Source organism: Brachyistius frenatus, unplaced genomic scaffold, assembly GCF_029030835.1.
Source record: "Brachyistius frenatus isolate BFR_SWC_R1_liver_20210118 unplaced genomic scaffold, ASM2903083v1 Contig_14, whole genome shotgun sequence".
Classification (NCBI taxonomy): domain Eukaryota; kingdom Metazoa; phylum Chordata; class Actinopteri; family Embiotocidae; genus Brachyistius; species Brachyistius frenatus.
The window spans coordinates 4635001-4842500 of NW_027210613.1; the positions used below are offsets into that span (position 1 = coordinate 4635001).

A 207500-nucleotide genomic window follows, 5' to 3' on the forward strand; every position below is an offset into this window, starting at 1 on the left:
AGTTCCAAAATAAGAGACATACATATGCACATACAGTAAAGAACCAAAAGACCCTAGAAACAGAAAAAACACACAAGCCCATTTCCCATCCTTAACGGCCATTAATCTTCTGATGCAACTACAGAGCAATACCAGCACAGAGCAGGAGCTGGATGCCTCAGTGGTATTACAGGTTTGGGGCATCGTTGTTGTTGTTGTTGGGTTTTTTTTGTTTTTTGTTTTTTTTTTGTCCTTTTGGTGCTCTGACTGCCTTGGTTAATTTATTCATTTATTTTAATTATTTTTAGTGAAACACGGGTAGAGTTGAGAGGATCATCAGCATCATATCTGATGTCATGCATCTAGGCAGGCTGATAGCAGAATTTTTAAACTGTACTATTCTTTTTTACTTTTATAATTTAAAGATTATCCTCTTTATAATGATGACATTCATATTTGTCATGATAATCTTTTCTGAAGGTAAGAAGCAGGGGCTCATATCTTTTTTCAAATAGCTTAACAAGAGAGAAAAGTATCATTAGATGTATGAATGTGGGCATCATCTAAGCAGACAAACTGTCTATATTGGCTTTGTTAAGTGGCTGAAATTCTCAGCAATGGTCCGTGTTGTTTGTGCATAATCTGCCGTCTCTTCTCCAGAGACAGATATGGCTGTGTGTGAGTGTCTCTGTGTGAGTGTGTAACTAAGAAGTAGAGAGGGTACGCCAAGTTAGGCACAGCAGGAGCCCATGATAGCACTCGCGTCAACAGTTTGACAACATCTTAGAGAGCTCTATACGCACTTGGGATTTCTCCGCTGTCTTTAACAGCTCCGAGTACATTACTGCTGGAGAGAGAGAGTCAGCCTGACAGAAGCAGAGAGACAGAAACCGGAAGGATGGAGGGCTGAGAGGGAGGGGAGAAAAATCAAGAGTAAGAAGTTAAGATGGAGGTGGAGCGAGAGTGGAGATGCAAAAAAAAAAAAAAAAAAACCTCAAAAGACACGCAAGACAGAAGAAACTGGAAAAAGGAGGTGGAAGAATATGATTAAAAAAAAAAAAAAAAAAAAATAAGGAACTCAGAGAAAAAGACAGAAAGAGAACAAAATAATGAGGATGCGCAAAGGAGAGACCTGGCATTAGAAGATTAAGTGGGGGTATCTCAGTGAAAAATAGCAGGCGAGCTCTGCAGAAAGTGGAGCAGGAATGATGAATGCTGCAAGACAAGCCAGCCACTAATTTGGATGGCAGAAGTTTGCTTCTACAGGGCAAGAGCCTGGAGTCAATCTGTCTCTCTTACGTCTGATCACGGAGCCTCAGAGGGTGCACCTGGGTCCAGACAAGGGCCCCCGTCTCAGACTAAAACTAGTGGAAACAACAACTGATCTGGCAATACAAAGAAGTAATCACATAACATTAAGGCACATTTTCCTTTTGAACCACTTTTTATAGTCGACTAGAAGTGGTCGATATATTGTTAAAACTGGAACGAAGGCAGTGGCAGCTCTGTAATTAAAGTGGAGGTGTGGGGGGGAGGGGGGGCATGCAAACTGGAGAAATAAATACACATTTTGAGCCATTAAGTTTCAAAGCAATTACTGCTCAAGAAGACAAGAGGGCTTGTAGGGCACATATGGGTTGTGTATGGAAAAAAATATACCACAGAGGAGAGTAATGATAAACATCTGGCAGTCAATTTTGTGTGATTTTAAATGTGCATTAAGTGTGATTTATTGAGCCGCATACAGGCCGGGGATGGAAACCAGGCCTAAATAGATTTTCGCCATTACGTGTCTCACCTTGCATAGATAGGATGATTTGAAGCCTCGGGTTCATGCAGTAATTGGGGCCAATCACGAGTCTGCAGCTCAGACAGAAAACCATTATGATCATCAGGGCAGACATGAAAAGATATTTCGCACAGCGAGAGATGGATTATTAGAGTCAAGGGCACAAAAGTCACTGTGTCTGGGAGAAAGAACGGCCTGGAAGGTTACTGACTGGCAGATTAATATACCAGTGATTTCACTTTTAGCACACACCTCAGAGTGAAACATGACAGACATGTTCACTTTTTAGATGGAGGCCAGTGTAACTACAAGGGCCAGATTATAAAGAAAATCTATACTCCAATTAATTGCTATATTTATTTGATAAATCCAATATCGATTCTACAAATCCTGACTGCTCTTTGTATGTGGGCATTTTCTCACAAAACATTTTTTACAAATCCGGTTAATGCAACAAGCACAACAAATTATTTCAAAACATAAAGTCAGTAAAATGATAGCTGGCTTTATTAGCCATCAAGCAATGTAGGCAGTCCAAACTGTAACTGATGTAAAAAGTTACTGTCTATGGAGCCACCACAGTTTTCAGAACTGTCATAGCTGACTATCTCGTAATAAATCTAGAGATCCTACCGGAGAGTTAGACTAAAAAAAAAAAAAACATTCTGTACTCTCATCTGAAATCTGTTTGTGTTCGTTGACAAGATATCGAGATATGAAGCCGTGGAAGTGGAGTGAACAGCGTGTGAATTCTACTTCATTCAGTCTGTCCTGCTGGGAGGGAGCACCAGCTGTCTGCAGATGTCAGGCCGGTCCTGTCAACATAAACACTGCAGATGAATTAGTGAGCAGAGTTTTAGTTTCTGTCCAGCCTCTTCTCAAAGTGATCATTAAACTGGATGGATGTACTTTGTTGAAGAATCTGTTATTGAGAGTCCATGCATCTGTATGGGATAGCCTTTTTTTTTTTTTTTTTGAAATATGCATAATGATGAATGATGTTGCCCTTTCAAGTGGTGCATGTCTTCTATTAGTTTTGCACGTGTTCTGAAAATCAAGATGCATTATGATTTAGGCTTTTTGCGGTTACATAAACAGGAAATGTGTTTACAATTTATCCTACGATGTGTAATGTGTCTTCCACGTTTGTTTACTGTACAATGTATTGTACAATTCAAGCGTCCTGGATTTGTTTTTGTCTGATGTGACTGAAGCATAAGGGATTGAATCAAATGTGGAGATCAGTGCCAATATCAAGCTCACAATTGGCATGATTTGACATACTGTATGAATTAAGCAGTGACACTGGTTGCGACCAGGAGTACCGCGAGATGAACTCGTCTGCTTTAAAAGAGCATTATCCTGATCCAGTGTGCGTGACAAGCAGAAGAAACTGACTGGAACAACATAAGTAGAGCTGAGGCTCTTTGGAGAAGTTACTCAATGGTGAGAGGTGCACGTTTTGATAACGCCAATGACAACATCTTTGTCAGCGATATGCCTTGTCGTACTTATAGCATGTTTCTGTTGCTACAACATACAACTGTATCTAAACTGTTTATTAACACCTTGATTTGAAGTATTACGCAATATCGCCATAAAGAGATTCACCATCATGCCAACCACAGTAGTTACATTGGTTAGATCCATGTACTCTTCAAAGCATACACACCACATACATAGTCACTGCTGAAATACATTGGGTGGGTACAACACCACAAACACCTGAGCAACACATGAATGAGGCGATCCAGTAATACATCCTATCTTTGTAAAAGGTATGGTTTTGCTGTACCTAGAAAGTGTTGATTTACCTCTCGAGCTTCTACTTTCAGGATTGCACTTTAATCTTCTATAAGATAACAACAAAATATGACACGACCCAACACAAAGTCAAAAACGACGAGTTGACGCAAAACCTCTCTGACACCACCCCAGTAAACCTCACAAAGTTAGAGGCAGTTGTGTCGTGTACAAACTGCATGTATAAACAAGCTGTGATACTAAAATAACTTGCCAGTCTCAAACTTGCTATGATGAAAGGCCTAGCTAACATACTCCCCTCTGCCACCAGCAGAAAACCCAGTGTTGTCAAAACATGTGTATTTGCATTTTAACCCTTTTTGGCCCATTTTACTGATTCCCCGTCACTTCTAAGACTCTCAGCTCTTGTTTACGTCACACAACGATGTAACCATGTGCAATTTCAACTATAATAGGGGCTCACCAAAACTCATTTTTCTTCACTGAAACAAAATAAACATCAAAATGATTACTGTCATTTTTCAAACATCTTTCTGACACTGCAAGAGTGTGTGTGTGTGTGTGTGTGTGTGTGTGTGTGTGTGTGTGTGTGTGTGTGTGTGTGTGTGTGTGTGTGTGTGTGTGTGTGTGTGTGTGTGTGTGTGTGTGTGTGTGTGTGTGTGAGAGAGAGACAGAGAGAAAGACTTTCTTCACCTCAAAGCCAACTGCCAAAATCATGCACACCATGGTAACCGCAGTCAGTTCCCCATTTCAACACAATAACAGACTTGGCAAATATTGACACACCATTTTTCTGTGACATTACAAATGTGATTATATTTGCTGTTTGCCCTAGGAGATGGCAGTTAATATTCAATGGGGTGTGTGCCCGTCTCTGTGTGACTGGGTGTGTGTGTATGTTTGTATGTTGAATTTTAAATATAAAAGTAGGCCATGGGAAGAAGAAGAACACATCAATTTGCTCTGTACACAAAAGAATGTGTTGGAAGACTGAGAGAGATTCAGGAACGTGCGTGCGTGCGTGCTTTCCCATTCTTTTTCTCTCGCTTGTCACCTGCAAGAGAGACAAAGACTGAGAGAGAGAAAGGTAAAGAAAAAAGAAAAAGTAACAGCCACCTGTATGTAAAAGCTCACCTGTCCTCTGAATAAAATAGCACAGGTGAACGTGAACTGTGGCAGATGGAGCCTGAGCCTTAATAAAAGTAGACGCGGTAGCTAAGAGGACCTGTGGTCATCGAAGAGACAATAACTAAGCAGAACTGTTAGCTTATGTTGGGGTTTTATTTGTGAACTAGCCTGGACAACGATGATCACCTTTCGCAGATACACAAAAAATATACAGTAGCCAATCCTGCCGTGTCCACACAGTTCAGGTATAAATTCATATATCCACTCTAAAGGAAAGAATACAAACACTTTTGGATGAAGTGGAAAGTTGGTCTCACTCATTCAATCAAATAATCCTTAGTTAAAGGAAGACTGATTATGCATTATGTAAGATTCATTTTTAAGTCTGAACTTAAAATGGTCCCACACCAACGGTCCCTGATAAAACTGACAATTTTATTTCAGAAAGTTACAGTGCAAATCAAGCTGCCAAACTCGTACCACTATTTTAGCTGAGCATGACTTTCCCTGGCTTATGTAAAGTCCTCATCTCTGTGCAAGACCTGTTCCTTATCCGTTCAAAGGAAATTAAAAGAGAAAAATAGACCAAGGTTTGTGATATTTGCTTCACAAATGTCTGAGGGGGAGTTAAGAATATAACTCAGATGTACTGCAGGTTTCCTTTGCATATTGCAGGCCAAATATATTTAAACAAACTAAACTGAATGTACTGATGAAATCAGGTCATTCAATACAGGGTTTTCTCTGCCATTGTAAGACTAAAGTGCTACTTCAAAGTAGAAAGAAATGATACCAATATAACTGAGGGCCATGATGGTGACTTGACCATTATATGTCCACATATTCTTTTTGAACAGAGGGATTTACAAGGTTATGTCCGGTCTTCTGGAGAGAGTGGTGCACTGAGCTGTTTGTAGCCCTCATGTTTCTGGGCTTGAGAGCCTTATCAAGTTAGTTTCCTGCGAGTTTTTCAGTATTAATCCCTTGAAGTGCTTGGTGAGTCTAGTTTAATAAGCAGGAGTTTCTGAGGGATCCTTTAAGGTGTTTTGTTGCCACAGAGGAAATAAAATCATGAAAACAAGTTTGAAGCATCTCCTGGTGCCTTTACCGCATAAAATGAAATGGGGAGAAAATCTGCTGAACAGCCACAAATTGGGGCTGTCACAGATAATGAGCTCAAAAAGACCGGCTGGATAGTACAGAGGAAATGGTGACTCAAAGTAGAAGAAGAACTGACCTGCAACCTTAACAGCTAGTCGCCTGCTGAAGAAGCAACCTGACGAACATCTGACGAAGCAGAAATTTCACTCAGTAGCCAAACACTGGAGACGATTCCTCGAGAAACTCGAGCAACTCGATTGCTAAACGTCATTGTTTTGTTTAATCCATACAACTATATACAGTTACAGATTATTAATGATGTATAGCACACTTGCACTGTGGTCGTGTGAGGAGAAAAAGAAGTGATCTGGTGCAGCGCATTCCAAAATGCAGAATAGTAAATAGTAACACGAGTGTAGAAGCTATAGGCAGAAGAAAATGGCAGAAAGAGTCCAACATTCGGGATCATTTCAAGCTATATAAACACTGTACAGTTTGTGTACTGTAAAACTGGACTAATCTACACGTGCTCCAGCCTTTCTACAGAAAGCTTCCAGCCTGCAGGTACTGCTAGCACTTTACATAAAATCAATACATGGCTCCAGAGTCGGACATGTGACTTAAGATCTGTCAAGTGCACCTAAACATGTAACCAGTCCCACCGGTACACCTGAAATTTAGTGGGACTCGGTGTGCAGACATTTTTCAGTCCCTCCAGGATTTCTTCGGGAAGTCTGAGATCATAAATACTTGATTTTATGGCAAATTTTCTCTAAAATTTTGATTTGTGCTGTTGGTGAAATGTTCTGTTTTTGCAGTAAAATTGCATGAATTGGCATGAGTCACAAGTTAAGAAAAATATATATATATAGAAAACTGAGGCTCCATCTTCAGTAAAGAGAGTGCTTTGAATGATCTTTAAATAATTCTAAAGTAACACATTCTGTATGCAAAAAACATCAGTAGACTGACAGCATAATTATCATGATGAGAGCAAATTTCCTATAAATCTTGTCACTGCAGGTTGCCTCAGTTTGCTATTGCAGCAACTAACACTTTGCATATTGATATTCCACATGTAAGATGTCCTAATTTGATTAATAGTAATAATTAGACTTCCCTCAGCTTTTATATTTCTGGGTGAAATTGAAACAATTTAGGTCATCTGGCCTCTTATTCCCAGATCCAAGCTACGGGACATGCAAAGCAGATGCAAATTCCACCAGTAAAGTGAAAAGGAGTTATGGGCCCTGACAATAAATATTGGATTTAGCCTCTTGGCATTCCAAAAAAAAAAATTCAGTTGGGGTTCATGTGCAAATGCTATGCAAATAACGCAGATGCAGAGAGCTCGTTTTTTGGGGATGAAGAGAACATTTGGGGTATCCTGGTGGCTTTGAAGGAGGAGGCACATAACATGCCCTTCTGATGTTGTGAGTTTGAAGCCAACTCATGATGTCATTCTCTGACACTTTGACTTTTATATTCCCTCTCCACCGATCATAAATAGAAGACAGGGTAGAAATGATTGAAAGGGGGCAGGAAGACATGGGAAAGAAATAGAGGACATAAGAGGAGGGAAGTGAGAGTGTAAGATGAGGAGACAAGAAGAATGGGAGGGATGGCATATCATTTCAAAACTGAACCCCAAACAGTGTTGTTGGCTGATTAGAGGATCAGTGTGGAGACAAAAGCAGAGGGGAAAAAGACACAGTATAAGATTTAGGTATACAATTTAGAGGTGGGAAGGTGGCCAGAGAGAAAGGTTGGACTCGAGTCCAAAAAAAGAAAGACACAAAAACAATAGACAAGGAAGGAGCAGACAACTTTTAAGACTAATACGAGCAGGAAAATTGGAAAGACATCAGAAAAATTCACAATGAGAGACTGAGAGTCACATTATAGAGATGGCCAGGGGGGAGACACAAGAGACAGAGAGAAACTGAAGAGAGACTGCATGAAAGGGTTGAGAGAAAAATATACAGATGTGTAATACATACTGTAAACTTGGATGGTGAAGAAACCACATAGTTTGCTGATCTGGCTTGTTCATTAAGGAGGGGCTGTGTGTAGTAAATTAATCTGTAGGAAGCACCTTGTGCACGCACAACACATGATAAGCTCAGTGGACCACATTGTTCAATTGGCAATGTCTCCTCAAATTACATGCATCACCGGCACGCACGCACGCACACACACACACACACACACACACAGAGACGCACACGCACGCAGAGACACAAAGACACGCGCGCACACACACGCACACCGTCCAACAGTATATCTCCTCCAGCTGTTCCACTATAATCACTATAATGCTCTTAATTGAAACCCAGTGTTGCCCTGAACACATCACCTGATCTCTCTACCTGTAATGCTACCACATTTAAAGTGAAAACTGCAAAGCTCTTAATCACAGCTCCTACTCCCCAACACACACACGCGCACACACGCGCGCGCACACACACACACACACACACAGACAGACAGACAGACAGACAGACACACACACACACACACACACACACACACACACACACACACACACACACACACACACACACACACACACACACACATTACTGATGTCCTTAGTACTGAGCAGTCAAAGGAATGTGGATGTTGGCAGGTAAACTGGTGATTAAAGAGGCAGTTCTGCTTCATGTACACATAAACATTTTACACACAAATTGCTACTCTATCTTACAGGCTCTCAGTGCATTTACATCCACACCAACCCAGTTCGGTGGTCTGTTTTTGAGCTTTTGCATTTTTAATAACTTGTATTTTGTTTATCTTAACACATATAAACTGCTGTGATCGTATGGAAGACCAAATGCAATACATGTTCAGAGAGTATGTATTTAAAGACAGAGCTGCAGAGATACAAGGATACAGCATACAGGGATACCGAATGCCAAAGACATATAAAGGGGTCTTCTGCCTGATCGAGTTAGCGCCACCAACTGTTTATCACGAAATGCTTTACTTTAATATTTGACCTGCCACATTTCAATGGGCATCTGTTGACATTAACATCAGATTAACATTAGATTCAGTCGCAAAGACAAAACGTCAGCCAATAAATGGCTCTTCTTCATAAGGTGTTTGTGTATTATTAAACTATGATTCAGTTTATACAACAGTAGCGATATAAAATGAATGGAAAAAGACAAGTAAATACTTCATGGCCATTATTTAGATGACAACTATAATTTTATGATCGTCACAGCCCTGATTAAAAAGAGCTGCAAAGACATACAAGAATATCTGAGAAAATAAAAGGCTAAAACATCTGAAAAGACTAAAAAAGGAATTGAATTATTATCAGTTGGTTAAATTTCTGGATTTATTAGCTATATCAAAATAATATTGTCCACACCCTCTAACTTTTCTTTCATGCCATTTTTCCTACGAGCGTAGTATTTCTACATTTCTAAACTGCTAAGCCTCATTTAAAATGTATATATTCTCAATCCTGCTGTTTCCAGACCCGTTTTTTGTTTGAACAGGAAAATTGCTGTATTTAAGAACATCTGATTCATGAGAAATTACAATGGACATCTCAATGGATAATCCTGTGGAACTGTTGGAAGCCCATGACATCCATGCATGTGCGTCTGCTTGCGTACACATACGTCCTTGCTTGCATGTGTGTCTCCATGCATCCGTGAATGAATACATTAGATAGGTGGGGCGGACATAAAGCCAAATCCCAGAGAAGATGCCTTCTAATTAATAAATCATTTCAAAATGGAACAATTTAAAAATGTTTTCCAGTGTAAATAATTGATGTCTTTGTCCATAGTCTGTGTTAATGTGTATGACTCCTCCCCGAGACAAAAATAAACAAGAAATAATAGGACAAAAGGCAGAAAAAGCTGCAGTAAAAATACAAATAACAAGTAAAAAACAATAACGAGGACAATGATAGTGAGCAGGGTTGTGGGGGCGACACAGACACACACACACACACACACACACACACACCCCTCTCCATCTAACAGATTCCATTGAAAACAGATGGCATCAAAATGATCTGATGTCCTGTCACTGTCTTTTTATATGCTAATCCAGCTCCTGCACACATCTGAGTCTCTTTAATCAGATATCAGGTCAGAGAAACTAAATCAAGCTGAGACAATCATGCTGCCAGCATATTACAATGCACTGAGACAGGTAGTCACACGACAACGTATCAACGCACTTAATGTCACTAGACTCAGGCAAAGTGTGGAGTTAACATAAAGGGGCGACGTTGCTTTCAGCACTTTAGGTGACTGATAAATTGGAAAGGAGCATCACAGCTGAATGTTCAGCAACATGACAAACGTTCCTTGTATAATATTCACTTATTTATCATCATTTGCCAGCAGTCATGATGTCACTCAAACAGCATTGTCACAGCAGGAGCCCTGTTGTTTTCTATCTCCGCTCAGTTCCTCTGCTGCATTGAACTAAGAATTCAACACTTCTCCTGCTTCAAAGTAAGTCTAAGATAGTGACGGGTGTGGTGGCTTTTACTGTATGGCTACCTCCAAGACAGCGACAGTACCACAAAACTAATGTTACCAAAAACGGAAATCTTGAAGTTGACCTGCATTAATCAGTTTCCCCTGTTGCAACCCACAGATCTGATGGAGGCTGCAGTCAGCGGGGACCGGGCAAGTTAAAAACACTGAGCCTCGTTTCCAACCAGACCACCCTCTGTCCACCCCACCACCGTAACCTCAGTGGCTGATTCCCAGCAGCCTGCTCTGAGGGGAAACAGACATTCACGCCACGGTGTCCTCAGAGGCCAGTGCGAGGTCCCCGTCCAGGGACACCTGGCCCAACTTACAATCTTAACCTCAGCGCAGTGTGGCGGCTTCGCTCTGCTCAGCCTAAGCCTTGGAAATATATATATATCATATATCATATAGAGAGCTAAATTTAAAGACTAGGGGTCTCCGACCGATGATTCAACTTATCAACCCAAGTGAGCTCATAAGATGAAGAAGATACAGAGGTTTGATTAACAGTTCTGGAAAACGTCACGGTTCAAACATGTGGAATTGCAACCAGTGAGGACAAATGGATGGTTCCTTCTGCCAAAGTCCTATGGACATGCAGAAACGCTGAGTAAATAAACAGGAATGTAAATACTTATCCTCTGTTAAAACTGAGGGCAGATATGTGTGGGCTGATAATTCACTAATTTAACCCCCCAACGTAACACCTTGAACTTGCGATCAAATTCGGCCTATTTCTTCAAGGCCACCCAGTCTTACTCACTTCCTTTTACTTTCCAATGTATAAAGTCCAAGAAAAGATGAAACAAGCATTCACATTATGTCATTTATAAACTCAGAGTATCTCAGGCTGAAAATGAAATTCAGAAATACAGGCTTGTCATAATAGTCCTGGTCAACCATTGATCAACTGCCAAAGATAATGAGAGGAGTTCAGACACATTCCAACCACAAATGTAAAATAAGTTACACACACACACACACACACACACACACACACACACACACACACACACACACACACACACACACACACACACACACACACAGCAGGAGCCTTCTGAGGACAGTTTTATCAAGTTCAGCCATGGAAACCACACACGGACATACACACTCACGCACAGAGCAATCATCAGATCAGATCAGATCTCAAAAGGCAGTGTCTGTCTGAAAGATTAGAAGAGCCATCTGTCTGCCATGTGGAAATCGTCGGATTATCAATAAGCTTCACACACCTCTGTATATGTATGCATCTGTGTGCGTGTATGTTTGATCCAGCAACTGAGAGTGAAAAGCAAAGGAGTGAGAAAGAAACAGAGACTAAGAGTAACCGTAAAAATAAACAGATTTCCCTCTGGTTGGTTGACCTTTAGGTTTATCTCAAAGCCTTTCAGCTGATGTATTCTGCCGTTATGCTCTCTATACTGGAACTACAAAATCAGAATATTAGAAGTTATTACCGTCCTAATATTTCAGCATTGTCTTATTTATTTAGTGCTGCCCAAATACCGAAAAAAAAAAAAAAAAACATTTTAAAGACCGAACACAATCTCAGGACGGGTGATGATTTATGAATAAAAAAATATATATATAAAATTGTATTTCCCTTGGGATTATCGGCACCTGCTGGAAATGGGTTACTACTGCCAGAACGTGGCTGTAACGCACCTAAAAGCTGTTTGCCAACAGCCATTTAACAACAAAAGGAGAAGAACATGTCGGTGAAACATCGCTCCGAGATGTACAAACAGGAGAAACATGCAAAACACTACTGCCATCAAAAGTTCTGTGGGGAATTTCTTTAAAAGAATAAAAATATACAAAGATGACGTGCAGTGCCAGGTAAAGCTCGCATATCATAAGCCTACCACAGCTTTTTACAGTCATTTGAGAGCCGACGGTCCGTCCACAGAAAAACAATCCGTGTCTAGCTTTATCAGCAGAAGACGGGACGTTTGACGTTAAGACATGCAGAACAAACAACGTCCTTCATCTTCAAACTTTGATGGCATTTGTGGAGCCAGTTCTCCCTCTGTAAATGTGGGAGTGTGTGTGTTTAGTGGTGGTGGTGATGATGGTGTATCCAAATAACAGTTGAATAGTTTCCAGCAAATATTGAATAGTATTTTTGCTTGAAAAGCCCATTCCTAACACAACCGTTCCCCTTCCAACCCAGACAGCCGTACACAGATGACCAGGAAATTACTTGTGGCCACACTTGATGCTTAATCAATACATACCTATCGATCTCTTCCCTGGCTAAACATTACTTGTATTTAGTCTGCTTACTTTGCCCCATATAGATCTATACTGCTAATGTAACCACAGGAAGAGAGGAGAGAAGGTTGAAGAGGAGTCTCAAAGAGAGGAAAGCACTAAGAAGTTGAGTGAAACATTAGAGATTGAAACAGTTCAAGCTCAATTATTACTTGTCTACTCCCTGCCTTGCACAATGGACAGCAGACAAGCTATTAAGCTTATATCCCGTGGATGACCACACACAGTTACTCGTATTCATTCACAATTTCTCTCAAGCAAGGTCCTGCCACGGCACCCAGTTAAGTCATCTTTTCTGCTTGGCGATCAAGGTTACTTTGTCCGATGATGATTCAAATTAAACCCACTGCTCAAATCATCCGCGGCTTTTAAATCCACTTTATCTAATATCTGTGCTCTCACATGGAAATCTAGCACAGAGCTGATTCATTTATATGTATGAAGAAGAGATCAAACAGAGACACATGTAGAATTAATTTATTACAGCGGACAGAAGTGCACACACAAGCACACTCACACTCCATGTCTTGGAGCATTATAATACTTGTGAGGGCCTTCAGAACTATTCTCTTATTCATTTGTTCACGTTGCTGCCTGGTCGTCACAACACTCAAATTCATGCACTACACAAACACTCATGCAGACACTTTTTGCTCTCCGCTCATAGGTAGACAGTGCTTTCATTGCAGCAGGTGGCCTCGTATGAACATCCACACACAACGATACAGGTCAACCCCGCTTTCCATTTCAGCAGGTGGTCAGTGAGTAATGGCACTGATGGCTGAACATTGGACGCTCAGACAGAAAGAAGGGGTTATCTTCCAAAACAACACAAAAGGGCCGAAGTGCAGCGGGGGTGGGGGGGGACCTCAAAGGGGGGGCCTTGCAAAGTCATTTACTTCATGTCCTTGAATGCCCAACTCTTGATTTCTTTGCTTTTTATCCATATGTCAGCCACACTCTTCATCCACCCACACCAACAGCCTGGCATGCCACATTAATTACAAATGTCTTTCAAGCTTTCATTTCCTCTTCATGGGGGAAATTACATTTGTTTTCCTTGGCGAGTCAAGATGACAGGCAAAACAAAGAGGAGAAGGACAAATTAGAAGTGAGAAAGACTTTTAAAAAAAAATTCTCGTTCAGCATGTAAAATATGAGACAAGCTAATTATTCAAAAACAGAGAAAGCAACAATGAGTTGTCAAATGTCAATGAATATAGATCATCTCGCTTTGGTCCTTTTAGCTTTGCTGCCAAGGAGTTTGACACAAACTTGAACTGTTTGTCCTCCAAGAAAAGAAAGCTAAGTGAGTCCCTGACATCGCGCCGCTGAACAAACGAAGACATGTAATTGTATGAAAATAACGCCATTTTTAAATTAGGACAGTTTGTGCTGTCAAGTTACGTGAATAAAACTCAATTTGTCCTTTGGTGAAACGAATGAACACATTGTTAGCTCCGTCTTATCACAGTAACTCTCAATGCAACTTTAGAGCTCTGGGTTAAAAGGGAATTGATTAAAACAACAACAACTAAAAGATGTTGCTTAACAGTAAACTGAGACATCAGTTGAGAAATTCTCCACCATAATGTCATATGCCGTCATATGTGTATTAATCGGTCCTGGACACTTTGGTTGGTAGACTGCACACAGTACCAGACCCAATGCCAATCTGTTCCAACAGAAGTATATCTCCACAAGCTTTTCTAGTCAGGTGGAGGCTGGATGGAGCCATGTTTGGTTTGTAAACGCCCACACTGTCCTGACAGGTGGTCTAATCCAGCAAAATGAAACCAGTGTTGATGGACTACAGGTGTTTAAGGGCTTTTAAAGCATGTCACCAATACATATTTTGATATCAAAAACAGTCTAAGTAATCGTAAATCAACTGGTCACTGTTGCTTGAAGAACAATTGCAGAAAAGCAATAACTTGTTTGGTTTGAAAGAACAGCTTACTGTTCGTCATAGTAACAACACGTTTTCCTGCTTGGAAGGTTTTCAGGAGCTGAGAAGTTGGACAAGGAGTGTCGAATCAGAGAAATCAATGGAGAGCTCTGACTCGGCAAGCAGATCTCAAAGAAATGCAGATACATCTCAGCCCTCAACACAGTCTGAGCTAAACAAAACTGATAAGGCTGTTCATTCAAGGTTTATTAGACAGGTTCTGCCTGCTTTCATTTCATGTGTTCCACTTTGCTGGGACTGAGATTCAACTGAGAAGAAGAGGTGTGTATTTGGAAGCACAGTGCATATGTAGGGCTCAGAGTTATACCTTTAAAGACAATGAGCAAAAAAGAAAGTTGTCAATGTTTACCAAAATGGCAAATGATTATTATAAAGCATTCATATACAGTAATTACCAATAACTATTTTGCTTAACATTAAACTAGTACAAAAAACAGAATGAGGTATTTAACATTAGATCAATTACATATTAGCTATTATATATTAGGTGTTGTGTCATATGGATCCTGTTTCATTCACAAAACGTTCAGGCATGAAAGTTTCCCAACGAACAGACATATTTTTGTTCATATTGATGTATCTGTAAAGACAGGGGCGATAGAGAGTGGGTTACATACACCTAACTGGGAGCTTCCCAACATATCCACAGGCACACGGCGTTACCCACTGAGCAGCTCCAGTTGAGACGTTTGGGGGTTAAATGCCTTGTTAACTGGCATCTGATGCAACTTGTTGAAGGGGAGGTGTGGGGGTGGGTGGGGGGGGGGGTGACTCCTTCAATTGTCCTATGCTGTGTGGGGGTGGTGGTCTGAGATTTTAGCTGCCAGTCATTCACCTTTATTTTTTAGAATTAGGCCACCTTTGATGGCAGAAAGCATCATCTCCCTGCTTTGATTTCAGGCTCAACACTTTGGATGTGAGCAAAACTGTGATTCATCAAAACTGTGCTTCACCCCTCATCCCCTTTCCAGACAACCTCCTTTGCTCTTCGTCTCTTGGTCCCTCCCTGCCTCTCTCCCCAATGCCTTCCCTTTGGTTCCTGCCTCATGCCATTACTCATTTTCCCTCCATGATATTCCCATTATATCCCTTCAGGGTATTTGCAATCCCAGTGGAATGCAGGCAGTGTTCCTGGGATAACAGGGGGTTCACTGGCTGGCTGGGTACTGAAGGGAATAGGGAATACACTTCCTCTATAGGGAAGTAGCAAATGAACTTCTCCAATCATTTATCTTTTGCTCTCTTTATCAGAGAAATGCAACAGCAAGTGAACAAATGACTGAACGGAGGGAAGAGTGGAGCAGCAATTCTTGCTTCCATTCTTCTTCCTCTCCTACCTTTGAGGTTTGCGCCAATGAGGATGAGATATCACTGGCCTTCGGGGAATGAATTTGTACTGTTTTTTTGTTATTTCTCAAAATAAGGAGTTAGAAGTGGTCTCTCTTTCAATTGCCTGTAATTCTCTTTCCTTGCTCCTAAATCTCACATATGGGAAGGGATGCCTGTAACAATGGAGGGTTGTATCCTTACAGAAATGAGGGAAGAATCATTTTCCCTCTTAAAAGGCACAGACACAGGTTGTGTTGTTTTAATAGCATCTGTTTACTTACTTGTTTATTAGTCAATTAGTAACTAATGTTTTTTTATTTTTTTAAATAAGCCAAAAAAAAACATTAAGGGGGACACTAGTAAATCCCTTTGGAGTGACCTTGTGCTTTTCAACTCCCATGATAAGTTCACGCAGCAAAGGTTGTTCTCATCAGGTCGGTTTGTGATGCTATCAGAATTCCTCCTCAGAGTAATCAATGGATGAGACTGAGCGGTGATCCCCTCTTCCCTCAGCCTATGCTGCTTTTCCTTCTCCTCCTCTATCCACAGCTCCCCCGAGGGACCGTTAAGGCAGAAATGGCCGGGGTCCTTAATCCCATGGCTTCAAAGTGGTTACTGGGTGCTGCCTACACATGGGTCACCTTGTAGGATCACCAAAACGCACACGTGCATGCACACACACAAACACACAGGGCTCGGGATCACTCTAATCTCCAGGTCTCTAAATGGTTACACCTCGCTGCCTGGTCTCATGGGGTGCTTTTTGTAGGATTTTAGACAAATTCAAAGCCGTGGAAACAGCGTGTCTGTTCGTGTCTGTGCAAGAGATGGAAAACAGATATTCCATTATCGTTTTAACAGTTAATGCCACACGTACATGACACAAAAATGACATAATTACAGCCACACAACCAATCAGACAGTGAAGCATTCATGAAGCGATGAAAATGTCTTTAATTCTGGAAAATGAATTCTTCGGTTGAGTTTTGTTTGTATATTTAGTTTATTTTCTGGCATCTAATTTTCTCACAACTATGTCATGGTTTATTTATATCCAAATCTGTTGCTGCCAACTGCTATTACATATTCACTTAACGTCCTTTTGCGACAGACTCATTTCCTCCTTCCTCACATCTCTCCTGTCCTCCCTAATTGCTCAACCTTCTCCTCTCCAACTATCCATCTCCCTACTCCCCGTTTCTACAGATGTGCCAGATTCTAGTTCCTTTTTCCTCGCAGTGCATCACCCTCAAAGGTTCGCCTTCCTACTTCCAACCGTCACTTTGGCTAATTTTGCATCCGTTTCTTTGGGCTGTAACCTTCATCCCAGCCCCCTCCGCCCTTCCCCACTGACTCTTCCTCCTCTCTTTCCTTACACTGCTTTCGCCTTCATTCTTTCACACTCTCCGTCTCTAAATCAGCAGAGCAAGACAGCCTGATACACACAGTTACACCGCGCTGGACCGACAGTGAGCGTGCAGAGTCTTTCTCAGGCGTACAGACACCACGAGAGACGTCTAATCTTGCAGAATGATGACTGTAGAAAACGGAAGCGTCTCTCACACACTGTCCCTGTACAATACCAATTCCCACCACGTCTGCAACTGTGTGTGCGAGAGGAGCAAATGTGTGTGAGCCGGCTGCGTGCGCCAATGTGTGTGTACATGCAAGAGGTGGAGTCAGACACAACATTGTAAGTTTTCATTGGCCATAATGTTGCGGCGTGTAATGTTGCGTAGCGCGCATCCAGCCAATCGGAAGATCCCCACACACTCCGAGCGTGCGTACCTCGCATACGTGCCATCTCATTCATAAAACGGAGTGAGAATACTCTACAGTGATGTAATACAATCACAGAGCAGAAGCAGCGCTGGAAACACGAATGCGGTACGAGCTCAATCAGAACAGTTTTTAGACATTTCAGCCGAAACACATTAACACTGCCTTTTAGAGGGACTGAGCTCCTGATTAATTTCAAAAATGATGCAAAAGTAAATGTTAATTATGCTGCAAGTCAGTAAAATATCCATATCAAATTTACAAATATGGTTTTCTTCAGCTGCAGTTGAACAAGCACACAGCATTAAGTGCTTCAGCTCAAAGAGAAACAAAATGCATTTATAAATAAAAGTATAATATATTCCATACAACAGGATACATCCAGATGTTTTTTTTTTCCAAAGTAAATGATGCCTTTCATATCATAGTAATTATCTAAAAAGGCATAGTGAAATGACATTGTATGCAACATCCCTTAAAACACCTGTAATACCTGCTGATCAATTAAGTCCTCGTATCATCTTATCAAAACAGCTCACACCCTTACTCTGAAACCCAAATCCTCCAACCGTCTGTGTCCAAACCAGGAACTGAGAACGCCTCATTTGGCTGACACTGTCTACCAGGGAGTAATTTTGCCTAACCGGTATGTAAAATCATAACTGAAGTGCTGTGTGTGCGGCTGGCTGGCAGGGAAGAGATTGGGAGGGGAGGAGACCAGCCAAAAACAATCAAAATATCCTGGTGTGACTTTCCATGAAGGGTGTGTGTGTGTGCATGTGTGTGTGCTCATGTGCACGCGTACATGCCTTTCTATGAAGTCACTATTTGGCACATTGCTCTGCTGCTAAAATACGTTCATTTGTGACAGTGTACGATCACAGGTAAACAGTGCCCTCTTTGGTTGTGTAGTGGTACTGCAACTGAGGACAAGTCAGGGTGAACAAGTTCATGCAGTAAAACAAGTGTCAAGACAATGAAAGCAGAGGGAAATAACACAATGTAAAACACAACAAGAGAAAGTTCCAATATAAATGAAACAAGTTAAACAAAAGAATCACAATAAGTTAAACATTTTATGTGAAACAATATTCATATTAGATATTACATAAAAAGTATTGTATGTTGGAGCCAAGATGCTCTCCAGCTAAAAGATGAGGAGTGGCACCTCTTATCTAAACAAAGTCGCCAATTTTCTGAACCTGAAGACACTCAGCGACACACATTCAGCGTTGACCTACTAGACTCTTGTTATGTAAACATCATCTCTCAAAGCACTACGTTACATAGGTTCAGGTTAACTATGGTATAAATTGAGAGTTGGCTTAATTTTTCATCTTTCACAAGATCATGTGTAGCCTGTAAGAATTTAAAGTAACACATTTTAAAACTATGAATGGGAACACAGTATGTTTTTTCAGAAGGATGACCTCATCCTGATATTGCGGGGATGTTTTCTGTACACAAAAAGCTCCTCCATGGGCCAAGGCTGCCACCTATAGGCCGACACAAGAAGTGCTACTACGCCTCACACCAGGTGATGTCATAGTTTAAGAAAGAAAGAGTTAGTAATGGGGATGAAAGAGCGACAGGGGAGGGCAGGGGGTGTGAAAGAGAGAAAACAGGCAGGAAGGATGAGAAGGAGGTGATGTCATGTTTTCCGAGCAGTGGAAGCTGTCTTTGTCCAGGCTTCTTTCATTAAACTTCGCCGAACGACACCGCGGATTTGAACACTACCGAGATAGCAGCCTGCTATTCATGCGATATGATTTCGTACCGTTTTTTTGGAAATGGAAAGAATATTCTGACTCATAAATGATGATGTTCGTCGTCTTCAATCCAGACAACTAGTACACACTGCACCATCGAGGAGTGCATTTCGGTGCTGCTCATTCCAGACTATTCCACTCTGTCTCATACACTCCCTACAATTTCATGCCACAGTCAAAACAATCCCCACCTGTACCAAGTGTAATCTCCCCTGATTTTGGCCATGACAGTCAATTTCTCCTTCCAACAATCTCAGTGAAATACAATGACTGAGTGACGGTATTAGCTCAGACAGAGGGGGAGATGATGATGGAGGAGGAAAAAGTCAGAAAAAGATAGAGAGCCAAACGAGGTGGGTGGAAGACAGATAAAAAGCAGAGGTGTGGAGGACAGAAACCAAACTAATCCCTCAGCTTTAGCAGAGAGACACTGACCTTTACAGTACTTTGTTGACAGAGGAGCGAGATAGAAAAAAAAGACAACAAGACTAAAGGAGAAAGTAAGACAGAGTCAGCATTCAGAGGCTCTATCAGTAAAAGGTAAAGGCATCTTTAGGCTACATCATGGGGTAAAAAAAACATATTTACTAAAGTGGTAAACGACAGAGGGTTGTTCTTTTACCAAGTTGTTACATGTAGGACATGCTACGACCAAAACATGAATACATGTGAAGACACTTCACTTAATCAGAGCCCGACTGGTACATCAGTCAGCCGAATTTATCAGTCAATTTTGGATATATTGTAATTGGCATATGTGTTGTGTGATATGTGCTGGTATGATTTCACAGATCATAATGCAGAAAAAGGTGCTTGGGTTAAATTGGAAATTGTTCTATTTTTGTTTTTTTATAGTTACTTATAACTATTAAATTCCCAAATATATATATATATATATATATATATATATATATAGTACAAAATATCTGATGCAATATCAGTATCGACATCAGCCCCAAAAACCCAGAATCCTTCAGTCTATACAATCTATAATCTTAATACTTGCCAGCAGCGGTCATTAAGCTCCAATAATACCTCATCTGTCAAGAGACAGAATCATTATCTGAGTTGCATAAGATCGTTGTCCTCTTTTATAACCACCAATCAAACATGAGTACACCCTCTTGCAAATGTATCTAGTCATGCAAAATATATGAAAATGGCAGCAGAAAGAGAGACTAAAACAACCTTCGTTTGACCTTTAGGAGTCTCCACATTACCTCTTGCTCTGTTTTAGTGTTTTTCTTTCTCACAAACAAAGTGATCTGTTTGATGTTGAAGAATAATGTTATCTATAGCCAAACAGAATACAATAATTTGTTATTCCTTTCACACAGGATTGTATAACTGTCTCAAATGTTAAGTCAAAAGGTGTCGTGAATTTTTTTTTTATAAGCACAGGTGCTTCTATTGAGCTATGAGCTAATAAAATTAAAATGCTGTAACAGCTGCTGAACACTTTCTGGAACTACTATCATTATGTGCTGAGTGCAAGGTCCTACCTTTAATGAGAGGAGGGGACAGAAACAAACCGTATCCAGAGATCAGAAGAATCTAATATCCAGAACAGCAAGTTTTAACCTTATTACCTGAGAGTGTATTACATTACAACATCGTGCATCCATATCTGCTGATGACCGAAAGACAACCAGAGAAGCAATGTGTGCTGTAATCCCATTCTGAGACAGACAGATATTTATTGTACAAAAGTCAAAGTGGGAACAGAAAACAATTCTCACAGCACTTTTTTTTTCACAGCACTCACTTTCGATTGCAGCTATCAAGTCAAAATAGATCTATGGTGAGACAATTAACACACCAACTATCAGGCCTCAGCAGATGCTTGAACACAGGATCTGCTCCCCAGTCAAGGGGCAAGTGAGAGACGACAAAGTGAAGAGAGTGTGAGGGATATACATGTTATGACAGAGAGGAGCTCATTGGACAGAGAAAACCGTAAAACAAAGAAAGGTGAGAGATCAAGAGGTCTAAACTACCAGATGAGGGGAAGAAAAACTGTTGGCCCATGTTCAGAAGCAAACTGTGCCTTCTGTGCGTGTTTGTTAGTGAGTGGGTACATCTGCATTTTTGAAGTGTGTGATTAATGTCCTTCTATGGCTGCGGAGACCGCATGGAGAGAGAAACGCCTAAGGGGTTCACTCCCTCTTCCTCATCTGTCTCGGTCGGTCTGTACCCCCCCCCCCCACACACACACACACACCCCGCCCCCCACACCCCCCCCACCCCCGCATGCACACAAACACACACAATGAATCCCTCAGAGAAGACTTCTGGTAATCTAGAACACAATATGTCTAGCCTCCATGCAAAAGACATGCAAAACTCAGAATGAAAGGTATCACTCAATATAGTTTGTTTAACAATCTGTAATCTGACACCTGTGAGGTCCTGTGTATCTTCTTTTGAACTATTGATGTAATAAAGACAATGACCATTTAAAAACAACGGACGCACGAGGGTTGACCCCAAACATGGTCAAAATCCTCAATACATTTGCTTAGATGACATTCATTAGGGTAGGACACCATCTGGGAAGTTCAATTCAGGGAATAAACAAAGTCCCCAACTGAAATAATATAGGTAAAGCTTAATTACACAGCAAGACCGCCCCCTTGTGTTCAATAATAATATTGAAATCAGTTGTGTACACATAAATAGTGACATATTTTTTTACCATTTCACCTGTTTGTTCATGTTCTTATCTTACATCCATCAGTCTAAAATCCATTCATCCTTCTATCCAAGTATTAGTGTGATTAGTGATTAGTGTTGTCATTTAGGCTATTTTGCTGACAGACCTTCTGTCAACAGACTCAATACAAAGCACCACAATCAAACAGTCTCTTACCAGTCATCCTGTAGCCGCTGGCAGCAAGTTGTCCGGCCATGTATTCTCCATCTGAGTTGTTATGACTGCAGCCCCACGTTTTCATCCAGATCCTTTGGGTTCCCGGAATCAAACTAAAATTGAGGACAATTAAATGTGTTTGTTACAAAACATATTGAAAAGCTAAGATCAATACCTAAACCTAATGTTACAACATGAATCCCTTATAAAACTGATGAACTGATAACGACTTGTCAACTTTAGCCTCATCTATTGCCCAAGTTTAGCAGGACAGCTTTTACACGTAAGCTGTTTGATTTACGCTGATGGCAAAGCTTTCAACCAAACAAGCAGGTCGAGAATGTTGGGTTTGAGGCCACTTCCAAACAGGCACTCGTGGTGTTTTTGTGGTGTATAGGCCAAGCGGACAAATCACAGTTTTTGTGACATGCACTATGCTATAGGGAATTATTTTTTTTTGCTGTTGAACTGTCATCATGCCTAAATTTGATGAGCTCTAAATGGCCTTCAGAAACAAGGTTGTAGATACAAATGAGTCTGTTAAGGGATTTAAAAAGAATCTCAAAATTATTTTAATTGAGTCATTCCACTTTAACAAAAATCCAATACCAGTGGTGTCGATTTCAAACAACTACAATTTTGTTAGACTGTTCGCTGTAGCAAATTCAGCCTAAGAGCACACTGAGCAAAAAAAAAAAAAGATGTCTTAAGAACCCCAAATTTCATCACAGGGCCGGCAGGTAACTGTTGCAACTGTCGGAGTGAAAAGGCATCTTTGATCAGAAAGAGATTGCACAAATTTGACCCGCATGGGGGGCGTGCCAGTAAAATGCCATTATTGTCCAAAAAGAACATTGAAGCAAAACTACAGTTTGCCAATGAACATAGTGGAAGGGCCAGGCCTTTTGGCATAATTTGCTCTGGATAGAAAAATCAAAGAGAGTAAATGGTCTGTACTTGTATAGTGCTTTATCACCTTTCGGTCTCAAAGCGCTTTAACATGGTTTTCCCATTCACACACTAATGAGACAGATCACCATGCAGGGTGCTGCCATCAGGAGAACATTCACACACTGATGGTACACCATCGGGAGCAACTTGGGGTTCGGTGTCTTGCTCGGGGACGCTTGGGCATGTGGATGGGAGGAGCTGGGGACTGAACCACCAACCTTCTGATTGGTGTTCAACCCACTCTACCGTCTGAGCCACAGCCTCCCTGAGTAGTTGGCCACAGTACGAGTACAAGACAGCTTTTCAGGAGGAAAAACCTCAAAGCAGTTGTGAACCATTGTTGTGGAAATGTTATGGCTTGAGGTTGCTTTGCTGCCTCTGTGACAGGGCCGCTTGCAGTCATTGATTCATCTATAAATTGTGCATCATATCAAACGACGCTGAATGTGAGCCCATCTGTTCAAAAGTTGAACCAGAAGTAAACTTTTCAACAGAATAATGATCCTATAAACGAGATCAAATCGACCAACGAATGGCTCAAAAAGAAGAGGTGGTTATAAAATGGCCAAGTCCAGACAAAAAAACAGATTTGAACCTAACTGAAATGTTGAGGGAGAATTTGAAAATGAAAACCCTCAAACGTTTTACAAGTGAATGAATTTTGCCTGGAGACTAGTTGACTAACCTACAAGAAATAATTTCTGCTAAAGGGAGCAATACAAGCTTCTGGGGCAAATGGTGTAGTTGCTTCTTCCAAAGAAGAACATTACACCTATTGATGTTTGTTGAACAAATTATTGAAAAAGGTCATTTATCTTGTGGCATTCAAGTGCATCATCTTTATCTGTAAACCAACAATTTCCATATTGTATGATCACATGACTGCACTACTATATGGAACACTTGACATACCTGTCAGCTTGGAGCTCCTCATTGTTCAGAAGCTCTTTCTTCCTCCTGGACCGCGGAATGATACTCTTTCTGACGGACTGTCTTTCATAAGGAGTCGGGTCACTAGAAGACACCATGTCCTCAATGTCTTCAATCAGAGAGTCACAGGCGGACGGCATCATGGTCTGAAAGACAGGAACTCGATCAGTGCAGCATTACTTTGGAGATGCTCTGATTTATACCTGTAAAGTAGTGCAGACCCTGATTATCAAATACACAGACTGGAAATGACTTTTTGACACCTACATATTTTTCACTGTTATTACGGAAAGCACAGTGATGTTTAAAAAAAAAAAAAAAAAGCACTTCAAAATTACAAAAGCAAAAACAATTGCATTCAAAAATCGCCTCGTGTACCCTGTCACATCCTTCCTGTCCAAACTCAGGGTAAATAGATAGTAGCGTATGCATAATATGATATGTTCACTGAATATCTGAAGGCGAGCACGAACGTGAAGCGCATAAGGTCAAATGACACAATACTGACATCATTTTAAAAGTGCAACACATATTACACTGTGGATGAAACTGTTACTACTTCAACCTCAGCTTTTTATTTTTTTAATTTTTTTTTTTTTAGTATGGCTGTCTCTTATTCAGTTTAACTGGGACAACAAAGCTGTTTCTGTTGATGATTTGATTCAACCTGCAAAAGTTTGTGACCCTGCAAATCCCTTAAGTCGGTGCTTTCTTTAACAGCACACAAATACCTCTGAATTCCTTCACTATTTGCTAAAAGAGCGTTTGGACATATATATTTATATTTATTTATTTATTTTAAACACGCTTTATGGTGGTGATGTCAACTCCGTTTTGTTTTGAATATCCTGACATGTTGAGAGGACTCAAAATCAGTAAATATGATGTCGTCGTGCTGATGAGTTTAAGTAAAGTATCAGTCTACCTGAAAGTTACCCGTAACGTGGCTCCATACATGAACTTGCATGTAAAGCTGCACAATTATAAATAGCAGCTGTGATTACATAAATTAAATGTTTATTCCAATCATGATAATGACGTTGAAGTTATTTTACCCCTTCCGAGCCAAGGTTGTCTTTTTTTTCTTTTCTTTTTTTACCTATAACCTAATAACATGCAGCCGTTCGGGAATTAACGTCGACTGATAAAAAAAAAATAAAAAAACGAGAAACACTTGTGGAAAATGTTTGAGATATCAAGCAACCTGGAATAACATGAGCGAGATAACGAGCTAGCCGTTAGCTTAGCTAGCCACATTAGCGATCCTCTACCCACGTGCCTCTTATTCTGGACAGACGAAACCGTCAAGATACAACACAAGTCTCCCACCTGAGTCAAAATGTGGTTATAGTTCAGATAAACTCGAATCCCGAGGAAATGATGTTTTACAAGTCGAAATAAATGACTATTTACACCGTCAAAACAATCGTGACAACTCTCAGGCCGCCATACTTGTCCGTCGTTACGAAAAGCAAAGAGGGACAAACTTTACAAATCGCATTTTGATCACAGGCGGGTGGATATACGTCACTTCCCTTCCAGCAGGACAGGCAGAGCTAAAAAAAAATAGTTGTTCCAGTTCTTACTCTCCACAGCAGTGCGAATTAATCCAAGTGGGAAAAGAAATAGTCAGCAAGGGAAATACTTTGTTTGACGTGAAAGTACTGCATGAAAAATCCTTCTTTAGTAAAAGTACAGCAGTAATAGCTACAACATTTAAATAAGTATTAAAGTAAAAAAAAAAAAAAAATAGCGATGTGGTCACACTTATTTATATATTATTATAAATGATATAATTAGTAATTGTTAAACTGAAGCAACAGTGTGTAAGCATCATGCTACTGTTGTTGCTGCTGGAGATGGAGCTGGTTTGAACTACTTTATAAATATAGTTTCGTAAACAGCAACAGCAGATAAATCTGAGAGGTTCTGAGATGTTTACGTGGAAAGGAATCAAGGAAAACACAATTCTGATACACAAATGCATTTTTAGCTTTTTAACTTCTTCTCAAGTCTTAGTTTAGATTAGCTGACATATCATGTGAGCATTCATTGAAATAAAACCATGTGAGTTTTGAGGGGAAATTCCTACTTGTTGGAGCTGTTAGCAACTCATACTAGTGTTGTATTTTAGAAGCTTGTTATATTATCCATTGTGTCAAATCATCTTACAAGAAACTAAAGCTGTCAAATATATGCAGTTGAGTAGAAAGTGCTGGTGTGAATAAATAAAGTAGCTGAAAATGGAAACGGAAACGCTCTATTAAGTACAAGTACCTCAATATTGTACTCCAACACAGAAACACTTTAAGTAGATGTTTTCGATCACTTTCCACCACTTTAAATTTTTACAGACACTTTTAAGTATTAAAAAACATAAAAATTGCTTATTTATATTGCCTTTATTCATTTAAATTTTCAATTACAAATGCCCCAAGTACAAAAACAAGTCCATTTATCCCTCCCCCCACACACACACAAATACAACTCAAATTCCTCATTGAACAGATGCACAGAAAAATTTATATAACTGAATAACACACATCAAAAACATCAAATTAGTCTACCTTAAACATTCAACAGCACTTTCATCCATGCGTTCAAATTGCAAATTGCTCTTTTTCTCTGTAGTTAGTGGAGACAGGCAGCAATATCATTATTTTACAGTCAATTCTTTCCTACCAAATAGTCAACTTTTCACATAACTTTTACAGAATATTTACGGATCCATATATCGTATTTGGTAACAGCTTAAGAATATCCATAAGAAAATAGCAGAAGTAACATTGTTGTTTTTAACACCATATTTAGCCTCATGATAACTTTCTGTAAGATCTCATCACACATCAGAATCACACAGTAGAAATGCTGCAATTTGAAGTCACCCATTATGCAAGACACTAGCTTTAGCAGTGCATTAAAAATCTGTTAACATTCCATAAGAAACCTATGGAAAGGTACAATCTTTCCAAAAAACATGTTTCCATCATGTAAAGGGATAAAATATCTCAACCAGATTCTGGTTGTCTGAAATAGATGGAGAAAAATATGATTATCTATGTAATTTGGAGAGAGTGCCACTGTGGTCAACCAGATAGGGGAAAATGAGCTTAACTCAATTAGTGATGCTGACAAGGAGACTGGATTTTCACTTTAATTGAATGGATGAGGTTATTTTTTACAAAGTCAAAATATTGTTCAGACCTCAGTACTCTCCAGGAAGGATATGTCAAAATAGTTCTAAAAAAAAGTGACACGGACTCCCTGACATCATTCCAAAACCACAGCGTCACAAAAGCAAAACTCCTTACACACTTCTGCAGAAATAAACCAGACCACTGGTTCAGTGGTGTATAGAGACAAAGAGATGTCACTTATTGACCAGTAAAGGGCAGATAGGCTAACTATGAATGGAGGACTGCATGCATGCAATATTGAATGTGTTCTACTTTTGGGGACTAGGAGATGTTTTCCATTTTACCAAAAACGAGAAAGCAAAAAAAACACTGACAAAAGAACAAAATAACTTATTGAAAATATCCCCCAAAAAAACAAAGCAAAAAAATATTGCAATACTTTTTGTATTGTCCACTTTTCCACCCTTTAAATGTGCACCCCGATATTCCAATTTTAGATGTGACAGCATGACAATGGTTTGAGCAACGGCATTCTCATTTCTATAATCAGGGTATGAGTGGCATCACACACGTCAAAAAGACAAAAGTGCGACATAATATCCATCATCATGGCTAAATAACACAAGTTCTATGACAAAAGGGAATTCAAAGACTCATACACACTATGGCATTTACCTCTACGCCCTATTACTATCATCCAACATTAAGTGAGAGGTAGCCTACACAGTACCTTGTGCACTGAAAAATTAGAAAACTGTACATCAATTTACACACGGCAGGCTTTCTCTTCAGCACGCTTGATCTGACGCAACTCATACACACGACACACACGCAACACACGCAACTACTCAAGCGCACATCAACCAGGTCGGGGGAAAGTCAACGCTACCAGCAGCAATATTACCTGTGATCTCTAAAAGCCAGGGTTTCAGACGAGATGTGTGCATTTAATCAGGGATGTAATAAAATATAAGTTATTAGAGGTGAAATGTGATGATGTTTCAAATACCAAGAAAGGGGGGGGGGAAATTGTAAATTGACATCCTGCTGCTTTTGTTTCAGCAAGTAATCAAGCTTTTCTTCATGGACCGCTGTTTACATATTTACTGGCTCTAAACAACACGTGACACTAAGGCTTATTCGCTCTGGATTCACTTTAAGTATTCCATTTGTATTCGTTTAGCCCTTCATTACATGGTGAAGTCTCAATTATTGGCGATCTGGTCCTTTATTCTTCAGATGACCATCATGTCATTTCTACAGTATTAAAATCCATTAAACTTTAACAGTTATTGATTTTAAAAAGACTAAAGCTCACCGACACCGCTTTCAGTTCACACTGAAGAGGCAGTGGGCATTGAAACTTTTCTGATTTGCTCAAACCACAGTATAACGAACTGACTGACTGACTGACTGACTGACTGACTGAGGAGGCGTTAGAGGAAGTTTGGTTATGGCGGCTTCTGCTGATGAAGATGGAAAGGACATGTAAAAAGCAGCAAGAACGAGGGAGTTTGAGTTCTGAATTGACAAAGTCTTCATAAAAATACAAGTTGGTAATTTTTTTTTAAAGTTTACACATCATGTATCAAAACTGGCCAGCTTTATACATTAAGTGCTTCTTCTGAACCACATATCACTCAGAAGTGATGGCTTTTCTGGGCTCTGTTATCAACTAAACACACATTTTGGGGTTATATGAGGACAGACTTTTTTTTTTTTTTCATGGTGAGCGTTTTTGTATTCATTGCACTCCAAAAATTTGCCCACTTGATCTGTAGATGACCGAGTGATGTACACTTGTCTTGTTTAAGAGCGAGGCAATTTCCTTTGCCTTTTACAGACAAATGGAATTTGAATACTAACTAATGGGTACGTGCCATCTTGCATGCAAATTTTAAATTAAGAGTGCCAGATACTTTTAGTAACTTTGTAAACTGGCCAAATGTGTATCAGGCGACCTGACAAGTGTCTGAAGAGGCACAGAAACAAGGCAAGTAACCAAAGCCTCAACCTACCAAACCCCAAACATGAGCTGACAACTGTGGTCGTGTACGCTGTGCGCAAACATTTTCTTTTTTATATATTTTTTTTAATTCCTAAAATCTTCTACATTTGAACACAAAAGATGCTTATTGAACAATCAGCAGTGTAAGCCTTCAATCACAGATAATTGGTGTAATAGAAACAAGTCAATGAGAAGTCTTCAGTCTCTCATCTCCCACAACACTTGGCATTAACACATCTAAAGGGTTACCTGGATGTGTCTGTACACCTGACAAGACACTCAATCACAGGAAATCCGCAGATCATTCTCATGATTTACTCACCAAAAGAGATTTGCGGACAGGAACCATCAACATTTAGTAACACTGTTTTCCTCTTCCCCGCTCTCGAGCATTCCCAGCTTTGGCTGATCATATCGTTATACTAAACCCACCCGATCTCCCAGGATGTGTGGTAATGCCAGGTGATGTGGAGGTGTTTTCCTTCGAGCTGTCTTTGTTTCTCTCTGTACGGAGGCATAAACATTGCATCATACAGAGGTGGATACTCTTCCACACCCCATTTATTCTCAACCAACCACCTGTGTAAATCACCATCCACTCAAAAAAGATGGCAAAGGCTTCACACTGACCAGGCCGTGTATGACTCATACCATGAAAGAACATGGTATTTAGTCCCTGTGGGACAGAAAGAGCCCTCAGTGTTTCATCTCCATCTATTTCATTTAGCTAATGCTAGCTGCACAGGAGGTCATCCAGGCCGAGTGAGGGCATTTTATCAAAGTCACAGGCGTCAAACAAGTCGCTAATTCCCTGGTCATCTCCCAAACCTAACAGGTAGTCGTCTTGGTCCAGAAGAGAAGGCCCGAGGTGCAGGAAAGGCCCCAAGGTTGAAGGGATCTGGTCCTCCGTTTGCTGGAGAAGACTGGTGTAAGGGGACGAGATGGGGGAAAGAGTCGTGACGGAGACAGCTGTGGAGGAAGAGGAAGTCGGAGCCAGAAAGGGGCTGGGAGAAGTGCTTGGGCAGCTGGCATCTGCAAAAGTAAATATTGAATATTAGTTATTATCGCTATTTAGTCAACAGGCCCCAGACAGAGTGGCCATGTTCACCATTATGTGTGGAGCTTGTTACACTGGAGACCACATTTAAAATCTGATCAAATAACATTTCTAGGGTTTCATTAAAGATGCTCTGCTTCCATTGATCTGTACATGAGCCTGACCGATATACAAGTTGGATGATTTTATCAGCTGATGTTGGCCCATGAGACGTATTCAGATATCAGCATATGTTATCTGAAGTGAAAATCATTTTAATTTTCCAGAACAAAATGCAGAAAAAGATGTTTGGGGTAATTTGAAAATCGTTCTATTTGTGTCCCGTTTTATTTTATTTATAGCCATCTATAATTATTACATTCCAACTGAAGTTAACTGATATCCTTTTTCGACCAAAAAGTTTAATGGTAAACTGTAAAACATCCTGTCTCGATTAGATTATCTTTGTCACAAGACTTTAATAACCACACTTTTTTCAATATATACATATTGGAATTATTTTTACTTCATAGTATCTGCCCCAAAAACCCAGTATTAGTCAGCTCTTATCTGTACCAATGAATCAGGGATTGGTGTCACAAGTAACAGACACAAACAACTTGTTCACTGACATATAACTTGGGTTTTGTTTTCTACTCTACTCTCAGACATCTTTTTTTAAAACCAGTTTCAGGTCTTTCAGCTGATATTGGCGCATCACAGATATTTCTGTATCCGCGTACAAGTTGGCCACCATGAAGCCTTTTTCTGACAGAACATAACGCAGAAAAAGATGCTCTACCATCAGTAGCAAAAGTTCAAGGAGTGATAAGTTTCAACATGTACTTGCTGTGAGAACCTACACTTGATTGTATTTTTCATTTCCTTGTAGTGTCACAAAAGAAGTCCCGCAGCTAGCCCCTGTTTGGTTGTTCAGCATAGAAATTATGTTTTATGTTCAAGTAGCTGTAGATTGTAAAACTGAATATAGTTCATAACAATATGGGATACCAGCAGAGAAAGCTATAGAAAATAAAAGACAATCTTAAGCTGCAGACAGACACGCCAGTGTACACTTACGGAAACAATGACTTTGGCCTGAACCTGAAGCATCGAACTCCTTTTCATCTACACAGGTAAAACTTACTTAGTGTACTTATTGTAAAGAACGGTCCTTTCGTCCACAGGAGGAAGGACATTTTGTTTTCTTCTGTGTTGATATACATAATGTGTTGAACACAATAAAGGTCCTTGGCCAATAAGACTGATGAGCTCGGCGCGCTGGTAAAGACCCAGCAGGAATACCGGGAGTGCAGCATCATGTGTTTCACCGAGACATGGCTGCACTCACATTTCCCAGACCACAGCGCGGCCGTACCCGGCTTCAGGACTATTCGGGCGGACAGAGACGTTGTTCGGAGCAGCAAGAAGAAAGGTGGCGGGATTGCAGTCTATGTGAACGAGAGGTGGTGCAATCCCGACCATGTGTGTGTAGGAACGTTTCTGTAGCCCGGACATTGAACTTCTAGCCATGGGGATGCGCCAGTATTATTTGCCGAGGGAGTTCTCGTCCGCCATTGTTATCGCTGTGTATGTTCCTCCATCAGCTGACACAGAGGCAGCAGTGGACACCATCCACTCCACTGTGTCCAAACTTCAGACTAAACATCCCGGTGCATTTCTGGCAGTTACTGGAGACTTTAACCAGTCTGGATAAAGTACTGCCAACTTTGCACCAGTATGTTAACTGCCCCACCCGGAACAATAAAACTCTGGATCTCCTGAATGCTAATGCCATGGATGCATACAGTGCTACTGCCCTTCCCCCCCTTGGTAGGTCTGATCACAACCTGGTCCTGCTGACACCAAAGTATGTTCCTCTGGTGCAGAGGCAGCCTGTAACCACCAGGACTGTGAGGAGGTGGACACAGGAGGCTAAAGACGCCCTGCAGGACTGCTTTGAGTCCACGGACTGGGATGTGCTGTGTGGACCACATGGGGAGGACATCAACAGCATGACGGACTGTATCACAGAATACAGTGAACCCTCGTTTTTCGCGGGGGTTACGTTCCAAATAGAAACCGTGATAGGCAAAATCCGTGAAGTAGCAACCTTTATTTTACAATTGAAATAGATAGAACTGGACATTAAATATATCTACGTTACATATAGTTGTAATGTGATTTCAATACACAATGCAAATCCGTGAAGCAGCGAGACCGTGAAAGGTGAACCGCGTTATAGCGAGGGTTCACTGTACATCAAATTCTGTGAACACACCACCGTACCATCCCGGACTGTACACTGCTTCCCCAACAACAAGCCGTGGATCACCAGTGACCTGAAGGTGCTTCTTAATAAGAAGAAAGCAGCCTTCAGCCACTGACTTCCAGTACAACTCAGAGTCCTGCCATCTGTAGAAGTTCTCTGATGACTCTGCAGTGGTTGGGTGTATAAGGGATGGACGGGAGGATGAGTACAGGGCAGTAGTGGAGGACTTTGTGGAGTGGGCGGGAAGAAATCACCTGCTCCTGAACGTGGCCAAGACCAGAGAGATGGTGGTCGACTTCAGAAGGAAGCGCTGAGAGTTCTGGGAGAGGAAGTGGACATGGTTGAGGAGTACAAGTACCTGGGTGTCTCCATCGACAACAGACTGAACTGGAAGACCAACATCAATGCTGTCTACAAGAAGGGGATGAATCGACTCTTTTCCTTGAGGAAACTTTGATCCTTCAATGTGTGCAGCAAGATGTTGGAGATGTCCTACCAGTCTGTTGTGGCCAGTGCATTGTACTTCGCCGTGGTCTGCTGGGGGAGCAGCATTGGAGCCGGAGACACCAACAGACTTAACAAACTGGTTAAGAAGGCCGGCTCCATCATCGGCTGCAATCTGGACAGCCTGGAAAAGGTGGTGGAGAGGAGGACGCTGAGGAAACTATTATCCATATTGGATAATCCTGACCACCCTCTCCACCACCTGCTGCAGGGACAGCGGAGCACTTTCTCCAAAAGACTCCTCCAGCTCCATTGTCACGAGGACAGATACAGGAGATCATTCCTGCCCACTGCAGTAAGACTGTAAAATAACTCACCGCTGGCCAAATCCATCACACAACAATAACACCGTTGTCTGTTTTTCTTGTTTGTTTAAATATAAAAAAAATAAAATAAAAAAAACTTTGCACGATTGTTTAGTTAGTTTTAATTTAATTTAATTATTCTATTTTATTTTATTCTTTTGATTTTATTATTTATTGCATATACTGTGTATTTTTATATTTAATATTTTTTACTGTTATTTTATTGCTTTCCTGTATCTATAAATGCTGCTATAGCGAAAAAATTTCCCTTTGGGGATTAATAAAGTAACTATCTATCTATCTAAAGCTCATCAAAAACACAAACAGGTCAGGTGTGTGCTAACTGTATGAAAATTCCACTGAACCACTGAAATGCATGAAAAAAAATAATTATTTCCATTATTTAGGAGCTTGTTTGAATAAAAACATGTTTTTTAGGTTATATTTGTTGTATTTTAACGTGTGTTCCAGGGAGTGGTTAAAAGAATAGAATGGAACACTGACAGTTCTCAATGGCATTATGATGTCATAACAGGTGGTAGTCTGTTCAGTGGATGCTTCTTGGATCGTGGTCATTCCACCATCACCACTGAGAGAAAGAAACACACATTTGAGAGAGAAAAGAGCACTGATTTGAAGACGAATCGTGAATTTTGAAAGATTGAATTTTGAAAGTGCATTGCTAACCTTGTAAACAATAAACTGTGAAAATCTGACTGAAAAAAATGTCAGAGTGGTCAACCTGCGCTCTGGCCGTTGGTGCATCAGGTAAGACAACAAACAAAATGAAGACCATGCTCATCGTATCTGCTATGAAAACACACTAGAGACACCATTAAAACCGTAAATCTGGTCTTTAAATGTAGCAAAGCACGTTCTGCAGTTTTTGTTGGTGCCAGAGTTGGTTTCGACAGTTATTTTGGCTCACATCATTTCTCAAATCTGTTTTTCTACTAACTGTAAATAGTTAAATGATTCTAAAATTAGCAGCTTTTGGCTACATTTAGTGAATCAGTACGGCGACATGATTCATGGTTCAGTCGCGTGTTTGTTCATGTTGTGTTGACTGAATGGCCCTCACACTCTGACTACACGGACTTCAAATATTTTCTCTTCATGTTCACTGTCTCTGTCCACAGTCACACCGACAGCACCTGAGGTCCAGATAGGGCAAACTCTGCTCAGCAGCTCTTCTGGTTACTTTGTTCTGGGGTTTATTGGTGAAGGCTGCTTTGGCAAAGTGGCCAAGTGTCAAAACGTGAAGACCAAAGAGATTGTGGCTGTCAAGATCCTGAAAGACTCAGATATTACCCAGGACACTGAGAAAGAGGTAGCCCAGTAATAAATATACTGCAATATATTTGAGGGGAGTTCCATAACAACAATAGGCCAGGCCAAATAAATCAGCAATCTTAACCTGCTCAAATCTGCTGTCTGTGTAGCTGCTAAAAAAATCTTTCATAATTTTCTTTTTATGACTTCCTAAACAAGGAAAATTCTGTCCATGTGAAATGATGATTTAACTACAATAGCTCATGGGAGCCTCATCAAATATTTTCCTTGTTAGACGACTACCTACTGCCGTATTTTGGTGTGCTACTATTGTTCAATATGAATTCATGGCAACGAATCTACATGAACAATAATGTCACTACTGCAAATATCCTGCAGTGAGACTGTGTAACTAATAATTCTGTAAGAAAACACTTGACATGACAGAAAAATATTTTTGACAATGCAGCCTTGATGGAGCTCAATATATTCGACCTCGACCTGAGGACAAATGTTGTGTAACAATAATTTTAACTGTGGCTCATAACATGTGACTGTGTGTGACAGTCAAAAGTAGCTACACACGGTAATTTTGTCAGACCCTGACTGATCTTGTCACGGTGTCTGGGTTAATTTATAATTTAAAAGTAATGAATGAAATTACCATTGTTGTGCCACTTGTGTGAATGTGCACAACTCTCACTTTGTGTGAGAAAGACACTGAAACAAGTGTCTCGGTAAATGTGTGAGGGTTGGAGACCCTGCCGGTCTATATTTACAAAGCAAAATTACTGAAGTAAAAGTTTTGTGACAAAACTATTTTGTTACGTATCTTTGCACGTGTTTAAGTGTTAAATCATGGAGCTTCCTCAGTGGGTGTATGGCATATACCTGCACATCACGTAGTAGATTACACTACTGGTTTAAGCTATAGGTTCTTGTGAACCACTATGTGAAGCCTTGGTCCCACAGTTTGGGAATCACTGGTCTAGATCATGTCCTCCTCTTTTCTTCCCAGGTGTCCATTTTAAAGGCCATCAGTGTCCTGAAACCAGACCTCACCAATGTGGTAAAGTTCTTCGAGCGGTTCAAACACATGGGACAGACCTGTCTAGCATTTGAGATGCTGGACATTACTCTCTATGACTTTTTCGAAAATATTCACTGGATGCCAATGTCTCTAAACTCGATCCGCGCCATCACAAAGCAGGTTGGTATCATTTTATTATAAAACCAATTATCTATTGTTCTGCATATCTACTCCTCATCAGTGAAGAAAACTTTAACCCCACACTGAAGCATGTGAAAAAACAACTAAATACAATACTTGTCTTTTTTTGTTTTGTCCCTGCAGCTTTTGGTTGCTTTGGACGCCCTGAAGCGTCTCAGGATACTGCACACCGACATCAAGCCGGACAACATTATGTTTGTCAATGTGCAGAACCAACCCCTCAGGGTCAAATTAATAGACTTTGGTCTGGCCATTGCAGCCTCTGAAGTTTTTACTGGGATGGAAATTCAGCCAGGCGGGTTCAGGTGGGTTCAGTCTTCATGGCTCAGCGATTAATCGAAGAGCGCTGTATTAAATCTAAATCTCCACATTGTTCTGTTGGTCCTCAAAGATTGGTAACATCTGTCATATTTGGGTCTCGTCTTCCCCCCTCAGGGCGCCAGAAGTTACCCTTGGCCTCCCCTTCACGGAGGCTATAGATGTGTGGGGACTTGGCTGCATCATGGCCTTCCTCTACCTTGCAGAAAACCTCTTCCCCGTCAACTGTGATTATCAAATGGTAGGTCAGCTAGCTCAGTCCAATCCAGAGGCAAGTGGGAGCTTCATGCAGAACTTCACCTGATGTGAATATGTATTTTCTGTCTGCAGATGAAGGGCATGGTTGAGATTCTGGGTCAGCCAGATGACCACCTGCTCCGTGCTGGTTTTTATACCGATTATTTTTTCACTGAAGAGGTGACTGCTGATGGTTCCAGTTGGAGGCTGATGGTAGAGTAGAATGTTTTTCTTGGTTGGTGTTGATTAAATCAGTTTGGATGAACTCTTCTAAAACAGTTTCATATATATATTCTTCCTTCAGACACCAGATGAATATACAGCTTCTAACAATTTAAAACCAAAAGAGTGGAACAGCTTCATTGACCTGCAAAGCTCTCTGGATGGCCTGCTCAATGTAAGTACTTTCTGCTGTGTTGTATGAGTAAAGATTGAATCAGCAGAAGGTTCTGATCTGTGTCTACGAGGTGGGAGTTGATCACCTGACCTGACCTGTTTCCGAAATCCAGGTCTATCCAAAATGGGAGGCTGCTGAATATGCTGACAGAAGGACTTTTGTGGACCTCCTGAAACGTATGCTTCACCTTCATGGGGATGAAAGAATTTCTCCCCGTGAAGCTCTGCAGCACCCGTTCATCACAATGTCCCACCTGACAAAGCACCCCTTCAGCAGAAACTAGTAAGTGACCTTGTGTCCGTTCACACTGGTAGTTGACAGAAGGATGGACTGTTGGCTTTAATGGCTGAGCCGCAACAGTGGCCTCTAGCGTTTCGTTAACAGTCCACTCATTGGTTTTAAATGAGTCTTGTTTATATGCTAATCTAGTAATTGATTGTCATACTTCATCTAGTCTGACCATCTCCCAAGCCATAATGAGGGTCTGCCCTGTGGAGTACAGAGCGAAAACCTCTGCAGCCTACCTGTCTCATCAACAGTCAGCCACTGGGCGTTATGACACTCCAGCCACCGGGTCACTCAAGGGAACCAAAACCATTGATGATGGTTCCACCTATAACTCTGACAAAGGTATTTTGCCTTTAAAGGAATCCTTTAAAGACTTCTGTGAAGATGCACCAGTTCCTGGGACATCTGATGAAAGACTACTTTCTACTTCACATGATGTACATCCAGCTGCTTTGTTTCCTAATGGACTACATGTTCGCTTCAATGAAGAAGGTCCAGCCACCTGGTCTTTTGATGGACCACAACCCTGCTTTAATGATGAAACTGTGCGGCCATTTGATGCAAAGGGCTTGACTGCCTCAGCCCCCCGTAGTCGCTCTAAAAGATTTCTGAAGAGGATTCAAAGATTCTTCAGTGGAATCAGAGATACCTTTTGTTGCTGTTGGCGTCCTTGATTATTATTTCTTTGTAACATTTTGTAAATATATTGTTTAATGCCACACCAAAACAATGCCTCAAACTACCTTCAATACTACAAGTCAACAGTCTGTAATGAAAAACATTCAACTGCCGCATCTTCTGACAGTCCACAACCTGAAATATGTTCAACTGCCTCATCCGCCAACGGTCCGCATCTTAGCTCCAATGAAAAATGTCCAACTGCCTCGTCTTCTAACAGTCCACATTCTGGATCAAATGATGAAGATCCAGCTGCCTGTCCTTCTGATGGACCACAACCCTGCATTAACGAAACTGTGCGGTCTTTTGATGGAGCTAAAGCAAAAGACTTGACTGCCTCAGCCCCCTGTTATCACTCTGAAATATTGCTGAAGAGGATCCATAGATCATTCAGTGGAATCAAAGCTACCTTTTGTTGTTGTTATAGTGTCCTTGATTATTTTTTTCTTTGTAACATTTTGTAAATAAATTGTGTAATGCCATAGCTATACAATGCCTCACACTACCTTCAATACTTGCTACTAGTAAACAGCAAAGTACAGAGGTGTTATTCAGAGAATAGTTTGAATCCATAACAATAAAGTGCACTATTCCAAACATCACCAAACTTTTTATAAATAACCATCAGGGTTGTCTTCATCTTTATCTGGGACACAAAATTCTTGATAAAAAGTAGGACTTTTAAACTTTGAAGAAAGATACTATAAATCAATTTTAGCAAAGTCCAAAGGGGAGCTTTTTAAAAACTGTCCATCATATATCAGACAACTGAATAAACCAATGATGTGTCAGGGCTGCATTTCGTTAAACGTAACACCTTCATTCACATCTAAAATCCACTCCATAAACTATATTGTGCACCCTATTTAGCAGAACATTCAGGAAATCACAATCTTGGGGTATCAACAAATAAAAAGTTCAGCCAATCTCCTGGGGGAAATCGCAGATGCACCCATACCAGTGGTCCCAAAAATGTGTGGAATTCAGGTGCCAATGTTGATCAAATGACAAAAGTTGAGGGTTTAATTCACTTCAGAGACAAAAACAGAGAACTGCTACATGTCGCAAATATTTGTTTAGAGCTGGAAAAAACTGAAACGTCTTTTCAGACACTGTAATGACCTCACTCAGTGTGTGATTACATTTAGTACAGAGGATGGACCCTTATGACTTTGTCAATAACCAGGCTTTTCATCTGGCACCACAGGAGGGTAAAATTGTCCACACGTTCACAAAGTTGTGTGATCCATGGCTAGATACCGTACATCATAAACTATTCGCCAAATTCCCATAAGTCTTAGCTGTGCATCAAGCAAGTAAAAATACATGCCTTAAAAACGGCATGCTAAATAACATAAACACTCATCTTAACAGACAAGAAACACTGCAAGAAACTCTGTTCAGGAACTAAAATTGTTCAGGAAATGTCACCTTGACTACCTCTGAATTTCTTTATTTTGAAAGAAAATGAAGTGAATAAAACACTGCTGCACACTGATATCTGAAACAAACCTTGAAGGACTTTGAGGAAAGGTGAGTTCCCATTGATATCTGTGCTGCCATTTTTTATAGGACTTCTGGGGTCATTCTCCTCATCTGGGCACAGCAAGACGTCTATGGGACCCTTGGTGCTGGTCAGGTGGATGGATAAACTCTGTGGAGAGTAGAAATAAAATCAGAAAAGTGACAGGACTGATCTTGACAACAAAGATGGCCCACTCTATTGAAAGATGAAAAGTTTCCTTTCCACATGGCCACAGCTTAAATGTTCCAGTGTCTACCAATGTATATACACCAGGTACTGGAGTCTGTGCAGAGTACATGATAAACTCGTAACTCGGTGCAAACTGATGGAATACATTTTGCTATAGATCCAGAGGTTGCTTCATTCACTGAGCTGTCATTCTTTTGGTAAAACAACTTAGCAACACCAAGTCTGAAAGGGTCAGCTTTACTAGTTGAAACTTCCAAAGTGAGTGCATTGATTTTCTTAATGTGTGTGTTAAACAGGTAGCAGCACATGTTAGCTGCTGTTAGGGCAGAATCTGACTGCACTTTTTCAAAGGTTACATACTGGAAAACTTTTGTGAAGCTGTTGGGTATTCATTTAAAATCCAAAATGATGTCAACTTTTACAGTGTGAAGTCAATTTGTTTAATGTCTTGCTATGAGTCAAAAATAATGTGATAGCAATATGGGGCATCCAATACAGACTTATACATGGGACAGGTTTATCTGCTTGGTATAAAGACTGGAAGATACCTGACTTTGTGATAAACCCCATTAAGATTAGGACTATTCTTCTGGACTAACATGTCCCAGATGCACCTTAGCACCTTATTTAGAGTTAATATTAATTCCTATGCTCTTTGGGTAAGATCAGGAGAAAACTTAACCAAATTTCCACCAGTTGTTTGTTGGAAGTACAAGTCAAAGGTTGGATGACTAGTGTGCAAGAAGCAGAAGATTCACCAGGACAACGGTGACAAACACAGTGTATGCGTTTTTGTGCGAGTACACAAACCTCATCAGGGTCTGGTACTTCCAGTTTGGTGTCTGTTGGTGCTTTGATGACAATAACAGTCTGGTCTCTGAGGTTCCCCAGCTGTTTGATGTCTTGGTACGTTACATAAGCATACGTGGAGACAAACCGGGTTAAAGAAATGAAACCAAAATCCAATATCAATTCTACACATATCAGTAGTGGACATATGTAACATGTTCTGGGGTCAAACCTAGATGAGTTGCTTTTCATTTTACACACTATACTGTACACAATCTGCATTCGGTGACACATGTAACACATGCAGCGTTGTAAGATGAAGGTGTGCTTCGGATCTGATTTTTAAATCAGGGTTCAAGTCTAACCCTGTTGAGGTTTTGCCACCGCGACATTTAGAGTCAGGAATAACCTGCATCAATCCTGCATTTGAACCTTAATCGGTTTGAGCCATCAGTCGGACAACATTTACCTGATGGATTATGGATACGTGTTCACTGAGGCAAGGTAGCTAGAAGTTTGGGAATCGCTAGAAGTTTGGGAATCGCAAAATCAACAAAAGGATATTTCTGGTTGCCTGGCAAATCGCTCATGTGCCTCATATCCAGGCTGCATCTCTGGATGAGTTGTTCGAGCCTCTGCTCTTCTTCAGCCAGCACAGAAACTTCGGCTGTGAGTCTTTGTCTCTGGCTCAGTGCCCCCTCTACCTCCAGCAGACTACAGCCCCTGTGAGTGAGAGAGCACATGGAGAGTGAATTAGAGCAGATTTAGTACATATTGAGGCTTCTCTCTTACAGATTCTCTGGTAGCTCATGCTCTTTGTTTCAAATATTTGATACAATAGCTTCAAAAAGACTAAAAAAAAAAGGTCTGATCTCAGTTTTCTGTCCCTGACACAGATTTAAAGTTTTATACTACCCTTCAACAAGCAAACGTATCCCTAGTTTTGCCTCATCTTATCTGCTGTAAAGCACACGTGGACCACAAATCACAACGATGAAGAACATGCTTTCTCAGTCATTTGATACGAGATTCATTTGTGGACATTTCCAAGTCTAGTGATGGATAAAGACTGAAATTTACGTTAGCAACATCTAAATTTAGGACAACCACATCAACACCGAGCTTAAAAAAGAAAATAGATACAGTACAACATCATAAACAAAACTTTTAAAAAGTTAAGGCTTAATCAGAAAGCATATTATATGCTTTCAAGAACCAATAAGCACAGGTGCTTAAGGCCCATTCCTGAACTGCATGTCCTCTTCATGACAACTAAATAAATGGGGACACAAGTAGTAAGTTTAGCACGACTAAGGCCAAGTCATGGTTCCTGTGTCCACATGCGCTCCCCGATGCACTTTGAACAAGGACAATTCATACAATTTAAGGTAATTGTCGGTCTGCTACGTAGACCAAAGCTAGGTATGCATGATTCCGGATCAAATGTGAATTTCTATTTTCTTGCTTAGAATTGAGATCACTTTTATTGATGAATTATTAAAATAAAAATAAAAAAAGGCGAATAGTCTCGCACAGCCTCTCCTCAAAATAAACATTCGATTTTGTTTTCCTGATGCAGTCGACAGTCCAGACCCTTGGGAACTTGGGAGGATGACAATTTTTGTCACACAGATCAAGATAGCATGAATTGGAAGTTATTGCAAAGGAAGGAAATAAAATAGGAAAACACAAAAAAGGAGCAAACGTTGGAGGAGGAAGACATATAAGGGCACCCGGAGACATGCCAGATAATCCCATTATTTTGTTAAATTTCTTCATGTTGGGATAACTTGCATACAAAGTGGCAGTTTTAAGTTTCTTGCTGTTGCCACAGTGTCAATTTTAGTGGGTGCTACGGTCCACAAGTAGTATAAAATCAAACCAGAGCCTTTAGATGAAAGAGTGGGAGACAATGACCACTTACATCCACTGAATGTTGTTTTTTGATTTCTTCTTGATGAGATGAATGCCTTCTAGTACATTGGTGATATCATACAGCCGCCTTTTCTGTACCTGAAAGCAAGAATACAGGTAGATGTAGCCGTGTAAATTAGCAGTCACTAAATCAGCGATTTTATATGCTCGGAGTGCTTACAATTGTTTTACAATGTTTTAATCGACCAGGGCATTTTAAGTAATATTACATTACATTTCATTTAGCTGACGCTTTTATCCAAAGCGACTTACAATAAGTGCATTTCAACCATGAGGGTACAAAACCCAGTGTGGGTATAAATGTACCTGTAAAGTTTCAGCAGCAAGGTTTAGGTCCAAAACACCATCAGAGGACTGAGCGAGAAGGTCCACAAACTTCTTTGTTAAGAGGCCCAAGGAGGTGTCATACCGCGTCTTCTCTGGTGGAGACTTGGGCGCTGCGGTGGACAAAAAGTGAGACGATCAGAGAAATAAAGGAGAAGGGTAAAGTATTTCTGTTTTATACCTGATAGTTACTTTTTGCTGAGAAATTTAGTATTAAAAATTCCTTGTCACAATTTCCCTTAGGAGCAGAAAGCCAAGCGAAATATGGCTTCATCAATATGTGAAAGAGTCAACCAGATCTCAGGATTTCAGGGTACCATAGAAATCAAAAAGCAAGGTTTCCCACAGCAGCAGGTGTCATAAGAGATCGACATGTACAACAGTCCAGTTTTAACAAAGCTAACTCAACAACTGTGTAATAACTCGCACCTTAAGAAATATTATAAGATTCAGGTTTTGTTTTTTCAAATGTGGTTGTCCTTTATTTCATTCACTGGAACTCGTAAAATCAACTGGGACCATGCCTCATGGATATTTTGCACTTTGAATAAAAACAGATTGATTGATTGATTGATGTGACCGTGTTTCTGATGTGACTCTGTTTTTTTATACAGGACCCCATTTAGAGGTTTAATCACTGACACACTGCAACATTGGGGAAAACGGATGGAGAATTTTCAATGTGGGCAAATGACTCCAATAAGTTATAATCAGCTGGGCATGTGTGATTTACATGAAGATACACTGAGGGTTAAACAATGGGTCGAAGTTAACTTTAATAATCCCCAGCTGGAAACATTTCGCCCCAAGTGTTGAGTTAGAATTTATCAGCCGAGCTTGGATTTTAATAGAAATTGCTGTGTGTAGATAATATCTCTTCCTCTCCTCGGAGGAATACAGCTGTTCAAGAGCACGGGATTGCAGAATGTCACGTGTTACCCTACAACACATCTACTGGTATAAATCAACAATATCATGTATTACACTCCTGTGATGGCTACACATCACAAAAAAAAATGATGCTCCGATTTTGCCCCAGATATAATGTAAGAGGACTGCACAGGACACACATGCAAAGAGTTCACCAAAATCATGGGAAATCTGAAAGAATAACTTTCTTATTAAGCCCAGCTGTAGAATTTAAAGCAGTCAGGAAGCAATTAGAAATGTATTATGTTTTTGAAAATGTTTGCGTATGCTGGCAGATGAAAAAAAAAATCATTGGGTATTCCTTCAGAAATGAAGTGTTGATGTTACTATGGAGAGATCTACAGTGCTGCAGGGAACTGAGGATGAGAGTACTTTTTAGATAATTGATTTTCAAAAACATTCAAATCTCATTATTCTTATATTAAAAATGTAAAACACTTCCTGATCAAAATGTCAGTGAACCACTTTGAGAAAATTACACACAAAACCTTTGTGATTAAGTACAGCTCTGGAAAAAAAATTGCTCAATGTGATGACTGTACAAAGCCTGTTCATCAGTGTAAAACGTGGTGAGGGCGAGCATCTGCACAGGATGAACCTGAATGGAAAATTCTGCTTTGAATGTACCAACAGGATGTCGAGGGTTTCTTACTTCTGGGTGTCTTTAGCCGTGCCCCATTGGTCGCTGCAGCTCCACCTCTGCCTCTTGGAGTTCTGGTTGGTTCTGACTGGTACTGGTGGTCTGAATCATCGAGAGCCAAACGCCTTTTTGCCTAGGAGACCACAACAGAGGGTGTTAGCAGTACATAGGGTTGTCTCGGATGTAGGCATCACTCATCTCTGAAGCCACCTCACAAACAATGATACATATACTTCCCCCTCTTCAGAGTCTCTGAAGTGTAACATAGCAGAACAAAAAATTGACACCAAAAAGATAAATGTTAAAAGTTCAATGTAAACTTTGAGAGAGACACACTTGCTGAGTATAGTCCATTGCCGGGTGCTTTTTCATCACTGAATCTGAAAGGACATTGTTCTCTGCAGCCTTCAGCATTGATAAGCCCATTATTTTACTTCAGGACTTCTGAAGTGTTGCAGTGAGGACGCCGTCATAAAATCTTGAGACAAATGAAGATGTTCATCCAAATACTAATGTATTACAGTGAAATACTGGCAGTTTAATAAACTTCATACGTGATGATGTGGCACAAAACTAATGACTGTGATTCATTTTTTTTTTTTTTTATCCCCAAACAGACTGGCCACGACAAACCCAAATAGCATAAGAATGAGTCACACTTACGGGTTTGATCCGAGTGCTGTACAGTAGTGCCAAAGTAAACCAACACATGTATACAACTAGAGTATACGTAGCAAGACCACATAACTAAAGGGAATGTCGGGTAATTTCACGTTCAGTTCGAGGCACTTTAACAGTCGTCAAGTAAAGTTATTTCCTGCATCTATTAAACAAAGACACGTTTGTCTCTGAACAGCATGAGATTTTTTTTTTTTTTTGTACATTTGATATGCTGCAGCATTTTTAAACCACCAAAGAAAAATCTTAAATCTTTAGTTATAGATTGCTAGTGATGTCCCTGCTCCAGCCAATTTGTTGAAGAGCATTTAAACACGCTCCTACCAAGTTAGCGGTTTACTTCTAATTTCAGAAGGATCTCACACCAAGTTTTGGACTCAGCTGTACTATTTAACACCGTGTTGAAACCTGAATAGATAACGCGATCAACATCTCCGCACAATTTAGATGCAGATGTCAGATAAGGACCTAAATCAATGTGTCAGTTGCTTCAGTGAGAAGCTGAATATGTTGTCGATTCCACACATAAATCCTCGTGGCCCAGTGAGCAGTCTTCTCAGCCAGTTGGTTGGCAAGAAGCCACCCTGTTTTAGTGTCTTTGAGCAACACGCCAGCACCAGTGTGCTGATCTGCTGCATTTCCCTCTACATTTAAGGGCAGAAATCAACTCGCCCTCGGGAAATAAAAGTATTTCAACCATCATTAAAAAAAAAAAAACTAAAAAAAAACCATGTAATACTTAATGTAACTTGATCAAACACAAGTCTGAGAAGGAATAATATGCCCTCTGTTGACTGTCAAAGTGTCAGCCATTTTATATCAGCAAAAGCAGCTCCCCCCCCCCCTCCCTCCCCCCCTTCACCCCATGCCTGCTCATGGCCACAGCAGGCAGAGAAGAGGTACAGAGGCTGGTGTAGTTCATGCAAGATGAACATCCAGGAACAGACCTCCACCCTGAATGCTGCTCAAACTACTCTGTGTGGTTTGTGCACGTTGAGAACACAGGAAACGTGCAGTCAGCAGTAAAGCAGCAAACTCGGGTTTCACTTTACTTGGCGTGAAAGGCGCCGTAACGTTACTTTATTTACAAAAGAGAGGGACGTAAATAACACTGATGCGAAACAAATAAATAAATAAATATAAAGGTCAAGGCCGACAACGAGTTACACTGTCCACTGATAACCAATGGTGCGACTAGCCTCGAAAGCTAACACACATTTTTTTTGTGTGTGTGTCAAGCTTCACCCAAGTTGGCTCAACATCTACGGAGACGACTGAGAGGGACATCTACCGAGGACTTCCACCACTGATAGGACACTACATCCGTGTACAAAACAGCGCTGTTGCAAGTTTCGATCCTCGTGTCTTGCAAAGCTACAAAAAAAAAAAAAAAAAGGAGCTAACTAAAGACCCAAAGGCAGCCCCCCCCCCTCCACCTTCTTCCTCCACCTTTCCTCCTCCACCACCACCACCACCACCCCCCTAAATTAAGACACCCGACAGCAGCCACTAGGCCACCGCTAACGTTACTCATCTCTTACCAATATTTCCATCTAGGCTGCTAAAAAAAACCCAACAACAAAAACCAGGAGGTTGCAGCGGACTCTAAAGCGCCCTGAAAGTCAGCTAAGCACGCTACTACGTGACAGGTCCGCATTTCGGTTCGCGCTAAACTAACTTCAACTCGCCCTTTTCCGCGTCCCTGAAGCCAACGAACCCCCTTCAACCCTTTCGACCGGCCCGGCCCGGCCCGGCTCGGCTCGGCCCGGCGGTGGTTCAGTCAGCCGACCTCGCCGGGTTTGAGTCGTGGGAATACCCTGGCTAAAGAGGCTAACACGCTAGCTGCCCGAACAACAAGCTCGGCTAGCCTTAGCAAGCTAACATATTTTTCTTCTCCCCCCCCCTCTCTCTCCCTCTGTCTCTCTCTCTCTCTCTCTCTCTCTCGGTCGTAGTTTGGCAGCAAAAAAGCTAAAACATGTTTCAAACGAGCTGTGTAAAGGTTATTATTACCGGCGGTCTCCCCAGAGCGGGTCGTTGTCCGGCTCCGTTTGCTGCAGGTTGTTGCGGAGTTGTGTAAATGTTGTTAATCTGAGGCTCGGATAAACACACGTTTGATGTCTGTGTAACGTTGCAAGGCGGTGGTGTGGTTATTATTTGGATGTATGTAGCGTTGGCTTGACCGGGATTTAAACGATCCGAGAGAGCTGTTAAAATGATATTCTTGTCCAGAGGAGAGCCCCCGACCCCCGCTAAAATCACTTTGTCCGGAGCCGAGGAGATCCCTCTTCTCATCTTGCGTATTCGGGGTAACCCCTTTCTTGTCGCTGAACTTTCAAGCCCGTATTGCTGCTAATCCGCCGCGATAGTTACAAAAATAATCAGACCGAAGTGAAGACGAGTGTCTGAATTATCGACTTTAGAAAAGTATTTTTCCTCGGGAAAGTGCATTTAGGCAGATGCAACGGATTAAAAAGTAGCGCAACTCTCGTTTCCCCCGTCTAGAAATGGCTTCAGGAAACGGCCTGATGAATGAAGGGATACGGTTTACGCGCTCAAGAGCCCTCCCGCGAAACTCAGATTTCCCGGGAAATTTTCAAACGGAATTTACATACCGGACCCCATTGGGCCTCCGCGGGAGAGTCCCCGCCCACATTACTGCCGTACCGACCAATGGGTACGCAGAATTCAGTGCGCCACGTGTTCATTGGCAGTTGTAAACAGGCAACGTCGGCTGTCACGCCTTGCGTGCTCCCCGACGCGACGCTAAGTGGCGCAAGTGACCAATTTTACTGAAGCGAAAGGAAGCAGTGGTCAATAATGCAACACAACAGAGCCGACGATGGCTGTAGTTCATATGTTTGGAGCCCTTTACATAGTTCCTCCCTGTTTAGCATGCTTTTTGTGCGCTCTTTGATGTCAGAATGATAGGACCTTCTCCGGCCATATAACCTCCAGGATTATATGATAGGACCTTCTCCGGCCATTTAACCTCCAGGATTATATGATAGGACCTTCTCCGGCCATTTAACCTCCAGGATTATATGATAGGACCTTCTCCGGCCATATAACATCCAGGATTATCTGTTGAAGATGGCGCCGTGCTAGTGGCAGCCTCTTACAGCAGCTCCCCCGAGTGTGTTTTTGTTTAAAGTATTTTTACTGTTGTTTTATTGCTTTCCTGTATCTATAAATGCTGCTGTAGCGAAAAAAATGTCCCCTTGTGGGATTAATAAAGTAACTATATATATATATATCTTGCTGTTATTGGAGATCAGTGTTACAAGCAGCTCATTCAATTAATATACAAAATACAATCTCCACCATTTCCCTCCTAAAAGGAAGATCTGAAATGAATTTTAATTGTGTTTGAATTTTGATATTTGTATTTCATAATGTTTGTGTTGGTGCATCATGGTTGCGCAGCTTCTTTTTGGCCTTAATTGCCTGATTATTTTATGAGTAAAACGTTTGCAAATTCATCAATTATTGTTCTTTGTTTCTTCCATACAACAACACTGAGCACACCCCTATGTAATATTATTAAAATGTTAAATGATTCAAAATCTTACACAATATTATCTTTAAATTGTTGCGTTAAAGTTGAGCCGAGATGTAAGACAAGTAAACCTATTTTGAAAATTGGTGAATTAGTATGTTTTTGTGGCAGAGAGTGGTACGAAAGGTCAGTCGACACAAATGACTTTCACTGCTGAGACATGGGAGTAAATATAATTTTATGCAGTTATAGCTGTGAGTCATAATTAATGCCCAAATATCAAGTTTTCCTCAATACATGGCCATTTTTGTTAAGATCATTAGAAGTGTGACCTTTAAAAGGGCAACATTTATGAATTCAGCTTGAAATGCTTGATTTGTTTTTAAATAATTAATGTGACATTTAATGGATCCCAATAGGAGAATATTATTTCCGATTGTTCCCCTCAACGCTGAGGTCAGGGGTCACAATCAGCTGCAAACGTCACGTTTTATTTCAGCAATTTTAAATAGGTTTTGAGCAATCATGTACGATCAACTTTAAAAAATAAAAAAAAAAATAAGGAAGTGTGTATCCTTTCACTGGGAGACAAAATCTCTGGTTGACAATATGCATTCACAGTCTTAATCTGTGTCACGAGTAATTTTCTGTTACCAAGAATGTCTAACAAAACCCAACTTCTTATTGGAGTGAGGAAATAGCAGCTGGACGATGTACCTAATTACATTTACTCATATTATATCTACATACAAACTGGGGGCTACTTGTCTTCACAAGTTGAGAAAATTCTCCTCTCTAACCCAACTATTTAAAAAAACATCTAGTGGAAAATGCATTGACATCAAGCTGATAAGAGGAGCATTTGTCTGAGCTTGTTGACTTTTTGGAGATATGTGGTTCTTACAGGACACCAAAGCTACATAGAAATGATGATCTCATAGAATATGATACAATACCGTAGATTAAACAAAAATAGCCTATATGAAGCAGTTCAAATGAGGAGCTGTGCTATTAATCCAAAAACATTATTTATAATCGTAGAACTCTGACAGGGAACACTGGTAACACTTGCATACTATTACATAAGTACGATTTTAAATGCAGGACTTGTAGTTTCACAGTGTGGTATTAGTGCTTTAACTTAAGTAAATGCTCTGAATTATTCTTCCTCTAGGATATAACCACTGGTATGGTATTTAACTCATGTTGAGTCAAGTTTTAAATGTTATATGTAATAACTTGTAGAAGAAATTATAACATCCTACTTAAAATTACTAGATATTACACACTATTTGTCTCTTCAAATGTTTACAATTAACTTGTTTTATAATACAAGTACAATATATCTACACTTTTACTTTTGAAGAGAGGGACACGAAATCGAATTCGTGAGAGCAATACTAACAAAACCTCTTTAATGACAGGACATTTTGAGGATACAAGAAAATTATAGAACATATTTCTACTTACGTGCAATCGTAGTTTGCTTTCTATTTACAGTCTAAAACTTGATGGTGCATTCTCCGCGGACATGCTTTTATTTTTTTAAGCACTAACCGGAAGAGCTTTGTGTTCTCGGTCTGACTTGACTGGTACTGACGAGGAGGAAAAGAAGGAGGAGGACAGAGAACAGCCTGGGAGCGCTGTCCCTGGTCTGCAACCTGGTTTGACTTGTCACGGGGTCCGCTCGGGAAAACGATGAATTTCAGTCACAGCAAATATTAAGTAGTCAGTTCAAAATTTAGGGGAAAAAGACAACCGGGAGCACTGAGGCATCGCCACGGATAAAAGTACTCAGGATGGGAGAGCCGGTGGACGCTGCGTTTAAAACCACTGGATCCAGGTGGCTGCAGCCTGTCAGTGAATGCTTGGGCTTCCCTCTTGATCAGGTACGACTATCAGCCTGTGAGGCACAACCATATGGGGTTATTTGGGAAGAATTATAACGCATTTCTCCAAGTTGTGCTGCCTCATGAATAGCCCTCCACGTCATGAATGAATGGTCTGTTGTGCCACTTGTTAGAGAGACATGCAGTGATTCCTTTACGCCCACTTTGCAGTGTGATTATAATAGTATTAAAAGCTTTCCATGTGTTTTCCTTTCCAAAATAGTGACAAAATGAAGGTAACATGCACAGCAAAACTATGCGCATTGAATTTATATGATGGATCACTAAGTAAATTGGAAAAACTAATCAAATTCATAATAATCCTACCATGCAGTCGCAATATCTGCCTATAAAGTATTAGAAGTTATTTTTGCCATTCATCAAACAACACATTGTTGAATATTTTGAGCAGCTTTACAGCCCTATCCTCTTCTCTGTCTCCCCCCCATAGGTGAATTTTTTGGCATGCCAACTGTTTGCCCTGGCTGCTGCCTTCTGGTTTCGTCTCTACCTCAGTCCTGGCCACGCCAGCCCCCTGGTCAGGCATGCTGTCGCCACTCTCCTTGGCATTGCCTTTCTCATCTTCTGCTTCGGATGGTACTGTATGATACTGTCCCACACAGTGCTCCATTCATTTTCTTTTTTGTGACACGACGCCACTCGTATTTTCTGCTCTGAGCCGGTGACGTGACTTCATTACTTGCATGTGTTGGGAGAAAACATGTAGCAGTTATCTTTAACAGTTGACCTCTGTATAACTTTCTGACAAACAGACAGGAATGATACTCCTGTTCGTAGCAGAACAATGACAGTGCACAAAAAAAGAGATCCAATTTGATGTGTTATTAAGGGGCTTCAGGGGAAACATGTCTAGACACTATTAATACATGCACACTGTATCATTTTACAGACATACAGCATAAAAACCTGCGTCGATTTTAAATTAAGACCACTATATTATTCAAATAAGAGCAATGAGGCACATTTTCTGATGGTGTGAGTTTCTTTTCTGCAGGTACTCGGCTCATATCCTGACTGTGGTGTTTGCAAGCTACTTGCTCATCCTCAAAGCTGACATCAACAATGTACACAGGTAAGTCTGGGATATGTAATGGAGACCAAATTATTGGATTCGTGTAGTTCTTCAATCTGTAACCGTCCGGTAGCCCGGTATGTCTGGTTGTGGACGAGCCCACCTTTTCCTGTCGTGGAGTCGGCATGTGGCTTCGTTTAGGCAAAGGTAAACACAGTGATCATTTATGTGCTGCAGTCAGGTTTGGTTATTCATTGTAAATCTACGACTCAAACTGTCCCAGTAGTTCTCTCCCTCCTGCACATTCCTACACATACTTTAGAGCACCGGATGCCACCTCCCTCATCTCCCTGTCATAATGTGGCCTGAACACTCATTAAAAGCATGAAACTGACTCAAAGCACATCAGGTGAAAGACAGCCAGACACGCCAGCCGGACCAGTCTGCTCGATCAATAAAGACGGGTTCACTGTGCGTGTGGCTGTGTGCATGTTTAAAAGCCTATTTCTCTCTCTTCTGCCAGGTTTGTAGTGTTTTTGTAGAACTTTTCTTGATGTTTAGTCGTGTGTGTGTTAGCTGAGTCAACAAGTGTCAAGCTTGTGTTTTTTTTCTTTCTCTTTATGAATGGAGCAACATAAGTGAGGTAGGGAGGGCTGTGGTATTTACATGTACAAGGATTACCTGAAGGTTGAGCAGGTTAACTCTGGCATTGATCTGTGCTTTTTAACGCAAAACACAGTGTAAATTCAAATTGTGTCCCTGGACGAACCTACATTCTGTGTTTGACACCTCTGTATGACATATACAGGGTGAGAGGAGGTGACTGAATGAATCACGACAAACTCGGGACACTCAAGTGCACACCTACAGTAATTAGTAATCCGTCTGTTGTAATTATAATACCAATACTTGTGACTTTTAGGGATTTCCTGTGGTGATTTGAGGTATTTCTCCCACCCATTACACAATATGTGTGACCTTACTTTAATAATAGGCCCTTAAATCAGGCTTGTGTCATTGTTTGCCAAACAATTTGAGATGTGCAGTTCGAATATTAACATTCATTTTTGCTCATGCAGGAACAACACAAGTGTAAAAGTTCTTGCTTAGAAAATAGGCAGTGGCTTTTTCATGATATCCATGATGGTGTCTTAGTCTGAGCATGCAGAGAAAACAGTAACATTTCCCTGGAATCAAACTCTTCCTTCAGTCATTAATTCTGGATATACAAAGTTTCTGAGGTGATATAAACAAAAAACAGGAGTAACTGGGTAGAAAATAATCTGCCTGTTCTATTCAAAGAAATCTGTTCATCTAGCCTAACGTTAGCAATCGATGGGTGAACTAATGTTACACCAAGAGCTGGCAGACCTACTCGCAGTATTTGAGGGCAAGAACATCTGATTAAGTTGTTCATTCCTCCACACACAGGTATTCCATGGTGACAGCTATGGGCTATCTGACAGCGTGCCAAGTGAGCCGAGTCTTCATTTTTAACTATGGAATACTCTCCACTGACTTCTCCGGGTAAGGACAATCTCAGTCATTTGGTTTCTTCGTTTCTTCTCTAATCTTTTCACCACACCCTCGTGGTGACAGCATATTAGTTATTTCAGTTTTAAAGCAGCTCCTGTGTTATCAGTTTCCAAACTGCGTGGTTCCTGTTAACACGGTGGACAGTGCCACAGCCTTCTGTAAATATAACACCACTGATTAAAAACGGGGCAGCAAGGGTGGCTAACAGTCGATTTTGCCCAGCTAGGTAGAGTTAAGGTCCTCGCTGCTTACTTACAACAGTAGTTTTGTTGTGTTTAAAGTAAGTCTGCTTCAAAAGACCAGGCAGGTTAGTCCTTAGTATATATTTCTCTTTCGTTTCACTTTTCATTATGCTGTTACATTTTTTTCTTTAAAACTCTATAAACGTCATAAAAATACAGAAAGAAGAACTGGGGGAAAACAAACAAAGCGAAATGGGATCTCCTGTTGCAAAGATGGGAAGTTACTCCTCTGCCATGTTTCATAATTTTGAGATTGTAAAATTACAAATGTCTCTGTTTTGGAAATCAAAACTCTTCCCACATTGACGAACTGCATGTTTTACCTTGATTGCAGTATTCACAGATACAATTATTTGACTAAACATGGCACTGACAACGTGTGTGGTCAGGTTAATGTCTGACATGGTACCAGGCTTTCATAGGAAATGTCCATTCCAGATAAATTGTGCGGTTGTTCTTTAAAAGGTGACCGCTGACTTTGCTGACTTCTGACTGTATTCAGCAACTTTCTCTGCCTTGTTCCAGCGTGGATTAATTTGTTGGCAGCTTCACTCGTACTCCATGTGACGTTGGTGATGAACAGCCAGGCCTGTGAGTCAGCCTTTGGTAGAGTCGTATGCTGAATTAGAAAACCAGATTTTGTTTTTTAAAAGCTCTCATGTTGAACTATCTGCCAGTTGTAAATCACAGAGACTACATACACTATTCACCCTGGATTTAATTAATGAATCAGGTAGAGCGAAAGTTGTGCGACTTACTTTTCTCCTGACATAACAGCAATCATTTACGTCTGTGATTTTCTGGTTTTCTACTGTCAAAGTTAATCCAGAGTTTGTATCTAAAGTCTGTGTGTATTGTTTGTCTGCGAGCATTTCCATAAGCTGGTAACTTCTGACTTTGAGCAGCAACAGAAATGACACTGAACTCAGAAACATAGCTACAAAAAACAGTGTGCAGGCCACAGTGGTGGAGTGTTGCACATACTGGCTGGCACCCTGAAAATGTTTCTCTAAAGTCCACTGCCAACTCTCATCAAGCTGGCACTGCCAGCCGCACGGCCAGCCCCTCTCTGCCTGGGTTTCCATGCTGTGCACACAATGCAGCCCACTCACAGACAGGAACCAGCCTGTGTGTGTGTGTGTGTGTGTGTGTGTGTGTGTGTGTGTGTGTGTGTGTGTGTGTGTGTGTGTGTGTGTGTGTGTGTGTGTGTGTGTGTGTGTGTGTGTGTGTGTGTGTGTGTGTGTGTGTGTGTGTGTGTAAGTGAGAGAAAGGCAGTGAGATGTAGTTTATATGTGCCTTTGTGCACACACACTCTCATTCTTGAGACAGAGGCTTGTGTGTCTGTGAATGAAGGAGGGGGAAGGCGTGTGACACCTACTGTACAGGACTTTATTTTCCTCTACTGCTGCCTCATTTCAAGCACTTTTCTGTTTTGTATGCCGTACTGGATTCCAGTGTCTCAAGCACCATTTAGAAGTTTTAAGTTAAAAAAAATTTTTTTTTTAAAAATACAGAATTTGAAGAATGACTTCACCTCACCAGCTAGATTTTCAAAAGCTGGCTGTGCTGGTTTCAAAGAGAGATGCTCTTTAAACTGAATCTCTGGGGACTGGAATGAACTACATTGGATTAATAAGTGACCTGATTTGCCACGACTTCAAAAGAATGAAGCGATTCACCAGGGAGAATAAATTCTGCAGCCTCACACAGAGGCTCAGTTTGCTTCAACTTTGTCTTACATCAGTTGGTAAATAAAAAGATTAAAAAGGGCTCTCTGTCACTCAAACATCTGACTGACAGACAAACATGCTGCTTACTAGGCTGTCATGGTCTTTGCTTTTGACTTTGAAACCTATATCAGACTGGGTTGGTGAGGCTAAAACCTCTAACTGCTGAAAGATGATCACCATTTTCTTTACCATTTAATACATTTTCAAACTTGTAGAATCAAATTAAAAAGTAAAACAACTTATTTGTTTTCTCCTGCTCAGACCTTTGATGATAGTAACCCAGAAAATCACCACGTTGGCTTTCCAGCTCCATGACGGTAAGACAGACGAGTGGAGGCTCACAAACACACACATGCAAACTCAGCAGATGTTGCCAAGTCTTTTAGAGCCACATGCTCCCAGCAACATGTGGAAAAACCAGATTAAATACAGCCATGATTTCGTTACTTTTTTAGGTTTGTGTAAGAAAAATGAACAATTGACATCGGAGCAGAAGTTAATGGCCATAAGGTAAGTTTTTACTGTTTTTACTTGTTGCTGTGTAAAACTTTAAGGGGATTTGGAAACAGAATAGAGCCTATTAATAATAGATTGGAGGTCTCTGAGGTCTCATACTGAATTTAACGTTCTTTGCTTTTAAATGTGACCTTTGTGGTGTGCAGTATATACTCTACACTACAAGGTTAAATTGTATCAACACACAGAAGCAGAGATACTTTAAATGCTGTCAGAATGCATCTGAATTAACACCTTCTTGAAAGCATAAATAACTATTTCTTTTCCTTTAGCCACGAAGGACAATGACAAGGGGATGAAATCATGGTGAATAGCTTGTTCATGAAAAAAAGCATGCTGGGAACTTAGAAAAGAGGCATCATTTTGCATGGAAGATCTTACATGTTTGTGCATGTGAATCAATAAAATCACATCCATCAGTGTACCATGCATGCCGTTTTATAATACATTCAAAAATGTATTAAAAAGCAGTCATAAAATCTAGTGTCCCACTTGTGTGATAACCCGGTAAATCTGGTGATTTATATATATATATATATATATATATATATATATATATATATATTATTTTACTTTACTTTAAGATTCCTGTGCTACCTGTATGGTTGGCTACAACTTCATTTTATTTACTCTGATTGCAGTTTTATGTTTAATTTCTGGCTGTGCTGTAAGTATAGTATACATGCTTGAATACATTCATAACACATACAAACGGTTAGTTGGCAACTTTGCTTTCAAGAATCAATAAGCACATTGAAAATCAGATTTTTGTATGACTTCCTGATTCCTCAGATTGTAGAACTGGTTACATATAGTTTATAACTAGTTGTCTATACCTAACCCTGGTTCTCTTAAATGCTCTCGAACTGCCGTGGAGGGTCAGAGGGACAAGATATTAAGCTAATTCATAACATTTATAACACTGTGAATGTAAAAACATCTCTGTTTATTTACTCTTATGAGCCTTAAGCTTTTCCTCTGCCAAGCAATAATACAGGTTTACAGGAGCCATGTTGGATTGTTTAATTTTTATCTAAAGATAAATGGCATGAATTTCTCTTATTTCCACCCCATTTATTAGAAAATACATAATGACACTGTTGCATTTAACCTGAAGTGACTATACCTGTCATACTGAATATGAAAGGGTCCTCCTCTTCTCTCTGCAGTGTGAGGCCTTCTCTCATTGAGTACCTGAGTTATAATCTGAACTTCCTGAGCATCCTGGTGGGGCCGTGCAGTAACTATACGGACTACATAGACTTCATAGAGGGCAGACACGTCAGCAGGAGGCTCAGGCAACATCCTGGGACGTGTAACGGGCAGAACGGCTATGATAAGACACCGGACCCGTCACCCCTGGTAAGTTCACAAATACATCTTCTCTTAGTTTCATTTGTATATTCACAGGAATATTATCTAAAAACGTCAAAAGTACATCATTAAGTTCTTCATGCTGTCTGTCATCTGGAATAAAGTCATCATAAAGCAGTAATTGTCCTCGTTCCTCACTCCTTGATTTTTGGTGTAAAACTTAAAGGTTTAAGGAGGCTGTAATAAAAGTGAACACTTCACGGCTGGTGCAGACTTGCTAAAAATAAAGTCTCCTAAATGGATGGAGCTATTCAGTTGCAGACATGTGGCTCATTAGCACAGGTCTATCCAAGATTTAATAGCATTGGGGTATCCAGATTTGTATACAGATCCAATCTGCTCCAGCCAATAGACCAAGAAACAAATGATTGGTTTGTTGCTCTGAGATTTCCTTTAACCTGGAAGCTGTTACTCTGATTTAGGTCTTGGTCCTAAATGTGACTAATTTCTTCTGGTCTCATTTGGCTTTTGTAAAGTGAGTTTCCATCGATGCTGAGTAATTCTGTGTTTTTCAATGCAGAACGCTGTCTATAGAAAGCTACTGGTCTGCTGCGGCTGTATGCTGTCCTTCCTCATCGTCACTCGGTCCTTGCCGATAAAGTACAACATCAACTCCCACTTTGTCAGCCAGGCCCCCTTCCTCACCAGGCTCATGTACGCTTTCTTCTCCATACAAGCTGCAAGGCCCAAATTCTACTTCGCCTGGACTCTAGGTGAGTTTTGTCTGGCCAATTGTCTGTGCTAATATGATGGGGACAAATTTTATATTTTTATTGCCATGTGATTGCTTTCGTCTGTTTCATCAGCGGATGCAGTCAACAACGCTGCAGGTTATGGTTTCCTGGGGATGGATGAAAATGGAAAGCCGTCCTGGGACCTCATCTGCAACATCAGCATCATTGGGATCGAGGTACCCTCTATGTTTTACATGATGGGAAAGAAAAGAAAGAGCATGACCTATTAGCACTCATTGTGATAGTGAATTAAGCATTGGAGCACACTGTCAGTGTTGTGACTGATCTTTTTTCAGACAGCAACCAGCTTCAAGACCTTCATAGACAACTGGAATATTCGAACAGGAATTTGGCTCAAAACGTGAGTGTTAACTCAACTCATTATTTAAATAATCAGAACCCTCCATAGTGTTTTATTTTATTTAACAGGTTCTCTTTCCCTGAATTCCTCTCTTCTTCCTCTTTTCAGGGTGTGTTATGACCGAGCCCCGAAGCACCGGTTGGCGTTGACCTTCATCCTGTCTGCTCTGTGGCACGGTGTTTATCCAGGGTACTATTTCACCTTCCTCACAGCCATCCCCATCACCATGGCAGCACGAGCTGTGAGTGGCCTACCTCCTCTGGAAAATCAAGCAATTACTCCAACTTACAACTGGAAAAAAAATGAACTGTATACAAAAAATGGAAACGAGCAACATACTGCAATTTTGAAGACTTGGGAGACAACCCTGCAATTCTGATAGCTTTGTTAAGATTAAGGATATCTAAAGCCACACCAATTTTTTCAGTACGACTCCAAACAAAGACGTGTGTTTAGAGTATGAAAGTGTGTTTAATATCTGTTTAAACCAAAATTGTTCCTCTGACCAGCTGACTTTTTATTACAAAACAGCAGCTCTGCTCTTCCTCTATTTCTCATATAGTAGTTAAGGTTAGTTGTGAAGATTCAAAGGTAAACCAGTAAGTAAAAATGGCAAAATATAACATACTGTTGTAGCTTTAGTAGTCTAAATAATCAGACAACAGTAGAGCATATATAGACTAACCTTTTCCCCTGTGTGACAACAATAACTTACTCCTCTCTGTCTCTCCCTGCCAGATACGGAAGTCTGTTCGCCACCACTTCCTGGGCTCCAGATCCTTGAAGCTGGGCTACGACATCTTAACTTGGGCTGCCACGCAGCTGGCCATCTGCTACACTGTCATGCCTTTTCTACTTCTTGCAGTAGACGACACTATAGTTTATTACAGGTATGTCTCAACTGGCTTTAACTTATTCTCTGACAACCCAATTTATGTTCCCTCATCCGTGAGGCCGGGTGAGACTATATGACATCAACTTGCCACGTGTTCATATATGGGAAATAAAGCAAGAACACCTGTGCAGACATCCACACTCAGCCAAAAAGTATTGATAGTGCAAATTGTACACACTACAAGTCACTAACAACTGATGAGCCATCTTTTCATTAATAGTACTTGTCACACTCACCAATTTACTGTGTTCCCCTTCAGTTGGGGAATACAAGGATGAGGTATGACATGCAACAAGTGTCCCTCCAGTCCGGACTTTGCAGATTTGCAGTATGCACATTTAGCATTAGGACACCCAAACGCCCCGCCATTTTATTTTCTGCACGTGAAGAAAACATCTATGTGCACAGCCCGTCAGCTGTAGTATGCATTGAAGTGTGTGCATCCACTGTGCACGTACAAGTCCACAGCTCACTGCACCTGTGTTTAATGGGAAACAAACCTTTACCTTTGAGGACCAGTGCATCTATGTCTTGGTCATCTCTGAGCCAATTTAAATTACTATTTTAATTCATATTCTGTCTCTGTCCAAAAATGTTAAACACGTGAACTGGTGACCAAGAGATTGTGGGCCAGTAAGTCTGTCCCTGTGGACATTTTGGCAGAGTTTAAGTAATGTTTTGCCACAAATTTGTCTGCAGTATTCATTTTCTGGAAGTTATTTCTTAGAATCAACTCAACAGACTATGAAATTCTTTCTTAAATGTCCTTTTGCTGAAACATTCAAATACTAGAAATACTAGTATTCATGTATTTGGAGGCTTTTGATAACATATGGTATGTCAAGAACTACAGTGCCAGCAATGCCCTTTTTATTGGATCATGACATTTACTGAGGTTGAAAAGCAGAGTTAAGTCCCACTTCTCTCTCTTTTTATTTATTTATTTAAAAAAAAATATGTGTTACATTTTAGTTGTTAACATGATATTTTGTGGCCTGTTCTTCTTGGTCATGTAACATTTTCACACTGATTAAGTTAGAAAATGATGCACTCTGTTTTTTCTAGGTCTATGTACTTCCACGTGCACATCATCAGCATTCTGGCTGCGATTGCCCTGCATCGGAAACATAAACCCAGGGAACCGTTTGCCTCCACCAAAGCGTTTTCCTCCATCTCCTCCTCCTCCTCCCTCTCGGCTTTAGCCCAGTGCCAGCCTGTTCATTCCAACAACAACGACAAAGTAGACTGAAAATCCCCTTTCACCTCCTTTTACCAGTCTTCTCTCAAAGACAAGTGCGTATCCCCAGAGTGCATTCAACCAACTTAAAGTGGGAAAACATTGTGATTTATTTTTTGGGACGGTAAAGCGATAGGAAAAATAACTTTGATGTTATAATATGATGCAGGACTGGTACCTTTGGCACCGGATGGACCTGATGACAGACTTGTGACATTTTGGAAGATTAATACATCAAACATGAGCTCAGCAAGCAGACTGTAAAGAGAAACATGAGCTGAGAGAAAGTCTCTGGTACCACCGCCACCAGAACACTGGCCTCTCTCCACTTTCCCTTCCACCTGCCCCCAACAGTCCCTTCTAATTTCACCCCTCCATGCCCCTCTCAACACTGGCCTGCCTGCTCTAACAACAAAGCAGTAGCGTGAAGTGAGAAATGAGGCTCACTTTCTCTTCTGTCCTCAATCTGCGCTGTCCTACTGACTGGTTGGATCCGAGCCAGCGCAGTGGGAGAGCAGCTCATAAACAGGCCACAACATACCAGTATACATGCACAACTCCTGCATAAACAGACACTGGGAAACAAATATGCACATACTCTCTTCTCAGACGCGCTTGCACCCGGTCACACTCTGATGGCACACAAAGGCCACCCTTGTGAGGCCACAAAAGAGCATGACAAGAGGAGAGAGAGCTGCACCCACTGTGCCCAGAGGATTGTTAACGTATGTGTGTGTGTGTGTGTGTGTGTGTGTGTGTGTGTGTGTGTGTGTGTGTGTGTGTGTGTGTGTGTGTGTGTGTGTGTGTGTGTGTGTGTGTGTGTGTGTGTGTGTGTGTGGACCTTGTCATGAAAAACTATGAACTGTCAGTATTTCTTCTACTGTTTAATAGCTGGGATGAAAACCGTATGAAAGACTAATCAGATCATGCAGCTCTCAAACTGTCTACTTTTAAAAAGCAAAGTCTTTAAAGCGGGTGCTCTGTAGAACGAGAATATACTTTATTAAAGTTTCTATGGATATTTCTGGGCTTCAGCTATGTCCCTGTAAACATAAAGGTAAAAGTAGGGAGTTTAATAGTGACGCAGTTCTTATTGTTTCAGTATTTATCATGTGCACGGTGCTGGATACCTGTTACTATGATACAGAGGAACTAAACAAAAAGCTGTGGAAGAAATGCATTTGAACTTTCTCTTTTTGGACAGAAACCATTGCACACTTTGGAAAATATGACCATAAAAAAGAAAAATGAGTCAAATGTATTTCCTCTCAGTGGGAGCACGGCGCTGTGATCGTCCTCTGGTTCTCTTGCGGGACTTGAGAGGCGGATTTAACAGAGACATCTGGTGGTTGTTTGTACTGTCTGAATTGATCTGAATTAGGTAAAGAAGGTAAATCATCTGTGACTGACTGAAATCACCACGCTTCAGCATCTCAATGAACTTCAACCAGGAGCTGATTAGCTATGTTTCCACTCATATTACAGTTTCACATCAGAACTCACATATTCATTGGTTTTTACTTTTTCACAACAGAATCTGATGAATAAGAAGTTGATGTTTGTATTACACAGGAGCAAAGCACAGCAACAAACTATTATCACAGATGACAGATTAGGGATCACTGTGAGTTTGCAGCACAATGGTTTGGTTATTAATGGTGCTCTCTGCAGGCTAGAGTGATAGCTGTCAGCTACATTTAGGGTTGTTACAATACAGTTTGGTAGAAATGCTAACAATATATTTTTTAATTGAAGTGTAACAGTGCATGAAGACAAAATACATTACACTTGAAAATGTCTTAAATGCATCCCTGAGTATGGTTTGCCTAGTGAAAATGCATTTTGTCTCTGGGTACAGCGTGGTTAGTATCATGTTTGCCTATTTGATTATGTTGTAGAAACAATCATAGAGCATTTTGCTACCTGTTTTGGAATATAATCTCAGTTTCTACAAATGTCTGTTTTGGTTCAGTTTACATATTGACTCAACCCTCTGACACTTAATATTTAAAGCCTCAGAGTAGCATGAATGTTTTTTTTTTGTATTCTTTTTCAATCACAGCAGACTATGTATCATAACATTTATTAACTTTCCTGTGACAAAGACCCAGTTCAAAGACAAGTGTTGGTATGATGGAGGCAGGAGGGGAGGAGGGCATACAGGGACATTATTTAAGATTTTAAGGGGAACAATGAGGACAGAAATGAAAATTGACCCATTGTCGGTCTCTATTGGCAAATTGGAACAATTCCCTTCCTGACTACATTTTTATGTCTGGAGTTGTTTTGGAGTATGGAGGCCACCATTTAATTTTTGTTGTTGTTGATATGCCAGTGTCTAAATGCACAGTACCTCTCATGGAGTTAATGAAGTGTCAGTAATGACGACTCTGGGGACCTCTACGCTGTAGATTTTTTTTTCTTTTGCAAGGTGCCATTTGGCTGGCCAATCTAAACGGTTAGACCAATTAAAAAATTCCTTTGTAGAACACTTCGTCCCTGGATGGTCACTGTTGAAGGCTGACTGCACGTAAACTCTTGAAGAGGTGTATGTTCTGAAAAGTGAAAGTATGGCTTCGCTGTGACATTGAACAGACTTGTGTATTTAAGCCCTTATTAACTGGAACTGATCCTAACCTTTAAATTCAATATTATTAATAATAACGCGTTTGTGGCACCATACTGTTCGTCTACATGTTGGTAATGTGTTTTTTAGAACAGGGAAGTGAGCGATGAGTGGCACAGATCCATCGCATGACTACTCACTGTGTGAATGTGCCATCTGAATGAGCAGCTATTTGAATAACTAACTACTGAATATGAAGATATTTGTTTGTGTTTATTTTGCAGATGTTTGTTATCTAAAAATGTACTGACTGTAAGGGTGTTTGTGTACCTGAGTGAAATTTTGTTTTTACACCATTGCTCCATTTTAGTATTGTTTGTGTGGAGAAAAGAGTGAGTGGTATAAAAAAAAAATCTGAGCAACAAATAAAGTTTCATTTTGGACAGGTTTTCTATATAACTGGTTCATTATTGATAATAATGACTAGTTATAAAGTATTATGAGGTCAAAGATGTCAGGTTTAGTATTTTGGTCATGTAAATCTGTCTTTTAGGAACAAGTAAAACCTCTGTTTAATAACTCCAGGTGTCAGCGAGTCAGTTGTATTTGTATTTTGTCTGTTAGTGTTAACAAGTGACTCTCTCCCTCAGTTCCAGCATCAAGTTAAATCTTCTCCATGCGACGCCTCTCCCAAGCCGGTTAATCTCACCTGATATTCTCAAAGTAGCTCTGTCCCCTGTGTCACGTCTTTTCCCCTCCGACACAAATACAGTACGCCTGTGTGTGTGTGTGTGTGTGTGTGTGTGTGTGTGTGTGTGTGTGTGTGTGTGTGTGTGTGTGTGTGTGTGTGTGTGTGTGTGTGTGTGTGTGTGTGCTGTTTTTATGCTGCCTGAGTTCACTAATAACAATGAGACAATGAGATTAAATTGCCAACAAACATAACTATAATATACTTAAATTGCTATAAGGGGCTTGATTGCGCTTCTCTTTACAACTTCAAAGAGAACAAACTGTCAATGGTTTTAATCAGCATTTGACAGACTGTCCCACAAAGTGGAGAAAAACAGGTAGTGGACATGGATAGAGTTTCTGCAAACATAGACAGTCATTTGCATCTTTTAGTAAACAGACAGAAGGCATGTAGAGGGCCAAGATAAGGTAAAGGTGTGGTGTGTTTGTCAGTATATATTGCACTGCTTGGACAACCTTTTTTGTTTTTTCAAAGCACATGTCATTGTTTTTTTGTTTTGTTTTTTTAAAGTTTCTGTAGAAGTAAAATGTTTTAAATTTATATAGTGATATATTCTTTCACTCGAACTGAAACATACTTCTGTCTCTGTATGCACAGCTACAGGATGTCTACAGCCTTTCTGGAGCAGAAACAGGAAGATTATCTTGTTTGCTGTTGCTTTCTATAATTTGTTGGGTTTTCTTCTCTGTATCAGATAAACAACATCATGTTTCCCTGTTTGCTGTATTGGTCAATACAAAGGGGCTTTTGCTCCTTGCAGTCGAATATGCTGCCAATATTCAGTTTGCATTTACTACACATCATCTCTGCAAACGTTATTTCTATATTTTTATTAGCCTGTTAGACCTAAGAGCATAGAGTAAGATTACAATACTTGTAGCAACAAGCAACAGGTTTAATCTGACTTCAGTGAACTAATGTTAGCATCCCACAGAAATGTTTCTCTTCTGGTAAAAATCCTGTTTAACAAATTAAAACCTAATTCATGAAATCGGAAGATTTGAAAGACACCTTATAAACACCCACAGGGGTTTTCACATAATCTGCCTAATTACACCCCCTGTCAGGATTGTGTGTGTACAACGTTGTATGTGTGTACATTTATTAATGGACTCTGCTATTGTCTGTTAAATTAGCCTATTTTTTTTTTTTAATCTTAATTGTACATAGAGTTTGGGGACCTTACATAATTTACAGCGTCATCCAGCTGCAACCTCGAAAGACCTTGAATCAAGCAAAACTTTTTTACAGAAGTGGTTTACAAACCCAGGTCTCCATTGTAGCCAAGGGGAACTCTGCGGCGGATACAGAAAGGTTAGACCTTCTGCTATCATAAGAAAGGAATATCCAATGTATTTGATTTTGTCTGTAAAAAATATTTACTGGAAAACTAGGTGTCATATTACTAAGCAGTTTTAGATCCTACTTAGAAGACAGGGAGTACTTTACGCATCTGAGGGGACAAAAACAACATGCAAAGTTCCCCAAGGCTCCATTCTGGGGCCTCTTCTGTTCAACGCCTACTTTCTCCCACTAACTCAGATGATTTAAAACAACAAAATATGTTACCATAATTATGCAGACGGCACACACATTTACAAAACTGCATTACCAGTGGACTATATCGTATAAACTAAGTGCATGGAACAAATGAGTGATTGGATGTCCCAAAATTCTCCTCAATTAAACAGAGATAAAACTGAATAGTTACATTAAAACAATTAATGTCAGCCTACTATTGCCTGAAGAACATATCAAGGATTCAAGCAGGATTTGGAAAAACTTGTCCAAGTGTTTATCTTCAGTCAAGTTAAGGACTCTAATGCTGTGTTTAAAGGTCTCTAAAAAAAAAAAAAAAAAAAAAAATCGATCAAACAGCTGCAGCTGAAAGTAGATCCTATCACTACAGCTCTCATACTGTATCTTTACACCAATTTTCTGTCTTTCAAAGAATTGATTTCACAATACTTGTACTGCTGTTCCTTGATAAAGCACCGAATAGTTCAGGGCCAAAATAATTTCTTGATCTGCCACTACTTTAGAACCATCCAGACCCCCCAGGTTGTCTACAGGTCTGCTTTCTGTCCCCAGAGTCAAAACTAAACACGGGGAAGCAGCGTTCAGCTTTTATGGTCCACATAACTGATAACTGTATAAAACCTCCAGAGAGAGAACTGCTGGTCTGCTGCAACTCACATCTTTTAAACCAAGTCTGAAGACGTTTCTGTTTGCCTGTGCCTTTTTATCAAATCAAATCATCGCTCATTTCCTGCACTGTAACTTTTACTCATTTATTTCTAAGCTTTACTGTTGATTCCTATCTGGTGCTTTAAAATTACGTCTTAATGTCTATAGATTTTGAATTTATTTTGAAATTTGAATTTACACGTAAAAAAGATTGAAAAAAAAATGCGAGTTAAATCAATTTGACCTCAGACATAAACTAAAATTTAAGATCATAAAGGCTATTTTCTACTGGTTCCGTCTCCGACGCGGTGAATCGCCGACATAAAAGTCAACGCTTCGTTTCCCACCGCGGTCCTTCTCACCAGCGTCCCAGATCTATTTCTGACGGAAGCCGCTCGGAGACCGCGGCATACTCGAGTTGCTCTACTCGAACGGCCGGGCAGGAAGTTTGTCGAGAAAGCAAAATAAAACTCCGGGAAAATTTCCAACATAAAACACCCATGCACAAACTCTTGGTCGTAAAAAAAAAACAAAAAAAAAAAACTTGACTACATCGCCGTCTACCCACGCAGTGAAATCGTTTCACAATAAATAGGAGGATTCATGTTTTTAATGACTTAAACACTTTGTCTGTAAGGCTGCAGCACAAAGTAGGAAATTACAACAATAAACAAAGAAGGGGAAAAAAAAAAAAAAAAAAAAAAAAATGCCGTTCAATAACTTTACCCGCGATAGGAGCACAGAAATCAAGAAAACGTGACCAAATGAGGAAGGAAGATCAACAAGACAAAACGCTCCGCGTCCGACACGCGGCCGGTGGACCACGAAGCTGCGCAGAGGACGGAACAGAGCCGCGTCGCGCACACGACGTGACCGACACGTCTTCAGTGGAAAATGCGGGTAGCGTTGCAGAAAGAAGCTACCGGTAAAGTCCACACCAGGCCAGATGTTTACAGCTCGGTGGTAACTGTTTAATAAAAGAAGTTCAACATCACACACAAACGGGACTCCTTCACGCAACCGCCGTTTTTGTGTCTCCTGTAGGATTATAATCATGTTTGTATTATTTGAATTGTTCTCTTCTTTATACATATGTACTCAGCACTACTGTGGAACAGAAAAAGTACAAATGTATTTACTGAGCCTTGACAGATAGCAATAATGAACTATATCATAAACTGAAGCTATCTGTCACACATGATATTGCTGCTAAAACACAAGAGTACATGGGTTTTTAACCCATTATGGAGACTTTTCTTTTTCTCTGTGGATGTCTTGAAGAAAAAAAAAGTACAATTATTGTGATATTTTTGTGACTGTTTTGAGTTTGAAGGTATTCTGAGAACACAATTACCAGAAGATATCAAATAGGTCATTACGTATGCATGCATTTGCCTGCAGAAATGCTGTATTTAACACACTATGGTAGCAGCCCATGAACAATAATTGAATGTACTATTTCAGTCATCTTTGTACAACAATTCAAGATGCTCTATTAATGCAGAGCTTTTGTGAGCTTGTTTGCCTTCCTTCCAATAACACAAGTAGTGCAAAGTGCATCTGAAGATAACAGCTCCCGTATTGCAACGTTTTGACAATTAAGATTAGACAATTAAGACAATTTGAACTCGCGGACTCCACTCTGCAGTTGCGAGGTCACGTGCCAGTAGAGGGCGCTGTTTGCTTATCTGCAAAACATTTGCACAGCCACACAAAAACAGTCAATATTATTTTCATCTATTGATGTCCATCACGAGCTTTCTAAAAGGGAACACATGAGCTCACTTTGTGCTTTACTTAGACACCATGAAAATAAATAAAATCTTGTCTTTTGCATGTTAATCCAGCCTGAGTTATTTGTATTTAATCTTCAGTATGTCCTTTATTTATTTACCTCCAATGATTCACATCCGGCTGTAGTGCATAACCTTAGAACATACTCCATTTCTTTAATATTATTCTTACTTTTTATTAGCAGTGCATGCAAGGTGGAAATCAAGCAATCAGATCATAAATCCTAACTACATACATGTGTTCATTTCTTTGTACATTTTCTTCATTTTTATCACTCCTTACAAATCACCTGTTACCCACATGGTAAATAGCTAGAACAATTGTATACTGGGTAAGTCTCTTTTGTACGCGTGTCCAGAATAGGTTTAGTGCGTTTAATAATGGACCGTAACATAAAGCTGCAACATCCTTCCTGCTCTGAGAAAGCTGCTCAAAATATTCTCACAAAGTATGTGTTTTGTGCTGACGAGTAATTTCTATTCTTAACATTGTCCTTTGCGATAAAGAGAGTACACAGTGACAAGATACATGTAGTCTGAATATTATAACAAAAATAAATAAATTTTCTGGAAAAAAATTCTGCTTTGTTTCCTTTCATTTAAACTTTTATACAGATTTGACGCCATAAACAGTCTTCAGTGCGGCTGCTGAGATGAGAGGCCAACAAAACTAAAATCACCTTGCAGATTGCCTAGTTTGCATATCAAACAGAGAATAACTTAAATGAATAAAGAATGATTAAAGTTAGAAATTAAAGCTAGAGCGCTATCAGCCGCTAAAAGCTGAATACTCAACAGGTGACTATATTTGGGACTGTGGTAGCAGTTCTACTAGACTGAAAGAAAACAACAACCTCTTCTGCTTCTCTGCCAGTAGAGGGCAGTAGAAGAAGCATTATAACCGAGGTACAGGGGCAAATGTCGTTGTGAGTATGGGCAGTAACAGCTTTCTCACTGAAGTAAAGCAGGGCAACAATAATCTCATATCATGTCAAATAAAACTGAAAACTTCAGATCAGGAGCTATCTACCTGTGCAAGAGATGTGTTTGGCTCCAGGTACTTAATACAGAGCTGGAGGAGATTAATCGCAGAATATTAGAGGCAGAGGATCAGTGCAAATGGGACAAAGGTCTCAGGTGGGTCAGTGTTTATATTTCCAATGCATCTACCACAGCTATTCTCCATCACGTCATCCTCCGCCTCCGTGCAGATCCTCTCTTATTCAAACTCCTCTGGGAGATCTGTTGTGAATTTGACTGCTTTGGCAGTGCATATGAGCATATATGTTACTTATAATTGGAAAAAAAACAAAAAAAAAAAAACATGAAAAGAAGCAGCTATTGTATTACATTAGACCGCCTGCAAATGACTGGTTGTCATGGTATGCGGATGAGTAAGGACTTTCTTAGACATTAAACTCATCCAATATTAGACATGCTTGCAAAATTCCTCGATTCATCAAAAACTGATTAGCAAATACAGAAAAGTTCTTTAAAGCATGTCTTTTAACACTGAATCGAGCTATTAGCTTTGTTCTTTGTTCAGTCTTCCTCTTTTATCTAGATTTCTGATGGAAAATAAAATAAGATGTTTTTCTGAATGAGCTCCAATAGTGTTTTGTTGTCTGGCACAAGTTGCAAAATTTGTTGTGATAATTTAGAGAGCGCTCAGAGTGCCAGTTACCTTTCCTGTTATCTAACTCTTCAGCTTCAAAGTTTTCTATTTGTTCCGTTGAACGGACTCACAGCCGAGGGGACAAAGAGGCCACTGCAGTATGTGTTAGATAAATGAGTTTCAGCCAGTGTCGGTCAGTCAAGATGAGGTGAGGTTACGGTGCAATAGTTAGAAGCAGTCCAATCTTGTCTCTTCAAGAGATGACCGGTTTCCTGTGCTTCAGTTCAGAGTCTACCATCAAATATTATCTAAAATCCTCTTCAGAATACTTTTGATAGTTTGACTTGAGAGTCTTGCTAAGTGCCCGGTGATTAGTACGCATGAGCTTCACTGACATCTCCAAACACTCCAGTCCACGAGGCAAGACTCACATTAAGTCACGTATTCTAACGGATTCCAAATAGTATTTGTCTCCGGCACGTCGTGAGTTTCAGTTTTTGCTGCTCTCTGTTGGAGCGGGTGGTGACTGTGTTTTCTCCTTCACTTCCGTCTGGCCCGCTTTCTTCTTGTCGTCGTCCTTGAAGAAGAGAAGAGGAAACATACCGAGGATGCAGCCGATGCCCACGCCGATTGCTTTGCCCTGTGCACAGGAGGATGGAAGAAAGAGGGAAATCAGGACAAGAAAATCCACCACGTTACAAAGCAATCCACATGAAGACAAGCTTCAGCGTTACAGCTCTGTCGTTATTAATTAAATAAGAGTCCTTCTGTATATTTGACACATAAAAGACACAGATTTTCCTCTTTGGCCAGAGCTTTTAGATCAGTTTGGTGTAAATTCAGCAGTCAACAAGATGGCTTCATCATCATTTTATTGAATTAAATCTTTTAATGCCAGCACAAGCTGCAAACAATTTTGGAAACAAGCACTTTAAAAGTCTAAATACTGACACATGGATGTTTCATATTTTTGTTCACAAGGAGAGAAAAAAAAAAGTATTTCCTAACATGCTGGAACAGTTGGCGTGACCTTTAACGAATCCGCGAGGAGCCTATTCAGGAATGGACCAATCAATGAAGCTAATTACATTACACACCTCAGTAGTCATAGCATATTAAAGATCACTCAGGTCTAATTTTATTTCAGAGGGATTGAAAGGGCCACATCACAAACTTGTGTTTATGTTGTCCTGTCCTGGTTTGATGTTTAGGATTCCACAACGCAGTCAATATATCCCATGAAATCACTGTGCTGCAGGTTCATTAATTTCATCTGTGAAATTATGTTGTGCAAGACCCGCATTGGGGTCCAATTAGACTAGAGGAGAGGCAGAGAGAGGTCTAAAGCAAAGTCTGAGTCAACAGCTGTGGTCTTTTTCATACCCACCATGTGAGAGCTGACTCTGGTCTGCCACATATCAGCCTGTTTTGGGCTCAAATCAGGAATCTGCATTCCCAACCGAGACGCCAAGGCCTCCACATAACCTGCTAGCCTGAAGAGAGGGCGAGACAAATGGACGGGAAAAAGAAGTAGAGTAAACTGGACAACTTTACTTTGTAATGTTTAATTCAGACATTTCAAATATCCAACAGCCTGAAAGGTCAAAGGATATATTGTTCACAACTTGTGAAATAAAATGACTCACTCAGACAAATATGGTGCACACAAACTCACATCATATCAAAATTCTTTCTGTGAAGGCCTCAGGCTAATTCTGCAATTCATATCTCAATGTTTTCTTTGTTTGTTTTCCCATAATGGTCTCCTGTGAATGTTTTTCTCCATTACGTGTCATGATCCATTAATCCACGCATGGAACAACTCCTTCCTCACCCAGTGCAGAAAAGCAAACGACCAAAGTTATTGATCATAATGACAAAATTAATTGGCATTGATGTTCCAATCTGCATCATGTTGCTGCCATCTGCCATTAACTCAGCAGGATGTCAAATCTGAGCTCCAATAACAGAAAGAGAAACACAAGGAGCCTCCTCTGAGTGTAAATTAAATCATTTCCAGCACTCTTCATGGCTTTACACAGATGACAGAACAAAGACTGCAGCAGATAGAGGAAGTCTTCAAAGAGACACTTATCAATCATCCAAAACTTTCTTTTAATTTATATTTCAATTTTTAAGCTTGAAGTTTTGCCTGAAGTGGAGCTGTGAATGATACTTTATGTAGATGAAAAATTCTGTCACAGAAAAAATAACTTAAAACACAACTTTTTTTTCTGTGCCTCATAGAACATAGATAACAGCTGTTGCAGAAGCTGCAGAGTTGAAAGAGAAAAAAATATTAAAAGGAATTTGGCTTTAGGGAAGTCAACAGAAAATGGGTCATGTTTAAAAATATGTTAAACATGTCATAATGCCAAGATTTTACCCTCCAACAGCAGCTGATGATGAATGTAGACTGATTTTGAGTAAAATGCAATTTTCAACAGCATGCAAGTCTCATTTGTCTCTTGATTACAAATTTTTTAAACTCCTTCACTTTCTGCACACTTCATTGTGTTGTAGATTTAGTTTTACATCAATATATTCCCCCCTTAAATCTACCCTCAATAATCCATGACAAAATGACAAAGTGAAAACATGTCTTCTTAAAAATCGCCATTGTGGTCCCTTTGCCTCCTTATTGCTTTAATTATGAATTGAACAGAGTTTAGGAAGACTCGCAACTGTGTGTATGAAGGTCCCACAATTCACGCCACATGTCAGGACATAAACCGAGCCATAAAATCCCAGGTATCCTCTGTAAACCTAAATCTGGACAAGAGTATAAACCATTTCTAAAGCTCTAGTGTTCCCAGGAGCACACTGCCCTTAGTAATTTTAAAATTGAAGACATTTATTACCACCAGGACTCCTCATAGTGTCAGTAATCGTTACTGAACAAGAAGGTCTTTAGTCAGGGAGCTGATTAAGAACCAAATAACAGAGCTTCACAAGTGGAGAGAACCTGCCTGAAGGACGACCGTCTCAGCAGAACTCTATCAATCAGACCTTTATGGCAGAGCAGCTACACTGAGTAAAAGACACAGGACAGCCTAATGCCAACGCTAAATTGCATTTCAGAGACTCTGAGAGCGAAGGAAAGAAGGAGGAAACTGATTCCATAGTCATTCCATGTGACCAGTCCTAGGCTACCAGAGCACAGACACACAGTGCAGGGGAAACAGTTCGAATGTGAGAAAAAAGGTGAAGGTAATATGTTGACTCAGAGACTGGCTGTAATAAATCCTCACTTCACTGCACACACAAATAAGCTGCAGCTGGGGCTGTGGAGTTAGGTGAGCGATAAGTGGCACATAGCATATTTGAGAAAAAGATAGGCAAGCAGAGGAAGACTCTGTGTGTGTGTGTGTGTGTGTGTGTGTGTGTGTGTGTGTGTGTGTGTGTGTGTGTGTGTGTGTGTGTGTGTGTGTGTGTGTGTGTGTGTGTGTGTGTGTGTGTGTGTGGAAGCCCACAGCTTTTCATCACAGGAATAGGACAGGTTCTTTAATGTTCTTATCATGACAGATGATGAGCTACTGAGCCAATAAATCCAAAGTGATCATGAGGACAATAATTACTACTCTGGCAGATGAGTCTCTAGTTTCATGGTTAGATGAATTTATGTATGCATTCTGGCTCTATTCTGCTCACAAAATTAAGATAAAATTGAAGTAAGTGAGACATAAATGATGGAAGTCAGCGTACTACTTTGGTTAAATTGTTTTGTTTTCTCTCTGCTTTCATTAAATGCAAATTCATCACCAATCCAAATATTAACTCTGTTTATCCAAAGCTTTTAGAGTCATCTGGTACATGCCTCCATTGCAAAACAACACAGATGTTAAATTCAGTTGAAATATTTCACGTACTTGCAATGGCAGAAGGCAAAATAACTCCCGCATCAGAAAACAAAATACTGAAATGATGAAATCCACTGAAAGCAGAGGGAGCTAGCTGAGGCCTGGGACCAGCCATCAACATGAGACACTACGTTCATTGTGTGAGAGGCAGATATCAATCTAAAACACGAGCTGGCCACATCACAGGCGATAAAAACTCGGTTGAAATCTTTTATCAAATGGAAAATTCCATCTGAAGGAACTGAAGCCATTCACATTCATGAGGTTTCTCAGTTTGTGTTTTCTTTCTGGAAAAACTTAGGAATCTGTCAGCTTTCGAAAAGCATTTCCATAAAACGTAGCTACATGGAGAGTAGTGCTACGTTTAGCAGGAATAGCATCAAAATCAATGAGAAAGTTCCACTCAAAGGAACAAAGATGGAATTATGGTTAATGGCGCAGTTTAATACGGCGTGTTTCAAAGTGGGTGGGTGAGAATTAGAGAGTGATTATAGAGACAATCGTTCAGCCTGATAAACCCTGATTCAGCCAAACTTTAAACAAGCATCCACTGAGCTGAGGCTTCGCTGAGCAAAACACTTAGTCATTGCTGGTCTGTAACAAATACTGAGCTCTTAAAGTGAGAGTTCCCCTACGGAGATTAATGAAATGTTACGCTGTTGTTAATTCTGAAAAACCTTTGAGGTAAAAAACAGAGACATTTCAGTCAGTCATCCAATCATTCATTGCCTCTTTTTATAATACAAAGTCATGCAATAGGATTCAATTTATCCCAGCATGCAGTTGGTGTAATTAATACAGATACAATATCACAAAGCCCAATGACACAGCACACAGTGTGTAATGTAAATCACAGGAAGCTGAGGTAACCCACATGGTTCCATTTCCCTATAAATCGCTGTATCACGGCGAAGCGTGTAATAGACACGCCCATCCACAAAACCAGCTGCGCCTGGTGCTGTATCAGCGTGAGAATAACACACTTTGCGTTAGTGGACAGGTGTGTCTAACACACGCTTTGTTGTGATATGGGGTTGCACAGGGTGTCGTGTCAGAGTCAAGAATGCGGCTGGACATCCAAACTGGGTCTCCCTACTTTGTATCCCCTGCAGCTCAGTCACGGAAAGTTTTGTCCTGTTTTCCAGGCTGACTGTAATAATGTCTCAGTGGCGGCCTCGTCTGCCCCAGAAAACCGCTGATGCATTGTGTCTATAAGAAATGTGGACAGCAGACGAGGATAAACTGAGCAGCAGCATCAGTAATAACTGGCTTAATGGTCAGGATGACTCATGAGCTAAACGGTCTTCAGCGAGAAATGATGCATATTCGCCCGAGTATGAACTTACACATGATAAAATATGCACACACTAATGCATATGTGGATGTGGTTGCACAGACTGTTCAGCACAGATCAAACTCACACACAGCAGAGCTCAGTCACTGTCTCTTAAATGAGGAAAGCAGACGCTGAGTGGGAGGATTTACAAACAATCATTGCAACGTAGTGACTACATTACTGACGAAAGGGACTCTTGAGGAACATGCTGGGGTGACGGCCACATCTATTTGCGCTGTTCGATTAAATGACTGAGAAAATTAAGCTTTCACAGAAAAGCAGGATGACGATAACTAAGAGCTCCGGAGGATCAGCAGATGTACACAAACAGGGCCTCAGTCTGTATCCTACTGTACTAATTGTTCCTGTTCTCACCTGTGTTTCCTCCCTCTTCATCAACTCTCAGCACAGAAGCAGAAGTCAAATAAATGCTCTGCAGCAACTAGGAAATAGACACTGTTTGACTGCAATGAAATCTGGCTTCAATTTATTATTATACTTTTGATTTAATGTTTAAAATGATAATGACATGGTTACAGCTGTCTTCGACCTGTAGGTGTATACAATTATGAGTCCCAGCGTATCTGAAAACATCCAAAGGAATAGAAATTACAAGTGATGGAGGCAACCTGTTTGACAAGTGATTCTCCTGAAAAGGTTTCAGAGGGAAGGCCAACCACTGAAATCCAAGAATTGTGTAGAAAAGGTGGAAATCCACCAAATGGTTTACACTGACAAAAACTACAGTATATATTTACAAAATATATAGAGCATACTTATCTCCTCTGTGCTCCAACAAGTGGAATGTAAAATTACACCAACACATGCGCAAGACAGCTGTATGAAAACAAAATCGAGCCACTCTGACAGACAAACAGTGAATTTCTTGGAGCCTTTCCAGCAAATAGAAACTGAAGGAAGCTGAGGTTCACACTGAGCTCATTAGCGGGCTTTTAATCCATCTCTGGGGCTTTCCATTTGGCTCGTGTACGCAGGTGGAAACAACAGTAAAGAAACATCTTCGCATCCAAAAATTGGGTCTCTTTATCTTCATCCATGTGAACTGCAGTGTGATATGTTGAAAGTGGGAGTGTAATCTGAGCCAGTCAAAGGAAACAACCTTTAAAATACAGAAAAATGCAGGTACACCTAGAGGCTCATATTCAGGCACTTTGCCATTTGCTGTAAAGTAAATAACAGCAAAGAGTACTGAACATATCAAAGCTGCAACACAGTGCATTAATCAGGTAGTCAGTCAACAGAAAGTCTTTATTATGTATTTATTGTCAATGTATTTGTCTGTGTGTGTGTAAAAAAGCCAAAAAGTGGCATCATCTTACTGCATCAAATTTAAATAATATCTGGTTTATTAATTTATAGAATCATAAACGGAGGATTTCATCATCATCAATTAATGTTGGGCCTTAAGAAACCGTGACGGACATTTTTCTGTATTCTTATTTTACAATTTGATCAATTGAAAGATTAATCATGAAAGTAATCAGCAGATTATTCAACAGTGGATATATTAAAGGGGTTAAAGCCCTTTTGTCCACGTCAGTTAAATCTAAAGGCACAGGAATTCAACTTGTTTTAACTAAGCCATGCAGTTAGTATTTTATAAAAGCTTATGGAATAAATAGTGTCTAACCAGCTATTTACTATTAAAGTGGTTTACTTAAAACTAACTGGAAAACTGCAACAACTCAATAAACAAGGCTCTGTGATCTCCTCATCTGTCAGCCTCCGAATCAGAGCTCAACCACCACCTCAGAGAGAAGTCTTAAGGGCCTCAGCTCTCAACTGCCACTGAAGTGCCACCGACTCGCGGCGTAGTTTAGAGTCCAGGGTATATACGTGTGCACTTAAAGCCTTTTCTGTTTGAAACAAACATAAGCTATAATGCAAATGTTGCAGCGAAGGACACCTGCGGGAGCGCCACTGAGACTCCGACATCCTTCACCCTCAAAAGAGGAAATCTATCAAAATAATAAAAAGGAAAACCTTCTTGTCTGGTCCAATCGAGTCTCACCTTGACAAACTGGCGACAAGGGCTCGATTTTCCAACAATGATTGAGTGGCAATCATGAACGCACACACACAGAAGAAAAACTGTGTATGTCCACTGAGAGTGTTTACCTGGCCAGCAACAACTCGACTGATCCATCACACTGAAGCACTGCAAAGAAAACAGCATGTTCCACTTTCTCAGAGTGCCTTCCAAGTCTCCATCTCTATATGATTTCTATTTTAATGAAAGAGTAGTAATTTATTTAACCACCAAATTCAACCAACAGACTGTAGATGGTGATGAAGATTTAAAGCTTACGGTTGGTTAAGATAATGAAGCAGGTGAGGAAGCTAATTGAAGTCTGGTGCCAAAAGGAGGCTCTGAAGTGAATAACAGTCATCAATCAGCTGACTGAACCTTGTAACACATCACAATCACCTGAAAACATGCAGGACATCAGCTTCAAGTTGTCCTACAGCATTACTTGTTCACTGATCAAATTTGATCACCTGGTGTAAACAACTTTGACAGACAGTCTGTCCTGAGAGTCACTGTTTGCATTCACTTTTACTTCAATTCCATTCACCTTCTTTAGATTACATTTTGTAGGAAGGTTTAAACAAAACGCCTCTCAATGGTTTTGTTTTTCTTTGTTTCCATCAGTGGAAACAAGATAAAAAAAAAATATTACTGTTCACTGCTATAAAATGTTCAGTCTGTTTTACAACAGAGTTATTAGAACCTGAATAATATTATGTGAAATCACAATAACATCGTACTGTGTATCAAGTATGGTGAGAATATTGTATTGTGGAGCCTCTGATGATTCCCACCCCTAATAGTATTGCATGAATTGTAAATTATCCTAAAGACATGACAGGTTGCCAAAATGTGTTTGATCAGGCTGACCAGACTGAGACTGCTTACAGACCATAAATAAATAATGCTGGGCAAACTCTTTTTGACTTCCCCATTTATCCTGTTCAGACTGTTGAGATCTGATCAAAGCACACTGCCTAAATTAGTCTTTTCTGATTCATGGCAGCTTCCCTTTTCATGCTTCACACAGCCGCGGTCTTATTTCCTTTGGGACTCAGATCTCTGGTGGCTGTACTCCTCTTTCTCCCTCGCCGCTCACGCTTATCTTCCTCTGGGCTAAATTCCGTAATTAACATTCAATACTAAGCAAATTAATGACTTAGTCTTCCCTACATGACAGTGGAAATGGGATGCAAACCTTTACTTTCATAAGGTCATTTAAAAAGAGCCTCTGTTTATTAGAATGTGAGTGTATCTGAGTGGGAAAAAAACACAGCTGGAGTAATATCCTAAAATGGGATGTACACTTTTATATTCTTCTAGTTTTTTCTTAACATTTTGTCATATAAGTAAATAAAGAAAGGTATTAATACTAAAGTACACTAAACTGTTGAAACACCTGTCCTCATGATTTGCAGAAACTCTATGAATACCAATTAGCCCTGTGTGTGTGTGTGTGTGTGTGTGTGTGTGTGTGTGTGTGTGTGTGTGTGTGTGTGTGTGTGTACGTGTGAAATTCTTACCCCAGTCCTGCCAGATCAGATACCAGGTTGCCAAGGGCTGCAGCTGCAGAAAATGTGTGAATAAAAAGAGACATGATTACAAAAGGGATTTGGAAAAGAGAGGTTTGTGCTGAACACCACCAAAAGGCACAGGTGTTTTTTTGTCATGTGAAAGAAAAAAAAAGACGACACTTTTTTCCGCCTGCCACTATCTGAGTGGTCTGATATGAATCGGAGTCCTCTTCCAGCAGATAGTGTGGTATCCTTCATATTAACCGACTACTAAATCTAGTACAATGAATATTAATACACCTACGTTTCACAATTGTAATGGATGACAGAGAAGAACCCGACAAGTGGGATAATAGTCGTAATTATTTGTGTTAACCTTTTATGTGTAATTTGTCTCATGCATCGTGACAATTAAAAACAATATTTACTGAAAAACAACTGGTGAGAAATCTGAGAAACTGAATTTGGGTGAAGTGTAGCTACAGTTCACTGAAAACACTGACACCTCGTGCGTCCTCTTCTAACTGAAACAACTTTAAGAAAGAATGTATCTCTAACTGAGGGTGAGCTGGAGGTCAGGACCTGGAGATATACCAGCACTTCAATTATCCTCATTCACCTTCCTCTTCTTTACTTTGGTGCTTGAGGATATTACTTCATAGTACTGGGGTGGTCACTTGCAAGAGAGCAAGACACAGCAAGTTTGGACTAGTAACAATTGGAAATGAACCATAAATTGTAAAATCCATGTAGAAATATAAAAGACAACACAGAGCAAATATGTGAAGGTATTTTTGTGTCTTTATTATGCAAGCAAAAAACAAAAAAAAACCCAGTTCTAATAGCAAATTTCTTGCACTGCAATACAAAAAAATCAGTTTGTAAGTGTCAGGAGTTCAGTTTTGTCCTCCATTTTGCCCCCGATCACCTCTCCTCCTGTGTCCCCTGTCTTTGCCTGTGGCCATGCCACTCACCTCCCGTGGCCACGCCCCTCACCAGTCCCAGCAGATGCAGCCACTCACCCCTGATCACCACCTGCAGGTGTGCTGCATCTCCCTGATCACCTCCCCAGACTATATGTAACCTGCCCCTGCACAACTCTGGTTGTTGGTTCATTTTTTGTTAGCCACCCGTCCGTCTTCCATCTGCTCCCCGTCAGCTCTCTGTCAGTCCTGTTCCCGTTCCTCCGGCCTCTGTGTCTCCTGCGGAAATCCCCGTCAAAATCACCAGTCGGTTGAGTTGCCCTCCCGACTGGACGTAAAGTGGACACGCTCGGTGCCACTTTTTGGTTTGTAGTTTTTTTGTTTGTTTTTTGGGACAATAAAGACAGTATTTTTGGAACTTATACCTCGAGTCTGTGTGCTTGCATTTGGGTCCTGGAAAAATACTCCACCACATAACAGTAAGTAAAAATATATAAACTGAGAATTAAATTATTTGTGTTGCAAACAAATTTGCTCTTACAGTTTTGTTAGTTTAGGTCACAGAATTGAGAATTTTGCTTATGAAACTGGACTTTTTGGCTGCAAATTGAAAACTTTTGCAGTTGGATGTAGTGGAGATGGGAGTTTTTATTGGTGGATTCACTCAGACCCACATAGTATGGCTGCTGTAACACAAATCTGCCACATCCAACTCAACTCGTAGGTTTTTGACTTGAAAGCAAACGTTTTTGATTTGAGAGCAAAGATTTCAACTTGCAGCCAAAAAGTCTAGTTTCATAAGTAAAATTCTTAATTCTAAAAACTAACAAAATGTAAGAGCAAATTTGTTTTCAATACAAATAATTTAATTCTCAGTTTATATATCTTTATTTACAAACTAGATTTTTAACTGCAGCGCGAGAAATTTGCTCTTAAAACTGTTTTTTTTTTCTTGCATAACAAAGACACAGAAATACCTTCATACAAATATGGGTCAGTATTTTTTTTCCACAGGATATGATGGATGACCGCAGTGCATTCTGGACTCATTAAAGATGCAGATGCACCACAAAAGGGCACATCGCTGTTGACTTGCTTCCTGAGTCTAATAACATCACGGGAATAATTAGAGCAGCGGAGCGGCACTTCACAAAGAGGCCAAGGAGAATGTGGGAATGCTGAAATAACTAATGAAACGGGAGCAGGGAGACCCGAGTGTCATTATCCCTGAACATTTCCTGGTCTCGGCCACTAGGTGGAGCAGTGCTGGTGATTAGAGGACCATGAGGTGGAGAAGTTCATCTAATCTGCTTGTTGTGTTTCTTGAGTGTTACTGCAGCAGTGGCTCTGAGGAGTGGAAATAAAATCTGTGCTTGGCTTGTGTTCTCTCAGTTGTCCATGACCCTGAGTTCAGAGAATTGCTGCAGCAGCACAGAAGTCCTCAGGGGGGGGTAGACACAAACCAACCAGCAGTACCATCACCGCTAAGGCACAAACTTCATCTAACTCTGGCAGGAGGTCTAAAGGGCTTCCATCCGATCTCTAAAATGCTGGAGAAACAAGGTTGCAAAGAATACATAATGTGCCCACAGAAGCATCCAAAATGTCGTCACACATCTGAACAAGCCCCCCCCACATGACCCACATTTAGCAGCAGAGAGGAGTTCAGATAAGACTAACGAGCTGCAGCCTTATCATGGATGTCAGTGTGTGATGTACTCTGGTTCTCAGCCTCTGACCCTGACCGCACTGAAGAGACACTCACTTCCCTGCTGGAGCAAAGCATCATTATTACTAAGATGGTTTGTCTGTATTTGGTTCAAATCAAGCATCTTGGTCTGTTGCTCTGCGAGAAAGCTCTTCGAATGTCATCAAGATTTCAGAGTGGAAGGAACAAGACGGGCAACTGGAAGAAAAGTTTGCAAGTTTCTAATTCCTGACCAAGCAGTCAGTGCCAAAACACAAAGAGCAGATTTGGGTGTCTGGCAATTTTCAGCAGAAATGTGTGCACTGGACAGCATCCCAGTCTGACTGTAGGGCAGTGAATAAGATGTGCAAAATATGTTCTTCCTGAAGAGAAACAAGCCGTAAATGTTAATATGATTCAGGTGAGACTGAAGATGAAATAAAATGTCATGTTTCATTGTTAATTATATTTTGACAATTTAACTTTATTAAATTAAATTTAAATGTATGCACTCAAAATAGTGAGTGTTAGTGCACAAGTACACCATTTGGAACACAGCATGTGAGTCTGTGGGGGTGGACATTGGGATTGGGCCACTGAGTGGCTGCCGGGTGGGATAGATTAGGGATGTGAGAGCAGGTGAGGTGGGTGTGAAAGGAAGGAGACTAGTCATAGGGGGAAAGAGAGACACCGGAGACCTTTGGTGGGTGGAGGGAGTGACACTGGGAACAACTGAATAATTGAAAAGCAGACGACTAAGGCTTTGACAGAGTGACTATTCTGCATGTGATAGTTGGAGCTGTGCAAAGGCTTCAAGTACAGCAGGAGAAGTGTCAAATCTGGTAAAGCCTGGAAATATTTAATCTGTCTGATGTCTTAACGCAATAAGCTCCTAAAAGTTAGGAGACGAATTAAAAACAGGGTAAAGCAATAAAACACTGAGAATGGAATAAATCTGATGTTGTAACTCGTGTGGACCCGGGGCAGGCAGCCGTCTCTGCAGAACATGGAGATTTTGGAACTCAATCACCTTAGTAGTAATCTTTAATGGATATAATCCTATTTGAGAGTTTTCGCACCATTAACTTGGTTTAAATTACGTAATTAGGCCAAATCAGCAGTGAAACATTTACAGCCTCAATCTTCATTGAGCAAGCTGAGACACATGTGCCTCCTAGAAAATGACTGGTGGTCTTGACTACAGACTTGGCACTAGTGCTAAATCACTCCGGACTGGGTTAGATAGCTGCAGCCTCTTGATTTGCACTCTTCAGGATGTCCCCATTCTGGCAGGAAAGAGTAAATGGAGTCTGAGTGATAGAAAGTGGTTTGGAGCCCTGCTTGAGGAAAGAACAGAAGTTTTTCTGTCTGCTTCTCTTCTCTCGGTGGATGTGTGGGCTCCTGTGTAGCTGTACAGTTTTTTCCAAACCACTAATTTAAGGACGGTATCTGCAGCTTCGGCTCGCGGTGAAACCTGGATTCTAAAATATCGACGTACAAAGATAACAAGCTCTGCCTGTCAAAGTACAAGTAGCCTGTCTAAAAATGAATTTTACACTTTCTGCTGGACCTGATCAACCTTTTCTCTATAAATCCCACCATGCCTGAAATTGCTCTTTCGTTTTAATCAAAATCTCAATCATCCATTTTTCGTGAAGTTTTCAGAGAAAATGAGCAAATGCATATTTAGACTGAAAAACTGGTTGGAGGTATAAATCTATCGGAGATGGTTTGACAAAATATAAAAGTGAAAATTCAAATGCCTCTTCTCTAACCCTGATACATCAATGTCTCTTTGCTTTAATCTGAAACGGTCAAGTGTTTCTCATCCTGTCATATCTCGGGAATAGAGAACGCTTCAGGCCTCTGGCTCCTCTGCTCTCTTTCAACATCAGCTTTAACTCCTCTGAGTCTTTCAGACAGATCAGTTTCCTCAGTCTGTTTGATGTTTAAGGACTCAAGCTAAAAACGACAACCACAAAAAAAACCTGCTGTCACCATCGGCGGTAATCAGAAGAGGAAAGGTAAAAGTGTCAGGAAGAGTAGAAATGGGAATGTCCGTTGCCTTCAAACTCCTCTTTTTCCCTTTTGTTTCTGAACACCACTGACAACAACCAAGCAAAAGGAGCTCGCCTTAACGAAGTGGAAAAGAAAGTCATTCCGATTACTAGATGTACAGTATTAGCCTCGTTCATTCAAATACTGACTGAGTGATGGGGATGATTCTGGTTACAGGATTTGCCAAGATATTCCCATATTCTGCCATTTGTTCATGTTTCTCCTGCCGTCACTGTATATGAAGACAGATTTCATACTAGACCAGAGTCTAACATCAGTGAGCTCCTCCTCTCAAAGCCTCTGCGTGCATTGAGCCGGTGGAAATGTCAGCATAGTGTATCTTTGAGATACACTGAATAGAAGCGAGTGATAACATAAAAATGCAAATGTAACTCTTTGAGCTGAATGGATATTACTACGCCCATTCAGTCTTCGAGAGAAGAGTATTACCATATTTATGAAATTTTCATCATCTAGGCCAGTCTCTCTTCCTCTGCTCTTTCCTCACTTTATTGTTACCATGATTATCATATTTTTAATTAGTGTCACAGCAGTGGCCATATTGTGAGTTTATAATGAAACTCCATAACGAGTTAGTGTATTCTGTCAACACTGACACTGACGATGCCTTTTTTTTTTTTTTTCTATTTTGGGAATTGGGAGTCTGGCATCATTTAGCATGTCTTCACTCTAATTAGGATGAAGAAAGGAAGCAATACGTCCAGTCTGGGTCACTAAAATTAATTTCTGATATTAAACTTAGTCTGGGAGTAAATACTGTCAAATATACCTTCAACGTTTTCCCCAAAACCTCCTAATAAATAAAAGGATTCAGTTATTTTGACTTTTTAGGTGCATGCACATATACTGGAAACACATACAGTAGATTGTATGAGACAGATGCCAAGTCAAATTGAAAAAATAAAAGCCTGTACTTCATGTCAAAACAATCATGTAGCACATATTAAGAAGCAGAATTCACTAAATTTGCTTTGCAGCATTAACCATTAAACATGGATGTTTCTTTTGTTGTCAGTGTAGGTACAGTATCTCTACCAAAGTGCAATAATCCTCAATTCAAGTTTTATGTTATTCCTAAAACTACAGAGAATTGATATAATGAATACCATCTACAACTATAAAACAAAAATCAAGGATGTTTTCAAAAAAAAGTTCAAATTCAGATCACGAGCTTCTCTGACCTGCCATAGTTGAAATCCCGAGGACCACGCCGATGGATAACTCAATCTGTGTGCCCTGCAGAAAACACACACAGACACATCTTAGTTTAAAAAAGCAAAATAGCTTGCAGGGAAATAAATTAATTTAGTTTGCTGCAAGTTCTTCTATGGGTTATGACACATAACAGTATCTGTTCAAAGAGATATTCAAAGAGAAGTACAAAAATGACCTGTTTATTGGAGTTAATCTTCAAATCTTTTGTGCCTTGTTGTCGCGGTAACAGCTAAGCAGTGGCTGACAATGTATAACCCGCAATACCATTAAGTCCACAGTAATATTTTGTCTCATTAGAATGGCGGCAGCTCTCTCTCCTCTTTACTGCCCAACTCAAAGGTCATATCCATCCCAAAGCTATTCAACTTGTCAATTGTAGCCTCAGTCTATATATAACCTTTAAAAAAATTACATTTTAGGACAGAAGCTTTCAGTCTTTTGGTTTATGGTTTCCTGTCTTTAGTGTAGACTGAATGGACAGTGACCTGGGTCCTTCATGGTAAAGTAGTTACCTTCAGTCTCTAGACAGAAATAATATGTGGACAGCTCTGGAAAAACTCACAGACAGACCTTTGGGTTTACATTTCATTATTTTGCTCTGCAAGGATTTCTTTGAACCACTTCACAAAGACTTAATAACGAGTAGCATGGTTTTGGCAAAGAAAAAAGTGAAAAGACAGAGAAGAGGACACGGAGAAACAAAGATAAAAGAGACGGCAAAATGAGAGAAAATAACATAATAACAAATAATAATCGAGCAAACAATTTTACTTTCTCGTTCTCCCTCTTCGCTTCCATCAGCAGTGAGTATATACCATTTTCTTTGTGTACAATGCTCCGTGCTGAAATCAAACTCCTAACATCAGAGCGTTCATATCCCCACAGAACTGCAGGGGACCACAGCAGTGAGGCTAACACTTACAGCAAGAATCATGATGCAGTTGTCGAGGAATCCAAACCCAACGAAGGGGAGAGCATTGTGCAGCAGAACTGGAAAATAAACAGAAAAGAACAAATCACCAACAGACAAAATAAACAGTATACAGATCATTAATAAACTACAATTCATCACAGATAATTGAGCTTTGCAGAGCAGAACTTCAACAAAAGAAGCACAAACACGAGTATGAGCACATTACACTCGACACAAGCTCCTCTGGGACAAGAGAAATTAATTATATGACGCTGCTGTTGTTGGAGATGACATAAATATTGATTAATAATGAACACAACTCAAGTTATTCATTCATATATGTTTTTAGTGATGCAAGGGCCACAAGATGAAGAACACAATTTCCAATTTCCTTAACTTGTAAGCTCAGTATGATGTAAAACAGTAAAAGTTAGTAAACATGACATAAAATACGAAACTAAGAACTGATTTCATATTACAGTTTTACAGTGCCAAGTGAAATTCAGTTCAAGTAACGAATATTAGTAAATCATAGTACCATAAGTAAGGCGGTAAGTTATCTTGTTTTTGTACAAAGTCAAGGCCACTGGTGCAATTACCACCTCGCAGCCCGGAAGCAGCAAAATTTGATCTTCAAAATAAAAAAGTAAAGAGCATCATTAATATCAAGCAACCCCATTTGAAGTGATACATTAATGTGATTGTGCCTTGACACACAGATGCAGTGTGTGTGTGTGTGTGAGAGTGAGAGTGATTGTTTTAATAATACAGACAGTTTGATGAACTGGTGGTGCTGTGAAAGTGAACTTTAAAATGTCACCCACTGCCCCAGGAAAGTTTATTCTATTAGAAGTTCAGGCAAAGTTCATTTTAGTTTAAGTAACAGACCTGCAGAAAAAGTTCATGCTTGAGGCAGTCAGCGATCACCGCAACAGTAGAAGCCCTAATTCTGCTGCAGCTCTCCTTCAGCACATGGTGGACTTTCAATCCTGCTGTGTGAGCCTCAACACACAAAACACCTACTCACTCCACTCTTGAACACACCACACACCACACCAGAGGCAATGTCGATGGTCAAATGTGAGCTGAAATGGAACCACAAGAGCACTCCATCTCTCAGAGCACAGACTTACAGAATGAAATGCTGTTTTTTTTTGTTTTTTTCTCAACAGAGGTAAAAACCAAAACATGTCAATAAAAAGCTCAGCAATTGGTAAACACTTTGTGTCTGATCTCTCTAGTATGCTTTCATATACTGGAAAGCATCACTGACAAGTGCATGACTAGAACCGTAAACTCTGAAACTGTGCAACCAGCTATTACAACAGGGAACACCAGTATCCACACATGTTTACATTATAAGTACCCATTATCTCCACAGCCATTTCAGGGTACGTTAACATGTTTTAAAGCCGTTGAGGACAAAATGTCTTTCACTGTTTTAAACCAAATATGGCACAGGTCAGAGAGGGACGTTTAAAATCTAGTCCTCTGGCTATGTAAGTTCTAATTACTGCAGTTTCTCTGGTGGTAAATAAAATGAATTGGTTATTGTTTGGGGGAACATTTGGCAGTGCTGGTGGGGACATTTTTATAAAAAAAAAAAAAAAATTGAGGGAAATTAGGACTTTATTTTCCGCTACGATGATATGAACTGATTTCAGTCAATTTGAGCTTTCCCGAGTACCACCATCAGGCTTAACTTCTCAGTATTCCTGACTCCCGACCATGCCTCATCTCCCTCGCCTCAGTCCCTGCTCACTCACTACAGCTGGAGACCTCTTTCAACATGCCCACCTCTGCACCACTCTGCTCATTACCATATTTTCAATCTGGACTACATTTCGAGGCTCCTCTTATCCCTTTATCCAATCATTCTGCGATGTCTTGTATTTAACACCTTTAACTGCTTCCCTGCCTCCATAGTGCGTCTGAATTTGGGTTCAACAGCTGAGCCCTTAACAGGGTTTCACATGTCATCCCAGGAGTTTCACATAGGTAACTGTATGTGTTTCACATGGGAATATGCAAATTTCACGTACAATCCCATGGGTTTCGCATGAGATTTGAAGGACTTCACATAATAATCCCATGGGAATCTAAATGGGCTTCACACATTAAAATGTTACAAAACAATTTTTTTTTCCCCATGGGAAATATACGTTTCACATGGCACAGGTCAGAGAGGGACGTTTACAATCTAGTCCTCTGGCCATGTAAGTTCTAATTACTGCAGTTTCTCTTAAATATTTCACGTTTTCAACATGTTTTCAGATTTCAAGTTTAACATGTACAAAATCAAATGTGTATCTGGTCACGTGCAAAAAACACATGAAATTCACGTGTTTCTTTTGTCAGCGGGAGCACTAAAAAGTGGAGTCTAAAAATTGTTGCGGAGTTATTGCTCATATTTTAAGTGTCAAACTCAAGTGGTGTAAGTTTATGTGTTTATTTATCTTTTTGAGTAATCACATTAACTAATATCTATGAAATTTATTGTAGTAAAATAATAAACCAGAGATTAGACAATTTCTTTGGTATACTTCAGCATTTCCATCCGCTCAATTTTGCCTAGAAGAAGCTTAAGGATTTCATCATCATGCATTAGTCATCACATTAATTATTTCATGATATTCAGGTCATGGTGTTATGGTTCAAGTACTGAATAGATTCTATTCTTACTGTGATGAAAAAAACAAAGATAAAGATAAGGTTTTCCAAAGATAAACAACTCCTGTAACTCCAAATGGGGAAAAGTGAGGTAACAATGTGCACACAACACAAGGACTAGCTGTGCTGATGGAAATAATGATGACAATTGTGTGTGACACTGTTGCTTCAGGCAACGGAGTCAGTGTTTCCCTTTAAGTTTCACTCAACTGTGTTATCTTTACTGAGGAGTCAAAGCAAGAAAAGCTGCATGAACAACAACATGAAAACAGCAGAACTCTAGAGGAGAGGACACGTTTCTCACATGAAGTCTTCTGTTTTTGCTCATTGTCACAACGACCCCTCTCTTAAATATACACCGTGAGAAAGACGGACATATAGACCAGCAGAGGATGATATGAACCACATCAGGTTAACCAGCAGGCTTTCCAACCTCTCAGCAGAAAGAGAGGGCATGAGGAAGCTGAGGTCATATCGCTAACTGAGCGCCACAGAGTGAGGAACGCCTGCACGAACATTTAGGTGCGCATGCGCAGGTGGATTACATGACCTTCCGTGTGTGAGAAAAACAGCTCTGTACTGAACCTCATTAGGTTGGTACCTACGACAAACTCACATCAAAAGATCTCCAGACAGCAAGGAAACGAAATATCCAACCATGTTATCCATAATCTAGATTGTGAATTAGATTATATCTTCCTGCTTTATTATTAAAGCAGGAATTGTATTATATATGTTTATTTTAAACGAACATGTATTGACATTTTTCTCATCTTTGCTTTTCTCTGTATTTAGCTAAATATGAAGTGCTTTGTGTCACTAAGTAACATGACTATACATTTACAGTTTGTCATATTTGCACATCTTCCTCTATTATCAACACTCAGATTCAGATTTGAATGATTTTTATTACTCATATAATCCTCGGCTTGTTTGAGACATCGGGGATGTTAGACAGGTCGACATACAGTACAGATTTTCCTTTGGGGAGAGTCTGGAAACAACATATTAGCGAACCACAAGATCCTACTAATTAATGTTAATTATGACAGGTCGTCATTAATCGTCCTGCTTGATTGATGGTTAAATGAGGGATGTAATTCCAGTTTGCAAGATTGCTTAATAAGCATTAATAAGATTAATAAGCAACTCTCAAATACAAACTGTATTTCATCATGTACTCATGATGTGCATGAAGAAAAAGGATAAGATATACACGGAACACATCAAAGTGTTGAATCTGCGAAGAGTAAAACAAAATACTTCTTACCATATCTGTACTGGGCTGCAGTTGGTGGAGCAATTACCAGCTGCCCTGAAAGAGAACCGAAAAAATTATTATAAAAGCATCTGAATCCCCACTGGCCTGAAATGTTATGGAGGGGGAAAGTCAGAATAAATGTCAGACATTTAAATGGCAAAGCCTTTCAATCAGAACTTTTCAACAGAGAGAAAAACAAAAGAAGGAAAAGGGCGGAAACAAAGGGAGAATTTTTTTGCAACTTGACAGGAGAGATGAAAGGGAGTCAGAGTAGGGGGTGAGGAAGAGGAGGAAACAACATCTCTCTCAGTGCCACTGCCCCTGAGACAAGAAGGATGAGGACAAAAGTGACGTCAAATGATAATTCTGCTGTCAATCAGGCTTCAGAGGAGGCTTGCCAGCACACTGATTATACTGTATGTGGAGTGTGTGTGTGTGTGTGTGTGTGTGTGTGTGTGTGTGTGTGTGTGAGTAAGTGAGTGACAGAGAGAGACAGCGGGAGAGAGTGAGTGAGTGAGTGTGTGTGTGTGTGTGTGGGGGGGGGGGCAAACAGGTACACAGAGAAGACGATAGAAGGTGTGAGATACGTTTGCTGCCTTCATAGCAACAGATTTTAAGTGATAACATCTGACACGACCTGGATAGAAAAACAATTACTTTACTGAGACATAATTACATTTTAGATACGCTGTGACACTAATGTTAAATAGAAACTGAAGTTAAATATCTGTAACCTCCATCTGGGATGAGAGATTGCAGAATAAAATAAGTGTCAGGTTGGATTTGTCACATTCACATAACAGCAACTGAACTGTCAAGTAACACGACGACCTGCTGTAAAACCAGAGATAATTACATTGGTTTTAAAGCTGAACACACAAGACAAGATCATTTCCTTTGCCGTTTCTGTGAAATTGGATTGATGGCCAAAAGGTCAGTGGAAATGTCCGACCACATAATGAAGTCTGTACCATCACTTCCAGGTGTTACTGCACCACTGCACAGTTTAACCAGGCAGGAGCAGGGTTCACTTACTAGTGACGAAGGTGACTGATTTCCCAACAGTCTGTTTGAATGACTGATACACCTGAGATACAACAATGCACTCCCTCATACATCGTCTCTACTGGCCCCGTTTCAAATTGGGTGAGAGAGCAAACGACAAAATTCTAATTTGTTTTCGGGAATAAAAATCTACTACTCTTGAGAATCAAGTCCGGTAAACGCTCAGGTGTTTAAAATAATGCTTCTGTTTTTTATTTTTTTATTTTCTTACATCTTCAATACAGCATGGATTAAGCAATTTATGTTGGGAGCAGATCCAGCTTATCAATGTAAAATTCAAACATCGCAAAAACATCTGTTGCTTTCCTCTATCCCGTCTGTTTTTCATTACCGATTTCCACCTCTGTGCTTCTTCCTGTCCTCTCAGGACTCGGTGTTCGATTACGAGCCTCGTAAAACAGCCTTCAGTTCAGCCCCCGCCTCATGTTGCTCGCACAATGATGAACAATTGTTCACCTGAATGACGGTCGCTTCACAAACACAGTATGTTCATCATCAGTGCTCATACGCAGACACACACAGATCTGTCACTGCCTCCAGCTTCTGCAGCTGCTTGTGCATAATGAAATATTATTTAACTCCCCTTTGAGCATTGTTATAGCTACTATCTCATTTCACAGGAAACTCCTCTTACCTCCACGAGTATAAACTATCCGTCTACAAGACAGGAAGAAAACTGGCAGTGATGAAGATCCTATTCACAGAGGATGAATTGCCTCAAGCCAGAAACAATTTATTTTCATTTATCACTGATTCAAGGGTTGTTTAAAGATTTAATTAGAGACTTTTAATGATCCTCTTATGATCAGCAGTAAGGCATTATTGCCAGAATACCTGCTACATCATCTTTTCTCACTAAAACATTCATTGCAATATCTGATGCTGAATTATTCTCAGCTATCACTTACCTTGTTGTCAATATAGTTGTAATTACTGACAACTTAAAACTCACTTTTTGTCTTTAAATATTTTACAAAGCAGTGTTTATAAGGAAGTGGAAAAATTCATAAAACTCTCTCTTCATCTTGGTGAGCGACAGCCAGTGTCAGATGGGAGAATCCCACATAAATCAAACTTGTGAAGGTCAGCTGAATTAGTCATCTACTGAAGGGAGGGCAGCGGTGTCAAATCATGTGCTGTGACGGATCCCAGAGTGCATACGGTAGGCTCTGTCTCAGGATTCACTCCTGTGGGTTCTTCTGCCTTCTGTGCTGCTTTTTCTACAGCCTCTAACCGTATAATTATCTCGTAACCCTTTCACGTATAGAGGTCACTACAGTGGACAGCTATTCAAATGTTGTTTTCTTGTATGTGCATGGGTTTTGATGGCAAAGTTGCACATCAGCCTCGTATGGGATGATGCAATAGCGTTCACTGTAGTGGCTGATGTGCAACTATGCCATCAAAACCCATGCACATACAAGAAAACAACATTAGAATAGCTGTCCACTGTAGTGACCTCTATACAGGAAAGGGTTAAAATAAATAAACTCATCTTGCCAGTGTTTTGGATAAGCCCTCTTCCTATTGACACAATTGGGATCCTTTTCATATTCACCACATTTATTATTCTCACCGATTCAAACTGGATTATTTTGGTGCATTAACATAAAACATGAGCAAAAAGTGTAACTAATCACTAAAATATTCAGCTGTAGTAGTTTTTTTGTTGTAATAAAAACCTGCTTACTCTTAGCTATCACACAACTTGGCTACAATACACATGTGGCTGCCAATTTAAAGCTGTATAATAATATTCATCATGATTGAGAAATACTAAACTTCAGGTTTGAATATTAAAACCGGCTCACAGTGACGCAACTGTGGAAGAAAGCAGATGTTTTCCTTTTATAGGTGCGTCGAGCATAATTTTGCCCTCTTACAACATGTCATCTCATGATCCATTTGTTTTAATATTTTTTTTTTAGGAAGAATTAAAAAGGAACGAGCAAAACCTGTAGAGTTCTTGTATATAAAAGTTGCTCTGTTCATGTTTCTGGCTCACCTAGCAATGTGCCAGACAGCAGATTACACTGTTGAATGATTCTGTGAATATGAATCCAGCCAATGATCAGTCTAATAACTATCTCTACCACACCGATATAATAGAAAGGGTGCAATACATCATGTCAGCCCAAATCAGTCACCTGACTCTGCTGTATTTTCCCATCACTTAAAAAGAATGAGGCCAAATGAAAATGCAGCTGAGTCACCGTCTCATCGCTAGTCACATGAAAAAAAACCCCCAAAAAAACCAACATTAACCAGAAACAAAGTTCCCTGAAGAGTTTTCTCTCCCAATCCGATGGGCTTCATCCAGACATTTATTAAAGCTGTCAGCTGACATGGCTGCCTGCTGCTCCCAGAACTCTTCTGGTATAAACTATTGATTGCACGGAGTCTTAAACCCCCCCAGAGCTGTTGTCTTCAGGGACCTGAATTTCAGCAGGCAGGAGTGGTGAAAACATTTAATGGGGTGTGATAAGTCTCTAAGCATGAGCCTGATTAAATACCAAAGCAGCCGTGTTTCATTTTTCTCAATCCCTCTGTTGTCTTGTATCCTCCTCCTCCAGAATCACATGCATCTGATAAAGACTGTTACAGATAAACAGAAAACATGTCACACATCTAAACTGCTGATTGCTAGATAAGCCACAAAGACTCTGTGAAGCTAAAAGTATTCACGGCATACAGAATTCCTCCGACTACAACAACCCTATTAACTGGTGGTCAAATATCATTAAATGCAACAGGCATCTTGCCAGCACCTCCAAAGGGCAACGAGTGTGCGAGGGCCCATTCGACGCTGCTTCCAGCTTTAATAAAATATTATTCTGAAAAACTAATTGCATTTTTGAGGGCCTAAATATGCTCTAAAACTTATGAAACTTAGCAGAAGTCATGGTTGAAAATGGACAGACTTTATGGGTTTGTGGGTAAGAGTGTGGCAAAATGACTTGCTACTGCACCCTAAACTTTAGCACCTGTGGCTGCTTTCACCTACATGTACCACATTCGGTGGATGTGTATCATTACTAGACCTACCAAAGTCTATTGGCGCCATGAAATAAAGGCAACAGGAAGTCGTCCTGTGGTGGCGGGGTGTGGTTAGCTCAGCTGCAGTGGGTAGAGAGTGGGAGGAGTGGTTCAGGGAACGGTGCCGGGAAGGTGTGATGAGCGCAGCTGAGCCGAATGTGAACTGATGAGCACAGTTGAGCCGGATGTGGGCTGATGAGCTCTCCCCTATAAAGGGGAGCAGGGAGAAGGAGGCGAGAGAAACGGTTGCACGGAGACATTGTTGTGTGGGCCGGGCAAATAAAGGCACTTTACACCCGAACGTCCGACTGAGCGCCTCATCTGTCTCAAAGGAACCCCCACGGTAGCTCAGACGTGCTACACGCCCATTTTTAATTTGGTTCTTTATTGTTGGCAATTTCCCTTTGTCATCAATTTAATCATTACATAACAGAAAAACACACACTATCTAGATGAGGAAAAACAATGAAAAAGAAAATCTCTGTGCCAATATGACTTCTGATTATGTCTGATCATGCCATCCACTATTTCACATCTGCACCTGACCATTCAAGCTCTTATGTGGAATTTGCTTTAAATCAACTATGTCTATATGTATACGTGCAGTATCTATGTGCTTGTTGGCTGGGTATTACTCCTGGATTATTTTTTTCACATTGTTTTATTCATTCCTCTGCTGCCTGCTGCTCTGCTATTGTCTTTGTCACTCAACGCTTCTTTGTTATATTGTTGAAAACAGGAGAGCGAGACACAGAAGGTCACACTTCGTTGTCTTTGTTTTCGCTTCGACAAATGGCTCATTTTAGACTTTGTTTCTTGGTGCTGGTACAGTATGAAATTGAAGTGTGAACAGAGTTTTGGAAATGGGAGATAAGTCTGAAGAAAGCCAAGTTCTCCCCCGGCAAAATTCAAGTAAGATGAACAAATGTCTGTCAATCCTTTCTGAGTTTCATTCACCTGCATATAAATGTCAAAAAAAAAAAAGAGGAGTGAGATTTGTAAGGGTATTTTTCATCACAGGATGCATAGAGCAGTACAGTGCAGTGTGTGTGTGTGTGTGTGTGTGTGTGTGTGTGTGTGTGTAGTTAAAAGGACTCTTATTATCTGAAGGGCCGCTATGTGAAGGGGAATGCTATGAGAGTATATTATCTTGTGTTTATCTGTAGGAATTCATGTAATCTTATTTGAATTGAAAAGATGCAAATTGAATGCATGTGTGTGTGTGTGTGTGTGTGTGTGTGTGTGTGTGTGTGTGTGTGTGTGTGTGTGTGTGTGTGTGTGTGTGTGTGTGTGCGTGAGATCAAGAATTCAACAGAAGAGGAACAATAGAAGGCCAGAGCCGTTCACCAGCTACAGATGGCCTTGCTATTCCACCCGTGATGCATGAGACGACACAGAGGAGATTACACAGCACACAGAGTGTTGGCCTGACGGACACGGCAGTCATTAGCAAACACAAAATGGGAACAAGTTTATGGGGAACAACACTTTTTATAGAAGCAAGCAAGGTGGAAATGAATTAGTCTGAGGGTGGGTGGCGTGGTTCTGTTGTAATTTTCTTGAATCTTATAGTAGTCAAATGTAGTTCAGAAAAATGATGGTGATAAAGCTGTGTGGCAGACTGACTAGTTCTGCTTTTCCAGTTCTTGTTAGACCAATCGTGGCCTTTACCAACTGCTCACAGGACTTGTTGTGTCACATCACAACATTAAAATACTCTGCTGAGTCTGCTGAGGGAAAAATAATGAGCAGCTTCTCGATAAATGCAGCATCAATCAGTCGGGGTATTCCTTTGAGAAGAAAATACAAAGCACTGGAGCCTGACCTCACACAAACTGAAGCATCACATTGTAGTTAAATTTCACTATTTTACCTGCGATTCCATTCATCTCTATAGCAGGTACAAAAATAAACATTGTCTATTCCCTCAGTGCCAATTTAGGCAGCTGTGGAGAGCCTGAAACAAAATACAGAAACAGACAAAAACAAAGGACACACAACCACAAAGCATTGAAAATATCCCCCTGACAAACGGCGAACCACAAGAGATGGGAAAGAAAGAAGGAAGTAGCCTTGTTTCCCATCTGTCTTAGCGAGCACTCAGCAGGAACAAAGGACAAAGCAAAGAGGAAAGCGGGAAATGCTTTTAATTAAGCTCCCTGGAATAACTCAGAGAATCACATTAACGTCGGTTTACAACGACGTCTTCTGCGCTTCAGTGACACTACAGAGATTTCCTGGAAGATCATACCTGTTACAGTGATGGGTAAGAAAGATAATAACGCTTTTTGAAGTTTAGAAATGAATCTCCCATTAATCCCACAGTGATGGTGAGTCGGTCGGTTGTCAGCACTGAATTAAAAGTGAAGCACGGTGTCTATCCTCCAGGAAAGTTCATTGCATGCACCTTTGTGACCAGTGGTGTCCGCTGATCTGAAGACTTGAATTAAAGCCCCTCCCCACCAGTGGTACACACACGGGTATTTTTCATGTATTTTGGCAAATGAAATCCTCCGTGTTGGTGTGTACAGACCGTCTACTTTAAAGACCTGTTTTCCAGCAGACATTCTCGTATAAAGCACAGGTGTAATTGATAGCATTAGACGAGCTAGTTCCAGGGTTCTGGTATTGTGAGTACTGCTTCCCTGAGCAGTCATTAAACAAATCTGTTTCACCGGTGTTTCTCATGCCGCGACAAGTGTCCGCTCCCGTTTGGAACAACTTGTCACCTTTCCGATCGGTTTTGCCTTGTTTGGCTGCGCCGCCGTGTTTCTGTGCGAAACAGCAGCGGCAGGGATGATTGCTGCTTACATGGTGCGACCGTCGCGCAAATATATGTCCGCCTTCCAATAGGGTCCTGTTCACCGTGTTCATCAGAAGAGTCCATATGAACGTAGGATTTATGACCTCGAGTCTCTGAGTCTTCTGAAAGCTCAGAGATCACGATCAAGATTTTTTTTTTAACAATAAACTAAACTCAGTGACCAAAACAGAGAAAATGATCACCCAAACCTGTTCTTCTCCTGCAGCTCTAAAGAGACTTTAGCATCTTTTGGTTTATTGTTTTGGTTTTATAGCCCAACTATTTGAGTGTTTTATTCACTCTCACTGCTCTCGCCAGCAAGCTTTCAGACACAGGCAGCCTCCTTTTTTTTTTTTTTTTAATGAAAAAGCTCTAAAAAACTGACTATACACTCCATCAAACACCAGATAGACGAAATTAGAAGCTGTCTTGTGACCATAGTGGAGCATTTACAGAACGATATTTCAAGCAGGAGTTGGCAGGAAGCGAAACAGAGCTAAAAGGAGCGTTAATGACTGCTGATGTTCTGAAATTGTCTACTAACAAGCTACTAACATTTAGTAATACAAAGCAACTTGTGAATTCATGTTTCAATTTAGGCAATTTGGTATTTTCTAATGTTAAACCCAGCATGAATGCAAAGCGGTAAATACAGGCCTGGACTCATACAGTGGGTACGGAAAGTATTCAGACCCCTTTAAATTTTTCACTCTTTGTTTCATTGCAGCCATTTGCTAAAATCAAAAAAGTTCATTTTATTTCTCATTAATGTACACTCAGCACCCCATCTTGACAGAAAAAAACAGAAGTGTAGAAATTTGTGCAAATTTATTAAAAAAGAAAAACTGAAATATCACATGGTCATAAGTATTCAGGCCCTTTGCTCAGTATTGAGTAGAAGCACCCTTTTGAGCTCGTACAGCCATGAGTCTTCTTGGGAATGATGCAACAAGCTTTTCACACCTGGATTTGGGGATCCTCTGCCATTCTTCCTTGCAGATCCTCTCCAGTTCCGTCAGGTAGGATGGTGAACGTTGGTGGACAGCCATTTTCAGGTCTCTCCAGAGATGCTCAATTGGGTTTAGGTCAGGGCTCTGGCTGGGCCAGTCAAGAATGGTCACAGAGTTGTTCCGAAGCCACTCCTTTGTTATTTTAGCTGTGTGCTTAGGGTCATTGTCTTGTTGGAAGGTGAACCTTCGGCCCAGTCTGAGGTCCAGAGCACTCTGGAAGAGGTTTTCTTCCAGGATATCTCTGTACTTGGCCGCATTCATCTTTCCTTCAATTGTAACCAGTCGTCCTGTCCCTGCAGCTGAAAAAAAAAACATAGCATGATGCTGCCACCACCATGTTTCACTGTTGGGATTGTATTGGGCAGGTGATGAGCAGTGCCTGGTTTTCTCCACACATACCGCTTAGAATTAACGCCAAAAAGTTCAATCTTGGTCTCATCAGACCAGAGAATCTTATTTCTCATAGTCTGGGAGTCCTTCATGTGTTTTTTGGCAAACTCTATGCGGGCTTTCATATGTCTTGCACTGAGGAGAGGCTTCCGTCGGGCCACTCTGCCATAAAGCCCCGACTGGTGGAGGGCTGCAGTGATAGTTGACTTTGTGGAACTTTCTCCCATCTCCCTACTGCATCTCTGGAGCTCAGCCACAGTGATCTTTGGGTTCTTCTTTACCTCTCTCACCAAGGCTCTTCTCCCACGATTGCTCAGTTTGGCTGGACGGCCAGGTCTAGGAAGAGTTCTGGTCGTCCCAAACTTCTTCCATTTAAGGATTATGGAGGCCACTGTGCTCTTAGGAACCTTGAGTGCTGCAGAAATTATTTTGTAACCTTGGCCAGATCTGTGCCTTGCCACAATTCTGTCTCTGAGCTCCTTGGACAGTTCCTTCGACCTCATGATTCTCATTTGCTCTGACATGCACTGTGAGCTGTAAGGTCTTATATAGACAGGTGTGTGCCTTTCCAAATCAAGTCCAATCAGTTTAATTAAACACAGCTGGACTCCAATGAAGGAGTAGAACCATCTCAAGGAGGATCAGAAGAAATGGACAGCATGTGAGTTAAATATGAGTGTCACAGCAAAGGGTCTGAATACTTATGACCATGTGATATTTCAATTTTTCTTTTTTAATAAATTTGCACAAATTTCTACATTTCTGTCTTTTTCTGTCAAGATAGGGTGCTGAGTGTACATTAATGAGAAATAAAATGAACTTTTTTGATTTTAGCAAATGGCTGCAATGAAACAAAGAGTGAAAAATTTAAAGGGGTCTGAATACTTTCCGTACCCACTGTATCTACTAAAAGTGCTGAGTTTAGCCTCATGGGGCTGCAGTGAAATCAGCAGCCGTAGTGACTGCAAGGACAGGCACAGAAACCTCCGAGGGGCTAGGGACAAACCAAGGAGAAAACGGGGTATATAATCTGTAGTGTGTTGTGGTCCATGTCATATAAGTAAAAAAAAAGAACGGACAGACTGAGAAAGCAAAAGACAGAAAGAAATGACATAGCAAAAGATATTAAATAAATAAACTGTTTAGAGAAGACAAAACGTCAGCGTGTTGACTTCGGAGGTCAGAATGTCCTCAGGACGAAAAAAAAATGAAATAAAAAAATGATCCATCTTTGTCTTTTCTGCTGCATGAAGCTCATGACCTCATGATTGAACAGACAGGCTCAGAAAAACAAATATCACTCTGAATATCAAATACATCCTGCTGTGCATAATATCATTACCTTGGCTTTTCGGCTGTCTGAGTAATTTGATTCATGCCTCGATCCATCTGCCTCGGCTTCACAAGAAAGAGGAACCATATGCAGAGATTTTTGTCCTCACTTTCGTACCATATGAATTAAGACTAAATTTAATAGGTGCCAGACTGACAGCTAAAAGACAACGTCACACATAGGACCGAGTAACCCCATTAGACCTGGCCTTGATGTGCTCTTCTACAAAGACGCTGTACAAACAAAAGCACTTTGGCAGTCTGAGGACAAAACAGGATTAGAGAGTCACTTTTGTTCATAAAATATCAAAATGTAATATTATTCATCAATAGAGTCTTTGGTGATCTGCTCCCCCAAATAGTGAATATGTCAAGGCTTACAGGCAGGTACAGAAACAGTCCACGACAACGCTCAAACGGCATCATGGTCTGGCGGAGAGCAGGTGCAACCCGACAGGTTTGAACCCTGAGAACTAACAAGGAGACAGGTTGGACCGGGTGTGTGAGTGGGTGGGGAAGGTCAGGTAGCTGGGATCGGAGGGACAGTCTGGGGACATCTAGTGGCCGGATGGAGAAGAGCAGGTCGGAGAGGCATATAGATCTTTACATACAGGGACTCTAATATAAAGAGTTAAACTGCATTAAAAGAGTTCGTGGTGTCAAACCCAAGAACAGCACGAAGAGCAAAGATGGAACAATAACATAAGCTGCTGGGCTAACTAACTTATACAGCACGTTAGTGACCTAACGCAGCGTCACTTCTAAGGCCACGGAGCATTTCATTAACTAACCACATTATGTTGGTGTAACCCAGTAGTAAAACTGGGAGGGTTATGGTACAGCCTCGGGCAACAGTTCGGAGAATGACACAAGTATTGGTTTTCACAAAGTTTGCTGCTTCAGTGTTTTTAGATCTTTTTGTCCGATGGTATACTGAAGTATAATTACAAGCATTTCATAAGTGTCAAAGGATTTTTATTGACAATTACATTAAGTTTATGCAAAGAGTCAATATTTGCAGTGTTGAGCCTTCTTTTTCAAGACCTCAGCAATTCGCCCCGGCATGCTGTCAATGAACTTCTGGGCCACATCCTGACTGATGGCAGCCCATTCTTGCATAATCAATGCTTGGAGTTTGTCAGAATTTGTGGGTTTTTGTTTGAAGATTGACCACAAGTTCTCAATGGGATCAAGGTCTAGGAACCAATTTCGATGTTTTGTTCCACGAGCCACTCAGGTATCACTTTTGCCTTCTGGCAAGGTGCTCCATCATGCTGGAAAAGGCATCGTTCGTCACCAAACTGTTGTTGGATGGTTGGGAGAAGTTGCTCTCGGAGGATGTTTTGGCACCGTTCTTTATTCACGGCTGTGTTCTTTAGGCAAAACTGTGAGTGAGCCCACTCCCTCGGCTGAGAAGCAACCCCACACATGAATGGTCTCGGGATGCTTTACTGTTGGCGTGACAAAGGACTGATGGTAGCGCTCACCTTTTCTTCTCCGGACAAGCTTTTTTCCGGATGCCCCAAACAACCGGAAAAGGGATTGATCAGAGAAAAGGACTTCACCCCGGTCCTCAGCAGTCCGATCCCTGTACCTTTTTGTAGAATATCAGTCTGACCCTGATGTTTTTCCTGGAGAGAAGTGGCTTCTTTGCTGCCCTTCTTGACATCCGGCCATCCTCCAAAAGTCTTCGCCTCGCTGTGCGTGCAGATGCACTCACACCTGCCTGCTGCCATTCCTGAACAGGCTCTGCACTGGTGGTGCCCCGATCCCGCAGCTGAATCAACTTTAGGAGACGGTCCTGGCGCATGCTGGGCTTTCTTGGGCGCCCTGAAGCCTTCTTCACAACAATTGAACCTCTCTCTCCTTGAAGTTCTTGATGATCCGATAAATGGTTGATTTAGGTGCCGTCTTACTAGCAGCGATATCCTTGCCTGTGAAGCCCTTTTTATGCAAAGCAATGATGACTGCACGTGTTTCCTTGCAGGTGACCGTGGTTAACAGAGGAAGAACAAGGATTTCGAGCACCGCCCTCCCTTTAAAGCTTCCAGTCTGTTATTCTAACTCAATCAGCATGACAGAGTGATCTCCAGCCTCGTCCTCCTCAACACTCTCACCTGTGTTAACGAGAGACTCACTGACATGACGTCAGCTGGTCCTTTTGTGGCAGGGCTGAAATGCAGCGGAAATGTTTTTTGGGGGGGATTAAGTTCATTTTAATGGCAAAGAGGGACTTTGCAATTTATTGCAATTTATCTGATCACTCTTCATAACATTCTGGAGTATATGCAAATTGCCATCATAAAAACTGAAGCAGCAGACTTTGTGAAAATTAATATTTGTGTCATTCTCAAAACCTTTGGCCGGTGATGTATGTTTCCTTTGCTGTTGTCTAACACAGTGTCAATCATAGCCACTTCGTTCAGACGTAGTTCTCATTGGCTATATCAGGCAATGCAGGTTTCTGATTGGAGGAGAAGGTTAAGTCCCACCCCTCCGGGTAGCCGTCCGAGCGCAAAGACGTGAAGACGGCATGAACAGACGGGCGCGGCTCGGGACGGCGAAATTCTTCAGTTAAACGCAGGATGGTAAAAACTGGGTGAACAATAAGTCCACCTTTCGAGAGAGTTTCTGTGAAGAGACGGGAGTGAACTTGGCGTTGTATTTACGGTTGTGTTAGTCAGAGCATTAAGCTGTAGTTAATTGAGCACCATTCTGCATTGATAACCCGGTGGGAAAAGTATGATTCATAGCTCAATTGTGGTCAGGTTTTATAAGTTTCTTTAAATTCGTGTTGCATTATTTATATTGCAGCCATACTGTCCTGTTATGCACTCCTCGTGCTAATGATAAAAGGTAACGTCTGTTTAAAACTACTGAACGTGTGCATTTAAACTATGATCTTAAATGAAAGAATATGCTTATTCATGTTCAGCAGATGGTTTTAAAAAGTAAACACATTCATTTCAGAGTAAATGTTTAAAAAGAAAATCATAATCCATGATGAAAAGAGAAATGTTATTACCTAAGAAATGCTGTCCAGTGAAACCAATTCATTCTTTTAATTGCTTTTGTGTCACAGTAGTACAATGAGAATTTGAATGTGATTTTCAATAAGGCCTTAGAGAATTGAATTTTGCGATGCCAAGATCAGCAGTTTAGAGAAGTACCACTTTGTCTCACTGGTACGCTGAGACTACTTGGATATTAATGGCTGCAGTTCTGTTGTTGGCAGCAAATTGTACTCAATAAATGTGATTATAGTAGCTGTGTGATGAATGGTGCAGTTTCAGTACACAAATGATCAGTCTTATGTCATACCAACAACTGTCACAGGACAGCAATAACTGACCGTCTGGCGTATCGGTAACCAAAGTGAAGAATCTCTGCTGCTTTTCAGGAAGTCAAATATGATGTCAGCTTCGAAAACAGTAATGTGCAAACGTGCCTCTACTTTTTTCCAGATTGATTGGAGTCATTTCTGGGTCACGAGGTTACGGTGCATCCGGAAAGTATTCACAGCGCTTCACTTTTTTTCCACATTTTGTTATGTTACAGCCTTATTCCAAATTGGATTAAATTCATTTTTTTTCCCTCAATACATTCCGGATGCGCTGTAAATGTCGTCACAGATTTCCTTGCTGCAGCAGTGAATTAGCACGATGATAACACAGTATGAGCCGAGGCAGCACGAAGAGATGCAAAGGTGCCCTCCTTTGTCTTATTCAAGAGGGCTAAAATGTGAAAGGCGGTGAGAGCACATGGCTTCCCCCTTTTCACAATAAAATGTGAAATAAAATGCTCTGTTGACAAGCGACATAATGAGCACCGTATAAATCTCCTCCTTTCGAAATAGACAAACCTGAGTAAAGAGGATGAACGCTCCGATCCGAGATTCATTGTGAATCTGCATCCGTCTATGCAAGACGGAATTGTGGAGGAAGACGAAGAATTGTTAAACTTCAAAACAAATGGAGGACAGGTTGTTGAAAGGAAGAGGAAGAGTAGTTTGTTTGTTGATGCCTTGAAGATTTCACAGCATCCTCAGGGGCCACTGAGGTGATAAACAAAGCAAAGCCATAAAGAACATCCAGTCGTCTCTTTTCCTCTCGCTGCTGCTCTGTCCCTCTTCTGCATTTCCAATTAAGCCTCCCTGCACACTACTTCTCCATCCAGTGAGCCATAAAGGAAAATAGTCTCTCGTCTCCTCTCGTGTTTTCCTTTCACCGGCCGCTCTGGGAGAAAACCATGTGGGTGTCACTCTGTGTCTGAACAATGATGATGACAGAGGTCCAGAACGATCTGGGAAAAATAGGACGTTATTTTTCACGATTTCGATTTTGTTTTTAGCAAAACTCTCAGTAAAACCAGCAGGTTTTTCAGCACGTGCCACTAAAAGACACCCTGTGCGGTACCATGGTACCATCTTCTACATTTACCATGTCTTGCTTTTGAATATACCTACTTTCGTTGTACTACTACGACTAGCACCTTCTTTTCATTTCTCCTAAATGAATCACTGACAGTTTCTTAGTTTGATTTGAATCGCCCAGTCCCAGTAGCTCTTTCGGTTATTTATAATTTGCGCAAGCGCCGTTTCTCTGCTTTAACAGGACGGTGTAAGAATCACTAAACTGAGGCCTTCAACAGCAGCGTAATCAGTGCGAAGTCAAACAAACAATGAAAAGAAGCTTAAAGGCTTTGGTTCTCAGATCAATTCTTCAGAGTTGTTATATAAATAACCATCACAACATCTACCCAGTGGGTCATATTTCACAGTCACTGAAACAACGAGAAAAAGAAAACATTTCCTCAAATGATGAAACTGTTATCGATGTCCTTGTTGGACAAATCAGTGTCACCTTGCACCATCAGGTTATCACTCTTTTTTTTTAAACTCTCCATTATTTCTCCTGTCCTGTTTTCTCCTCTCCAACTATCTGCATCTCTACCTCATCAGTGTCTTCTTGTCTCTGTGCTTTCTTCAAACTTTACTTTCTCTACTCTTACTTCTCACAGAGTGGGGCACTTTTATCAGAAATATGAACCTCTGAAAACCCCTCCTATAAATGACATTCATTAACAGTACTTGAGAGTTTCCTGGCTGTTACCCTCCGTTCTCAAAGAAGCTCAGTGAACATTTATCTGGAGAACAACGTTTGTGATTCGCGGTGACTTAAAGACCCAAAAGGAAAGTGAATATTAGATTCATAAAGTCATCCGAAACACAATTTGAAATAAATGCCAATCTTGCAGAATGGGTCACTCATTTCTTTATATTGATACATACTGTATTCGCATGCACTACATCTATGTACTCGCTGTTTTTAAGCAGGAGATTTGTAATTTAATATGCAACTTAAATTTAATAGGAAAATCCAGAACAGGGGAGAATACGTTCAATAAAAATGGCCCCAACCACCACGAATCCACTGCAGTGCACTGCATTAACCCCCGAGGTCCTGCTCAGCACTGAGATATGTCAGTGAGGTTCCATCACAGGCAGACATCCAGCAGCCTCACCATGCAGCTGCCCTGTGTATGAGCGGCAGGTAAAAAAAAAAAAAAAAAAAAAAAAGGGTCTGGCTTCAGGTGTCCCGCAGCCTCGGGGTGGACTGATGATGGATGTTGATATGCCCGTCAAAAAAACTCAATTTCTCCGTCAGCAAAGCAGTCAGAGAAAGAGCGTCCACCAGTCCGGCAGTCAACGATTCAGCTTCTCTGCAGCCTGCCTGTATAATAGGTAAGAGAATCCCTCAGGGGATTTATTTTTACAGCATGAAGGTGAGGGTGTCAGCAAGCCCCAGCCTGCCAGGCCCCAGAGGTGACAGCAGAGGAAAGTAGCTGTCCTCTTTGTATTATCGCCTTAGTTCACCGAGAAATGTTATTCTCATATTTTCAGGGGAATTTTCCAAACATATTAAACTTTCATGAAGCTAGCATTGCCTGATATTCTGCAACTAAGACAACATGATAAAACATAAAGACCTTTCAGATTTAATTTAAAAAAAAAAAAATTTAAAAAAAAGGTCTTGAGTCAACGTTTTTTTTTAGCCGCACTGGATTAAGACAAGAATGGTACTTTGCTGAGTGTGTGGTATGGAAACCTCCACCGTGAAGCCCATGAGGGATTTTACGCCGTCTGCCCGACGCTGATCTTGCTTTGTATTTGCGGCCCACAGAGGACGACTCCAGGCATAGGGTCAGGAAGCATATCCGCCACATTCGACAGGTAAATAATGACGTACTATTACGATCAGTGAGCGTGGAAATGCCTTTTGATGATGGGCCAGCTGCGGCCTGCACAATTCTCACTCTATATTAATATACAGAGAGATACAATTATCATGGAATGTAAAAGTTAAGGAAACAACGCCAAGGGAGAGGAATCGGACAAACTGAGTTTCTGCATTTTTGGGACAAGTAAACTTCCTCAGTGTGCTGCGGGGAAATAATTTAGGTCCTGAAAGGACCCTGCAGTAATTGAAAAAGCTCTAATTTCACTGAGTAATTGGTGTGAATCGTAATCAATATGTGATGAAACAGGACAGTTTATCATTTCAGGGGTGGTATTATCAAACTTGGTCTCATCATTGTTTTCACTGCCATAATAGTTGTTAGCATTATGATCACAGCCAGAATGACCACTATCACCACTGAAATTGCAATCACTCAGCAGAAGCATAAACGGCCCATTATAGTGTACATGGTGAAGGAGAATACAGGGCATCCGGAAAGTATTCACTGCGCTTCACTTTTTCCACATTTTGTTATGTCAATCAAGTTGTAGAAACATCTCAAGGATGATCAGTGGAAACAGGATGCACCTGAGCTCAATTTTTCGTTTTTTATTTTTAATAGATTTGCAAAAATTTCAAAAAAAACTTTTTTCACGTTATCATTATAGGGTATTGTGTGTAGAATTTTGAGGGGGAAAAAAATGATTTAATCCATTTTGGAATAAGGCTGTAACATAACAAAATGTGGAAAAAGTGAAGCGCTGTGAATACTTTCCGGATGCACTGTAGGTTCTATGACCCGATCAGTAATGTGAGGGATCAATACAATCACATGCAGTGAACAGGAACATGCTCACAAGCACAGCTGTACTCGTAAATTTAATGCAGGATCTTATGGAAAGGGAAAAATGCCATTTGCAAACAAAAAAGTCTGGAAAGCCTCTTTTAGCAAGTTAGAAAGTAAAAAAAACCCAAAAATAATTCAATCTTGCGTTGTAAATCAAGCAACAAATAAACCCACTTGTATTAATAATGTCAGCCGAGGCTGTGATTTGTGTGTCGTTGCTGCTTGTTAGTTTGAGCCTTATCGACTGTGTGTACAGACTATTTATAGTAATGGCGCGTGTACGTTCAACATTCAGCAGTCTGTTGTTTATTGTGTTAGAGGGGCGTGCGGTGCGCTGTGAGCTAAGGAATTCATCAGTTCATTGGACAAACAGCAAGGTATGCTGGGTGGAACGAGAAACATTTAACACATGTATTCATTTTTAAACACTGTAAATTAACATTTTGGAATTATTTTGACTTGAAATCATTGGAGAGCGGAAACATGTGAAGTCACCCTGCAGGGTGTCTCACCAACATGGGAATCATTTGTACATCATGAGACACAAGAGCAAACAGAGCTCCACTGAAAACACTCACTCCCCTACAGCCCCACAGGAAATCCCTTGGGTTTAGTGCAGTGGATCAGATTTTTATATCAATATTATTAAAGTGTCATTTCATAACATATTAACCGAGAAAATGAAAGGAGAATTGATTATCATATTTTTTTTTAATTTTTTTTTTAATGTATACTTTTTTTTTTTCCCTTTTTTTTTTTGTTCAATCCAATCCAACAGTTTGAAACACAAAGCCATGAAATAAAATTACGAGCAAAGTACAGACTGTGCATTTTAGTCCTGGAGAGGAATATAAAAGGGTGACGGCAGCTCCCAGAGAGCCTCATATGCTGCAAAGGCTCCTCATCATCACGCACGTTTTTCCTCCTCTCCTTCCTCTATTCTCTTCTGTATTGATCGAGCCACTTCTTTCTCTCGCTCTTCATGTGGGTGAAACCCTGTTCTCCTCCGTCTCTTATACTCTCGTAATTTCATTCTCTGTATTTCATGAAACCGGAGCACTGCTTCAATAATGTGCTCATACCGGACACTGACATCATAAACAGTCCGTTCGCCTTTACGTGCTGTACGGTGGAGGCATCAGAAACTGTACAGTGTGAAATGTGCTGCAACTAAGAGTTTTGCTCCAAAATGAGAGAAGACTTATGAGGATAACAAATAACCTATATGCCTAAAACGATGCAAAAAAAAACCAAAAAAAAAAAACCCGAACTACAACATACATTCATTTGTTTCCGTTAATGACTCGTTTCTCGTTGGGCAGCTGGAAACTATCAAGTCACTATTACCCCCCACCCCCACCCCCCACCCCCGCGAGCAGTTTTTTTTTCCCTAGAAGTATTGTCTAATCCTGCAAAGATGACAAAATCACCACCGGTCCACCACAGGACTACAATGGCCAGTCAGCTACAGTCACACCCACAAGCACGCTGGACTTTCCAGTGCACCGGACGAACAAACCATTGGACTGTAAAGAAACGAGGGACAACAAATAAACGGACGGGAACCGAACCTGCATCTTCCTTAGAGACAGGGCAACCACTCATCTTGTAAAAACAGATGTACAAACTGCAGGCTTATGAACGAAAGACGAGTGCAGACAGAGACAGAGACAGAGAGAGAGAGAGAGTGCCCCTGAAGTCAAAGAAAGGTCTGACCAGCCTGTAGTGCATGTTCACTAATGGTCTGTCTGCAGGCTCCCATTCCCTTTCAATAGTCCTAATTAGTGGGTCCGACAGATATGGAACTAGGAGTTAGATGACTGGTAGCACACAGCATTTTATAGATCCTCGTCTATAGATTATCTTCTCTGCAAACAGGGAGGTCAGAGGTCAGATATCAGGGTCAGCTGCAGAGACGCGCTTGAGAATGAACATCTCTTTATGATGAAATTATGATGGGATTTAGAAAAAAAAAAAAAAAAAAAAAAAGACTTTACGCTTCAAAAGATTAAAATAAACGTGTAATGAACCAACATGACACTCCTGACACGAGCACTGCACGTTACCTCAACCTATTGCAGCCTTTTCCTCCATACTGTAGCCCGGAACTGTAGCTTAAGTCAATATTAATGAAGCTGAAGGGTGACTATTTTTAACCCCACGGTTCACAGCCTGTCATCACACATTGTATGCAATGATACAGTTGGTGAATAATACATCAAGCTATGACGGGCCCGCTTTAATCACCGCTATCAATTAAAAATAGCTTCAGTATTTATAATACAAAAGCATTCATATTTTGTGACGACCTGCTGTATTGTATATTATATAGCCCGCATTCTGTTTACATTAATTGCGACACAAAGATAAATGTCAAATACTGTACATATTTGGGGTAAAACTATCATAAAATAGGGTTGAACTGCATTTGCAGTCAATCTACAGACATTATTCTGATGTAACCCACTTACTGCACACGTATAATGAATACTGCACCGCACCGCACCACATCACCTACCTTGAGCAATGGCTATGGACTCGAACTTGTGCAGTTCTCGCAGCAGACATGTGCGCTCAGACGGATGGAGGCTGTAAATAAACTCCTTGGCTCCGTGGGGTGAGTTGAGGGCCTCCACGGGCTCCTTCAGGGGGTGCGTGCCCAGGTTACACCGCTGCACCAGCAGGAAGAGCGGCGGCTCCGAGACTGCGGCTGGGGATTGCTGGCTTCTGAGCCCGGCTCTGGCCAGCCCAGTTCCGGCTCTCAGGGAGAAGGCAGGCCGCAGGACTCTTCGCAGGCAGGGCAGCATCTCTTGAAAATGGGGGGTAGTAGAGCGATGCGACGCGGGGAAACTGACTGCGGGACTCACCTAAACCACACGACACGAGGCTTAATGTCATTATTATTATTATTATTTTTTTGGTCACAATTTGAGATGATCGCCGCAACGATCGCTTGGAAACACATCACGCGTCCTCATTCCGGAGGCAGCCCGGGCTATTTAAGATGCAACACGCAGGGCCTTACAACATCATCACACATTATTTACGAACATGATCTTACTCGTGCCTATCTTACGTGGCTTCCGAGAAACACAAAGCAGACAAGAGATACGACAGCTGTCCAGAAATCACAACTGCAACTTGTCGTATCGGACGCACCTCAGTCGATGCTGCGCTGTCCCGTCCAACAACCTCCACCAGAAACCTTGACGGTACAGACGCTGCTCCTCCGGCGCATACGCGAAGTCTTGTTCAGCTGCTGGGAGAGCTCGCAGATAGTCACTCGAAACCCTCACACATAATACCAAGGCTGTAGTGTTTGTACAAAAATTTGTTGTTTTTAAAAAATAAAAAAAATCACATTTTTGCGAGCCGTCTGGTGTTAACCTCTGGTTGGCAGGATGGTGCGCGTGAAGCGGACGGGAGGGCGCTTAAGCGGCCGGCGGCCCCGAAAATATTTTCCAATAGGAGCGCTGCTTTCCTCCGTGCGTAACTCTGACGGCACCTTCAGACGCACGCACAATCAGGATGGGCATGCTGTATTGATGTGGTGCCACGTCTGCTATTAAGACAAGTGTAACAAATTTGTCCCCACGTATTTAATATAGTGACCTTATAGAAGTTAACGCATGCATTCTCGCGAGGAAAAGAAGTGAGATATACGCAGGCTGCTGCGTATTTGCCGTCATATCTGTAAGGCATCACCGTAATCAAATCACTGACCGCACTCAGTCTGGAATATGGATGGATTTCAAACACCAAAAGAAAACAGACTACTCGTGTCATTTAGTGCAGCCAATAAGGAGAATCGTAAGTGATGTGAGCTTATATAAAATAATAGATTTCATGCAGTAACTGTATTCATTGTCACAGTGGACGTCTTTTAGGATTATTTGACTGCGTGAAAGGAGTGTATTTCTCTGCTGGGTGTGCACACGTCCGTCCCTCTGCTATTGTGCACGTGGGGCATTTGAATTATTCAACCAGACTAGACTCCACACCCAAAGGAAACATGACACCACGTGGAAGTTATGTGGTTTCCAGAAAGAAGCCTGTCCCTGAAGGGGAAAAAAAAGAAAAAAGTTCAATGTTTTGTTGGTGTCTTTTCTGAATAATACGAGGGTTTACGGCGTGGAAGTGGTTGATCGATTGGTTTGGCCGTTTCATTGACTAGAGGAGTGTTTTCAGCCCTCTAAGGATGTGATGCATTATCCAAGTGGAAGCGACGAATCAAGTGTGGGAGTTCAGGAAAGGTTAGAAAAGAGCGGCCCCTGGTGGCCAAACTCAAGCACTACATTTCTTTTTACGTCCTCATAAAAAGCTTCACTGATAACCCGTGCTGAGGTGATCCCTCTCTGCAGTTACAGTTGAACTTTACTTGTCTGTATTTCCTACAAACTCACCCACACGATAGAACGATAGATAGAACGATAGAACGATAAAACGATAGATAGATAGAACGATAGATATAACGAGAGCGATAGAGCGATAGAACAATAGATCGATAGATATAGAACAATAGATCGATAGATAGATATAGAATGATAGATCGATAGATCGATAGAACGATAGATCGATAGAACGATAGATAGATAGATAGATAGATAGATAGATAGATAGATAGATAGATAGATAGATAGATAGAACAATAGAACGATAGATAGAACTATATATAGATAGATAGATAGATAGAACTATAGATAGATAGAACGATAGAACGATAGATAGATATAACTATAGTTAGAATGATAGCTAGAACGATAGCTAGAACTATATAGAATGATAGATAGATAGATAGATAGATAGATAGATAGATAGATAGATAGATAGATAGATAGATAGATAGATAGATAGATAGATAGATAGATAGATAGATAGATAGAACTATATATAGATAGATAGATAGATAGATAGATAGAACGATAGATAGAATGATAGATAGAACGATAGATAGAACTATATATAGATAGAACGATAGATATAACTATAGTTAGAATGATAGCTAGAACGATAGATAGAACTATATAGAATGATAAATAGATAGAATGATAGATAGAACGATAGAACGATAAATAGATAGAACGATAAATAGATCGAACGATAGATAGAACGATAAATAGATAGAACGATAGATAGAACGATAGATAGATAGAACGATAGATAGAACGATAAATAGATAGAACGATAGATAGATAGAACGATAGATAGATAGAACGATAGATAGATAGATAGATAGATAGATAGATAGATAGATAGATAGATAGATAGATAGATAGATAGATAGATAGATAGAACGATAGATAGATAGATAGAACGATAGATAGATAGAACGATAGATAGATCACAAATGGGGAACTTTTTCAGTTTATTAGTCACCTTGAAATCTGAAGTTAAAGATGCTTTGGGCCTGAAAAGCAAAAATAGAATACAACGTTAACGTCCAACACTGGATGCTCTTCATAAACACATTCACACACATTCAAGAAGTCAGTGAGCCGAAGCAAAATTAATATATATTTTTTTTATTATGTTTCTAAAGCTGTCATAACACAAAAAATAACAACGTTTAACCTCCTGAAACAAACTGCATCATAGTCTGAACTATACAGGGACAGACAGAGAGGTCAACTCTCTTCGGGGGAGAAAAATAAACTACCAACTAAACTAGAAGACAGGTTTAATCGTACTTCCAAACCTTCACAAACTATAAACTTCTTATTCATAGGATATACTGACATTTGGCAATATATAATATATATTTATGATAGCAATTTAAATATGGGAATTACAGGTTGATAATGCAAGTTTCAGATGAGTGGACGGCAAAAAAAAAAAAAAAAAAATGAGAAGGAAACAAACTTGAGTCACCCTTAAGGAACAGTTCTTATTGACAAAAATGTTCTAGCAAGCTTGGAGGGAAGGTTGTTGTCGCTCCACATTCACCCCCAGAATAAGTGTACAACTAGAACGTTTCTTTACTTTAAACGATTTAGGCATTCAGAAGAAAATCGACTTTTTTTGTTGTTGTTGCCTGAACTAAAACTTAATCCCAAAACCTGGACTCATAATACTGACGCAAGTCAAAACCCAAACTTGTTCAGCGTTTTCATTTGGAACAACGCGCTTCTGTACCAGCCTGAATTTAAGTGAATAACCAAAATACGAGTGTGTGAAATATGGGACTTCAGTTAACCCGAGCGGGCGAGTCGTGAACCTTCCACTGAACACATCCTCAGATAGCACATGCATGGAGAGAAGAAACAACTCTATTCCTCTCATATTTGATGGGAAGTATAAAAAAAAAATAGAGAAGTTGAGAAAGAAGAAGAGATTTAAACGGTTAGAAAGAAAATAAATTAAACGTGTGAGTTCCTTGACTAACTTGTACTGCTAAGTAATATTTACAGTTTCATACATTTTGTAGTAGCCATAGTCTCACAGTGCTTGAAATGAAATGGAAATCAAATACAGACGATAACTCGGTGACACTAAGGAGCCTATTCAGCTGATAGTCTAAACGCTGCATCTGAGGACGAGCCTCACATCTTCAAACATCTTACAGTCAAGATAAAAAAAAAAAAAAATTAAAAAAAGGTTTTAAAATGTGCCTACGAGAACGTACTTCTTAAATTATACACTGGATTTTTGATGTTGTTTTCTGGTTTTTAAAGGTAACAAAATCTGTACGGACTGGACTCGACGTGAAAAAATATTCAAACCAAAATTGTGTCGACAGTTTAACAATCAAACTCATGAAAAGGACATGAGCGTACTCGCTGCATGCGTTTAAACGAAGAGTTCAACAACCACAACTACAGAACAAATATTACAGCTTTTAACCCCGCACATTTAAACATCAAAAATATTTTTGCCTCATTAGCTTCTATAAAATGTTTAATTATATATATATATATATATATATATATATATATATATATATATATATAAATTTGAATTACTCTTGTGTTTTGACATGGTGTATTCGAACTGACATTTATTAGTAACGCTATGAGCAATCTATGCGCAGCAGGTTGTAATGTGGCAATGAAATGATACAAAGAAGAAAAGTGCTCATATATTAAGACAAACCGCTGAGAATATCTACAAAGCTCAACATGTGGAGACTGCAGAATAAACGAGTCCTGCTGGGAAACGATGACTGACGAGAAAAAAAAGACCAATTCACATCTGAGGGCGATGGGGTGTGATGATCATCACATCCTGTTTGAAGGTGTGAGACTGAATGGGTTTTGGCACTGCGGAGGACCACGAGGGGGGGAAAAAACAAATATGGAAATACATCAAAGATACAGAGAAGGAGAAGCACCGAGAACACTCCCCCCACCAACAGAGACCGGCGAAACTATTTACAAAACCGCGCGCGTACCAAAACGAGGAAAGCAAAAAAATCGGACGCGACTCGTGGCGTCTCTGAACGTCGCGGCGTCAAAACGTGCGACACTCCAGTCGCGCCGTGGTCTCAGACGCCGGCCAAACTCGCAAAAGGCATCGACACGGGAGTCGGTTCCGAGCAAGTCTTGTGATCGTTCGTCTCGCGATCCTCGGTGGCTCTTGCCAGAGTCCGACGCGTACGTTACTCGGGTCGACGCGGCGTCGGGGCCGGTCTCCGAATACGTAGTCGGTGCGGTTCAGGGGTTGCCGAGTGGTGCGGTCAAAATGGCCGCCGCCGGAGCGGTTGGCTTCCTCTTGCGCAGCCGTAATCGCTCTCTCCGTGCCACGTGGCTCCTGCAGTGGTTATTGGCGAGTCAACAGGCAGTTATAATGCTTTTTTTTTGTTTTTTTTTTTGCTTTTCCCACGGCGGTCTTGTGCACTCCCGAAACATTTAAGTGTCAACACAAAATACAGCGTTTTTTTTTTTGTTTTGTTTTTTGCAGAGAGGACGACAGAGGTCGTCGTCGTCCTGTCGGGGAGAAAACTGGATACGCGTGTGAATTACATCTTTACTGTCCTCTTAAAGAAGAAATGAACATCGTGTGGCGTAATGCTGCTCTTTCATTCTTGCTATTTGTTAACACAAACGCGTCCTAATGTTTTACACCGTCGTTACACATCTGTGGAGCCGCCAAAGCGTTTCAGTGGTTTGGACAAATCCTCTGTACGAGGATCTATACGAAACATTAGTTCTTGTACAATTACCCAACTTATACAATGATTACCACAAGTGTGGCCTGTGATCCGCTTTCAGTCTAACCCTATATGTTAATGAACCCAGCTTTACATGGTTTCTGAGGCATCACGAGCCAAATTAGAAAATGTGCACTTGCACCGTAGCATATCTATATGCGGTATTTATTTTTTATTTATTAGTGTAAACGGCTTCTGTGGTGAGAGATTGAGGTGGCTATTTAGAAATGCTGCATGTAGAGTAGGTACAAGAAGCCTTTTCTTTTTGTACGTGTGGCATTTCTATGTGCAACAATGTTTTTTTTTTTTTCTAAAGCTTTTGACCTAATTTACAAAACAAAAAGAGGGAGCCCCACTTCTACACTAAGAGGTCACGTGCTTCTTGCGACCTTCGCCCGCGCATTGCGATGATGTCATCAGGCAATACGCGGTGCCGAGCGATCGTTGGTGAGGGTTCTCTTGAGCTTGACCCCTTTGCGGATGGCCACCAGCATGTTTCCTCCTTCCTGCTCTCCCAGCTCCTCTCCCCCTCCTTCCTGTGCGATCTCACCCTGAAGGAGCTGCTGGCTCGGCTGGCCGGGCAGCGGCACGGTGGGAGGGTTGGTTGTAGCCTGACCGCTCCAGGACATCACGGGCAGCGTGCCAGCATCCTCCCCACCTGCAAATGTTGGAGAATTTGGGCTCTCTCCTCCCCTTCCTCCTCCTCCTCCTCCTCTTCCTCCTCCCGTCTCCTCTACACTCCTGCTCCCGTTCACTGCTCCTGACATGCCGGGCACCGTGGGGATTTTCACCGGCACCACGGGGGTACGAATAGGAATAGGGCCTGTACCGACCACAGAGCCTGAGCGGCGGGCGGATGGTTTCGAGGAAGGGGTGCGGCGGATTGTGGCAACCCCAGGGGTGACAATAACTGGACCATGGCCTGTAGGATATGGAACAGAAGCGTTATGGGAGCCATTATAAAATCCCTGATCTGAACAGGAACACAACACGAATGATAGTTTCAGCTCATCACAACATACATTTTTACTGCTAATAAAGTTGGATTTTTTTTATTTTTTTTGTGTGTCTTATCCAGTAGTTGTTTTTACTCAGTGACAAGAAGAACAAGATAATGAAAGAAAAAAGAAAAAAAACAGGAAAAAAAAACAACCTAATGTGAACTATTTCTCTGATGAGGTGTCATCATTAAAAAATGAATTGAGTGGCATGAACAAACGTTTAGTTCCATCATTCCACATCAAGTAAAACAACATGGCTTTATGTGCACGTGTACGTCAGTGCTGTGTGTACCTGTCGGGTTAGGCGGATAGGCTCCTGTGTGGACAGGTGTGGGGGGGTAGGGCCCCACGTGGTAGGCCCCCTGCCCGGGGTAAGGAGCCTGTGTGCTGGGCAGGCCGGCTGTGGAGGCCGGCCGTTTGGTCTGGAACATGCGTCTGTACGACTGACTGATGTCACTGTTTCTGGGGATGGTGGAGGACTTGTCAAAGTCAGACTGCTGCTGCTCGGACTCTTGGTCTCCAGCCATTGAGAAATAGTCATAGTCTGATACTAGAATGGAACAAATAGAGAGGTCAACGATGTGTGCATACAACAATTTATTGTCTGTTATGATACAGGATAAAAAAAAAATTAAAAAAAAGAAGAAGAAAAAAAAGCGATGGAGCAGCGAACTTTAAAACTGGTGAGCGTCTGATTCTGTGAAGAGTTTCTTACCTTGTGAAGGTATAGTGTCTTCAGAGCAGCAGGGCGTGTTGGTCTGCGTGCTGTAGCCACTGGAGCACTGGATGGAGTCCCGACTAGACCTCTGGGTGTCCAGCTCCAGACCTCTGGATAAGGCCAGAGCCAGTTCATTACGGGCCTCAATATCAGCAGCCTGGAGGAAAACCGATGATATCAACCAAAGGGAAAAAAAAACCCACCTCTTAGTAATAAGAGTCTGAAAGTATCACTGTTTGGATAGAGCAAGGTACAATTCATTAAAGCCATTAAAGCCATTAGGTACAACCTATTAAAGTCATTAAATGGGAACATTAGTGACGGGAGCCTATTCATATCTTCTAAGTGCCGTGACGGCAAAAACGTCGGCCTGCTGAAAGTTGAATGTGAGGTTGTCTGAAACCGAAGCATCACAGATGGTTTTACATGTAAACTGATCAGTATGTTGATAAGCCTCATCGATTATGGGCAAGAAAATGTAACAGAAACACTGAACAATGTTTTTTGTGCAAATTACCACAGCTTTCATGCATAAACTTGATGGATGAGAAACATGCAAGTGGAGAAATGGTACAGTGCTCCCTGGCATCTCACGACATAAAGGAACAGAGAGCAGAGACCAAGACACTCAAAGTAAAACAACAAGTTATGGAGACATTAGAAATGCTAAACCGAAGAGGAAAATTCCCCAAGAGTCTAAAAGGAGGACAGATATAATAGAGATTGAACATGAGCTATTAGTTAGAAGGATGTGTTACCGAGTAAACAAAAAAAGAGTAAACAAGCAAACAGTGAAGTCACATCGAGCTGAAAACCCGATTGGCTAAATTTAGGTGTGCTTCGTAATAACTATACAACAAAAGTAATTAACCATATTATCGAATTGAAAATAATCTGCCTATTGCAAGAGCTGCAGTGGAACACAGATGAAGAATGAGACCTTAAGAGAAGCAGGCACCGTCCTGTTCTTCTCCTCCAACGATGCTGACTGGTTCGACGTCTGTAGCGCAGCTGGAGCCGAGGTGGAGACCGAGGCCGGGCCTGAGGAAGGGCTGCTTTCACTGTTCACACTCCCGTTACTGTCCACCACAGCCGGAGGCTCCTTGTCCTTCTTCCTCCTCAGTGTGTTGACCATAGGCTGGTCATACGGCCCCGGCTTCGCCCAGTCCTGTAAACAAAGACACGTCAGGGTTTATCGTTAACAACTACACATTTCTCTGATGAGCGTCTCGCTTCGTCTTTTTGTTCTCAGTTGTGAAGATTTCCACCAAAATAAAAAAAAATAAAAAAATTGATTAACTACAAATGTGCGCTGCATGTGTGAACGAAGTGAGGACGAGGCGAATGGAAACACGTTGACCATCATGTTTGAGGTGATGAACAAACCTTCCAGCTGGGTACTCGTGATGAAGGCACCATGGGGGAACCCATCGTGCTGTAGTGAGGGTAGTCTGGCAGCAAGGCCGAGGCGGGACGTGACCATGAACGGGTGGGGCAGGAGGAGGAGGTGGAAGATGAGGAGGAAGGGGAACAGAAGGGAAAGGCGGTGCCTGACACTGAGCCCAAACTTCCCCCGTTGCTATGCAGGTAGGGGGAACCGGCCGGGCTGTACTGCTCAAAACCATTGGACAACTGCTGGTGTGCGTGCCGGTGGGAGGACGGGTGACGACCGAAGGAGACAAAATAAATGCAATGGGATAAATTATTGATAAACAGTGGAAAATAAAAACAAAACGGAACACATGATGAGGACAAAATACTCAAAGGAATAAACAGAAGGAATCCATATTGATCACATCGAAACAGAACAAAGGAATTGGTGACAAAATGCTGAACTGAATGAAAACGGATGCACGTGTAGGGGAGTTCAGTGTTCCTGGGTTCCTTAAACAAACTTAAGTTGATGTCACGGACACCCAAGTTTAAAGTTTAGTATGCAGTGGTGTGTTTCATGCTGATAAGGTTTGATGGTGGGTGAGTGTTTTTCACCTTGTCAGTAGCGTGCTGAGGTGCAGTAGCAGCAGCGAGAGAGGAGGGGGAGCTGCAGTCACTGTGAAGCTGCCCAATCTCTGACACCTCAGAGGAGCTGGAAATGGGACAAGGCTGGAACAGCGAGGGCAGCAGCAAGCAGCCGAGACCAGAGGGGCAGGAGAGGAGGAGGAGGAGGAGGAGGAGAGAAAGAGAGACGGAGAGGAAGAATTGCAAAGACAGACATGTCAGCAGGTAGACGGAGAGAAGCGGTTTGTTAGACAGCAGAGGCAACTTTTCCACAGTTCTCAGCAGTTAGTGAGGAGTACAGCCAGGTGACCATAGAGGCTGTGGAGGAGGTGCACTGGGAGGCATACCAGCATTAATTACATTGACATCAGCAGTGTTATGTGTTGTTGTGTGTTGGAGCCTTGCTAACGGAAAGCACAGTCAGTTGTGATAAGGGATGCAGATATTATGCTCACAAACTCAACTAGTGTGTTGCATGGTATTTTAAGGGGAAGCTTAGATACCGAAAACCTGTTTATCTAATCAACATTGATCATTCTAAAATAATTTATCACTTTCTAAAGTTGATCCTGTGTAGTAGAGGGGGGGGGGGCTTAAAAACGGATGGAAATAAAAGAGATCCATAAGTTTAAAACCACGAGGCGGTTCTCTTTCAAACATCGGCTACTGAAACTATACCGAGACTGAGGCAATGAGAGGGTGGATTTCCAGGACTGTACTGTAAATGGGTCAGGGATCCGCTGCCAAACCACCTTCAGTGCATCATAAAAACTTGGAGCCTAACGATACCAGTGTGTTCTGGACGGGGGGGGGAACTCTGGGTGCTGGCGTTCTAGGAAAACCTCATTTGGAGCAGCCGCTCTCACGGTTGATCTCAAACCACAAACCCCACACAGACAGTCCCCTGGACTATCTCACTAATAATGATCTGAAACCCTCGGTCAGATGGTGAGATAAAACCGACAGAATGAGACTTGCTGATAGAGACGTGCCCTAAGTGGCTGTAAAACACACTGTTGACACCGTAGCATGACATTTTACTGTGATCCATTTAATGAAAATACATCACAGAGTACACTCCTGTCTCTGAGTTTAGCCAAACCGCAGTCTGTCACAGTGGTCGACTGTATAATAGCTGGATGGGCCTGACCTGTTTTGCCCTCGGCTAGAATGGAGGCAGACTAATTTCCTTCACATTTATGCTATAATAATAGCAGTGAAATGACTTCACCATGATCACACACACTTCCTGCTGCCAGATAACTGCCTCTCATCGTGGCTAGAGTGGGGGGAGGGGGGGTGGATCCAGAATTATGGTTTAAGTGTGGGTATCTGAGTTTTTTTTTTTTTCTTACCTTTGTTTCAGCTGGCATCGACGACGATGACTTGGACGACGTGTATTGGTCTTGTGAAGAAATGAAGCCCGAGTCGTGGGAGGAGATGCTAGAGAGCCGAGCTGGTGCCTGCTGGGGTAGCGTGGAGCTGCGGTATCGATGGCGGGGGTGATGGTGGTGGAAGAGGTGGTGTGAGGAAGAGGAGGAAGAAGAGGAGGAAGGAGAATGAGAGTGAGAGCCACTGGATCCCCGGGAGTCACTACTGTTAACGCTGTTCAGACTACTGTGAAAGGGGAAGAAGCGAGGGATGAGGGGAGGACCAGAAGAAGGAGAAGTTTGACGGGGAGAGAATCAAGAGCACCCACAGACATGGATTGAAGAAGGAAGGCCAGGGGAAAGAGGAGATGGAAGGGTAATAGGGAAGATATGAAGGCAGATGATTTTTTTTGGGGGGGGGGGGGGATGTGGAGGAGACAGGGTGGGAAACAATTAACACAGCACACCAAGATGCAGCAGGCAGTGACTGAGGCCAATCCCGTCAAAACATCAAAACAAATCAACAGAAGGGGCGTGAAATCATAATAACAATAATTACAGGCAGGAAATCACAGGATTTCATGCCTTCGATTAAGATTTTTGAACATATTCACACAAACATTAATGAAAAACAACAACAACAGCATAAACAGAGTCTAATTACTGTGGGAACTGAACATCTGAAGCAGATATTGCAACATCTTTACAAAGAAAAATACCTAAAGCATGTAGCAAATTATGTATAAACTTGACAGTGAAATGCACAAGAACGAGACAAACACCCGAGCCAGCTTAAGCTGTGAGTGCGTACAGCATCATGCACAGGCAGACACACACACGTGTGTGCATTTATCAAACAAAATCTGTAAAACTCAAATTGTGAAGCATCAAAATTTACATTAACGGTTTCACAGTAATTCATGGATTCCAGGATTTTATTTTTTTAAAGCAAAAGAAGCAAAAGCTTCAGATGAAAATCCCCCAGATTATATAAGAATCAAGAAAAAAAAGAAGCTGTTTTGTTCTGGACTGAAAGTCTTGTTGTTACTCTACGACCGGCAGGTAAAACGTGTAATTTCATGTATTGATTCAATCATCACCCACAACCACAAAATACTACAGATGTTAAAAGATTTTAAGCAGATGCAAAGAAATACCGAACCCAGGTATTACATATCTTAGTTTAAACCAGAGCAGTTCTGGACAAATCATTGAGATGCACAAAAAACAGGCAGGAGAGAGTGAAGACGACAAGTCTGAACTCCTACAAAAAAAAGTTCAAGAATTTGCCGATTTTTTTGAAAGTTGTCTTATCTCTGATGCTTTTAAATTTATCTGAAGGAAATATTTGATATCAAAACGTGCAAAGATGAAAAAAAAAAAGTGCAAATCATTCCAGCTCATATTGACCACTAGGTGGCAGACATAGTTTGGGTATAGCAAAAGTGACCAAGGATGGAAAATACCAAAGAAGTAGATTTAAAACCAGTGATAGGGTGAAGATAACATCTGCATTAGATTCTGCCTGTATACATGCCAAGCATTTATCGTACTGTATGATCTGTGACTTAAACACTGTCAGCAGGTTTATTTCACCTTCCCTCAGTTCTGGAAAACTGTTGACCAATGTACGTGCAGCACTTTGAGCATTTTGAAGCAAACTGTATCACAAAGCATTTTATGGGTGCGGTAGGTAAATCTGTGCTGGAAAGACAAAGCCTCTCTTTGACTTCTTTTAGTTTATGAGCTTTGTGATTGGCTGTATGAGCTTACCTGCACATGCTGGACTTCCTGGACATCGTGGTGCTGGGGGATGAGGGAGGCGTTTGATAAGACCAACCGTAGTCTGAGCCCTTCAGGTCCAAGATCACCTGAGAGGCAGGAAAATAGTCATTCTTATTTGTGTGAAGATGAAAGACACTAAACATTTTATCCAAGGAGTTTAACCCCTTAAATAAGCACAGAAATAGAACGACATGTCTTTTTTTCAAAGGATATATTGTTGTCATATTTGTCTTTGATGATTTTCCTCACCTGTTCACTGGCAGGTGGGAGCTTGTGCGGGTCAGAGGTCAGGGCCTTGAGGTCATCGGAGATGGCCTGCAGATGGGTAACCTCTCCCAACATAGAAATCTCCTCATCCTGCAACAATAAAGGACACAAAGAACAATGACATTTAGAGGTAATAGAAGATGAATACTGTTCAAGTGGTAAATGTTATCAATTCAAGAGTTTAGTCAATAGTGAACACATTATTACATGTAGAAAAGTGTTTAATGACTGAATGATCCCCCCTACCCCCCCTCTGTACTCACCACTACAGGCCGCAGCATGGCTACAAACCAGCAGAATCTCTGTCTCTCCTCTATGAGAGCCTTCCTCAGAGCCTGTTTCTCCGTCTCTTCCAGAAGAATGTATTTGTCACTGACGTCCTGCATGGCGCTGTCCAACTGCGGTTGGATATCACCACGGCCTTGGAAACAAAATAGTCACAAACACAGTGTGTATGTCATTACAGGTAGCATAAAATGACCAACGACAACCTCACAATGTAAAAAGTGATGATAGAAATTTGACTACTGGACTAGAACGTACTATAACATGCATGAATTATCACAAACATTATGATCAGGTAGCAATGAATGAACATTTGTTGGCATCCGTTTTTTTTCCCAGGTGTTATCTACTTCTCAACAGGTCATCTTTTTTTTCTTTATTGTGGGCATTGCTTTCGTAAAAGCTACCATTCGATGTCCCCACTACTTTTTGGCCATCACCTCAGCATGAAGGGCCTCTGAAGTGTTTCCTGTCTCTTGTTCAGAGCTGGCAAACAGGTTATCGACTTTAGGCTAAGCTGTCACTTGTCTTGGAAAACTTCAGATAGCCAAAAGTGAAAAACATTTAGACTCTTCCACTGCTCTTTGTCAAACACTTAAATGGTCACGAGAGACTGTGTGTGTCTCGTTTCATAATGACAAGAGTGCAAGGTATCGACAAGACCATCTGGTCCCTGTACTGTGTATGTGTGTTTAAATATGCATATGTAAATCCAGGAACAATTACAATCCCAAGGTTATCCTGTTATTCAGCAGTGTGTGACTTTGTGCTTTGTGTGTGTTTAAGTGTGTGTGTGTGTGTGTGTGTGTGTGTGTGTGTGTGTGTGTGTGTGTGTGTGTGTGTGTGTGTGTGTGTGTGTGTGTGACTTCAAGAGAAGATACCCTGAAGTCAAATCAAGCCCTCTTGAGTTTTCTAAGGAGGCAGGAAGGCTGGCGACTGCCCAAGATGACATACAGCGGGCCTCAGAGGCATTACCTAACCACTCAAACTACACACACACACACACACACACACACACACACACACACACACACACACACACACACACACACACACACACACTCAGAGTCTTAACTTTGCTACATCAAGGTTAGGCCCACAGTGAACCACTCTCTAGTCTCGCTGTCTGCTCTTGTGTCTGGGCAAAGATAACAATCGGGCGTCTTTCCCTGACGGTTGATGTGAGGCCCTGCAACATTCAAATCAGTCGTAAAAATACAGAGATGGAGTTGCACAGGCAAATCCTCCTGGACTCCAATGTAAAACATACGAACGTGCATCTTATCTGGACAACAAAGTATCAGCTCTTTTTCTCTGATATGTCACTACTGTCAATACATAATACAAGAATTAGCATGTAGGAGGCTAATTTTCTAACGCTTTATCTTTTCTATTACTCTACAAGACCAAAATTAAATTGATAATTATCAATGGCTTGCAGCACACATAAATAGTAGTGTTCAACGAGAGCAAAAATGTATATATCACGGGTCAATTTGAGTCCCGTGCAGAAAGTTCTTCGCATTTAATGGTTGTTGCCAAAGTAAGAGAAACTCAGCTGCGACGTGTAGAGAATCAATTCACTGAGCTTGGTGGGATGAGTTTAACGCTGGACTCGGTGGAATGCGAGTTATGTTTGCATTTATGGCCGCTCCTACTATATCACATTATGAAGACCATCCACTGAAGAAGCCAGACTAAAGAGTCCAAATTGCGGTGTATATTTTTCAGTCTCATGTAGATTCAAAGGCAGCTTTGGGAGCAGACCAGTGTACAATTACATTGAAAAAGGGTTTGTGGAGAGCTGGCTGTATGACTGAACATGAGAGAGCTTAGACAGGCCTCACTCATTCCACTGATTTCCACTGCAGGAGCAGACTCATTATTATTCGTGTCCCTGCAGGCAAAGTCTTTTTTCCATCTTGTTGCCCATGGAAGATATTTTTAAGTTGGATTTTTAAATCGTGTTTTAATCACTAGTTATAAACAGCTGGTCAATCAATAGCGAAAGGTAAAAAGACACATTTTGTAACGTGTGCATGTGTAAAATATAATTTTGAGCACTACAGAATTTGAAAATGGAATGTTTTGTTTTGAGAATAAATAAGTTTTCAACTCGAGGTCTTTGTTGCCCTCAATGCGGCAAAATAGCTTTTCACGCTCCAAAGCCAATGATGCTGCGGTGTCTCCTTGGCGTGCTTCAGAATGAGGGAGCGCACTGAAATCTGTTTTTTTTCCCACGAGTTCAAATACTGGCAGAATGTTTTCTCAACATGACCAAAGTGGTTTTGGAAAGACACCACTGTAAGTTGAGGTACTTTGTCTGAGACGGATGGAAAGCCAAATATTTTCTTTGTTGCCGTTTTTGTAGTGCTCGTGAGTAGCTTTAGTAGCGCTCAGTGGCGACTCTACTTCTACTTTTGTTGACGGTTGACTTATTAAGAAGCAACATATTTTTCACTCATTGAATGGCATGAAGATATTTTTAATCTTATTACAAATGCAAGAAAAAACTTTTGGCGCTCATGTGAAAAGTAATCATAAAAAGGTAAATATTATGAACTACTTTCAACTGAGCGGACACAGGCTGAAACATATTTCTGATATATTCATTTCTTAATCACGTCGAGACAGACATTAAAGCTGACGTCAAAGACGTAATTGCAGGGACGGAGAGGGTTACACAAAAATACAGGGACACACAAGTGTGTGAAAGCAATGCAGGCACATCCTGGTATGAAATTTCAAATTGTGGTGAGCAAAGAGGTTGTTAGTTCTGAACCACTGTTTCTGTTATGTTACAACTTTGTCCCTACTATGGGTTGTTTCTTGGTTTGTCCACATTCCCAGTCCCTGCACTGTAACTTCTGCATCTGTGCAAGTATGTGAATGACAAGGTCCTGATTGCTGCTTTTCCTTTCTCTTCAACCCCAAACAAACACTGAGGTTCATTGAAGACTTGTGGTCACTGTCTGCTCTGTAAACAAATCCATGCTACAACATATTTCACCACCATACTCAGTGTTCAGTTAGAGGCACCTAGTTTCTGTGACATATAGTATAAATAGATTTTTTTTTTTTAGATTGAGGCTAAGTATATTACAGCCTTACAGTTTTACACCAGGATGAAAAGTGCTAACATACTGTAAAAGTCCAGTTTGAGTATCATCCTGACAGACTAATCTCCAAAATATGGCAACACTAAAGCACCTAACATCCACCAGTGGACCTTTCCAGTTAATTCATCGTTAAGATTTCTTAGTAAATGTCACCAGTTAGCTAATTCAATAATCCACAGCACTTGGAGCATTAAGGAGGAGAAGTGCTTTGATGTGACTGTGACAAAGATTAATAATGTGATTGTACACACAATGCTGTACTGCAGATGTTAAGCAAATGAGATCAAATTTGTCATTTATTAGCAATATAATGAAGCAAAGGTTTGAGGTTTAAAAACACAAGACCTACCTGAAGACTTGAGAATTGTACTTTAGCTGTATTCAAGAGTTGTTTTGAGCGTTTTGACCAAGGGGGTTAAAATGGCCCAAAGTCTGCGCACACGCAGATGCATGTGCGCACACAAATGAGATTAACTGCTCCAGCTTTTACATGGCCAATGATTACATTAGGTTGCAGTCACAGGCTGTTTCTTAGCGCGGCCAGGGTTTCGGGTCAGAAAAACACCCTCACAAGACACGTATCAAAACCTCATATGGACTCGCCAACACAAGCAGACAGATGGTGGAGTGCTCCTCTTTCAAGTAGTGTGACTGAATCTAATAGTCTATGTCTAACTTTGATTTAAATATTTGTGTATTTGCTAAGAGCCAGGTGCAGTTGGAGAAAAAAAAGTTATCCTCGCTCACATTACTGGGGGAATCTAAAAAAAATACTTTAATGAAAGAAGGCTGCTAAACAACTTTTTGTAGTTTATGTGAGATAATGGCCGTTAGATCTTGTTCTTTCTTCCTTGTCAGAAACGGTACAACAGTACTCCAGTAAGAGGTATAATCCTGCAGTTTATCATGTTGCACAGGTTGCTGTATGTGCACTGTGGGAAAAAAAAAATGTTGACTGTTTGAAAAATGCATATAAAAGTAAGTAAATCCGAAGTTTGGATTCATTAATTATCTGCTTTTATCGTTTTTTTCATTAGCAATTCTACAGTGCAGACAGATTAAAAAAAAAAAAAAAAAAAAGAGAACATCTTTTAAAGCATCAAGATTTTCCAAAGTTACGTTTCTTTCTGGCAACACTTTCTTTTATTGGTTTTGTGAATAGGTGGCTTATTGAGGATGAGACACAGTGTTTGTGTGCAGAGCAACAGAGCGGAAAATTGCTGGCATGGACCACAGTCAAGGCCGTAGAGCTGATAAACAAAAAGAAACATTGTACAACTTGATCTAACACCACACACGGGACCCGTTCGGACCCAGGTGATCAAAAGTCAGCTGAGAACTTTACTTCACCTCCTTTGCTCCCATAAACATTATCTCCTCATTTTACTTTAAACCACAGCATGTTATTATTATGATCTGTAATTTTCTAATGGAACCCTTGAGTGCGTCGGAGCCCAGGGTCACCTGCCGAGCTGCAACTCTGTTTAGTTACAAAACCACTTCTTTACTTAATATTCTTACCAACATGGCGCCTCTAACCCAGAACTACAACCAGTGAATGTGAATGATCATAAAAAAAACCAAAGGCGAGACGGTAAAGGAGGCCACAGTAAAAAGGATGGACCCTGGGTTTCTGTACCGTGAAGTAAAAACATAGGGACCACAGGTTCACGGACTATATATCTTTATGAGCCAACATGCTATAGCAACCAGACAAGAGTTGCCATATCTGTGGAAGAAAATTAAGTATGAAATCTTTCACAATGCAACCAAGACGATTGGTTGAGCATTATAGTGTAAGCAACAATCTAGACAGTGTGTCTATTCCACAAACTGACTTACCGAGATTATCGGCTGCAGTGCAGCATAAGGTGAAGGATGATATCAGAACCACATGGGGACAAGGAGAGGAAAAAGATCCAAGTCAACTAAAGAAGTGCTAAACACGAATCCATCACAGAAATGTGCAGCTTTGTGTGTCTGGATGCCTGTGTAAGCAATATAGGAATCTCAGAAACACGTAAAGACAAAATAATCCACCAATATGTCATTATCAAAGTAATACCATTATCAAAGTGTTTTCCACTAGCAGCATCAGACAACACTTAGACAGATAGTGTACATATTTAGGTACACCTTGGTGCACAATTAAAGTTGATGTGATCTGATATCTCTTGTGTGCTCACATGTTGATGCAACAAACATTAAATATTTAAAAATGTAATGAATAGTCAACTAATTCCATTTTTTGTGTGGGGTAGTGGTCTCTAGGCAGATGAATGTGTATGTAAATCCTGAGCCAAGGGAGCTGCAGATGAAAAAAAGCCCCCGTCCTCTCAGAGTGTTTACCAAGTAAGGTAATGTTTAGCTTTACCAGAGTTGCACAACTTAATCAGCAAGGACAAACTTCTTCTGTACAAATCACAGCAGTCTAATGAAAAATCTATATATATATACAATTTGGACCTTTTCCCATTTATCTATTTGAAATAAAATTTAAAAAAAAATGTCTTCACAAGTTATTTCTTCAGCAGAACCTTCTAAAAGCATGTTGTTGGATATTAATAAGCAGATTTTTTTTTCCTTCAGTACTGAATTTGGCTTTTTATAGATAAATATCAAACAAAACTGAAATCAAAACCCATGTACAATGTTCAAGTAAAACCAACTGGAGTAATTTACCAGGAGATGGGTTGTTGCGTTTTCTTTCTGTCCTACTTGTACACTACTTGACACAGCAAGCAGACAAAATATTTCTAACTTAGGCATGTGGGCATCCAAAAAGTCAGATGACTGCAAGATTCACCTAGAAGTTAATGAAAACTCCAAATGTCTTCGGTCTGGCTGGTGACATATTTTATCTACGGGAAAAGCACTGACTGAATTTCAAGAAGCCGACCTTTACATGATCGGGATTCAAATAAATATTTATATAGCTAATCTTTTAGTGTGACTAGAATAAAAAATTAAAATTGAAAGCTTCCTTAGCTTGGTTATTCGTATTAATTTGTAAAAAAAAAAAAAATGTCTTCATCAATAACAGATTACTTTCATCTGGTATTGTTATATTAGTTAATTCACCCTAGTTTTACTTTAAAAAGAAATTATTTTGTCGCACCTTTCTTTGCTTTCTTCTGAAGTTTCAGTGTGTCCGAGGACTTCTTCTTAATTTCCTGACGAGCTCTTTTGTACTCTGAATCAAATGGACAAGGAAAACAGGTCAACTAACAGTGTAAAGGTACCGTTTTTAATATACTTAGTAATATGCTGTGGGAGAGGAACAAACTAAAATGGTATGACAACCTGATTATCACACTTTCTTTGAAGTCATAATTTCTTGTTAAATGTTTGGGTCGTATACGATATGAATACAGCTGATAAAATAAGAGCACGGAAACCTAACATATCTTGAAAGTTCTTCCATGTGATTATTTTTGCTCATCCCACCTTTAGCATGGTCCTTGTCCAAAGTGTTGACTCCTCTTTTCCACTCCTCCATCTGTTCTTGTAGAGGGTTGATCAGACCCTCCAGGAAGCCCCTGTGAAAACAGCAGGTTAGTCACTTCTGATCTGAGGTCAGCCTGATCAATTAAACAATTTACAGTAAGTTTTTGGACATTTTAGTTCTTCAGGCTCTGTGCTTCAGCAGATATAATATTAAAGGGCCAAGTCTTAGCTTTAATTAGAGTAGATAGAGTAGATCAATTAAAAAACAAAAAAACTGTTGGAAATACAGCAATTTTAACACAGTGCAACAGTTTATCTGTCACCCAATTAAAGTAGCAGACAGACTGTCAGACTTCAAAACAAGCAGGTCTGGTTTGTCTTTGTGTTTGTATGCTGTATAATCTCGTGTCAATCGTTAACAGGCAGACAGCGAGGGAGAAAAACACAGACTGTGAGAAAAGAGACAGCCCGTGTCTGAATGTGCGTCACAAGAGGAAGTAAGAAGATTGTGCAGTTATGTCTGTCAATCATTACCCAACTGTGCCCGTCTTCCAAGATGTATTTGGGAGTGTGTTTAAGAGGCTGAGTGCGAGAGCTGGACAGCTGCAGTCCTAGCGCACAAAACCAAAATTAGACTTCTCTCCCGCTTGCAGACATCTCTACAAAGTGTGTGTGTCAGTGGGTGGCTGGTGATCATAGCCCCCCTGTGTACAGCCCCTGCTATGGAGATCCAAGTGGAATCTCTACTGAAATGCCAACTGAAATTAGAGAGCCCCTTGTCTGTGTGGTGTCTGTGTGGTGTGGTGCGGTATGTGTGTGTGTGTGTGTGTGTGTGTGTGTGTGTGTGTGTGTGTGTGTGTGTGTGTGTGTGTGTGTGTGTGTGTGTGTGTGCGTGCGCGTGCGTGTCTTCACTGAGACACTATAAGATGCATGTGCTGCCAGACAAATCGTCTCTTTCCCAGCATTCCATGACTCGGGGCATTTTCACCAAACGTCAAAATATGGTGAGGTAATAATTCAAATGCAAACCGTTTTATTGGGGTTGCACTGCTTGGAGAACAGTTTGGGTCAAAGTTCATTAACTGTGAGTTACTACTATGGGAAACCCTGCAACATATGAAAATGTGTTTCTTTTTGAAAGTTTGACAAACTTGATCAGAACTAGAAAATTACATTATAATCAAATGCTGTACCACTTAAAAGTAGCAGGGTTTGAGTGTGGTTGGTAAATGTAAATAGAAATATAGTTGAGAAGATCTGAGGAAAAGAAAAACTCTAAGGGCCTGATTTACTAAGATCTCAAATAAAGTGTGTTAAACTGTGTGTTCCTTCCAAAAGTTTGTACATTTATTTTGCATCTGTTTTGCAGATGACTTACTAAGAGTATTTGCGTCACTCATATCAGGTGCAAATCGCTGTATTTAAATGAGGAGTTTGCGTGCGTTAAAGTGATTCCAGCAATGGAAAACAGCGACCGCAACAGGAAAAGGAAGTCGGATCCCATTGAAATGAAGAAATAGAAATAGAAATAGAAGAATAAAACGCTTTATAGGAGATTATCGGCAAGGAAGTCAATACTGTGGGAAAACCCCCCAAAAAGTCAGCAGATAAAACAGGATGAGATCCTCTGACAAACACCGATCAGCAGGTCCAGATCTTTCTGTGATGAGCAGGTGACTTTTCATTCAGTGTCTCGCGAATGCTCTTGAACCTTATGAACCTGTGAAAGCTGAAGGACACAATCAGGACCTGTGACGGCACACCTGAATAACAGGACTGGTGGGACGTCCAAGCAGCGATAGCTGGAACGACCCAGAGGCAGGAAAATGCTGAGTCGTGACAAGTTTTTTTTAATTGCTGGTATTTTGTGGCTCCTCCTTGTTGTTGGCTGTCAAACCTCATTCAGTTCATTCAATAACTCCGAAATGTCATCGCTGGACAAACAATATGTCTGAATAAGTTTTCTCTCCGACATGTCAAACATGTTTCCAAGGGTGTGAAACCACGTTCTCTACGTATTCTTTGCTTTCCTGCGTCTCCTTCTCACCACAATAAGAGCAGTCGTCTCTCCAGATTTGCGTAACTGATTAATACGTTCCCTTCAGTCGTACTAAAACACACAACAATCACTTCTCCAGTTTCTACTTTCAGGTTTAGTAAGTATCGTTGCGGGTGCTAAACGTATGTATTTGCATGTTCCCTCCCAGTGTTTTGTACCTTCAGGCAGAAACGCCCAACATTACATATACGCATGCGGGCAAACACGCAAAATGGACAACGTGTGTTAAATTGCACATTTGAAAGACGCAATCCTCACTGCACGTCGTTGGTACATCTGCCTAGACATCTGTTTGCAGGTGGTGAGGAACGCAAATGTTTAGTAAAACAGGCCGTGTGTGTAATATTACTTACATGGAGAACTGCTTGAGCTTAGCCTCTATGCTGCGATGTCTCATGCACATCCTTGTCAATGCTGATCCAATATCTCTGGTGCCACCTGGAAGACACACAAAAAAAAAAAGACAAAATATTTAACGTGATCATTGCTACAATCATTCATATTAAATTATATAACCCGATAGGATATAATAACCAGTACTCATCAGAGAAGGACATGACATGCAGAAAATATTCAGTGGTCGAAATACTGAAAATATTTCCGAGCGCTATGAGAGTACTAAAACAGCAGGATAGGGCTGGAAGCAAGACATTCACAAGGGAAGACGGGAGGCAGAGATTCCACATTGTTATTCAGAGTCTAATTTTTTTAATGTAGGCTTTGTAACAACGATGTCTGTAAAAGTGAAAATCAACAGAGAAGTCCACTTATTCTCGTAAACCACTATGTCTATTTTTTGGTATTAACTCTCAAATAAACAGGAATCAAAGAGTTTCATATTTTGTGACATAGTTTGCTTGCCGTCACATTACTATTATTTCAGGACTGGCAGCTGCATCATTTAGCAGGATCTCTAATCATACAGGTAACTTGGGCAAATCCTCTAGCACACAACTAAAATATAGACATGAGCCTTTGAAACATTTAAATCTAAAGTTCCAACTCATTCATTTTCTGTGTGAAAAGATGCAACTGAACTCCATTGACTGAAATTCATCGTCCCTCCTGTCGGTTGCAAAACTAAATGGAAAGCAATTTGCCAGTTATATTGAAGCACGGTAGACAGCTGATGCTATTACGAATTTAACTTCACACTGGACTGGAGGTGACTTCACCACTGCCAAAAAAACCCACAAAAAAAACCCGCCTGCAGAACTTTCTGAAAGAAACATCATTAACATGCCCTCACTGAACTAAACCTCTCTGCACGGCCTCAGAAAACTGTCAGAAACAGTGGGGAAACAATGAGCTACGAATTGCACATATTCAGGTCAAGAGAAGTGATGGGAGGTTGGAGCTGGAGCCAAGTGACTGTGCTCGGGGCCAATGTCCGTTTCCTTCACGCGGGCTAACTGGCTGTCCACTGGAGGGCCTCGGGCTGGACGGCTAAGCAGGGACGTGACGCTGATTGACAGAACCATTGTGTGGCTGCTCAGTATGACTCGCCGGCCTCTCTGTGGGACGACTGTGTGCATGTCTACGTCTGCGTGTGTTGCTGTGTGCGTGATGGAGAGAAGGTGGGGGCGGGCGGAGAGATCTTGTAGGAAACTGTGTGGAGTTATTGTGACATTCTGTTCTGCGTGTCAGAAACAGAGCGAAGCTCTCCCGTTTGCGTGTGCACGGTTCGGTGTGCGTGTCCGCGTGATAATCTGATGTGAAGTGTGAATCCTCTCCAACAGAGCGAGCCATTCTGCTGTCAGCGCAGTCCTCGCTGCATGCCGAGAGAGACACACACACACGCACGCACGCACACGCACGCACACACACACACACAGAGCTGTCACTCACTCACAGCTTTAAGGACATTTCTGCTGGATTTTTGAATGTTTGAAAGTGTGCGAATCCTTAAATTAAAGCAGGTTAAGTTCCGAATGGTGTCCGAGTCGTAAAATAAGCAAAACAATACAATTTATATATATTTTTCCACTGTGCAATTGTTTTCCTAACTGAAACAACAGGCACAGAGTATCTCTGACACACAAACTAAAACCGAAGCAGTAGCAGCAATAGAAGTAGTAATCGCAGTTGCTGCAGGATTTGAAGCCAACATTTAGTCAACAAACCGGTTTTTCAGACAATCTGCATCTGTCCTGCCCTTCGAAGAGATCTGTTATCTCTGTGTTTTGCCCGACTGTAACACAGACATACCGGGTGACTGTATTAAACAATTACCGATGGCAAATTCCAACTTTGTCAAACCTTTCAACTAAGTATAATTTACTGTCAGTCCCACCGAGCTCATTATTAACCCATTTTTTCCCCCCGATTCATCCATTTGCATTTTCCATGTGCTTCTTATTGCAGAGGGTGTGGCCATTACATGCCATAAAGGACCTTTCTGTTATACAATACCATAACACTCATTCATTCCTGTGTTGACTTGTTTAGTCATCATATCCATCTGCCCACCTCTGCTTCACTGTGACTGCTTGTTATTCTAGAGGGCGTGGCTGATAGATGTCACACTGCCACAGAGAGGCCATACAGAGTTTATTTTTCATGACGAAGTTACTGTAGAGTTCTGGCCCGTGCTGCCAAGGGAAGAGTTTGGTTTCAGCTGATTATTCGTTTGCCAGAACCCCACCCACGTTCTTGGATTTGATACGAGGCATACAAGAGAACCAAAATCTGCTCTTGGATGCATGCACAAGTGCACAAAAACATTACACTCTACCTACCATACACTCAAGTCAGTTTTTGTGGGATTATGGCAATAACTCCATCTTTATTTGTAGATTTTCACTGAATAACACTTGTCCTTTCAAGGGGTCAGGTGTTGAAACATACTACTGCTAACACACAAGAGAGGTGCATTAAAGATGCCACCAGGTGTTAACACTGCTCACGATGTGCGTATGGCAAAATAAATCCTCCCATGTCATGAGAATAAGTTGATGAAGATAACTGAGCCTTGCTACTAAAAGCGTTTAGACCATTGTGACATGATAAATGCATCTTGTTACGTTAAAATACCGAGGGAGAAAGCAGCATCTCATCTTTCTACCACTGTTTCTCCCTCTCACAGCAGGTAGCTAGTCAGTGTGGCCTCTGCCTTGTCTGCAGAGTTACCATGGAAACTCTGTACAATCTGTGTGTGCATTCTCTGTACCTGCTACAAGCTGACTTGGGCTCCAGTATTTTTTACTGGGTTAGGACCTTTGTTTTCTGCAATGTGTAAAGTGACTGACACTTTTTTGGGACACGTGACACGTTGTAGAAATGCGTGATTGCTTTATACTTTATTTTGGCTACTTTTGCTAAATTGTTGCATTGCATTGTTAAAAATATTCACATTAAATCATGATACTAATTTAAACTAGTTGCCTATTATGAGCTCACACATTCCCTGCATTTAAGCAAAGCGTTGAGGGTTGAGATGCTGGTTAAAAGTAGCTCTCATGCGGACTTTTCCTATATGTGGATGATTGTTTTGTTGCTCTCAGGATGAAGTGGCTGCTAACACATAACACATCGTCTACTCTGTCTAGCGCCGAATGATCCCTGGATAGAAATATCTGCATTGGCAGCTCCAGTTGTCTGCGACACACACAGACACAGACAGACACACACACAGAGACACACACACACACACACACACACACACACACACACACACACACACACACACACACACACACACACACACACACACACACACACACACACACACAGACAGACAGACAGACAGACAGACAGACAGACAGACAGACAGACAGACAGACAGACAGACAGACAGACAGACACACGCACAAGCACACACACAGCAAGCTTCAACTGCCTCCCTACCAGGCCAGACCACTTGTGTGTGTGTGTGTGTGTGTGTGTGTGTGTGTGTGTGTGTGTGTGTGTGTGTGTGTGTGTGTGTGTGTGTGTGTGTGTGTGTGTGTGTGTGTGTGTGTGTGTGTGTGTGTTTGTGTGTGTGTGTAGTGGCATAGCTGGCTGTCAATAGAAATAGCTGCTGTGTAACATGGTTGTTTTGGAGGCTTGTAATTATCCCTGCAACACCAACTTAACCAATCGAAAACACACAAATGAGTGCGTCTTTGGTGCATCTGTGTGGCGGCAATACTGAACTGACACCTTTTTTATGAATGGAGTGCGCAAGTGGGCAGTTTTAGCAACTTCAAAAGAAACAAAAAAGTAAATTTAGCAACAGAATGTTTCAATGTTTAACGTTAATTATGCTAGTGCGTAATTTCGTTGGCTTTTCAAAAGAGGTTGCCAGTCAAAAATGTCTGCGGAAAGGAAACAGTGGAAAGTCAATGGATTGTCTTGCAACTCCATGTATCTAATACAGCTGGTGGGAGCATACTCATTCAAACAATTTTATTCACGTCATTAAAAGGAGTTCTAAACACAAAAAAAAATTACATTTTCTTTGTGATGGTCAATTTGTAAAAAAATAAGTAACTTCTACTTATCAACTATTCCTTACAAAGATTTGTCTATTGGTCTCTGATATTTCAGCTTTCTGTGTGAGATAGTCTCACGAGCCCATGGGGACATTTGTGACAGGGGTGATAGTTTTCTGTGTGTGTGTGTGTGTGTGTGTGTGTGTGTGTGTGTGTGTGTGTGTGTGTGTGTGTGTGTGTGTGTGTGTGTGTGTGTGTTGGAGTTTGTATGGCAATTTGATGTCGAGTTGCCAAGACCATCTCTGTCCTCAACCCCCTTCCAGACTGTTCCTTGGAATGTCACACTGTGCTGACACAGAGTGTGTCTGCCTGTGCGTTTTTTTGCACTTTGTCAGATTGCATTGTAAAGAGAGGTCTTTAAAAGGTTAGTGAATTAAAAGCTTTATGTGTAAATGTATTATAAATATATTGTAAAAAGACACCCTTCAATTTAAAGTGTTTTACGACGAGCTTCTTATAATGTTGAGCCTTTATACACCAATAACAAAACATCTCCTGAGTACGATCACCGTCTATTTTTGATAGACTAATCTTTCCTAAAACTTATTTTCCAGATATACTTACGAGACAATTGTCCCAGAGGCCACCGGCTATGTAACTCATCCTCTCCATGGGATTAAATAAAGGTGGAAGGACAAAGTTATCTCCTTTGTATTTATACAACAGGATTAACTTTTAGGTTGTTGGTGGAATGTGACACAATTTGATGTAATCTGAAAGCATCAATATTATCTTCATCAATACAGCAGGAAGCCATATGATATGGTATGAATCTCTGCTATCAGCCAGCAGCTTATACCTGCTGTTAAAATCTAAATCTAAAATACAAGTGCTTCATTTGCCCAATGATAATTCATAGGTAGACCTATTTTTAAAGACAAAAAACACTTACAATATAAGCCAAATCAGTAATAAATTAATAAAATCATGTGTAAACGGTAAACTATAAAAAGCAAATGTAAATGAACAGAACAATACATAACAGTAACAACAACTAAGATACATTAAAAAATGTAAGCTGGCCATTGGAGGAAGAAGGGAAAGCAGATATGAAGGGACAATTATTGTATACAAGTATAAGTAAGGAGGGAAGTGAGGGAATGACCAATGACGTGAATGTTAAGAAAGCCTCTTTCTCCATTTGTATGAAAAAAACAGGAGATAGAAGGAAGCATATTAGAAAAAACAAATATAAAGAAAGAGAGTGTGTGGCGGGGTAGTTTTGAAATGTAAATCAGACCACTAAAAACAACTTTGTGCATGGGCACCAGATGGCTGCTGTTAACCACAGGCCAGTGGTTACACTGATAAGAGACTGGGGACTATCCAGCTGTATACACACACACACACGCGCGCACACACACACGCGCGCGCACACACACACACACACACACACACACACACACACACACACACACACACGCACACGCACGGGCACGCGCACGCACGCACACATACTCTCCCAGCTGGACAGAGGTAAGGTGATCTTTTCACTAGCTAATTAGAGGGCTGGAGAAAACACCAACCACATGAAGCCATCTAAATCTGAAAACATCTTTTCCTCTTCATGTTGGTCTTTCTGTCAAACAAAGCTGGTGCTTTTCACACCTAAAGATGAGTGATTAAAAAAAAAAAAAAAAAAAAAAAGAAAGAAGGATTATGTAAGTCTGCATAGCTCCCTGCTATGTAGCAATGATGTTAAGAAGACGTTTTGCTGCCTCAGGTTTTAGACAGTGGACTAAACAATACTGCTGAAAGTCACGCGTATTTATGATCATCTTGGTGCAGGAAATTCAGTAGGCATAGCTGGCATTTTGAAAAATCACTATTGTATACTCATTGATGACAACAGAAAAAGACTGAAAGATTTAAAAGAGAACAACTGGTTTCACTCTTCTTAACTTTATAATTATGTTTATTCTGTAATAGGCACAACATTTACAATGTTTTACAGTGTAAGAAAGACATGAATCCTGACGCACGCACGCACGCACGCACGCACGCACGCACGCACGCACGCACGCACGCACACACACACACACACACACACACACACACACACACACACTCCCCCACCCCCACACAGACACATACAGTCCAAGCTGAGCAGTTGGCATGCCCAGATGGAGACACCCACATAGTACAGATAGAGGGTAGCATTTCATTCACTGATTTATTTGTCTACTCTGTCAGTCAGGAAGCCTTCTGTTAGAGTCCAATGACATTTTTCTCGAAAATTAAATCTAAGTGGCTGGTTGTGAGAGGTGTAATGAATCTGGGAATCAAGGGAGCTACACGAAAAACAATGCACGAATGAATTAATCGATCAATTAATGAGTTGTTTGATAAATACACTATATTATTCCTACTAGGTACAGGGGTAAAGTAAGGTGAGATGCATGGATGTCAGTTAGCATCTTCAAGGTCAAGGGCTTTTAATAGTCCGTTCTATTAGTTGGCCCGGCTTCCTTGGGAACCACGCTCACCTCTTAATTCATCAATAGCTGCTGACAGAAAGTCAGCTTGTCTGTCTTGTGCTACGCACACGCACGCACGCACGCACGCACGCACGCACGCACGCACGCACGCACACACACACACACACACACACACACACACCTGCTGTAGTGTGATGAGTACTGACACAGACAAACTTTGGACTGTCTGACTACAGTTCCCAACAGCTGTCATGCAAAGACAGGAGATGGGGAGGACAGAGAGGAAGAGGAGGAAGAGGAGGAGGAGGACGAGGGGATGAGGGGAAATAAAGAGGACTATTTTCAGATACTGTAAAAATGATTTAAGTGCATTATGAACCTGTTCAGTAACAGAACTAAAGATGAAAAAGAGGGTTTGTGTACTGGGACATACTGGAGTTGATGTATAAGCTTTGCCCTTGAAATACAGATATTGATATAAGATGTTACTGGTCCTCTTCAAATTGATTTAGCTTTTTAGTAGTTATGAAGGTCCCAAAATTTAAGTGGAAATCTCAGTTGACTTTGTTTTTCAAAATATGTGTTGTTGTAGCAATCAGTTAAACGTCTGCTTTTTGGTATTATTTAGGTAGTGTGGAGTTAAGTGAAAACTAAAACATTCAGAATAAAATGTGCTGATAAAGATTGGCCATAAAAAAAAAACTACCGAGTTGTCGTCATCATCAGCACAATTACCAGGACAACAATTTTTTCCACGCTTGGCCCTTACCCTTCCATAATGAATGCACAGTAGATCATTAAAGCACTTCTATAATGACAATGACAATAAACTGCAAAGAAGTATGCATTTTAACAGCCCTCTCTTTAACAACGTAACTCCATATCGACTGAAAGCTAACAGGAGGGTAAAAGAGATGAAAGTATCAATCACAGATCATAAACCAGATTAAACCCATGATGCTGCTTGTCAGTGCTTCATAATCTGATGAGGCACCAAAACAACTGCAGGCTGACCTCTGAGTCTCTTTAGTGAAGGACAGCTGAATGTATAGGTTAGCGACATTCTCCATCGACATGGCAATGGGCCAAAATTGTTCTTTATTTAACGACTGACAAACAATTCTACAACCATATTCAGAATCTGCGTCATTCAAAAGAAACCAGAAGATACCTTGTGTGAACTGAATGTATGTCAGTGTGCCACTGCAATGCAGTGGAATGCATGCTGAATAGTAATGCATGAGACTCCCATTACCCGTCTCTCCTTTACATTACTGTCCTCTGCTGAAGGCGGTATCTTGTCCAATCTCCACTCCTCTCTGTTCCGTCAGTGGTTCTACTTTCCTCTCCCTTTCTGCCCTAATTATGTTTTTTCCCCCTCATACTGCACCTTGCTTTACTTTTTCTGTCTTCCCACTTCTTCCTACCTTCCCTCTATTCTGTCATCTCACCATCAGTGCGGGAGCCGAATAAAGGATGCAGTGATGATTTAGGGGGTGATGTTTCAACCTTTGCACAGATATACACCAAACAGAGCAGAGGCTGGTGTCAGTAAGTGTGTCAGTGTGCCACGGCTGTGCTGCAGCCTGAATACTAATGAATGCAGTGCAAAAATGTGAACATTTGTCCTTTTACAGAGGAGGGCTGAAAAGAAAATAGAAGACAGGAAAAAAGATACACTGTACATTACGTTTTTGGTGCTACAGACATGGATGTGAAGGAGTGAAGAAAGCCAAAGATAAAGACGAGCGGCCGGAGTGTAGATGACAAATAGGAGCAATTGGAGTGTGACAGTATGCCGCCGTTGTGTGGTTCTGCAGCGTGACTGCTAACGAGCTCTCGAAGCTGCAGATTAACGAGAAAAGATAGCTGAGAAATGTACCAGTTCTATGTGTCTCTCTTTCTTATTTGAATGCTTCTAAAGGTACTGTATCTCCACCTTCCTCCCCTTTCACTGCTCCTGCCTCACAGTACAATGTTATGAATGGATACTAAAGCAATGGATGGGAACCAATTAAGAAAGCAAGAATGCATGGCTCTAGCCTAGTAAACGCTGCTATCTTTTTTCCTGTCAATTTCTGTCGGGTGTTATGTGGGTTATTTCTCATCTAGCAGGATTGTTGCGCATGCCGTCCTTATTTACAGAGAAAACACTAGTTCTATTTGTAGAATACACGTTGAGTAACAGCTGTTCAACAAAAATTGATTTAAAAAGTGAAATTATGGGTTTAAGTTTGCTTATTAGACTACATTAAGTACCCACAGTGCAGTCATAAAGTATACTCAAGACATTTTATACATATAGACCTGCATTTTCGGAACAATCATCATAAACATAAAACTACCGCAACGTGTTTTTTGTTTCAAACAGCTGCATATTCTAGATGAGACGAGTCAGTCGCTTGACCTAAATCCAACTGGGCAACCGCTTCGCTTGCTGAAGACAACAATGAAGCAAAAAAGTTCCCCAAACGAGAACTAAATGATGATGGTTTGATTACAGGCCTCTCAGAGCTGCACTACAGAGGATTACAGATGTCTACGGGTTACAGTCAACTGTTAAGAAGAAGAGGACAGTCTTAATACTGTGGTCTCTATTACAAGCTGTACAAGAGGGGTGCATGGGAAATTTACAAGGGTGGTCTATTGACAAGAATATCCTGCTATCAAATCCTCTCCAGGCAGACTTCATATGTAAATTTATGCTAACTGGTTTACTGTACTCTCACAGTGAGATGTAATTACTGCGTGATGGCTTGGGGTGCAGATCGAAATGCAAATGTAGGTCATGCCTTCTTCTGTATTCCTTTTGATTTCATCTTTTAAGCTGATCTTGATCTCTACAGTATACTCCAATCTTTCTGTTTGGTTTTCTCGTTTTTTTCCCCTGCTTGTAGTGTCTTCGTCCACTGTCTCTGACGTCTCTGTGAAAGTAGTACCATAATGTTAACACGGTGCCTCACTTAATCCAGTCAGTAAGCAGTGGACTAGTTCAAGGAGCGGTCAAATTGGAGACCAAAATAAATGCTCAAAGAGAAGGAGAAAACATCCCGTGAGAAAGTGCACGATGATACGACAGCATTTTGGTGTATCCTTGCAAATGTCCTCTCCACTGACCTTACAGTAAGAAATATTTCACACATGTAAACATCACTCGTCTTAATAATGAAAAAACCTGTATTGTCCTACAGTCTTCTTCTAGGTTTTCCACATGCAATATCATCTGATCACCACTTGATCTTCAAAAGTGCACCTTCAGGTTAATTCTTGATTTGAATCTATAGTCACAGTGTGTATTCGAGCAAATGCCCAATCTGTGTTGTGTTCATTTCTACTCATCAGCAATCATCAAATGTAGAAATTAGTAACATCTAAAACGCACAATAACGCGAGTTGTTGTAATAAAACAGGCAAAACTGGGCTTCATTTGCTGATACCCTGCACAGCATGGAACAGACCAACAGCAGAATCGGACCAATTAAAGCCACCAAGGAGGGGATTTAAATAAGTCATGAGATGACGAGAGAGTGACAAAGAGACACAGATGGAAAGAGAGAAAGGATAGATTATCAGAGAGCCCACTCTTGCTCTTTTGTGGGATTTGGTGCCCCACTTTTTCACTAATCTTTCTTTCTGGACTTACTCACATTCCACAGACAGATAAACAGAAAGGATTTACTCGGACCTCAACCAATGAATAGAATTTATACCCCATTTGGTTGACTGGTGACATCCTTATTTATGGTATGCAGAACTGAGAAACAGTGGTAATGATAAATGCAACTTCAAAAACAATCAAATCATGACACCCGATCGACACGAGAGTGTCTTCTTCCGAATGTATTGGACCAACGAGACCATGTCTGGTGTCAGCATATGGACTGGACGTGCAAAAAGTCTGATGCCACAGTTAATAATTGACAATGAAGAGGACAGAGGTTCATATTCCCACTGCAATTTCTGAATAAACTAACGTCCGAGTCACAGGGTCTGAGCCACATTTGACCTGTGCGCAAGACTGAAGTCAAAGTTTAGATTGTGACTCAGTAATTCCTCACACTGGGTAGAACATACGCGTGTGACACAGATATTCAAGTTGGATGTTGGTTGAATCACCAGCACAAAAAAGACAACAACAGTAGAATAAAATGAATATAACTTTAAAAAAAAATACAAGCAATAGAAAACTTTGTTGCAACATGCATGTATAAGTCATACAGAGAAAAACTGGTAATTCAAGTAAGAAGGGTGGAGAAGGTAAACTTAAGACCTAGGAGACACCTTGTCTGAGAAAATTTTAACTGCATATTACTGTCGATACCCCATTCACACAGCAACATGCCATGTAGAGATTACCCTCAATAACCCATTAGGGAACCGTGCAAAGCAACAATATTCTTGAAGGCCTTTCTAAGAGAAGAAATAATGCAGTTTTGGTACAATTTTCACATTATTCTCTAATATGTATACGTCTGAAGAAAAAAAAAAAAAAAAAAAAGATCTAACATTTATTCGGCTATATTATTTTCACTCACCTTTCAATGTTACTTTACTACATCCACCAGCAAAATGCCATGTAGAGATTACTGTCAATAGCTGTAATACTGTAAAGCAATAATCTGCTGACAAAGCAGGCGTGCTGATGTGCATGTATCAACAATGTGAATTTACATAGTCAATGTGCATCTGTAGTGTATACTAAATACATGCTACACTGATGTTCCCCTATACTACTGCCAAAATACAAACAGCTCAATTAAATCATCTATTTTACGCAGAATTATATCTGCAAAGACAAAGTCAACTTGGGATCGGACATGTGCTACTGAGCCAGGACAATACTTTACACAGGTCTAAATGTTATTGTGAACAAATTCACCCTCTATTAGATGTTGTTTGCAAACAGGAGGAAATGATGCACGTTAGAAAGTGAAGACAGGAAAACACTGTCCATATTTATAGTCAAATATAACTCCATGTTGACACGAAACATAATACAGTAATCTTATCAACAATTTAATTTAAACAATTAATATCTAATGATGTTTTATGAGAATTTAGAAAAGTCAACAGTTGGATGAGATAAAAGGTTACAATATGAGAAAAGGGAAGAACGTCATTATCTGCCATGATCGATGACAAACAGTTAAGTTCATGATGTTAACGCGTCTCTGTGGATAAAAACTTAATATTAGATCAAGCACCAAATTAGTTTAGGCATCAAAGTGATTAAGAAAATAATATCATAATGACCTTCAATAATAGGAAGATGATGTTTATTAAAAGGTGACTTTCAAAAGTGTGACAAAATGATGAAACTTTGGCTGTGGAAGGGTAATCCACCCTGAAACACAATCTACATGGGCTGTCTTTCCTTTTCATTTATGAGGAACCTGTTTCCCCCTAACCCAGTTACAAACAAGACAGGAGTCTGTCGTATTGTTAACAGACACATGAAAGCAATGGACCTAACATACCACTTACTTAAAACCCAACAGGACATCAAAAATATCTACAAAGTTTAGCTTTTCACCTTCTGAATGTGTCTGCGACCTTTCCTTCCCCCGCAGAGAGAGACGGAGAGAGACAGACCGAGAGGCCTCGACTCCGAGATACTGGTGATAATTTGAACCAGAGACACAGTAGAGACTGAACTGTTTGTCAGTGCAACACAACACTGCCTTGTTTGCAATAATGACCACCAGATCCATCATGTGTGTGTCTGAGCCTTTGCGTGTGTGTGTGTGTGTGTGTGTGTGTGTGTGTGTGTGTGTGTGTGTGTGTGTGTGTGTGTGTGTGTGTGTGTGTGTGTGTGTGTGTGTGTGTGTGTGTGTGTGTGTGTGCTTGTGTATGTGGATGAGCGCCCCTATGCTGTCAAAGACCTAGTTAGGGGACTTTCTCCGCCCTGATGTCCCCCCCCCCACATCCATCCACCTACTCAAGTACACACACTTCACACAAAAACATCATTCATTCAGGGTTTTATGAAGTGTCTATGGGACAATAGGGAACAATTCGGACACTGAATCAATCTGCTGACTGGGTAACTTTAATGGACTGAACTTAACCATCATTTATCCATCTATCAACCCACACAATGGCCATATTATCTCACACACTCAATGGTAAACTTATACTAAATAATGCTGCATTAAACACATAGAATGAGGTCCTTTTTTAAATATACACATCTTAATCTAAAAGTATAACATTTTCCCTGTGACTGGGGAGGACTGAAGGAGGAAACACACTTTGTCCAAGTTCACCTTTAATGCTCGATGCAACAACAGATGGCCCACCTGCACAGTTATACAGCACCGAGCTGATGATGGTACCCCACTGTGCATTTTGTGTCACCATATTTGTGTTTATGCAAATGTGTAGCTGCTGCACTCTATTTTCAAGTACTATACATCAAAGACTGGACACTGAGCACACAAACACATTTATAAATGCTGTCATTTCCCCTTACTACTTAGCTCTTTCTGTCCCCTGTCTCGGCCCTGCATCCATGTTTCTCTCTGTCCTTGAGGGGAGTTTTAACTGCCAGAGAAAGTCCCTAATGATAAATAGAAAATGGCCTGGTGTTGCTGTCACAGACCGGCTGTGTGTCCACCTGGCCTCGACAGCCTGGACACGTGGTGAGGTTGCAGGTGTAAAGGAGAGAAAATGAAGGGAAAGGAGAGAAATAAGAAGGAAGAACGAGCAGAAAGATATGACATGTAGGCATAGAGAGCTACAAGTAATCATAAATTACTTTGCTCCTTACGAGGGTAATCAAAGGGAAAATGAGGAACAAGTTAATACCTGTAATTGTCTTGGCATGCGTTACAATTTATCTCTGGAGATATTATATAACCATTTTGTTCAATTTCTGAATTCTAGCCACAACATGTCATTTAGTCTATGACTCATCTTCCTTCGCTTTAAAATTTGGGCACACCAAGGGCGGTGCTCTGAGCATCAACGTCACCACGTGTATGAAACACAGTGTGAGTCTGTGTGTGAGGTACAGAACAAAGCCAGGCTGTGTTGGGTCACAGTCTGGCTGCTGCTGTGGTCTCCTGTTAATGTGTTCAATGTTAACCATTAAAGAAGAAACCTAAGATTAGCACACACAGCAATAACACATACATCTGTGAACTTGACACAAAAGTACACACATCCACAATTGCCTTAAAAGAAACAAATTAGCACACACACACGTTCACACACGAAATATGTTAACAGCACACGTACTTGTGTTTTTCTTTAGGAGACTAATGCAGACATTAAGCAGACTAGTCTGGCTGTCTTCAGTTCACCAGGAAACACACTCAGCAGAGAGAAGAGATGTTACCAGCCCCCCAAAAAATGATATATTTAAAAATAAAATTCAACAATTCCCACATGAGCGAGCATTGACAACAGTGAGGAGGGAAACTTCGCTTTAAACATGAAGAAATCAGACTCAGGTGGGCTTCATCTGCTTCGACCGGTTGGTGTGAGAGGAGAGCAGAAAGAGACGAGAAGAAACTGCTGGGATTAACAGGTGTTGCAGTTACAACATGAAGCTGGTGCTTTACTTCTGAGTTTGTCATGGACAACGACACAATACAGAAAATGTTTCACGAGGTCACCGATGTCAGGTTTCACATTCACACCAGATACACGAGGGAGAAAAAGCTAAAGTGACTTTCTAAAATGACGTTTGAGGATCTTTTGGGTCAGGTTTAAGTAGGTTATTTGGAGCCTAATTTATCTACGCTGCTGAGAGGGTTGGACTGCCACCATTTAATTGACATCCTCGGCTTACCAGTTCGCTTGAACAGTCAAAAGAGGCGTATTCATCACTTCATCCAACATCAAGACAATCATCATATTACGATCAGGACATGTGGGATGTTCTCTATTGAGATGTCTCTCAGTGGGTTCTCCAAGGTTACAACTGCCCTGAGAAAAACCTACTTCCTGTCTTGATCTACTGACATTTAGGTTATTGTTTGATTTCCTTAACTTGCGCCGTATGTTGTAAAAAAATTGTTGACATTTACATAAAAAAAAAGTTTGAGAGCAAAAAAACTAAAACAAGATAACTATGCAAAATAAAAATATACAAGATAATATTGAATGCATTTTTTTGTTCCGTCAGAAAGCAACTTGTTTAATAAATGCCAATCAAACCGCCATAGGGAGACACAAGTCTGAAGTTCATTTGCCAGATAAATGTGTTTTGAATTTGGCTTTGCATGCATGTCACATGTTCCGAATCCAAAGCTCACTGGTCTAACCGGGTTTATGTTTAAACAAAAACAGAGCAAACAGAGCTTCCACCCACAAACACTTGTGTGGACGTGGACACACACACACACGCACGCACGCACGCACGCACGCACGCACGCACGCACGCACGCACGCACGCACGCACGCACGCACGCACGCACGCACGCACGCACGCACACACACACACACACACACACACACACACACACACACACACACACACACAGATGATTCTCTGGTACTTTCGACTCAAAGGTGTGTTTTCTTCTGTGTCTATAAAACATACCCGCCAGTCTCTCTCCTGATGAGGTCTTGTGTCTTAACCTTTATGTTCTGCACATATAAAATGTTGAGACTCACAGGCACGTCCCCTAACTCCATGCTAAGGGCAATCAGGAGCCTAACTGAATTTGTCAGAAGATAGATATTCCTACCAAAGCTGATGTTTGTAACAAAATCTTTCAGAGAAAGTTCCTTGTAATGTTCTGTGTTCAATTTGTAAACCAAATTTGCAGATTTTGCCCCATAAATCAGTATGAGAAATCTATTGTACTTGGGTCTGAGAGGAGCACGGATACCTGCATTTTAGTCTCTGGTATATACTTCAAACTCTCCATGAGCTATGTGAGCATATGTGTGCATGTGCACACAAGGGTGCGCAAGCTTGAATTAGTCTGCGAGTCTATGCGTGAGTGTGTATTTGACCCATTAACTGATCTATTTGCTGGTTGCAGTGATCTGTAAGATTCCCAGGATGGGGGTCAGGGTGAACAGAAGAGAACAGAGGATGGATTGAGAGGCACAGAGCTCATCCAGCGGATGGGATTTAGGACTGGGCTGGACAGAGGACAGGAAATGTACACAGCCAGGACTAAGACTGGAAAAGAGGACAGAACCCTCTCAGTGAGGGCATTGAGACAGAGGGTTAGTTCAGGATCTAAGGCCGCTCTGTAACAGAGGCCAAGGCATGGACTGAAAGGGGTAAAGAGGAAAGGGCCAGAGCTGTATGGGGGTCTGTCCATGGCAGAGCACACAGGGCGTGCTTAGAGAAATGAGTAAAATATAGTTGGAATTAGATTAAAGCCTTCTCTACAAAAGTCTCGTGTTCGGTGAATTACTAACCCAGTCAGTCCTCGATCATTTACAACTAAATGTTACTTTTGTCTTGGAGCCTGTTAAGTAAAATAACTTCTGCAACGAGCTAAAGAGTTAAGCAAGTCAACCAGTCAACTGGATCACTTTTTACTTTAAGTAAAATGGGTTGGATGTTTGCTGACTGTGACAGTAATTATATGGCCCAGTGTTACTAAAAAGGAGTGAAAGAGAGAACAGAAGCCTCATTGAGAAACAACCAGGACATGCATACACACACAAAATCACACACACACACACACACACACACACACACACACACACACACACACACACACACACACACACACACACACACACACACACACACACACACACACACACACACACACACACACACACACACACACACACACAAATGCTTGTAGACAACCTGTCATCTGCATGACATACAACATTATTAATGTGCAGCGTTTGAGCCTCTCAGACTCATTCAGACCTGAGGACTGAAACAGATCTATAGTATCCAGTTGATGTATACACTCATTACTAACCCCTCTATCCTCCATTATGCCATTATAACTTTAAGGAACCCCCTGTTTCACATTACCAACCTGTGAACTGTCAGCATCACGTGGCATGCATGCTCAGGCTGTCGTTTGTTGCAGCTTTTAATCATTCTTAAACAATCTACGACAGGCTGGATAGTTGTATGAGTCATGATATGTAAATGTTATCGATGCGTAATGACAGGCATAGATAACAGATAACAGATGTGGCAGCTCCTGCCTTGGATTTTCAGAGGCACCAAGTGCATTAGCAGATGACTGGAAACCGTAGAAGGTAAATCTTTGGAGACATCTGGGCTTTACAACCACATATCCCCTGGATAGCTGCTAAACACAGCGACATAGCCCGAACAACAATTTACACAGTACCTGCTGTTTTGGAGTTTACCAGTTGTCCATTTACTCTTTCACAACCATGTTATTTTAAAGGCCAGGAAATGCACTAATGATAGTTCAAGGGGAAGAACATGCACACCTCTAGATTGAAAGTTATTTTTGGGAGATGAACTCATTGTAGGCACACACTGGCCTCAGTGGAGCTAAGCTATTCCATAAGGAGGGGCAGCATTGCTGTTAATGGGAGAGGTTACACAATGGGCTGAAGCTAGGCAGAGTATAGAGGCCGGGTGGATGTAGCTCAGCCACTTTGCGACAATTAGAGGAAAACATGGAGCAAGAAGAGGACTTGGATGGTCAAATCAGCACTGGAATTATTTTTGAAACACCCTTAATTTTGGTGTTCACACTACTTCCAGTTCATTATCCTTTGATTATGACAAAATTATAGCTCACCTTGGGATTTAATTTAAGATTTAACACCACAGCCAGTATTTCAGCACAACCGAGCACAACACAAGCATTTCTATTCCATAATCCTCCAGGTCTCCTTGAAGGAGAGACCAGCAATCATTAAAGTTTCATAAAGGCTGCAGCTTACTCAGACATATTGGGCTGCTTCCAGTCAACATACTGGTGTTTATGTTTGGTTGGTGGTGTGCTTGTCTCCACTGGTTCTAATGAAAAACTGAGTTCCCACTGCATTGCTGTAATTAATGCAAATTACAAACAGGTACAAGCAGCTAAGAGGGCTACAAATGGGGGGGATACAGAAGTAAAGCTGGACAACAGCAATTATTGTAATAAAGACTACAAGACAGCAATAAAAACAATAACAGCCAGCATTCTTCCAAACAGACAGGATGTGTGTAAGAGTTCTGGATAGGCACTTTTATATCTACATCAGGACAATAAAACGTGTGGCTCTTAGGTCCAAGGAAACAGTGATTTTCAACGGAGAAAGCTTCTTTCCAAAGAATATTTATCTCGATCATACAGTGGGCGCAGGTGAGTAGAGGATTCAAGTAATTATCGGTACTAAAAATATGTTTGCTGGATCATCTTTTTAGGTCACAACAGGCTTCTACATGCTAGCTCTGTGGCAGGTGTCTATTTCATCTCAACGGAGTCAGACGCGTCCAAACAGACCGAACACTAGAGATGCTGACAGAGCCACTGGGATTAACATATACACACAGGCACAGACTCACATATACTGTATGCGCACACGCACGCACGCGCACACGCGCACGCACACACACACACACACACACACACACACACACACACACACACACACACACACACACACACACACACACACACACACACACACACACTACATGTAGAGACAGTGTCCTAACAGCTGCAAACCCACATGTGACACAGTCCTGCTTATTTATAACTGAGATCAGACTATTATGCTTTGGGTGGTGTGAGAAATTCTGTTATGAACCTACTTTTGAACATGCAATGTGTAAGAAAATGGCAGAGATATGCAATTCAAAAGTTCTCTTATTATTTCATTAGCTGCTACATATTCCTGCGGTCACTCATGTTGAGTGTGTACTACGTAATGAATGACAAATCAGTGTACAAGCCCTCAGAGACACATCTGAACGCCTAGTTGCTTTTACCTTAAACTGTGGTTTTTGAGGTGAGACTCTCGGATTTAAATAAAGGTTAACGGAAGACTAAAACGAACCCTATAATGATGTCTCAGAACTGGTAAAACTGGCTTACTGCAAATCTATATGACTGTTAGGATGCTAAGCAATGTTCCTGCAGTGCATGCCTATCTGCATATAGTCTAGTAACATAAAGGGAGGTCCAATCTGTCTCTCCATGTCTCGATTGTAGTATGGAATAAGCTCTTTGTAGGCTCGTTGCCGCTCAGCTGTTTCACCGTGACTGGCTTGAAAGAAATCTCACCACTCACCCACTCTCACTCACTTGGTGAAGGGAATACCACAAAGCGGTAGCGCCGATGTATGCGAACACAGAAATGCACTGACAAACAAGATACAAAAAAAACTACAGTCACAATGACACATACACAGGCCCATTATATAAAGGAGGAATCTATGACGCATCTATAAACTGATACAAACAAGAGGGAAAGAGGGGATCTATGCAGAAAATGAATTGATGCTTGCTGAAACAAGAGAAAGGATTATTCCCCCAAATGGCAGTTCTTGTGCATTTTCTGTTCTCTCTTTCGTGGATTCAATAGATCTTTGTCCAACTCTTCACCAATGACAAGTGCAGTTTCAAGTTTTTGGCGGGAGGGAAAATGGCTCACATTGCCTGGTTTTGTCTCTGCCAAAAGCAATTATTCTCCAAAATATGAGGTATGTTTTTTACAGGAAGCCAAATCTTACATGGGCTGCATGTCCTTTTGATAACTTCAAATGTACAAAAAAACTACTAACAATTGTTTGAAAGCTGTTTGGCAGCTCATGTTAAAAAGTATATAAAAAAAACAACAACATAGTTCTGAGGTCATCTTGAAAAACTTTAGGTACAAAGACAAGTATAAGAACTTGTATAAGGAAAGCAGGAGTAAGTTGAAATGAATGTAATGCAGCATGCACTTGTTTTATACATAAGGTTGTACAATGTTGTTCACCAGGTCCATTTTTTTTGTTGTCTAAGTTGTAACATGACTGAGCACTGATGCAAAAATTCAGAGGGCTCTGCACGGGCAGCTACTTTTATACACTGCAGTGAAGTCACATTTTTAAGGAAGTGATAATGATGTAGGGAGATTAATGGAAATGAGGTAAATCAATACAAGTCATTCTAACTTGTTCAGTTTTAACAATATTAATTAACTGATTCCAACAAGCTCACTCTACAAAAACATGGCTTTATTCTCGCCACTGACAAAAGCTTTACTCTTTGTATCATTATGGATATGATTTGATTATGCTAAGATATAAAACATTCAGGAAAATGTAGTTCTTAATGTTGTTTCCATGTTAGAATCAGAAGTCTATCAGGAGTGGCCATGCACATAAACAATTGTGTAATGAAATTTTAGCAGCTTGAAATTGGAATCTAATTAAATAACTAACTAAAGCTTCCCAGCTCTGTTGCCTAGAGCATCACGTTTTTTCATTTAGCAACTTTACAGACGCCTCTTAGTAACAGCTTGTTTGTCGGTGTCCAGGGTACTGGGGGACATTGTTCATCTGGCCTGACGTCCGAGTACCCAAAACATGTTTAATCATTAACGCTTTCACACGAGTTTAAATCAAATAGACCCGTTAGACCTATTAGGCCAAACACTGTCCCACTGGTTCAAGGCCAAAGCAAGTGCGTAGGTGTGCAACATGTGGCCTGATGTGTGTTTATGCCAAGACTCCATGAAGAGCAGCATCACAAGAGGAAGAGCAGCATCGCCTCTGGCATTGGCAAGCTTTAAACAAATGCAATCCAGAGCAGCTTCTGATCCAAGCCTTCACTGTGCTCTACATGCCATATCAGCTTGTATTTGTGCATATTTTAAGCACATTAAAATCTTGCACTATTTTGCATCCTACACCACCCTTCCTGTCTTTCTGAGCATGCTTGTGCCAACACATGGATATGTCTGCATGTAATGTTTTAACCTTTGTGGGCAGATTTAATGATTTAATAATTTCGGGAAAGTCTTTGTTGATGACATGACACAGTGACATGCAACACTTGTACAAATAAAGAGGCTATCATCCTCATCCTCCTTAGTTTTCCAAGAATGTTTTCCAATGAGATTTTAAGGTGTTTTGGTTTGTCCAACAATGCCGATGTTGTTTTCTGAATTTTTAAGTTGATGTTTATTGGAAACATTCTTAAATGATTAAGAAATTAAAAGTGTGCTCAGGTTACTTCTTAAGAAACTCACTGCTGACAGACAAAACCAGCCAACCCGTGTTTACAGAATCCTGAAAATACAGCTCTGGGAAAAATTAAGAGACCACTCAAAATTTGTCTTAAATCAGCATCTCTACGTGTATGGCAGCCATTCCATTCCCGTGTCTGTTGAATTCCAATACCGGCACACCTGATTCTACTTAATGAGGTACTGATTGTGTGATCACCTGAACCAAATCTTATTTAATGAAGAAAAGTATAAAAACCATTGCTGTGGTCATCACTATCCTCTTGCAATAGGACCAGCTGGATGGCAGAAACAGTGCTAGTAGTACCTCAAAAGTAATTGGAATAAAAAAAAATAAAAAAATAATAATAAAAAAAAAAGTGAGTATTGACCACGCCAAAAGAGTTAAAAAGAAAAGTTTTGAGTGAGGAAAAGAAGGGTTTAATTCTGGTTTTACTGGCAGAGGGATACAGTGAGCGAAAGGTTGCTTCCATCCTTAAAATTCCAAAGATGACGGTTCATAAGAACAAGGTCAAGCAGCAGACATTAGGGACAGCAAAACAAAAGTCTGATCAATGTGTTTTTTAAAACACATGGCGAAGCCGAAGCTAAGCTTTCCACACTCGGCACCTACTACTAAAATAAAAAGAGAAGCAAAGGCAATCAGGAAAACAGGAACTTGTTTAGAAGAAAATTAAATAAGTTTACAATAAACTTAAATAAACTGATTATAAAAAAACATTTCTCAGGCAGCATTCAAAGGGAAAAAAAACCTCTACTGGCATGTTGTGTAAAGGTGCAAAAGGTAACTGAAAACAAGCTTAAAAAAAAATAATAACGTGGAGATGCCAAAGCACACTTCAATGTACTTCATCAGAGTGACACAACAAATTAAAGTCCTCAACTGAATAGAAAAGATCACAGTGAAACAGGTGGTTTCAGCTAATCCTGTATGTGTGCATGTGTGTGTGTTACATGTACTGCATACAGTACCCACATGCAGGTGCATGTTCGGTTAAAGCAAGTCTTGTCTGCGTTCACAACAGATGAATACAAAGGCTCTGCCTAAAAAAACTGAAGTCCGTTTGTGTTCCTTATATTCAAACTTTGTCCACTTGAAATTCCGCTGATTTAATTTCATTCAACTGTAAACCAGTAAGCTGAAACCTTGACAATACTTGACAGTACAAAAAGCTCATATGGCTCTCCTCTCGAGTTGATTCTGGTAATACACATCCACTCTTGCATCTTAATCCTCATTTCTTTTCTAACCCGAACTATGCTCTAGTTGTGTGCCGTCAGCCTGGTGGTCCGCAAACCAAAAACTGGCGCAGTGCTGTAGGTTTGTAGGAGTTTATCTTGTGTTCGTTTTTATCTGGGTGTCATAAATCGGTTCAAATGCTATAAATCACGTGAAATGCAGAAAGAAAAACAGCGAGCAACAGCTGATGTTTATCTAAAGCTAGTCTTTCGCTGGGCTATTTCCAAAAAGGTTTTCATGACACCACATCGATTAGCTCATGCAATGAGTATTTACAAATGTTAACACAGAGTTTGTTTCCCAACACCAGTGTGTTTTCCATGCAACAGCTAGAAGTGTGTTGATGACCCACATTTTTCAACGAAAACCATATTTAAAAAAAAACAAAAAAACATTAGCATTAATGTTACAATTATGGCATTTTGCACAATTATCAGGTTTAAAGTTGCCTCTGGTAGCTCCAGCTTAAGCAGATATGAACTTCCAAATCAACAATATCAAGAATGCAACAACCACTAAGCAGGCCTGAGAGAGCAACTCACAGCCTGTCAACACTAATAATGAAATTGTTTACGTTACCTTCTCATTTGATAAAGGTGCAACTAATCTATCTCCTCAGGAATTCATAAGTACGAGAAGTATGAAGGAATAAACTATACATTTAAATTCCCGCCTTGGCAAAAGGTTTGCTTCTTGTTAATGTAGTGCCTGACCTAAATGACATCATCGAGGTCTTTTGGAGAGGGGATGTTCTCTTAAGAGCTTGAATCCACCTTTCACATATTTCACCTACGACAGTATTTAAGCAGCTACAGTGATTACGCAGTGGGTCATTGTACAAACAAATCACTACTGGTGTTCCCACATACTAGGAAACTAAAAATGCATTTGAGGAGTTAACCTGTGAGAAAAACATCTTTGTTAAAATGTTTTTCTAGAACAAAAGAATAATTATTGTGCGGCTGTAACAGATCTCTTTGACACCGACAGTGTGAGCCACAAAAGGAATAAAACAAGAGTCCTGTATTCAACAGGTGTTCATGACTGAAAATAAATTGAAAGATTGATGTGAAAACATCACTGTTTCTATTAAGACGTGTCTAATCCATGTCTTGCTTTGGGTTATCTGTGTCATACATTAAAGATGTTTAATCAGTACTTTATCATGTCACAGTTGTATTTATATTTGGACCAGAGTAAACTGAACATCTGTTTGGTCCTTCAAAGTGTTATTTAAAAAAACTTAGCAAGCACATTTCACATGTAAATATTGTTACAGATTCACAGGCAAACACTAAACTGCAGTCCAGAGTCTACGTTTTGACAAGTCTTTTCAATTTTCTGATCAAGCTGCCGTTGTGATAAGACTGATGAGTTACTTTCATCTGAGCACCTGCGAACGTACCTCCTATCAGACATCAAAGTCTGCCAGGTCTATAGATCAGCCCTTAAATCTTAATGAGCTATCCTACTGCCAAAATCTAAAAAGCCGTACAAGAGCACAACCATTTACAAAGGCAGCCGGAAGCGCTGTTCTCATGATTGAGAGATTATCAAACTTGTCGGTACCTTTGTGGCCGTGGTTGTTGTTGAAGGAGAGGAACAGTTGTTTCCTTTTTTCTTGTTGTTTTTTTTAAACTTTAGCCCCCCAACACACACACACACACACACACACACACACACACACACACACACACACACACACACACACACACACACACACACACACACACACACACGCGCATACGCACACGCACACACCTTTGATCTGCAAACACCTCATTTCCACGGCATTACCATGTCGATGGCAGTGGGAAACAGGTTAGGACTTGAAGGCGCAAAGGAGGACAAGATGAAGATATACAGAATGAAAGGAGCCACCATCTCCTGCACATGAGTGACCTCAGCAGCCTTTAGTTATAAGCAAACACAAAATTGTTTATCTGTACTTTAACTGATGAAGATACAAAACTCATTGACTTCAAAGTTACTACATAGACATGTTTTCAAAAAATAATACTTTACTCTTCTGCATGTTAACACTATTGTGGGTTGATATCCTCACCGAGCAGAGGAACAACTACCCCTGTCATTCCTACAAGACCATTACATACACATAACAACTGTTTTGTGGATACAGTCTATTCCAACTGTGCAGTTTGGTTTGGTGACAAATGAGCCCTCAGTAAATTTTACTCCAGGGACAAAGATGTTTCTTTTTTATTGGGAGCTGACCTAAAAAAAATGTCATTGCTAGTACCTCTGAGCCACTAAAAACGATGGATCTCACCAAAACAATACTGCTAGTACTTTTAAAGTGAATGTTGGGGTAATGAGAAAAACTTTGTTTCAGACTCAATCTTTTCCTTTTTGCTGTGCAATGAGTTCAGAAGCCATAGAAAATAAAACAAATAAAATAATGTGACATCTTTACTCGGTGTTATTCTCTCTCTAACACATGCTGGTCATTACAGAAGCTATTAGAAGCTATCACAGCTCTCGAGACAACAGCCAGTTAAGAAAGTCTTTAATCACTATGGAAAAATCAAACAGCCATATCTTTAGGTCGACAAAGTGTGCATGTGTGTGCCCATTTGTGTGATAGTACTGAAGTTCAATCTAGGATAAGTCTTCAATAAAACAGTAGCCAAATCTTCTCCAGACATTTGAGAAATGAAACAAAGAATAGATTATTGAAGGACGTTATGAGCACCACCCCTTTGTAAAGAGGATTTTAATAGCATTATTTAAAGAATAATATAGATCAAATAAACAGATCAGCATTCACAAACCTGTACAAAGTATGATCACCATTATAAAAGGATTAAAGGGATAATATATATAAAAAAAAAAAAATTAAAAAAAAAAAATGGGTATAAGAGTGATTATAAACCGTGCTGAAAACCAACAGCACCCTTAATGGAAAATATGGTCTGTAAACCTTATAATCAAGACTCATTATAATACCCTTGTAATACTGTAATAATGTGGACAGGTTATCTACCCGTGATAAACATGTGTCAGTCAGCAGTGTATTTGAACTCATTATCCACGCTTTCCTCTATGCTGGAGAGCTCAGGTGGGCAGTGAAGCCTGAGCAACAGAGCACAAAACGATGAGTGTTATGTGACACCACTAACCTAAAACACAATATAGAGAGAACAGGGAGAGAAAGTGATAAAAGAGCGGACGAAAAATGACGCAATGCTCTTCAGCTAACTGAATCCGACTCCTTCACAGCAAACAGATACGCTGCGAGAGTTACACAGAGAGGGGGAGACTAAGAATGATGACTCCCTGTTCTCCCCCCGTCTCTCCCTTTCGCTCTGTCCCCCCTCTTGCGCTCTCTGCTGTGAGTGAGGTGATGAATGTGTGCGTCCGTCTCAGTTCCTATTAATAGTATGGTGCAGGGCTGGAGGTGTCGAAGACAGGGAGGGATGAGATCTCGCACTCTCCCCCGTTTCCTCCGAGACACACGCAGAATTCAAGCAGACTAGCAGAGAGTCCAGATGTTGCAGAGGTAGGCGGGAGGGAGGGAGGGCGGGAGGGGGAGGGGGGGGTGGATGGACTGAAGACAGCAGAGAAAAGGGGCTAGAGGTCGAAGATAAAGCCAACAGCAGAGCTTCAAACAGCACACCGACAGATTTACTACCCATACGATAAAGCAAACAACCCTGCACCACAGTGGGGTGAAGGACTGGACTTTCAGTGGAGCTACACAGACACGTACACTGCCAAACAGTGAGTTAACCACTTTAACTCTTTCAGCACTGGGCTTCAACTTGGGTCCATCAAATGGTATTTCAGAATTCAAGAATAGGTTAGCCAGGGAGCACCACTTGTTACACACTCGATCTTCGGCCTGCGTGTGACTGTTTCCTACCTCTTGAGTTGGTAGCGAGGTCGGCCACCTTCTGGAAAGCATCTAGGAAGGCAGCCACAGCGCCCACGGTCGCCCTGGGGAAAAAAAACAGGAAGGCAGAGGTTTATTAAGAAAAATGATTTAGTAAAATATAAAACATATTTAATTTTTTTTTTAAAAGCATACAAAAATACCCCCCCCCAAAAAAAATAAATAAAAATAAATCATGCAACACACAAAAGGGAATTGCAGATCAACGGCAGTAATTACATACAGGTGTTGGCAGGCAAAGTCAGAAACTGATCACATGAACTATCATCTTTTTTTCTACAGGGTAAAACATTTTTTTACAGACATAGGTGCAAACATTTGTTCTACACTGATACCAACATAGACCCTAATAGTTTCACAATGAAACTAAATGTGATAGAATACGTTCTGTACTGTTGAGTGCGTGTTTAAGTTAAAACTTGAACTTGCCCTGCTGTGTGAGGAATGTCTATGTAATTACTTGAGGACCACTGGAATCTGTCCGGCTCAGCAGAGCAGCTTTGGTTTGCCACACGTACAGGTCAATGAAAGGATCAATGTGGGCTCTACCCGAAGGAAAGGGGGCCTGGAGCAAGTTCACAACTTAGACCTGCTTCTCTGTCATCACGAATGGCTTGGCAAAGCAGTTAAAAAAAAGTGCACTTTAAAATACTATGTATTCACAGCGGACTAAAGGCAAAATCCAAACCGTCATAAAAAGTCGTGGAAGCTCGGCGTAAGATTACTCACTGTTTTACTCATTATTGTCCCCATCTTGCTGGTACCCCGACTGATTGACTATCAGGCTGCCTGGCAGAGAACTTACTTTGCTGGATGGCAACAGGCTGCAGGCCAGCTGACTGGTTAACTTGCAAACACTGGCCTACTTCAGAAACAACAGAGCTCTCATGATTAAGATCACAGGCATGAAGATGAAAGTCTCTTGGTGTGTGTGTGTGTGTGTGTGTGTGTGTGTGTGTGTGTGTGTGTGTGTGTGTGTGTGTGTGTGTGTGTGTGTGTGTGTGTGTGTGTGTGTGTGTGTGTGTGTGTGTGTGTGTGTGTGATATCTGATCTCCTACACAGAGACTATACTACCTGTCAGTCATGCGTGCTACACAAAGAAACACAATTGCTACGAAGTTTTTCCAAAGTATGTCCTGCCACAAAAGCTTGTTTGTTCTAACCCTAAGTGTGCGAATTTGTAACACTTGTTATCTTCCATTGGCCAACAGAAAACTTTCATAACACAACCTGGGAATTTCCATAAACACCCCAGTAAGGTACAACTGGGCAAAACAATAGCCGAATCAAGCATAGTGGCGAGACTCAGATTTGACTTTAAAGATGGAACCAAAGCCTTTTTCAATGTCTAATATTCCAACATAACCACAAAATAAAGGCAATCATTTGTTGTGGTAACACGCTCGGTTTACTTGGTATGTTTTTCCTGTGTGTATCCAAAGATACATGTGAGGCAATGCTCAAGGCTATCAGACAATAGTAACGTTACTGACCAAACTGTCGGTGCTTCAGTTGCAGTGTGAGGCACCAGGTTTTGATGAGAAAGAACAATATGTGAAATAAAAAATTTAGGGACGAGAGGAAGATTGAGCACCCTTGGGGTTCAAACAGACTTACCTTTTTGAACCCGAAAAGACGAAAGGTTTATCGTGCTTAAAGTGCGTCCTTAATACTGAGCTGCACAGCATTTTAAAATCTTATCTCACTCTTTGAAAACTGTTAAACTGTAGTTTCAGGTTATCGCTAAGCGGACTCTGACAAGCTTGACAGAAAAAGAAAACAGCTCGACTGATAAACAACCTCAATTCAAAGCTTAGTTACTTACAGGCCTTAAAATCCTACCACATTCGAATGACTGTCCGGTATTGGCATCCAGTCAAGGATGGAACAATCTATTTCTTTATCATTCAAAGATCTAATATAATATTGGCTAACAAGTGCTGTGTTGTTTCAGAGCTGACCAGAAGATCCATGGGTGTTTCCTGCAAATGGAAAAAGAAACATACACGCAGGCACACACAGATTCCTTTCTATTTAAAGCCCAGTGCGGGCACCAGTACTACCTCTAACCAATATCCGCCTCCACTAATTTATAACATGTACACATTGGTCTATGGATCACATTTTACATGCACTTGCAGCAAAGTCACGGTCGGTCAAGTTTAACACATTAATTCCAAACAGATTTGTGTGATAAGAGGCTTGAAGCCTACTTTTAGTATCGTTGGCTCCAGAGCACTGAAGCACAATGTGTGGTAATTAACAACTGGCATGGTCGTCAGCTTTTATCTGTTCCATGCTTTTACAAAAGACGCGCCAAACTACTAAACTGGTGTATTCATGCACCACACTTTTACTTTTAGTTTTACATCCCACAAAGAACTGATGTACAAGCTGCATTAGAAAATAAAGTCTTAAATACTTTCAGGCTCAATCAACAGGAAAATTGGGTAACTTTTCTTCTTAACATATAAGTGAATACTAGGCTGTAAAGGCAGAATAATCAGGTTTCATTTCAGCTCTGACAATTTTCCAAAAACCCTCAAGACTTCAGTGAGAATTAGAAAATAACCAATTAGCGCTACAAGTGTTCCAGCATTGCACAGTAAGCCAACAACGACCTGACTGCTACCATTGGTCTCAAAATCTACACATGCCCCTGTTCTCGAGTCAAGACAAACGACTTTAACATATCTATTCCCCGAGGCTTTGGCCAAGCCAATTCAAACTCCCTACAGAGATGGTCACAGTACAGCAGAGAGCTCTTTATGACAATGATACATTCAGTAGCGCTGCCCTCATCTATTCTTGGTTCAACTGAAACTGGAATGCAACTATAGTAAATCTGAATCATACAAAGAGGTTGGGTCTTAGTCCACGTGTTTAAGACACATCAAACACATCCTGATAGGGTTAGTATCAATGTGCTTTACCAAATAATATTTTGTGTATATGTTTGTACTGTACGCTCACATTTGTTACTCTATCCATCTATCGATCAATATATCAATCAACTTGTCAATCAGGCCTCCATATGTTTCGGCGCTCCTTCTTGAGGCCAAAAAGGTTTTTATAAGCATCCAGTAATAGTTCAAATACATCATAAGCTGTGTTTTAAAGTTTTGAGGTGGTCTGTTTCAATACAAAATTAACTTTAAACGCAAACGACGGAGGCCTGCGTGAACGCCTAGCTCTCGCACAGCTGCATCAACCGTGGCCAACCAAACAGACCAAACACTGACAAGTTAAAGGAGGACCGTGATTAGAAATCAGTTAGCCTATATTCCACCCTGCCCTCTTTCTTCAAAGCTCTGTTCTGTACGCATGCATGTGTGTGTATGTGGGCTGAAAAAAACAACAAAAAAAACACCATTTTTGAAGCAAAGAAAAAAAAAAAAAAATTACAGAACTGCCCCAACGCTGTAATTGGTTGATTTCCTAGTTGCTTTGTGAGAGGGGATTAAAGGCGCTAAATTACAGAGTAGTCTGCCTTAGGACGTCATTAAACACACAGACATGTGCTGCTGCCACTGCTGTCGAGTCACTTATCCAGGCCAAGGAGGGAAGGTGGGTGTGTTTGTGTTTTACTGAGTGTATGTGCTTGTGTGTGCATGTGTGTCCCTCTATGTAGTCCAGTCCCCAGATTACAGAGGTCCGTTGGGTTGGGGGAGGGGGGTAGTGCAATAGTCAAAAGGGCTATTTTGGCATTTGTAGCGGCTGGAGACAGGCTTTAAAGCAGATAGAAAAAGTCGTATTTGTAGGTCACCGCGAGCGAGCCCAGATAGCACACACTTCATGGTGCTCCAGCAGCAAGGGCATCGTTACAGGCAACCACACGCCACAACCAATGCTTCTTGGAGCAGGTCGTAGGCCACGCTTAATGGGGCAACAGCTACTCTAAAATACCAAAGCAAGGTCATCTTTTAATAAATGGCAGTCGACCCATCCTGGAAAGGAGGAATTGATCTTTTTGGGGAGCATAAATAGAGGAGGAAAGTTGTACAATGCCGTAAACAATATGACTCAAAGTGTGGGATAATAATCAGACGTTATGATATGCTGATGAATTGGAAGGAGGACAAGCATCTCTATCATCAAGCTGCCACTGGCTTACTTGGACTAAAAAGATCACACTTTGAGTTCGACTCGCCTTTGCACCACTTAGGTACTCTAGTGGATTTGTGCTTTTCTCATCAGCCTGGTGTCCACACACACAAACATTCTACTGCCAAACAAGCAGTCATTAGCAAGAAGGTCACAAATACTCCCCTGAGCTTTAGCATGGCAGGGTCACATATTTAACCCCTGAATGACGGAGACACTTGAATAACATATCGCCTTTAATCAGTCTTAATACTGAGAAAATGGATTAATGGAACAGAGAGTGGCCCCTGTGCAGTATTGTTGAGTCACCGAGCCTTTATAAAACTGTCAGTGTTAGTCGGTCTGAGGACACGTGGACACTTAAATGGCTAGAGAACTGCCATGCATTGTTAATCAAAGAATAATTTACACCACAGGACATCTGTATTTGCAGTACATGCCGGACAATGAGCTTTTATTTCAGCTGTCATAAATCGTTTGTCTCCTGACACGTGGCCACTTAAAACCAACTGGAAAAGGTGGCTGGGATTGGCATCCATTGTTAGTGGAAGACTTGGAATAATTTTGGCAGGAGGTGTGTAAATTTACAGCACTAGAAAGAGAAATTAAATCAGGCTTAAAGGAGACTAAATGGGTGCGAAGGACACAGAATGACCCCTGGACAGTATTGTTAAGAGATGAGGCTTTTATGTGAATGTCGCTGCTCGTTAGTCGAAGGACACGTGGCAACTTGAAACTTCTTGGGAAAGGAATGCCATCGACATCTAATGTAAAAGCCCAGATTAAGGACCAAATCAATTGATCGGATGAGATTTTTGTGTAAAAGGGTGCCAACATGGAGTATCAGAGATGTTATGTAATAATCACTTGGTCTTTCCTGGCCAAGAATTGTTGTAGCTTATTCAAATCTGCAAAATTGTTAACACTGCTATGTATGTATGTTTATAGTCATGGTTCCTCTCAAATTTGGTGCAAATTTTCAGCGAATTTCAAGAAAAATCAATAAAAGAAAATATGAATTAACGTGCATTTTACGTGGATCTTAGAAGCTGGGTTTGTCGAGATAAAACAGTTGTTTGGGGTGGAGGGGGATCAATACTCCCATTTAAACATTGCAGAAGATGTTGCAAAGGGATGACAAGCAAAAGACCACCAGTAAATCCACAAATGAATTTAAGGAGAGTTTTATATCACTTTCTCATCAGCCTGCATATATCCGATGTTTTGTTTTTCTGTTGAGGTGGAAGCATGTTGTGGTATTTTTTTTCAATGCATTTAGCTTTTACGGGAACACCAACTCCCCAAAAACCTTTATGCAATATTCTAACTTTTAATTTTTTTTAAAAATATTTCCACTCAAGTTTTTTTCAAGTGCAAATTGAAAATTCACATAAAAAAACATTGTATAGAAATACACCTAGTGTCTACACCAACTTGACCAAGAGCCAGTGTATTTAAGTTAAGAGAGACTAAATGACTATGGGAAAATGTTTATCCCACTCCTTTTAGTTTATTGTCATTAACGGGTTTCCTTTAGCACTAAAACACACAGAAGCATGCACGTGTGTTGTACGTGCACACAAACACGCTCTCACCTGAGCTGTGACTGCAGTTTCCCCGCCTTGGTGATAAAGTCCTCCCAAATAGGACAGCTGCTCTGTGGGAGAGAAAGATATGCAAACATGACTGATGCAATCAGAACAAATTTCAATATTCCCACAGTTACATAACAGCTCAATCAATGAGGCCATCTTGACGCCTCACCTCACCTCACCTCATCTGCAGGGCTAAACACAACGCACAGAGACTTAGGCTTTCCCACACACGTTACCCCAAACATTATGCTTTTCCACCCAGTTGCCAGTAGACCTGAAGATTTCTGAGAATTTAAGCTCATGGGGGAAAAAAATGACTTTATCGTGAATGCAACTGAACGGCGTGAGGTTTGTTCTACACACGAAGTCAGTTGTAATAGCAAAATACTTTCAAGTATGTCCAACAGCTGGCTTTTATTTAGCTCTTATTGCATTTAATTTCTTCTGTTACTACACATTTAATCCAAAAATAGACATTACCATCATATCCTGCTTGTGTTAGGTTGCGAACTGGGTCATAGGCCTCTTTTGGAAAGATCCCCAAACAGAGCACTAATACTACGGTATAATGAGCCCGGTTCCCGCTGGGACTCTACATTTTTCCTAATTCAGGTCTCGGGCTGAAAATAGTTGGAGAGCATATTATTGAAACCGAGAACAAGTGGCTTAATGCATCGAAAAGAGGAGGCTGCCGTGGTGGTAAGACGGCACCGGATGAAACGATGACTATAGCATGAGCACATGTTTGTCACGTAGGTGCTACTACTGTCAGGGGCCTGAGGAATGTCATGTCATGCTGTCAAACATTACACCCAACAACCAACTCAAATCTGCTCACAGCACCTCTTTCTCTGGCTTTCCAAGTTTCCCCTTACATCACTTGTATTGCTTTCTATCTGTGCCACTCTCCTGCTTCCCACACCACGCACGTCTCGTATCCTTATCTCTGCTCACTCAAAAATGTACCTCTCGCTCTCCAAACACCGCCATGACGAATGAGCTTTCTGTGCATTGATCCCATTATGTCTTACCCCAGTCGTTGACAAGATTCGGCCTGCAAAGGAAGTGAGCGGCCACTTTTTGTGTTTTACATAAAAGATTAAAAAAACAAAAACAAATACAGTCAGCATTTGCATATGTTCATTGATGTCATCGAGCAGCATAGTTCCCTGACAGCTCCAGCAGGAGACATGGGTGGAGCATGGACTCAAGTGAAGCATGGGACTTAGAGAAGTGCTGAATGTGTGAGCAGTATTCATAACAAACCCACTGACTCCAGCAGACCCGATGGCTGGCCATTTGACCTACACATGTCAGAGCCTGCGGGTCATTTTCTACCCTGACAGCTATGTTCCCGGGATTCCTTCAGGCAAGTAGTGGTAACAGCTGGGGAATCTGCTAATTGTCTCATCAGCCAAGCTCTTGTCAAAAAAAAAAAAAAAAAAAATACACCACCAAAATAAGATGCCCCGGTTTCTGTGACGGATGATTGCCCCAGTTTTAGCTTTTCATGTTGACTGCTGCACACACTTCAAAGTGGAACGAATCTAAAAAGATTCCCAGCGTGATAAAATGGAAAACCGTGGAGCGTATATGGTCAAATATGATAATATATACACCGACCACACAACGAATGGCAGCTTTGAAACAAGTTATGAAAGTATAGTGCGAGACCACGTCCACTGGAAATAATATCTCAAATGCAATGAGCTCTGCTGGGTTTTATTAATCGAGTGTTATATATATATATATATATACACACACACAATAAGGAGGTTTTGGTGGGTTTGAGTTGAGTTCAACGCTGACGGTAACGTTGGGTTAGTTCACTGGCTTATGTGTCCCGTCTGTGTGTTGCTGCAACACACTGATGTTTGGGTAGTTAACCAGCTCGTTTGGGTGGTTAGTTTCTGGACGCCAAATGTCGGATCACATAAATCGTGTTGCAATGTTCACTTGGCTTACTTTCATGTCGCCGATAACAGTTTGGAAGAGTCCTCCGAGCGCGCTGCATTCCTTCTCGATAACAGCCTCCATTTTCAGGACCAACTCCAGTGGTCAGTCCCGACTCGGGTGAGTCGTTTTCAGTTCGCCACCTCCGCTCTCCAGGAAACCGAAAAAAAAAAAAAAAAAAAAAAAAAAAACCTCCTCAAACTATCACCAAAAACAATAAACTCACGAGGGGATGATGTCTGCTACTCTGAAATCGCCGTGCGCCAACTTTTTTTTATTTATTTTTTTTATCAGTCAGAAGTGTAAAAGAAAACGCTGGCCGGTTCTGCTGCGGTGCGCCGTAACTCCTTCAAATCAGAAGAAGCTGCTGGTCCGGACGAAAGAGAAATTTAAATCCCCCTCTCCCCTCCGCGCCGCCGCGCTCACAGCCATGACTGGACCGGGAACATCATCGTTTGGAGCGCGCTTGTCGAAACAAGAAATAATCCACGATGCGCGGCTGGTAACGTCATTCCGTATCTTTGACAGGCAGGTAAATACCGACACCAGAGGTTCCCTTTGACTTCCCTCGCAACACTGAGAGACAGAGGGAGAGAAAATTAAAAAAAAAAAAAACGACGAAACGACCATCGGGCGTTAAGTCAGATGAAATAAATGCATTTCCGGTTTACACGAAAAATAAAATAACAAGTTATCGAAGTTGTCCTGCAGAGTTTAGTCATAATTATAATCGCATTATTGTGCTTTGTGTGTTTGGATAACGTTGTTTTATCCAAACTCACGTGTTATCATCGTAAAAAAAAATACCTCGACTGGGTTGGGCTGTTCGCAATTTAAAATAAAAATCCCAACGCAAAAATAACAGTTTTGCGTCAGACAGTGGGACGTCAATTAAACATGAAAACGTCGTTCTGTTATTAGCGCGAGGAAAAACTTTACAATTAATTTTTTGTCATATAATCTGGAATCTTATTGTGAAGGAGCACTCCAACTCTTCCGGTTTTGGGAACCGCAGAGGTGAGCTGAACAAGTGAGTGGGACGCGCGCGGTGGAAGTAATGCGCGTTCATGACTTGCTTTAATGTCTTTCACTTTGCAGCATTTTGGGATCAGAAAACAGTGTTTATAACAACCACTGAAAATATTGATTTGTCCAGAAAATTTGTAGAAACATATTTCAAGTATTTTCCCTAATATGAGTTTTGTTTGACTTTGAAAATGTAGAGGATGCCGGAATACAGTTGTCAATTTTATAACACATTTAAACACAACACATCATAACATTGCGTAACATAACAGCAGCAAAGCGCCACCGACATTTTTGTTGACGCAAACGTTTTGTTATTTATGTATAAACATTAGAAAAATATGGAAAACCTGTGCAACAAAGTTGAGCAGTTGCAAATAACGAGTGACACCTAGTGGACGAAATACAAACGACAGGATCAAATCAATGCAAGGAGTTTCAGTGGAATACTATATGCATGCTATTTCCTCAAAAAGACAACTGCATTTTTATTTCTTAATCACTAAGACTGTATAAAAACACACCATAAAATGGAGTTCCTCAGGTTTATTAAAACGATATAAAACATGAACATTAGAGCATTGATGGATGTGCATTTTATTTGACCAAAAAAATGGTGGAGGCTATTGATACGTTAGCACATAAACAGTGAAATCAAATACTTCCGATTCAAACTGGAAGTGTCACAGCATACTACAAACTCCAACAGCCTTTTACTGTTGCTGTAAGGGTGGTTAATTAATGCATCTCAGACTGATGTATATGTGCAGTCATACTACTGGTTTGGTGGTGAAGTGAGTAATGTTCCCTGATACATTCTAAGGCATAGTATCTCATTAAGTAGAAAATGTGTTAATATGCCATGCATAATCGTATTGATTAAATCTGAACATTTAACACAAGGGATGCTGGAAACAGCTGAAATAGACTTTTCCATGAAACAATACATATAGGCTAGTGTTTAGAATGTGTCTATGCCAGTCAATTATTTTAAAAGCAACAGTAAAAATTCTTGAAATCTGCATGGATACATGGGAATTCACCCAGCATGTTCCCAACTGATGCATTAAAAACAAATCTTGCCCGGGGACAGAATCAGGGTGAGCACTTAAACAATCCAATGATGCTAAACTGCCAAGAAGCTGTAGAAGGGTCCAAGCCTTGTTGAGCTTAACATTACAAATGGAGCTCTCAGCAACAAACAAGGAGTTTTGGGGCTGACAGCTCACTTTATCAGGTTAAAGATTCACTGTACAATGCTAAAGTATCTCTGGATATTGATATTTCAGAAAAACAGTCTGTGTCCCGTTCATATAACATTGTGACACCTTCTTACACACACACACACACACACACACACACACACACACACAAAGATGATCAAAGGGATATTCATCACTTGATCATCTTTCAGAAGGGCAGAAGTGGAACCTGAGGAACTGTGGGAATCTATAATGACTGCTTCACTGTTATAATACTCTCTACATCTGTGTTCATTTTCATAAAGCCCCTATGTGTAGAATTTGAAATGTTTTGAGCAAAGGAGATCAGTTCAAATTCATTGGGAGTTTATTAACAAATCACCTCGTGGTGTTTAATAGACGCCTGGTGAGGTTCAAAACTATTTTTCATAGAAAACGCTGTTTTTTTTGTGCCTGTTTAGTGAAGTCAAACTGGAAAGACCACTGACCAGAGGAGGTGCTGACACACCACTTATCAACCAATCACACCAGGACTCTCACAACTTGCACAATTGTTAGGCGAGCTAACGACATGAATCCCACTCACACTGACTATTGTGACCTTAACAATCCACAGGATGGTCAGTTGGGTCCTACACGTGACTTAAATGACTCTTAATATCTCTCAAGGTGTTAAGTGTGAATAATAAAATTAGATAAATAACACCCAAATTCATACCTGGGATTTTGTTTCTGTCAAGTCAATTTTATGAATGTAAACCAGTTTAAATACAACAACAGTTCCCCAAAGTGCTGCGCAACATCGAAGGCCTGAAACCTTTAAGCCAAAATACAAAATAAAACAAAAAGTAATGAGTGTTTTTATGTTTTTAAATAAGATTTGATTACTCGTGTTGATGTCCTGATCAAGAGGGGATGCTTTATTTAAGGCTATCAGTACAAAACCATTGACCTTAGTAGTAGAATAAAAAAAAATGCACCCTGGTCCTTAACATGGACCCCGTTAATGATGCACAGACAAGAGCTTTTTTTTTCTTTAAAACTTTTATTTCTGTTGTTCTAAAATGCATTTAAAATGTCAAAAACAGCAGGTGTCAAAAACAATTAAAATGTCTTAATTTAAAACTATTTTAAATTAATGAATATTTGAACAGCCTATTGCAAATAAACATGTGCAGTCAATACAACTAATAAATCATGTAGATAGTTATTGATTAAAGCAGTTAATAATACATCAACACGCAGGTCAAACACTATAAATTTACGACTTAAAACATACAAACTTAAATGTCAGTAGATAAAGATCACTGTGGAGTAGTTAGTAGCTGACAAAAGCTTATTCTTTCATTGTTGACATGGTAAGTGACTAGTTTACAGTAGAATTTACCAGAATGACAGGTTTACATCAGCCACACCTTGTTTGAATTGTATTTATCTGTGGGTCACTGAAGTGAGTTAAATAGGACACTACTCAGAAAGGTTAAACAGTAACAGATATTATGTCAGAAATATTGATGGAAAGTGTACCGTAGATAAAAAATGTTTTAAAACAGTCAATGGCAAATACTTAGACAATTAACAGCAATAAATTCAAATAGTGGATCAACTTCAATGTTAGATAATGGCCACATAAAAATAGTCATGTTAAAACTAAAGGGAGTTTACAGCTCCTTATAGCACCAGGGTAACCAAAAGACAGTGACAATAATATTGTTGCCTCTTACAGTCTTTGAAACAAAATGTCCCATCCAATTATCCAATTAGTGTTCTGTTGTGCATCTTGTTTTAGCAGCATTAATAGGCATATTTTCATGGTACTGAAAATGGAAAATATTTCTTCCAGTAAGGTTGTGACTCAAGACAGAGAGCCATATCTGCATGATTAACGTGGGTGAGAAAACAAAACTATAACTCCTAAGCATCATTTCTGTATATAGCCTTAAAATGCTGTATAATATACAAGGTCCCTTCACAGGTTTCCTTAACTCGCTGTAACAAAAACTGCAGAACTGTTGGGCCCAATCCCAATGTCCACCATAAACTCTCACTGATTTAGCTGAAGTCACAGCTGTGATGTTTGAGTTCATGAGGGCTGAAATGGTATTAAAGGCAGAATGGGACACTCCATCGTGACATCACATGCTGCTTGCATCGCCATTGGGAAAAAAAACACCACACCCTTGAATAAATAAAATAAAATAAAGATATATATATGTATATTATTTATTTATTTTATTGAATAAATAAAATAAAAAATATATATTTTATTATAGTTTATTTAATATATATATATATATATATATATATATATATATATATATATATATATATATGTGTGTGTATGTGTGTCTTCAAAGTTTATATATTTGAACAAATTACCAAAACGCAGTAAATGACACGAGTAAATCCATTGCAGACGTTTGATTTAAAATACAAACAACTTTACAAACATGCAGTAAATAACCACAGCAGTGAGCTTCTGTCACTTACAAATAACACCATCCTTGGTTTGTTTACATTTTGTGGGCGGCGGGACAACCACGTTTACTATGTCACCAATTTTGCTATGAACTCTGGGTAATTCCCTAAGCCAAAGTCTGCAGAAATGCAGGGTTACGAAAAGCGTGCTTAATGGGCTCAAAATGTCCGCCACAGAGCCCTCGTGGACTTGATGATTTGACAGTGGGACAACCCTAAACCCTCGCAGACTTATCGGGAACACGCCTCAAAGTCTGTGAGTTCGTGAGGGTGGACATTGGAATTGGGTCTTGGTTAGCAACAAAGGAAACAAATTCATGTGGTTCTAACAGGACAACAAAAACCTTTAACCCTGTTCTCAAAATACCTTCAACAACTCCGGCTGTGGATGCACTAAATTGGATTTCTTGCAGATATATAATTTGCCAATGGGGCCACATTAATCATGAGGTTGGGGGTTTTATCCCTGGGTGCTCCTGTCCACATGTTGAAGCGGCCCTGGGCAAGACACTGAACCCCAAGAGACCACTAAGGTGATAAAGCACTGCTGATGCTGATATATGCACACATTCTCTTTGGTCTTCACAAATTCATTGTAATGATCAGGAGGATGGTTCTTAAGAGGAGCAACTACATTTGTAATGTTGAAGGACCGTGGCTCCTCCTTTCGTAACCAACACTGAGCAACCATTGCAAATTGCAACTTTGTTATTTGTTTCAGACACGCACAAACAAAAACCTCCACACCGCAGACATATTGTTGCACCTTCTTTCACACTCAACACAGGAGCACCGTCGCACCAGAGACATGTCGTCAAGCATTTAGTCATTATCACAGCGTCATTTTAGCGGGCTGTCATATTGGCAGAAATATTTATTATGCCAGTGCAGGTATTTCATTTTAAAGCCTTTAATTGGCTAATACTGATGACATAACAATATTATCATGCATCCCTAGCCCGGACTGAACCAACTTTAAAGTGGTCCTTTCAATGAGATTGATGAATAATTTTTGTAGGAACGTTATCATTCAGAAATCTTGACAGATGTTTTGTCTGAGGTCGTAGTTTTGCCATCTGTACTATCTATTGTGGTTTCTTTTGTTTAGTGTTTGCTTTCTGTCAAGAGTTTTCCATCAGGGAATAATAAAGTGTGCACTTAACTGAACTGAATAGCAGCGCTCTCTGTGGAGCAGCAGATGGAGGACTGAAGTTGTGAAGTAGTCGTAAAATGATTTTATGTAGGTTCATTTTCCCAGTTACATCCTCCACCTCTTGAAGCCCATCACCATACTGCAGCCGTAGCATAGTGTCACCATAAAGGCAAATATCTGGGACAGAGAAAACAAGTTAGTCAACAATTTATTTGGTATGAAACAAAACAAAAAAGCAAACCGAGAGGAGTTTTTTTTTTTATACTCATGACACTCAGAAAATATTTGGTAATTTTTACTTAGTTATTTTACCCTATTAATAACAACATTATTTTGAAAGGACCATGGATCAAAATAGATACAGAAAACTACCAGTGGAAGAATGTGCTCTATTTTGACCCTTACCTTGTATGTAGCTACCATCAGCAAAAATAAAGTGGCCATAGGTGAAACAAAGAGAGATAAACTGTACATATGACCTGCTTCTCTGCTTACTTACTGTTCCCCTGCCCATTTACAGCATGAATATGAAAACCCAACTTTTTTTTTCCAGTGACAGAAATTCAACATCACTATTTAAAGAAAAAACAAATCCCAACACAGAAGTGTACCTTTTAAATAGGTTTTCCTCAAATTACAGCACAGAGTTTATGGACATTTTTGCCATTAAAAATAAAATAATAGCAAAATACCCAAAATAATGTACTATTCTCGCTGAAAACATGAAACTCTTTTGCATTATCAGGAAATGTATGCAATACTGTAAACCCGAGACCCAAGTTTAGCCTGCAGGGAAGTTACTTCGTTTGTGCAAATGTGTCTGTGTGACTGTAATGGCTTAACCTTTAAAATACATGATGTACTATTACTTCTGTGTAAATTGTATTGCAACATGAGAATTTTTCCACCACTCCTCTACCGCAATAGAACTTTGGTTCATATTCACTTAGTGTCGTGACCAGATTATGATTATATGAATTAAGATGCATTGTATGCAATATCACATACTTCATTTAAAAAGCACTCACCGTGGCTGCCACATTAATACTGTATTGCCTGCCATTCAGGACGGTGAATATATTTCCCCGAGGGTAGGTTATACACATGAGTGTTTCAGTGCTGTTTGGCGTGATGTGAGCTCCTCCATTCGCTGCTGTAGTCGCTGCCTCCAACACGAAGGCAGCGAAGTAGAAAAGCACAGCTAAGAAATGGTAAGCCACATCCTGAGAAAAAGAGGGGAGAATACGTGAGAAATAAAAAGTTCAAGACTTTCAGATTTCAGGTGTAAAACAACTACGGGCACTGGGAAAGACGGGTTTTTGTAAACTTGATGGACAGCTGTTAAGATTCCACTGCACAGTTCAAAGTGTCTCGAGTATTTGGGAATAAACAATGATCCAAGATGTGAGTAGTAACTATTAGACAAAGGTGCACTGTACTTTCACATTACACACCCTCAAATCTGACAAAGAATCAACCTTTTGAATAGCTTGTAAAGCAAAGCATGGTAGGTAGAACGAACACGGCAAATGAAAGGCTGAGATCAACTTAAAAGTACAGGAGAGAGAAGAGGTTTAAGTGATTCTGAGTGAAACTGCCACATCGAGAAAGAAAAGAAGAAAGAAAGACACAGAGAAAGGGATTAAAGAAACAGAATGAGAGGGACAGGGAGGCCGTGTCGGAGAGTAAGGAAGGTTAATGAGAGTTTGTGTTGCCGACTCTGTGAGCCTGGTGGGACTACAGTCACGCCTTTGTTGTGTTTTGGTGTGAGCTCATCATCCATGTCACTCATTGTTCGGCTGAAAACAAACAACCCCACACGCCTGGCAACTTCTAGGAGCAGGGCCCGGAGCCTGGGGAAAGGCTAGCTCTGTCTGAGAGCCCAGACTTGACACAGACTTGAGTACACGGTGATGACATAACACAAGAACATGGCACCGTCTCCCGCTCTTTTATTATATTTATCACAGTTATTGCACTTCCACATGGTTTACTTGACTCTACACAACAAACTATTTGCCAAAATTTGTAGCATGTTATGCTTTGCTGTTGTGAGTGAGAGTCATTTAAAGATGAGGAAGTTATCTTATCTTATCTTTGAATTGGTCACTTAAAATGCAAAGAGAGCCAATAAATCTCACAATAAAGCCAGGAAATACAGGATCTACCTCATCATTTCAGTGAAGAAATCATTTGTTGTGTTAATATTAATGTGTCTAATGTGTGTCTAATTCTAGTGACATAATATGCTCTTTTCATGTTTATTAATATTTTGCTGAAAAGGAATTCGTTTTTTCCTGTTTTAACAGTACACACGTACATGCAAAGGCACACAGCACCGATGCATGATGGGAAATAACTATTTCCTCAAGGATTTTATACATGATGTCATGCGTAATAGATAAAGTGCCTTATAGTGGTGGGACAGTGAATTTCTTTCATAGTTGGCACAATAACAATTGAAGCAAAATAATATGCAAACTATCAGCAGTCTCGCTGACAACAATAATTTACTTTTTCATACAAAAAAGGGAATAGCATATTATAGAAGACGTAAACCCAGTCCAGCCATTATACTGTATATTAGACTACTGTACTACATCAATGTGCATTGGTATAAAAGTCCAGCTGACTTCCAGCTTTCATAGAGCAGTCATTGTTTGATATGTAGACACTTCATGGCCCCGGCTGAGCTGAAATACGACTAAATGCCATAAGACTGACTGAACCAGATTTCTGTTGTTGCAATGATGTTATCAAACACTGACAACCATGATATAGTTCTGTGGGGCTACACTTCAAATTACTGACAGTTGTTTCTTAGTGCTTCATAATATGCAAGATTGCTGTTTTATAAGTCTCTTTTTTTTCCGTTTCAAAATAAAAAATATTTGGGCAAGTGCCACTTTTAAGCCGGACATACTGATAGAACGGTGATTTTGTTTATCTACAGCTTACCAAGAAGTTCCAGTCAGTGTTGATGCGGTCAGCCAAACCAGTGATGAGGAGAATGAGGTAGGCGGAGGAGAAGAAGAAGGCGGTGACAGAGACAAACATCACCCAGCCCTGCAGCAGAGGCACAGGCACATTGGAGGAGGCCACCAAGATCCATACCAGACCACCAAATAACTGGGGATATAAACAAACACGTCATTTAGTTTATTTTCTAATATTAAACTACTTAATCCTCAAGACAGCTCTGACAAAGATGCTTTGTAAGAGCCTGCTTGGGGACATTTAATCGTTCATTCATTCATTATGTGTCAGTGGACATGTTTGCACAGTTATCAATGGATGCACACATGCACCCAACATGTTCCCAGACTATCCGATACCTATAATTACATATAAACGTGTAATTCTGTTTACTCTACACAATACAAATCATTGAGATCATTATTATGTGAGGTAACAAGGCCAGGGATAATTGTGATACTAAAAAGTAGCCTAATTAACACAAATAAGTGAATCGGTGTCATCAGATTGGTGCAATCATAATTCTAAGATGAATTTACATTGTTTTAAAGTGTTCTTTTTAGATTCACGTCAATTTGGTCTCTATATAAAAGCAACCTGTTGCTTTAGTTGCACCGCTGCTCAGTGTTTGGCAACTTCTAAGGCTGGTAACCAAGATGCAAATGTTGTTAGTGCGAGGCCATGCAGTTTGAAATCAGAGTATCCAATGGTACATTTAATATGGTTTATACTGAACAAATGGGCAAATATGAAGGTAACACAAGTGATTAACACACTAAAGAAGATGTAAAGCAACTCTAAGGCTATGTATTGTAGTTCATGAAAGATATAACATTGAAAGTAGCCTACATTTTGATAACAGCCACAAGCCAGCAAACTATATGTTTCCACAAATATATAAAGGCATTCAGCTTAAAATAACCATATGATTTGAGGTAGCATGTAAAGGACAATCCAAAAGTTACCCTTGGACTAATATGAAAATCTTGTAAAAGGACGTGATGCTTATTATAGGCTACATTTAGTATCTTACAGGCCGACACTGTGACAAAACAGGTGTTTGCATCCCGGCAGCCAGTGCTGAAAAACGCTTGAAGCAACATTTACCTTGCTTTGGTTGTAAAGCAGAAGGAATAACCCCAGCCTGAGGCAATCACAGTGACGATCAGTGCGTGTGTTGACAGCACTGACACGGAGCAGTGCGCAAATCAAAAGACGAAATGTACGAGTCCAGAACTGAGAGTCTAACTGGACCCGATCAACCACGGTTCATCAATTATTAATAGAGAAATAATGACTGCAGATTTTTGCAACTTCACCGGGGTCACTGATACACGTACGAATAAAACCTACAGGTGAGGCTGCTATAAAACGATACTTACTATTTCTAAGAAGACAAGCGCTCCAGAGTAAGTCCTCAGTACTTCCACTCCCAAAGGTAAGGAAATAGTTGGCGCAGGGAACGAAGTGGCAGCGGGATTAGCGGCTGGTTCCGACATCGCTATGTCTCCCTCTCTCTTCTCTCTGGTTCCCCCTCTCCTTTGGCTCTCACTCTCTTCTCTGCCACTCCAAAAAAAGAAAAAAAGAAAAGAAAAAAAGGGAAAAAGACCCCGCTAGACAAAGGACGGGAGCAGCGGGAGAAATTCCTCCGGAGTCATGTGTCACCCAAACAGGTTGGACAGGTGCACCAGCCACTCCCTGGAAACCGATGCTGCATTCATGGACCTCGCGGAAGCTCTCACATCCAAATATCCATTTTTGTACACCTCGTGTGTCCATATGAGAAGCATGAGAAAACTGGTTGTTGTTTTATTGCTAAAGAGTGATTGTAACTAAAGATACAGTAGATTAAACAACATGCAATTCAAAAAACAGGTTTCCTCGACATCATGTTCAGTGGTGTTTGTTTAGTCTTTAAACACATCACAATCAATCTGATAAATTTGAATAAATCATGTAACTTAATTTAGCGAAGCAATTCATATTTAGCACCTATTCTTCATAGTGACAATTAAATGCATTCTTTCATGTATTCATATTGAACAATGTTTGGTCAATGGTTATGGCATGATGATAAATAAAATCCAGTTTTATGGCTCACTGCATCTGACATAGGCTGGGCAGTATATTAGGTATATCATAAAATGCTTGTGTGTGTGTGTGTGTGTGTGTGTGTGTGTGTGTGTGTGTGTGTGTGTGTGTGTGTGTGTGTGTGTGTGTGTGTGTGTGTGTGTGTGTGTGTGTGTGTGTGTGTGTGTGTGTGTGTGTGTGTGTGTGTGTGGTGACAATACATTATTAGGTCACTTATTTCCTCCTTTGGCTTGTTTTATACCCTCCACACCCTCAGAGTTCAATCGGGATATCTCTACAATCACTAACATTGTACAGATTTGTGCTCATCCTGTACTTTGGTTTAGTTCACTCTGCTGGAGCACCTTCTGTGTGAGCAGCCACCAGCAGCTCTGGAACTTGAGTGAGAAGGAAAAAAATCAAATCGCCAGAGGCGTCGTGACTAGACCCCACTGATTCCTGATAGGAAAGCAATGAGGGCTGAGAGACAATGGTGCGTTTACTGGTTAACCTTTACAGTGCAAGAGCCGGGAGTGTAGTTTACAAAGTCAATATTAGTTGAAGGCTTAGCGTAACAGCTGGGGAGAGAGGAGAACTGATTTCCAAACTGACCGTGTTTGCACCAAAGCAGAACTGAAACATCAAGTGTCGCATGTTAGTTCTTTGGGAACACAGTTTTAAAACTAAAATGTAAAGTTGTTCCATCAGTTAGAGCAGTCTGTTATTGTAAGCCACGGTTAAATATTAGCTAAGATTTGGGTTATGTGAACCAATGTTAATATAACCTCTGAAAGGTCACCATACAGTTCAGTGTGGTTCTGGCAGTTAGAATCAATGTCACCTGTAAAAGACCCTGCATCCATTCACATGATATAAGGTCGCTGTTTATATGACCAGAAATCTTGTTCACGGCTGAGATTTTTCAAGCATTAAAAAAATAGGTTAGAAAGTTTTGGGAAGCACATGTTTGACCCTGTTCTCTGTGGAGGGAAAGACATCTAGCACAATGGGCCCCTGGAGGCTCCACTTCCATCTATGGAACGGCAGGATGACAGAAATAGATCTTCTTCTGGCCTGAACTGTTGATTTCTTTATGTTTTATTCAATGTAACTCAATGTAACTTTTATTGTATATTTAAGAAGCAGGGGGAGAAAAATTTCAGAAGTTAATGTTGTATGTTGCTTACACATTGTGCTTTGAATTTCTAATTATTGGTAAAAGCGGGGACAACATATTAATAACCAATACTCTGAAGATTAAATAAAAAACATGCATTCTAACCTTTAATGGATATATCACTGTTATATTTATTTTGGTGCTTATCATTTAATACAATAAATTTGAAAGGGTTAGTATTGGCTACTTGTTATGAACATCCAGAAACACAATAAAAATAACAATTGTTATCAGACTATTATCTTATTTCAAACAACTACAGTTTACATTTGGGAAGCGGCTAATGTTTATGAATATAAGTGTAATTCTTGCTCAAAGAAAAAGTTGTATGACCCAGGGGACTTTAAGCCTCACAAATCCATGGTATCTCTACTTTACACTGTGCATCATTCCAATCCCCATTTCTACGCGAGATCTCCACACAGTTCTCATCTCCACTGTTATTGGGCTCCCCAGTTTGCCAGAATCCGTTACCTTCCAGGTCTGACCCATCCACCCACTTCCACTTCCCCTCTCGCTGTATGTCAGACAGACCGATCCAGGTTCTGTCGTAAATTTTGGTGACAAAATCCAGCTCGTCTTTTGTGGTTATAATGACCAGGTCCGCTCTTCTCTGTTGGCAATCTTTTCTGCTATTGTTCCAGTTTTTAGTGACTCCTTTCTCTGAGGCATAGTAGCACTTGTTGTTGAACATTTTCCATCCAAGGTGGCAAAGTGTACCTGGAGAAAGCACAAGGGAATTTTAGTTCTGATCCTAAAATTCTAAAATCCTAAGATTTTGAAACCAGCAGGTGAACAAAGGGAGCAAGTTTTGAGAGCTTAAGTCCAGGTTTGCTGGTCTCCTGGCTTGGCCACTGCTCAAACACATGCCTGCTGTAAATACCCGACATTATCTATCAGAGCAAAGGGACGTCAATAATACTGGACTGTATTGGAGTAGCTAATACTAGTAATATGTGTGGAAAATTGTACTGTAGGACCAGACCAATATTTCCTTCTCACCCCAACCAGTTTCACTGCATTGCTTAAATATCCTGGACAATTAAGATACTATTGTTTGTATTTTCCGAACAATATCTTTTCATTTTTAATTTTACTAAAGGAAAGACTTGAAACATTTCATAAGATGAGGACTAACCAAAAAAGTACGTGACAAACATAAAAGTATATATAGGTTTGGCTAGGACGAGAAGTGAGTCTGTGAACGTCCCCAAATCCAAGTAGTAGTACAGATTTGCTAACGTTAGCCTTTACTCTGATGTCGCACCAAGAATTTCCTCCAAGTGAAACAGTTATCACGGCAGGGGAAACTTTAACCCAACAAAATAATCACTAGTGCAGGTTAGTAAGCCAGAGATGCCAGCAAATGCATCCTACGTTAGAGCACACACTTTGCCTGTGTGTGAGTATTGTTCTTACTGCTGTTTAGAGAACAGTTAATTTGCAGTTTGAGGTTGTTTTTTTTAAAATACCAACTACCACAAAATGATTTCTCTTTGTGAAGACACAAAGATCAAGCTTGAGTATGTTGTACAGCCTTAGAAGTCCAGTAACATGCAATAAGTCTAAACTTGTTTACATGATTCCACTGCAGCTAGTTGGAATTTAACACAAACAGATTAAAATTTCACCTTTGGTGACAAAAGTCTACTGTTTGACTCCCACTTTGACTTGCGCAGTTGCTGTTTTGGATACAACATTTTTGTGTCATCTGCTCAAAGTTATACTGATGCATTCAGTACTTCTGTCTAACATTACACAGTCAGCTCTTAATCATTAACAAAACCGCATCCCTGACAAATACTTTACGCAGGTTGACATGCTGTGCATTAAAATCAGAAAGATACGAAAATGAGCTCCAGAAATGATGCTGTGTTAGTTGATTATGTTATTATCCTGGCACTTTAATTGAACATATGGATTCTGTGATCCGCCCAAGTCTCCTGATGTTTGATATTGTACCTTTATTTTCTGCATCGTCTTCAATTTCCTCTCTACAGCTGTGAATCCACATCAGAGAATATTTCATTTCTTGCTTCTTACCTGTTTTGCTTTGATTTAACTTTGTGACCTGCTGCTGTAACGCATTTCGACTTGCATTCAAAGTGATGTAATTGCTCTGCAGCGCCTGCATCTCGTTGGTCATCCTGCTGGCATTAATCTTTATTTGGTCCCGTTCATCTCTCAGAGCATCTTTGTCCGTCGTCAGATTATGAACCAGTTTTTGGCACGTCGCCAAACCAACTTGAAGTATGGTGTGATGACCGATAGCACTGGCATCTGCAGCAAAGTCATTTAGAAATAGTGGAAAACCACAGAAATGATCAAGACACCACACCAAGACAGTTAAAAACTTGTGGTATTGATTGGTGTTCAATTTGTAGTGATTGATTTTTATAGTTCATTTGAATTTAAGACCTGATATGGCTCTGATTGCAGATTTTACAAGCTTTCTCATAGTATTGTACTCACTGTGGATCACCAAGCCGAAGATCACAATAAGCAGAAAGAGTCCCAGGGAAACTGCAGCAACTCCAATCCACCACACTGAAAAACACATTATCACCATGGGAAACCAGTGAAAACCACAAATAAGAAATACAGACGTATTGACAATTACTTGGTCAGTCACTACCTGTATTTTATCAGGGTAAACTACCTAACTGCAGTTACTTTTTAAGTTATAACTGATGTTGTATGGTACATTTGCAAGAATAAAGTTCGATGTGCTTTCTTACCAGGACTTTGAGATGGCCCTCCATACTTTGATCTCTTGTCTGTAGTCATTGTTTCTCAGCTGTCTTCTCCAACCTCCCCTGACTTGCTGGTCAATGCTGTCGGATTTTTATTTAGTGTCTTTTGCACAAAGTTCCCAAGTCCTGCAGCAAATAGCTTTATAGGGTTCAATGTTTTGCTGACTCAGCAAATACACAAATGTGAGGGGAAGGAGTGTTCTTTGTGAAAACCACTGACGTGACCTCTAGTCGTATCTCATGCAATACTCTGATATTGTTAGACATAGAATTGTGCTTTCCATATTATTTACATTCACCATTTTTTCTTTACAAATGTACAGTGTGCTTGTTATTGAGCAGCAATGTAGAGTAGCAGTACAAATAAATCTGTGATTTAGGTTTTGTGGTCTTTTATTTGCTTTAGAAATGTGGAATGCTCTTTTAAAGATGATAAAGTTACAGGAAAGTCTGCAAAACTCTTTTACTTCCTGTAGATAATAGATAGTAGATAACAGGATGTCAGCTTTGTTTTTGGTTCTTATATAACTATTGTTGGACAAATGTTATCTTTTGGGGAACTTTGTTGAATTAATCAACCAATAAAACTTATCAAATTGAAAGCTTTAGCCTGGAACCATGCAGATTTTGCAAAAGGGCAAAGCAGCTTGAAAAGTGCTGTTCTGTACTCTGCAAATACGGAAAGTCCTAACAAAGCAACTTGTTCATGGTAAAACAAACAATGAAAACATTTTTCACCAACTTCACAACATCTCACAGCCTCGTTGAGCAGGTAGAGCTGGCTCAGGTATTGTGATGTGAACGTGATCCCAGTGTTCTCAAATATCTGATTCAGAGCAATCATGTATTAACTGATACAACATCAATACAAACAGGTCTAGGACCTATAAGGAGGAGGTTTGTCAGCATGGAGGCCAATGAGACACATCGGTTGTCACAGAAATGACAAAAGAATTCACACATGCAAGCTAATCCCCACTACTATTTTAATATAAGCTTATTCTTTTCACAGGCTTGATAAAAGTGGTGCAGATTGTGTGTCTCGCTCGAGAGGCCTGAAAGTGCATTCTGTACTGAAAAACCTGCCAAACTAACCCAAAAGTTAATTCAATATAATAAAAAAAAAACCTCCGTTTTTTAAAAGTGTGTGTCAGAAGTTAACTTATCACTCAGCCACTAACCCCTCTCATGGGGGAAGCCAAGGCAGGAAACACTGGCAGCAGCAAAACAGGAAGAATCTTCATTGCAGTTCAATGTAACATTTAACATTTCTTAAGTTTAACCCTTAAAAGCAACATGAAAAATGACTGCAATTTACAACCCAATAGTACATCTATGAAATGCTTTCACACTTTTTGGAGTTAATAATAAGACAACATGTAATATAATGTAATATATATTAAAAAAAAAAGTAGAATAACATAATTAAACAAAACTTTGTGATTTTTTATTATTTTCTTCAGTGTGGCCAATAGATGCTGTGTGTGTGTCAGGGGCTGATCCTTGTACTGGTGCCACAAAATGTAGTCTGACACAAATAAAGAATAAATTAAAAAGAAAATAGTGTCCAAATCCAAACAAATAATCCAAATAAGATACATTTTCTTTTTTAAATAAAACATAAATCTGCATATTTGTTTTTTGGTTTTATGTTTTGAAATGTGAATATTTGATGGTTTTATTAGACTCTTTTGAGAGTGAATTGACAATTGTTGGGTTGGGGGTCTTTGGATTGTTTTTATCAACTGTTCAAACTGTTGATGATCCCTTGTCTCGTCTGTCTGTGGCCAGACAAACACAAACTACTAATCTACTAATGAAGTTATGTTATTTTTAAATTATTGATTAACATTGTATTGAAAGATTTCTCAGCCACAGTTTGATTTTGGGTTTTCAGTTACTTTAATTTGTAAAATTTCCATTGATACATTATGTAAACTGCCAATAAGTACAACAAAATACACCCCCACACACATACACTATATATTGTATGGCTGTGCATTATATCTAATTTACTCATGCTCTTGATGATGTGGAGGCAGGTGTCCCTCTTCCTCCTCCTCTTCTCCTGCTCTTCGGAAACTCACAGAGGAAAAACATGGTGGTTTCACACTCCACATGGCCCCATGTCCCAGTGCTGAGCAGTTCCACACAGCTGGAGTTTGTGGTGGGAAATAGCTCCTGCTCTTGGCTCCAAGCTGCGAACCCCTGCAGAGGGCTGGAGTCAGCATAACCATAACTGCTTGTTCCATCCTGACAACAAGAACACAGGAGACACATCTTTTTTTTTTTAAAAGCATTTCATGTTTAATGTGGTGGCAGCAGCATTGAGTTTGTCGTCCTGCGCTACATGACCCCTCATCTAGAAAAAAATTACAAGAACTTCGGTAATGTTTATATTATGTTCTTGGTTTTTGTAGCTTGTTCCTATGCATGTTCATTATTAACATTAGTAATGGCTAATGTGTTTCTGTTTTAAGACCATAAACACTTACATTGTCTTTGCTTTGAGCCTGCACTCCTATATAAACTCTTGTCAGTCCTGCCTGACTGACATAGTCAGCCATGAGACGGTTGGTGTTGCTGGTTTTTGGCATTGCCAGTGTGCCACCTCTTAGCTTGCAGTTCAGTGAAGCCTCTCTGAACCTCTTTGACTCCTTCACCAGCAGGTAGTATCTCTCCTCTGTTTCCCTCAAGCCCAGGATAACTGCAAAGGACAGGTTTAAGGGTCAAATGTCATCAGGAAGAATTTAAATGACAGGTTTTTAATGACAATTGAGTGCATTTTTATTTACAAAGATCAACAGATTAAATATATGGATCAGTGATGTGGCAGGAATTATATGGCAGCTGCACTAGGCTTGTCAGACTGAAAAAGAGCCAGAAAATGGAGTGAAAATGATTACATCTTGACAAAGTTGAATGGAATTATGTGTAAGATGAAGCACAAGTGTGAAGTTGTTTTAAAGGTTTAGTGTGTAGGATTTAACAGGATCTATTAGCAGAAATGGAATACAATATTTATAATTATTTTTTTAAATATATAATCTCCTGATATTTAAAAAAAAAAAAAAAAAAAATCGCTGTGTTTTCGTTACCTAAGAATGACCCAATAATATTTATCTAATGAGTAGGTTTTTTCTTCCATGGAGCATGCCATGTTGAACCACCATGTTTCTACAGTAGCCCAGGGGGGACAAACCAAACACTGGTTCTGGAGAGGGCTTTTTTTAGTTGTTCACAAGTTTCAAGGCTACTGTGGATTCTCTCACAGGATTTGAAAGGGAGGGCAAGTGGAGGGGTGTTCAACTGCTTGCAATCTGCAACTTCACCACTAGATGCCACTCAATACTACATACTGCTCCTTTAAATGGACAAAGGGTTTGGTGTTTGTACTGTTCTCCAGCCGGAGTAGTAAAACAACGTCTGAAAGATTAATTCTACTTCAAAGTATAATAAGTTAAAGGAAAGTAAAATAAAGAATGCTTGGCATACTTCCTTAAATAATAGCAGGTGGCAATAACTACAAAAGAATTGTTAATTAACAAAATATGTACGTTGCATCATGTTTTATATAAACCTGATACAGGATTTGTATCAGGGTTTGAATTTATCATGAAGTTGCTGCAAGTTATTTTACACGGTTTAAAGAACATGTAGTGTATGTTATAAAGATACGACCGAGGACTCACCATTTTTTACAAACTTGACAGCCTTCCTTAGCTTGCCTACGCTGACATCCAGCTGTCCAACCACCTTCCTGTACCTGCCACAGTCACATGTTGTGCCTGATGGATTAAACAAAGGTTAGTACAGCTTCTTGTTTGTTTGTTTGTTTGATGTCTTAGAGGATTGTCCTGCTTCACTTTCAAAAAAATTTAAGAATCACTGTATCTGTAAAATGTGCAATTAAGCACAACTTAATACAAATTATTAAATTAAAGTTTAATATCAGCACTCCACAGGCATCATTTAATTTCAACTTCAGTGTGGCGAAGTGAATGGCCATATAATGAAGAACATCACTGCCGTGATATTTTCTGACAGGCAAGAAGTAGTAGCAATATGGTATTGCTGCCTTTCCATTTCCAACAGTGTCTAGAATAGCTTCACTGACTGACCAGTGGCTACAAATGTTTATTATCTTTATTACAGTAAGAGATGCAAATACAGTTTATTTAATTATATTTACTAGTTTGAATGCACAGGTGTGTTTAAACCTTTAAATACCACATTTATATGGGTAAGGTTGCGTCATAATGTTGACCAGAGAGGGGCACAATTGTCAGTGTTGACACATATAGGGATTAAAATTAAAAAAATTAAAAAAAATCAGTGTCTGCATGCTGTAGAGTTAATCACCTGGTTTTCCTTTGAAACCAAAAGGCCCATCCAAACCTGTATCACCTTTATCACCTACAGAGGAATAATATAAATCACACACAATCCTTTAAAAAAAAAATGCATTTCCTCAATAATTTATTAAAGATATGAATTACCTAACATATGACTAACCCAGTACTATCACACACTATCTACCAATAACTGAATTTGACAGCTTGACACTGTGATGTTGTTGCGAAAGATTGCCACCAGATGGCTGTATCATACATTTCAAAAATAGATATGACTAGATTTACTCAGGTCAAAGTTTAACCTATTATAACTCATATTTAATTGTCTCAAACATACCTCAACATGTCAGCACAAAAATGTATATAACGTTTTAATTTATGTGGGCAGATTGTAGGATTTCTGTAATCCAGGATGCACTGCAATACATCTTCACATACACTTGAGCTCCATTGTGGAAATAAACCCAACTGGCAGTTGCAAATTTAGGGGAAGTGGGGAAGCAATATAAACATCACAATGGCCTGCTTTTGAATGAGGAACAGCTAGAACAGTGACATGCTATACTTGTGCAGTCTGTTTAGCTTTTTTATTTCATGCCGATGGTATAAACAGGGGAAATGTGCACTTCCTGGCAAATAAACTCAATAGGTTAATCAATTGTGTTAAAGCTGGCATTGCCCTGAAAACAAGTTGTTATTTTCCAGGTGTTTTATGTGCTGCAGGCTCTCAGGATCAAAGAAAGTCCAAAGTTGTGACCTCACTCCTTTGCCTGAGATGGCTGATGCACAGCCACTTTCCTGTAAGCATATTAAACTTAATTGAAAACTGAGAAAAGTGAAGATTTAGTGAGGCAGGGGAACATGAGTGCTCATAAAAATAAAAATAAAGATAGAAATTGTTTCAGCCATCCTGGGCAAAGCAACTGCATGACATCATATAGCAGGATTATGTTTTCTTCTATCTTTGGATTAACTCATTTAAAACATAAAAGAGATGGAGAGAAATGTGGTCTTTTTAAGCAAACTGTCTTACTGGCTTGAAACTACCTAATGAGCAGTTTAAAGCAATTTCTCGTTGTGTATTAGTCTTGGGACTAATTAAGTGTGCTGATTTGTGCAGTGATGTCAATTCTACTGAATTTAATGTTCAGGGTCTGTTGTTATGGAGCAGCAGTGAAGCTCAGGGGTTTCAGAAGAATGTATTTCCCCCTTAAAGCCCATTTTAAAGTCATAAAGATTCAGTTATAACCCAATGACTAAATTTTTTAAAACCTTTAAAAAAAATTGTAAACTGATGGCCAGGAAGTTCAAATAAAAGCTAATTAATCTTTCTCTGTTCTTGGAAATAAGAAACTGAGGTTGCATCGAGGTTTTCCCCTCGATGCACTTTATTATTTGATTGGTGTAAATAATGTATTTTAATGATGAAATGATGATTATAACTGTAACTACATAAAGAAACAAACTTTAGATTAAAATTAGATTTAAAGGTCTACCTTCGTCTCCAATCCGCCCCATTTTTCCCGTGTGGCCCACTTCTCCTTTAAACCCCGTTTCTCCTGCCAGTCCTGAAGAGGAAGGGATACAAAGACAAAGGGAGAGGAGGAAGAATGGATGATGAGATATTTGAGACACAGTAAAGAAAACTCATCATCTCATTTTGATGGTAATGTTCCAATCCAACACAGTGTGCACAATTTTTTAATTAATTATTTTATTGTTTTAAAGCCTGATCAATTTGATTACATTCTATGGTGTCTCATCATTTAGAGATTATCTCTTTAAGCACTGAGGCTTTGCATGGTTACAAAGCTAATGCTATGTTAATTATTTATTATTATCAATATTATTATTATTATCATTAATACTACATAAAATGAAAGGGTAAAATATATATTTATTTTAAACACTTACTCAACTGATTTGTGTTGAGAGACTGTTTGCAGAGTAAAGATTGTTTACAAGAGAATTGCTGGATAAATGCATGCACTGATTACTGCATTTATCAAAGTTTTTTTTATTATTTGTAATATATTGATAGTTAGTACCTTAGATCTGATTATCATTATTACAATGACTGTAATGGATTAAGTCCTTCTCTGGAACTGAGATACTGATGCGGTGCATGATTTTGGATGTTATGGTGATAGAATCTATGTGCGTTTGCATGTGTGTGTGTGTGTGTGTGTGTGTGTGTGTGTGTGTGTGTGTGTGTGTGTGTGTGTGTGTGTGTGTGTGTGTGTGTGTGTGTGTGTGTGTGTGTGTGTGTGTGTGTGTGTGTGTATGAACTACAGAGCAGACTCTCTGCCAGCCCTTGAATGAGTGTTTCCTCAGGAAACTATTCAACTGGAAATTGATGGCGTTTGGAATACAAAGTGACGCATTAGAGAAGCCTATTGCTATTAGAGGGATTTACCACACACACACACGCACAGCCGGCTTTTCACTACTATTTCACATTTCCCACTTTCTCATGCTGATTTTCTTCTTGATGATTTGTGAGAAGTGTTGGCAGAAGGTGTGAGGTCTTATGGATTGTGTGAGGTCTGTAAGCCCTGGCCTTGGGGAAATTTCACTCAAATCTGTGTGCAATTTTAATGGAATTTTCTTTGAGGATGTCTGAGAAGCCCCCTCTCAAAGTAAATATTTTGACAATCCTGAACTGAGAACTGATTGTGAGAAGTTACTATATGTGTTTGTTTTTTGCTATATGAAGAAATTCAATCAGTTGGTCTCTTGTTATTCCTTCTTTGTCTGTAAGAGCTGATTGATGTTGTTTTGGCGGTGCTTATGCCTGCCAGTTAAACCGTCTATCTTAACGTCCAGATAACAATCCCTCCTATCACTGCTGTCACTCTTTATAATGGCCAACCCCACCAACTGGTTTAACGTCTGGATTCTCCAGCTGCTGGAGGATAAATGAGATGAAGGCCACATTTTTTTATGGGAATCATAGAGCAAAATGAACTAGATTTAAAGGTTTAATCTGATTTAACGAACATACAGAAGAATAAAATGCCAAACAGATGTTAGATTAGATCATTCATTAACTATTGTTTGCTTAATCATAAAAGGAAATTCTGAAAAACAGTGTTTCTCCTTATTAGAGCATATTGGACAGTGGAAAGAGAGCCGTGTCACATCAAATAAAGGCCTTGAGCTAGATTTTCCATTAGTTTTGCAAATGCTACTTGTCCCTACAGGGTCTTCACAAGAATTAAGATCATTAGGTAACAGCAAACCTTTCTGTTTATAATTCTGCAAATTCCATCTCCATAGCAGTTTTGATTGAAGCACAACTGACAAACATAGAAATCCAGCAGCACAGCAGCTTGTTGATGTTAATAAGTTTGGAGCAACAAATAGCTTTTGTTGCCCATCCAAGCATTAGCAGTCACGTGTTCCAAAAATAAGCAACTGTTTCCTGTAAACCTGCCTAAATCAAGACATGGAATCCATGCGTCATCTGTTGAGCTGCTGACATACTACAGTTACAAAATCATAATAGAAACCTGCATTCATGCCTACAGTAACCATACACACAGAAAAACCAGAATGACTGGGTTTGCTATACTGTTGAATAACATCCACAAACTTGAACAGTTGAAAAGGGTTTACGTATACGCACCCGTATATTTTGGAAATCCTGGCATTCATCTCTCACACAGACTGACGGGAGAAGTGTGTTGTTGTGTGTAAAGTCTGTGCATTTATGTGTGTACGACAACCTCTGCGTGAAGTTACAGAATAAAACAAACATCTGAGGAGAACAAGAGGGCAGCCAGGAACCAGGAACCAGTGCTTTTACACAGAGTGTACAAGTATATACAATTATCTGTTGTGGGTTTGTGTGTGTGTCTATGGACCCCAGCAACATACATACATACATGTACACGTGTGTGTGTGTGTGTGTGTGTGTGTGTGTGTGTGTGTGTGTGTGTGTGTGTGTGTGTGTGTGTGTGTGTGTGTGTGTGTGTGTGTGTGTGTGTGTGTGTGTGTGTGTGTGTGTGTGTGTGTGTGTGTGTGTGTGTGTGTGTGTGTGTGTGTCACGAGAGTAAAATTTACATATGTTCACGGAAAATTGGGAAGTGAGTATACAAGAGCTATTTTTGTAGTGTGGAATATATGAAAAATAGGCTGAAAAAACTCAATTTAAAAAACAGCCAATGAGAGTATTTGTTTTGTTTTTAATACAAATGATACTTTTTCAAGAATATTTGCATGTGGAAGTGTTACATTCTAAAAGTGTTCTGTCATGTTTCTCAAACTCAGGGAAATTGTGGTAGAAAATGAACTTCTGTTTCAATCACCGATTGATTTTTGGTTCTATGTCTCTTCCACAGAAGTCATTCAGCTTTTGAGGCTGCTATTAAAACAGACAAGGAGTCACTGTGATTCTATGTGTGAATGTTTGTCTGCTGCACCATCCACATTCATAGTCAGATTTCATCAAAAATCAAAAACACTTTACACAATTATTAATCATATTACCATTGCATATGTGGAAAAAGTTATATAAAGCCTTTCATGGCAGAAGAAGGAATGATGTCACTTCAGTGTTTTTACTGAGTGGAATACAAAAAAAAATCTCTGTTAACAGGGATGTTTCTGTAATATTTTTGTCCCCGGTCCTACTATATAGAAGACATTTATGTTTAAACAAATAGCCAGGAAATGTCCTTTTCCTCTCACATAGTATGTATTAATGGATTGGTGGATACCTGGAAGTCCTGGTGGTCCATTCTTCCCCAGTTTCCCCTGATCTCCCACCTCTCCAATCTCACCTTGGTCTCCTGGATTTAAGAGGAAAGACCGTAAAGAGGAGTGTGTAAGGAGATTTTTCCAAAGCCAAAGTATTTTGCATACTGTGAAAAGAGAGCATGTTTACGCATTTTTGAAGTATCAAAGCCATCAGGATTATGATATATTATCAACACTCTCAGCAGGCCAAGAAAAACTGCAGCACAGTGCATTGGGGTGGGAGGTCCAGTGCTATGTGTGCACGTCACTGCAAGACAAAGATTAAACCATCTGACGATTTTTATGAACATAAGATTGACTTTAATGTAAAGTTCAGTCACTGCAGTACCATTTTCAAAATCATCAGTTCTATCAAAGAACTAATGACACAACACACTTTTCAGAGTTGAAAGCACAAATGAGGCTTAGGAGAAATATCTCTGGCAGGTCCGCTGATTAAAGCGCTCCTGGCAAGAAATCTTAAGAGGTTTCTGAATATCTATTAGGGCAGTAATTTTGGCCCAGTTGTTGATGCAGATGGCAGTTTATAGCTTTCTAAGTGCTGGGCTTTGAAACAAAGGACCGTAGCAAACTGCTTGTATTAGCTTGGAAGAGTACTTAGGAAAATTGATTGTTCCCTTCTGCAGGCTGTTTTGACATTTTAAAGTAAGCTACAGTAAATCACTGCACTTCACATTGGTCCTGGATGCACTGAATGCTCTCATTTTGCGGACTACTGAACTGAAACCATGGACTGTAAAATTACTAACATGCCTCAATTGTTGGATTAAGCTGTCAAATCACATTGGAATTTGTCATGTCAAATATCTTCTAGCAACAATTTTACATTTACTCAGCACCAACAGAAATTTAATATGGGAAAGTCTAAAACTGTTCATTGTCAAAGTCACAGTGGTCCACATTTCTACATCACAGAAATTAAAATGCCAGTAAACCCATTCAAAAATGATGAAGTCAATGTACCCGTAAGAGCAATAAAAGTATGTTTGTTGAAAAAGGTTAGAATAAATAAAAGACATTTTTGGGAAGTATGAAACAAAGAAAAATGCAAGTCCAACACCCACTGCAATACGCAGATGTGAGTGTTCACACACTCAGAGACTGAGTCTGTGGGCAGTAGTATCTGGATGAGTCTTGTACAAATAATCATTTCACTTCAGTAGCAGCTGTCTAAATACACAATGTTACAATCAGATTTTTTTTTGCCAATACAGAAAATTCAATGGAAAGCTGCAAAAGTGTTTTTAATGTTACAGTGGCCTCTTTTCTTTATCCATGCTGACCACTCAACTCTGTAGTTCACTACTTACTGTATATGAAACAGGAAGTAAAGTTAAGATGCTTTTTTATACTAAACAAATGGAAAATTCTATCAATGGCCTTTTTTTTACAACGATGACACATTTTTATTTGACAGTCCTCCAATCTGTGCGTGCCAATTCCTAAAGAAACATCTTTCTGGCTTTCATTTGAGCCAGATCTGAATGTCATATTTTCAGTCATGTGAAAGGAGCTGAAAAAAGAAAAGAAAAGCGTAGCTCAACATTGTATTTTATTGGGTCTGTCTGTCTGAATCAGCGGGGGAACGAGCTACTAGATGTCGTAAAATGGAAAACACACACACACACACACGCACGCACGCACGCACGCACACACACACACACGCACAAGGAGGCATTCCCTCCAAAAGACTATGGGGTGGCAGACAGCTAACTCGTAAACTACAGGACATTTAATACTCAATGGCTTTATCATCGGCTCTGTAAACCCTAAAACATATTGGGGGTATTTCCTCAGAATGCCTTACACTCACACATTTCCATTTAAGGTCAGAAACTTAAATTCCTTTATCTTTACAGTATGAGCAAACAATAGTAAATATTACAAGCACTCAAGAACCCAAAAAGTAAACATTCACACGCACGAGTATTCTTTTTTCCGTTTAAAAATCACATTTAAAAGTATTTAGCTTTAAATTACATTAATGTTAGAGTTTAACAAGCATTTTACTTGATTTAGCATATCATGCAGAAGTTTTGGCATCATGCAGTCAACACACACTCTCGCACATTGACAGCACATGCTGGCATGTGTTACCTTTAGCTCCAGGTAGGAGGGAATTGGTGCAGACTCTCTCTCTCTCTCTCTCTCTCTCTCTCTCTCTCTCTCTCTCTCTCTCTCTCTCTCTCTCTCTCTCTCTCTCTCTCTCTCTCTCTCTCTCTCTCTCTCTCTCTCTCTCTCTCTCTCTCTCTCTCTCTCTCTCTCTCTCTCTCTCTCTCTCTCTCTCTCTCTCTCTCTCTCTCTCTCTCTCTCTCTCTCTCTCTCTCTCTCTCTCTCTCTCTCTCTCTCTCTCTCTCTCTCTCTCTCTCTCTCTCTCTCTCTCTCTCTCTCTCTCTCTCTCTCTCTCTCTCTCTCTCTCTCTCTTCTGTGGACGCAGAGATGTAGCCGAACATAGCTACAAACACACAAAGCATCAACAGCCGCACCATCTCGCAACCATCACAGACCACTGAAGAAGATCCTGGTTTTTCTGTGTGTTTAAGCAGATGGTTGCTCGCTTTGAGGCAGGACCAGGAATCAGTGCAGCGTTAATGAGGAAACATTCTGCAGAGAGGGTCAGAAGAAAGCCGTACTTAACAAACACACTTCAACACATGCACATACACACACTTGTTTATAGAGTCTTATCAGTTACTTGTCAAAATGTCAAACAACACTTACCAGAGTACCACATTCCTCTGTATGTCTTCCTCGTTGGATATCTAACTGTTAATTGTGTTCTTGTTATTTACAATGTATTAGAGTATTGTAAAATAACACTTATATTTGTCAGCGGTTATGTGCAGTATCACTCACTATTTGCTCCTTGGTGCACTGCAAATTAATACATGATATCATCTTGTGAGCACAAGATAATTTACTATGAGTTAATATGCTTCTCTCAAATACATCCTCTACAGATGCATACACCCTGCAAACATGCAACGTCAGGGAGGTGTCAGTTCAGCGCCTTTGCCGAACCTTCAAATTAAGTCCACTGAGTAGCCAGAATGAAAGCATTGGAAACAGGTTCAAGCTTTGAAAATGATTTGACTCAAATGATTAGCCAACATCACTTATTGACATCTCAAAGTGGTTTTAATATTAATGACACCAGCTTATATAAAAAAAAACCAAAAAACCCCTGTAAAATTGGCTTTTTCCCTACAAAGAATTTACAAGCTTTGAATCAGAACAGTTTTCCCAAAGTACTCACATCATGTTACATTTTGAACATTTCCTTTGTTATAGTTTCCATGTTTTGTGTTAAGATGACCTAACAAGCTGCTGGCTCCAGCTGCATATTTACCATACAGATGTGAGAGTGTTATCAATCCAGTTATAAGTCCAGACCATTTAATGATTACCATTTGGCAAGAGAGTTAATGAGTGTTTTCCCTAAATGTCCAACTATTCCTCAAGTGAAGTCTTAGTCAAACATTATTGAAAGAGAGACATAACTTTAGGTTATATTCGTGTGAAATCACAATTATTTCCTTTCATGGACTGTAGGACGACTTTCATTTGTGAACGTGGTACACAACTACACAAATCTATTGGCTGAAATTTTCCAGGGAGGAAAAGTAGAAATTTGAGAAACAGATGTGAAACACCTGTGCTTTGTTTTCATATGACTTATTGAATATCAATCACTATAACAAAAGCTCTGGTCACTGCAAAGCAACATGTTAAGTGAGTGAGGTTGCTTGGAAACTCAATGAAGAATAAAAACCATTAATCAATTTCAATTAATTGAAGTGAAAATTAGGGAATGCTTCCAGAAATAGGCTTTCACTTTGACATAATTGAAAAATCGACTGAAAAATGTTGCAAATATTGAGGCTTTTTAAACATACTTGAGTCAGAAGAGACTCACGTGTTTTGTTTTTGTTATCAGCAACAAGGGAGGAGTACCTCTGGGCTTCTCCTCCTTTCCCTTTTTACCCTTCATCCCACCCTTCAGACCACAAAACATTTGGGAAGAGAAGATTATACTTGCACACACACACACACACACACACACACACACACACACACACACACACACACACACACACACACACACACACACACACACACACACACACACACACACACACACAGATACACTTACTAATGAGAATACATTCCCACAAACAAAAGGCACAAAGAGTGTGCGCACAAGAATAAAAATGCTGTGCACACAGATTTTTGCCTCAGTGCATCCTCTGGTTTGTCACTACGTGACGAAAACATGAAGAGATTACAGGGTTTGGAGGCCTCGGAGGGACAGAGAGAGAGAGAGACAGAGAGAGAGAATGAGGGGTGGGTGAGAGAAGAATGGAAAAAGACAGGGAGAGATGATGAGTGATAATAAGAGAAAAAGACACAAAGACAAGCGCACGGAACAAAGACGGATAACAAACAAGGAAAAGATTGTGGTCAGAGCCACATGTCTTGGCACAAAGAAGGATCTCCTTATTCAAGAGTTATGCATTAGTGTGCTCACCTCTTTGAAGTCCAGGGAGGGGTTGATGTTATCGAGAGACTATAAATTGAAACAAAACAAAACAGGGAGATTCATCTTAATCATACAGCTGTTCCCTGAGGGACCAAGCTGGCTAGCTGTCACTTTGAAAAGCAGCCATTTTGAAGAAAGGATTAAATGCTCCGTTGCTTTTATTGTGGGTGGCCTTTTATAATCTTATTTGTATTTACAGACAGAAATATTTCAAATAAATCCAGTATTGGCTGGGAAAATGACAAAATATGTTTCTACTTATAGTCAAGTTACAACTTATTTGAAACTGTTATATTCAAAGAGTATAATATGGGTCACGGGACAGGTCAGAGCCATTAATCAGTTGTTGTTGTTGCTGATTGTGATGTTTGTTTCTTTTGGGATATCTTTGAAAAGAATTTTAAAACACACACACTTGAAAATATTTCAGGCCTTACACACTTGATACCCGTGACACAGCCTTACAACAGTTTCTTTTGGCTTCCGCCCCTGTTTGCTCCAAGCTTCGAACTCTGTATCGTCTCTGCTGAGGAATTTGTTGACGTTGAGAGCCGTGTACTTTGATACAAGACCTCTTTTATGCCTCTGCATTTTGGTGTTGCAGACAATAACTGTCTTGCTCAGCGAAAGTTTAAGAGACAACTGAAATGAAAAGGGAAGAAAAGCTGATGCACTAATGGAATCTGAGGATTGTTTTCATATTCACTTTTTTCAGACAAAAAAATAATATTTTTCTTTGGACCGCATAATAGTAAAATGTTGCCTCTTTACACATCCACCAGATGCAGAGCAATATTACTTTTTTGTGTCTACCTGATGAATAAAAGTAACATTTTCTCTTTTCCCTTCTGTCTCTGTTTTAGTTTCCACCAGCCCCTGAGGGAAGGTTTCTACCTCTTTAGACACTAAATGCGCCATTATGTTTACCAGATGGTTGCTAATGTCCGTCTGATGTATGGTGCTGGCAGGTTATGCATATTGGATGTATCTTAGCCTTTTTATTGAAAACAGCTGCTAGCCTCAGTCAAAAACAGCACCGATGAGAGCAGTGCGAGAAACCAAAACAATGTGCTTAAAATCACTAAAATGTCCCACAGAGCTTAGAGCAGTGGATTTTCTTCTTGTATGTAATTTTTCAGTTATCAATCATCCTTTAAATTTATGCAAACTTTCTCTGTTACACTATTACAGTCTGGGAAAGCATTACTGTACACGCCCCACACACATGTTCGCACACACACACACACACACACACACACACACACACACACACACACACACACACACACACACACACACACACACACACACACACACACACACACACGCATATACATAGAAACAACCCTGGCATCCTGAAGGCTAATTGTTTACATGTGGTTTAGATTGCATTCTCTAATTCAGAATGTGATTCACACTCCTGGATTGAGGGTTGACTTCATGATGGTAACCACACCACAAAACAGCCTTGTTTTCTCCTCTGCTTACGATCTACACTGGATGTACCGTTCGTATTGTAAAACAGCAGTAAAGGCGTAAACTGCCCACATGTGTGTTAATGACAAATCAGTCAACAGCAACTTCAGCACGTAAAACATTTACCTAACCTCTGCTCTGAACCACATTCATTCACAGCAGAGCATGAGTGTCATAATTGGCCTGTGCTGCCTGTTTTTTCTTGTAGTTACAGAAGATTCGGGCACAAACAAAGCCTTTTCTCAGGAAAGCAGTTGGCCCACAACAAAGAGTGGTGACAACCAAAGTCATGCCCTCTGTGATGTGTCTCCTTATTTTTGTGATTTTGCTTTCTGAGGAAGTGAGTCAGTTGATTTTCACAATCCCTGAAGGATTCTCAACAGGAATCTATTCATCTATTCATGTTTCAGTTTGCTTCAGCTCTTCCCAGGCAGTCAACCATGAGCACTGGTGGTCCAGTAGTATTGACACTTAAAAACCTCAAATCTAATATTTGACATTTTAAGACACTGACAAGTATATTGACAAGCAAAATACTGGGATTGAACTGAAACATTAATTATGAATAATTGCAGTCTGAAGTCATTTCACTGGGTTTTTCTTATGTAGCAACCCACCATGATGTCACCTACTGATTTGTGAACTTGTTGTTTTGAAGACTTGAGTCTGGCATTTTGGTTGTTGCCGTTTTGGTATTTTGAGCCCGAATTGACCATATGTGGATAATTGGGTGGAGCTGGGGAGCAGTGAGGGGTGGATCTGAGGGCAAACCTGAGCACACTACACCCGCCCACCTATACCAGCAACCTGACTGCCTCCCAGGCCTGTCGATCAAACCAGACACGTCCCAAAAATAATTACAAAATTATTTTCAGAAGGAGCACCAGATCGCTGATCAGAAGGAGTGAATTGAGCTCATGATACCTTGATGACTTGTGGAAAAAAAAGATTGATTTTGCATTTTAATGAGAGAAGTTGATGCCTTCTGAATGGGAGTCTGTTGGAGTCAGAAGGTTTTTTTTGGAGCATCTCCATTTCTATAAACACTCTATAGTTTTTCCTTGACTCATCAAATGAAAATATCATTCCTTGGCACAACTGTTGCTTACTTTTATTGTTTATCTTATCTTTTTCCAGAAACCAATAAAGATTCAGCTGGCTTGGTTTGGAAGGAAAGGACGTTTGTGACAGCAGTATTTATGCAGATAAAATCATCTGTGGTTTCAATATTGACTGATTCTATGTATAACTGTTTTTTTTTCTAATGGGTTAAATTCTATCATAATAAGGCAAAATGTAAAATGCTTTTCCTTGCAGGCATAAGTCACATTTCAAGCTGATTTAAAATACATTTATTCAAATTCTACACCAGGGTAAAAGTCTTCCAGGATATGAGCATCCCCATCTCTGAGCCTCCAGCCAGTTGACGCACTGACCTCTCCTACTCCTACTGGAACGATCCTCTCAATGTGGTCAGAACAACACATTCACTTCCCACCTACCATCATTGACTAAAAACTAATTTCTTCATCTTTTCCCATGAAACACCGCTCCCACATTATGATTTCCCGTTTTACTCATTGCGATCGCTCTAAAAAAACAACAACAACAAAAGAAACCCTTTTCCAACACAAAGTTTGTCAAAAAAGCAAACTCACAAGATATTTGTAGTTGCACTGGTGGAACAACAGCATGTCTGCCCTGGGTGTGAAACCCATTACTGGGCACATATGTCCAAACCAAAATGTAATTCCTTTTTATAATTAGGCACATTGTAACATATGGTACAAAAGACGGCAGTTTGTACTGCAGAAACTACAACTGAAACAATGTGTGCCGTTTTCGTCTTCTTGTCTGCTGCTAAAACAAGAGAACGAGACACATCAGATGTCTGAACACAGATAGGTCAGACAACAGCTGAAGGATTTTTACTAAAAGGTAACAGGTGTATAATCTGCTTGTCCATCATGAAATCCAGGTGCAGCGTGTGGGAAGAAAATGCAAAGTGGAGCTGAATGATAAAAAAAAAAAAAGCCTGAGTGGAGGTGGAGTGTTAAAATGAGCCGGAATGGTGCGACCTGACTTAAAGTCAGAATATTTAAGCTGCGAGTATTCGTCTTTAGAAGTGCTTGTCAGGACACTTTCGGAAACGCCTTATAACTTTTCAATGTGGGATTTGGGGGAAGCGTGTTTTGAGTCGCCATCCACACCCACTTCTCACCATGACTGGTTAGACCAGAGAGCAGTCAGAGTCTGAGTGAGCCTCTCAAACTTTTTTTTTATCGACACTAAACATTTTTGATTTTTGACAGATGGCTAAGCAGTGCTTGGATGCAATTAGCCATTTAAAAAAAATGACTTAAGATAGGCAGCCAGAAAACCTATGAATTCCAATTTATTCCAATCCATGGATTAATTTATCCCATCTCATGTGATGAAGACAAGAGGCTCTATTTCAACGATCTAAGCACATAGCCTAAAGTGCACGGTGCAAGTTTATTTAGGTTGTGTCCAAATCCACTATTGCTGGTTTATGGCGGATAATCTGAGTGCTGATCAATTAATGCCTTTATTAATCATAGGTTAATTAATTAGGGCCTTGAAATGTGTGTTTTGGGTGTAATATGAAATAAGACAATCAGAGTATCATCTCTGTTCCCTTTAAAAGTCAGGTGCGCTTACACCTTAGCAGATTTCTAAAAGAAATGGGAAAGAACATTTCTCTGCAAAGGAAACAAATCTGCTTGTACTCAGATTGTTGAACATAATAACCCTCTTTAACATTACATTATAATATTGTTATTTTCAATCTTTTGCAGGTTTGTGAGCGTTCGTGTGTCCCAGTTTGTGTAAAAAAACGAGTGTATTTGTGTTGTACAGCCGTCAGTGTAGGTGCATATTTCTATCTTAATAATGCACCTTTCAAATAACTGCACCACGGACTTAAGACCAGTTTTTCGTTGGTCAATCACACAATCAAATTTCGCTGCCTCAACACTGCAGTGCCCCAATGATGTGCTTGACAATATCTCATTTTATTACCAACACACCAATGGGGTGGTTAGTAATACCAACACACTGACAGATGGGTGAAAGTACATTTGCTATTTAAACTATAGGCACTTGATTGATAACTGTGTCAGTCTGAAACTAGCAAAGACACTTGAGTTGCACGCGATGCTGCTTTGCACCAGGTGTACCTTGGATCCCTACCTTGATCCTGGTCTTGTTTAAATAACTGGGGAAGCAAAGAAAATAAATGCCAGAATAAGCTTATTGATTCCAATAATATGTACAGTGAACAACTTTGCATAACCACAGATGTCTGAAATTTCCCTTTGACCTCATGAGGACAAGTTTTGACCTACAGCAGGTTGTCTAGGCTGTCCTGTGATCTACATAGCATTAATACAGACAAGCCTGGCCCTTGCATGGTTTCAGAAATAATATATTAAAAATTAAGTATGTGGTACCTGCATGAAACAGCACATTTCTGCTCCCCATGAAAAGATGATACTTTGTTATGAAATCAGTTTGACATTTGCTTGACATGGAAACAGTGTGATGGAAAGTAATGGTGTTGTGGTCAGGGTGATGGATTGGTATTTACATCTGCCTTCAGCTCTGCTGACTTTGGTCCAATATCCAGCTTTTCCAGGAAGTATTTCACTGAGAGAAGTTTTCATTTTTAGGCAAAAGTTTGTCTTGTTTAACCATGACCAGTGGCTTTTCCCAACCTTAAATAAACTGTTATGTTACTAAACCTCAACTTAAATTCTATTGCCATAACCTAATCCTAACCTTAACCAAAGTGGTTTTAAGCGGGTGCCATCATTTGAGCTATTTGTCATCTTCAGTATGTGACACACAGGTGAAAATCAAGTGGTATAGTCAATGTGTTTGTCACATCTTGTCTCACAATCTGGGTTTTAGTCTGTGCTCATGCCATGACATTCAATGGGACTGTGCTGAACAGACTCACTTCAGTATATCAAATGTCAGCTTTGTTGTTACAGTAGTAAAATGCTAACCAGCTATTCAAACGAAGGGGGAAGGAAAAAAAGAGGTGTAGCTGTTTGCTTGTTATGAATTATAAAAACAAAGCACTTCTATAAAACTCTGGAAACCATTAAAACCCTTCACTGAATACAGACTGCTTTCCCACTTTTAAGAAATTAACTCTTCCCCCAGCAACTTGTCCAGTTGTTGAAAAGAAAATCTGTCACAGCCACAAAACAAGCTTTGTTTCCTTAAGACATTTTTTTTATATCCATCGTAAAGTTTGCATTTTTCTTCACTATTTTACTCCATGGCACTTAATCAAACCAAGTTTCTGGACACATTTTTACCCTCTGGAGAAAACATTTAGACTCACAGAAAATTATAAACAGCAGCAGAGCAACACTTGTGCCATGTCATGTGTGTCATTGGGCCTCCATACTGTCTGGTTGCCTGATCTTACACTTGAAGCTGAACTCAATTACGTGCCGGTGTAAATTCCTGTTTGTGTCTGCCTCCACATCCAGGCGTCCACATGTGAGAAGTCATTGTAGCGTGTCGTTCTGACGTGAAGCCTGATTTGCTGTCATTTGCATTGTTTGAACTGTAGCTTCCCGGAGCAATTCCCCGGGGGAAGTTTGATCAGATTCCCTGAACACTGTTAATGGGTACCAAACTTTTTCATTTTAAGAGTTCAAATCCATTTTTAGAAGCGAGTGTAGAGGCACTGACTCACACTATTTTTTTTTTTTTTTTTGAAAAGAAGAGAGAAGTTATTATGAGACAGATTAGTGATGCACATTCGTGGGAGACAGACAGAAAGACAGACTGGAAAATAAGCAGATATTCAGGTAGACATACAGATACTGGAGGCAGACATTCATTGGAGATCACTATCTAGAAATGAGAGAGCATGTGCGGTGCAGAATGATAAATATAACCACCATCATTATTATCTTTGGGCTGTTTGACCTGGCAGTGAAATCACTGGCTCTGTTTTCACTGGTCTTTCAACAAACAGCTTTTTGGTGAATATTTTAATAATAACTGTGATTTAACATCTTTAGAGTGTTGTGTTTTGTTGAGAAATGTTAGCTAATCTCCTTCTGAAGTTAAAAATAAATGTATTCCATGGATTTTTCCATAATTGTTTCCAGGAAAATTGATTTTGAAATCATGGTGAGGACACCGCTGACATAAGAACTTATTCCGGTAACAAATCAAATATATAGGATCATTTTCTCCTCCTTGACATTAAACAGTGTGGCAATGCTGTCTAATACTATCAGCACACACAGACACAGCTACGTTTATCCTTATGAGACATTTTGAAAGCTTTTAATCAAATTCTGATCTCCCTTAGATTACAAACTCCTCGTAATGTAACCTGTTTGGAGTGACGATGGATTGCACAAATGTCTGCATCTCACTCTCGATGAAACATTGGATTAGATAGGGAGCTGTAAGCCGCAAATTGTCGTATGCAAGTAGCTGGCAATTTTAAATAATATGAGTCAGATGGGTGTTGAGAAAACCACCTCCAGAGTACCCACCATTTCTCATGACTCCACCTCACAGCTTTGGATGTCACAGTGTTTTTATAGTATACTTCATCCAGACCTGTGGTTGCACTTTAATATTAACAATCCTTCCTGTTCTCCATGATTGACTTAAGTCTAAATTCCTCCCGTGTGTGTCTGAACTACACCTACAAGTTTGGAAATAACCTCTGCTTAAGAACAAGTAACAACTGGGTAGTCAACAAACACACGTTATCACTGTCTCATGTGAGCATGTGTTGATCATCACTAGGGCCAGTTTCAATACATTAAGATGTATAAGAGCCTTATTCTGTGAAAGTAAGGTCATTTTTTGATATTTGTCTGTAAGGGTTTCTGTTTTATCTTATTTTTTTGTTACAAAGAGCATCTATTCTTTTAAATGGTTCTTTTGGTTATTGGATTCAGCCAATTAGTCATATTGGTCATTATAAAAGTCTATTAAATTACATCCCACGTAAAGCCTGATGGAATAAACAGAAACTGATGGAAAACCTTTAATGGTACATTCATGTCACAGTGGACGAATTATTGTTTTGGAGAATTCCCCTCACTCCCTTGAACACGTTGTGAAAGTGGTTTGGTTGGAGTTTAAAAGCTTCCCGTTCTTCTACATCAGTTTCTTGGCAGCATAGCATGTTTGTCTCATGCTGAGTGACTGAATGACGGATTTTACCATCAGTGTGTGACACACAGACACACACACACACACACACACACACACACAAGCAATTCTCACAATACAACAGCAAGACCTCAGCTGACCTTTGATTTTACATATTGAAACTGTCTTTAAAGTGAAAAGCAGTGGTGGAAAAGGAACTGAGATCCTTTAACTTAAGTAGAAGTAGTAATAGCACTCTGAAATCTTTTTTTTTGTTTTTTTTAAATTACAATCAGGTTCTTAATTCTTATTTTTATGTCAACAAATGGATGAAAGTTTTAGCAGTAAAATGGTCCCTGCCCAGAAAAGTGTAAGTAAAAACTGACAAGTGGCTGCAGCACAGGAAAGCATCCTGTCAAAAACACTCCTAAATTAATTGGTATATTTTGCATCTCTGAGCATGTCACACTATTGTACTTTGTTTTCATACAGTTGTGGCCATGTGGAGTTGATATATTGCAAAAATTCTTAATGTAGCGTTTCAAATATGCGCTCATGTTTTCCTTCCTTTAATGTTATTGATGACTGTTTTTACAACGTGATTAATGATTAATGTTTCAGGTCACTTGTTCCTTCCCATTGGATTTGGCCCTGAAGTTATGGCATAACTGTCAGAAATTAGAACAATAATAAAACACTATTTTCTTTTTCTGTCAAAATACAAGACTTTAAAATGACAAGATACATTAAGAGCACCTCTGGAAGGTCAGTAACTGATTCTCAGAAAAAAAAAAAAGAAAAAACTTTTAGAGGAGGCTACTTGAAGTCCTTGGACTCAAACATAGATCTTTATTTTTATGGCTTTTTCTTCACGGCATAAATCACTGACACAGAAAATTTAATTTGTGGTGGATGACTTATGGAATGACAACAGAAGAGTCTAGCGGATTTTGAAGACTGAGGTTGGAGCCACTCGTGTTGCTTTAGGCACGGCTTGTCCTGCGTGTGTGTAAAAGCGTGTGTGCGTGTCTTTTGCGTGGATGTGATACTCTGTGTGGATTCAGAGTTACGACTGTAGTCATTAATTCATGTTAACACAGACTTATTCACCTCACTGCTGTGTGATTGCAGGAAAACAACAAACTTTAGTTTTCCCCCCTGTGAATCCACAGCATCAGTTTTCTGTATCACAATCAACTATTTCGATGCTGGCGGTGCAAGCAGCAGACTGTATTACAGTTTGCACCGTGATGTGTGGGCTGAGATCATGATGTGTGGTTTGAAACTGTGATGTGTGGTTTTGAAAGGCTGCATGAAATATGGGTCCACATCGGTGACAGTTTGCAAGAGAGACCTATTCCGCTTTTTACTCACACATTCATTGTATAAATCATCCCAAAGGGTGAATTGTTAAACTGTGACAAGAGGAAGGGTGGAGAGGCAAAATTTTGATGGTGTGTGGCTGAAACAAATCCATTCCAACTGAAAACATTTTAAAAGAAATTGCTGCACAGTATAGGCCAACCAATCATGTTACCAACCAGGGGGGCAGGGACAACATCGGTAAGATCTGAAAAACATCTGAAAAGTTGTTTGTAAAAACTTGAGTTTCACCGCAAATCTTTTTTTTTTAATATTTGAGAAGATTAGGCTGTAAAGCATGGTTTCAACTGAAAAAAATGCTGGCTTTCCTGAAGTGTATTAAGAGTTTGAGCATGCATGCATTTGTTCATGACTATAATTAAAATGTGTAACATAGAAAAAAGCCTGTGTGTGATCGATATTCCTGCTGTGTAAGACAATGTGATTATGTATTGCATTTCCTAGTCCAGACTCACTGTTGTTTTGAACTGTTGTAAAGCTGTTTGAAAGAGGGGATTTGGAAATCAACTTGTAAACATACATTTGTCCATAGGAAAGTGAATTTGTTTGAAACTCACCTGTCAAAAAGGAGCCTCTTCTTTAATTTTATTTTGGTTTGGAGGGTTTCTTGTCTTTTACATATAGGGCTCAGTAAATTTGGTTGTGCTCTGTGTCTGCTCCTGTCCCTAACAACAGAAAGATACTACAATTACTTTTTTAAGATCAGGTAACACTAATCTAAATATGATATACTGTCTCATTTTACTCATGTTCCAAATGGTATTTCTTTCTCTGTTTTTCCTTATTTTCCCTCTGCCTCGTTCTCTCTCTGGTAAAGTGGGAAAACTCATAAATCAGGACTAAGTTATCCCATGTGTCAGAAAATAAATAAAACCTCATACATAGAAACTCAGGGTAGATACATGTGAATATGCACACAGAGCATTGCAAAAGCAACTATTAGGAGACATGTATGTATGTGCATTGTAGATATATTTATGTGTATAGATTCAAACAACTATGATTTAAAAGTTATTTAAAGTGACTCTAGCTGTGCTTCATATCACCCGGAATGAAGCAAGTGAATATTAATTCACATTAAAAAAAAAAACTTTTCCAAACATTAAATAAAATAATTAAAACATTTAAATAACACAGTGGTATCTGGGTTCAAGGTAGATGAAATACTTGAAGAACTTGACAACACCAGTTCAGATTTAAGACCATCTGCAGGCATCATGTGATGAGCATCCACTAATTAACTCATCATGTTATTTTCGCCCTGTCTCTTTCCATGTCTGGATTCACACTGCATGTTTCCTATTACCCCTGCAACTTCATGAACGGAGCTTAATGACTAAAAGGTATTCACATGAAGTGACAAAAAAAAAAAAACTGTCTCAACCACAAGGATTACGTGAAGCAGACACAAGCAGAAACAGCTGCAGTTTAATACTGAACCGACGGAAAGTTCTACTGTGAATGAAAACCCATCCTAAACTCTAACAAGGGTTTGGTGACAAATTCATGCCAAAGAGTTTATTGCTACTGTAAATAAATGTTTATTATTCAGTTAAAACATTTCTCATTCAATCCTGACTAGAACCTTCTCCAACCTCAAGGAATTTTAATTTTGTTAACATTTTCACATGATGAGCAAGTGAAAATGGCTTTCACAGTTTTTCAACAGCTACAATTTTTTATGATGTTGTATAGGCAGTAACCTGTCTTCACCAGACTATTTCTCAGCTTCAATTTCTTCGCTGATATTACTGTGACTCTACCACTCCGAAGAGCGGACCAATCAGCAACCAGTGTCAGTGGTTCAGTGTAACTACTTTGAAATCAAGGGCTTTTTTCAAAATGTATTTGCAGCCAGTTTTGGACTAGTTAAAGGCTGCTGCACTAGTTTCAAATTTAACCTCAGGTCTATGCCCACTAAGATGAAACAACTGAAAATGATTCCCTATGAAGCATACCTTGACCCATACAGTGCATCTGGAAATTATTCACAGCGCTTCACTTTTTCCACATTTTGTTATGTTACAGCCTTATTCCAAAATGGATTAAATTCATTTTTTCCCTCAAAATTCTACACACAATACCCCATAATGAAGAAGTGAAAAAAGTTTTTTTTAAATTTTTGCAAATCTATTAAAAATAAAGAACGAAAATATAACATGTACATAAGTATTCACAGCCTTTGCCATGACACTCAAAATTGAGCGCAGGTGCATCTTGTTTCCACTGATCATCCTTGAGATGTTTCTACAACTTGATTGGAGTCCACCTGTGGTAAATTCAGTTGATTGGACATGATTTGGAAAGGCACACACCTGTCTATATAAGGTCCCACAGTTGACAGTGCATGTCAGAGCACAAACCAAACCATGAAGTCCAAGGAATTGTGTGTAGACCTCCGAGACAGGATTGTATCGAGGCACAGATCTGGGGAAGGGTACAGAAAAATGTCTGCAGCATTGAAGGTCCCAATGAGCACAGTGGCCTCCATCATCCGTAAATGGAAGAAGTTTGGAACCACCAGGACTCTTCCTAGAGTTGGCCGCCTGGCCAAACTGAGCGATCGGGGGAGAAGGGCCTTAGTCAGGAAGGTGACCAAGAACCAAATGGTCACTCTGACAGAGCTCCAGCGTTGCTCTGTGAAGAGAGGAGAACCTTCCAGAAGGATAACCCTCTCTGCAGCACTCCACCAAGCAGGCCTGTATGGTAGAGTGGCCAGATGGAAGCCACTCCTCAGGAAAAGGAACATGACAGCCCACCTGGAGTTTACTAAAAGGCACCTGAAGGACTCTCAGACCATGAGAAACTAAATTCTCTGGTCTGATGAAACAAAGATTGAACTCTTTGGCCTGAATGCCAAGCGTCATGTCTGGAGGAAACCAGGCACCGCTCATCACCTGGCCAATACCATCCCTACAGTGAAGCATGGTGATGGCAGCATCATGCTGTGGAGATGTTTTTTCAGCAGCAGGAACTGGGAGACTAGTCAGGATGGAGGGAAAGATGAATGCAGCAATGTACAGAGACATCCTTGATGAAAACCTTCTCCAGAGCGCTCTGGACCTCAGACTGGGGCGAAGGTTCATCTTCCAACAGGACAACGACCTGAAGCACACAGATAACAAAGGAGTGGCTTCGGGACAACTCTGTGAATGTCCTTGAGTGGCCCATTCAGAGCCCAGACTTGAACCCGATTGAACATCTCTGGAGAGATCTGAAAATGGCTGTGCACCGACGCTCCCCATCCAACCTGATGGAGCTTGAGAGGTCCTGCAAAGAAGAATGGGAGAAACTGCCCAAAACTAGATGCCAAGCTTGTAGCATCATACTCAAAGACTTGAGGCTGTAATTGCTGCCAAAGGTGCTTCAACAAAGTATTGAGCAAAGGCTGTGAATACTTATGTATGTGTTATATTTTCATTCTTTATTTTTAATAGATTTGCAAAAATTAAAAAAAACTTTTTTCACTTTGTCATTATGAGGTATTGTGTGTAGAATTTTGAGGAAAGAAATGAATTTAATCCGTTTTGGAATAAGGCTGTAACATAACAAAATGTGGAAAAAGTGAAGCACTCTGAATACTTTCCGGATGCACTGTATATTTACACCACCCTATGTGAGCAGCCCAGTCTCACATCAAAATGTGTAATAGCCACTTGTCTACAACATGAAAGGTATCAGTTTCACAGTAACAGCTCTAAAGTTATGACGTCAAGAAGTCATGTGACGGATGCCAATAGAAAAGAACGGGCAAGAAAAACGAAGGCATCTCACGATTTGAGAGCAATTATTGTGGAAGTTGGTGTGGTGGACTCATTACTGTGTCATGATGTAAGTTTGTAAAATCTTATTTGCCCTAATTTATATAACTCGTTTAAACCTCAATACTTGATCTCAAAAAACATTTCGATCTCACTTTTAGCTCTTGTTATCATCAATCCTATTAGATATTATTTCTTCCTCATACATCCACTCTTTCCAAAGAAATACAAATTATTGGCTTTATCTGCCTTTTTTCCAGTTGCTACACCTGTCAGTCTTTTCCGTTGTTTCACGGTAAATGTGTGAAACAGTTATATGCTGCATCAGTTTTGCAGATGAACAACTGTGCTGCATATTAAATTAGATGTAGTTTATTAACTAAATAAGCTACCTGTTAAGACCACTGGCAGACTCATTTAAAATAGCAGTTGTTCTGTCTTAAATTTGAAGGGTGCTAACATGCGCTAAAAGATTTCAGGCTAAAGCTACACATCCAGCATCAGCATCCACACCAGACGAATAATGCAGAAGACATGTTTTTAGTTTTGGAAAAAAGAGAAACACCACTCATCAAATTCTTGAAATGCGGAGTATCAAGAGAGCCATATGCACAGTGCTTTAATATGTGAGAAACCCAGAGCTGTGACGGGATAATTGCTGTTCAGGGGAGTGGTTTCACAAATGCTCTTGTTTCAGAAATCCAAACAGTTTAGGGCCTAACTGTGATCATTATGGTGGTTTTCTTGGCTGGTTGAGGTGCCACCATGAGATCCCAATTCAGCCGAGAGTGTTGTGCTGTCGTTTCTTTTCCTTGGCTCAGGTTCATCGTAGTGAATCAACTTTTTTTCCATGGATTTGATGGGTTTGGTAGGTCACCACAGACAGTTTGGGTAATTATTGCGATGTGCTCATCTCATCTTTGCTCTCTGCTGTCCTCTTTCCATCACTGTGCTGGCTCAGATTTTAGATTCCTCATCTTTCCCTTCAGTGTTGTCAAAATGACTGCGACACTGCGAAGGCCAACTCTTTCTGGAACCCACAGCGCAACTCGCCAGCACCTAAAACTACCAGAAATGATTTGCAAACAACAAAATATCGCTTGTCCATACTGTTGGCCTCTACATATAAAGCCTGAGCCTGCTTTTTTCCTCTCATAAATCTGTGCAATTTACATCTATTCTGAGCACAAGTTTAAAGTTATATTGCTCCCGGAAACACACATGGAACAGATAGTGATTAAATTGTAAATTTTTAAAAGAATTCGCCTTTAAATCAACTTCCACAAAAATGCTTATTTTATTGAATCTGTGCATGTTTCCCACCACAGCTAAACAGAGGTGACATGTTTCGACTACATCTCATTTAATTCTCTTTTTCTCTCCATCTTTCGGTCCACTTTAGTCCCTCCTTCCTCTCCACCCAGCCAGCGATGACAGGCTGTCACATACAGATGAAAGTTTGCGTACATTCTCTCTTCCCGAGGGCATATGGTGGAACATATGATACGGCAAATAGCAGGAAGGGAGGGGTGAGGCAGGAAAGACGACAAGCGGATTGCGATGGATGATTGATTTTATGGAACATTGGAGCCGTCACATAAATGTTCATTCACGCTGTCGGCTCTGGGTTTGGGATTATCCTGCTGTCCATTGGGATCCTGGACCTTCCTGTACCCCTGGAATACTCTCTGCTCCTCTTATGTTTCATCACTGAAAACACCATATTGGTCACCAGCTTGGCAACATTTGTGGGTGGGAAAATCAGGAACTGCTCTTTAAATATGTTTTAGTATGACGATTGTGAAGTGTGTTGACAAAAACTATATATCAGTTTGATGAAACTTTCACATCCATATTTTACACATAGGCGTGTGCTTTTTGACAGAGAAACATCTTGAGGTACTTTTCACCACAACATGTGGTAATGAGATTTTTCTGTATAAATCTTTGTCACATGCTGTGCTGAAAGTCCTCTCGACCTGAAGAAAATCTGCACAGTCTGAAAAGCCGGGTCGAGTCTCATCTAGGCCCTGAGCCTGAAAATGTTCCACATGACTGATCTTTGTTGAGATCAAATTTAGATTATATTAAAGTCGACCGTGTCACACTGGGCTTCTCTTTGATCACTGGGGGTAACACGACCATGTTGAAAGTTTAATGGATGTTTGAGTTAAAGGCTGTGATGATAGTCAGGGTGTTAATGTCTTCGGAGCTCATATGTTTTCTTGCCCAATTGACCATATTTGGATATCTAAAATAGTTCTAATGTTTATCTTATTTATCCCCCAGCTCCTCGGTTTACACCCGTTTTTCCCCACATCAATTTCCCACCTGTTTATTTTTCCCCACTATACAATTACAATGTATATTAGTCATTAATCCTTTCTTATATTTTTAAACGTCCCAAAACTTTGGTTTCAAAGGTAACTCTCTATGAAGTTAAATATATATGACTGAACAAGCATAAATCACAGTTAAAGCTTCTTTTACATAGAAGATTGCACTTGCAGAAAAAAAACACATAAATTCCGTATTCACATTTACATGTGATGGTGCACATGTGAAACATATTTTGCCCATGGAAAACATGTGGTTTTGGAACATTTTCATGGTGTAATGTGTGAAGCCCATGAACTGTGTGGAAACTTTTCCACATATTTTTATTTCAACACCATGCTATCATGTGTTAGAACATGTGTCATACATGTGATCACATGTGTTGCATGTGGAAAATATGGGAAACTTGTGTTTTTTCAGTAAGGGTGAGCTAATTGTCTTTATCATGCCTGTGTGGGTGGTTTGATTTGATTGACAGTAACCAGCAGTATAAACCAACCCTCCACCTACTGTCACACATTAAAAGACATTATTAAATTTTGCTAAACTCTACTGCAGGCAAACTTTACCAACATATAATTGCTGTAAGTGAGATCATATTTTGATTCATTGTCCTCTCATTACACCCATTTCTAATATTTAGTGCCCGAGCACCAAAGTGGTGTGATGACCCTTTTGTTTTTTTTGTCTTCCTGCTGTGTTTTTACTGTCACTCATTGCCCAGTGGAATTGTTTCTAATTGAATCTGTGTTTAGACTCTGAGTGGCACCCACTGACATCATCACCAGAGCTCCACACATACTCATAGTGTTGCT

At 40.3% G+C, this 207500-nt stretch overlaps 8 protein-coding genes across 19 annotated transcripts in view; 1 reads left to right on the forward strand and 7 right to left on the reverse strand.

Annotated features, from left to right (window-relative positions):
• The window catches only part of cdkal1 (CDK5 regulatory subunit associated protein 1-like 1), a 227498-nt gene extending 201897 nt beyond the window's left edge, over positions 1 to 25601 (reverse strand). For both annotated transcript variants that reach the window (XM_069693222.1, XM_069693221.1), the window contains exons 1-3: positions 25475 to 25601; positions 24128 to 24291; positions 22265 to 22377 (exon numbers count right to left, since the gene is read on the reverse strand). In XM_069693222.1, the coding sequence (XP_069549323.1) occupies positions 22265 to 22377; positions 24128 to 24288 (274 nt within the window). In that variant the 5' untranslated portion in view covers positions 24289 to 24291; positions 25475 to 25601. The remainder of the gene's footprint in view (positions 1 to 22264; positions 22378 to 24127; positions 24292 to 25474) is intronic.
• Positions 25602 to 28619: 3018 nt separating this feature from the next.
• LOC138617869 (transcription factor E2F3-like) lies at positions 28620 to 47257 on the reverse strand. 3 transcript variants are annotated; one of them, XM_069693196.1, is made up of 8 exons: positions 46849 to 47257; positions 44173 to 44293; positions 42573 to 42703; positions 42256 to 42344; positions 40896 to 41054; positions 40353 to 40467; positions 39341 to 39482; positions 28620 to 30322 (listed from the first exon to the last, which is right to left on the reverse strand). In XM_069693196.1, the coding sequence occupies exons 1-8, from the start codon at positions 47128 to 47130 to the stop codon at positions 30024 to 30026; spliced, it is 1338 nt and encodes a 445-aa protein (XP_069549297.1). In that variant the 5' UTR covers positions 47131 to 47257; the 3' UTR covers positions 28620 to 30023. The 3 variants fall into 3 exon arrangements, with proteins under 3 accessions (XP_069549297.1, XP_069549299.1, XP_069549298.1); XM_069693198.1 differs by lacking the exon at positions 46849 to 47257 and adding an exon at positions 46380 to 46683; XM_069693197.1 differs by lacking the exon at positions 46849 to 47257 and adding an exon at positions 46084 to 46139.
• A 2678-nt stretch (positions 47258 to 49935) lies between these two features.
• mboat1 (membrane bound O-acyltransferase domain containing 1) lies at positions 49936 to 63915 on the forward strand. The gene is made up of 13 exons (XM_069693199.1): positions 49936 to 50223; positions 50675 to 50820; positions 51239 to 51316; positions 52688 to 52783; positions 55026 to 55081; positions 55220 to 55274; positions 56450 to 56642; positions 57175 to 57367; positions 57461 to 57564; positions 57685 to 57749; positions 57858 to 57990; positions 58488 to 58639; positions 59710 to 63915. Exons 1-13 carry the CDS (start codon positions 50134 to 50136, stop codon positions 59891 to 59893), a joined length of 1545 nt encoding a protein of 514 aa, XP_069549300.1. The 5' UTR covers positions 49936 to 50133; the 3' UTR covers positions 59894 to 63915.
• Positions 63916 to 67329: 3414 nt separating this feature from the next.
• Positions 67330 to 108447, reverse strand: LOC138617885 (transmembrane protein 65-like). Its single transcript, XM_069693226.1, has 8 exons — positions 108179 to 108447; positions 107542 to 107885; positions 88311 to 88355; positions 84380 to 84447; positions 83424 to 83478; positions 77563 to 77605; positions 70181 to 70286; positions 67330 to 69433 (listed from the first exon to the last, which is right to left on the reverse strand). Exons 2-8 carry the CDS (start codon positions 107828 to 107830, stop codon positions 69284 to 69286), a joined length of 756 nt encoding a protein of 251 aa, XP_069549327.1. The 5' UTR covers positions 107831 to 107885; positions 108179 to 108447; the 3' UTR covers positions 67330 to 69283.
• Positions 108448 to 112753: 4306 nt separating this feature from the next.
• LOC138617878 (protein MTSS 1-like) lies at positions 112754 to 163235 on the reverse strand. 8 transcript variants are annotated; one of them, XM_069693210.1, is made up of 17 exons: positions 163088 to 163235; positions 161123 to 161184; positions 155394 to 155467; positions 129572 to 129656; positions 127160 to 127251; positions 126831 to 126905; positions 125555 to 125566; positions 120572 to 120729; positions 120291 to 120398; positions 120030 to 120127; positions 118242 to 118503; positions 116878 to 116991; positions 116275 to 116520; positions 115829 to 116056; positions 114886 to 115045; positions 114463 to 114720; positions 112754 to 114091 (listed from the first exon to the last, which is right to left on the reverse strand). In XM_069693210.1, exons 1-17 carry the CDS (start codon positions 163157 to 163159, stop codon positions 113586 to 113588), a joined length of 2610 nt encoding a protein of 869 aa, XP_069549311.1. In that variant the 5' UTR covers positions 163160 to 163235; the 3' UTR covers positions 112754 to 113585. The 8 variants fall into 8 exon arrangements, with proteins under 8 accessions (XP_069549311.1, XP_069549313.1, XP_069549312.1 ...); XM_069693212.1 differs by lacking the exon at positions 125555 to 125566 and having other exon boundaries at positions 118242 to 118368; XM_069693211.1 differs by lacking the exon at positions 125555 to 125566.
• Positions 163236 to 167620: 4385 nt separating this feature from the next.
• Positions 167621 to 173477, reverse strand: mal2 (mal, T cell differentiation protein 2). Its single transcript, XM_069693200.1, has 4 exons — positions 173293 to 173477; positions 171893 to 172063; positions 169963 to 170157; positions 167621 to 169111 (listed from the first exon to the last, which is right to left on the reverse strand). The coding sequence occupies exons 1-4, from the start codon at positions 173407 to 173409 to the stop codon at positions 169040 to 169042; spliced, it is 555 nt and encodes a 184-aa protein (XP_069549301.1). The 5' UTR covers positions 173410 to 173477; the 3' UTR covers positions 167621 to 169039.
• Positions 173478 to 175073: 1596 nt separating this feature from the next.
• On the reverse strand, positions 175074 to 178009 carry LOC138617762 (CD209 antigen-like protein C). The gene is made up of 4 exons (XM_069693018.1): positions 177896 to 178009; positions 177630 to 177704; positions 177201 to 177437; positions 175074 to 175877 (listed from the first exon to the last, which is right to left on the reverse strand). Exons 1-4 carry the CDS (start codon positions 177942 to 177944, stop codon positions 175501 to 175503), a joined length of 738 nt encoding a protein of 245 aa, XP_069549119.1. The 5' UTR covers positions 177945 to 178009; the 3' UTR covers positions 175074 to 175500.
• Positions 178010 to 179355: 1346 nt separating this feature from the next.
• Positions 179356 to 189561, reverse strand: colec10 (collectin sub-family member 10 (C-type lectin)). 2 transcript variants are annotated; one of them, XM_069693019.1, is made up of 8 exons: positions 189449 to 189561; positions 189124 to 189156; positions 186987 to 187058; positions 183762 to 183833; positions 182273 to 182326; positions 181603 to 181698; positions 180406 to 180617; positions 179356 to 180163 (listed from the first exon to the last, which is right to left on the reverse strand). In XM_069693019.1, exons 1-8 carry the CDS (start codon positions 189513 to 189515, stop codon positions 179927 to 179929), a joined length of 843 nt encoding a protein of 280 aa, XP_069549120.1. In that variant the 5' UTR covers positions 189516 to 189561; the 3' UTR covers positions 179356 to 179926. The 2 variants fall into 2 exon arrangements, with proteins under 2 accessions (XP_069549120.1, XP_069549121.1); XM_069693020.1 differs by lacking the exon at positions 186987 to 187058.
• Positions 189562 to 207500: the final 17939 nt, after the last annotated feature.

What these genes read in the sequence shown, in the direction of transcription:
- mal2 (XM_069693200.1), bottom strand. Translation starts at nt 173,409, where the DNA reads ATGTCGGAACCAGCCGCTAATCCCGCTGCCACTTCGTTCCCTGCGCCA. An exon ending in CGCTTGTCTTCTTAGAAATA is followed by an intron (nt 172,064 to 173,292) that starts GTAAGTATCGTT and finishes TTATATCCCCAG; the next exon opens with TTATTTGGTGGTCTGGTATG. An exon ending in GTATTAATGTGGCAGCCACG is followed by an intron (nt 169,112 to 169,962) that starts GTGAGTGCTTTT and finishes TCTCTGTCCCAG; the next exon opens with ATATTTGCCTTTATGGTGAC.
- LOC138617869 (XM_069693196.1), bottom strand. Translation starts at nt 47,130, where the DNA reads ATGAGAAGAGGGATCTCCTCGGCTCCGGACAAAGTGATTTTAGCGGGG. An exon ending in CCGCTCTGGGGAGACCGCCG is followed by an intron (nt 44,294 to 46,848) that starts GTAATAATAACC and finishes GTGGTCTCCTAG; the next exon opens with GCAAAAAGGCGTTTGGCTCT. An exon ending in AAAAACAACATTCAGTGGAT is followed by an intron (nt 41,055 to 42,255) that starts GTAAGTGGTCAT and finishes TCTCACTCACAG; the next exon opens with GGGCTGTAGTCTGCTGGAGG.
- LOC138617885 (XM_069693226.1), bottom strand. Translation starts at nt 107,830, where the DNA reads ATGCTGCCCTGCCTGCGAAGAGTCCTGCGGCCTGCCTTCTCCCTGAGA. An exon ending in TGCAGCCCAGTACAGATATG is followed by an intron (nt 84,448 to 88,310) that starts GTAAGAAGTATT and finishes TTTATTTTCCAG; the next exon opens with TTCTGCTGCACAATGCTCTC. An exon ending in CGGGATTTCAACTATGGCAG is followed by an intron (nt 77,606 to 83,423) that starts GTCAGAGAAGCT and finishes CATTTTCTGCAG; the next exon opens with CTGCAGCCCTTGGCAACCTG.
- mboat1 (XM_069693199.1), top strand. Translation starts at nt 50,134, where the DNA reads ATGGGAGAGCCGGTGGACGCTGCGTTTAAAACCACTGGATCCAGGTGG. An exon ending in CTCATCTTCTGCTTCGGATG is followed by an intron (nt 50,821 to 51,238) that starts GTACTGTATGAT and finishes TCTTTTCTGCAG; the next exon opens with GTACTCGGCTCATATCCTGA. An exon ending in TCACCATGGCAGCACGAGCT is followed by an intron (nt 57,991 to 58,487) that starts GTGAGTGGCCTA and finishes TCTCCCTGCCAG; the next exon opens with ATACGGAAGTCTGTTCGCCA.
- colec10 (XM_069693019.1), bottom strand. Translation starts at nt 189,515, where the DNA reads ATGGTGCGGCTGTTGATGCTTTGTGTGTTTGTAGCTATGTTCGGCTAC. An exon ending in GGGGCGGATTGGAGACGAAG is followed by an intron (nt 182,327 to 183,761) that starts GTAGACCTTTAA and finishes ATTCCTCTGTAG; the next exon opens with GTGATAAAGGTGATACAGGT. An exon ending in TGTCAAGTTTGTAAAAAATG is followed by an intron (nt 180,618 to 181,602) that starts GTGAGTCCTCGG and finishes TGTCCTTTGCAG; the next exon opens with TTATCCTGGGCTTGAGGGAA.
- LOC138617762 (XM_069693018.1), bottom strand. Translation starts at nt 177,944, where the DNA reads ATGACTACAGACAAGAGATCAAAGTATGGAGGGCCATCTCAAAGTCCT. An exon ending in AGGGCCATCTCAAAGTCCTG is followed by an intron (nt 177,705 to 177,895) that starts GTAAGAAAGCAC and finishes TGTGTTTTTCAG; the next exon opens with TGTGGTGGATTGGAGTTGCT. An exon ending in GTTAAATCAAAGCAAAACAG is followed by an intron (nt 175,878 to 177,200) that starts GTAAGAAGCAAG and finishes TGCTTTCTCCAG; the next exon opens with GTACACTTTGCCACCTTGGA.
- LOC138617878 (XM_069693210.1), bottom strand. Translation starts at nt 163,159, where the DNA reads ATGGAGGCTGTTATCGAGAAGGAATGCAGCGCGCTCGGAGGACTCTTC. An exon ending in CGATGCCAGCTGAAACAAAG is followed by an intron (nt 116,992 to 118,241) that starts GTAAGAAAAAAA and finishes TCGCTGTTCCAG; the next exon opens with CCTTGTCCCATTTCCAGCTC. An exon ending in CTATCCGCCTAACCCGACAG is followed by an intron (nt 114,092 to 114,462) that starts GTACACACAGCA and finishes CATATCCTACAG; the next exon opens with GCCATGGTCCAGTTATTGTC.